Source organism: Cervus elaphus, chromosome 15 (genome assembly GCF_910594005.1).
Source record: "Cervus elaphus chromosome 15, mCerEla1.1, whole genome shotgun sequence".
Classification (NCBI taxonomy): domain Eukaryota; kingdom Metazoa; phylum Chordata; class Mammalia; order Artiodactyla; family Cervidae; genus Cervus; species Cervus elaphus.
In genome coordinates, this window is record NC_057829.1 from 64,208,551 (window position 1) to 64,426,152 (window position 217,602).

General features: G+C 40.4%; 7 protein-coding genes, 3 non-coding genes and 1 pseudogene across 14 annotated transcripts; 1 reads left to right on the top strand and 10 right to left on the bottom strand.

Annotated features, from left to right (window-relative positions):
* Window positions 1–3,585: 3,585 nt before the first annotated feature.
* On the bottom strand, window positions 3,586–24,092 carry LOC122709496 (cytochrome P450 2C23-like). The gene is given in 9 exon segments (XM_043926916.1): window positions 3,586–3,823; window positions 6,268–6,409; window positions 8,633–8,820; window positions 10,655–10,796; window positions 13,579–13,755; window positions 14,260–14,420; window positions 15,039–15,188; window positions 21,619–21,781; window positions 23,779–24,092. Coding segments are annotated over 9 exon segments (1,488 nt in total). The 5' UTR covers window positions 23,962–24,092; the 3' UTR covers window positions 3,586–3,641.
* Window positions 12,068–12,174, bottom strand: LOC122709708. The gene has a single exon (XR_006345682.1). It is a non-coding gene; the product is annotated as a U6 spliceosomal RNA (small nuclear RNA).
* Window positions 24,093–25,211: 1,119 nt separating the features above from the next.
* Window positions 25,212–25,609, bottom strand: LOC122708600 (annotated as a pseudogene).
* Window positions 25,610–34,703: 9,094 nt separating this feature from the next.
* On the bottom strand, window positions 34,704–72,435 carry ERLIN1 (ER lipid raft associated 1). 2 transcript variants are annotated; one of them, XM_043926863.1, is made up of 12 exons: window positions 72,305–72,435; window positions 71,948–72,071; window positions 69,890–69,971; window positions 65,099–65,145; window positions 63,619–63,680; window positions 59,932–60,057; window positions 57,834–57,907; window positions 51,011–51,069; window positions 48,590–48,681; window positions 39,673–39,762; window positions 38,715–38,794; window positions 34,704–36,962 (listed from the first exon to the last, which is right to left on the bottom strand). In XM_043926863.1, exons 2-12 carry the CDS (start codon window positions 72,058–72,060, stop codon window positions 36,741–36,743), a joined length of 1,047 nt encoding a protein of 348 aa, XP_043782798.1. In that variant the 5' UTR covers window positions 72,061–72,071; window positions 72,305–72,435; the 3' UTR covers window positions 34,704–36,740. The 2 variants fall into 2 exon arrangements, with proteins under 2 accessions (XP_043782798.1, XP_043782797.1); XM_043926862.1 differs by having other exon boundaries at window positions 71,948–72,401.
* A 4,845-nt stretch (window positions 72,436–77,280) lies between these two features.
* On the bottom strand, window positions 77,281–115,744 carry CHUK (component of inhibitor of nuclear factor kappa B kinase complex). 2 transcript variants are annotated; one of them, XM_043926860.1, is made up of 21 exons: window positions 115,565–115,743; window positions 110,938–111,032; window positions 109,246–109,360; window positions 108,328–108,397; window positions 107,407–107,495; window positions 105,380–105,469; window positions 105,107–105,231; window positions 104,834–104,941; window positions 104,088–104,223; window positions 101,726–101,920; window positions 100,649–100,751; window positions 97,922–98,045; window positions 97,370–97,521; window positions 95,578–95,639; window positions 94,232–94,341; window positions 93,401–93,450; window positions 82,349–82,445; window positions 81,910–82,057; window positions 81,271–81,386; window positions 79,208–79,307; window positions 77,281–78,473 (listed from the first exon to the last, which is right to left on the bottom strand). In XM_043926860.1, the coding sequence occupies exons 1-21, from the start codon at window positions 115,667–115,669 to the stop codon at window positions 78,444–78,446; spliced, it is 2,220 nt and encodes a 739-aa protein (XP_043782795.1). In that variant the 5' UTR covers window positions 115,670–115,743; the 3' UTR covers window positions 77,281–78,443. The 2 variants fall into 2 exon arrangements, with proteins under 2 accessions (XP_043782795.1, XP_043782796.1); XM_043926861.1 differs by having other exon boundaries at window positions 78,425–78,473; window positions 81,288–81,386; window positions 115,565–115,744.
* LOC122709687 lies at window positions 106,958–107,064 on the bottom strand. Its single transcript, XR_006345661.1, has one exon. It is a non-coding gene; the product is annotated as a U6 spliceosomal RNA (small nuclear RNA).
* Window positions 115,745–115,809: 65 nt separating the features above from the next.
* Window positions 115,810–116,920, top strand: LOC122709467 (GTPase KRas-like). Its single transcript, XM_043926865.1, has one exon. It carries the CDS (start codon window positions 116,094–116,096, stop codon window positions 116,583–116,585), a length of 492 nt encoding a protein of 163 aa, XP_043782800.1. The 5' UTR covers window positions 115,810–116,093; the 3' UTR covers window positions 116,586–116,920.
* A 2,468-nt stretch (window positions 116,921–119,388) lies between these two features.
* On the bottom strand, window positions 119,389–142,598 carry CWF19L1 (CWF19 like cell cycle control factor 1). 2 transcript variants are annotated; one of them, XM_043926866.1, is made up of 14 exons: window positions 142,458–142,598; window positions 140,167–140,251; window positions 138,710–138,788; window positions 137,939–138,040; window positions 136,110–136,324; window positions 134,127–134,245; window positions 132,703–132,787; window positions 130,943–131,083; window positions 128,985–129,099; window positions 128,208–128,287; window positions 124,398–124,607; window positions 122,970–123,089; window positions 122,466–122,563; window positions 119,389–119,825 (listed from the first exon to the last, which is right to left on the bottom strand). In XM_043926866.1, exons 1-14 carry the CDS (start codon window positions 142,478–142,480, stop codon window positions 119,678–119,680), a joined length of 1,620 nt encoding a protein of 539 aa, XP_043782801.1. In that variant the 5' UTR covers window positions 142,481–142,598; the 3' UTR covers window positions 119,389–119,677. The 2 variants fall into 2 exon arrangements, with proteins under 2 accessions (XP_043782801.1, XP_043782802.1); XM_043926867.1 differs by having other exon boundaries at window positions 138,710–138,772; window positions 142,458–142,521.
* LOC122709771 lies at window positions 123,291–123,438 on the bottom strand. The gene has a single exon (XR_006345733.1). It is a non-coding gene; the product is annotated as a small nucleolar RNA SNORA12 (small nucleolar RNA).
* A 4,176-nt stretch (window positions 142,599–146,774) lies between the features above and the next one.
* Window positions 146,775–156,354, bottom strand: BLOC1S2 (biogenesis of lysosomal organelles complex 1 subunit 2). The gene is made up of 5 exons (XM_043926700.1): window positions 156,239–156,354; window positions 155,764–155,880; window positions 150,330–150,449; window positions 149,519–149,623; window positions 146,775–147,261 (listed from the first exon to the last, which is right to left on the bottom strand). Exons 1-5 carry the CDS (start codon window positions 156,336–156,338, stop codon window positions 147,230–147,232), a joined length of 474 nt encoding a protein of 157 aa, XP_043782635.1. The 5' UTR covers window positions 156,339–156,354; the 3' UTR covers window positions 146,775–147,229.
* Window positions 156,355–158,452: 2,098 nt separating this feature from the next.
* PKD2L1 (polycystin 2 like 1, transient receptor potential cation channel) lies at window positions 158,453–213,192 on the bottom strand. 2 transcript variants are annotated; one of them, XM_043926029.1, is made up of 19 exons: window positions 213,117–213,192; window positions 210,506–210,600; window positions 203,342–203,473; window positions 202,759–202,987; window positions 197,814–198,093; window positions 197,303–197,416; window positions 167,453–167,580; window positions 166,735–166,988; window positions 165,563–165,787; window positions 165,157–165,385; window positions 164,324–164,494; window positions 163,969–164,150; window positions 163,559–163,679; window positions 162,502–162,600; window positions 162,169–162,290; window positions 160,731–160,857; window positions 159,487–159,608; window positions 159,120–159,243; window positions 158,453–158,808 (listed from the first exon to the last, which is right to left on the bottom strand). In XM_043926029.1, the coding sequence occupies exons 5-19, from the start codon at window positions 198,046–198,048 to the stop codon at window positions 158,740–158,742; spliced, it is 2,322 nt and encodes a 773-aa protein (XP_043781964.1). In that variant the 5' UTR covers window positions 198,049–198,093; window positions 202,759–202,987; window positions 203,342–203,473; window positions 210,506–210,600; window positions 213,117–213,192; the 3' UTR covers window positions 158,453–158,739. The 2 variants fall into 2 exon arrangements, with proteins under 2 accessions (XP_043781964.1, XP_043781965.1); XM_043926030.1 differs by lacking the exons at window positions 210,506–210,600; window positions 213,117–213,192 and adding an exon at window positions 210,203–210,231.
* Window positions 213,193–217,602: the final 4,410 nt, after the last annotated feature.

The following is a 217,602-nucleotide window of genomic DNA, read 5'->3' on the forward strand; positions in this document are numbered from 1 at the left end:
CATCACTGCAGTCTAACTTCAGAATATTTTCATCAGCTTCCAAGGAAACTCCATGCCCATTTGCAGTCACTTTTCAGCCCTAAGCAACCACTATCTACTTTCTGTCTCTGTGGATTTGCCTGTTCCGGACAATTCATATAAATGGAATCATACAGTATGTGGTCTTTTGTGTCTGGCTGCTTTCAAGGTTCATCCATGCTGTCGTTGTGTACTTCATTCCTTTTTTATGGCCAGAAAATACTCCTTTGTATGGATATAACACCTTTTATTTATCCATTCATCAGTTGATGGGCATTTGGGTTGTTTCCACTTCTTAATTATTATGAATCATTCTATGAACATTCTTGTGCAAGTTTTTGCATTTATATATATTTTGATTTCTCTTGGATAGATACTTAGGTGAAAGTACTGGTTCATATGGTAACATTATGCTTAATATTTTGAGGAACTGCCAAATAATTTTCCAACATGGCTGCACCATTTTACATTCACATTGGAAATATATGAAGATTTCAACTTCTTCGTGTTCTTGAAAATACTTATTATCTTTTTAATTTCACCTTACTAGTAGATGTGAAATGGTATGTCAATGTGGTTTTGATTTGCATTTCTCTGGTGACTAGTGATATTGAGAATCTTTTCATGTGTTTATTGGCCATTAGTATAACTTATTTGGAGAAGTGTTTATGCAAATCCTTTGCTCCTCTTTAAATTGGGTAGTCTTTTCATTGCTGACTTATATGAGATATTTATGACCTAACTTGGTTAACATATGATGGGCCAACCATGCCCACAACCCAAAACTACCTGCTATTCTGTTGGGTGGAACCCGTTTAAGATCTTACTGTCTCCTAGGTTAACATCTCATCTGTGGCAAGCAGCCACACATCCTTTGACCTTGGGAATTCTGAGAAGCATATGCCATTCCAAATTAGCTGCAGCCATTGTCTCTCAGATTTCCCCAGTATATCTCAGACCTCAGTACTTTTAGTTCAGTTCAGTCGCTTAGTTGTGTCTGACTCTTTACAACCCCATGGACTGCAGCATGCCAGGTTTCCCTGTCCATCATTAACTCCTGGAGCTCACTCAAACTCATGTCCATCAAGTGACTGATGCCATCCAATCATCTCATCCTCTGTCATGCCCTTCTCCTCCTGCCCTCAATCTTTCCCAGCATCAGGGTCTTTTCCAGTGAGTCAGTTCTTCACATCAGGTGGCCAAAGTATTGGAGTTTCAACTTCAGCATCAGTCCTTCTGATGAATATTCAGGACTGATTTTCTTTAGGATTGACTGATTTGATCTCCTTGCAGTCCAAGGGACTCTCAAGAGTCTTCTCCAACACCACAGCTCAAAAGCATCCGTTTTTCGGTGCTCAGCTTTCTTTATGGCCCAACTTTATATCCATACATGACTACTGGAAAAACCATAGCTTAGACTAGACGGGCCTTTGTCAGCAAAGTTATGCCTCTGTTCTTTAATATGCTGTCTAGGTTGGTCACAGCTTTTCTTCTGAGGAGCAAGTGTCTTTTAGTTTCATGGCTGCAGCCACCATCTCCAATGATTCTGGAGCCCAAGAAAATAAAGTCTGTCTTGTTTCCATTGTTTCCCCATCTATTTGCCATGAAGTGATGGGACCAGATGCCATAATCTTCAGTTTTTTAATGTTCGGCTTTAAGCCAGCTTTTTCACTCTCCTCTTTTACTTTCATCAAGAGGCTCTTTAGTTCCTCTTCGCTTTCTGCCATAAGGGTGGTGTCATTTGCATTTCTGAGGTTATAGATGTTTCTCCCAGCAGTCTTGATTCCAACTTATGCTTCATCCAAGCCCAGAATTTCACATGATGTACTCTGCATACAAGTTAAATGAGCAGGGTGACAGTATACAGCCTTGTTGTACTCCTTTCCCAATTTTGAACCAGTTCATTGTATTATGTTAACAGTTTTATGTTAAAATTAGCTGTTGCTTCCTGACCTGCATAGAGATTTCTCAGGAGGCAGGTAGGTGATCTGGTATTCCCATCTCTTGAAGAATTTTCCACAGTTTGTTGTGATCCACACAGTCAAAGGCTTTAGTGTAGTCAATGAAGCAGAAGTAGATGCTTTTCTGGAATTCTCTTGCTTTTTCCATGATCCAGTGGATGTTGGCAATTTGATCTCTGGTTCCTCTGCCTTTTCTAAATCCAGCTTGAACATGGAAGCTCTTGGTTCATGTACTGTTGAAGCCTAGCTTGGAGAATTTTGAGCATTACTTTGCTAGTGTGTGAGATGAGTGTGATTGTGTGGTAGTTTGAACATTCTTTGGCATTGCCTTTCTTTGGGATTGGAATGAAAACTGACCTTTTCCAGTCCTGTGGCCACTGCTGAGTTTTCCAGATTTGCTGGCATTCAAATTCAAGTGCAGCACTTTAACAGCATAATATTTTAGGATTTGAAATAGCGCAGCTAGAATTCAGTTAGACTATAAGTCCTGTTTAAAGGCTGAATAATACTCTATTGTATGTATATAACCACACTTTGTTTATCTACTCTTCTGCCAATGGACATTTGGGTTGTTTCCACCTCTTTTGGCCATTATGAATAATGCTACTAGGGACATGGGTGTGCAAATATCTGTTGGAGAACTCAAAGGAATCAATTCTTCTGAGTATATGCCCAGAAACTCAGTTCTACTTCTAAAGCTTCTTTCCCTCCCAATGTCCTGGAGTCTGGGCCGCCTCTTGACGTTTGAACCATCCTTCTGTGGCAGCTGCTGCTCACAGCACTCCACTAGGCCCCCACTGGGCAGTTATTCTAGCCATTCTCTTCTGTGTCACTATTCTTTTGTCAATAACAGTCTTTTCTTTCAATTTACCCTCTTGCTTTCCAAACCCCAGTCCTGCCCCTCATCACTTTCTGAAGAAGATGCAGCTATACATGTCTGAATCCTACCTATGTACATGGTTGACTTTTATCCAAGGTGGCTTCTTGGGCCTCCATGTAAAGCAATGGCTGCAAATAGATGAGGTGGGGCAGGGAGAGATTTGTGATGGGGGTTATAATTTCATTTGTTTATCTTATTCTAATTGTAGAGTGCCCATACCTCAAGGAAAGGGATATTTGACACTTGAAATAAAGTCAAACATTCACAGAAAACCTGCTGTGGAAAGAAAGGATTTATTTTGTGAATGTGGCAGAAATCATGTAAGTGCTTTCAATGGGAAATGGAAAAAATACACATTGGCCATTATATTCTCTATTTTGAAAATTATAGAATATCAGCCTATCTCCAAAGGCACAGAAAAAGTGAAGGCTCCAATATTTGCTGATAAAGGCCTTCTGTGGGCCGGGGCTTGGTTTGGCTGGATCATGGTTTATAAAGTATTCTATAGGGTATAAGATATTATTTTACCCATGGAGTTTTCAGGATCCAGCTTCTTTTTTCAAGGAATTTATAGATTTAAACAAATATCCATCAAGCTTTTAGTGAGCAGTGTTTCTGTACTGCAGTACAGGCAGATTCTTTATCAACTGAGCTACGAGGGAAGCCCATGTTTCTGTCCTAGGCAGAATTTAAAATGAAAAGAGACTATTGGGGTGGGAGAAGTAGTGAGAAGAAAAAGCTATTACTTTTATTTAAATTGTTAAAAGAGAAAAGCTCTTCTTTCATCTGGGGATAAGGCATAGCTTGAAGGGTGGTGGCATGTTGATCAGTCCCGTAACAATGGGTTTGGTCTCTATGTCCTTTGTCTCCCCCAGGGGTTTCAGGACAAAATTTTGCAGAATGGTGGTTAAGAACAGGAACAGCTCCATTTGGGCCAGGCCCTCTCCAATACAGGCTCGTTTCCCTGAAAGGAGGAGACAGTTCCATTAGCTTGTTCCACAATTAAATATTACAATAGCCCATATTCAAACACATACTCCTAACAGCCACTGAAAACACTGGTCAGAAAAGTGACAGCTCAGAAGCAGCTAGAGGACGATCAACTGATTCAGTTCAGTTCAGTTCAATTGCTCAGTCGTGTCCGACTCTTTGCGACCCCTTGAACCACAGCACGCCAGGCCTTCCTGTCCATCACCAACTCCCGGAGTCTACCCAAACCCACGTCCATTGAGTCAGTGATGCCATCCAACCATCTCATCCTCTGTTGTCCCCTTCTCCTCCTGCCCTCAATCTTTCCCTGCATCAGGGTCTTTTCAAATGAGTCAACTCTTCACATCAAGTGGCCAAAGTTTAGGAGTTTCAGCTTCAATATCAGTCCTTCCAAAGAATGCCCAGGACTGATGTCCTTTAGGATGGACTGGTTGGATCTCCTTGCAGTCCAAGGGACTCTTAAGAGTCTTCTCCAATGCCACAGTTCGAAAGCATCAGTTCTTCGGTGCTCAGCTTTCCTTATAGTCCAACTCTCACATCCATACATGACTACTGGAAAAACCATAGCCTTGACTAGACAGATCTTTGTTGACAAAGTAATGTCTCTGCTTTTTAATATGTTGTCTAGGTTGGTCATAACTTTCCTTCCAAGGAGTAAGCGTCTTTTAATTTCATGGCTGCAATCACCATCTGCAGTGATTTTGGAGCCCAAAAAAATAAAGTCAGTCACTGTTTCCACTGTTTCCCCATCTATTTGCCATGAAGTGATGGGACCAGATGCCATGATCTTAGTTTTCTGACTGTTGAGCTTTAAACCAGCTTTTTCACTCTCCTCTTTTACTTTCATCAAGAGTCTCTTTACTTCTTCACTTTCTGCCATAAGGGTGGTATCATCTGCATATCTGAGGTTATTGATATTTCTCCCTGCAATCTTGATTCCAGCTTGTGCTTCCTCCAGCCCAGCGTTTCTCATGATGTACTCTGCATATAAGTTAAATAAGCAGGGTGACAATAGTCAGCCTTGATGTACTCCTTTTCCTATTTGGAACCAGTCTGTTGTTCCATGTCCAGTTCTAACTGTTGCTTCCTGACCTGCATATAGGTTTCTCAAGAGGTAGGTCAGGTGGTCTGGTATTCCCATCTCATTCAGAATTTTCCGCAGTTTATTGTGATCCACACAGTCAAAGGCTTTGGCATAGTCAGGAAAGCAGAAATATATGTTTTTCTGGAATTCTCTTGCTTTCTTGATGATCCAGCAGATGTTGGCAATTTGATCTCTGGTTCCTCTGCCTTTTCTAAAACCAGCTTGAACATCTGGAAGTTCACGGTTCACGTATTGCTGAAGCCTGGCTTGGAGAATTTTGAGCATTACTTTAGTAGTGTGTGAGATGAGTGCAATTGTGAGGTAGTCTGAGCATTCTTTGGTATTGCCTTTCCTTGGGATTGGAATGAAAACTGACCTTTCCCAGTCCTGTGGCCACTGCTGAGTTTTCCAAATTTGCTGATCAACTGGTACAGTTCCTCTAACAAACCATAATTTCTCTAAAGAGATTTATACTCTTAATTCAGTAGTTCTCCTGGGGATTTATCTGTAGGAACTACAGATTCACCAATGAGGATGTTACTTTCATTATTATTTATGACGCTGATGAGTTAGATGAACACTAGACATACACCTATGTTAGATTAATTAAATAAGTCATTGTGCAACTATCATGCAATGCCACCTAAACATGTTTGTGTGGAAGATTATTTAATATCACAGGCTGTCTTTTAAAAACATATTAACTGTTATTTTTGAAAATACTAATCAAATAATTGACTAGGATAACAAAGAAAAAAAAATATGTGCTGAGTGATCTTAAGTTGTCTTTATGACCTTATGAGAAATAGCAACTGGGAGCCAATCAGCTCTTGCAAAGAGGCAAGGTTATGTGGGGCTCTGGATTTCAGAGGGGAAGGAAGAGAATGAAATGACCAAAGTCCCTCTGATGGCCTCTGGCTGTAAGAATCAGAAAATTAATACAATAATGTTTAATCATTTTAAAAGAAGAAAGAAACCTGAACATTCTGTTTTAGAAAAGTTGTATATTACAGAAGGGAGATCACCAGGTAAGAGTCTACAAAAGGAGGTCTCTTTGTTATCTGATAATAACATCTGAATTGAATTGGTTTGCCTTGATTTTTTAAAAAATTGGTATTGTACTTAGTCACCAGATAACAAAATAGTCCTTGAAAGACTTATTTGATCCTATTGGTACACAGACTTAAATGGCTTCATCTTGATTTAGAGGGTTATAGCAGATTGATTTGATTAACTTTGCGATCATTAGTGGACTACTTACATACATTCAGTAAAGCTAAAAGTTGTTCAAAAGGTTCATGTGTATGGTTTGGATGGTGTGTATTTATATTTACCCATGGAAAAAGCCACGAAGTATTTTGTTTTCCTGAAGCTGCCATTTTTATCCAAAAAATGGCCTGGGTCAAACTTCTCTGGGTTAGGAAACTCCTTGCAGTCGTACAAGATGGGAGACAGTAACGGCAATACAACAGTACCCTGGAACCAAGAAAGAGAGAGTGGAATGGCATGTTATCATACTTATCTTTGGTTCATAAAAAGCCTAACACTTTTAAATATAGTGGATTAAACAGGACCGAGAACTCTTAAAGCTTGTGTGAGAGCTTTCTGTCTTGTGTGAGAGTTTTTTCACACCCACTATCATACAATACCTTTTATCGAATAATAAGATGGTTCTCTGGGGGAAGAGCACTGTTACAGTCAATGTGCAATAAACAATTGTTCACAAACTAAGATTTGCAGCTCATATTGTTTAGACATGTGCTTTATTAGAACTGCCACCTCAAATTGGAAGAGTTCACTTTTCACAATTTTTTTCTTTCTGAATTCAGGTGTGAATGTAAGAAAATAAGATATAGTGCCTTGTAATCTACAAAATCTATTGGCTCAAACCCCACCTCCTCACTTCTAAAATGGAGTGCATGTGTGTATGTTTGTTGCTCAGTCATGTCCAGCTCTTTGCGACCCCATGAACTGAACTGTAGCCAGCCTGGTTCCTCTGTCCATGGAATTTTTCAGGCAAGAATACTGGAGAGGGTTGCCATTCCTTTCTCCAGGGGATCTTCCCAACCAAGGGATCAAACCTGGGTCTCCTGCATTGCAGGCAGATTCTTTACTGTCTGAGCCACCATACACTTTCCTCTTTGCCCCATTAGAACCTATGAGGTTTACATGACAAAATGATAATGACCATTGATACAGGATGCTTCACATTTACCTGACATTGCGTTTAATTGTTTATAAATCTCATTGAATTCTTACTTCAACCATATTCACTAGGATCTTGTTTTTTTGGCTCATTGTATATATGCAGAAATTGAGATTCAGAGAGAAGAAACAATTTACTTGAGGTTATTAGCAAGTGGCATGATTAGAATTTGACCCAACTTCTACCTGATCATAAAGCACCCCTATTTAAGTGAAAGCCTCCTCTTTCCATTTTTACTTCATTTTTTATTTCCTGAAACATTATTTCACAATTTTTGGAGTAGGTAATACATATACATGGTATATAAAAAAAGTCAAAGTGAAAATAAGTTTCTTTTTCCTATATTCAAGTTCCTTGGTTTCCTTCTTTTTTTTTTTTTTCCCTTGGTTTCCTTCTTAATGTAATCACTGCTATCAGAAATTTATTCCTATTTTATTATAGGTGGGGCTTCCCTGGTGGTTCAGATGGTAAAGAATCTGCCTGCAGTGCAGGAAACCCAGGTTCAGTCCCTGGGTCTGGAAGATCCCCTGGTGAAGGAAATGGCAACCCACTCCAGTATTCTTGCCTAGAAAATTCTGCGGACAGGGGAGCCTGGTGGAGTCACAAAGAGTCAGACATGACAGAGCAACAGAACAGAAACTCTTTAATATTATCAAAAGCACTTTCTGTATAAATGAGATTACCATGTGGTTTTTCTTTAAATTCTATTTCTATGGTGAATTTTATTAAACCAAATTTTCTGGTGTTAGACCTTCCTGTGTTCCTGATTACCTTCACTTGCTGATGGTATAGCATTTTTAATGTGATACTAGACTTATGTGTTAATAGACTTTTACACTGGGATTTGGCAGTAAGGTTGGGGGCTGTTTCAGCTTTGCAGTAGTCTGGTCAGGTTTGACACCTTTTCTTCCTCTTCTACACTCTCAAATGTAAAACCCAATCCTTTAATCACTACAGAAGACTGACTACATCCCCAGTGTGCATGTGAATGTTTTGATCACTGTTAATTATTATGGGCAGCAATGTCCCAAATGTCCTGGTACAAGAGATCTTGGGAGCAGAGAATTTGGGTTAAAGAAAGTGACACTTGATTACCTTAGAGCTGCAGATACACTGTCCATCTCTTCCCCCTTTTTAACATCCATCATGGAAAATCAGATTTCTGTTTCCACAAGATTCATACTAATGCCAATCACTTCTCCCTTAATATATACTATTATACATGAGAGTGTGAGGAGCCTTGGAAGCCCTGGGTTAGCTTCCCCATTCCAGGAAGGCAGGGGCAGAACCACAGAGGTGACACAATGGCCTGAGAGTACACTGCATAGGAGTGATGGATTTTAAACCCAGGCCATGTAACTCAGGCCTTGTGTTCTTTCCATGTCTTTCAACTGCCTCTCTTCCTGAAACAGCTACGATGCCTCTAACAGGACCCATGGAGTGGTACCATGTTGCATCTTCTATCTCAGCCAGCTTTCCCAGCCACCTCTAACCTTGGGGATGACATATTGTCTGAATTTTGTGTCCCGGACCACAGCATGGGCTAAGTTAGAAGGAACGAGGGTGATGTATCTTTGTATCTCATGCAACACAGCCTCTGTATAGGGCAGCTTCATCTTGTCCTTCATACAGGGACTTCGGGTGCGTCCAATCACACGGTCAATTTCTTCATGAACTTTGGCTGCAGAGACATGAATCATGAATCCTACTTAAGAGATGTGTTCCCTGGATACTTGGAAATGCTTACAATGTGGAAAGAAAGTGGCCTGGAAAAGGCTCCCAAGGTCAAAGACATGTTGCTAAACAACCCATAACTTTGTTCCTCATAGAATTTCTTTTTTTTTTAAATTTCAGTATAAAATCTTTATTCTTAGAATGCTCTTTTTAAAATTAATTAATTCATTTTAATTGGAGGCTAATTACTTTACAATATTGTAGTGGTTTTTGCCATACATTGACATGAATCAGCCATGGGTGTACATGTGTTCCCCATCCTGAACCTCCCTCCCACCTCCCTCCCCATCCCATCCCTCAGGGTCATCCCAGTGCTCTGGCCCTGATCACCCTGTCTCATGCATCAAACCTGGACTGGTGATCTATTTCACATATGGTAATATACATATTTCAATGATATTCTCTCAAATCATCCCACCCTTGCCTTCTCCCACAGAGTCCAAAAGTCTGTTCTTTACATTTGTGTCTCTTTTGCTGTCTCGCATACAGGGTCATCGTACCATCTTTCTAAATACCATATATATGCATTAATATACTGTATTGGTATTTTTCTTTCTGACTTACTTCACTCTGTATAATAGACTCCAGTTTCATCCACCTCATTAGAACTGATTCAAATTCATTCTTTTTAATAGCTGAGTAATATTCCATTGTGTATATGTACCACAGCTTTCTTATCCATTCGTCTGCTGATGGGCATCTAGGTTGTTTCCATGTCCTGGCTATTGTAAACAGTGTTGTGATGATCATTGGGGTACACGTGTCTCTTTCAATTCTGGCTTCCTCAGTGTGTATGCCCAGCATTGGGTTGCTGGGTTGTATGGAAGTTCTATTTCCAGGTTTTTAAGGAATCTCCACACTGTTCTCCATAGTGGCTGTACTAGTTTGCATTCCCACCAACAGTGTAAGAGGTTTCCCTTTTCTCTGCATCCTCTCCAGCATTTATTGTTTGTAGACTTTTTCATAGCAGCCATAGAATTTCTGTTTTCTATATTGCTGCAAAGACCAGAGATTTCGCTTCAGGAAACATAAAAGCTGCATTAGGTATGTCCTTGGCCTCCTGCCTGAACTGGTTTGTCCTCCTGTACAGGTGAGGAGATGACCTCTGTGCAGGGATTAAGATTTACCCCAGATTCCTGGCAAAGCAGCTGCAGAGGGGAAATGTTTAATCCTCACTCTAGTGGGAGCATCTCCTCTGTCAGTCTACTAACATTTTGTGGGAACAGAAAACACCATTTTGTTAAACAAAATACTGGCTTTCTAAGACCTGTGCCCTGAGAATATGATTGAGAAAATCAAGCTAGTACAATTTCATTTTTGAATTTTAAAATATATTGGAGCTAAAAATCCCCTTTGGGGAGACTGATCCATTTTCAAGATGAAAAAAACAAAGGCCTATGAAGTGAAATAACTTGTTGGAGGTCACACAGTCAGGTATTGGTGGCTGAGAATGAGAATCCAACATGGGAACCCATGCATCCCTCATCTAAATTGGGCTGACTCTGCAACATTATATCATATATAGAAGAGCTGGGATTCAGAAGCTCCTCTGCTTTTAAACTTAAAAAGTCTTTGATTTGTAAAGGTCTCTCTTGCTTATCAACATCACTTGATAGAATTTTGATCTGTAAAACCAAACCACATGGGTGGCCCTATGCATGATGCTCGCCAAGGCTGTCCAGAGAAAGAGAAGTTGTCACAGACAGTAGTACCTTACTACCTTCACCAGTTCCAGGAGCTCCTATTTTATCCTAAATAAATACTTAGGATATTTGCTGTACCTTGAACCTCAGGGTATTTCATTAGGAGCAGGAACCCATAACTCAGGGTGGCAGTGGTTGTCTCTACTCCTGCTGAAAACAGATTTGATCCACAGGTTGCTAAGTTTTCCAAGTGAAATTCAGACTCTGGGTTCTCTTTCTCCTGTAGATGGTAGAGTAAAAAAGAAGGCAATGGCTTATCAGAGCTCCATGATCACACCCCATCACTGGTAATAGGCTTCATTTTGTGTGTGGTAGGGTAGTAGATTTTTAAAAATCAGTCATGGAATTGAAACTTCTGGTTCAAATTCCAGGTTAGTCAATGATCAGATATATGCCCTTGACAAGTTACCTTACCTCTTTACTCAACTTCATAATAACCTGTTAACACTCAGTTAACGGAATCTTCTTTGATTATATTTAATGAAAAAGACTAGATGTGAGCACAATGTAGATAAATCAACTGGTTTGGAACTGGTCTGTTTCCTTCAGACCAGTGATACAAATCATGGGAAATTGATACTACCCCAGCCCTTTAGAGTATTGTAGTGAAGAATATAGAGGTCAATTAAATATTTTGTTAAAGTATGATAAGTGCTATCAAAGAAAATTTCAGGGTAGTATTTGATTCATCATTTTACTCCTTTTACCAACCATCACGGACTGATAGAGAGTTGGTATGAAGGAAAATTTTTAAATGACTGAATTAAAAACCTAACTATTTTTTTTTCTCTTTCCCAGACAAACATCTAGTCCTCTGAGGGCCAACAAAAAACTTTTCCATCAGAATGAAGAGGATATTTCAATGCACATTGTTGATAAGTGGAGTGAGCTTAAATGTCTCTGCTAACTCCAGGGAAATTTCTGAGAAGGAAAGAGAGCATCATCATGCCTTCCTTCAGCATGTTTTCTAAGGAAGTCAAGCTTTCTAAATCAGCCCTCCCAGAGATTAAGAAGACTAAACAGGTTATTATTTACTGTTTGCTATAACTTGCACATTTATGATATAATTGCACAGTATTTTTCTTTTGCTTATTAATGTATATTTGGGGAATTTTGGCATGAAAGTCAAAGTGTTAGTTGCTCAGTTGTGTCCAACTCTTTGCAATCCTGTGGACTGTAGCCTGCCACACTCCTCTGTCCATGGAATTCTCCAGGCAAGAATACTGGAGTGAGCAGCCATTCCCTCCTCCAGGGGATCTTCCCAACCCAGAGATCAAACCTGGGTTTGCCTGCTTTGCAGGCAGATTCTTTACTGTCTGAAATAACGCTTTACTGGGGAAGCCCAACTTTGGCATAAACGAGGTTAATTTTACAGGGCTCAAGGAATTATTTTCAGATTTTAAGTTGTTACATAGGTATATATATTGAAATATCATTTTTTCAGAAATACAAAAATTGAAATTATATTGGTAAAAGTCTCGTGCACACAACAAAAACATGGAACACTTCACAAATTTGTGTGTCATCCTTGCACAGGGACCATGCCAACCTTCTCTGTATCATTCCAATTTCAGTGTACGTGCTGCCAAGATGAGCACTGAATATCCTTTTGCAGTCTATAACAATAGCTTGTCACAGTTTTGACTGTTTTCCTACTGATGTTCTCATGGACATTGATGCTGGTATCTTATGCCAGTGATGTTCTAAGAGCTGGTGGCTGTGTGATACTTGCTATTCAATATGTTTAAGACCACCGATGGTTAATTATAATGTATTTTTTTAGAATCTCTTATCCCTCGTTAGCTTCAAATAACAAAATTGTTCCATGGGAAAACACAATCCAGTTTTTATAATGTATTGGTCTGTGACATACCACCTGGGAAACATCGTGGCAAACAATGGCAGACTATGGTATGTAAAGAAGATGTAAAAAAAAAAAAAAAAAAAAAAAAAAAAAAGAAGATGTGTGTGTCTTTTAGCCACATTAAGATAAATATATGCTCAGAAACATGCATATATATACATATATGTAGCTCATCATAAATATATACTGAGAAGATTTCATTAAATGCTAGTGTCCAAGTACAGGAAGTAAATAGAAATAAAGGGAAATAATATGTATAATATATATTTTTTAGAAAACTTATTAGTTTTTGTCCAACTAAAAAATTTATGACATTTTGATTCCACTTGTTTGACTTAGTATGAATAGAATACTAGCTTTCTAATTTAGAAAAATAGATATGCAACAAGCAACAAAGGTTTATGTATAGTACAGGGAACTATAGTCAATATCTTGAAATAACCTATAATGGGAAATATCTTCAAAAATAATATGTGTGTATATGTATAACTGAATCACACACACAAAAAAGAATTCTACTTTTTGAAATTTAGTAATGTTTATCTTATTGCCAATTTTTCTAAATGTCCTACGGACATCTAATAACAACATATGAAATACAAAATTTTAAATATATTCGTGTAGTATATGATTAAATTAATTAAACACAAATTTATTACATTTAAATTATTAATGACATCATTCAAGATGCTTCTATTCTGATTTTTTCTGCACTTGATAAAATATTCTCAGAGAAATGTTAATATTTCTCACTATGATTGTATATTTTTTTCTTTTCCCTTATGTTTCTTCTGATTTTTGCTTTATGTAATTTTGTTTCTTTGTTGTTAAGTTGTCTAAAGGTTTATGATGTCTATCTTCTTTTTGAATTGTACCTTCATTGTTAAAAATATATATCTTTGTTTCATTTAAAATAAATAAATTTTAAAAAGAAAAAAAAAGAAATACGAAGGAAGAAGAGGGCTTTTGCTCTTTTAAAATTTCTGCACTATGAAAAATTTCTACTATTTTTAATAGCATACCCCATTGCCACAAGATATCAAAATATCAAGAATTACCTACATGGTGTGATTATGCTTTCCTGCATTCCCATGGACTGACAAAATATAGTATCAGGGAAATATGTCATGTACAATACCTGCTCCATCCTGCTGAGGAAACAGTCAATGTAGTCTCGAGGGTTATTATGATCCAGGGACTTTTAATGCTCCTTCACTTTTTCCAGAACAAAGTAGTGAACATCCTTAAGCCTTTTTGAAAATGCTCTGTGCTCTCCAGGGAGAGGCTTTATGAGTTTTGGCCATAGATTGTAAATCTAAAATGAGAACAAAAAATACACAAGCAATTCAGGTTGTGAAGAGACACCAGGGTTTCTAAGTGGAGCACCGAACTCTCTGCAGGGTCTGGCCAGGGAGAATCCTTTCCTCCAACTTTCAAGCTAAAGAGAAGGGAGGATGACCATCACATACACGAGAGTCGCCCCTTCTCATCTCCTGCTCAACCACTCTCAGCCAACCTCAGAGTAAGAGAGGGGGAGAATGTGCACAGGAGCCTTAAAAGAAAGGCAGGGAACTGGGAACATGACATCTTCTTTTGGGGGAATCACCTCACAGAAGCGAGCAGAAGGCAGCCTTCATAGGTGCTGGTGTAAGTGACACGGTACTAATCCACTTCACATAAGACACACATGGAGGGAAGGGGACAGCGCTTGCCTCGGCACATGCTCATGGGGCAAGGTGGGCAGCTTGCAGCTCTTAACCCTGCTTGTGTAGTGTGTCCAAGAGGTCAAGTGCAAGGGTGAATGAAGACTTGGCCTTACCTGGTTCCAGAGAGAGCTTACTCGATTGAAATTTTTATTTAACGAATCCAGCAGGGAGTGAAAGGTCTTATCTTTGTAGTGGAAACGTTCATTGAAGAGGATGGAGCAGATCACGTTGCAGGTAGCACAGGACAGGGTGACAGCAGGGTTAAAGGGCTGAGCTGGTGTGAAGAAAAAACAACTCTAACATTTAAAGTCTTCATCAGCCTGCATTAGGGTTTCAAGAAGATGGCCTCCCTCCTCCTCAGATGGATACTTATATTTTATTTTCTCTAAACTTCTTCAAATTAGGATGTAAGCATCTTCTATTAATACTATATGCTCTATAGTATTATACTATGATACTACTAGTAGTTGTTATATTATTCAGTGAATATGGTAATAGTCACAAGAGGAGCAAGTAATATTATAGAATATTTACCACATACTGGATACGGTGTAAATATTTTGCAAACTGTATTATCCAACCCTCAATCTGAGGTTTGATTTTTAGCCACATTTTTCAGATGAGGAAACTGCACCTTAGAGAAATTAAATAACTTGTCCAAATTTAGACATCCAGTAAGTGCTGAAGTTGGGAGATGAACCCAAACAAAGGGATTCAAGGATCCTAAGTAACAGCTTTGAGTCATTTTCCTCCTGCCCCGCTTTTCCTTGCCAATGCCCTGGTTAACAGAGCAGACTGTGGACTGCTGAGCATCTCCTGAAGGAGGAGCTTTGGTGGGAAGGGCTGTGTGCGCAGTAGCCCCTTGGCCCAAAAGATGGTCCACGGAACACACCCTCTGATTTCCTGAGCTCCTCCATCAGAAATTGGGCCTCCTCCTGGATCCTCTCCTCGAGGCTCCTCTTCCCCATCCCAAAGTCCCTTAGGGTCATGAGGGAGAAGCGCCGCATTTGCTTCCACGTGTCTCCATTGCTGAAAAGGATTCCTAGGAAAAGAAGCAAAGAGCAGAAAAGTGGTTTTGCATCATAGAACTGGATGTCCCCAGAAGTTGATCTCGTGTCCACCCTGTGCTGTGGCCACTGCCCCTTATCAGGAATTTTAGCAACTGGCCTTTGAAGAGCACAACGTAGTCTTTGGTTTGGGTCAAATATTTGTCACAAAGAAAATAAAACCCAAGTTCTGGTCAACAGAGGACAGGGGTGAAAGAGACAGGGGCAGGATCATTGGCACATAGGAAACATTCCCAAGTGTGTGAAGGGCCATCCATCTGGTTTTGTTGAAGATGGTAGACTGGCATGTGTTCACAAACCCCTCTCCTGAGTGTCTGTTTTTGCACTTAACACCCCTTTCATTTGTGCTTCAGTTCTACCCATGACTTCCTCTACTAGAGGAACTGCAGCCCCACGGACTGCAGCCTGCCAGGCTTCTCTGTCCATGAAATTCTCCAGGCAAGAATACTGGAGTGGGTAGCTGTTCCCTTCTCCAGGGGATCTTCCCAACCTAGGGATCGAACCCAGGTCTCCTGCATTACAGGCGGATTCTTTACCAGCTGAACTACTAGAGTGGGTAGCCATTCCCTTCTCAAGCGGATCTTCCCAACTTGGAGGATTGAACCTAGGTCTCCTGCATTGCAGGCAGATTCTTTAAGATCCGAGCCACCAAGGAAGCCCCTATTAGAGGAGAAGCAACTGCAAAGCAGAGCAATAGGGAATACGCATTTCTATTCACCTCTGAATTTACTACAGCTGTTAGCTAATCTGAACTAGAAAGAACTCAGGAACAAAGGAAATGTTCACACCCAATGCTTTTTCATTTCTTCCTCTGTATATGTCCTGAATTTCCTATTTCTCTCAATGCACCACCAGTTTCCTAGTACCTCAAACCCAAACTTCAGGGCATTTTCACATCGCTCTTGCCCTATACAGCTGCATTTGGTAAATCCTGTTGACTCCACCTTCAAAATGTCTTTCTCATCTGTCCCTTTTTGTCAATTCAAACTACACTACCACACTTCAGCTTCTAAGGTTATGATCATATTCAAACCAGCTTCCTAGATTTAGAGTTTCTAGGTTCCTCAAAATCAAATACGAGGACAATTTTTCTGGTGCTAAAAAGCATTCAGTGGATTTCCCTATACCCACCTCTCACCATAAAGAAGGCTGAGTGCGAGAGAATTGATGCTTTCGAAATGTGGTGTTGGAAAAGACTCATGAGAGTCCCCTGGACAGCAAGGAGATCAAACCAGTCAATCTTAAAGGAAATCAGTCCTGAATATTCATTGGGAAGACTGGTGCTGAGCTGAATCTCCAATACTTTGGCCATCTGATGCAAAGAGGGAAAGACCCTGATGCTGGGAAAGACCGAGGGTAAAAGGAGAAGGGGATGACAGAAGATGAGATGGTTGGATGGCATCACTGACTCAATGGGCATGAGTCTGAGCAAACTCAGGGAGATAATGAAGGTCAGGGAAGCCTGGCGTGCTGCAGTCCATGGGGTCACAGAGTCGAACACGACTACAACAAATACAACCCCCTAGCTCCCCACCCAGTCTCATTATGATACTGTTGTAGCCACGCATTCCAGGGAAACAAACTCACTCAGAAGGACAATGCAGATAGTGGAGTGCAGTTTATTACACTGGTAGGCCCAAGGCAGAGTCTCCTCTTAGCCAAGGACCCTGACCAGTTTTTGTGAAAACCTTATATACCCTAAGTGTACTTGCTCAAACCCACCTCCCCAAATTCCTTGAAACTAGTCTGGACAAGGTAAAAAAGAGATACGATCAAAGTTAACCCATGATTCATGTGTCACAAGACTAGATAAACAGTGGACATTTATCAATAGGACTGTGGTCATATCCCAATAAACATAATAGAATTTACTACTTTGTTCTGTTACAGAGATAATTAGCATATTCTTTTAGGCAACGGAGAGTCCAAGTACAAGTCCTGAAGCTCTTTTATCCAGGGGGTCTGGTTTCCCATTGGTATGCCACTTCTATAGACACTGGGCACAAAGTTCAGAGTACAATGGGAGGGTGACCATGCGTGTAGCCTAATGTTCGCAGCCTGGCCTAAGATGGAGTCCAGCTCTGTCTGTTTCCTCCTTCAATATCTTTAAACTCCTCAAAACTTTCCATCAGTCTCCCCATTGGCTCTAACTCTGAACCAAAAAAAAAAAAACCAAAAAATTAAAACATAGATTAGTGTATTAAGACTACAGACTATGGTTATCGGTTCTGGGCTCCAGAGTTAGGCAAACTGAATTCAAGTCTGCTCGAAAAGCTTCTAATTTGGATGAGCAAGTAACTTCTGTTGCCTCAGCTTTTCATTTGTTGAATGGAAATAAAAAATATCCTCCTCATAGGGCCATCGTGGTAACTGAATATGGTAATACATATGAAACCCCTAGCATGGTATCTGGCACACAAGAAGTATTTAATAAATGTTAGCTATTATACAATTATAGTTATTAGAATCATAATTCAAGTCAATAATAATCTAATTATTATAATGTCTAACTTTTATAATAATTATTGATAGTAACATTATTATTATCATTGAAATTTAGGAATATTTTCATCTCTTCAAATTTTTAACTGTTTTTACATCATCTTTAAATCAAAAGGCAATCATAAATGTGGCAAAATTATTTATTTAATCCTTAATTAGACTTTCAAATATTGCCATATCTTTTGTGCTTCATTTATTCTTCTATTTATTTAATAAATTTTCATTGCTTTCCTGTGCCAACAAAGGCATTTTGCTCACCATCCCGCTCTACAAGGGTTAGATCATTAGCCACTGTAGTCGTTGAAAGGCATTCAGGGTGGAGATCAGGGATGATCTAGGATGATAAACTATTGTTTATGTCAACTAAACTGTTGTTTATGTTGTTTATGTCAACTGATGAGTTATTTGATATATATCAAATAACTTCCAAATGTTCAAGCTGGTTTTAGAAAAGGCACAGGAACCAGAGATCAAATTGCCAACATCTACTGAATCATCAAAAAAGCAAGAGAGTTCCAGAAAAAAAGGGAGTTCCAGAAAAACATATATTTCTGCTTTATTGACTATGCCAAAGCCTTTGACTGTGTGTATTGCAACAAATTGTGGAAAATTATTCAAGAGATGGGAATACCAGATCACCTGACCTGCCTCTTGAGAAACCTGTATGCAGGTCAGGAAGCAACAGTTAGAACTGGACATGGAACAACAGACTGGTTCCAAATAGGACAAGGAGTACGTCAAGGCTGTACGTTGTCACCCTGCTTATTTAACTTATATGCAGAGTACATCATGAGAAACGCTGGGCTGGAGGAAGCACAAGCTGGAATCAAGATTGCAGGGAGAAATATCGATAACCTCAGATATACAGATGACACCACCCTTATGGCAGAAAGTGAAGAAGAACTAAAAAGCCTCTTGAAAGTAAAAGAGGAGAGTGAAAAAGCTGGTTTAAAGCTCAACAGTCAGAAAACTAAGATCATGGCATCCGGTCCCATCACTTCATGGCAAATAGATGGGGAAACAGTGGAACCAGTGACTGACTTTATTTTTTTGGGCTCCAAAATCACTGCAGATGGTGATTGCAGCCATGAAATTAAAAGACTCTTACTCCTTGGAAGGAAAGTTATGACCAACCTAGACAGCATATTAAAAAGCAGAGACATTACTTTGTCAACAAAGGTCCATCTAGTCAAGGCTATGGTTTTTCCAGTAGTCATGTGTAGATGTGAGAGTTGGACCATAAAGAAAGCTGAGTGCCAAAGAATTGATGCTTTTGAACTGCGGTGTTGGAGAAGACTCTTGAGAATCCCTTGGACTGCAAGGAGATCCAACCAGTCCTTTCTAAAGGAAATCAGTCCTGAAAATTCAGTGGAAGGACTGATGTTGAAGCTGAAACTCCAATACTTTGGCCACCTGATGCTTAGAGCTGACTCATTTGAAAAGACCCTGATGCTGGGAAAGATTGAGGGCAGGAGGAGAAGGGGATGACAGAGGATGAGATGGTTGGATGGCATCACCGACTCAATGGACTCAATGGGTAAACTCCGGGAGTTGTGATGGACAGGGAGGCCTGGCATGCTGTGGTTCATGGAGTCGGAAAGAGTCGGACACAACTGAGTGACTGAACTGAACTGAACTGAGCTCAATCCAGCCTAATACCTTCTGCTCCAGTTAAAAATTAATTTCAGGGTTTCCCTGGTGGCAGTGGTAAAGAGTCTGCCTGCCAATGCTGGAGACATGGGTTCAATCCCTAGCCGGGATATATCCCACATGCCACAGAGCAAAAAATCCCATGCACAACAAGTATTGAGCCTGTGCCCTAGAGACCAGGACCTAGAACTACTGAGGCCACAAGCTGCAACTACAGAAGCCCGCGTGCCCTAGGGCCCGTGCTCCACAACAAGAGAAGCCACTGCTATGAGAGGCCCATACACCACAACTAGAGAGTAGCCCCCTCTCACTGCAGCTAGGGAAAAGCCTGTAGAGCAATGAAGTTTTAGCAGATACAAATATAAATAAATAATTAATTCCAAAGCTCACACACAGCCAATGTAATCAACTTGTTTTAAAAAAAAGGGAAGAAATGAGAGAAGATTTGGTTGCTTCTTTAGGTAAGCATGTACATCTTATGTAAGAGAGATTAAAAACTGTTTCTCTTTCATCACTTAGTACACTGCATAATATTTAATTAATTATTCATAAATATGCTTTGAAAGGAAGTTTCTATTTCTTTGGGGCTTGTTGCAATTTTACAATTTTAAATGGATTAGAGGAGATTTTCAGGCTGTCCTAGGTTTTTTTAATTGTGTAATACTTCATATATATAAAGGAATATATATATAACATATGTCCACATTTTGAAACATAGTAAGAAAATAATTATCTGTGAGCCTGTTGTCCCACTGAAGAACTTGAGCTTGACTAAGTACCACTGTAGCTCCCTGTGTGTTACCTGTCTGACCTTACCACCCTCTCTCCGCCCCCTCACTCCCACCTCTCCACCCCCGACCAGCCCCAAACCAAGAGCTGACATTGAAAACACAGTAATTTCTGTACCTAGTTGTCTGTTGTTGCTGCCACTATGCCACTGCAATCTTTGTACCCTGTGAAATGACACCCCAAGCATGGCTCTCTAAATCCTAAGACCTTTGGGTAACAACTTTTATTTTCAAAATATTTCCCAGATTGCTTTTTATTAAATCACAATCATATTTGCAGATTTACCTTAAAGGGAACTTGGAGTCTGTTTTTGGTGTTTATCTCAATAGAATTATCAGAGTATCTGTTGTACCAAAAAAAAAAAAATGTCTGTTTTTTGTCCCCATTCATGGGAGACAGCTTCTAAATCCTCAGCTTTTCCCACTTCTAACACAGAAGTTTGTTATTCATGCTGAGCCTCTGGGATCACACTTAAGTTTATGATAATAAAGTGACTCATGGTAGATTCCTAAACAGTGTCAAGATGGAGTTGGCCATGCCAGAAAGATGAACTTTGTATTCAGAGAACTGAAGCTTCCACCCAAGTGATATCAGCCAGACCTTAGGACTTTCAAGGAATGGAAGGAGCTAGAGACTGAGTTCTATCAGATGGCCAATCAATCAATCAACTGTGCTCAAGTAATGAAGTTCCAGTGAAAACCTCCAGACACCAAAGCTCCGATGAGATTCTGGGTCGGTGAACATACCAACACATTGAATGGGTAACACATTCTGATTCCTTGCAAGAGAATATAGAAGCTCTGCATTTGAGGCATTCCTAAACCTTGTCCAACATGTCTCTCCATTTGTAGCTTTCATATGTAACAGAATTGTGATTGTTAAGTATTGCATCTTCCTGAGTTCTGTGAGTCATTCCAGTAAATTATTGAACCTGAGGTGGTCATGGAAACCCTGAATTTTTAGCCAGCTGGTTGTAAGTGTGGGTAATTGGAGACCCCTGAACTTGCAGCTGACATCAGAAGTGAGGGTAGTCTTTTGAAGAATGATGCCCTTAACGTAGGGCTTACCAGGTGGTCACTAGTGGTAAAGAAACTGCCTGCCATTGTAGGAGACATAAGAGACCTGGGTTTGATCCCTGTGTCGGGAAGATCCCCTGGAGAAGGGCATGGCAACCCACTCCAGTAATCTTGGCTGGAGAATCTTCCATGAACAGAGAAGTCTGGCGGGCCACAATCTATAGGGTCACAAAGAATGGGACATGACTGAAGCGACTTAGCACGCACGTGTGCACACACACACACACATACACACGTACTTAACATATGGAGTATGAACTAATTCAGTAGTATCTGAATTGCACTGCAGTATTGCAGCATCTAATTTATTGCTTGTTGCAAAGCAGATACTCATTAGGTTAATCACACTTTTTTGCTAAAAAGAATTAACTTGTATTTTGAAACATACCATATCCTCTCTGGGTATCGTCAATAATAGGAATAGGTCCTCTGCCAAGGAATTCATCACCTTGGTCAATTAGAGCTTCCTTCACCGCCTCATATCCATGTAAGACCACAGTGGTCTGGGATCCAAGGTACAGAGTGTAAACAGGGCCATATTGTTTGGCAAACTATAAAGAGATACAAACAACTATAAGGGCTATTGTGAAATCTCTCCATTGGAGGCTTCGGTGGGAATTAAGTAATGATTCACACGTAGCTTAGACCTTGCTCCATTAAGTTCCTTTCAGTAATTTAACTTGGGCTACAGTCATGGATTCATTCTTTCCTTCATCTATACATGCAACCATTGAGCAATATAAATATTCACTAAGCACTTATATTGTCAGACATTGTGCCAGGAACTCCACGGAACTTAGAGTCTAGTGGAAGTAACAGGCAGTAAAACAAACTACATTTGCAATACAAGCTGCACATGATTCTATGAAAGTGGTAAAGAATGTACTTATGCTAGATGATAATGGGAAAACTTAATAAAATAGATGAGAATTCTATGAGGAGGTAACATTTAAGATAAAACTAAAGATGAGAAGGAAGCAGCAATGATAAGAGAAAGAGAGATTACTTAATAGGTATTAAAAAGAATGAAATCTATATATTTATGATAGCATTGTGTCAAGGGGAAAAATAGAATACTAAAACAGCTGCTAGCTAGGGATTGGTTTTCAAATGTATTTTACATCCATGCATGTGAATTTAAAGTAGCCATTTGAAAGTACTTTTGTGAAGATGTATGATGATGGTTCAGAAACATGTTCATGTTCTAAATTAAATAGTTGAAAAAAAATTACATTTAAAGATCCATATGCATATTATAATCCTCCATTTTTTAAAATAAAATTCTTAAATGGCAAAACTTATTGAACTTGCCACCTCTTTTTTCTTTCTGCTTTTCCTACACTTTTTAAAACTTACACGTACACTTTTTTTAAAACTTACACGTAAATGGTAGAGAATTTTGCCACTTTCTGTTTTCTCTGTCCAAGGAAAATGAAACTACTTCCTTGGTTCCTCTGAAGGAGTGTCTCTCTGTATTTTAGGGCACAAAATATCAGGCCCTCCTCTCCCAACCTCACCCTCAGCTGATGATGTTGCTTCCTATTTCACAGAGATAACAGAAGAGAATGTCCATGTGCTTCTACCATAGCTTCTTGTTCACTTGAATCTGTACCCACATACATAGTTTTCTGTTAATATAAATGACTTTCCATGCCCCCCAAAAGGCCCAATTCTCCAGCTTATGCACTGGATTCCATTCCCTTTTAGCTATGGCAACTTGACTTTCCTTTTTTACAGCAATATTGAACATCACCCTATTTTTCCTCCTCCCCCAGGCCCTGGCAACCACCATTCTACTCCCTACTTCTATGGGTATGATTTTAGAGTCCCCATGTAAGTGAGTTCATACAGTATTTGTCCTTCTGTCTGGCTTCTATAATTTAGGATAATATCCTCCAGGTTCATCCATGTTGTTGTCAGTGACAGGATTTCTTCCTTCTTTAAAGAGAAATAATATTCCTCTATGTGTGTGTGTGTGTACACATCGTACTTTATCACTGGTCAGACGACAGTAATTAGGGATTTTGGGAGAATGTATACTTGCACAGTGAACTCAAAGGAGTGAATGTCAGTCAGGGAGAGCAGAGTTGAGTTGTGTTAGAGCAAGGTGTGAGGATCACTCTTCAAAAGGAGGATCACAAATTATACCATAGATTAGTCTGAAATAGTAATAATAATATAAAAGGACATTGTTTACATTTTTTTTTTTAACATTTGCTTGTCTTTTGGTTAGTGTTATATGCAGAAAGGATTGGAAGACTTTCAGTTAAAATATGTTCTGACTTCAGAATTTTCCCATTCACTAGAATTCAATCTGTATCTCAGGTCAGGTTAACACACTTCATTATCACCTCTAAAGTGATCCAATTCAGAAAAAAATAAAGGGGGGCAGGAAGAATTTCTGTCTTGTAATACAGAAATAGATACACCAAAGTGCCTTAGCAGTGAGTAAAACTATTAAGAAGAAAACTTAAAGATGACACAAAGATAATCTGAAGGTGACTCCCCTTTACCTGGAGATGACTAGCCCCTAATGAAACCCCCTTACCTTGGAGAGAGATGCAGGGATGTCCTTGAAGTTTAGTTGCATCAGATTCCCAATGATGGGAAGGGGAGTTGGACCAGGAGGGAGCTTTCCCAAACCTTTGTGACTTTTCTTCCACATGAAAAGAAAAACCAGGCAAGTGATACAAATCACAAGAGCAAGAGTAGTGATTTCCAGTTGCTCCATCTTGGTTACTCAGTGTTAGTAACTGTTTGGGTTGTTTGTTGGCAAAGTCCTATACACCCAGGGTATGCTGCGTAAGTCAAAGGCTGGTCTGAGTTCTTGGACTTAGGAAACAACCTGGCACTGGTTTTGGCTGTATTTACCTTCCCGAAGCTTGAGATTGGGATGGATTCATATCTTTCCTACCTCTCATTCACAAAATCTGCAATTTTTGATTTTTTAAGCCTCTCCATTACATGTACTATTTCCTTTCAGCACTAATGATACATTAACTATAAAGCTGGGGGATGTAGAGGTACAAACTATTAGATATAAAATAAACTACAAGGACATATGGAGAATATAGCCAATAGAACTACAAAAAGTAGAACCCTTGAAATTTGCAAATCACTATATTGTATGCCTATAATGTATAGTATTGTACAGCAACTATACATCAATAATTTTTAAAAAGCTAACCAAATTTTTTATTTCAATCTATAATGATTGTTTCTAAAAGTGTTAAACTAACCTTATATTCCTAGGATGGACATCTCTTCTTTCTCATGATGTAGTAAAACATTTTTATTTTCTGAATTTGATTTGCCATTACTTTGTTATGGATTTTTGTACTTATGTACATGTAGAATATTGGTTTGCAATTTTATTCTCTGTAATGTGTTTGTCTGGTTTTAACATCAGATTTATGATAGGCAGATAAAGTAAGTTGGCAAATGTTCCATTTTTTCTTTTTAATAAGTGGGTTTTTAAAGTTTTAATTAAAAGACTTGTGTTGTTTTTCCTAAAAGGTTTGATAAAATACTACAGTGAATCAATCTGGTGCTTTCCTTGTGGGAAATTTTTTTTTTTAAGAGAAAAATCCTTTTTTCCTCTTATCACAGCTGGCCTTTGACACATGCCAGGTAAGAAAAAAAGGAATACTGCAGGGTGATGGGAAGACTGGACCTTTCCCATTTTTGACGTTGTAGCTGAACTTTTATTGGCGGTCCTAGTAAAATATATAACTCTCTTTTCTAGGCAAGTCCTTCTTTCAGGTTTCCTTCAAACAATGCCTTTACTCTCCCATAAGAATATGAGGATTCAGAGATTTTGAATAGCAAGATTCTCGTTGGGTAGCAGTCTCTTTAAATCATGAGCTGGCCATGTAGAGAGAAAGTTATGGGAGACTGGCAGGAGAGGAGGGTAAGAGAAAGAGAGAAATGCATCTTCTTCTTTGGGAACACTGGAAGAAAGCAAGTTTTTCAAAGTTATTGCTAGTATCTCATGAAGGCCCAGATTGCTACCATGGTGAGGGTAAACAAAGGCAGCAACACCACAGTTCTGGCAATACCGCTTGGCTCCCCTTCACTTTGAGGCCCTAGGGGCCCGTTCTGCACCTGTAACCTGTGCTGCACTCTCAGGGACGCAGCATAGCCTGCATTACGGAAAAGGTCTGCGGCATCCTGGGGCAGCAGATTCTTTAGGTCTCGGCCGTTGACTGAGCAGATCTTATCACCCTCCTGCGGCCACCCATCCAGGGCCACAGCCCTGTTCTCTTTGATGTGGCTGACTGCTGATCTGTCCCACCGACGATGTTGAAGCCCAGGCCTGATGGTCCTCTAGTGAGATTGATCTCTTCCTCAGTAACCAAGTAATCCACTCTTCTGTTCATGAGGACTGGCACAGGTGAAGGTGAGAATTGCTCCTGGCAGTGGCCACAACGCTGCACTTTCGGTTTCACCAGCCCACGAACCAGTAAAGGGCCTTGTGGGAAAATTTTTGTTAGTATAGCGAATTTTTAAAAAAGTTCTAGAAATGGGTAATGGTGATGATTGTACAAAGTTGTGATTGTGCTTAATGCCACTGACCCGTACATTTTTTTTTTCATTTATTTTTATTAGTTGGAGGCTAATTACTTTATAATATTGTAGTGGTTTTTGCCATACATTGACACGAATCAGCCATGGGTTTACATGTGTTCTCCATCCTGAACCCCCCTCCCACCTCCCTCTCCATCCCATCCCTCTGGGTCATCCCAGTGCACCAGCCCTGAGCACTTGTCTCATGCATCCAACCTGGACTGGCAATCTGTTTCACACTTGATAATATACATGTTTCAATGCTATTCATTGATCATCCCACCCTCGCCTTCCCCCACAGAGTTCAAAAGTCTGTTCTATACATCTGTCATCTGTGACTCTTTTTCTGTCTTGCATATAGGGTTATTGTTACCATCTTTTTAAATTCCATATATATGCGTTAGTATACTGTATTGGTGTTTATCTTTCTGGCTTACTTCACTCTGTATAATGGGCTCCAGTTTCATTCACCTCATTAGACTGATTCAAATGTATTCTTTATAATGGCTGAGTAATATTCCATTGTGTATATGTACCACACAGCTTTCTTATCCATTCGTCTGCTGATGGGCATCTAGGTTGCTTCCATGTCCTGGTTATTATAAACAGTGAACATCAGATTTATGATAGGCAGATAAAGTAAGTTGGCAAATGTTCCATTTTTTCTTTTTAATAAATGAGTTTTTAAAGTTTTAATTAAAAGATTTGTATTGTTTTTCCTAAAAGGTTTGATAAAATACTACAATGAATCAATCTGGTGCTTTCCTTGTGGGAAAACAAGGTTATTATAAACAGTGCTGCAATGAACATTGGGGGTACACATGTCTCTTTCAGATCTGGTTTCCTCGGTGTGTATGCCCAGGAGTGGGATTGCCGGGTCATATGGCAGTTCTATTTCCAGTTTTTTAAGGAATCTCCACACTGTTCTCCATAGCGGCTGTACTAGTTTGCATTCCCACCAACAGTGTAAGAGGGTTCCCTTTTCTCCACACCCTCTCCAGCATTTATTGCTTGTAGACTTTTGGATAGCAGCCATTCTGACTGGCATGTAGTGGTACCTCATTGTGGTTTTGATTTGCATTTCTCTGATAATGAGTGATGTTGAGCATCTTTTCATGTGTTTGTTAGCCATCTGTATTTCTTCTTTGGAGAAATGTCTGTTTAGTTCTTTGGCCCATTTTTTGATTGGGTCATTTATTTTTCTGGAATTGAGCTGCAGGAGTTGCTTGTATATTTTTGAGATTAATCCTCTGTCTGTTTCTTCATTTGCTATTATTTTCTCCCATTCTGAAGGCTGTCTTTTCACTTTGCTTATAGTTTCCTTTGTTGTGCAAAAGCTTTTAAGTTTAATTAGGTCCCATTTGTTTATTTTTGCTTTTATTTCCAATATTCTGGGAGGTGTGACCCGTACATTTAAAAATGTTAAAATGGTGTACTTTATGTATATTTTACCATAATAAAGAAAATGATTACTTAGCTGGTATTTGATAAATGTTCTCATTTGTATTGCATTTAAGATAATTAACACTTTTGCTGATTTATTCTTTGAGATAAATCTTACTATTAATAGCAATGTCTCAGAATCTAGACATCATTTTATGGCCAATTTGTTATAATAAATCTTTTTCAAAATCTAAAAAAATCTACTGTGGTTTCCTACTATTTATTATAGAAAACATTAGAACCATTTTATTCATTGCAAGTAATTCCCAAAAGCCAACCCCAATCCAAATGGACAGGAATTAGGTTTCCTTTCTTGATGGGAAGTGGTGGTGGTCACACTACAGAAGAGAATGGGAGGTGAAAGATATGGTTGTGGTTAGCTCTGGGAAATGCTCTGGAAAATGCAATCTGCCCTCAACAAGCAGGTGGGAGAGCAAAATATCACCTTTGCACTGATGCAGGAAAACCTGAAGAAAAGAAGTGGGAGCCAAGTTAGCACTAAAATTCATTAAATTGTTTCAACTTTACTATTTTTCACTAATTCCAGAACTCTATTTTTCCATAGCAGACTATTTGCTTCCATTAAACAATGTTATTAGGCTGCACTCATATATGCATTAGATGTGGGGCTACTAAGCTGGGATGGAGCCACAGTCAGTGATAGGTTTAGGCATGATGAACCTAGGTAGAGGTAATTAGCTTGAAGTGTGAAAGTCGCTCAGTCCTGTCTGACTCTTTGTGACCCCATGGACTATAGTCCATGGAATTCTTCAGACCAGAATACTGGAGTGGGTAAGCTATTCCCTTCTCCAGGGGATCTGTCCAACTCAGGGATTGAACCCAGGTCTCCTGCATTGCGGGTGTATTCTTTACCAGCTGAGCCACGAGGGAAGCCCATATACATACATGTATACATATACATGGGCTTCCCGGGTGGCTCAAATAGTAAAAATTTGCCTACAATGCAGGAAACTCAGGTTTGATCCCTGAGTTGGCAAGATCTCCTGGAAAAGCGAACAGCTACTCACTCCAGTATTCTTGCCTGAGAATTCCATGGACAGAGGAGCCTGGCGGGCTACAGTCGATGGGGCTGCAGAGTCAGACACAACTGAGCAACTAACACATTCATATACATTGCCGTAGTCCTTCCAGCACCTTCTGTGAAATCAGCGTCCACTGATGCTTACCCTGAGCTGCTTGCAAACATTTGTTTGCAGACATTTCACAATGAGGTCAATTATGGACTTTGAAATGCTTGAAAACTTTGGACTGGTAAACGTGTTCAGAAAGGGCAGTTTTCAAATTACCTAATCAACTTCCCTGCTTAGAAACCTTAAAAGGTGCTTTTTTTTAAAAATTCATGGATTTTTAATAGACCTTTCATTACTAAGATTTTGTTTCTAGAGCAGTTTTATAGCAAATTGAGCAGAAGATACAGACAGTTCTCATATACTCCCTGCCTCTATTAAAGTCCTAAACCAGAGTGGTATATTTGCATGTGTATGTCATTATTCCAGCACAATTTGTTGTAAAGACTATTTTTTCTCCATTGCATTGCCTTTGTTCTGTGACAAAGACTGGCTGACTATATTTATCTGGGTCTATTTCTGGACTCTCCTTTCTGTCCCACTAATCTACTTGTCTCTCTAATTTTTTTTTGCCAACAACACACTGTTTTGACGACTGTAGTTTTATAAATCTTGAACTTAGGTCATGACTTCCAACTTAGTTCTTCACTATTACACTATCTATTCTACTTCTCCATATATGCTTTAGAATCATTGTCAATATTCATAAAATAACCTGTTGGGATTTTAACTGAGATTGCACTGAATCTATAGATCAAGTTAGGAAGAAGTAACATGCTGACAATATTGCCTTCCTATCCACGAACATGGAATATCCTCATCTATATCAACTCTTCATTGATTTATTGAAGTTCTGGGTTTTCCTTATACAGATCTTGCAGACACATATTTTGTTAGATTTATACCTATTTCATAGTCTGAGGTGCTGATATAAATGTTATTGTGCTTTAAATTTCAAATCCTGAAATGTTTTGCTTGGAAGGTTTATAACCTTTGGAAATATCACTGATATGTAACAAGGCTCAGAAGGCCCACCACATTCCTCTTGACACCTACCTTACCAGTGTCATTTTTTCCTGCTCCTACTCTTGCTAATGTTACACCTGTATCAAACTCTGGTCTATTCTTGAACTGACATCTTCACATTATAAGGCTTCACATGTGAGCATTTTAAAAAATAACAGCTTTACAAAAATAAACAAATGGGACTTAATTAAACTTAAAAGTTTTTACACAACAAAGGAAACTATAAGCAAAGTGAAAAGACAGCCTTCAGAATGGGAGAAAATAATAGCAAATGAAGAAACAAAGGATTAATCTCAAAAATATACAAGCAACTCCTGCAGCTCAATTCCAGAAAAATAAATGACCCAATCAAAAAATGGGCCAAAGAACTAAACAGACATTTCTCCAAAGAAGAAATACAGATGGCTAACAAACACATGAAAAGATGCTCAACATCACTCATTATCAGAGAAATGCAAATCAAAACCACAGTGAGGTACCACTACATGCCAGTCAGAATGGCTGCTATCCATATCTATATGGATAGCTATCCATATCTACAAGCAATAAATGCTGGAGAGGGTGTGGAGAAAAGGGAACCCTCTTACACTGTTGGTGGGAATGCAAACTAGTACAGCCACTATGGAGAACAGTGTGGAGATTTCTTAAAAAACTGGAAATAGAACTGCCATATGACCCGGCAATCCCACTCCTGGGCATACACACCGAGGAAACCAGATCTGAAAGAGACATGTGTACCCCAATGTTCATTGCAGCACTGTTTATAATAGCCAGGACATGGAAGCAACCTAGATGCCCATCAGCAGAAGAATGGATAAGAAAGCTGTGTGGTACATATACACCATGGAATATTACTCAGCCATTAAAAAGAATACATTTGAATCAGTTCTAATGAGATGGATGAAACTGGAGCCCATTATACAGAGTGAAGTAAGCCAGAAAGAAAAACACCAATACAGTATACTAACGCATATATATGGAATTTAGAAAGATGGTAACGATAATCCTATATGCAAGACAGAAAAAGAGACACAGATATATAGAACAGACTTTTGGACTCTATGGGAGAAGGCGAGGGTGGGATGATCTGGGAGAACAGCATCAAAACATATATATTATCAAGTGTGAAACAGATTGCCAGTCCAGGTTGGATGCATGAAACAAGTGCTCAGGGCTGGTGCACTGGGATGACCCAGAGGGATGGGATGGGGAGGGAGGTGGGAGGGAGGTTCAGGATGGGGAACACATGTAAATCCATGGCTGATTCATGTCAGTGTATAGCAAAAACCACTACAATATTGTAAAGTAATTGGCCTCCAACTAATAAAAAAGAAAAAATAACAGCTTTATTGAGATGTAAGTCACATACAATTCACTCTTTTAAAGCACACAGTTCACTTTGTGTGGACATGTTTTGATTCTTCTGAGTAGGTATCTACAAGTGGAATTGCTGGGTCATATGGTTAATTCCATGTTTATCATTTTGAGGAACTGTCAAAACATGTTCCAAAATAACTACCAGTTTACGTTACTACTAGTAATTTATGAGGTCTCCAATTTCTCCACATCTTTGCCAATATTTGTTATTGTCTTTTTTGTTACAGTTACTGTAATGGGTATAAAGTGCTATCTCATTATGGTTTTGATTATTTCCCTAATGACTAACAATGTTAAACATCTTTCATGTTCATTTTAGCCATCTGAATATCTTCTCTGAAGATGTCTAGAGATCCTTCACCCAATAAAAATTTTTGTTAAATTTTTTTTGTTAACAACAAAAATTTTAACTGGCTGGCTACACTTTCTCATTCTTTATCTCCTCCTATTTTATACTCCTAGTACTACATTTCTCCCATTTATATAAACTTATCATAGTTGGAATTCTTTGATTAAAATCTACCTTTCCATGAGTCTGTTGATTCTAAGAGAACAAAGATTATATGTCTTATTCACTACTGTTTTGTTCATTGTTGGTCTAATACTTAACACATTTAGTTTTCCTGGCACATACCAGGCACTCAAACATTTGTTGTATTTTATTTGAAGCTTACATTGTTTCTCCTGTTGTGTCAGGAGGGTTTCTGTCTCCATCGAAAAGGTTTTAGGGGTCACCTCCTCTCTGACCATTTGTGCTCCTCTCTTTCATTGGTTGAGGGTTATCCCTCAGGATATTAATTCTTGTACATATCTGAGTTACATGCAGAATGGCTGCAACTTCCAAAGTGTGGGAGACACCCTGCAGTGAAAAACATGGTAACTGCATGCATGGCACTGTTGAAGCTTGGGGACCCAGGGAATTGAATTTTAAAATAAAGTAGCATCTGGTGCTCCCATTACCTGGAACACATTTCACCATCATCATCCTTCTCTTCAGCTGGCTGGCTGCCTCCTGTGTATCCTTAAATATTTGGCTCAGATCTGACATTTCCTCCTAGAAACCACCAGGCTATACTGACCCTCACCTTGCACCCAGTGACCAGCCTGCTATGGTACTTACCACACTATTGCAACTTCCCTATTAATTTGCTGAATCACCCTAATCGCCACTATAACAAAATACCAAAAACTGGTGGCTTAAACAAACAACATTCATTTCTCAGTTCTGGATACAGGGAAGTCCAAAACCAAGGCAGTAGCAGATTTGCTGTCTGGTGAGAGCTCTCTTCATGCCCAGTAGATGGCCTTCTTGCTGTTTCCTCACATGGCCCAGCAAGACATCTTTCTCGTGTCTCTTTTTTTTTCCATTTATTTTTATTAGTTGGAGGCTAACTACTTTACAATATTGTAGTGGTTTTTGTCATACATTGACATGAATCAGCCATGGATTTACATGTGTTCCCCATCCCGACCCCTCTGCCTCTTCCCAGTGCACCAGCCCCGAGCACGTGTCTCATGCATCCCACCTGGGCTGGTGATCTGCTTCACCCTTGATAATATACGTTTCAATGCTGTTCTCTCGAAACATCCCACCCTCGCCTTCTCCCACAGAGTCCAAAAGTCTGTTCTATACATCTGTGTCTCTTTTTCTGTTTTGCATATAGGGTTATCGTTACCGTCTTTCTAAATTCCATATGTATGTTAGTATACTGTATTGGTCTTTATCTTTCTGGCTTACTTCACTCTGTATAATGGGCTCCAGTTTCATCCATCTCATTAGAACTGATTCAAATGTATTCTTTTTAATGGCTGAGTAATATTCCATGGTGTATATGTACCACAGTTTCCTTATCCATTCATCTGCTGATGGGCATCTAGGTTGCTTCCATGTCCTGGCTATTATGAACAGTGCTGCGATGAACATTGGGGTGCATGTGTCTCTTTCAGATCTGGTTTCCTCGGTGTGTATGCCCAGGAGTGGGATTGCCGGGTCATATGGCAGTTCTATTTCCAGTTTTTTAAGAAATCTCCACTGTTCTCCATAGTGGCTGTACTAGTTTGCATTCCCACCAACAGTGTAAGAGGGTTCCCTTTTCTCCACACCCTCTCCAGCATTTATTGCTTGTAGACTTTTGGATAGCAGCCATTCTGACTGGCATGTAGTGGTACCTCACTGTGGTTTTGATTTGCATTTCTCTGATAATGAGTGATGTTGAGCATCTTTTCATGTGTTTGTTAGCCATCTGTATGTCTTCTTTGGTCGTGTCTCTTCTTATAAGGGTACCAATTCATAAACAAGAGTATCACTCTTCACAACTTAATTACCTTTCAAAGGTCCCACCTCCAAACACCATCACATCGGGCATTAGAACTTCAACATGACTTTTAGGGGGACACATTCAGCCCATGGCAGATGGAAGATAGAAAAAGGGATAGGAGATAATAGGAAAAAAAGATGAAAGGCACTAATTCCAAAGAAATATGGTTAGGAAAACAAGTAAAATGTCATTCTGAGTCATAGAATAATGGGCATTTGTGGGGGGGGGTGAGCAATGAATTAACAATAAACTAACTTTAAATGCTTACACAAAGACAACAGACCAGAGGGAAGCTGAGAAGCTGGCCCAGCTTGCTGAGATGTTCCTGGAGGGCTGTGGTTGAGGTTAAAATCCAGCGATCACTTAGGTCACTGATGCTGAAGACATAATTCAATCTGAATCTGAGTTTTCTGATACACCTGGATCAGCACTGTTCTCTCTGTCCATCACAGGAACTTACGGTCTACTCAGAGAGAGAAACATATATTGACTCCAAAAGACTGCGTGAAGTACTACAGCCCAACCAACAGCACTGTAAATCACTATTCCAAGTGCATAAACAGATATTGCTCAACCTACTGACAAGCTCCGTAAGGACATGTCAACAAGTTGGAATATTATGTAATTTTCCATCATTACACACTAAGTCCTGACATGGACACTCTAGCCTAACTTCTGCATCCTTCTTTTCTCCCCCACTACTCATTTACCTGCCTTTCACACTCATCCTTATGTTCTTTCCAGCAACGTAATAGACCAACTCATATGTGCCAAGCACTGTGCAAGGCATGAGCAACAGATATTATCCCAGGGAAGAGCGTGGCTACAGTCTCTACACCCAGAGAGCCAACACTTGTGAGAACAGGTAATGTGAGGTTACGTGGTTAAAAACAGGGCAACGTGGGGTCTGACCTGAGCAGGCAGTTTCAGGAGCTCTTTCTGAAGAAGCGAAGACTCTACAGCAGTTAGTAAGGTTGGAGCTGTAAGGGAGAAAAAGTAGACCAGGTGGATGGAACAATACATGCAAAGGGACAGAAGGTACATTCAAGCACCTGGGCTGAGAGCTCAGCGGGAGCAAATTCCAAAAAACCTTGCATGAAAACATTTGGGACTTAATCCCAAGGCAAGGAGAAGCCACAACACCTCATTCACAAAATTCCTTCCCCACAGAAAGAGGAAGAAATCACTTATATCTAAACCCTTCATTCTAAGACTTACCAAAAGCCTACAGGATAATCATTTTGAATAAAATCTCCGTGGATTGTAGCCACAGATGAGGGATAGCATGGGGTGGATCCCATAAAGTTATGATGCAGTTTCTTTCCTTCACGTCAGGATTAATGCCCCTCCCCTCCTCAGCTCTTGGGCCGTCCCTGAAGGGCATAATGCTCCGTCCTCCCCCTTCCCTTCTCTGCTGCTGGCTGCATCCCACAAAGAATCGGAACATCCCTTGTTAAATTCCATGAGTCAGCAAAGAATGGAAACCCTGCTTTCAAAATTCTTACATGAGGTTTCTGGGAAGAGTGTAAGAAGAGTGTCTACACTAAGATAAACTAACAAATAAACTGGCTCCTGAGCTGAAACAGGAAGGACAGTTTGAGGAGCAAGATAAGCAACAGAGAAGAACGGAGACACATGGGAAAAACACAAATCACTGATAGTAAAATAATTTTATTTAGTGTCTTTTTTTAAAAAGGTAGCATTTCACATATAAATTTAGACTTCAAGATTACCAAAAGGAACATCCCTGAATGGGGGACAGACTGAGAGCTCCAGTGAGCACAGGGAAGCACACTCCATGGAGAGTTTAAACAAAAGTCCTTTCTCGAAAACTTCACAGTGCTACTTCCCTGTTCCTCAACTCTGCCACCAGGGCTTGTGGCTTGTAAGAAAACCCACATCCACCACTTTGGGGCAACAGCTTTTAGCTCATAGGAATAGGAAACATCTCTAGGAATGAAAGCACAAAGGTCAATGATCCAGACTTCCCACAACAATCATTATTTATATGCAGCAACATATATGACAGTTTATTATATAGTTCCAAAGACCTTTTAAAGAGGGCTAGAGAATGCAAAATTCATTCATAAAGAGAATGTATATAATTAAATGAGCAAAAACAAATATCCTTTTCATATTACGAATGCCTTTATAGGATAAGGCCTAGGGAAAAGACCCTGAATCTGGGATTCCTTTCCCATATTAAGTGTTTGGCACAACCCACAGGCTGTCATGAGACTGATAGTTAGCTTAAACGTTTCTGGAAGTGGTCCCATGAGTTTTCTGTCTGGCTTGAATGTAGCGTACATAAAAGGTGTCTTAAAACTGCATAAATTCTGGCCTAATTACAGGGCTCACTGATTCAGGAAACTTAAGGTAAAAAAGGTCCAGATGAAAATAGATCTCCCATAGCCACAGGCTAACTTTTACCAGCCTCCCATGGAAATTTAAATCCACTGGCTGCCTAGGAAGTCACTGGAATAATCCTGATCTCCTAGGTGAGGTAAAAGCTGGGGAACAAGTTCGATTTTAGCATCTCTGGGCCAGGGGGGACGGAGAAAAAGATGACCAAGGATGCTTTCTAGGTTACTCCTTGTTTCACCCTATGTGGACTCCTGAACAATTTCAGAAGGAGAATCTGTGGGCTAGTAACCATGGCAGCCCCAGGATTTGACCTTTAGGCAGAGGTACTGGGGCAAACGAAAGCACCCCAAATCCAGTTTTAAAAATAAAAACTTCCTGCAGTTATGATACAATACTGTGCAGTGAACAGCTAGAAGCTGGATACTGCTCCTATTTCTGGTTAAAGTCTTTGTTCCACTCTTGGTCAGAGCTGAGAGGTGACATATAAGGAGTTGTCTGTGGCTAAAAAACCAGGCAACTTGTCACACATGGCCTGAGGCAGTGACACAGACATCCATCACCTAATGGAGAATGCATGTCCCCCTGAGCTTTGGTTCAAAGCAAAGGTTTCATCTCACCCCAAACTTCAAACCAAGCTCTATCTCTGAGCTTACTAAAGCAATAAACTAATGATTAGGAATCTCTCTGAAGAATCTCTGATTGGGTGGCATGGTGCACGTCCCAGCAGCCCACCATCTTGACTACAGGAAATCAAACAGGTGAGAATCTTATCAAGTAAATGGTTGCTCAAGTGGAAGATCATTTTCTGAAGAACTTTTGTGGACTAGATGCTAATCACAGGGATGAATGCCAGGACTGGACCCCAAAGAGAGGGCCTGGGTCCCGAAGCAATCAGTCTTCATTACACTTACCACATTCTGGCCATCTTCTCTCTGGCCTCCAATCTCTTGAATGGCTGAACACACATTTCCACAGGGACCAATGTAAACATTATTCAATAGATCTCAGCTTAGAAAAACACAGCTTATTATATATCTAGTGTTTAACATTCCAGTGCAGGCAGTATCTTAGCATCAGACTTTCTCTCATTCATGAGTACCAGTTAAGAAAGGAACACATTCAGGATAGTTGATAAAACTGTGGCTGAAAAGACCATCTGGGTGCAGACAGCAAGTTCTATCCTGCAATCAGCTGATAAACCAGGACGACCACAGGAGAGGCAGAACAGAGCGTGAGTTCTCCGTAAATCTGAAGAGTTGTATAACCATTGTTCCCATTTAACCCCTTGGGCCACATCTTGATACTGGAGAACATTTCCATCTGTTGCATCAACCTGTATTCTCCTTGTTTTGGACAGGACTCTCTCCAGAGGGTTCAAGAGCCTCCTTAGAGGGGAGAGAACCTTTTCTTCCAGTCCTAACATCTGAATATTTCAAAGCACAAGAAGAGTCCACGAACATGCTAGGGATGCTGTTGCCAAAGTAGATCTTACTGTTAGAAGCAATGGCCTGGTACCTTTTGAGCTCCAGATATTCCGGGGTCAATTTGTGCTGTGAGAGGCAAACAAGAGCACAGGCATCAGGACACTTTGGTGCAATATTCATCTCTCTCTTTCCTAACACAGATTTTCCCGATTGCTTTCCTGAATATCACTCCTCAACTCTGAATTATTACCAATGACCCTCTCTCATTTTGAAGTGTGGCTATCACATTAACAGCATTTTTCACAATGACATAAATTACTGCCCCTTTCAGCCTAAGGCTGACCTCAATGACAAAGTCTTGATACTTGTGTCTGGCCAGCTCTTCCCAAGACAGATTTGGATCACTGGTTTGGAAACTGAAATTTCTCATCTTGCCTTCATCTTGACAAAATTCTATTCTGTTTCTATACAGCTGCATCCTCCACTCCAATATATTAAGTTTATTTCTAAATTTATATGGATTTCAAAGTACTAACAACTCTGTTCTGACAACCTATCATATCTCAAAATTTCTTCTGAATAGAGATTATGTTGTTCCTTTCTAAAGAGAAAAAGTTAAAGCCCTATCTATACTTTAAATCTTGATTCTAACCCTTCAAACTGCATCATATACTTTAGCAACCTCCTTCTCAACTTTTTCTCTGTTACACTCTATTATATAATTAATACGTTCTAAACCTTGGTCATATTCTTTCCTTCTCAGAATACTAGAGGTTCTAGTTGACTTTTAATTAAATAAATCCTACTAACAGGTCTGTACTCTCTAGATCTAAACTCACCCCAGTCTCTATACAAAAATTGTTTACCCATACATCACCCAACCTCCTTTCTCAAGGTACACATATGAAATTCCTCATGACTACAGCATTTTTTAAATCCAACAAACAAGCATTACTCAATTAGGGGTATCTGGAAATGTGTGTGTGTGTGTGTGTGTGTGTGTGTGTGTGTGTGTGTGTGTGTGTGTGTGTGTGTGTGTGTGTGTGTGTGTGTGTGTGTGTGTGTGTGTGTGTGTGTGTGTGCGCGCTCTGTGTATTGTTAAAATAATTGGTGAGCAAAACTGATAGTTTAGTAGGAAAGGTGTGTGTGTGTGTGTGTGTGTGTGTGTGTGCGCGCGCGCTCTGTGTATTGTTAAAATAATTGGTGAGCAAAACTGATAGTTTAGTAGGAAAGGGCCAGCAAAGCAAAACATACCATAATGTGTGTGTGTGTGTGTGTGTGTGTGTGTGTGTGTGCGCGCGCGCTCTGTGTATTGTTAAAATAATTGGTGAGCAAAACTGATAGTTTAGTAGGAAAGGGCCAGCAAAGCAAAACATACCATAATGTATAAGATAAGTCTTCAACAATGAAAAAGTATCTCACCCCAAAATGCTAGGAATTTCCGTCTGATGAGAAATGCTGCTTTGAACAAGCTCAGCATCTACCCACCAGGGCTACCTTATCTGGAAGGCAATTTTAAATGAACTTTACTCCTCTCCTGTCACTTTTGTTATTTCAGGAGAAGACCTTTAACTTTCCTGATTACTGAACTCTTATGCAGCAGTACAAATGAATGAATTTATGGCACTTAACCTGGGTTTATATATCTGCTTGCCTTTTTCCTAGTTCCTCACTTTTATAAGGAACCAAACAAAGTTCTCTACTCATAGAATGTGCATTATGTGCCTTTGGAAGTGAATGGCTGATTCTAGAGGGTGTGATAGTAACCATCCTTTCCTGACACTGGATAAAATCACCTCTATCATGTCAGAACTCCCCACAAGGGAAACGAAATACCCAAACTCTATTACTAGGACAGTGGCACAGAGAGCCAGTCACCTTGTTTGAGGTGGCATATTTGTGTGCGGCATAATACTCAGCATCTGCTTTCGCCTTCTCTCGGGCCAGGAATGCAGCATCTAGTAAGCAAAACAGTCAGGGTGTTTAAAACAGAGCAAAGGTGCAACCCGTTTCCTCAGCTCTGGGCAAGAGTTCAGACTCTACCTGAAGAAGCCCATTTATCCACTGCCTGATATTACAAGCATTTACTTTATTTCAAAGGCATGTAATAGTGTTAGCAGTTTTCAAACCCCAGTCCCCAGTCAACTCCTTCTCAAAGGGGGGATACTCTTGACAATGTCAAGTTAAATAACTCAGTTCATCTGAACCCACTTCATTTTCCACCTGAAACTGAACCTTCTTTCCACCACCCCCATCACCAAAAGCCTCATACCCCACCCAGGCTCTAGGCTTTAACTAAGTAAGTTCAGACATGAGTCCTTGGCTCTATTTATTGCACTGTCTCCATCCCCTTCAAACTGGATCCAGAATCAGTTAATGCAGAATGATCAGAAGCAGCATCATATAAGCAAAAGAGGCTGAATATTTCACCTTTAAGATTGTGAACTAAGAACATCGACTTCTCACTATGTGTAATTAAGAGTTTGGAAGATAAAAACTGGGGCTTCTTTTTTCCCCAACTAATTGTCTGGTTATTTTTTTGGTTGACAGGCAGAAAAGAAACTGGTGGTATATTCTTTAACACTGATTACTTTGCCTGAGAACAAATAAATCCTAATTTAAGGATGGAAAATAAAAGGTTGAGTTTACCATAGTTACAAACCAAAGAAATAAATATGCCATGGCAATTTAAAAAATATTTGTCTAGAATATCAAACTAGCTACTTCCTCCAGACCAGATTCTTCTCTCTATGGCCCACCCACCATAACCCAAACCCAGTCCCTGAGACAGCGAAGCAGTTTAGGATGGTCAGAGTTTCTTTTCTCCCTATGGTACCTTCAATTTCAGAAATGCGCTTTTCGGTTTCTTTCTCCATCACCTTCTGCTGAAACCGAATTTTTGCCACTTGTGCAATCTTCTCTGCTTCTATAATTATATACAAAACAAGATGCCTTCAAAAACATTTCTCTAGTTCCGGAGCTACTTAGAAAACAGCAGCACACAGCTTACATTTAATTATATGACACTTTATAGCCTAATTGTTTCACTGTTTTATCTATCCAAACTATAAACAACTCATTGGAAAAAAGGAAATTTATTTCCTACTTCACTGTTTTATTTTGACAGTGTTTGTTTTGTGGGAAGGAGGAATACAAAAGGTAACAGTTTCAGTCCTTCATGGGATTAAATGGCAGTGATCCACAAGTTAATGAGGAAAACAAGATACTTCATGAAAGTACTCAAAACAAAAACAGAGCAACACAAGTGTATGGCAACAAAGGACATTTATATATTGTGGCAGGAGAAAGAAAGAATATGGAAGATAAGCCAAGGGAGGTCTTCTAGAAGAAATCTTAAAGAAAATAATACATAGAACTTAAGAGGACCTGGCAGAAAGTGTAATGAAAACAAGAAGAAACAAATTAGCAAGTCACAGTGAAGAGGTGATAAAAGAGCCAGTTGACAAGAGAAGATAACAAAGAGACTACAGAGAGGGCTAAAAGAACCCTGCTTGGAGCTAAGGAATTTAGCTTTAATATACACTCAAGATCAACTGTTAAGTAACTATCAGGGAAATGATGTGATGAAGGGTTACCAGAGGAGTATTCTGACTGCTATAGACATAAAAGAGAAAAAGCAGGGTAATTCATCTGAGCATGTGAAAATGTGTTGGGAGTGAACAAGGTAGCTGCAGCGGGCAATTACAGGCAGGGAAAACAAAACATCCTAAGGAACTCTCCGGTCTAACCAAAGGATCCAGAACCAGGGAAGAAAGACTCTAATTTTACACTTTCAATGTAACCACTACAATTCTTAAAGAACATTCTCAATTCTCCTTTTCAGACAAAGAACTTGAGTATTTTAACATATTTTCTCTTTGGCCTCTGGAGGAAGTACATAATGGAAAGAACACTTCGAAGTGGTTTCTTCTTTCCAAAAGGAAGGATCCTTTACGAACTACTCCAGGGCATACTTCCCTATATCCCCATCAACAGTAAATCAATCTATCATCATACCATCCTAAAAACAGACTACTATGTTCAGCTGGGCTAAAAACTTAGCAATAAGCAGAGACTCGATAAAATTCAAATAAAAGGTGAGGAGTCTAGAGCCTGCAGCTAGAACCCAGAGAATGGTGTCCTAACATGGGAAAATGATGCAGTAATCCCATTTCACACTATTCTCTGACATATGGGCATAAACCAACAAACAGCATGACCAGACCTCTAGTTAAGAAAACTGGTGGAGCAGGCTAATGAGAAACCCTTCAGCTATCAACATCTTAAAATGCTAGATAAAACAGAATAAAATTGTTTCCTAATGTGTAACTGAGATCTTCAAGAGACACAAGTAGAGAGAGCTGGAGCCTGTATGACAGCAGCCCTGGGAGTGGATATCAGACAAGAGGGAGGGCCTTGGGTTACTGCCCATGCAGGGCCGGGAGAGGACGTCTTGAGATGGTAGAACTGAAATCCCCATGTAAAACCCAAGACCTTCTAAAGGGCTCCAACTCCAGTGAAACTAAAATGCTCTACCTTTTGGCTCAGTGACATATCATAGTGAAATTAGAGACAACCCCAAGACAGAAAATTCTTAAAAGTAAAGCGAGGGGAAGAGGCCAAACAAAACCAAAATATTACTGCCAAAGTGACATAGAAAAGGAAGCTGAGTTGGGCTTAGAACTATAGGTTAAATTACCATTCAAGAATGAAGTAAAACTATTTCAGACCAAGGAAGATTGAGTAAGTTTTTCACTTCTCAGCCTTCACTGAAAAAAAGCTAGCAGGAAAAAAGAAATGAATTGCCAGAAGCAATGGAGAGTAAAAAAATTACACAGTACATTTAAATAAAAATAAAATATTTTACTGTAAGAATTGATGATAATAATGGGGGAATGAAAACAACACAAACTAAAATATCAGGCAACAATAATATGTAAAACTGGAGCACAGTGATAAGAGCTAAAGCATCCTAAGGTATTATTCAAGAAGAATATGAAAAGAATGATTAAATTTAAAGTCTCTCAAGTCAGGTATGCTTGTAGCATTTTACAGGCAATGCTTAATTATACATTCAAGGAATAGAACATAAAACTTCCAATCAAGTCAAAGGAGGAAAAGAATAAAGAAAAGATAATCAATTCAATATCAGTCAAAAAGGGGGGGAAGGAAGCATGGTAAATGGCACAAAATTAAATGATAAAAACAAGTCCAAATATAGCAGTAACCACAATAAATATAAAAAGACTAAACTCACCAGTTAAAAGACAGATTCTCACATTGGATAAGATAACAAAATCCAGCTATATGCTGTTTACAAGAGACACACCTAAAACATAATGACATAGAAAAGTTGAAAGTAAAAGGATGTGAAAATATACATCAAGAAAATAACTAACCAAGAAAAATCTGTCATAGCTATATCATCATCAGACAAAATAGACCTTAAGCCAACAAGTATGTCTGGCTATAAAAGAGGGTTATTACATAACAGCACCAATTCTCCAGAGATGTAATAATGCAATTCTGAAACTGAACACTTTTAAAGATATAGCCCTAGATTACATCAAGAAAAAGTTACAAGTCAACAAATTCATGGTCATAGTGGGAGATTTTAACACACCGTCTCAGTAACTGATAGCTCAAGAAGACAAAAACTAGAAGAGTACACAAGATGCGTACTACAAGAGTACACAAGAACAATACAATTCATAACCCTGACATAATGAATATAAAGAGAACCTGCATCCAACAAATAGTGAATAGACATTCAATCTCTTCAAGCACACATAGAACATTTACCAAAAAAGGACCATGTACTTGAGAGTCCACAAAACAAACTTCAACAAATACTTAAGAATCCATATAACAGGTCATATTTTTCTGATTACAATGCAGAAATCAACAATAAAAAAAATAGCCCCGTGAGAATCCACTCAATTAGAAACTGAAAATATACTATTAATAATTCATGAGTCAAAGCAGAAATGATGGAAATTAAAAACAAAACAAAAACCAAACACAAATAAATTAGATTACATTCAAAACTGGTGAGATGCACGCACCTAAAAGCAGAACTTGGAAGAAAATGTCTAAATTTTACACTTTTCCATTAGAAAACATTAAAAACTAAAGAATTAAGTCAGTCAAGAAATTAGAAAAGAACCAATAAGTAAACTTTAGGTAGAAAATTTAAAAGTGTAAAATAATAATTTAAAAAGAAAGTGACAAAAGAATCAACCAAATCAACATTTCGTTCTCTGAAAAGATGAAAAAAACCAATCTCTGATCCAGCAAAACAGAAGGCACAAATAAACAATATCAGGAATGAAAAGGGGCACACAGATTTAATAGAGGGCTTATTTTTAAAAAATCATGAGAACTTTACAAATGAATTTATGCCCTCAAATTTGAAACAGCAGATGAAAACATAACTACCAAAACTGACTTAAAAAAGAAACAAACACCTTACACAATACAGAAATTAAATCTGTAGATTAAATGTTGCCATAAAAATCAAATGAGCATACAAAAAAGCACAAACGCCACTTTACCAAGATGGTTTTTATAACTGAGTTCCAGCAAATCTACAAAGAGAAGATAATTTATATCTTATACAAAATGCTCAGAACATGGAAAAAAGAAGAAATGCCCTCTAACTCATCTTGAGGTTAGTGTAACCAGGATACACCAGACAAACAAAAACAAACAACATGCCCCAAAAACCTAAGAGTAAGAAAATAAGAAAAAAAAAAGCAGCTGACCATTTATGAAAATAAAAGTAAAAAAATAAGAGAAATTAAAGCAAGTCATATAAAATGTATTAGGGTAAATTAACCTCCTAATTTATGAGCAAATGAATTTATCCCATGAAGACAAAATAACTTTTAAGAGAAAAATCTATTAATATAATCATAATATTAACTGCTTTAAAAAGAGAAACTATATGGTCATCTTAACAGATTTAGAAAAAAAATTGTAGAAGTTTTAGCAGTCATTCACAATAAAAACCCTTGGCAAGCAAGAAACACAAGGAAACTTCATCAACCCGATAAAAGTTAAGTATAGCAAACATCACTGAGACTGTGTTTTTAAAGTTAGAACAAGACAAGAATGCCTGTTTACCATCTTTCTTTTCAGCACTGGAAGTCATAGCCTAAAGCAGTTAAGATAAGAACTAAAAAGTGCACAGTACAGCAAAAAAACAGAACTGTCCTGATCTGAAGACAGTATGATTACTTGAGAATTCCAAGAGAATATTACAAACAACAGCATTTTCAGGAAGACTGCTAAATGAAAAATCAACAGCATACCTACAAAAGTAAAAAGCAGTTCAAAAATGTGTCTTGCAAAAAGAGCCTACCTGTATTAGCAAAATATTTGAGGAATATATAGAAATAAGTCTCTAACAAAGAGGGTTTAGGAACTATGAGGAGAAGATTATGATACCTTTTTCTGAAAGGTCATTCTTTCATTTTTCATTCTCATAAATGGAGAAATGCAATAGATTTATAAAATTCAATATCATAAACATTATAATTCTCTTCAAATTGATATACCATGTGACTACAATAAAAACTCAACAGTATTTTATAGACTTGAACCGTTTCTAAAATTTATATGGAGGAATTAGGGCTTAGAAATACCAATACAATTTTAGAAATAGGAATGGTTAAGAGGAATAGTGAAGAAGAAACAAAACTTGCTCTACCAGATAGCAAGACTTAAAATAAAAGCTATAGTAATTAAAGCAAGGTATTACTGGAAAACTAAAGACAAAGAAATTGAAAGAAAACAGAAACCCAAGCAACAAAACAAATTATATATAGGATCTTATATATGTCAGATGTGGCATTAGAAATAAAGGGAATAAGGAACTACTTAATTGTCTAAGTTTGCCATTTGGAAAAAGTTAAACGGATTAGATTTGACAGTGCCTGAAGAACTATGGACAGAGGTTTGAGGCATTGTACAGAAGGCAGTGATCAAGACCATCCCTAAGAAAAAGAAATGCAAGAAGGACAAATGGTTGTCTGAGGAGGCCTTAGAAATAGCTGAGAAAAGAAGAGAAGTTAAAGGCAAAGGAGAAAATGAAAGATACACCCATTTGAATGCAGAGTTTCAAAGAATAGCAGGGAGAGATAAGAAAGCCTTCCTCAGTGATCAATGCAAAGAAACAGAGGAAAACAATAGGATGAAAAAGACTAGGGATCTCTTCAAGAAAATTAGAGATACCAAGGGAACATTTCATGCAAAGATGGGCACAATAAAGGGCAGAAATGGTATGGACCTAACAGAAGCAGAAGATATTAAGAAGAGGTGGCAAGAATACACAGAACAACTATACAAAAAAGATCTTCATGACCCAGATAATCATGATGGTGTGATCACTCACCTAGGGCCACACTTCCTGGAATCTGAAGTCAAGTGGGCCTTAGGGAAGCATCATTACGAACAAAGCTAGTGGAGGTGATGGAATTTCAGTTGAACTACTTCAAATCCTAAAAGATGATGCTGTTAAAGTGCTGCACTCAATATGCCAACAAATTTGGAAAACTCAGCAGTGGCCATAGGACTGGAAAAGGTCAGTTTTCATTCCAATCCCAAAGAAAGGCAATGCCAAAGAATGTTCAAACTACTGCACAATTGCATTCATCTCACATGCTAGCAAAGTAATGCTCAAAATTCTCCAAGCTAGGCTTCAACAGTACATGAACCAAGAGCTTCCATGTTCAAGCTGGATTTAGAAAAGGCAGAGGAACCAGAGATCAAACTGCCAACATCCGCTGGATCATTGAAAAAGGAAGAGTTCCAGAAAAACATATACTTCTGCTTTATTGACTAAGCTAGAGCCTTTGACTGTGTGGATCACAACAAACTGTGGAAAAAGCAATAGGACTACCAGACCACCTACCTGCCTCCTGAAAAATCTATATGCAGGTCAGGAAGCAACAGTTAGAACCAGACATGGAAGAACAGACTGGTTCCAAATTGGGAAAGGAGAACATCAAGGCTGTATATTGTCACCCTGCTTATTTAACTTACATGCAAAGTACATCATGCAAAATGCTGGGCTTGGATGAAGCACAAGCTGGAATCAATATTGCCAGGAGAAATATCAATAACCTCAGATATGCAGATGATACCACCCTTATGGCAGGAAGTGAAGAAGAAGTAAAGAGCCTCTTGATGAAAGTAAAAGAGGAGGGTGAAAAAGTTGGCTTAAAGCTCAACAGTCAGAAAACTAAGATCATGGCATCCGGTCCCATCACTTCATGGCAAATAGATGGGGAAACAGTGGAAACAGTGACAGACTTTATTTTCTTGGGCTCCAAAATCACTGCAGATGATGACTGCAGCCATGAAATTAAAAGACAGCTTGCTCCTTGGAAGGAAAGTTATGACCAACCTAGACAACATATTAAAAAGCGGAGACATTACTTTGCCAACAAATGTCTGTCTACTCAAAGCTATGGTTTTTCCAGTAGTAATGTATGGATGTAACAGTTGGACCATAAAGAAAGCTGAGTGCCAAAGAATTGACGCTTTTGAACTATGGTGTTGGAGAAGACACTTGAGAGTCCCTTGGACTCCAAGGAGATCAAACCAGTCAATTCTAAAGGAAATCAGTCCTGAATATTTATTGGAAGGGCTGATGCTGAAGCTCCAATACTTCAGCCACCTGATGTGAAGAACTGACTCCTGAGAAAAGATCCTGATGCAGGGAAAGAGTGAAAGCAGGAGGAGAAGGGGACGACAGAGGATGAGATGGTTGGATAGCATCACTGACTCGATGGACATGAGTTTGTCAATCTCTGGGAGCTGGTGATGGACAGGGAAGCCTCTCTTGCTGTAGTTCATTGGGTTGCAAAGGGGCAGACTCACTGAGCGACTGAACTGAACTGAATTTCTATATCACACTAAACATTAAAATAATTTCAGATGAGCTCAAGATCTAAATATGAGAAGAAAACTTTATAACTTTTAGAATAAAATTATTATTTTGGGGTTGGGAAAGAATTCTTAAACAAGATAGGAAAAGCACAAACTGGAAAGGAAAAGATTGATGAATCTGATTACATGAAAATCAAATATATATGTATGTCAAAGACATCATAAAGTTCAAAGACATGCCATAAATTGAGAGAAGATATCTGCAGTGTATAAACCTGGGAAGGGACTAGTATCTAGAAGATATAAAGAATTTTTACAAATCATTTTTAAAAAGTAATCAAATAATGGCCAAAGACATTAACAGGCAATTTACACATCAAAAAAAGGGAAACTTGAATGTCCCATAAACAATACTCAACTTCACCAGTAACTGGGGAAACTCGTCAAAACTGTGTGGTTTCATGTCCATCATCAAAATGGCATAAATTTTTAAAAATCTGATAACTCCATGGGTAGAGGAGGATGTGAGGAAATTAGAACTGAATAAGGCAGCAAAGAAATGGAAACTCAAACACTGCCGAAGAAAGGGTAAAACGGAGGCGTCACTTTGAAGAGCAACTTGGCAGTGTTTTTGTAACTTGAAGATGTGTGTACCCTATGACTCGAATTCTACTTTGAGATACGTATTCTAGAGCAGTGCTTCTCAAACCAGCTGTGGGAAAGAAGTTTTTTGTATTTTAATATTTAATAAAATATAATAGACAGGGCACTGACCCACATCACATGTTAAGTAGCACTTCCCTAGAAAAACTCTTGCATGTGTGCACAGAGAGATATGGATAAGGGTACTACTGCAGAACAGTCTGTAATAAGGAAAAACCAGAAACTAGCTCTTCATTAGTAATCCATCAAAGGATCACTCACAGAATGAAATGTATACACAGCAATTAAAAAAGAAACTAGATCTATATGTATCAATATGAATAAAACTCAGTGTTAGAAAAAAAAAAGAAGTAGTAAATAAAAGGTGGGGTTTGATACCACTTCTGTAGTAAAACAATTCTGTGAATTGTTACATACTTAAAGTAATATGGACAGAAAAGATTTATGTCAACTTCAGAACAGAAGCTACTCTGAGAAGACAGGTCAAGAAATAAGACCAGGGATGGGTACGAAGGGAGGCTTCAAATAGATATATAAACATTTTCCTAAAAGAAAATGCAATCTGAAAGAAATATGGCAAAATGTTAAGCCTTCATTATATTGTTCTCTGTATGTTCCTATATATTTGAAATATTTTAATATAAAATAAACTTTCAGCAAACCAAGGAAGAAACAAGTAAGAACCTAAGGCAGCAGTTGACTAACAGTGTGTTAGGATTTTAGGGAAGCCCCTGTGACTTAAAATTAGCTATAAGCAATCCTGCTGTACTTCCAGAGATGGCAATATCTATCCATGCAGATAAAACTAGGTTGTATGTCAACAGTAAGGATGCATACTATAATCCTGAGCTTTGGCAAAAAACCCTCCCTTATTCTCAATCTGTGTACACAAAACCCCTATTCCACCAGAGGCTAGAACTGTTCCCAAACCCTATCCACTGTCCCTGTCCTCGAAAGACAACAGAGGGGGTCAACAACAGAGTGGAGAGCCAAAGCACTTCATCAAGTACTGGCCTCATCTACGTTTAAAGGCTTTAGGACATCTGAACATACAAAGGAATTTCCAGGATTCTTCATCATGTATGATACAATCTTATTTGAGTCCCATCAATATCCAACATGAGGCTGATAAAGAACATGACAAACTCACAGCACATGTACTTAGAGACTTCCATTTCAGAAAGAAATCCAAGTACCTATAACAGCCTTTTTCCTCTCTGTCTCAGCTTCTTTCTCCACAACCTTTTGTCTCTGTGCAGCTATAAGAAGTTTCGTCTTCTCAGCCTCCCTGAGGGGAGAAAAATTACAAAAAATTAGAAATGACCTATAGTCATAGATAGTAATTCTGACACTACAGTGGTTCAGAGCATCATTTTCAATAAGAATTTTCTGACTCGCTAAGGTAGGCAAGAGAGGTGTTATCCTATTTTACTGATAATAAGTCTGAGGTTGAAAGGTTAAATGATTTGTCCGAAGTCACCCAGAAACAGGAATCAAGTTTAATATATTTCAGTCTGACATGTTCAGTTGCTCAGTCATGTCCAACTCTTTCTGACCTCATGGACTGTAGCCTGCCAGACTCCTCTGTCCATGAAATTATCCTGGCAAGATTACTAGAGTGGGTTGCCATTTCCTACTCCAGGGGATCTTCCCAACTCAGGTATTGAATCCATGCTTCCTGTGTCTCCTGCAATGGCAGGCAGACTCTCTACCACTGAACCACCTGGGAAGCCCTTAAGCTGACCTTTTCCACTAACTGTATCAAGAAAAGGCCTGTGATCTGGAAGTGTCTGAAGTATATAAATGCTTCCTTCGCTATTAGGCCTCCAGCTAAACTGGACCAACTAGCAAAAGGCACTAACCTCTGGGAAGATGCAGCCCCTCAGGTGCACGGTTTGGCAAGCAGAAGGGGGCTGGATTTCAGGCCCTCTTCCAGCAGACACTCTCATGTAGTGTCCCTATTTGTTGTACAGAAGATAAAACTAGATGGCAGTTCTTAATTAGGTGGTGAACTGGGGCTCAATGTACAAAAGAACATTCTAAGAATTTGAGCTTCCTAATAATGGAAATAGGTGGCCCGTCACTAAGCATGGACAAATGGCTACTGGGGGACCACACGGAATGTAGGGTATTAAAAAAAAGATATATATTAGGAGGGAGGTTAGACTGCATTATTCCAAGATAGCCTTTAATTGTGGAATTCCAACAGTCTTTAAACTCAGGAAAGATCCAAAATCCAGACACTCCAATAGTTTCCCCAAACATCACTCTCCCCAACCTCTCTCCTTTCCTCCTATTAGCAGATAAAAGATATAAAATGGCATTCTGGATACTATGAGTTATTTGAGGGCAGAGAACACATAGTATTCATCTTTCCATTACCAGAAACTATTATATTTAAAGTCTAAGACATCCTGAGCCTTCAAGAAATTTTTTTCTTCTATAAATGGATCAGACCCATGATCTACTCAGTCTAGCACTCTGTGCTTTATAGTTTTAAAAGAGTTCTTTTTCTACAATAAAAAAGGGAAAACAAAATTATGCATAATAGAAGGTATAGACTTGGGAACAATAAGGACTCAGAAGTATATCACTCTGTAAAGTATTATTATTACTTTTTGGATGCCCTGTATTTATACATCTTTTGTATTCTTGACTTTTGCAAAGTTAGTTTTCTAGCATTTCATATTTTGCCTCTTAACATATCTCCCAAGTTTCCTAAAGACTTTTAGGAAGACAGAATAATAATACTTTAGTTTCCAAGACTTCAGTTTCTTTTTTTCAGTACCTGTCATGATACCCACTGTCAGAATCTGGCTTTCTGGGCTGTGGACACATAAGCCCTTACATGGTTATATCTACTTGGGAAATTCAGATTCTGAAGGCTGACTTTTCTGTATCAAAGACTGTATCTCTCAGAAGTGTTTGACTTTACTAGTTAAACATCCAGTACACAACCCCACACCTGACTGCACACACACAAAAACATTTTGACTACAATAGGTAGTCCTTTAAAAGGAATCGTCTAAAGCTCTCAGAAACTAACTTCACGTCAAGCAAGTAACTTCTTCATTCCCAGTCAGCCCTGGACACATAAAAGAGAAAACCAGCAGGAGTCAAGGCAAGCAAAGCTTCCCCAAAGGCAAATTATAAAGATCAGATCTAATTTTAGATACACAATCACACACAATGGAAAAGCAAACTTGATACCAATGTGTTTATTCTTACCATTTATAACACAGTAACAAAATATAGGCACTCTCTTCAACCTTAACAGCTAGGACTCTTCCTCTCCTCTATTAATATTTAATTCAAGCTATTATTCACATCCAAATTATAGCTCCTTAGGCTTCCAACAACAGTTCTACAGCAAACTGCATCTTGAGCCACTGAAGCTGCTCCTGAAATATCCATATATAAAGAGAAAACTAATAAAAGTCTAGTGGGAACTAAGACACCAGAATAGATAGTATTATTAGAATTAAGGTATAGAAGATATAGACATATACCCCTCCCCAGTGTAATTATCTCAAACATAATTTTTTCCTCTAGACAGGTAAGATACATATGTAGACAACCCAAAATAAAAATATTGAGATCCCATGCATATTACTCACATTAACTCAAAATTTCTTCTTATGGCTTCTGGGATTTTGGGTTTTGTAACACGCACAGCCTAAAAAATAGAAGTGAAAAGGCCAAAGTATATTTGAAAAATAAATCTTTAAATCTTGTACAAAAGAGTGCCTCAAATGAAACTAATATTAAAGAGCTATGACATAGCTGCCTACAAACACATGTAGGGATCCAGTAGAAAATCTATTTTTCCTGCCACCACACCAAAGTCAAAGATAAACTGCTTCTTGTTTCCTTAAAAAAATGGTTGGCTAATGGATTTCCTCTATCCATTGAGGAAATAAATTTTTAGAGAAAAGATTCTTCCTTAAAAGATCTTTCACAAAGCTCTTAAATTGAATACTTTTGTTTCATTTCAAACCTGAAAGCCAAAGAAACAGAAGAAAGGCAAAATTTCAAGATTTAAACTGTAAAGTAGGAAATGGTCAAAAACAAAAACAAACCCTCATGGGTATCTGCAACTTAATATAGTGGACAGTAAATGAATATATCACTTCCTAAACCTGCAATCATTCAGTATTGATTACAAATAAACAGCCCAACACTGAGGAAAAACAAACACCAATTAATAATTAACAAACACCAATTAGCAGGTTACCTTCTTTCTCCCTAGAATCTTGCTTAGAACAAAGTCTATGTGTCTCTGCAGACATTTTTTATTACACAGATTCCCTAATCATAGTGTACCCTGGCATAATTATCTATGAAACAGGATAATTTTGGGGTGCAAGAGCCCGTATAAAAGCCCCTGTGTGTTCCCTGTTTTTTTTTTTTTGTAGAAAAGGGCTTTAGTTTCCTGGGCCTTTCCTGAGGTCAAAAGAACAAACTCAAGCAGTCAAGAAACAATAATTTATAAAACAGGGTCAAGGGATATATCTAACAACCTGATGCTTGTCTCTGACTCATTGTGCAGGAACTAAGGCCCTCACCCAGGTGGAGGACGGTGACTACACGCTAAGCATGAGCACACAGACCCCCGACTGGTTGGCACAAGAAGACTGATGATTAATATTTCTGGAATATTAACCAGAAGAAAGTCATGCCTCCGACAACCTTCACTTCAAATGTTGCCTTTAAAAACTTCCCTCAAAGCTATTGAGGAGTTTGGGTCCTCTGAGCATCAGTTGCCCACTCTCCTTGCTGGATCCTGCAAATAAACTTTTACTTTGGTGCAAACAACAACTGTCAAGGGTTTGGCTTTCTGTGCTGTGGACACACAAGCGCTTACACGGTTACATCTATGTGGGAAATCCAGGTTCCGAAGGCTGATTTTTCTGTATTAAGGACCTGACCTCTCAGAAGTGTTTGATTTTACTAGCTAAATGTCCTGTACCACCCTCCACATGACTGCACGTGTGCACGCGCACACACATGCACACACACACACACAAACATCTTGCTGATCTGAAGGAACTTTTAATTTCCCTCTGAAAATTGGTTGAACTTTTAAGCAACAAGGCTTTTAGGCACAAAGACTTCATTTAGGGCTTTTGAAAGAAAGCTTTTAAAACTTTTAAGCAACACAGCCTACCCTCCATAAAAAAGCTAGATCTGTGCATAACTGAGGATTATCATAACTAAATATAATAATTACAGTGAAATGGAATAAGAAGCTGGGGACCATGGTAAAAAAACCTCAATTTTCATGCTGAAGGTTGTAGCATGTGAGGTTATGAAGAAGAACTCAAGGACATATCCAGAAGACAAAGAAAAATTCAGAACCAAAACTGGTAACAGATGCCTGATTTCCCTATGTGAGTACCAGAAAGACAGGTACCTCCAATATGATTCAGGGGGAAGCAGTGGCCACGTGTTTTCCTAGTCTTAAAAAGTAGCATGAAATAGAACTGTCTTCTGAAGACTTCTATCTTGCTGTGTGAGGCTGAAGAATATACTACACACTTGTCAATCTTGGGAAATCTCATAATTTTCAAATATGTGAAACATAAGCACCTATTGATATGAATAATTTGCTTCATAAAGAGATTTAAGAAATAAAAGAAAAAAAAAAAGAAAAAAAAAAAAGAAATAAAATACCCCAAAACAATGGTCAAATACACAAACACACACAGTGAGTGAAGAAAGGGAAAAAGGCTGATGAAATGAATGTGTCTGTTGAAACTGAACCCTGGGTCATAAGCACATACTTTAAACCAAAAGCCAGCATATAATATAATCACTGCCTTAAATAGCATAGGAAAAAAAAAATCAAGAATTTTTTCACCACTTCAATTTGCCACAGTAGTTGTTAAAGAAGAAAAAATGCAGGGCTTCCCTAGTGGCTCAGTGGTGAAGAATCTGCCTGACAATGCAGGAGACACAGGTTCGATCCCTTGGGAAGATTTCACATGTCACAGAGCAACTAAGCCCGTGAGCCACAACTCCTGAGCCCACATGCTGCAACGCTGAAGCCTGCGTGCTCTAGAGCTCTTAATCCACAACAAGACAAGCCATGGCAACAAGAAGCCTGTGCACTGCAACTAGAGAGAAGCCCCTGCTTACCACGGCTAGAGAAAGGCCCTCACAGCAACGAAGACCTAGCAAAGTAAAAAAAACAAAATTTTTTAAAAAGAAAAGAAAAAATGGGGTACAAATATAGAGAAGGGAAAAATTAAAACACTGAGAGTTACAGAGAAGGTTCACTCAACAAGTATTAATTGGGTGCCTAGTCGAACCAAGTACTGTTTGTTTCAACCACTGTGGATACAGCAATAAACAAGACAAGACTGCGCTCATGGACTTTAAAATTTTAAAAGGACAAAAAGACAGTAAATAACAACAAAAAGCATATAAATAAACAAAAGAATTTCAGATAGTTATTAGTGTTATGTGGAAAATTAAAATATTAGATTGGGAGGAAAGTCAACATTTTTATTTTGACATAATTACTTAGCTAAAAAAATTCTAGAGAAACTCATAAAGTTTTCATCAAGTAAAATAAATAGTTCCAGAGATCTACTGTACACCATTGTACCTACAGTCAATAAAATGTACACTTAAAATTCTTTTTGTACACTTAAAATTTAAGAGGGTAGATCTCAAGTATTTTTACCATACACATGCACACAGAAATCTAAGGAAATTAACTGAAAAAATTACTAACAATAGTTTATTCAGCAAATCTGTAGAGATACAATAAAGTCATCAAGAATTGTTTGCATTCCTCAATGCTTAAAAATAAACTACATATTTAATTGCATTAGAGTTCATTAAATTTATGAATATTAATTTAACTTGGTATATGGGTTTCTCACCTAAGTCAGAAATTCTAAAAGAAACAAAAATGATAATATAAGTAAAGTCATAGACTATATTCCTAATTTTAAAATGTACAAGCCAATTTAGGTACCTGGTATGCCTTGAAAATATCAGTAGTGAAAACTCATCATGGAGAGTTAATTGGACATAAATATCAAAGGCCATTATTTTTGAAAAGACAAAATATATCTCACCAAAATTTTAAAAGTGACTAAAAAGTTGAATTATCATAACCATGAGGTAACATGTTAAAGACAGGAACACTGAAAAATAGCCTTTAAGTTTTAAAAATGCATTTCAACTATAAGAAGCTATTTTATAACAAGACTAAAGCAACCAAAAAATGGAGATCTTGATCAGTTTAAAAAAATGAATATAATGATATTTTTTCATTCAACAACTTTTAATAAAAACAACAAATAAATATAGTTAAGTTTAAAAGATCCTTTTTCCTGCCATGCAGTAGACAAGTAAAAGTGAGAAAACAAGATAGGAGACTATTGCAGAAATTCAGGCAAAAGACAGTATTTGGTTTAAGGAGGTGGCAGAGATGTTTTAGATGGATTCAGTAGAATCAGCAGGATCCAGGGACCAGATGTTAAGGGCAAGAGGGTTGTCAAAGATGCCTCCCATATATTTAGACTGGCCTGAGGCTAAGAGGGAATCATTTACTAACTAGAAGAAAAAAACAGGAGAGAAGCAGATTGGATGGGAAAAGATGAAAGTCTCAGTAACTAATGGAAGAATAGGAAATAGAAAAAGCAATGGAACAGAACAAAGTCCAAAAAAAACGACTTTACCATATAACAAAATTTAGCATACAATACCATCGGCATTTCAAACAAGGAAGACAGAAGGGCATAAATTATTCAATAATTACTGTTAATAATTGGGGGAGGGACTGGAGTCCAACCTCACAACTAAAAATGAATTCCAGATGAATTAAAAATTTAAACCTAAAAATACAACTATAAAAGTAGAGAAAAAAATATAATTTCTGATTTTATTTAGATTTTTATATTTTAAAGTTGGTGAAATGCTCTTAAAAGCATGCTGGCACAGCAAAATTCATAAAGAAAAAATATTAAAATTACTGCTAAAAATACTAAAATTAAACTTCAGAACTGTCAATGGGAAAAGTTCAATGGCAAAAAAGAAAACTAGGAGAAAATGTTTCCTATGCATTTGAGTTGCCATAATTAACATATCAAAAATAGTTTAAGTCAATGAGAAAAACAGATAAAAACCAAAAAATGAGCAAACATACATCCGAGAATATTCAATAATTAACACAAAATATCAGACACATTTTCTCCAAAAGGATTTAGAGACACGCATCTGTTAATTATTTGGGTACAATCACACAATCAAATGTACAGAAAACAACAGCTCATGAACACTACTGATGAGAGAGCGCAAGATGCTAAAATTTTTCCGAAATGCAGTTTGGCAATATGTAACAAAAAGTCCCCATACAGGGCATACACTTTGACTCATCAATCCTACAATTGAGAATTTATCCTGTACTTCCCTGGTGGCACAGTGGGAAAGAAACTGCCTGTCAATGCAGGGAACACTGGTTGGATCCCTGGTCTGGGAAGATTCCCCATGCTGCAGAGCAATTAGGCCTGTGGGCCACAGCTATTGAGCCTGCAAGCCCTATAGCCTGTGCTCCACAACAAGAGAAGCCACTGCAATGAGAAGCCCACACACCGCAACAAAGAGCAGTCCTGGATCACCGCAACTTGAGAAAGTCCTTGCAAAGAAATGAAGACCCAGCACAGCTTAGTCATCACAACATGTACATAACAGCAAAAACTGGAAGCCACAGGGATTAAATTAAAACGTTAAAAGTGATGATGTAGCGAATCTTATTTTTGACTTGAAAAGACACTTACATATTGTTGGTGAAAAAAATGGTTAGGGTATGACTCCATTTTAGTCCAACATTAGGGCAAAGAATATGAATAGGCAATTGACAGAAGAGTGCAAATGGACAAAAATTAAATAAAAAGATGTCAACCTCATTAACAACTAATGAAATGCAAATCAAAGCGATATTCAATAACTTCACATGTATCCATGTGTCAAAAATCAGTATGTCTGATTGCTTCACATGTTGACAAGGTTGTGGAGAAACAAGTATTCACAAATACTGCCGGTGAGAATGTAGATTTATACAGCCACTTTGAAAGATAAATTGTACATACAAGGAGATGTGTCAGGAATATTCACGACACTATTGTTTATTAAAGGCAAATTGGAAACAATAGGTAAATAGTTATGTAATATAAGGCAAGGAACTATACAGGGTTGTAAAGAAGAATGAGCTCGATCTCCAAGTAACAACTTGAGCAGAATGTAAGAATCTGTGACATTCACTTTATCTTTAAAATTGAAAAGCTACTCCAGAACAACCAAAAGGGTTTTACAAAGTTATCTCTGGACTTTTCAAGAGACCCTGTAACTTGGGCAGCTTCCCCTCAGGAAGCCAGCAGAGATAATGGCACAGCAAGGGGGAGGACAGGGAAATACCCTAGGACTTATGAGATTGTGCCTGATCACTCAGAGTGAATGCACACTTCTCAGAAGCAGTATGATCTAGAAACTGAGGAAGCATATTAGAGAAGTCATATTCACCACTTCTCGGATAATCCAGATCCAGAGTCACTGCTTTCCAATGTTACTGAGCATGACTACAGTAGAAAAGGCATCTTACAGTGACACCCAACAATAACACCTACCCCACACACTTACATTATACAAACACGTTTCACAGAATGGTACTTAAAACTTACTACAAGCCATGTGCCCAGGTTTCTTTTCCTATTCAATTCCATTTTATTTAAAGGCTAGTCATAACCCACTAAAACTGATTTTAGAACCTAATAATGGATTTCAACCCACTCTGAAAAAATACTGACCCCAAAAAGCAGTTTTTCTCACTATTCTATCTCCCAATGCCACTGCTACCATCATACCACCACTAAATTCATCTGTTACCTTGCTTTTACTTCGGTCATTCCATCCACTTGAAATATCTTCCTTATTCCTTTCCCCCATATAAATCCTATTAATTCTTCTAGACCTATCAAAATTCCAAGCCAGTCATTTCCAGGCAGACTTTCTTGAAATGTTCTTTTAACTAAGAGCAAAACTCATCCAGTCAATTCATCTGTCAATGAATACTTTGTGATATCTACTTTGTCTGGAATTATTGTTCGAATTTTATACTTGAAATTCTTTTTCATAATCTTACTGATGTCAAGGATCAGTCTTACACTGACTTAACACCATTACTGTAACTTAATAACGCCTCAAACATAGCAGTATACAGATTTTATTTCCTGCATGAACCTCAGCTTATCTGTTCCAAGAGTTCAGAAAAAAATGCTACCCATAACCTAAAGTTAAACTGAGAAAGACAGACTATAATTTACCAAAGCACTTCAGTTAAATAACTGCTTAATAAACAGTCCTATTAGAGGATAATCAAATTCAAAGCTCTCAAAATTCCCAAAGAATTTCCCTAGGAGAAGGGCTTACCTGTATGGTGAGGCCTGGGGCCATGACGTTTAAATCTTTCTGCAGAGCTTGCTTGAGGTTTTCGTCTATTTGATCTGTTTTTGAAGCCAAGAACAAGAGCTCTCACGACACTCAGAAAAACAGTCTTAACACTGTGCTAGCACTAAAACAAAACTAATTATTATTAGATCTAAAGTTTCCATGGTATTCTTTTATAGAGCTTAAGCCATGTCACACACATATGAAAACAAATAAATATATACACAAATGAGAAAAAGTGTGAGGAATTATTGGACAAAGAAATTGAGGAAAGACAACAAGCAGCCACTGACGTTTATTCAATAAATGGAGGATCTAGGTTTCTAATGTCTTAATCAGTATTGTGACTTATATGTGTCTTGATTCTCTAAAAAAACAAATTTCTATCTTTAGTCAATCTTTATTCAAATTCTCAAATAACTAAATTTCATTTCTATGGAACTCAGCTGATTATTTTAGATTTAGAGAGAGAGAAGGGGAAAGCCTCACGGGAAAGTTCTTAAAGCATACGAGAATAATGATGTCACTTCACTTGACTTTATAATTCACAAATTTTTCTATCCACCTCATCAGTACTTCCCCCATTACTAAATAACCAGTAATGTGACAAATAAGAAAAGGCCAAATTTTCTCAAACATCATTCCAATAGCTCGTAACCAACAACGAGGAATCAACTGATAGATTTCTACACTGATAAAGCATTCCTATATCTGCCTCTAAGAAATTCATTAATAATTCCAGAAGAGAGAAGTAGGCAGCCAATAGCAGCAACCTAACCCCTGGCCAGAACTTTCAGTATCACAAATGAAAAGTAACTTGTACATAAAAGAATTAACATAGCAAGCCTGAAAACTACTATCCTAGAAAGGCCTATTTGCAATTTGGTCTCTGTCTGTCACCTGGGGTTGTGGATTTGGAGAGCATTTCATTTCCACAATCTCCAGAACTGGGAAGAATGACTTCACTGTGCCTAAATTGTTTATTCAAACAATGTATTTTACGCTGAGTATCTACTTTCCTTCTGGAAATCTGGAATATTGGTATTGATACATGCTAGGCAGAGGGTACCTACATGAACAACTTCCAGGAAAAATTCTGGGCAGAAAGTCTCTAATGAGCTTCTCCAGCAGACAACATCTCACATGTGTTGTCACATTTCAAGGCTGGAGTAATCCAGTGTATCCTGCATGACTCCACTGGAGAAGACTCTTGCAAGATTGTGCCTGATTTTCTTCAGACTTCACCATGTGCCTTTTCCTTTTGCGATTTTGCTCTGTATCTTTTTGCTGTAGTACATCTCAGCTGTGAGTATAATTATATGGAGTCCTGCCAGTCCTCATCAAACGTGGAGGTGAGTCTTGGGAAACTGCAAGACACAGGTTCTAAATTCCCCAAATTATCTATTAAAATAGCAACAAAACTGGGCTTCCCTGGTAGCTCAGCTGGTAAAGAACCCGCCTGCAATGCAGGAGACCCTGTTTCGATTTCTGGGCCAGGAAGATCCTCTGGAGAAGGGATAGGCTTCCCACAGCAGTATTCTTAGGCTTCCCTGGTGGTTCAGATGGTAAAGAATCTGCTTGCACTGCAGGAAACACAAGTTTGATCCCTGGGTTGGGAAGATCCCCTGGAGGAGGACATGGCAACCCACTCCAGTATTCTTGTATGGAGAATCCCATGGACAGAGAAGCCTGGCAGGCTTCATGGGGTCCTATACAGTCAGATGCAACTAAAGAGACTGAGAGCGCACAAGCAAAGCTAATTTTTAGTAAATTATCATGGCACAAATAGAATATTGTAAGAAATGAATCTTTTTCCAATCTGTACCAAGTTATACACTATACATTTCAGAAAATGGTTATCATTCTTAAAGTATCTTAAGTAACAATTTGCTTAATTTAAGCAATTTTAAGCAAAGAAATTTTAAACTTAAGATAAAGAATATTTTAAACACAACTGCTCTATTATAAATTCAGAAGAAATGCACAAATAACACATTACTGTTATTATTATAGCCTTCACAAACAAGTTGAACAAGATTTCTAATTGATTATTCATATATTTAAAACAAATAAGACTCACCAAACAATTCAATGTAAACTTCTTGAAGTGTATGGGCACTGCAAAACTGGTTCAGTTCATGGTGGATTTTATTGAAGATTAAGGTCTTGTCATAATCTGCAGTGTAGTTCCTCACGATATCGAACACTGGAAGAAAGGTACAATTCATGTTAACCTGTGTATCCTCTAATTCAGCCAAGGTAAAAGTTAGTTATAAAATATACATAAGAAGTGCCAATGAAACAGTGAAAACATGGAACACAACTCCAAGCCTTGATGTGTTTCTTAACGTGCATAATATTCCACATATTACTGCATTTGCAATTCTAATAAGCAAACTTTGAGTTCTATACTAAGGAGAGTATATATTATCTTGAAGGTAATAAGGAACTGTCAAAGTTTTTGAGCAAGGACATGACACTATCAGACTGTACTTTGGCAGCAGAGTTAAAAATGAACTCTAAGGCATAGAAATCAGAAGCAGGGAAAGTATAAAGAAGCTATGATTGAAAAGCAAAAGTTTAGATGAAGAGAACCTGAACTAATTGAGGAACAGTGGAAATGAAAGAGGGAAGTAGCTCCAAAAGGCCACTTTCAAAAAGGCAGTTTTCAAAGGTTGGGGGGAAAAAAAAGATGCTAGGCTAGAAGGGAAGGAAGCTAACATTTCTGGGCCAGGCTTTATGTCCAGCAATTTATATACTTCCTTAACACACAATCCTCACAAAAAAATCCAATTTTTCATAATATGAAACTGAGAAACAGAATTTCAGAAATGTGCTAAGGGTATATACTATACCGTGCCAGAACCTAAGCCCTACTTATTAAAACATGCTGCTTTCTCCCTTCAAACCCAAGACATGCTCTACTGGCCTTCCTATGGAGGAAACTAGAAGTTACTAGACTGCAGATCACAAACAGGTCATCAAAAAACACTCGGTGGCTAATTCATTCTCTTGGTCATTTACAAATGAGTCAGTGATCCAATAGTTTCCTCTTTATCTCTCCCCAGAAAACAAGCAATATCTCCCCTTCTTCTGTTGTTTTTCAATCACAGTCCATTCCACTGATCTGTGACCAGGGCAAGTGAGAAAGTGAAGTCAAGTGAAAGTGTTAAGTTGCTTAGTCATGTCTGACTCTCTGCGACCCCATGGACTATAGCCCTCCAGACTCCTCTGTTCATGGAATTTTCCAAGCAAGAATACTGGAGTGGGGTGCCATTCCCTTCTACAGGGGATATTCCCGACCCAGGAATTGAACCCAAGTCTCGTGCATTGCAGGCAGATTCTTTACCATCTGAGCCTCCAGGAACACCCCTGTGACCAGGGAAACTAGATGATAAAAGACAGGAAAATACTTAGTTGCTGAAAAATATAATCCAAATCCAGTTGATAGTAACACAGCTTGCTCTCTGCTCTGAAATTCTTTTGCTATTTATGCCTGTACCAGTGACATGAAATTTCAGCTAGACCTTATATTCCAATATATATGTATTCTTAGGTCAGTATCATGCCTTCTCAAGAGGGAAAAAAAAAAAAAACCAAACCCTTAAGGCAAAGGTCTAACTTCATGTTTTTGAATTGTTTTTGCTGAACACAATATCCTGACATTGTATGTGTGCAAATTTTAGTAATAAGGATAATTATTAATAAGTAATACTTAATAAGGAAAAGTATTACTACTTAGTAATAAGTAATAAGGATAATAAAATGACAGATCGTTTAAAAAATTTTATTTTATTACAGTATAGTTGATTTATAATGTATTAATTTCTATTGTACAGCAAAGTGATTCAGTTATACATATATACACATTCTTTTTCATGTTCTCTTTCATTATCATTTATCACATGATAGTGAATATAGTTCCCTACGCTATACAGTGGGGTCATACTACTTATCCATCTTTTATATAACAGTTTGCATCCGCTAATTCCAAACTCCCAACCCACCCTCCCTGAAGGCAACCATAAATCTGTTGTTTCATAATATGTGTCATATTTTAGATTTCACATGCAATTGGTATCATACCATTATTTGTCTTTCTGACTTTACTTAGTACGATAATCTCTAATCCATCCATCCATGCTGCTGCAAATTAGCATTATATCATTCTTTTTTATGCTGCATACATTCCATTATATGTATGTACCACATCCTTTTTAATCCATTCATCTGTCGATGGACAATTTAGGTTGTTTCCATGTAAATAGTGCTACAATGAACTGGGGCATGTATCTTTTCAAATTATAATCTGTCTAGGTACATGCCCAGGAGTAGGATTGCTGATCATATGACAGCTTTATTTCTGGTCTTTTGAGGAATCTCCATATTGTTTTCCATAGTGGCTGCACCAATTTACATTCCTACCGACAGCATAGGAGGGTTTCCTTTTCTCTACACCCTCTTCAGCATTTGTTATTTATAAGACTTTTAAATGATGGCCATTCTGATCAGTGTGAGGTGGTACCTCATTGTAGTTCTGATTTGCAGTTCTCTAATAATTAGTGATGTTGAGCATCTTTTCATGTGCCTATTGAGATCTGCATGTCTTTTTTTGGAGAAATACCTATATAGGTTTTCTGAAAAGAGCAGATCTTTTGATTCAAACTAAGATCTCAAAGAGACCCATGTATACCCATGGTCATAGCAGCATTATTCATAATAGCTAAAACATGGAAGTAACCTAAATGTCCATCAACGGATGAATGGATAAACAAGATGTGGTATATACATACAGTGGATTATTATTCAGCCTTAAAAAGAAAGGAAATTCTGACATGCTGCAACACAGATGAACCCTGAGGACATTACATTAAGTGTTAAATAGGCCAGTACAAAAAGACAGACACTGTATGATTCCATTTATGAGGTACCTAAGAGTAGTCAAACTCACAGAGACAGAGAGTACACAGAAATGTCAGAAAGACAGAAAGGGTGGTTGCCAGGGGCTGGGAGAGGGGGCAGATGGGAAGTTACTGTTTAATGGGTAGAGAGTTTCAGTTTTGCAAGATGAAAATGAGTTATAGAGATGGATGTTGGTGATGACTGTAAAACAATGTGAATGTATTTAATGCCCACTGAATATTTAAAAGTGGTTAAGATGGCAAATTCTGTTATATGTATTTTATCAAAATAAAAAAAACTGGGGAAAAAAATCAAACATTAAAAAGAAGGCCAATCTTACTTCAGAAGTTCTCATTCAGTTTTTTATTTGAACAGTACTCCATTTCTGGGGGTTTTCATCTATTACCAAGAAAATGTTTTCCCCACACTGAGGACTTTCAGATTGCAAGTTATAGCAAATCTCAGCTAAAAAAGCTTTTTCGGTGGTCACAGATCAATGTGGTCAAGGAACTGATCAGTTATAGACTTTCAATATGTAAGGAAATTATTTCTCATCCTGACTGGATGAAATGTCACTTTCTAGGAATTCTAGAAATAATCAATGACTATCTTGCTAAATACACTCAGCTCAGAGAGGAGTATCCCATACAGTTGCAGAAAGTCAACTTTGTCTAGGATTTGTGATCTATCACTATCACCATTCCCTAAGAATGGAAAATATTCCAATGATTATTTTATATAGAGAGAGATCAGAAATGAATCAGGTCATAAAATTTTCCTTAGGGAATCTCTTCCTATTCTTCAAGGACTCTCTCAGTTACAGATACTCTGATTATAACTCTAACAGAATAGATGGATACCATACCTGCACAAGGGGCCAACATATTAACCACTTCTATTCGGTCAATATAGATCATGACCCCACCACTAAAAACAGAGAAATGGAAAAATGTGAGCCAAATACAAACTAACAGAATCCCAGATTAATCCCACATCATCCAACAACCCCACGTGATAGAAATTTAGAAGTAAAATCTAAAGATATACTACTGATTAAAACTACCTCATTAATCACTACTCAAATAACCCTTATACACACTCACCTGGCTCCTCTCATAACCAAAGGCTCTCCTTTGTAAATGCTATTATCACATGAGCTCACAGGAAGACTAGACCTAAAACCTAGAGCTGCTTAGTACTCTGTCCTTATTAACTGAAGCCAACAGCTAAAGCAGTGCATTCCCCAAACTTCTCCAACAAGGAACCAGATAAAATAGTTTCCCAAGAGGTACAGAGGTCAGCCATGAACTGAAATTCTTTTGATTTCCTGCTTTATCTTAATCTACTTTTCATCTGTATTTATTCTAATATGAAAAAAAGAATTTTCCCCCAAAACGTGAAGTAAAATTGACACTCCAGAAAGATAGCTCTTGTTAATTTAATGGTTTCCTATAGTTCCTGGCCTACCAGCACACATCCTGAAGGACATGTAAACCTCAGTTTAAGATATATGAAGTTAAAGAGATTTTGAAAATATACAATTAAGCCCTTCTATCAACTTACAATAACATTTTTTTCTGATAAAAAAAGCATAATACCTGCTCACAGGCAAAAAATCTGACAAACATAGGAAAGCATGAAGATAAAAATAAAATTTACCCAACATCTCATCAGCTGCCAATTTTGAGTAATCTCTGAAGGGAATCCATAAAAGAGAGTTACAGATAGACCTAGAGAGAACTTGGTATCAAATACCTTAACTTAAAACAGAGAGAATCTGCTCCCTTTTTAAGAGCATTCCTGTCCTTCCACAGATGTCAAAGCCTCTTTTACAGGCTTTAAAAGTGATATATTAGTCATTTAAAATACACAATTTAAAACATACTTTGAGCTTTATACTCTTCCTTTGATACAATGCAATGTACTGATTATACTCTTTGAGCCTTGCCTGACTTTCCTGCCCCACAACTCTTTAGGGCACTGATTTTCTAAATATGGTCTTTGGACCAGCAGTATTAGCATCACCTGGGAACTCTTGCTAGCAATGCAAATTCTTGGATCTCATTCCAGACCTACTGAATCAGAAATTCTAAATTAGATGGCATTTAATACTACACTTGATATGGTGAGCTAATTCCATTTTAAACTGTTACTATCAGTTTAAAATGACTTCTAAGATGGAAAGCTCCTGTTTGGAGGAAGGGCTTTTCTCAAATAACACTCAGAAGAGAAATTCCCCTGGGTTACTATCACGCCTATCTGAAAGATGTTTAAGCGACTACAGCTTATGAACAGAAACTACATCTGAATCAAAGGGACGTTTGGTAAGCAAGGGGAACGCTTACCTTGTTCCACAAGGCACATTTTTAACTTCATCAGTTTGTAGTGTTGTCTGGGGAGGAAAAAATATCTCATCAATACTCAGCACACATATCATCAAGGAACCACTAGTGCTAAAGGAAAATCTCTACAGAACTGCTAAGAGATAAGTACAAGAGAACTCCATTACAATTTTAGCCCCCCAAAGATTAGCTATCAGAGTAATTTCTTTATGTATCCTTGTTGTTCAGTTGCTAAGTTGTGTTTGATTCGTTGCAACCCCATGGACCTCAGCATGCAAGGCTTTCCTGTTCTACACTATCTCTCGGAGTTTGCTCAAACTCATGTCCATTGAATTAGTGACGCCATCCAACCGTTTCATCCTGTCATCCCCTTTTCCACCTGCCCTCAATCGTTCCCAGCATCAGGGTCTTTTTCAATGAGTCAGCTCTTCGCATCAGGTGGCCAAAGTATTGGAGCTTCAGCATCAGTCCTTCCAATGAATATTCAGGGTTGATTTCCTACAGGATTGGTTTGATCTCTTTGCTGTCCAAGGACTCTCAAGAGTGTTTTCCAGCACCACAGTTCAAAACCATTAATTCTTCAGCATTCAGCCTTCTTTATGGTCCAACTCTCACATCCGTATGTGACTAGAAAAGCCATAACTTTGACTATATGGATGTCTGCTGGCAAAGTGATGTCTCTGCTTTCTAACATGCTGCCTAGGTTTATCATAGATTTTTGTATCCAAACAGACATAAGAGACCAGAGACAAAATATTTTATAGTTAATGTTTGAGTCAAGAAGCACCAGGAAAAGTTTCAATGTTCAATCTCTCAATCAGAGTCCTTTATTTGCCTGGGGTTGGCCTAGGATTGCAAACTACATGGAATACCCACAAGGATACTATTGCTAGGACTTGTGTTTTGAACTCTGATTCGACTGCTAATATTAATGCTTACAATGAAGGTAAAAGATAACTATTATATGCATACAAGTAGCCCTTTGAACTCAACAGCAACCTCTTCCTCTGAAGCTGTAGGCAATATTTTAGGTCAGGTCCTAGTTATCTCTCAGATGGCCGATTCAATTTCCTTTTTAATAGAACTGCCACCATCAGCAGTGCTTCCTCCTAGTGAACCAACAACATGGTACTTAATTACTCTACCCCTGTCATAACTTGATTTGGATCCGGAATGACTCCCTATTGCACTGGAAGGCATCCAATAGGTGAGCACATAATGAGTGTATCCTGGACACAATGCACTGTATTAAGCCTGTTGTTGTATTAAATACAGCAACAGAGCACTGGACAGAACACAAGGAGAAAGGAAGCATGGCCCCTGTTTCCAAAGAACTCACAATCCAACACAGGAGAGAAAATCCTTATGAAGCAATTCATAACAGATACAAATTAGGTATTAACTGGTAGAGTTAAATAACCAGCCACACAACTGTGTGTATAAGTGTCAGGAAGCAGTTGGCTTAGGAAAGGCAATATAGATGAGGTGAGGCTCTGAGAAGAGAACATGATGATGATGTTAGGGAGAGGGCCTTGAATATTGGCTGGGGGGGCTTGTGCTCTCCCTAATCCATCCTATAAATAGCCACAAAATGAACCTTTCAAAAAGATGACTTTTTCTTCAGTCCTTTGCTTTTGTGTGATGTGGCTCTCATTATCTATCACATCTGCAGGCAAGACCACCACCTGGGAAGCTAAAGTATTGATTTATTTAGATTAACATAGAAAAGGCCATGGAAACGGAAAGTTGTCAACCCAGGAGACATAACAGGAATTTGACAACTATTTGCATATAAAATTCCAGGACAGAAAAGAATAGACTATGAATTCTAGGGTTAAAAGGATGATAATAAACATTAGTGACAGGTCCTGAGTAGGGAGAGAGAAGTTGATATGAAAGGTGAGCTCAGTTTATTCCCTTCAAAACATTAACCAAATTCAACTGCCAGATGAACTTTACATATACATTTCTATCTAAACCTAAAGGATAGTCTTCAATTGTCAAACCAAGAACCAGCAAGAGTTCAAAGGTTAAATCTTCAATTTGACATCCTATTTTCATGTACTTTTTTACTTCTTTTATATTATCTCAAAAATCATTTTCCCAGTATAAATACTTTAAAGTCTTTGGTTTTGTTATATGTATTTTAAAGGCTAAAAGTGTTCATATTTTTCTAAACATTTTTTTTTCTTACATCATATATGGGGATCTCACATTTTCCCAAGATGCTTCTTAAATATTCCTATCAAATGCCAAATCTGTTAAGCCATTTGTTTATATAAGTTATGTTCTCTAATGTGTTCCAAAAATTCCTAAAAATAAGTTTCTGCATCTCATTCTTATGAAAACAACTTAAGAGGATTTTATTAATATAATTCTTTCCTAGAACATTGCTGTTTCACATATAAAGACCATTTCCATTTAGTCAAACTGACTCCAACATTTAATATTTTGTAGATACAAAGTACATTAGTTCACAAAAATCTTTTTACAAATTTCATTTTCATTTCTTATGACAGTTTATCACTCTATATGTGTATGTGTGTATATATAAAATATTTATATGTAAATATAGACACACATCCTGTATTTCTCTCTTTTATATAAGAGTCATCAGTATGACCCAACATACTAACCTCCAAGAAGACAGAGACAGACATGCCTGGCATTGAACAGGATCTTAAAAAAAGCCCCTGATCTCTAAGCATCTGATGACACCATTGACAACATCACTATAGACCATTTAAGCTATTGGTTGTGGCTGTTATTGTTCAATCGCTAAGTCATATGTGACTCTTTGCGACTCCATGGACTGCAGCATGCCAGGCTTCCCTGTCCTTTACTATCTCCCAGAGTTTGCTCAAATTGAGTCAGTAATGCTATTTAACCATCTCATCCTGTCGCCCTCTTCTTGTGTGGCCTTCAGTCTTTCCCAGCATCAGGGTCTTTTCAAATGAGTTGTCTCTTCACATCACGTGGCCCATGTATCAAAGTTTCAGCATCAGCCCTTCCAATGTATATTCAGGGTAGATTTCTTTTAGGATTGACTGGTTTGATCTCCTTGCAGTCCAAAGAACTCTCAAGAATCTTCCCCAGCACCATAATTCGAAAGCATCAATTCTTCAGCACTCAGCCTTCCATATGGTCCAATCTCACATCCATACATGACTAATGGAAAAACCACAGCTTTGACTATATGAACCTTTGTTGGCCAAATGAGGTCTTTGCTTTTTAGCATACTGTCTAGGTTTGTCAGCTTTCCTTTCAAACAGCAAGTGTCTTTTAACTTCATGGCTGCAGTCACTATCCACAGTGATTTTGGAACCCAAGAAAACAAAATCTGTCACACTTCCACTTTTTCCCCTTCTATTTGCCATGAAGTGATGGGACCAGATGCTATGATTTTAGTTTTTCAAATGTTTTTCAACAGCTTTAAGCTGTTGGTAGGTTCATGCAGTTAAAACCTCTTGCTTCAGAGAACTAACTGGAGTCTAGAATGGTTAGGTACTTTCTGCAAAGTCATGTAACCAACTGGTGGAGGAGCCAGGGTCAGAACCTCTTCTCCAGGTTTCTGGCCCCATGTTCACTACACCAGACTGCTTCCTGAGAAATCACTTCAATTTAACAACTTTCACCAAAAGTAGAAAGGCCAGAAATATGAATTGTGTTACAACCCCTGCCTTCAAGAAATTTGGAGACTTTCTGGAGAAAAATTCACACAAAAACTTATGAGACTAATAACAAGACAACATTACTAAAGGAAATAAGACCAAGGGCCAAAATTTACAATATAGACTTTAAGAGCTATGGAACAAGAGTAGAATTTGTGATGAGCTTTAAAAAGGCTGGCAAGATTTAGACAGGAAATAAGGAATAAAGAGAGAGATGGTGAGATGCCATCAGCCAAGGCAAGAGTGAATAAAATATGGGAAAACAGTATGGAAATCAGTCTGACTAGGAGAACACAATATTTCATTTCAATAGACATGATTCTTATTCCAGGCCATCTAAAAGGAAATTGGAACGAAATCTGGAGGATTTAACTATTCATAATGAAAATCTCATTTAGCAGAAAGCCTAGACTTTAAATTACAAGACTAAACACATTAAATTTCCCTGAGTCCTAAAAAATTAGCAGCAGATAGTAGACAAACTTCTGAATCCAAAGATTTATAATCACACAGTGCTTGCAAAAGTAGTAACAATTTAATCCTGCTTTGTCATCTTGTCATGTCAAAAGATATTTACTAAGTGTCTCCTACGGCCAAGACAGTATTCTCAAGAACCAGATGCTTATTTCAGATATTCTGGGATGTTGTCAAACTAGAACATTCAGTAAGGTTCCACATAAAGTTGTGCTTAATGTTCCAGGCAAAAATATGAGGCACAGAAACTGTATAAAAATTGAGGTCCTCCACGTTAACAGGAGCCCAGGAGATTGCCTGTATGGAAACCAAACACCATTCTAAACCAAGAAATCACTGGTTTATGTCTCTAGCTGTTTCAAATTTTTGCTTTTACTCTGATAGCAGCAACAGAAAACCTGCTGTATTCCACTATGTAGATGGGAAAAGTCAGTCCTTAAAAGCTGCCTAGCTCATACTTCAAGAGAGTGACGTCGTTCAAACTCATAACTTATACTGTGACAACTGTACTCTAAACTTTAGCTCCTACATTGGTAGCATACTACCATTTGCTTAAGCAATAAGGAACTCTATCTCCACCCATGAATGTGGTAACTGTTCCTGTCACACTTGTCTTTCCAGTGTCAGGGCTTCCCTAGGAATCACTCACCTGCACAGATCTGAAGGTAGTAATGAAAGGCAACATGATATGATAGCCCGGTCCACTGGGGCTAGTTAGTAAAGCTCCTCCCCTGCAAAAAGATGTTTCAATTTGACAAGATTATAAAAAGAGAAATTCTCTTTTCAAATCTAAAATGCTGTAGTAAATATTCACTCTTACTCATGCTATTGATCTACTAAAGCCTCACTAGTATGAGTTACTCGTGATGAACAACTGCTGGTTCCTACAGTATCTGTCACACCTACAAAAGTGCAAAGATAAAATTAAACTGTTAACATTACACCTTGTTTCATAAGCTCTACCAACCACACCTCCGGGTCTCCAGCATACTCTCAGGTATAAAGATTCTCTTTGGTCTTTAACCTTTTGAGAAATACTTGTGGAAAAAAAATTTAGCTGGTTCTCGGTTGATGTACTTTAATTGTACATAACACAAGCCAGATCAAAACATAATACATTTAATCACCGGGCTGGAAAAAAAAAAAAGATAACACAAACTTCCAAGTAAGGAGAAAATTTCTGACGCTCACGATTCTTTTAATCTACCTAGAAAGCAATTAAAATATTGGGGGCAATTAACATATACACAACACTATATATAAAAAAGGTAAACAACAAGGACCTACTGTATAGTACAAGGAACTAAACTCGGTATCTTGTAATAATCTATAACATAAAAGAATCTGAAAAATATATAAACATATATATGTAGAACAATCACTTTGCTGAACACTTAAAACACAACATTGCAAATTATACTTCAAAATGTCTTTTTTGAAACAAAAAAAAAACTGGGGCCATAAAGCCTCTATAAAATCAACAACAAAAAATTAGCATAGAAAGATGAAGAATAAAGAGATAAAACTATAAATCAATATGTTATAAGCATAGACATGATCACCAAATTCTGAAATGTAAGAAACATGACACCACACCCTGGAAGTTATAAAAAGGAGGCAATTTGGACGCAACTATAAAAAAGAAATCCCATATTATATAGTGAATAGTAAATTCATAGAACTTAGCTTTCTATCTTGAAAATATAAACAGATTTGCAAAGAATTCATAACAAATAACTAAGAAAAGATTAGTTGCTTGAGGTCCATCCCTAACTCTTCGAAACCCACACCTTGAAATGTTCTTTCTTTGCCTTTACTATCACTTTTTTCCATTATTCCAAATTTTTAAATTTCAAATTCATTGAAAGAAATAGTTATATGCTGAACTAGATGGAAATATAGACTAACCTGTCATTTTAAAAATGCTAGACTCCCACCCCCACTTACTATTTCTAAGACTCACGGTGGATCTAAAAGCGGAAAATATCAGTTTTAAGGGAGGATGGGTGGAAGCCAGCAAAAAGTTGAAGCGCTTTCAAACACACCATTTCAAATTTCCCCAAACTGTCATCTGTCTATATAAAAAAAAAAACTGGTGGTAACTACGTTGAAGGAACAGCTATTCATCTCAGCTAGAGAGCAACTAACACTTCACACCATTACTTTCCACGTGAAAAGAAAGGGAAAGGCTGGGAAGATACGTCTGTCACATCCTGTGCTTGTCTCTCAAGGTCCAGGAATTTAGCAACTGTCATGGTCTTCACGGCCTTACAAGCCCAAACCAGACGCCAGAACCTTTTAAAGAAAACAACAAAAAGCTAAGAAACAACCACAAACAGGACCCAAGTTTCTAAATAGCATCTACAGCTGCAAACAGGCAGTAAAGCTGTATGCAATTTAACAATGATTTATCCACCTCCTCAGCTACAGGTGGAGTGACCACTGCCTTCCACCCTTCATTTTTTTCCTACAAATAAGTGGGTTTACTGACTATTAGGAACAACTGTAGGGAGTCTTAATCTCTGCATAGCACCGAAACTGTCCAACTGTCTACAAAAGCCTGCCACAACCCCCAAATTCCCTAGGGATGCGACGAAAATCACTTTCTAGGACTAGAAAAAGTTTCCTGAGAACAATTTCCTAGACTCGAATAAAAGTCTCCCTTCTACCTGTTCTAGAACCTGAGCTGACTGCACGTGCCGCTCACCTGTAGTACACGGCCAGGTGTCCTTCCTCGATCTTGTGGATGGAGGCGTAGAGGAGGACCACCACCAGACCCACCACTCCAGCCACCAGAACTCGGGCTTGAGTCATATTCATCCTAATTCCTCCTGCATGCGGATGGAACGCAGCCCCAGCCACTTGAGTGACAGGCCCACCACCTCTGGTTTCCACCTTCCCCCTCGCGACCTGGCGCCGTGCCGCAGGCCGAGCTGAGGAGTCCTATGCCCCCTTTTCCTCCTCGCCACCCTCCTCCGCCCGAGCTGGCCCGTGAGTCGACACGGCTCGGGCCTGACAACCCCTCCAGACGACCGCTCCTCCCCGCCCAGCGGAAGGCACTAACTGAGAGGGGAGCCAGCCGAAGACTCCGGACGGAGGCCGACCCCTCGGCCGGGCCTCACTAATCAGTGACGCATCGTCCCCGCCCGCACGTGGAGCCGCCACCAAGGCCGGACCAACCGCCGCCAACAGCCGGCCCCGCCCACCCGCGGGGCAATGCGGCTGCGCGGACACGCACGCCGACGCCGCGCCCTGCGACTAGAGACGGGGAGCGAATGGGACAAAATTCTCCAAGCCGCTCGCCGAGAGGTTTCGCGCGAAGGTGCGTAGGGTCTTCTCTGTGTGCTGTTGGTTTCCTGCTCCGGAAGAAAAGGGAAGTGGGCTATTAGGAGTAAGCAAAGTGGCAGAGGAAAGAAGGCATCTGAGACAAGGGAGTGGTCAGTTTGTCCTTGTGCAAAGACATCTATTAAGGTGCCAGAATGCTGATCCAGTGAGGGCTTTATGAAGACCATCCAAGCAGTAAGAACGGAATGAACTAATAAGCACGCAACCGTGGGTGTGTGTTGGGAAGGTCCTTCAGGAAGACTACAAACAGTGAGTATTTGAACTTCCTTGAAGCCTCTGTGATGGAAAGGAGTGAGATATTAGGCTAGGCCCTGATTTTGAAAGGCTCAAATGTGCTTTTCTGCAGGGAGGGGAAATTGGATGGCTAGAGAATAAAGACAAGCTTTCTTTTCACTACTTTTCTGCCCTTTTAAGTTATTCATTGTTATTTAGTCACTAAGTCGCGTCTGACTCTGCGACCCCATGGACTGCAGGATGCCAGACTTCCCTGTCCTTCACTATCTCCCAGAGCTTGCTCAAACTCTTATTCATTGAGTCCGTGATACTATCCAACCATCTCATCCTCCGTCTCCCCCTTCTCCTACCCTCAATCTTTCCCATCATCAAGTCTTTTCCAGTGAGCCAGCTCTTCACATCAGGTGGCCAAAGTATTGGACCTTCGCCTTCAGCATCAGTCCTTCCAATAAGTATTCAGGGTTGATTTCCTTTAGGACTAGGCTGGTTTGCTCTCCTTGTTGTCCAAGAGACTCTCAAGAGTGTCCTCCAGTACTGTAATTGAGAGTATCAGTTCTTTGATGCTTATCTTTATGGTCCAACTCTCACATCCATACAAGACTACTGAAAAAACCATAGCTTTGACTACATGGACCTTTGTCAGCAAAGTGATGTCTCTGCTTTTAGTGAAAGAGTAAAGATAGGAGTGAGATAGATGAGTATAAGGGAAATAAGGGCAGCATATTAGAAGAGGTTGGGCATTAATCATGTAAGCTTTGAAAGACTAGCAGTGGGACCACAAATAGACCAAATAGACTAAAGTTGGAGGGCTCTGTAACCTCTTGGGTAGGGAAGTATGAGAACGCAATGCTTCTGGGTCAGTGAGTCTACAGAATGGCTCAGAGTGGAGACAGGAGACAGGGAAGCCAAGTGGTTAGTAAACTGCAGGCCCAAGGTTTCACTAGTTGTAACTGGTGGAAATGGAAAGAGGTAATAGAGTCAATTCAGATCTTCGTTAAAGCAAGCCCTCCCAGACAACTGTACCTTTTCCCTTCAATAAATGCACTTATTGGATCATCCCTTTGACTTTTACACCTAGGAATGTATGGGACCTTGTCTGTACTAGATAAATGTTAATTGCAGAGCTTAGCTATTTTGACCGACAAAAAGCAAAACAAATGAAAAATTGTTTGCTTCTGTTTTTTGGATGAATTATTGTAGCTTTCCATAGTATTGCTTGAATGAAATAAGATATAATCCACAATTGAAATTCAACTCTGAAAACTTATCAGCAAATAACAAATAAGAGTGGTCAACTCATGTATCAAAAGCATATCTGAGGTGATCTCACTGTAACAGGCTATTCTGACTCATACCACTTGCCTGTATCACACAGATCAAGCTCTCCTGAGGTCACATCAGCCACAAACCATAAAAACAGTCCTGCCCTATACCAGATCTTCTATCACTTATTATAATGATCTGGAATGCAAAAGTAGGAAATCAAGAAACACCTGGAGTAACAGGCACATTTGGCCTTGGAGTAAGGAATGAAGCAGGGCAAAGGCTAATAGAGTTTTGCCAAGAGAACACACTGGTCATAGCAAACACCCTCTTCCAACAACACAAGAGAAGACTACACATGGACATCACCAGATGGTCAACACTGAAATCAGATTGATTATATTCTTTGCAGCCAAAGATGGAGAAGCTCTATACAGTCAGCAAAAACAAGACTGGGACCTGACTGTGGCTCAGATCATGAACTCCTAATTGCCAAATTCAGACTTAAATTGAAGAAATTGGGAAAACCACTAGGCCATTCAGGTATGACCTAAATCAAATCCCTTATGACTATACAGTGGAAGTGAGAAATAGATTTAAGGGACTATATCTGATAGACAGAGAGCCTGATGAACTATGCACAGAGGTTCATGGCATTGTACAGGAGACAGGGATCAAGACCATCCCCATGGAAAAGAAATGCAAAAAGGCAAAATGGTTGTCTGAGGAGGCCTTACAAATAGCTGTGAAAAGAAGAGAAGCAAAAAGCGAAGGAGAAAAGGAAAGATATTCCCATTTGAATGCAGAGTTCCAAAGAATAGACAGGAGAGATAAGAAAGCCTTCCTCAGCAATCAATGCAAAGAAATAGAGGAAAACAACATAATGGGAAAGACTGGAGATCTCGTCAAGAAAATTAGAGCTACCAAGGGAACATTTCATGCAAAGATGGGTTCGATAAAGGACAGAAATGGTATGGACCTAACAGAAACAGAAGATATTAAGAAGAGGTGGCAAGAATACACAGAAGAACTGTACAAAAAAGATCTTCATGACCCAGATAATCACAATGGTGTGATCACTCACCTAGAGCCAGACATCCTGGAATGTGAAGTCAAATGGGCCTAGGAAAGCATCACTTCGAACAAAGCTAGTGGAGGTGATGGAATTCCAGTTGAGCTATTTCAAATCCTGAAAGATGACGCTGTGAAAGTGCTGCACTCAATATGCCAGCAAATTTGGAAAACTCAGCAGTGGCCACAGGACTGGAAAAGGTCAGTTTTCATTCCAATCCCAAAGAATGCTCAAACTACCGCACAATTGCACTCATCTCACATGCTAGTAAAGTAATGCTCAAAATTCTCCAAGCCAGGCTTCAGCAATACGTGAACTGTGAACTTCCAGATGCTCAAGCTGGTTTTAGAAAAGGCACAGAAACCAGAGATCAAATTGCCAACATCCACTAGATCATCAAAAAAGCAAGAGAGTTCCAGAAAAACATATATTTCTGCTTTTTTGACTACGCCAAAGCCTTCCATAAACTGTGGAAAATTCTTCAAGAGATGGGAATACCAGACCACCTGACCTGCCTCTTGAGAAACCTGTATGCAGGTCAGGAAGCAACAGTTAGAACTGGACATGGAACAACAGACTGATTCCAAATAGGAAAAGTACGTCAAGGCTATATATTGTCACCCTGCTTATTTAACTTATATGCAAAGTACATCATGAGAAACGCTCGGCTGGAAGAAACACAAGCTGGAATCAAGGTTGCTGGGAGAAATATCAATAACCTCAGATATGCAGATGACACCACCCTTATGGCAGAAAGTGAAGAGGAACTAAAAAGCCTCTTGATGAAAGTAAAGGAGGAGAGTGAAAAAGTTGGCTTAAAGCTCAACATTCAGAAAACTAAGATCATGGCATCTGGTCCCATAACTTCATGCGAAATAGATGGGGAGACAGTGGAAACAGTGTCAGACTTTATTTTTGGGGGCTCCAAAATCACTGCAGATGGTGATTGCAGCCATGAAATTAAAAGACGCTTACTCCTTGGAAGGAAAGCTATGACCAACCTAAATATAGCATATTAAAAAGCAGAGACAGTACTTTGCCAACAAAGGTCCGTCTAGTCAAGGCTATGGTTTTTCCAGTGGTCATGTGTGGATGTGAGAGTTGGCCTGTCAAGAAAGCTGAGCACTGAAAAATTGATGCTTTTGAACTATGGTGTTGGAGAAGACTCTTGAGAGTCCCTTGGACTGCAAGGAGATCCAACCAGTTCATCCTAAAGGAGATCAGTCCTAGGTATTCATTGGAAGGACTGATGCTGAAGCTGAAACTCCAGTACTTTGGCCACCTCATGCGAAGAGTTGACTCATTGGAAAAGACCCTGATGCAGGGTGGGATTGGGGACAGGAGGAGAAGGGGACGACAGAGGATGAGATGGTTGGATGGCATCACCAACTCAATGGACATGGGTTTGAGTAGACTCCGGGTGTTGGTGATGGACAGGGAGGTCTGGCGTGCTGCGATTCATGGGGTCTCAAAGAGTCGGACGCGACTGAACTGAACTGAACTGATACCAGATCTTTTATCACTTATTATAATGATATTTAGAAAATTCTCATTTCAAAAAGCCTTTAACAATAATTTCATTCCAAACACTCTTACTGTACTGCCTGTGTTAATTTTTCTGATCTTCCCATTTTGCTCAATATCTTCCAAGCAACAGGTACCCAATAAATGTTTACTGATTAAAACCGTCTAGAACTGGAAGAAGCAAGAGAGAGACAGCCAGTTTTAACGGCTGGTAGTCAGAATGTCCATATTCAGAGAAACAGTAGTAGCAGCTGACTAAAAAGTTAGGCGAAGACAATCCCAAGGTCTCAAACTGAGATGACTGGGAAAATGACAGTTAACAAAAATGGGGATGGTTTAACTAAGACAGCAGTTTTTAGGACATGGTATAAGCATAGTTTTTAGAAACAGATAGTCATGACAGACCATCTCAGGAGCAAAGACTGTATTAAAGAAGCTACCCAATACTGCCTTTACCGTAAGTCTGTTTTATTCCTAAGTACACTAAAAGCCTGTTATGTTACTCTGTGCTCCAACTCTGCTTCATGGAACCTTCACATTTTCTCAAAGCATATTCAATTATTCTGCTACAATCTGATTTTAATGAATAGAGATTCAAAAAGTAATTTAAAAACTGTTTAATACACAAAGTGAAAAACCGTCTAGAATACAAAAACATTTCACATTTTTTAAACAAGTAATACCTTCTAAATTATTTAACAGACGATAGATCCACAATCCTTTATCTGAAACCCTGTCTGCGGCCATACCATCTTGAAGGCACCCAATCTCATCTTGAAACCCTTGGTTTCAATTCTGATGCTTCAGAATTATGAAATTTTCAGATTTTAGAAAGGTAATTCAGTGCATATACCAGACTACATAAACATCAGGCAGGGTCTGTGGCAGCACCCTCCCCCAAACAATCAAATACAGTAATATTTCTGCAGCAAAAGAAAAGAATATTCACACTAAATGGGATAAGTAGACTCAATGTCAGTTCTCGTTGGATGTGCAAGCAGATGAATTTTGTCATCAATCTTATGAAAAATCTTGTTTGCAAAGAGTTTTGGATTTTGGAATTACAGATAAGGAATGCAGATCTTTATAAATTTGTATGACAAGACATGAAAGATTCCTTAAAAGACCCATTTTTACAAATGAAAACACATAAGCTTTCAAATACATTATAAATTAACAGGCATCTTCTTTTTGATATTATTAAATGTACATCTTAAATACATATACACATAGCACACTTAACAAGATTTGGAAGAATCAGTTGGTATTAAAGGCACAAATGCACAGTCCCCTTCATAGGAAAGGGATACAATCAAATGTGCAGTAAAATGGAAAATGGGATCAAACTCTTATGATGCTGGGAAGAGCACTGTTAAGTGCAACACAAGTACAACACAAGCAGTCTCTTCCACAGAAACACAGGCAAACGCTTTTTACTTAGAATACATGTTGAGATTTTCTTCTCTGTGTACATTATTTTGGCCTTATGCTCAAAAGTTAAATGTTGAAAGAATCAGTTAAGTAAGTAATGTTTTACCAGGTTTGAAGACAAATGGATTTAAGTCCACTGACATAAAATTCTATCTGTTCAGAGGTTAAAATTACCCAGAGTCAAATATTATGCTATAAAATCGTGTGGAGTTTCTGATCATAGTCATTTCTTCCATTGACTGGTATTTGAAGAATGGTTTCATAGGAGAAAAACAAATGTCCAACCTGTGCAGCAACAACTTCATAGGTTTCAGGAGAGTCACTAAGTGGCAAGTCATTCTGTTAACCAACTCCAATCAAGACTCTAAAACCAGGCATGAAAAAGTTAACCATTAGATGTTGACTCTAAGCGATAGGTATATGGGTGTTCATTTTCGCAAGTTTTCTGTTTCTTTGGAGATTTTATAATCAAAGTTGAAAAACCAAAAGTACAAATAAGTTACAATTAAAGAGTTTACCTTAATTTCTACTAACAAAAAAAAATTTCAGAGTTTTCAGATAATTGAAGCAAATAATGAAAGAGGAAGTAACAAAGAATTAATATGAAGACTAAATATAGTAAAAGTTAATCCAGTAAATATTTTATTGTAGTTTCTCCAAGTTTTAACAAATCAATAATTCATAGCAATCAAATATTCATAAAAACACTTCTGTTAATAACCATATTAACATTATTCATTTTGCACACAACAGTTAACTATATTTGAATTACAGTACAAATTATGTCCCATCTTACTGGAGAAAACTGACTGCAGAAGCAAAAAAGTACAGACCATTTGATTTCAGTGGTCACACTGCAAAGAAAGCTCACCATTTAACTTGACCAGAAATGCTATTAAAGATTACTGATGGCATAATCCTAGTATATCCATGGGTAACAGAAGATGAGGAGTTGAGGTTAAGCATTCCTCAAATGCTCTTTCCTCTGAGTTCTATTCCCCAACTGAATCCCAAACACCAGATAAGTCCAGCATGGAAAGTTAAACCCTTTGCACCCAACACACTTAAAACACACATCCATATTCATATAAAACTTACCATCATACTGTTGCCCTGTTTTTCATTTGCTTCATGAATAATAGTGCTTAAATGGCCAAGACAGTTCAAATTTTCTTCTATCATTTGTGCTAAAGTCTCCCTGTGGAATGAAAGCAAAAGGGCATATGAATTTCCTCTACTTTCTGATCTTCAGGGTCAGGATGATACTGCTCTTCCTATAACACCACAACCCAGCAACCAAATGCAGCTGATTCCTGTTCAGTTTGCTCATCGCTCCCACCCAGAGGCAGAGGCCTGTTTGTTACTCCAGGCTGCTGCCTCTGCCCAGCTCTAATGAGAAGGAGTCCCCTATGATGCCAATCTGATTTTCCTCTGAAATATAAGTGGCACTTACATACAACTTTTTGCCCCTGAAAATGCTCACTCAGGGAAAAAAGAGATCGTGTGGCACAGCCAGATGAAAGATCTCTTTTTGTTTCTGGAACAGTTCCTTTTCCTTACAAGTAGTAAAAACATCAGCATGCTTACTTCTGAGACACAAATGTCGGGGAACAGATAGAAAAGATATACTATCTTTTCTGCAAAGATCAGGGAAGGTGAAAAAAAATTGGAAAATATAGATGACAGCAATGAAAAAGAAAAGCAAGCTGATTCCTGAGGACAGCAGAAGAAAACTGTGACAGGGGACCTGCCAAGAACCAAGAAGTATCCTTGGAAATTTGAAGACAATCCTGAATCTGATTTCTATCTTCTATACTTTCCTCCTCTATATGGCCTCCATCCTTACCTTTTACTAACCCTCAGTCCCTACCTAGTAGAACCAATTCCAGGCCATGGAAGATGGTCACTGTTAGAACTAAATTCTCATTCAGCTTATTCAACAGATAGAAAAATTGAGGTCAACAGTCCCGAATCCTTGTGGTTAAGTACCACAGGTATATTATTACTGAAACCAGTTTTCCTCTTGGAAAATATATTTTAAAATTCCTGGTGAATATATTTTTGCAAACAATCATAACCTCACACTGAAAATCACTTGTATAGAGGTAACATTTGCAACCATTTGCATTCTCTAATAAACCCAAATGCCTCTAATGAAAGCAAAAAGATATTAAACTTTATTTGTATCAACTCTGATTAATATTTCCTAAAGTCCATACAACTAATTATAGTCTATGCTATAGCTGTGGATGTATTACATTTGGCCAAATGTATAATGACCCTAAAATATACCCTAGAACTTGCTTTCTTTAAGAAGATAAAATACCTGGTATCAGCTTGCCTTCCTGCCATGTGCTTTTCTCTCATAAAAGCAGAGTACAGAATGTGCAGCTGCTGACCTCCTGAGCAGTGATGTTACACGGCTGCACCTCTGCAAAACTAATTATGGGCAGAGCTTCCAGGAAATGCTGGTACTGTAGAGGTCTCCATGAGTTGTAAGAAAAGCGACAATATACAAGCTAGCAAAGAGCCGCTGGCTCTAGATACGGCACACCTCATGCTGAGAAAAATAACAGAAATGGACAGTCATTCAGCTTTTAGCAGAAGAGTAGGAATTAAAAGAAAATATAGGACTTCAAACTTGAGTTGTTTCCAAAAATGATTTAAGGCACTGAAAATAGTCTGATTTTAAGAATACTAAGTTAAAAAAAAAAAAAAAAAGAATACCAAGTTATAAAATGAGTAGATTAAACTCAATTCCATTAGAGGGGTGATCAAAGGCCCTAAAATGACAACTGCAAAAAGCATAAATTCTTAGAGATAAATGATAAATTTAGGAATAAAGTATGGCTAAAAGGTTTAATAAGTCAATAAGAACTTAGAACTTGGATTGAGCTAATAAGAAGTAACATTTGCTAAGGATTCACTTCCCAAATATACTGTCTAGCTGAATTTTCATAGCACTTCCCATTTTACAGGTGAGGAAATGTGAACATTAAAACAGTAAAGTTAATTGTGTGGGGTTATTACAAAGGGACAATCAGGATTCAATCCTGGTCTATAAGGCAGTGAAGATTACATCTTAACCACTTCACTCTACTGTCTCACTCCCACCACTGCTCTTGAACACACAACTATCTATTGTAACAAAGTGAACCCACCCATCTTGAGGAGTTACCACGCATGACAGAGGATGTTCACGTTCTGCTGAAGTTGGAGGCAGCTGAGGGGTTACACCTTCTAGACTGGATCCTAGAGACCGAGCAGAACTCTGTGTCTGAAGGAAAAAAATAAAATTACAGGCAAGCATTCATATTCCTAAGACACATTTCTATCACTACTTTTATGCAGAACCAGAGTATTTCTGTACAAAACTACCTCCACTGTTACACACCCTACAAATTATCCTTTCCTGGACCTCTTTCTTCATTGATTAAAATCAGATGTATCCATCCTTCCATTCTACTTTAGTTGGAGGAAAAACTCCAGTTGAACCAAGGGCTGGTTTTTCAAATTAGCCAGGCACATCTATCCCCAAGTTGGGTTGGGTGACCACAGTGGTCTAGGGTTGGGAGGAGTATAAAAACAGGAGACTAGAAAGGAGAGAGAAAACGGAGAAAGATCGTGAAGTCCTACATCTGAATCACTAGTGAGACACCAAGCAAAGAACATGAGCATCAACCCAACATAAAATACATATGTCTTAAAGAGGACAGAAATCATGCTAATAAAAAACCCTTTTGTAGGGAATAACAGCAAATTAGTGTCATATTAAATAATTCATATTAAAAATTACTTACACAGGCAATTTTAAGGAGATGCCATATTTCTTTCTGCCTCTTTCCCTGCATAAACATGACAGTATTGTCAGCTTCTTTGATGTTACTGAGGGCCATTTCCACCTTGGGCAGTAGATCAATAATCTTCTGCTTACAGCCCAACAACTTGCTGGAGAGGTAAAATCTGTGTCAGATACTTACATATCCCCCAAGACTGTACCCCATACTCCCAAACCCACCTGGGGTAATGAGTCACAATCAGCACAGATTTAGTGACTGATCTGCAAAGCAGTGCACACCGAGAGGACACTAAATACATGTAGCCGTGGCTAAGCTCTGCAGCATGCTGCCAGTACTCTTCCTGGGTCTAGTATATGTACCAGAAAGGGGTATTACGTTTTAAAAGGAACCTGGCAAAGGTTCCCTGGCTTTTCAGTAGGAAACAAAACAATATTTCTACCTCAGATGACCAAACAGCTCCTTGAGAACCCGGTCCTGACTCTGCACAGTATGCACAATGATTTTCACCATCTCCGTGCTGTCGCTGTAGGAGTGATCTATAAAAGGACTCAAGTCAGTAGGTATGACCTCTCTTCTGCATTAAACAAACCAGCCCTAAACAAAAAATTCCTAAAAATCCTAAACTAGCCTTAAATAATTAACATATCCATTTAATTTCAAAACTAAATTAGTATAAAAGGTTTTATGATTATATATCTATAAATAATCATATAACTAAAAACAAAGTCTGTCTTTGTGTGTATATATGTATACATGAAAAAGAAAGTGTTAGTTGCTCAGTCGTGTCTGACTCTGCAACCCCATGGACCACAGTCCGCCAGGCTCCTCTGTCCATGGATTCTCCAGGCAAGAACACTGGAGTGGGTAGCCATTCCCTTCTCCAGGGGATCTTCCCAATCCAGGGATCAAACCCGGATGTCCTGCATTACAGGCAGATTCTTTACCATCTGAGTCATCAGGGAAGCCCCAGGTGGCAAGAATACACAGAATGACTATACAAAAAAGGTCTTCATGACCCAGATAAGCATGATATGTGGTCACTCACCTAGAACATCCTGGAGTGTGAAAGTCAAGTGGCCTTAGGAAGCATTACCAGCAAGGCTAGTGGAGGTGATGGAATTCCAGCTGAGCTATTTAAAATCCTAAAAGATGCTGCTGCTAAAGTGCTGCATCAATATGCTAGCAAATTTGGAAAGTTCAGCAGTGGCTGCAGAACTGGAATAGGTCAGTTTTCATTCCAATCCCGAAGAAAGGCAATGCCTCAAACTAATGTATAATTGTGCTCATTTCACATGTTAGCAAGGTAATACTCAAAATCCTTCAAAGCTAGGCTTCAATAATACATGAACCGAGAACTCCCAGATGTAAAAGCTGAATTTAGAAACAGCAGAGAGAATCAGAGATCAAATGGCAACATCCACTGATTCACAGAAAAAGCAAGGGAATTCGGGAAAAAAAAAAAATCTGCTTTGTTGACTATGCTAAAGCCTTTGACAGTGTGGATCACAACTGTGGAAAATTCTTCAAGAAATGGGAATATCAGACCATTACCTGTCTCCAGGCCAAGAAGCAACAGTTAGAACCGGACATGGAACAATGGACTGGTTCCAAATTGGGAAAGGAGTCACGGCTGTATATTGTCACCCTGCTTATTTAAATTATATGGAGAGTACATCATGCAAAATGCCAGGATGGATGACTCACAAGCTGGAATCAAGATTGCCAGGAGAAATATCAACAATCTCAGATATGTAGATGATGCCACTCTAAAAAAGAGTGGCAAAGAGGAATTAAAGAGCCTCTGGATGAGGGTGAAAGAGAAAAGTGAAAAAGCTGACTTAAAACTCAACATTCAAAAATCTAAGATCATGGCATTTGGTACCATCACTTCATGGCAAATAGAAGGGAAAACAATGGAAACAGTGACAGGTTTTATTTTCATGGGCTCCAAAATCACTGTGGATGGTGACTGCACCCACAAAATTAAAAAATGCTTGCTCCTTGGAAGAAAAGCTATGACAAACCTAGACAGAGTATTAAAAATCAGAGACATCACTTTTGCCAACAAAGGTCCATTATAGTCAAAGCTACGGTTTTTCCAGGAGTCATGTATGGATGTGAGAGTTGGACCATAAAGAAGACTGAGCGCTGAAGAATTGATGCTTTCGAACTGTGGTGCTAGAGAAGACTCTTGAGAATCCTTTGGACAGCAAGGAGATGAAACTAGGCAATCCTAAAGGAAATCAACCCTGAATATTCATTGGAAGGACTAATGTTGAAGTTCCAATACTTTGGTCATCTGACACGAAGAACTGACTCATTGGAAAAGACCCTGATGCTGGGAAAGATTGAAGGCAGCAGGAAAAGGGGGTGACAGAGGATGACATGGTTGGATGGCATCACTGACTCAATGGACATGAGTTTAAGCAAATTCCGGGAGATAGTGAAAGACAGGGAAGCCTGGTGTGAGGCACTCCGTGGGGTCACAAAGAGTTGGACAGGACTTAGCGACTAAAGAACAACAATGTACACATAGATTTATCACTGTATATTCAAAGACACTGTATCGTCTCTGTTTTGAGAAGGATTATGTTGGCTAATTCAAACCCCAGATATATATGCAGCTTTCTGAACAAGAGAACAATTTTTCTTAGATGACTAACAAAATGTATTTAGAAGCAGTACAACAATTCATCAAACTTTCACTGACTCAAAGGAGTTCCAGCTAGGATGCTTGAAATTTCATGTTTATCCTTCTGTTTATACCCATGAAAACACTGAAAAAAGCTGATCAACTTAAGCCAAATCTGATGCATAAAAGGACCTGCAGACATTTTGAAAGTTCAGTTTGAGGGCAGTATGACATCTCAAAGTAAACTGGCAGCTGACAAAGATCCTCAAATGGGATGGTGGTGGGATGGTGGTCACAGTGAGTTCTACCATTACAGGATATGCCACTTCATTTAAAAAGCAAACCCAAAAACTAGCATTAACTATTATGTTTCAGAAAATGGCTATTTAAGTTTTAAAAAATTGGAAGTTTGGTCATGGATCATGCTGGCATTTTCCCAGACAATAATTAATCTCAAATGCAAAAATAATATTATTATTATATGCTATTATCTACTTACAGTTTTCTCATTTAATACTCACAGGAGTCCCAAGAAATGGCTATTGATGCTACCCACATTTTACTATGAAAGGAATATCAAAAGAGATTTTTAAAAAGTTGTGTCCTGTGTTAGCACGGTGAAGGCCTTCCCGAGTACTCAGCTTTAGTCCCCACACATCTTTTTCTCTGTCCGTCCCTCAAAAACAACCAAAGACAGAGACTCCCAAAAGGCTTCTCTCCAAACAGCACTTATTAATAAATCCCACAGATCAAGCCCAACAGCTTTGCCATATAACTATATGGCATATAGCTCTTTTAGATGGTCAACGACCTCAGAACTTTAACCTACTCCAACATAAAGCATGGGTAAAGTTGGTTTTCACCATTTGCAGCTGAACAAGAATCTCAAGTCAACTCTGAACTGGAAAAAGACACCAAAGACCATATACCTCAAGTCTGATTATATTAGCCCCAACAATAGACAAAACTTCTTGTCACAACTTGTTTGTCAGTTGAGGTGAGTATCAGTTCTTTGGATAGCAACTTTATTTCTAGGCCCTGTGATATGCTGATACCTGTGACTACTGCAAAGATTTGTAAGAATAACCCAAACAAATTTTATCAATGACTGTGGAAAGTTAATTTGACTGAGTCAATGGATGGAATTTTATATATCTTCATCTACAATATCTGATTCATTGGTCAGGAGATGGAGAGTAATGAATACATATTAAACGAAAAAAGTTAGCCTTGCTCTATTCGAAATCTTAAATCTCAGTATTTTACTCTAACCTCTATCATTTTTTTTGGTCATTATTTTCAACTTTTCTGTCCCTTTATTGTCAGCAACATCCTAAACCTAGATCAGTCTAACCACCTGCTCTAACAGTTTTCTGTATCCAAGCATCAAAACAATTATACATTCATTCTCTCTGCTGTCCTAACTAATTCACAGGTTTTCACTTCTGCTCTGGATTCTTAATAAATGTCCTGGACCAGCAACATCTGCCACTGCACACATCAGTTTTCAAAAGCATACTCGTTTAGCATACTCCTTAAATCTATGATGTCACATCTCTTCTGTTGTAGTTAGCCCAACATCTTACTTTGGAATAGGAGGCTGTAAAGCAGTAAGATTCTCACCTTTCACCCCCTATACCCACAGAAGTGTCTGTATCCACACACATCTCCCTCTCTAAGATCAGGAGCAACAAGCCCAACCCCTCCCACTATTCTCTGGAGTCAGCCCCTCAAAGTTGTTCAGAGACTTCCCTCTCCACAGGCTTTTGGCCCCAAGCGCGTAAACAAGCTTAAGTCTTTCTTCTGAAAATTGACTTCCCTTCATTCTTCAACCTCTCTGAGCTGCTCATCTCTCTTCGTTCCTTAACAGCCAAGCTTCAGGAAAGAATAGCCTAGATAACCAGGTTTCAAACTTACTGGTCTCAGGACACCTACACTCAAAAATCCTTAAGAACCCCAGGGTTTTTTAGGAATTAAACTGAGAAGTATTGAGAAGCTGACAAGTTTTGGATGATGGATAGAAGTTTTCCTACATTCTAATTTTTTGCTTGAAACATGGAATTTTATCATTGACAACTAATATTGTTTTTTTTAATCCTTCAAGTGACAGTCATGCTCCATTAATTTTTAGAAAATATCTGCCACATACCCAAATCTGAAGAACCACAGTTTATCTGATGATCATTGTTCCAAGTAAAAATGGTGTTCTGTTAAAGAGGCTGGACCACAAGCAATGTCAACAACTGCTGATGTGGTTTTCCTTAGGACAACTGTCATACCTCAGCAGGGCTACCATCATACCTCAGCAGGGCTTCCCTCATAGCTCAGTTGGTAAAGAATCCACTTGCAATGCAGGAGACCCTGGTTCGATTCCTGGGACGGGAAGATCCCCTGGAGAAGGGATAGGCTACCCACTCCAGTATTCTTGGGCTTCCCTTGTGGCTCAGCTGGTGAAGAAGCCACCTGCAGTGCGGGAGACCTATGTTTGATCCCTGGGTTGGGAAGATCCCCTGGGGAAGGGAAAGGCTACCCACTCCAGTATTCTGGCCTGGAGAATTCCATGGACTGTATGGTCCATGGGGTCACAGTCGGATATGACTGAGTGACTTTCACTTTCATACCTCAGCATGTAACAGAAGCACTTTATGAGTACTTTCCATTTGTCATAGAGAATATTAAAAAGACATATATACCCAAGGGTTGACATTTCTTTAGAATTTTTACTGCCTTATCAAGGACACTCTTAAATGAAACTGGCATTTTTTTTAAAAACTATGAACCCATACTGGTGAAAGTCAGTGACTATAAGCATACTTTGGTGCTAGTGCCTTCATTCATGCTAAGCAAGGTGCAAGCTGTTTACCCACCAAAGTTTTTGCAGCATCAGTGAAAATGTCAACATAGTAAAAGAGGCAAATAACATTCCAGTATTGTGAAAACAGTTTTGACTTCACTGACTCCTCTTAAAAGGATCCCTTGCAGATCCTCAGGGGTTCATGAGCTACACTTTTAAGAACTGCTGATCTAGACTGACTTTTCCATTTCCTCCTATCCCACTCCCTCCTCAGCCCACTACAATCTAGTTCTGTTCCCAAAAGTCCATTATTTTACCAAGATCACCAATGATGTCCAAACTACCACGTCTGATGGGTATTTTGATTATCATTTTTATTACTCACATCTCTAGCATTTCACCCTGATCACTTTCTTCTTGAAATTCTCTGTCCTATTCCCATCATATCATTCCTGCTATACATTCAAGTCATTCCTCAGTCTTTTTTGTACACTCTTCTGCTTCTAGCCATTTCTTGAATGCTGGTATTCTCTAGGTCCATCCTTGGTCTTCTTATTCAACATATCTATACAAGATGATCACTTTATTCCTATGGCTAATTACTCTCAAACCAGCTAAATATCCAGTCTGGATTTCTCCACTAAATCCACATGTTCAATACATTCATACATATATACATACAATACACATGTATATATGTGTATGTATGTGTATTTATATATACATACACACATATATACTATTGTCCATCTTATTTAAATGTTCCATTGACACCTTGACATCAACATGTACAAAAACAAACCCATGTTCTTTTCCCATTAAGCCTGTCATCTTTCCTATACTTCCTATCATGGTGAGTGGTCCTCGCCCACTAGAATTGGGTGCTAAGAGCACCCAATTGCTCTAGCCAGAAACTTGGCAGGCATCCATGACTCTCTATCCCATCTCCTTCCACCCATATCCAATCCATTACCCTATATTATCAGTTCTACTTCCTAAATATCTCTCTTGCCTTTATCCTCCTTCTCTTCACTGCCACTCCCCACTGCCACAGTTCAGGCTCTCTGCTTTAGTTCATGTCCTACCTTATCCTGTGCCACAGTTACTCAACAACCTCATAACTGATGAATATCTCTAACCCAGCCACACTTTAATCCATTATCCACAATGCTACCAATGCAGTATTTCTAAAATGCTAATCTGATCATGCCATTCTCCTGATTCTATCTTTTTAGGGTTTCTCTTTGCCATCATGATGAAATCCAAAACTGTTACTATGACATGCCAGATCCTTTGTGATCCAGTCACATTTCTCCTTCTGAAACTCTATAATCCAATATAAACCAATATAAATATCCAATATAAAAATATAAATATAAAAAAAAATCCAATCCTTCTATAAACTCTATAATCACAATACATTTCCTCAAACATGCTAACTGCTACATGTATGTGTCTTTATCTATTATACTTGTATATATAAAAGTCTACCTTCTTTCACCAAGCTACAGCTACTTATCCTTTAAGGCTCATCTCAGATGTCGTCTCCTGCAGGAAACCTCCTCTAACCAACCATGACTCCCAATCAGGGTTAGATGCCTATTGTATACATATCTCATACGTGTTTGTAGAAATTAACTGAACAAATTCCACTACAGTTAAAACCAATGTAGAGGAGATTTTGTTATTTGTTACATACTATTTAATATTTGCATGTGTTTGTAAATTTTAAGGTATAAAAGTTACGGTTTTGTTTGTTTACAATTTTAGTATATAACAGATCAGGGCACAGACTTCACCTTTTAGTTCTTCCCTAATCCTTCAAAACAGATCAATTTTAACTGAAGGATATCATCTTGCACATACATAACACTCTATAGTTTTCAGCACTTTCACAAACATCCTGTCAAATATAATGCCATGTATAGTCACTGAGTTAGGAAAGTTAGATTCCTACCCCATTTTGCAGAAGAGGGAAATGAGATACCAGGAAAAAAAGTTACTTGCTCAATAAAGTGCCCAATTTACAATTAAAGCCTTCTAATTCTTAATCCGGGTGCTTTCCTGGTGGCTGAGCTGTAAAGAATTCTCCAGTAATGCAGGAGACTCAGGAGACATGGGTTCAATCCCTGGGTTGGAAGATTCCCTGGAGGAGGAAATGGCAACCCAGTCCAGTATTCATTCTGGAAAAATCCCATGAACAAAGGAGCATGGTGGGCTATAGTCTGTGGGGTCAAAAAGAGTTGGACACAACTGAAGTTAAGTCGCTCACTCGTGTCTGACTCTTTGCGACCCCATGGACTGTAGCCCACCAGGCTCCTCCGTCCATGGGATTCTCCAGGCAAGAATACTGGAGTGGGTTGCCATTTCCTTCTCCAGGGGATCTTCCTGACCCAGGGATCAAACCCGGGTCTCCCGCGTTGCAGGCAGACGCTTTAACCTCTGAGCCACCAGGGAAGCCCTGGACACAACTGAACATGAATGCAATTCTCAATCCAGTGTACTTTCCATCAGAACATGCTCTGTATTCAGCAGATGTTCAACAGAAATGAACAGTTTTGTCAATGAAGTAAGCAACCAGTGACCAGGTGCAGAGGAAGGTATCATTTTCAAAGTACACTGTTTTGGCCTAGCATATGGGCATCCTTCTGACCATTCCACACCTGAATCCACAGCCTCAAATTCTTCCCAATCTCTTTTTTTTTTGGGGGGGGGGGGCTGCACCAGATCTTAGTTGCAGCATGTGGGATCTAGTTCCCTGACCAGGGATTGAACCCGGGGCCCCCTGCTTTGGGAGCACAGAGTCCCAGCCACTGGGCCACCAGGGAAGTCCCCCCAATCTCTTTAATTTTAAGCAGCATTTCTTTCTTCTTTTTTTTTTTTTACATCTTCCACACATTTTCTTGCTTCCTCTTTCCCTTATTCCGAGTTCCTTTTATCTCTTTCATTCCTTCCTTTCACTTCCCTTTAAAATCTTCTCTATTTCAAAATAAACAAGTGGGACCTAATTAAACTTAAAAGTTTTTTGCATAGCAAAAACATAAGCTATAAGCTATAAACATAAACAAGGTGAAACTATAAACAAGGTGAAAAGACAACCCTCAGAATGGGAAAAAGTAATAGCAAATGAAACAACTGACAAAGGACTAATTTCAAAAATATGTAAGCAGCTCATACAAGTCAATACTAGAAAAACAAACAAACCTAATAAAAATAAAACTAAAAAACTAAACTAAAAAAAAAAAAAAAACCTAATAAAAAATGGGCAAAAGACCTACAGAGACATTTCTCCAAAGAAGACATACAGATGGCTAATAAACACATGAAAAGATGCTCAACATCGCTCATTATTAGAGAAATGCAAATCAAAACTTCAATGAGATATCACCTCACACTAGTCAGAATGGCCATCATCAAAAAATCAACAAACAATAAATGCTGGACAGGGTAAGGAGAAAAGGGAACTCCCGTGCACTGCTGGTGGGAATGCAAATTGATACAGCCACTATGGAGAACAGTATGGAGATTCCTTATAAAACTAGGAATAAAACCACCATGCTGCTGCTGCTGCTAAGTCGCTTCAGTCATTTCCGACTCTGTGCAACCCCATAGACAGAAGCCCACCAGGCTCTCCCGTCCCTGGGATTCTCCAGGCAAGAACACTGGAGTGGGTTGCCATTTCCTTCTCCAATGCATGAAAGTGAAAAGTGAAAGGGAAGTCACTCAGTCATGTCCGACTCTTAGCGACCCCATGGATTACAGCCTACCAGGCTCCTCCATCCATGGGATTTTCCAGGCAAGAGTACTGGAGTGGGGTGCCATTGCCTTCTCCGTAAAACCACCATATGACCCAGCAATTTCACTACTAGGCATGTACCCTGAGGAAATCAAAATTGAAAAAGACAAATGTAACCCATGTTCATTGTAGCTCTATTTATAATAGCTAGGACATGGAAGCAACCCAACGTCCATTGACAGATAAATGGATAAAGAAGCTGTGGTATATATATACAATGGAATATTACTCAGCTATAAAAAGGAACACATTTGAGTCAGTCCCAGTGAGGAAGATGAACCTAGAGCCCATTATACAGAGTGAATTAAGTCAGAAAGGAAAAAAAAATTATCATACATGAACACATATATCTACTTCTGCTTTATTGACTATGCAAAAGCCTTTGACTGTGTGGACCACAACAAACTATGGAAAATTCTTCAAGAGATGGGAATACTAGACCACCTGACCTGCCTCTTGAGAAATCTGTATGCAGGTCAAGAAGCAACAGTTAGAACTGTACATAGAACAACAGACTGGTTCCAAATCGGGAAAGGAGTACATCAAGGCTGTATATTTTCACCCTACTTATTTAACTTACGTGCAGAGTACATCATGAGAAATGCTGGGCTGGATGAAGCGCAAGCTAGAATCAAGACTGCCAGGAGAAATACCAATAACCTCAGATGTGCAGATTACACCACCCTTATGGCAGAAAGAGAAGAAGAACTAAAGAGCCTCTTGATGAAAGTGAAAGAGGAGAGGGAAAAAGTTGGCTTAAAACTCAACATTCAGAAAACTAAGATCATGGCATCTGGTCCCATCACTTTGTGGCAAATAGATGGGGAAACAATGGAAATAGTGACAGACTTTATTTTGGGGGGCTCCAAAATCACTACAGATGGTAACTGCAGCCATGATGTTAAAAGATGCTTGCTCCCTGGAAGAAAAGTTATGACCAACCTAGACAGCTTATTAAAAAGCAGAGATATTACGTTGTCAACAAAGGTCCATCTAATCAAAGCTATGGTTTTTCCAGTAGTCATGTACGGATGTGAGAGTTGGACTATAAAGAAGGCTGAGCACTGAAGAATTGCTTTTGAACTGTGGTGTTGGAGAAGACTCTTGAGAGTCCCTTGGACAGCAAGGAGATCCAACCAGTTCATCCTAAAAGAAATCAGTCCTGAATATTCATTGGAAGGACTGATGCTGAAGCTGAAACTCTAATACTTTGGCCATCTGATGTGAAGAACTGACTCATTTGAAAAGACCCTGACGCTGGGAAAGATTGAGGGCAGGAGGAGAAGGGGACGACAGAGGACGAGATGGTTGGATGGCATCACCGACTCAATGGACATGAGTTTGAGTAAACTCCAGGAGTTGGTGATGGACAGGGAGGCCTGGCGTGCTGCAGTCCATGGGGTCAGAAAGAGTCGGACACGACTGAGCGACTGAACTGAACTGAACACATATATACGGAATCTAGAAAGATGGTACTGAAAAACCTATTTGCAAAGCAGCAATGGAGACACAAACATTATGAACAGACTTATGGACATGGCTAGGGTGGGGGGGTGGTGCGGAGGAGTGGGTGGGAGGTATGGAGACAGTGACATGGAAACATACATTACCATATGTAAAATAGATAACCAATGGGAATTTGCTGTATGACTCAGGAACTCAAACCAGAGCTCAGTAACAACCTAGAGGGGTGAGACGGGGAAGGAGGTGGGAGGGGTGTTCAAGTGGGAGGGGACATGGGTAAGCCTATGGCTGCTTCATGTTAACGTTTGGTAGAAACCAATGCAATATTGTAAAGCAATTATCCTTCAATTAAAAATAAATATATTAAAATTTTTTTTGTCTATTTCAAACATTGTTACTTTGCCTTCCTAATTTCTTAATTCTCACAGACTTAAATGCTGTTGTACCATAAACATCTCAATGTGAAGTTGAAGTCTTAGTCGCTCAATCATGTCCGACTCTTTGCCACCCCATGGACTATAGCCTGCCAGGCTCCTCTGTCCATGGAATTCTCCAGGCAAGAATACTACAGCAGTTTGCCATTCCCTTCTCCAGGGGAACTTTGTGACTCAGGGACTGAACCCAGGTATCCTGCATGGCAGGCATATTCTTTACCAACTGAGCCACGAGGTAAGCCCCTAAACATCTCAATGGCAATATCAAAACTGGAATTCATTCTGCAGCTTGCTTAAAATCCTGTTTCACAGATTTGTTAAGCTAGTGATGGTTTCCTAAAATGCCTTTGTGTACTGTGAAAGTGTCTTACCTGAAGGTCTGTGCTTTAACTGCTTATATAGATCAATTGCACGCTGTTCCCTATGAAAGAGAAAACATGTTTCTAAATGTGAAGATAGTTTAATGACTTTAATAATTTCCAACCTGAAATGAACAATATTATTTGAATAGAGTAATGACCCCATTTTCAAGTAATTACATATTGCCAATGAATATTTTACAGGGTGTTTCACTGGGTAATAAGCAAGATCTTAAGATGCAAAGTTTAATATACTAAGTATCTGCTCTGATCCACCATCACTTATATAGTATTTCTGCACCATTATGTCCTGTGATTAAAGAAAAAAAATCTGAAGTTTCTAATCCAAACACTTAGGAAGTTAACCTTATTTAGGGAATTTAATAAATAATACTTCCCTTAAACCAGAAGTGTGGTAAGTAGGGATATAGTTTGCAACTTAAAATACTTGAAAAATTATTAACACTCACATGAAAAGATGCTTCGATTTAAAAAGCAAAGGTCATGGAAAAGAATTTGAAAAAGAACGGGTGTATATATATGTGGCTGAGTCCCTTTGCTATACACTTGAAACTATCACAACATTGTTAATCAACTATAATATAACCCCAATATAAAATTAAAAGTTTTTAAAAAATAAATAGCAAACGTCAACCCAAAGAGTTATTGCCAAAATTTCCTGTGATTAGGAAAGAACTTCCTTTTTAACTATGATGCCAATGTATTTGTGGAAAGAAAAACTATAGAAAAGAACCATATTTAATCTTCCAGAAATACAATGAAAGAATAATCTGCTACCAAAAATTACAGACACCAACACTAACAACATGACTTCACCCTTACAGAGATTCCATCAAGTCTCCCTGACGTCGTCCGTAGGGGCTCTTCTGTAGCTCCATGATTTCAGTGTGCAGGGACATGATCTGATCCTCCAGGTATCCAATAACACCCACCTAAAATATGATGAAACACAAAAGAAATGACAGGCTCACCACCACACAACATGAGGAACTCAGAGAATGACTTCTTACAGTAAGAGAACAAAGTGATTTAATGTAAAACACTGATTTTGTTCAAGCCTTTTTGTCTCTCAGATTATGACATGTAACTTTCACATGAAAACCAACTTATTTCAGGCTTCTCTCCTGACAACAGAAGACTACTAGCATTTTCTTTCTCCTCCTGAGAAGGAAAAAGACAGAAGTGTCACTAATAAGTAAAAGTGACCATCAATACCACTGCATCTCAGTTCTACGATTTTCAGTGTCTCTTGTTCCCAACTTGAATAAGGATGCAGAAAGATAAACACTGGATTTCCCAACCCAGGATACCAACTGCCACACTCATTCCTCAGGAAGTGCTGCCATCAAGGAGAGCAACAATTTAATGAGACCACAGACAGATGTACAAGGTAAAGAAGGAATCTGCCACCTAGAGTGTGACCATAAAAAATATATTGTCCAAACCAGCATAATTTTGAGAGTATTATTGATAATAAGGGTAAAGAATCCACCTGCAATGCAGGAGACCCTGGTTCAATTCCTGGGTGGGGAAAATCCCTTGGAGAAGGGATAGGTTACCCACTCCAGTATTGTTGGACTTCCCTTGTGACTCAGCTGGTAGAGAATCCTCCTGCAATGTGGGAGACCTGGGTTCGATCCCTGGGTTGGGAAGATCCCCTGGAGAAGGGAAAGGCTACCCACTCCAGTATTCTGGCCTGGAGAATTCCATGGACTGTATAGCCCAGGGGTCGCAAAGAGTTGGACACAACAGAGCATTTTTCACTTAACTAACTTAACTAATTGATAATTAAGGCAAGAGAGGTAAACTGAAACTGTCCTGGGTAAAACCAGGATGTCCAGCCATCCTATCAAAACCAGTCTTAAAAATAACAGTGATAACTACCATTTATTAGTCACTCCCACTTAAATCTGTATAACCCCACTAAAAAAGGTACAGTTCCCATAATATAATTATGGAAACTGAATCATAGTGAGGCTTCATTTTAGTCTCATTTACCCAAAGCTCTTGTTTTTATCCACTGTGGTACTTCCCTCTAAATATACATACTAGATATCTGTCTGATATTCAGGAATGATATGAGAAATATTCTACAGACCAAAACCAAAGAATTTCTAAGGGAGCCCTCAGGAGTTAATAAGCACACAGAATGAGCTCAGTGATTTTACCTCAGCATAGTGGATAGCCTTTTCTTCCATTTCTTTCCATGCTTTTAACATTTTTTCTGAGGCTAAAAAAAAAGTCTTAATTGGTTATCTCAGAAATAGCCATAGGTTTAATTACTGACCTATCCATCTCCTTGCCATATCAACATCAAAACAGAGTTATGAGTTGAACTGTTCCCCCAAAAGATGGTGAAGCCCTAACTCTGTACTTCAGAATTTGACCTTATTTGGAAATAGTGTCAGGTGCAATTAGCTAAATTAAGGTTGAGTCTTAATCCAGTATGACTAGTGTCCTTTTAAGAAAAGAAGAAGAAACACAGCAACAGACATATGAACAGTAAAGCTCCATTTCAGAACACAGGCAGAGACTAAAGTGCTACAGCTGCAAGCCAAGGAATGCCAAGGATTGCTGGCAAAGTACCAGAAGAATCTAAGGAAGTATTCTTCTCCATAGGTTTCAGAGAGAGCAAGGCCCTGACAATACGTCAATTTTGGACTTTAAGCCTCTGAAACTGTGAGATAATAAAGTTCTATTGTTTTAAGCCACCCAGTTCATAGCAATTTGTTATGGCAACCCTGGGAAACTAATACAGATGACTTTCTCTTTAAAAAAAAAGAAAAAAATTTTAAAGTAATACACGAACATGATATTTTAAAAAAATCAAACACTATATAGAGATGTAAAAAGTCTCCTCCCCTTCACTCTCCACCTTCTGCGATCCCAGTGTTAATCATTTCTTACAGAGACACATCTCCTTTTCTCTCATAAATAGAATCATCTATATATACTTTTCCTTCCTTGTTTTTTTCTCCAACTTAAAACATTGCTGCCTTAAAGATCAACTGATTTTTTAATATCAGCACACATAGGTCTACCTCACTCTTTTTAAACAGTAGTGTAAGGAAATGGCAACCCACTCCAGTACTCTTGCCTGGAGAATCCCACGGACAGAGGAGCCTGGTGCGCTACAGTCCATGGGGTCGCAAAGAGTCGGGCAAGACTGAGCAACTTCACTTTCTAAGATATACAACTTAACAAGATAAGTCAAAGATAATCTGATGAAATAACTATGTTTTGCCATTCATCAGAATGCCTATAATACACAAACAGGAATAAAACATCAATCATAGAGCCAGCTTTGGTGAGAAAACTTATTTACCCAGCTGGACACCATTGATCATTTAATTCTGAAATACACACACCTTGCTCAAGATAAGTATACAAACAGAAATGCTGAAGGCAACTCTTTTGGTTTATTATTTGAATTTTAACTCTGCTTTTTACATCTCCTTAGTACATCTGAAGGGAGATAAGCTCAGAATTAAATACCAAAAAAATTGGAGGCTATGTACAATAAAAAACAGCGGGACTCCACAATAGGTTGTTTAGAAATTAAAAAAAAAACAACCTGGAATTGCTTGTATTATTATTTATAGAAAGATAAGTAAATTAAGACTTCCCAGGCTAAGAAGTCACCCTAATATAGACTTTGTATCTATTTTTTAAATGAGGTTTGACAATCAAATTCTTAAATCATTTTGCATTTTTCTAAAGGTGAACAATTTAGTCCAATTGTGTGGGTGAGGGGTGGGCAGAGTAAAGCTGCTCAACTAAAGATTAAAAAAATAACAAACTAATATTCAAACCAAATATGGTTTACAATGATATGAGATGTCCTATCTTTTGTTCTAATATGAATGCAAGTGAAACAACTGGCTAACAGGTAAGAAGGTAACACAGCAGATGGCTTCAAGAGACAAGACACTTGTTTCAAATACATTATCCAACACTTACATATCCCGTAAGTCATCTGCTCACTATATCTTTCCAAGTCAAGCTGAATGCTTTTATGAAAAAACTCCAATTTAGCTTTCAGTTGCTGAGATGCTGAGATCAAAGTATTCTTCATTTTGGTCAAGTTAGTATTATATCTAAGAAGACTTAACCTAAACCACAGCAAGAAAAAAACAAGATATAAGCCTTTTAGAAACACTGGACAAAAGTTTAAAAACTCAAACTGCCATAAGCCCAAAGCCTATGTTTCTATTATCAATCTATGAGAAATAGCTGATCTCTAGAATCTGATCTCTAAAGAATTTCTGCTTGTGATACTCTATGATAAAACAATCTTCTTATACTAGGACCATTCAGGAACTACTGTCTATTGCAACTGGATGGTTTCAGACTGTTAATAAGAATTCTACAAGCCTGATCAGAATATTACATTGCAAATTGGCCCAGTAATATATTTTTGCATGGGATATTGACTAGTGAAAAGTAGCAAAATTTAATTCTTGAGCATGAATGCATATGACACTGTGCCTATAAACAAGAGAATTCACTTACATGGCTGCTCTCTGTCCCTGAAAGAGCCTGCTGTAGTCTTCTTTCAGCCCAGACACATAGTGTACTGCTTCAGCCCATACTTTACGCAGCTGGATAACTGGAAGCTGTATTTTGCTGTCCTGCACTATGTGTAAGAAGATGGGGGAAAGGAAAGGGGAATTACTTTTTAAGATTCTAGAGTTCATTTATTATTCTTTGTGATTTTCTGTCCATACAAATAGCATTCCTATAGATGTTAGAAACCAGATGCTAGAAAGAACTACTTGTTATAGGTCCATTCAGTCAGTGTAAATTTATTGAACACCTGCACATGTACTTGAGCCCTGCTCCAGATACAAGGGGAAATAAAAATGAAGACATAATTACTACATAATCACAAAGCTTACAATTATTCCTGTACCTGTCTTTTTCTTCCTTGTTTCTCTCCAATCTCGAATCTTTTTTTTTTCCTCTTCAATAATCCAAATTCTTTATTCCTTTGAAGTTCTAAACTAAGTCCCAAGTACTCCACAATCTGCTACAGTCTTTTTTTTGCTTCTGAATAACAAATTTCATTTCTTGGACTACCAACTCAGCTTCAGAAAAACACACTGGGTAAATAGTAGTTTAATAAGATATGTCTTTCTCAATGTAAGACTTATGAAATTATCTATTTATGATAATCTCTTGTCTTTTCTTTGGTAAAGGGGATGCTTCTTTCTAAAACAATGGCAGGTAGATATTAAGTTCAATGAAATTTCATTTTAACATTATATAATTCTCCAAGATTGAAGAGAGATTCATCTCGTACTTTAAGGTGGTGATTATATTCTGTTATTCTTTTCCAATGAAAATCTTCAGAGAAAGGGTGCTACACTAGGTTTCACATTGAGAAAACACATGATCTGAAACAGATGTCAAACAAATAAAGCTGTATATCTGGAAAAAATCTTTGCCTCCCCTAATAATGATAAATAGCCTCAACTAACTTTTCTTCTATTTTTATACACCCACACTTAATCCTGAGGCTTCCTCTGACAGACCAAACAAACAAAACAAAATAAAAACTCACACACTTAAAAAAAATAGTCTGGGGGAAGAGAGTCCAGAAAAAAATTATATACATTAAAAAAAAAAGTCTGAAAGTGCCCAGAAATGATACCCCAATAGCAAGAAGCATACCAAGTATCCAAATTTTGATTTCTAATGCTGTTCTCAATCAAAGGAACCAGGGATCCTTGGTGAAATGGCCAATTCTAGGACTATGGTAGAAAATTTAAAAGATGGGCCTGGAATACTACATGGTACCAGAAAGTAAGGAAACGTTTAAAAAAACAAAAGCAAAAACAAAAACACCCTCACTGATGGGTCAAGAAGAAGAGGCACAGGAAGTCAACTGAAAGAGCTTCTAAGGTAAGCTGCAACAATATGAATAACAAAATAAACTAGTATTGGATTATAATCTATAATATAAAATAAATATCCATGAATTCAAATTTATATGATAAATGATTAAATAAATTAACAAATGGGAGAGAAGAGATAATTCATGTAAGCAGAAGCATTTTCAATAAATTATATAGATATTCTACCCTAAAGGAGGAGGCATGTAACTCCTACTCCTTAAGTGTGGATTCTTGCATAGTGATTTCCTTCCACACAGTATCAAAAGGAGGAGAGGGTAAGACTAAACTTTACAGTGAAGAAAGCTGACTACTTCAGCCATGTGAGCAAGGTAACACCAACAGTCATTAATGATGTACAGTAATGACTGTATGTATTAATGATGATAGTATGTACCCTTTATATATGTTTTCAAAATGGCATTTGAATTCTTTGATCTTTCTCTCAAAAACCCATTATCCTAGCCTAATCATGAGAAAAAAAAATCAGGCAAATTGCAACAGAGGGGCATCCTACAACATATTTGATCAGCACTTTCAAGGTCATCAAAAACAAGGAAAATCTGAAAAACTAGCACATCCAAGAAGAGCCTAAGCAAACATGACAACTAAACGTAACGTGGTATTCTGCATGGGATTCTGGAACAGAAAAAGGACACCAGATAAAAACTAAAAGAAATCTGAATAAAGTATGAACTTTAGTTAATAACAATATATTGGTTCATTAGCTGTAACAAAGTATCATAATAACATAAGATGTTAACAACAGGGGAAACTATATGTGTAGGGGAATAACATAAGAACTCTGTCCTATCTGCTCAATTTTTCTATAAATCCAGAACTTTTAAAAAAAAACTAATGAAAAGGAAAGATCACATAATTTCAGCCCTTGTGACCAATTTTGTTCTTGATTTTATAATGTGCTTGTTTTTAGTTTTGGGTAGATAGAAATTAACCACTTCACTTCTTTAGTAGAAAACATTAATTCTCTGAGGAAAAATGAAATCATTTGAACATTAAGTAGTATTCATAGGATAAAATGAAGTATCTGAACATGTGTTAAGTAGTGAAGGAGAAACTAAAAAGTGGGCTTAATAGTGAAGATTCAGTTTTTCCTGTGAAAGTCATATTCACAGGAAAGTCTCCTGCCAAATGAGGGGTGTGGTGGTGATTTAAAATTTACCTCTTCACCTTCCAAACCATATAAACCCATCTTTTAGCACACATAGAAACCTGAAGTATGATACAGAACAGAAACACCAAAGAACCATTTCTACTAATCATGTCGTGTCAAAATTATATTACTTCAGGTTTGCAGCTCAGTCAGTAAATGAACTATACTTACCAATATAATTTACACAGTCAGATAAACTTCTGGAAGCAAATGGTCCTTCATATACAGTCTTACTTTTATCAAACAAATAAACCATATAGCTATCACAGCCCCTCTGAAAAAAAAAAAAAATTAAGAAGAAAAGATCCTTGAAAATTCTAGGTTCTCTAAGTACCTAAGCACCAGATTTCCTACTTTGAAATGCCAACAGTGAAGTCAAGTTCATTAGCATGCATCTCACAGACTTAAGGTCTAAATTTTTATTTAAGAAAAATAACTAACTGTAGTATGGACTAAAGTGAAAAACAGTCACCAGACCCAAAAGGACAAATGCAAAAAGTTACAACAACATACAATGGGAATATTTTTTCAGTAATCAAAAGGAATGAAGTAATGAGATAAGCTATGCCATGAATGAATTTCAAAAACATAACGGTAAATGAAAGAAATCAGACACAAGAGATTATATGATTCCATTTGTATGAAATGTTCAGAAAAGGCAAATCTATAGAGGTAGTAAGTAAATTAGTGATTTTCTGGGCTAGGCAGAATGGATACTAGTAGTTAAAGAACATGAAGACATGAAATGTTTTAAAACTGATTTATGATGATGGCTGTGCAATTAGGGTGGTTTGCTAAAAAAAAAAAAAAAAAGAAACAACACTGAATTGTACACTTGAAATGGTTAAGTTATATGATATATAAAATATGCCTCAACAAAGATAAAAATGGAAAATGAAATGAGTCATGACCAGAATCATATATTACCATCCGTCCATCCTCTGACAGGACCTATGAGACTGTTGGTCTAATTTCAAGGTTATAGGCTTCAGGACAAAATGGGGGAAAAAAAAGGATGGAAGTGGCACCAAAGAGAATGTCATATACAGTTTAAAATAACCAATGTTTCATTTCTATCTTTTCACCTTGCAAAGCAATAAGCATAATGAGTAGGATAAAACTAAAAGAAGAATTATAAGATGTGGACCACTCCCCAAATGATGCCAAATAGACATAAAAACTGCAGGGCATGCAATCCCTCTATGCAAAGAGATTTCTTATACTCTAGGTATATTAAAATTGTCTTACAACTCCATCCAGAACACACTGAGAGGCTGGTTTCCGAGGATCCAGAGAAATTCCCATCTCTGAAAGAAGCTCTTGAGAACCAGTGTTTATTCCAGTTTCCCGCTCAATACGAGACTGTAGTGAATGAAGACTTTCATCAGGTGGTAACAGAAAAGAAATTATCTTGGCAGAAGTCATATTTAGTATATGTACTATCTGTTTAAATAAGAAAAAAGAGAAATAACTTTGATCATTTGCTACATAAAAGATTCAGTGCTAGCTACTTAAGGGCATTATCTCTGCATTAAACAAGATTCAATCATTTTCCAAAATTATTATGTGCATATTTAAAGTTTTTCATAATAAATATTTAGAAAAATCTGTAATCAGAATCTACAAACTTTTCTTAAGGAAAGGAAGTAATTCAGTAATTGTTTTACTGATTTCTTCTTTCTTTTCCCCCCAGAAATATGGGATGCACTTACTTTTTAAATTTATTTTTAACTGGAAGATAATTGCTTTCCAACGTTGGGTTGGTTTCTGCTGTGTAACATTGTGAATCAGCTGTAAGTACACGTATATCCCAGCCTCTTCAGTTTCCCTCCCACCCCACCCCTAGGTCGTCACAGAGCACCAAGTTGAGCTCCCTGTGTTATACAGCCGTTTCCCACTGGCTATGCTGATTTCTTCTTTAAATGAAAATAAAACAGATGTCATTCCCTCCTTCAACAATATAATAAACACCTTAGAAAAATGTCCTATATTAATAGCAACCTATTCTGTAGTTCATGCTTCTGTGCTCATGACATTCCTCTGCTTGCAAATCTTTCCCCTCACCCATTCCCCAGATTAACACTTCCTTATCCTTCAAAACTCAGTCCTATTATTATGCCTGGGAAGCAACCCTGAACTATTATGACTAGTACCCTATCCACACCTTATTCTGAAACCTCACAATAATACTGATCCTTTAAAGAAGATGTTACTGTAGCTAAACTACAAATAAATGTAAATAATATATATATATTTTGCCTAGATTCACAGATATACAGTTCAGTGCTGCAAACTGAACTAAAGTCTATAGAACACAAAACACATAAGGAGGACTCCTTACTCATGCTCTGTAAAACAAGCACATGCCCACAGACTCCTTACAAGTAGAAATGATGTTATGATTACCATGATAAGACTGAAAAATATGAGAAAAAAATAAAAAATTTTTGAAACCAACAAAGAACTAAAAGGTGTCACCAAGTCCTGCTTATCTAACATGCTGGGGGATGATTTACTCCTTGGCACAGTAGAAGAAAACCAAATCACGACACCAGCTGTCTTTCCAATGTGAGCCAAGAATGACATCAACATGGCCTCAAGTTCCTATTTAATGAAGTATATCAAGGTAAGAGTAAAACCTTACATTACGACTACTTTCTCATTTACATTTTAGAAACACTATCTACCACAAGCAATCAACAAATATGAAAAGATCACAGATGAGTTGTTTCTACGTATACAGCATAATAGAACCTCTCGTTCGTATCAATGGATATTTACTGAGAATCTGGTATGTGTCCAGCTTTGTACAGAATGCCAGCATAGAAACAGTGTGGTGATAGGATAGACGACTGTTAATAAAAGTAAGAAAAACAATCTCAGCATTAAAGAAGACAATCTATATGGAGAGGCATGAAAGGAAGATGAGAAACAACTAAAGAACATAATAAAAATGGCTAAACAACACACTGCGGTAGACACAGTTTGGAGAAAAGGAGAGTTGAATATGTGCCAGTACAGGTGAGGGGATACATAGAGATAGATATCAGTCTGGGCAGAGGAACAGTATCTGTCAACACAAAAATGGGTAACGGGCTTGATGGCATAAGGTGCAATGACAAGCTGGTCCTAAGTTAAGGGTAAAAGAAATCAAATAAGCACTTGGATGAGGTGGACCTAAATGAAGAAAACCCCCATAAACCCAAGCAGGTCAGTTTAGACTTGATTTGGTAGGCAAGAAAATACTGTTAGTTTCTTGGACTGGAGAATCAAAAAGCATTTTCAAAAAATAAGACAGGCAGTTCATGCTGTACAGACTGTAGGATGGAAAATAAGTATAGAGGCAAAAAGCCAGGTAGGAACCTTCCTCACCAAACCAAATCCAATATGATTAGATCTAAATGAACGAGGTGAAATGGTACCAATATGAGAGAGGGGGAAAATACAAAAGATACTTCAAAGGAGTGATCAATAAGACCACTGAGAAGTAAAACTGAGAAAGCTTACTAAAGAAATAGAAATGCACTATTAAAATATATTTATGTCCATTCTCCAATAAGTTTGTTAACTTCAATGTAAGTCTTATGAAGTAGACCCCATTCAAACTAACCTTCAAATTCAGAATGTGATCCATTAATACAAAACATCTTGGCTGCTTCAAAGTAAGATCAACAGGTCCTCCTCTCTGCTGAGGATCCCAGTTTAGCATCAACTGCAGCCAGTTTTCCATGGGTTCTACTATTAAACTAGAAAACATACAAAAATAGGATAAAAATCATTATATTCCAATTTTCTTTTAGTTTTGTAAAAAAAAAAAAAAAGTGGTTGTATAGGATGGCTATATCCTTTGTCGTTATGTGTATGATATTATATCTTACTTCCAAATAATTCATGAAATGACAGGTGACAAACTTTTTTCCATTAAAAAAAATCCCAAATCCACATGTGCAAGTTAGTTACAGGCAACTCCAACGGGTGAATTCAGTTCCATTTCCTAAGGAACCCATTCATCACAGTATTCTCAGAGTGTTCTTAGCACCTAGGCCAATCAGTTGAATAGCAGTTCTTATTTCCACTAGACTGGTGCTGTCCATACGGATGCCACTAGTCACAAGTGGCTATTTGCATTTATACTTAAGTTAATTAAAATTTAAAAATTTGAAATTCAGTTCTTCAGTCTTATCACCCATCTTTCAAGTGCTCAGACAGACTCATGAGGCCAGCATAGATATAAATCATGTCCAGCATTACAGAAAGTTCCAATGGATAATGCTACTTGAAGCAGACAACAACTTTACTGTTCTTTTACATCCCTGAAGAAAATGAGACAAACCTCCTCAACTAAAATATACATACCTACAAAGGCTATTTGGTTGAGGTAAATGGCTACTAAACCGAACTTCTCCTGTCATTTCTTCACATGCAAATATACACTTTGGATCCTTCTTCTTAATCTTCTCATGCCTATGAAAACAAAAGCTACTTCAGTTGACAACCTGAGACATTTTTGCCTTTTAATTTTATTCAATTGTGTTAAAAAGTAATCATACTATTTAAAGAAAGGCGGCCAGAGGGGTACTGAAAATTTCACTCTCATTAAGCGTACCAAAGTTCTCTCCCATTTCTTACCAGGTAAATGGCTGCAGATGATGCAAAAAAGGCCTATATCCAGCAATACACTCAAACACCATGGTCCCAAAGCTCCAATAATCAACAGTGGCTGTATAAGGCTTATTCTCAAAGAGCTCTGGGGCCTTAAAAAGGAAAAAAAAAAAAAAATGCTTTAAACATCAACACTATATAAGAGAAAAGCTACCTGAGTTTTGAACTATTACATTCACAACCTTAAGAAATAAGAATGATCCTGTATAGTTAAACTCAAAGAAACAATATGTGTCTTACCAGATACTGCAAAGTTCCCACAAAAGATGTACAAAGACTTCCTTGATCAACATCTTTGGCATATCCCAAATCAATTATTTTATGCATAATCTGCAAAATAGTAAGTATTAAATGGCTGAGAAACTTGAAAAGGAAAGGGAACAAGGTCCTTATAATGCTCTGGAGAGGGAGGTGGTGAAGAACATGGCTCTGGAATAGAACAAACATGTTTCAAGCCTAAGCTCCACCACGTAGATAAATAGTTATGTGACCTTGCTCAAGTTATTCCTCTCAGTTTCCTATATAATGATATTCCTAACAATCCCTACTTCACAGAATTGCTATTGGGATTCAATAATAATGAAAATAATTTAACAGTGTCTGACATATAGTAAAAAACTAAATCAGTTCAGTTCAGTCGCTCAGTTGTGTCCAACACTTTGCGACCCTATGGACTACAGCCATTGGCCTTCTCTGTCTATCACCAACTCCCAGAGCTTGCTCAGACTCATGTCTGATGAGTCGGGATGCCATCCAATCATCTCATCCTCTTGTCATTCCCTTCTCCTCCTGCCTTCAATCTTTCCCAGCATCAGAGTCTTTTCCAATGAGTTAGTCCTTCGCATCAGGTGGCCAAAGGACTGGAGGTACAGCATCAGTCCTTCCAATGAATATTCAGGACTGATTTCCTTTAAGATTAACTGGTTTGATCTTCTTGCAGTCCAAGGGACTCTCAAGAGTCTTCTCCAACACCACCATTCAAAAGGCATCAATTCTTCGATGCTCAGTTATCTTTATAGTCCAGCTCTCACATCCATACACGACTAGTGGAAAAACCATAGCTTTGACTAGACAGACCTTTATTGTCAAAGTAATGTCTCTGCTTTTTAATATACTGATATAGACTGGCTATTAATTTTTATTTTGGTATATTCAGAATAAGCTTGATCCGTTAAACTGGAAGGCACAGGCAGGGTAACTTCCAAACTTATAAGAAGCATCATACCATCTTAGAGTGGATCAACGTGAGTAAACACCTATCTAACTTCAAGAACATCCTGAAGTCTCAGGATACGCACACAAACAAAAAGCAAGTAGTCGGTGCAAAGCATACACAAAAAGCTCCTAAGAGAAGAAGCACCGAGGTTTCATCACTTCCAACTGATCATTATCTTCACTACCTAAGGCCAAACAATCCAATTCAAGGTTCACATTCTTGGCTTTATGTCTTTATTGGAATGGAATTTGGGCACTAAAAGCAAGAAAATTGCTCAAATTACTTTGATAAAAATAAATAGTCCAAGAATTAATTCACAATTTCTAGTTCTTCTCAAGATGACTCCTTCAGGAATCTGAGAAATCAAGGTTTTGAATTTTAATTAAAAATAAAGTTAGGACTTTTGGGAAGGAGAATGACTTTGTTTTGTTTTTCTTAAATATGAAAACATACTTTATTATTATTATTTTTTTAACTTTCATTTTGTATTCTTTAATTAGTATGCAACACTATGAGTGAACAGTTGTTCTGGTTTTACTGATCTGAAATGTTACCTTCTTTTTCCAGTAAATTCTTTTTTTTTCCCCCAATTATTTTTATTAAAAAATATGGAATGCTTCACAAATTTGCGTGTCATCCTTGCACAGGGGCCATGCTAATCTTCTCTGTATCATTCCAATTTTAGTATATGTGCTGCCAAAGCGAGCACGAAAACATACTTTAAACATATTTTTTCTTTTTCTTAAAGAAGACCAAGGATATGTTTTTTGGATGTACTTCATAACATCCAAATTAACAAATTACTTACTGCCTACTAGCTCTGCTAGATACTGTGCTGGAAAAATGAAATGAAAAGACAGATGTAGCTCCTTCTCTAATGGAGCTATTATGTTAGCAGAGGAGACAGACAAACAAAAAACCACAGCTCAGTACAGTGAGGGCTGGGATAAAGAAGTACAGAATGCTATGGTGGGCACCAAACCTCAAAGACTAACTACATCATGGAGACTCTATTCAATTAGCACAGAACATTTCTTCGGGTTTTACCTACCTTTCCACCAACATCCTGAAGGACTATGTTTTCAGGTTTTAGATCACGATGTATAATTTTGTTTTCATGCAAATATCGGATTCCAGATCCTAAATAAAGTTTAAAATGCATTTTGAGGTAATAAAAAAAACACTGAAATAAAAAAAATTCAACTCACATTCTGTACAGATTTGGTCTGATGCTCAATTTTATATGGACCATCATAACTACATGATTAACGATTTTATAGACACTCAAATTTTCTCCACAAAAATATGGTAACATTAATCAAAGACTGCAGAATTACAATATGTTCCCATTTAACTTATGAAAATTAATATTAAAAAGAAATGGAACAAGCAATTGAAAAAAATCCCTGTATTATCATTGGAGCCTTTCCTTCTGATCTAACTCACCCTCTTCAACTAGACTTTGGCCTCCATCATCTAAGAAAAGAAACAAGATCAAAATATATAGAGAAACATAATTTGGCCTTCTGAGCTCTCTCCAAGGGCCTATGTCCTGGTTATTTTAGAAACTTTTCAGGAGTAATTCTGATTAAAAAGAGATTTCACCCTAAGAATACGTATGCCTGTGAGAAGCAATGTCCCTGGTAAATAAATTTACTATGTTAATCAGGGAGGAAGGAATGAATAAGATCACTTCACACCATTTTTTTTTTTTTTTTTGGCAACTAGAATATCTATCAGTCAAATGGACACAGACAACACAAAAAATAAAAAGCAAAATATCCCAGCTTTAAATTAGCATCAACAGTAATACTTAATTTTTTCTGATAATTTCTTAAAAATAAAAAATTTCTTATACTTAAAAACCTATGCTTTGTATAGTTTATCAACAATTCTAATTTCCAAGCAGTATACACTCTTACAGACCAAATGGGCATTAAATTATGATGGAACTTTCATACTGATTACATACCTATATCACTCAGTAAAGAAAGTATCTGGCTTTCTTTAAGTCCACAGCAATTTTCTGGTTTGTTGAGTAGCTAAAGGAAAAAAAAAATCTAAAAATGTATATTGCCAATATTGCTGGGCAGTAATACTGATACATTAACCATTCTACTTTGAGTGAATAAGAAAATTAGTCATGATTAAGAAAATATAAGGGGGAAAAATTACCAAATCCACACAGAGGACATGTAAATTTCATGACAAAATTTATACAAGTAAAAATAATGGGAGAAGGTATTTGAAATTTTACAAGGTTGAAAAATCTCACAGATAAATATATACAAATAGTCATATGATATTTAAAATAATAGTCACTTTAAATATATAAAAAGAGCTTCCAAGGTGGCACAGCAAGAGCCATGGGTTTGATTACAATTACTGGATGGGGAAGACCTCCTGGAGAAGGAAATGGCAACCTGTTACGTATTCTTGCCTGGTAAATCCTATGGACAGCCCATAGGGTCACAAAAGAGTTGGACATGACTTAGCAACTAAACAACAACAACAACTGGTAGATTTAAAATGAGATGGGAAAGAAAGATCTGCAACAGAGAAACATTAACACTAAACATTGATATTGTGATCTAAAACCATCCCATTCTGCAAACACCACAACCATCAACAAAAATATTCATGTTCTAAAGCAGCAGTCAGCAAACATTACTTGTAAAGGGCCAGAGAGTAAGCTCTTTAGGCTCTGCAAGTTATGCAATCTCTGTCACCACTACTCGACTCTGCTACTATTGTAAGAAAGCAGCCACAAAAACAGATAAAAAAGGCCATAGTTTACTGACTCTTACTCTAGATTATTGTACTGAGTGGGATTCAAATACTGTTAAAGTTCGTGATTTATTATCTCATCATCTCAAAACATCCACACTACCTTCCGGAGATCTCCTCCAGAACAATATTCCATTGCTAGAAGAGGCACATCGTTAATCAAAAAATTCAGTTCCTCAGGAACGTCACAGGCCTTTACAACATTGGCGTGGTTCAACCTAACAAGGGGAAAGCATTATAATAAAAAATTTGTTTCCAATGAAAAGGGACTGAGTTTTAAATTGTAGTTAATTGGGGGCAGTGGGGGGACGAAAGACTGACTTTATTTATAATATTCTAATTTCTCATTTGTATAATTAAAAATTGATACTTGTTTAAAAGTTTTTAACTTGTGTACAAATACATGTTTTTCAATAAATATTGAATCACATTATATATTGTTTCCTAACATCTTTTTTTAAACTTAGGAATATATCATATCACCATCATCATCACACAGTGGTCTCTAAACTGGAGTAAGAGTCCCAGGGCCCAGGGATCTAAAGAAACAGCATTTCCATGTGTAGAGCCTGAGGAATTGTATTGTTAAAAAGTTTTTCTAGTGATTCTTCCACATAGTCAAGTTTGAGAACCATTAAAATGCATTGAGAACACTAAAGTAAAAAAGTGCTTATTTCAAATCCAGGATCTGTTACCTATCAGTAGTATGACTCTATAAGCTTCAACTTTTTCTTTAGCAAAGAGATAATGCCTAAACACAGGGTTGCTGTGACAACTAGAAGATATGGGTAAACCCTTATTAGCACTCTACCTGTGGAGGTTTTAAAACATAGCCACTTCTCCCTTCAAGAGCTTAATTCTCTTTCCCTGGAGTAGAGGCTGTATTTAGTGACTGATTTCTAACAAATAAGAAATTATTTGGAAAGCATAAAGTGTAGCTTCTGAGGGAAGATCATAAAAATATGTCCGCTTGCTCTCCCTCCCTCAGATCACTGACTCTGGGGAAAGTCAGCTGCTATGTTATGAAGACATTCAAATTTCCCAATGGAGAGAGAGGCACATGTGGTGGGGAACCAATGTCTCTAGCCAACAGACACTAAATGAGCTTTGAAGTGGATATTCCAGCCCCACTCAAGCCTTTGGATAACTGCAGCCCCAGTCAACATTTTGAGATGTTTCAGGAGGGATCTCTTGAGTCAAAACCACCTAAGTCACTCCCAAATTCCTAAACCACAGAAAGTGTGAGACACCAAACTTCTGTTGTTTTAACCCACTAAGCTTAAGGATAATTTTTTACAAAGCAATAGATACACTGTTTAACAAAAGTAGGTGAGAGTTAAAAAAATTTAAAAATGAGAGTAGTGATTGCTATTTAACTATAAAGTATAACAGATAAGCACTGCCCAAGACCCAAAAGAAACAGATTTTGCCCTCGGAAAGCTGAGTCTGATAAAACCTAGCTGACATTTTGTTTTGTTTTTGGAGCAGAGAAAGGTTTACAGCAGGGCCATGCAAGGAAATGGTGGCTCATGCTCTAAAAAACTCCAAGTTCCCTGAAGGACTTTTTGTTTTTCTTCAGTATTATACTATCATTACCTAGATAACTATTTAAACAAAACCTACTTAAGCATGATGTGATGTTATTATTTGAAATAAAACACACATATTTAATGAGAAAGAAAAAAATAAGTTCCCCAAAAGATCCTAAGAAGAATGGATTCCTAGCCTCTTTCCCTATGACGATATCTGGCTGGGCTGCAAAACTGGGGAAACTTAAGTCATCAAGTACACTTACTTCTTCATGATCTGGATTTCATGGCACCACCGTTCTCTGTTTTTGGTACTTAGCTCTAGGCGACAAGACTTAATTGCTATTTTGAGATCAAGTTCCTGCCAAAATAGAAAATCAACAGATTATAAATTAGGTTCTTGTGCAGATATACTTGCTATCAAAGAAATGCCAACTTGGGGAAACAAAACTCTTAGCTTTACTAATTAAACATATGTATCCACAGTTCTCTTCAGCCAATGCTTCTACCAAGTAAGCCATGAGACTATTAAACTAATGCTTTTAAACTGACCTTCAAACACCAAAGCACACAAGCAAAAAGTTACTGAGGCTGATCCTGTAAAAGATCTCTTCAGAACACCATCTCAATACATGCTGCTAGAATATAAAAAGACTCTGTCTCCCCAACAACCCCTTTCTGAATTTAGTCAAGACAGCTAAAAAGGGTCCCAGGTTCCAGCATAACTAGAATGTGGAGAATAATTCAGGGCTCCCTGCCTCAACAGTAAGAAATAGTTTTAATATGACCAAATCTAATACAAAAAAACTCCAAAACTATTTCCTAATTTTTGCATTTCAAATGACATTAAAAGACTCCTAACAATGGCTGTATATTTCCATGTCTAAAAAACGGACCTAACAGCTCTTGCCTCTATGACTAGTAATTTAGCCAATTCTAACTGAAATTAAACCCAACCTGATGCACATTACAGGAAGTAGCCAGACCTCATCACATTCTGGCAACAGTAATAATGCAGCCCAGGAACAGGAAGCAAGACACAACTTGTATAGGATGGTCTGAAATGGGGGACAGCAAGAAATAAGATAACTGATGTATAGAGAGAGAGTTGGAGAAGGAAACGGCAACCCACTCCAGTGTTCTTGCCTGGAGAATCCCAGGGACGGGGGAGCCTGGTGGGCTGCCGTCTATGGGGTCGCACAGTCGGACACAACTGAAGCGACTTAGCAGCAACAGCAGCAGAGAGAGAGTAAGGAACTAGGACAGGCTACAATCCAACCTAACCAGTGTCCTCCCTCCCTTCAACCTCTCATGAGTAGATACTGAGCTGCTGCTAGGTCTCATGTACATTTTTACCACTATAGAGTCAATTTGGTACAACCATGAGCAACATTAAGTCCTAAATTCTCATGAGAGTAAGGCAGAAAGCTATCTATTTCAAAAAGATTTCATCCTACAGGATCCTTCAACCTCTCAGTTTATATTTCAGCTACTCTTTGAAGGCGTTTCTCACTCTACCTTTTCACAGAGAATGCTCTGTTGAAAGTTTATACATGTCCAGCAAAACAAAAAAAGAAGAGTTCAGTGCTAAAAAAAAAAAGGTAATAGTAATATTCAGGAGATGAATGGTGGTGATGGCTGCACAAAATGTGAATGTACTTAATGCCACAGAACTGTACACCTAAAGATGGCTAAATGGCAAATGTTATGTATATTTTGGGGCTTCGCTGGTGGCTCAAAGGGTAAAGCATCTGCCTGCAATGCGGGAAACTTGGGTTCAATTTCTGGGTCGGGAAGATCCCCTGGAGAAGGATTGGAAAATACTAAGCTAAATTAGTTTCTATTAGTTTCTTTACTATAGGACTTCACAGAGTTTTTAATATACTATTGTGGGTTATGACTCTCCAAATGAAGAAATATTATATTCAGCATTTATAGAATGTATTGACCACAGTATCCTTTTTTCAAAGCATTTTACAAGATTGGTTTTTCCAAACACATTGTGAGAAGTGCCACCCTATATCCTAGGAAGAGTTCTTTGGTTATTTCACCATGCTTCGACATCACTTTGCAAATACCTTCATTATATAGGTTACCACACTGTACTTAAAGTGTTTCTGTGTCTACTTCTCTCACTAGACTTGAAATTTTTTGAGAGCAGAAAATACTGTTTTTGTTGATTCTGGTACCATCAGCAGTCAGCTACCCAATAATCAGTTAAATAAACCATCTCACATCCTTTTCTCTTTCTCGTTGTGATTTAAGAGGGGTAGATGAAATATTGAGATATGGCTTCCACCAAAACACAAGGATCTTGAAAGCCAAACTCAAAGCTCTAATTGGAAAAGTAATGATACTGTTTCCAAGTCTTACCTAGAGTATTTCTTCTCTTCTCACTACAGACTCAGTTGTCAAATGTCTCAGTTCTGGGGAAGGGCCACTGTGAACATCTGGAAAGTTCCCGAGAGATTTCTAAGATTCTAGAGGAAGCTAAATCTCTTCCATTTAAACAGTGATGAATTCCAAAGACATCCTCTGCCAGAGGATGTGGGGAGGAGAAAATTAGGGAGGAATTATTATTTAAAGACTCATGTCCTGGAGGCTCAGATGGGAAAGAATCTGCCTGTAATGTAGGAGACCCAGGTTCAATCCCTAGGTGGGGAAGATCTCCTAGAGAAGGGAATGGCAACCCACTCCAGTATTCTTGCCTGGAGAATCCCATGGACAGAGGAGGCTGGCGAGCTACAGTCCGTGGGATCTCAAAGAGTCGGACAGAACTGAGCAACTAACACTTGCTCTTTCTTTCATTGTTTAAAGGGTACAGACTTTCAATTTGGGAAGATGAAAAAATTCTGGAAATAGACAGTGATGGCTGTTGCACAACAATGTAAACATACAATGTCACTGAACAGTACACTTTAAAATGATTAAAATGGTAACTTTTATGTTATATATACTCCATCACAATTTTTTTTTTAAATTTGATGTATTCATTCATCCCCAGCCAGGGACCAAGCAAAGCAGTCACATAAGCATGCGAGCACGCAAACTTCTTTTTCTTATGACCAGACTGATGGGCAGGTTCAGATAAGGCCACAGGCAACATTCTGCTGGAAGTACTTGGCCCCTTCTCTTTACTCTTTGAGTGCCTTGTGTCTGATGGTGAAAATTATTAAATTTACTACTTGTCTGGCTGTCAAAGTACTTAATGTGTGGTCCTTCACCTTCCTTTCTCCCTCTTTCCAAGACTCTCTCCTATGCTCTATCTAGAAACATGCTTCACAAAATTTCCTGTTATATCAGTGACATTTGTCACTGTAACTGCCACACAAACAAGCCGAATCCTCCCAGGTAGACTCCCATCTACCCTACCTCTCTCCCTATGCTGTGAGCTCTCTACTCACATCCATATTTCTTAGGACAACAAATCATGATTCCCCCTTTTGAATCCACTTCTTAGGTCATAGGCCAATGCATTTTAGTAACAGCTTAACTGTTCATCTTGTCTTATATGTTTTTCCACAAAGATTTACCTTTTATAAAAAATCTTCGAGGACACCACTTTTATCTTGACATTTCCTTTTTTTAACATCAGTTAATGATGATGAAGATGATGACAACAGCAACAACATAGCAGCAGCAGGAGCTAATATCTGAGAGCTTACCATAGGCGTGGCACTTATAAACATCTTATTTAACTCTCAGACTTATGATGTATATACATTATTATAACCATTTTACATATGATAAAATAAAAGCTATACTGCAGGGAATATTGTTCCAGGGTCTATAAAGCTAATGGGTCTGAGAATGTCTTTCAAGAGAGCATGTGCTGTGCTAAGTCTCTTCAGCTGTGTCCAACTCTTTGCCCCCCTATGGACTGTAGCCCACTAGGCTCCTCTGTCCATAGGATTCTCCAGGCAAGAACACTGGAGTGGGTTGCCATTTCCTCCTCCAAGAGATCTTTCCGACCCAGTGGTCAAACCGTGTCTCTTCTGTCTCCTGCATTGGCAGGCGCATTCTTTACCACTAGCACCACCTGGGAAGCCCTCAAGAGAGCATGGACCCCCACAAATGGTAATGCATAAGGCTGTATGAGTGTGCATCTGTGCATTTATCTGGGGAAAAGGTTCATAACTTTTATTGGTATATGAAAAGACTGGCTCACACATGATTGTTAAATGCTGCTACAATGGTTAAATATTTTCAGTTATTTTCAGTTAAATCGAAGCACAATTTCCGAGTCTAATGTTAACTGTCTTCAACCTGCTAGAGGACCTCACCCTCAATCTATCTCCTCCCCTTGTGAATCCACGATCATTTTCACCAGCTGTTCCCTACTTAGAACGCATCCCCAATTCCAAAGCCTACCCAATGAAACCAAAAGCTTGACTGCGGACCCACTATGACACCGTCCTTGTCTACTCCAGGCCCTACAGACATCACAAGGCCTGCAAGCACACACAAAACACACACACATTCCAACAGGCAGCCCCTCCTCAGCCCCATCTTCTCACCCACTTGTGCTCACAATACACTCTGATATGTGTGTACCTCCCACACCCTGACTCTAAATTCAGAGGGACACGTACGTACCATCACGCTCTGTAAACACATCTTGACAGCCATAACAAAAGTTCTCCCTAATAGCTCTCTCTCACACACTGCCCCAGGACCTCGGATAAACCTCAGACTCAATCGCCAGGCTCACAAATACAATCCGTCCTCTGTTCTCTCTCTCTCTCTCTCACATACACAGACACATACTGAGCCTCACAGGCCCACAACACTGCCCAAGGTCTCACCGACAATCTCTCACGTACTGACAGGCACTGTGTTCCACAGGCGCCCTGACAAACACCCACCGCCGCTCCCTCGCGCGCCCCGCCTCACCCGATGTTGATACAGGCAGACGTTCCCGAAGCCGCCGGTGCCCAGCCGCTCCCGCATCTCCCAGGGCCCGCCCGCGCCCGGCCGCAGCCCCGGGGGCCGCTCCATGGGGCGGGAGAGCTAGCGGCCTGAGGTTCCGCCACTGTTTCGAGGCCGGTTCCGGGCCGCAGAGGCTCGCGCGTCTTTCTTCTCGCGAGAGGTAAGCGTCATTTCCGGTAACTGCGGCAGCAAAAAAGCCCGCCCCGAGCCCCGCCGGCGAAACGGTGGGGAGGAAGGTGGGTACTTTCAATCCCCTCTCTCAAAAAGTTCCCTAGGCATTTTCGTAGCTGAGAAAACCCACATGTGTTTTTCCAGTCTTCAAAAATATAAGCTCTCCAGGGTGGCGGCGGCGGCGGCAGCGGCGGTGGCGGTGGCGGCGGCGGCTCGGCCAGTACTCCCGGCCCCCGCCATTTCGGACTGGGAGCGAGCGCGGCGCAGGGACTGAAGGCAGCGGCGGGGGCCAGAGGCTCGGCGGCTCCCAGGCCTGCTGAAAATGACTGAATATAAACTTGTGGTAGTTGGAGCTGGTGGCGTAGGCAAGAGTGCCTTGACGATACAGCTAATTCAGAATCACTTTGTGGATGAATATGATCCTACGATAGAGGATTCCTACAGGAAACAAGTAGTAATTGATGGAGAAACCTGTCTCTTGGATATTCTCGACACAGCAGGTCAAGAGGAGTACAGTGCAATGAGGGACCAGTACATGAGGACTGGGGAGGGCTTTCTTTGTGTATTTGCCATAAATAATACTAAATCATTTGAAGATATTCACCATTATAGAGAACAAATAAAAAGAGTTAAAGACTCTGAAGATGTACCTATGGTTCTAGTAGGAAATAAATGTGATTTGCCTTCTAGAACAGTAGACACAAAACAGGCTCAGGACTTAGCAAGAAGTTACGGAATTCCTTTTATTGAAACATCAGCAAAGACAAGACAGGGTGTTGACGATGCCTTCTATACATTAGTTCGAGAAATTTGAAAACATAAAGAAAAGATGAGCAAAGATGGTAAAAAGAAGAAAAAGAAGTCAAAGACAAAGTGTATAATTATGTAAATACAATTTGTACTAAAAAAAAAAGAAAAAAAAATATATAAGCTCTCCAAATATATATATATAAGCTCTCCCTTAAAATCACTTTCCAAGCCAGTCTTGGCCGTATTCGTCTTTTCTAAACTTAAGGTTGTCTCCACCCCTGTCAATGGCACCCCACTCCAGTACTCTTGCCTGGAAAATCCCATGGACGGAGGAGCCTGGTGGGCTGCAGTCCACGGGGTCGCTAAGAGTCAGACACGACTGAACGACTTCACTTTTATTTTTCACTTTCATGCATTGGAGAAGGAAATTTTCGCAACCCACTCCAGTGTTCTTGCCGGAGAATCCCAGGGACCGGGGAGCCTGGTGGGTTTCCATCTATAGGGTCGCACAGAGTCGGACACGACTGAAGCGACTTAGCAACAGCAGCAGCCACCCCAGTCTACTCTTCACCTTTTTTCAGACCTTTCCTCCAGCCCCACCACCCGCTGAGCTGCCACTGATAAAGGCCACCGAGGATTTAAATATCGCGAAATCCGAAGAACTAGAAAGAATTCTGCGCTAACAGGCCTGCTGATGCATTAGGCTTCATAGTTCACTTTTCTTCTCTTAAATGACTTCGTATGCATCTGTTCTAGGATCTCCCCTATAACCCCAGACAACTCAAGGATGTGACGCTGTTCCGGGGTAAAGAAGGCTCCGCCTGACTTAGGGAGCTTTTCCCTAAAAGCCTCACAGAGCTTGCTGTCAGGAGTACCTCCAGTTGTGGGTTTGCCAGCACGGTAGTTCCTCATTGTGGGGATTGTTTCCCACACGCAAGGCAGAGCTGCAGAGGCAAGCTTCCGATATCTGTTGGTGCAACAGTAAGTGCTTCCGAGTGGCAGACTGCCTTAGAATAGGGGCGCCAACTCCACATTTTCACTGAGTTGGTTGTATGCTTCATGGAAGTTGAGGATCTCATCAATCACTCCAAGGTATGTCAGCATGGAATCAAATTCTCTAAGTGAGAGTTACCTTAAGCCTGGTCATTTGACCCTCCTTTGAGATTATGTGCACTTGGACCATCATTTGTGCAGCCTGGGTTGTGAACTTAAAATTCAGCTAACATTTTGGACATGACTGTGCCACTAGAGATGTAGCATGTTGAGACTTCTAAAGGTGGATACAGTAGGTGCACCACAGCAGTGCTGCTGTTTTGAAAGCATTGAATGGACATTGTTATAGCAACTGTTGTCCCCAAAATCCCTGAATATTGCAGCCAGGATGTTAAACACTGTAAGATACAAACCATGTTGTATAGTAGCTCACCAGTAACCTGTGTGTAGTATCCAAAATTCTGATTTCCCATATATGCTTGCTAGTCATGGAGCTGGAGCGTCAGACTTGAAGGTGGTACACAGTACCGCCAAAAGCATGTCCCTTACAGCCGGGCAGACTACACAGATTGTGACAGACTGTTCAAACAGAATGAAGTACTCATTTGCTCAGTGGGCAGCATCTGGCTCTGGAGTATATCTGATAGCCATGCTGCTGCTAAGTCACTTCAATTGTGTCTGACTCTGTGCGACCCCATAGACGGCAGTCCACCAGGCTCCCCCATCCCTGGGATTCTCCAGGCAAGAATACTGGAGTGGGTTGCCATTTCCTTCACCAATGCATGAAAGTGAAAAGTGAAAGTGAAGTCACTCAGTCCGGTCGACTGTTAGTGACCCCATGGACCACAGCCTACCAGGCTTCTCTGTCCATGGGAGTTTCCAGGCAAGAGTACTGGAGTGGGGTGCCATTGCCTTCTCTGCTGATAGCCATAGGTAGGGCCAAAATCCCATAATTCTTACTTGGAAGAGCTATGAAGGGATGCTGAAGACCCTTAAGTGGCCATCTTTGCAGGAACTGGGTTGTTTCCCATAGTTCACTTTTTGAGGTTTTTCTGAATTAAAGAAAAAAATCCTGGCTGGTTACCTTCAGGCTCCATCCTCTTCAAGCCTGCCAGCTTGTTTTTTCATGTGTAAAACAGAGGTAATAATACCTACCTCATAGCTATCTTATGAGGGTTAAGTAAGAGTGTCTGGGCCGTAAGTGTCCAGTATATAGGAGCAGTTATTTTTCTTTGGCTTCTAAGATAAGGCATTCTCTTATGATCAGTCCCTCTCTGCTCTTTTTCCATGTACTTCTTGGATCACTCGATTTCCAGGCACTCCTTAAATACTGATATTTCTCAGGTAGTCTTCTTATAACTGCATTCATCCTATCTCTTTTCATCCATTCTCTTAACTTCACGTGTGGGCTATATCCTGATGAGCCCCCAAACCCTATCAGCAATCCAGAGGGCCTTGAATTTGTAACTATCAAACAGCAACTAAAGCTCACTTCTTGGTAAAGGAGAACTCATCTTTTTAAAAATCTTGCCCTTTCTCTTCCCAATTAGACTGTAAACTCGGGGACAACAGGAATCATGTTGGGACATGGCTATACTCCTGGAGTCTAGAAAAATGTCTAGTACAGAGGAGTTAAGTATTTGCTGAAGGACTGAATGAGTTCTTTTCTATCACTAAGATGAATTCTATAAGGGGAAAATGGCAAAGGCCTTGGGTCACTTCTCCATCCTGGGTTGCTCAGTAAGAAGGCACCTGTGAGATCCTGGGATAACAGCTGGACCTAAAGCCCTGGCCCCTCCTACTATACACACACACGCTACTTCATTTCAATGAGTGGCAGACTCATTGGTAACATGAACACAAGACACTTCCCAACCATGAAAAAGCATTTGGATTTTATAATAGTTTAAATATTTTTGAAAATGTTGACAAGCATAAGCTCTACTTGGAACTGGATGACAGATATGCTTTTAACATAGATCTTCATCCTAAAATATGACTTTTCCCAAAAAATATTCAATCTTAGGCCTCTTGCTACAGGCAGGTTCCATGGGAATACACAAAAAAGAGGCAGGGAAACAGTCCCCATGGGAGACTGTTGTTTCTTAAAAAATAGGCTGCTATTATATCCTGTGAAGTTCATAAGGTGCTTTTTCCCTTTGCTCAGTCATCATCCACAGTGAAGTCAAAGGGCTCAAAGTCTTTCCGGAAGCGGCGAGCGAGAGTCTCCTCCTCTTCCTTACTGATCTGACACTTCCTCCAGTCAGACTTGTCAGGAATATTAAGGATAGCTTCACTAGCCAGGACCTCCCTGCAAAAAGAGCACAAAGAAGTCAAAATGGACAGTATCAGTCCAAAACCTTCGATTCCTCTCCAGCCAGAGAGCTCTGCTCAGCATCACCCAAAAAAGGTATGCAAATTCCTCTAACTTTGCTCACACCATGTTCTCTTCCCTGAGGGCTATCTCTGCCATTCTATCAAAATCACATCTGTTTTAAACTGACCAGCCCAGGTCTTAGCTCTTCTCTAACCCCTCAAATTCCATTTACTCCTCTGAACAACCTGGAACTACATTACTGGTACCTAGAGAATCAACATGACACAGTAGAAAGGGGGCAGGCCCTGCAATCAGAAAAATCAGAGACTGGATTCCATTCCCAGCTCTGCCGTTTGCTGTCTAAGAACAGATTACTTCATCTCTGTGTCTTAATTTCCTCACCTATGACATGCAAAATAAGGGTTTTCCAATGTATGAAGATAACACAATCAAAGCACCAAACTAGTTGTAATTACATCCTGCCTTAAACTCTAGTTTTGTTATCTCAGGCCATTAATGTGCTGAGGGCATGGTGAAAAGTCAGGCACCTAGTATCATACCCCAGTCTGACTTTCTGCCTCTTTCTAGTGCCCTCAAGTCTATACAGGCACAATACTACATGCTCAATGTCAACAAAATCACGTCTCACACAAGCTATCTTCTAAATGCCACTGCTTTCTATTTTTATTTATTTTGATATATTAGAAATAATCCTGTTTGTACATTTGTTTGGTTCATTTTCCACTTTGAAGCTACAGTAAATAGAAAGGCTAAAAACAAATCACAGAGTCTTCCAAAAGTCAAAGGACCTAAGCTCAAGTTCTTATTCTCTGGGCAGACTATGAGCCTATCTCTTCATCTGTAGAATGAAGATAGACCCACCCTTCTTATACAGCAGGAAAAAAAAAGATGTCTTCTCAAGTATTTTGTTAACTATAAAATGCTATGTTCCCTGGTGGTTCAGATGGTAAAAAATCTGCCTGCTAATGCAGGAGACACAGGAGACGCAGGTTTGATCTACTCTTGCCTGGAAAATCCCACAGACAGAGGAACCTGGCAGACTACAGTCCATGGAGTGGCAAAGAGTCGAACATGACTGAGTGACTAACACTTTCACTATCACCTGTAAGTTACTACTTTGAAAATACTCAGTGTTGAAAATACAACTATCAGGAACATAAAATCATTCAAAGAATCTCTCCTTTGTAAGCTTACATGCGTGTGCCATCAGTATCTAAACCTGTGTCTGCTGCTGAATCAACAACACAAAAGATAATGTCAGATGTCTGAAGCTCCTAATACATTTTTTCTCATTTATTATCTTCTTTGAAAATGTAGACTACTACATTTACTAGACTTATCTACGGGTGGCAGTCTCTTAGAGGCTTTCCAAATTGGCCCAAGAATGGTTCAAGGTTGATTCAAACCTCAGTTCTACTAGGGGGAAAAAAACCACTGCAAAACACAGACACCAGCACCAGATAATCTGTCCTGCACATTCTTCCAATTACCCTCCATAATCTCTTCTTGCCAGCAAATTCCTGCCTTCAGTCTCTGCCTAATTTATACCACTCCCTGTACAGTTCTGCAGTCATGTTCTCCATGATGTGAGGAACAGAAATGAAGCCTCATCCAAATCTTTAGGACACCGCAGAGCAATGAGTTAAGACCTCAATTTTGGGGTCCAGCAGGCCAGGTCACTGTGACCATGGACAAGCTACCTCACCATTCTAGAGCCACACTGTCCATTACTAAAACCACCATGCAGTGTGCCTGCATGCTCGGTCATGTCCAACTCTTTGCAACCTCATGGACTGTAGTACACCAGACTCTTCCGTCCATGGGATTTCCCAGGCAAGAATACTGGAGTGGGTTGCCTTTTCCGCCTCCAGGGGATCAAACCCCACATCTCCTGCAACTCCTGCGTAGGCAGATTCTTTACCACTGAGCCACCTGGGAAGCCCAATGAAGCCAGCAGCCTAATACATTTAAATTTAATCATAATTAATTAAATGAAATGGAGTTTCTCAGTCACATTAGCCACATTTCAAGTGCTCGGTAATCACTAGTAATGGGGCTGGGGATTACTGTGTAGGACAGTGTAGATTTATAGACTATGTCTGTCATCATGGAAAGTTCTATTGGGCACTCCTCCCGAGTCTCATTCTCCAGACTGGTAAACTGGGATGACAGTACCTACCATACAGAGTTTAGAAGATTAAATGAGGTAATGCATGGAAAGTTCTTGGCACAGTGCCTGGCACAGAGCACATGTTCATGGTAGCATTTTCCTCCCTTGGGCTAGAATGCCCATGCACCAGAGTTTACCCTCTAAATCTCTCTCCCAGGCTCAACTTCAGCCCTTTCATGATGCCTTCCATCAAGCAGAAATGGGCTCTCCCTTCTCTGGATTTCTAAAGTACATTGTTCCTCAAAACTTTTTTATGGTACTTTCCACATTCTACATTACATTACTGTCATATACGTAAGTACCTGACTTGCCCTAAGACTATTTGTTCCTTAGGGCAAGGACTATTTCTGGTTTGGCTTTTTATTTAACTCGTAATGCAGTCCACTACTGTATTCAGAGTAGGTCTAGTGAAAACACATTTAAAATAAGAAAAATATACAAACCTTCCAAACTGCAAAGGAAAATTCTTTTTAATTCTGTGGAAAAGTTTCTCTCCTGTGTCAAGTTCAACATAAAAATATGCTGCTCCTGGCTGTGCAATCTACAGTAAACAGAGTCATATGAGGACATGTAATAGTACTTTAAACATTGAAAATCCCAGCCCATCTCTTAAGAGCTTTAATTTGGCAAAGAATTTAGAAGTACAAGAACTTTAATACAACTAAAGTTTAAAAAGCCACTGGCAGATATTACAAAGATCCTCCCAGTGGCACCTACCTCCCTAAGTTCCTGCCGTAGGAAATTTCCAACTTCTTGCCCTTCCCGGGAAAGCACCAAGGAACTGCTATAATATAATCTTCATCTCTAGTCTAATCAATACCCCATGCTCGAGTACCAAATTGTCACCTGCCTATTTAACATTTGTTGAATGCCTCTGAGTACCTCAGGCTCTATAGGCCAGAAACCCAGTATCTCTCCTGGAATATCACCTTCCTCTCCTGTTTTACCTGCTTGATGTCTGAGTGCTCTGGGATTTCCAGGAGCTCTATCTGCTGTTCCTGTGCCTGAGTGATGAAGGCGTCTTTAATGTCATCAGTAGCACAGCTGCTGAGTGGCACAGGAATGACCTGGGGAAGGCGGGGGAGCGGGGTGGAGGAGACAGGAGAAATTCTTTGTGCAGGTCTCAGAGAGGTGCCGCCCGTACAGTCTCTGAGATGTAGCAAATCCATCACAGGGGTGGAGGAACACCCCTCAGCAGACATTTTCCTCAGGCCAGACAGGCTATGTCATCCTGTCTGTAAGGACTTAAACTTATGAGACAGCCTTTCACATGTGGGAGGCCATCTCTGATGCAGAAAAGGCTAGAAAGAGATCTCTTTGTCATCAAGCCTTTGCCAGCTCCTATATAATATATGTGGCAGAGTCAGGCCCATTTGAAAACTTAACAAATGTGCCAGAAAGAAAACCACCACAATGACAATCAAATTACCCATAACAGTCTCTGAATTTCTGAGCTGGTAGCCCCAGGCAAGACCTGAGACTCCTTCCTACCTGTGAGCTGTCACTCATGCTAAGCGTCACACAAAATACCCACTCTCTTCCCAAACTCTTATCTGTCAAGGCCCAAATCTTTCTTGGAACCTTCCTGAACTATCCATTTCTTTTCTCAACAAGGCACTTAACTACCTGTGCTATTCAGTTGTGCTGACTATGTACTTCCCTGTGAAGTCCCTGGAGTTATCGCCAGAAACTATAACCTTTTAAATGAATATTATTTAAATATTAATATGAAAGTTCATACTAAATTTTTTGAAGTATTACATCAACTATTTAAATACTTAATCTTATATTAGAATCAAATACTTAAATATTTATTAAAATTAAGTATTAACATTTGTTGATGGGCACTTGGATTGTTTCTATGTCTTAGCTGTTGTAATAGTGCTGCTATGAAAATTGGGGTGCATGCATTTTTTTGAATTAAGAGTTTTCATCTTTTCTGGATATATACCCAGGAGTAAGACTGCTGGATCAAAGGATCTATCTTTAGTTTTTTGAGAAACCTCTATACTGTTTTCCGTAACAGCTGCACCAATTTACAGTACAACCCAAGCGTCCATCAACAGACGACTGCCTCAAGAAAATGTTGTATATATACACAATGGAATATTATTCAGCCATGAAAAACAATGAACTATTGCCATTTGCAGCAACATAAATAGATGAACCTAGTACAGGGAATTATATTCAATATCTTGTAATAACCTATAAATGGAAAATAGTATTTTATATATATATACATGAACTGAATCACTTTGCTGTACATGTGAAACTAATACAATATTGTAAGTCAACTATACTTCAAAAAAATTAACATTATATAAATATTTATCAATATCCAGGCCCTTCCAAGCTCTTGGACAGAGATCACATACCTGTAGCTGCAGGTGATGGCTCTTATAATTTCTCTCAAATAGAACACATCGTTTGCCTCGACTCCTAAAGAACCTCCTCAATGTAGCCTTGTACTTCTCCACCTCTTCCACCACCTCTGCTGAAAGCTCCACCACTGACTGGTAGTGTCCAATGGGCAGAATGAGGACATGGTCATCAGATAAGCCTCCTTTGGCCAGGGCAAGGTAGCACTGAAGAGGAAGCACACAGAAGTGAGACTTCAATACTGCATGTGTGATTCTTCAGAGAAAAGCCTCTACAAAGTGTGAGCTGCGAGGGTGTGGGGAAAGTGCACCAGACCCTACCAGCAGAACTTCTCCTTTTAAAAAAAATCTGATTTTAGAGGTTATGACAACATTGTTGTCAAGTACCTGCTAAAGAATGAGGTTAGATGCAACAAATTTCTATGCAACTATCAAATGAACTGGGGAAAAATGAGCAGCACACAAGACTGACTTTTGGCTACAAACACACCAGAGCTGAAGGAGACCAGAACAACAAACTTCCTTTTTCCTCCCAGGCTCCAAACTTGAAACAATTTAACAATTTTCCAGTGACTATCACTCTCAGCCACAGGAAGATACCACTTCTGATTTCAAAGGAACCACTTCTGATTTCAAAGGAACCACTTCTGATTTCAAATGAACCACTTCCCCTACAGTGACACCTAATCCCACCCCTAAATACACCTCCTGGGTTCACGAAAAAGGCTAAGATGACATGATTAGCCTCCCATGTCCCTACAGCCTTAAGCTGCTGACTGACCTTTACAAAATGAAAGCAAACATAATCTAACGGGGAAGGAAGAAGAAATTTCAAACTCAGGTACATCCAAAGAAAACTATGGTTCCCAGCAATGGCTGTCGACAGCTAAACAGCAACTAAAAATATTTCTGTCAAAACCCAAACACACAAGACTGTTCTGCCACTCAGACATACTTTGAAGGGAAGAGAGCAGAGAAAGGGCCAGGCAAATGAAGGTACCAGAGCTGTAGAAAAACAATCCAAAGTATACTTTTAGTGTGGTGCGTTCAAAGTTAAGACTGAAGGAAAGAGTCATTTATTTTTCATCTACACTGAGAAAGTCCAACAGAAAGACAAGATAGGTAACAGCAACAAACTAAAGCATTATCATCCTTGATCTCCTTGGCACAGAGGATTGAACACATCTACAGAGTTAATATACCAGATGACTAAAGTTCATCAAAACCTCATAAGCACTAAAACAGTAAAAAAAAAAAAAAAAAAGTACAGTAACCAATGTGATTGTGTTTGTTTTAAAAGGTTACTCTAGAAAATTACATTTTCTAGCCTTTATGTCAGAGGGTTACTGCCATAAATGGCAGTTTTTATACTGTGATGTGCCTTGAAGCTACTGAAGGCTTCTAGTCTAAACAGCACCCCTAAGGCAGTACCTTCTAGTTTTTGTGACGTTTCAAACTTGCCCAGTCTCCTTCCTGCTTTTCAAACTCTCAACTTCTAATCTGTGCTGTACTTGAATTCATCTCTAATTTTATCTATCTAAGTAGAACCTGAATGAGTATTTCTCCCATAAATGCATGGATTCTGCAGTACCTATTCTGGACTCTTAGCAGTCTGCATCTGCTTTTACCAATTTAAACCCATGGGTCATTAGCATACTTCTATGTATACCCCTTGAAGAAGGCATGGCTGCTGCTGCTGCTGCTAAGTCACTTCAGTTGTGTCCAACTCCGTGCGACCCCATAGATGGCAGCCCACCAGGCTCCTCTGTCCCTGGGATTCTCCAGGCAAGAATACTGGAGTGGGTTGCCATTTCCTTCTCTGGGAAGGCATGGCAACGACAGAGAAAAGCCAGGGGAAAAAAGTAATGAAAGGGGATCGAAAGGAGTGGTTGCAGACAGGGGACTCCCAAGTCCTCAGCCAGATACCCACAGGTCACCAGACATTCACAAGAGATTTCTACCAACAAAGGACAGTACAGGTAAGGGTAAACTTGATTGGTAGGTAAGCTCTAAGCTAAAATCATCATGTGACCTCCTATTTGGTCCACAATCAAAATCCGATATGCTTTTTGCCCCTCTAACTTCAGGTCAAGATAAGAAGCAAAGAGTTTTCCTTGAAATTCCCCTAGGCTCATAGTAAAAGGCCCTCATTATCAGGATAAGCTGAGGAAAAAAAGGTCATCCCCAGGAAACAAAATCAGAATAAATCAATGAAAAATGGATGAAAGTATCTGCCTGCAAAAGCATCACACACTACGAAATGATCTGTATGTATTATCCTCAGGAGCCTTGGAAACTAGCCGTTTCTAGTCATGGGTGACTAGGGTGCAACTGTAACTCTAAAAATTAAGCTTCTTTTCATTCTAAGTGAATGAAAAAGAAGGATAATGGTCTATATGGATCCCAGAAGAATGAGGGTCAAAAACAAGTATTGTTTAATATCTAAGCAAGTCATGCCCAAGGAAAAGCATTTGGGGAAGTCTGAAATAGGAGGACTTCACAGTGAGACACACGTAGTCCATCAGAACTTTCCACAGCCTGAATAAAATCCTTCTCAAGATCATCCAGTTGTCATAGTCTGATTCAGTGCTTACCCAGCAATCTTATAATTATCATCTTGGGTTCCCAGATACCCAGACCAGAAATGTGGATGTCAGTCTTCCTGTCATCAGAAAGCTATATCCTCTACTACTAGGCAAAACTGAGAATTTATCACTTCAGTCTTTTATAATTAGTGTAAATCAGTTCCCAATATTACATAGTTACTATTGATAAAAATTAATAAACTCAAGTTTTAAAATCTGAAGATACAAAAAAAGAGTATCAACATTTTTTGCCAAATATGAGTGTATAAGCAACAGAGGACTCCTTTTCAGGGACAAAGAAAATCTTTGTTTCAAACGGTAATTCAAAAAAGCAACTCATCATCCCCAAATAGTATGGAATAAAAACATATAAAGTTAAAAAAATATATATATAAAGTTCAAGAATTTCATAAAAGCATCACCCTAGGAAAGCCATACCTATTTGTCAGAGAGGAGGGAAAGGAGGAGGAATCTTGTGAAACTGATTCGACTAAACCACAAAAGAATTGCTATAGTTGCTATGGTCAAAAAGATAGAAAATATCAAATGTTGGGGAGGATGTAGAAAAACGAGAACTCTCATACATTGCTGATGGGAAAACAAGATGGTGCAGCTATTTTGAAAAATAGTTTGGCAGTTTCTTAAAAAATTAAACATAAAATTACAAACAACTCCACTTCTTAGGTTAGGGCTATCCAAGAGGAAAAATATATGTTCACACAAAGACATGTATGCAAATATTCACTAGCAGCCATAAAGGGGAAACAACTCAAATGTCCATTTAATGAATAAATAGAAAAAATGTAGTCTATCCATACAATGGAATACTATTTGACAAGGAGGAATAAAAAACTGATACATGCTACAACATGAGTAAGAAGAATATTATGCTAAGTAAAAGAAGCCAGATGCAAAGATGCTGTACAATTCCATTTATAGGAAATATCCAGACAGAAATGAAAACAAAGTAGCTGAGTGGTTTCCAGGAACTGAAGGTGGGCGTGGGGATTAACAGGAAATGGGCCTGAGGAACCTTACTGAAGTGATGAACATGTTTTAAACCTGTATTATGTGATGACTGTACAATCAGGAAGCTTACTAAAAGTCACTGAATCGCACACTTAAAGTAGGTAAATTTTATATGGAAACCATGACTCCATAAAGTCAACAGAAAAGAAACAGGTGTCTTCCTCTCTGCAAGAGGTTCAGGGAAGTAACTCACATGTGTGCCAATGTTGACCACCAAATGCTTTTCCACTTCAGGGCTGGCAAGGCAAAACCAGCAGGGTCCTGGAGGCTGAGCTTCATGTGGAAGAAAGACAAATGTTACCATGGTCCAAGCATTACAGCACATAACCACCGACAGAACTCAGCCTTGTCTGATCTTTATGTCCTGCAAACACTGTATGTACACACTACTGCCACAGTGGGTCTGCTGTGCTCCCACCATGACCCCCGCCCCCATCGCCATTGTCAATGAAGCTAAATGTCTACAGACGTTCTGAATTTGTAACCAGTCCACAGGTAGGTGATCTACAAGTGATAACCACAGCATGTAACTGGCAACTGACTGCAATAAGAGAACATTCAACTGGGTGTCTGGAGCCCCATTTCTAGTTCCAGTCATGCCACCAGCTAGTCACATGACCCCAGGAGTTACAATGTCAACTTCTTCATCTTTGAAACAAGTGGGTGGAAAAGAAGATCTCAGTGTATTAACAGCTGTCTTTGCTAACATTTTGATTATTATTTTATAAACCTGCACTGGTTTTGTAGGCTCTTAACCTTCTGTTTTACAGACATGAAGGAAAGGAACTTTCTCCATAGTTCTTACAGAAATAGCCTCAGACAGCGTCAAAGTCAGGCCATCTTTGCATCCTTTTGTTTTTATTATTAATCTTCTGCCAGAAGAGGCCCTTTGAGCAATGCTGCTTCCCAAACAAGACCCAAAATAACCAGTATTGCCCAAAGAAGAGACCTCTGGAACCAAGGTACTTACGAGGTTTCCGAGGCTGCTTTGGGTGAGGAGAAGACTTGCTGTCTCTGCCTGTAGATGAACGCTTCCTTCCCTGCTTTTCATTTAAATCAAAGAAAAACTGGCAGGCTGATTCTTCCTGGAACAGCCAAGAGAAGAGTAAATGTTATTAAACTAACCTTTAAGCAAGTAGCCAACCATCACACACAAGGGAACATTGCTACCTTCCTCCCAGCCCCTTCTGCCTAATCTAGAGAAGCAAAAGAGTTTCCCAGTCCTGATGCCTCGACTCAGTCACACCTCTCAAAACTTATCTCAGCTACCACCAAATTCATCCCTTTGGAAAAGCGAATCAAAATGTAAGTTATACAGCAATTCTTGCCTAAAACACAATAGCATGACCCCACCCAAATCCCTTTCCCTCTCTCAGTAGGGCTGTAGTAGGCTTACAATTTCACAGATCAAACGACTTTAACTGAGTTTTAATTTAAAAAAATAAAAGGCTGCTCATAAAGAAAGTCTAAGAAAGCAGACCATTCATACTAGTAAGGGAACTTGACATTCCTTGCTTGAGTGAGGGAAAATGAATTTCAGAAAAGTCTGCTATTAAGAAATCTCTTCAGAGTAAATCTTATTGACCTACTACCACTCATTCAGTTCAGTTCAGTTCCAGTTGCTCAGTTGTGTCTGACTCTTTGCGACCCCATGGACTGCAGCACACCAGGCCTCCCTGTCCATCACCAACTCCCAGAGTTTACTCTGCCATCCAACCATCTCATCCTCTGTTGTCCCCTTCTCCTCCTGCCTTCAATCTTTCCCAGCATCAGGGTCTTTTCAAATGAGTCAGTTCTTCGCATCAGGCAGCCAAAGTATTGGAGTTTCAGCTTCAGCATCAGTCCTTCCAATGAAAATTCAGGACTGATTTTCTTTAGGATGGACTAGTTGATCTCCTTGCTGTCCAAGGGACTCTCAAGAGTCTTCTCCAACACCACAGTTCAAAAGCATCAATTCTTCTGCACTCAGCCTTCTCTATAGTCCAACTCTCACATCCATACATGACTACTGGAAAAACCATAGTTTTAACTAGACGGACCTCTGTTGGCAAAGTAATGTCTCTGCTTTTTAATATGCTGTCTAGGTTGGTCATAACTTTTCTTCCAAGAAGCAAGCATCTTTTAATTTCATGTCTGCAGTCACCATCTGCAGTGATTTTGAAGCCCAAAAAAATAAAGTCTGTCACTGTTTCCATTGTTTCCCCATCTACTTGCCACAAAGTGATGGGACCAGACACCATGATCTTAGTTTCCTGAATGTTGAGTTTTAAGCCAACTTTTTCACTCTCCTCTTTCACTTTCATCAGGAGGCTCTTTAGTTCCTTTTCACCTTCTGCCATAAGGGTGGTGGCATCTGCATATCTGAGGTTATTGATATTTCTCCCGGCAATCTTGATTCTGGCTTATGCTTCATTCAGCCCAGTGTTTCTCATGATGTACTCTGCATATAAGTTAAATAAGCAGGGTGACAACGTACAGCCTTGACATACTCCTTTCCTGATTTAGAACCAGTCTATTGTTCCATGTCCAGTTCTAACTGTTTCTTCCTGACCTACCACTCATTATAAAATAACAAATTACATTGCTAACAAGCAGTTGGATCCTTGCCTGAAAAGTTAGGAACAGGGAAGTAACTTTAAACAGGAAAGATGTTATATGTGTAACCCTAATATTTGAACCAACTTTAGACATTGAAAGACTTAAAATATAAAACTGTTAACCCCAAACTACAATTAAATGTACACACACACATTGATCCTACTGGAAATCTACTAAGGCTTTCTAATCACCACAATTTCCCAAAGGAGAAAAAAAGAGATTAAGGTTCTAGGGATTAAAGTTGCCTTATGAACTAAATTATAACCAGGGAAAAGACACCTATAATGGGTAACCATGCCCAGAAAATGTCACCTCTCAATGAGAACCCACCTCAGGGGCAGGGGTTTGCTTTTCTGTGGATGCTTCCTTCCCAGATTTTCTGTAAGGGTTTTCAGTGACATCTGGCGGCTGTTTTACCAGTTCTGCTGCATCCATTAGTTTCATAGGAACAATGCTGAATGCATAAAGATACTTTGGAAAAAGAATAACAATATTATTATTTGTATACTACTTATGCAGATATAACCAACCTCTTGGATTGTAAAATTGCACAAAAATCTTCAGAAACTGAGTAAAACTAGAGAAGCAACCAGCCTATCTGTGGTTCAGAGAATCCATAACAATGCCATTTCGGTGATCTCCGCGGGGGCTAACCAAGGGCTGATGAAGTAACAAGCAACTAATCAAAGTCCAGCCCTTACACAAAATAGTTAACACTACAATCCCTAGAGGGATTTGCTCCATAATCCTTGAAGACAAATTGCTTTTGTCTCTCAGTCCTTTATCTTTTTGTACTTTGTCAATAGTCACTGTACTGCCCTTGTTTTTTTCCAATGAAAAACAATTTAGTGTTTTCCTTTGATTCAGATAAATTTTCTTAGGGATTAGTAGCAATGAACTAAATATGTAAATATCTAGAATCTAGGACGGACGGCACAAATATTGAAAACTTTATGTGAGATATGAATAGATGCTTAACCTCACTACTGATCAGGGAAATACAATCAATGAACACTGGCACACAACCTTCTTCTTATCAGGATGGCAAAAATGTCAATAAAACCTTGACCCTACCCATTGAGAATGCAGACAGAAAACAGTCTCATACGTTGCCGGTGGGGGTGTAGACTGGAACAAAATTTTGAGATGACTTTAATAATACTTGCTGATTTCAAAATTGCATACTCTGAGTGAAGTATGCATTACTTAGGGCTAAGGCTAACAGGTCCCTAAAAGTAAAACAACAGACTAAAAATACTGTAAGTGATACTCAGTCTTAAAAGGGCAATTTAAAAAAAGGAAGGAAGGAAGAAGGGAGGAAAGGCAGATAAGTTATTAATAAAAAAAGAAATTACAAATCAAAACTTGCTAAGAATGCCCTGGGCCCCAAAGTTTGAGCTATTATGGAAAAAACAAAATAGGTATTTGCTTATCTTTTGCATGTACACTTTTCATGGCCTATTAAAGTGAGAAAAATCTTCAGATAATTTATCTGTTTTCCCACTTGACTAACTGTTCTAATCTTTAGCTGTCTCAATCCACAATATCCTGGCTTTTGGCCTTAAAGAATCAGAAATGCTCTCAAGGAAGTGAGAAAACCAATATATATACTTTTCTGGTATATTTTCTTTCATTCACTTGCACAGTTTTCCAGTATAAAGCCAGATTCCAGGTGTCACTAAGACTGCCCAAAGCCAAGGAGAGCTTAGGTAAATCCTTGGGAAGATTTTATTATTTTGACTAAATGAAGTTGCTAAAAGAAGCAAAGCAATAGTACCATCGGATGTCAAACTCTTGAAAAATACCCATGGAGACAACCACATGGATGTGGGAAGAAAGGAACATAACTCATTTGAAAATCTGCCTTTGTTCCACTGGGCCTATTTTCCCAAACCCTTCCCTAAAATCTCCTACAAAGGACCCAAGGAAACTGACCTTTCATTACCATATTATTACAAAGAGTAAAGTCGCTGAAGTACTGGGACATTACAGTTGGGAAGAAGAGAAGATCTGAATCCTAAACTGGGCAAGAGGAACATTTATCAGGCAAACAATGAATACTAACCAACCACCAAACACTCAACATTTACCTTTTTCTTTTCTGGATTTCCAACATTTGCCAGAGCTATAAACCTGGTGGCATGCTGTGCATTTTCCTGTAGAACAATGTGATTTCTGTAATATATTTGAAAGATAATAGGTTATCAACAAACTTTACCTTTTTTTGGCCGTGGCTCGAGGCTTGCGCATTCTTACTTCCCTGACTAGGGAGCGAACCCAGCAATGGAAGCACTGAGGCCTAACCACTACACTGCCAATGAATCCCAACAACAAACTTTCCTTTTGATCTGCAATTACAAAATATGTAGATTCCATGGGTCCATGAAAAGAGCATAGGCTTAAGTCCATGACTACATCATCAACAGTATTATCTCAGATGTTACCCATCCATTCAGTAGAATAATCATGCCTACTTCCCAGGGCTGCTGTTAGGAGAAAATGAGATCACAAATCTGAAAAGCACAAAAAAAGTCTTGATTTTAAAAGAGTTGGGCAACTGGCAAAATGTTGATAATTGTTGATGTAGGTTATGGGTTCAGGAGGGTTCATTATACTATTCTCTCTTCTTTTGTGTAGTAATATATTAGAATACCCTAAGGGCTAATGATGTGAGAGCATCTTTTCACGCGCCTATTGGCCACTGGTCTATGTTCTTCAGAGAAATATATATTTGCATCCTTAAAGGTTGAATTGCCTTTGAGTGGCTTGTTCCAATAACCTTTCTGTTTTTACTGTATGGTTTCAGAGAAGAAGAGGTTTTTCTAGAAGGCATATATGGAGATATAAAACAAAAATCTGTAATATCTATGTTTATACCTTAGGCTGTGGGATTTATAGGCAAAGAGCAGGTTATATTCTTCTTTTGCTCACCTATATTTTTTGAACTTTTAACAACACATATAATGCTTTTGAATAAAAAAAATAAATATAAATTATTTAGGGATTATCCATGCCCTTTACAGTGATGGTCATTCACAATAAACTTTACTTAACTCTATAACTTGTAAAACACTGGTTTTATTTTTTCTGCAATATATCCTTTAAAAACTCCACTTCCAAACTATACTGAAAAAAAGAAGAAAAAAAAATTGATACAAGTTTTTGATTCCTAAATTGAAATGCTTCTTAGGTAATTACCCTGAGTTTAAGACTATACAAGGAGCACTGTTTAACCTGATCAAAATAGGACATACTATACATCAAGCTATGATGATTAAACAGCACTGTAATGTCAGACCCTTACACCTACAAGGGGCTCTGTATTGGCCAATCCTTTGTATTTCAAATTAGGAAACTAAACTCAGAGAAGTGGAATGGTTTGAGGGTCACTTATTTCATGCCTGAGAAACTAAAAGAAACCAAGATGTAATATAGCTGAAATGAAAGGGAGAAGTTTACACAGAAAATCCAAGCAAATTCTTCAAAAAACCAAAAAGAATGGAATGCTACTCACCGATATGGAAGCCTCTCATAATAGGTCTTTTCCAAAGCAGCAAAATGATATCTTGGTTTCAAGCCTGTGGCAAGACTGGAGATCAAAGCAGAGCCACATTTTTTGGTATCCACTTCTCCCTAGTAAACAGAAATTTAGTCATCATTAACAGATCTAGGAGTTATCATGAAATGCAGAGATATAACAAGACACTTTGAAACGTCTTTGGAATTTTTATGTGGCTACAATGTGGCAGTAGAATTTGCATCATGAATTCCACTCTATGGCAATCAGAGAAATTAAACACATAAGGGGAAATGGGCCAATTACAAATGCAGAAATAGGAACAACAATTAGAAGCCAGAAGTTAAGGAGGAAGGTTACTCCTCCATATAAACACCCAAAACAAGATTTATGAAAATCTCATTTGGGAAGGTAAGTATTCTCTCTCTGGAGCCCACAGACTGTGTGTCTACAATTTGCTTTGCTGTGCTCCTGTAGTTCTGATAATGCAGGCAGTAACAGTCACTACAGAAGATTAAAATCAAAAGCCCCGAGGATCAGGGCCCCTAGGATCCACAGAATATTTGCCATAGAACATTCAGGGACTTCATCACATAAGCACACAGCCCTCTATTTTGCTTCAGTCAAGGAAGGCATGGCTTGCAGAAGGGCATAACCATGTCCCTGGTTCAGTCTGTCAAAAGTTAGGCTTATTCCCAGAGCTTCCATCAACAACAAATTATGTGACCTCTCACCCATAACCAGTTCATACTTTCTCTTAGAACTTCATTCTAAGAGAAAGTATGAACTGGAAAAAGAGAAATTATCAGAGTTAATTTTCACTAAATAAAGCAACACTTTCCTTTTGTCTTATGCCTGCCTCCTTCAGGTGTCTGCTGAAGGGAAGGGAATTGGCCTTGAGGCTAGTATCTTAGGGACTGGTGTTTTTTCCCCTATAAATATCTTGTGTGATTATTCATTTTCACTAAAGTTAAGTTTAATCAAAAATTATAAACTTTTTTTTAGCACCCCTTTTCATTCTTCCTTATAAAGTATCACTTGTCTTCCTCCCATCATCACTTTAGTAGTCTTTCTCTGAATCTACTGCCCCTTATGTTCTAGTGGCAGAATAACCATGGGTTTTTGGAAGGGGAAGAGCATGTCCCTTCTACCTTCAATATCCTGACAATGCCTGGTGTTTTGTTGGCCTTTTTGGTCACAGACATATTGTACTAAAGCTGACAGACAGTAGTCTACAAGGCCCTTTTCTGGATCATCACTGATAACTCTGCATCTAGGAACTGATATTTTTCCCCTAAATATACTCTTTACATTTTCCTTCACTGAAGCTCAGTGGATGCTTTCTGCCCTCACAGACAATCTTTCAAGGTCTTCCTTAGGCTTATTTTCCACCAGTGTAGCTGTCACTCACCAACCTGGTGTACATCCTCTTCTTATAAAAAGTATTTAGATCAAATCCAACGACACAGTCCAATACATTCCAACATTAAAGCATTCCCATTAAAGAAGTACTAAGTTTTGAACATACTGTGTCCCAACTTTAGATCGCTATCTTCACTCCCATAATGATTCCATCTTTTAAAATATTTTAATAGCCAAAAAGATATAATCTGGAATGGAAAGGGAAAAATAAAACTGCAGAGCTGCCACTAGCTATGAATATTTCACTGAATATTAGTGACTCCTCAAAACATCTTAAGAAGGCTAAGAAAGGATACTTGAGGCAGAGACTACAATTCTTAAAAAACTTTCATTTATAACTAAGACTTCAGCAATTTCATTCGTGAGCTGTGTTTTCACAAGATCAACTTGCTTTCATCAGCCAATAGGCTTTAAGTATCCCGAAAAAATTCACACAAGATTTCTACTGAAAGGAACTAAGAACTGAAACACTCAAAGAGGAAAAAAAAAAAAAAAAAAGCTCAAATTAAGCCACTGCAATTTGTTTTTAGAAATTCCAACTGAACAAACACTACTCACAGAAGAATTCCCAAAGTTCCCCACATACTTGGGCCACGGGGATGTGAGCAAGATATCAACACCCTTAAACTGGGGTGTTGAACACAGCATTGTCCTCAGGGAAGACACATCCTTGGGACTGAAACTGTAACCTGGGACAGGCTCATTTAAGGACTCTGTCCCACTGAGGTACACAATCTGTAGTCCTGAACTTCCAGTGAAGACACCTTTACGACCTGGGTTCAGAGAAAAATGGAGAAGTTTTAGTCACACTGCAGAAGGAAATGTCATGCTGGTGATGAATCTCTTTCATGCCCCAACTCTCTTAAAGCCCACTTCTGGCTCCCAGATCTCAACGCTGGATGGCTACAACAGTATTCCTGTTCAGTACATAAGAGCTGTCCTTATGTGGAAGCTGCTGGAGCCCACAGGCTGACTGCTCTAAGTGCCTCACAACTGAAAAGACTTTGGAAGCACTGATTAAGAAAAAGGCTTTCTGCCTTCTAGAGACTCCATAGGGACTAAAAGAAATCTAGACACCTGGAGTGGCACTGAGAAGAAAAAAAAAAAATTGCAGGTTTGAGTAAACTATAGTCTAGAATAGATGTCCACTTTATGAAGGCAGACACTTCCAAATGAAGGAAAACATTAGGAAAGAGCAATTATTTAGGAAAAGTTAAGAGACTCTGCCATCTTCTCAATTTATTCCTGGCTTGTGCCCTTGATTCTCTTCCTTTGTGTTGCCTCCAAAACCTTGTTCCATCAGCTTTCACCTCCCTTTCATCTACTGAGTCTCACATGGCTCTTTCCATATACTGACTAACAAGAATAACAAGGTAATAAAGAACACACATACTAATAAAAAAAAAAAACTATAAAGGAGCATTTATAGCAAAGGAAATGTGGAAGCTTTCTAAAGAAAACAGAGACCAAGAGAGAGGAAATGTGAAGAGTAGTCGAGCCATTTTAGAAAACACAGCTGTTTTTTTTTAGTTCTCCCACTTTACTGCTACCAACCCATCTCCCTCCACCCTCGTGCACACATGCTCAGTCATGTAACCCCATGGACTGCAGCCCGCCAGGCTCCTCTGTCCATGGACTTTTCCAGGCAAGAATACTGGAGTGGGTTACTATTTCCTTCTCCAGGAAAAAACTGAGTTGAATGATGCAAGAAGCAGTAATGGTAGAAGGAGCGGAGCACGGGAAGAAGAAAAGCAAAATCTGAGCTTTTTTTTTTTTAAAAAACAAAACAAAAAAACAGCCAGACACTGAAAGGACCCACTATAAGAGTTTCAGGGGGTTGCAGAGGAACAACTTTAACCTGGAATTGAAAAGTGGACCTTGAATTGGAAAAAGGACAGAAAAGTAGTGAAAAACCCAAGAACCAGCATTAAAAACTTGAGTTTTTTAAAACCTCAGTGAAACCTAGAGCTATAGAAAATTAGGAGTCTAATTAACAAATAAGCTGTATATATCTAGCAATGTTACACGGTGAGACCACATACATGGAATTAAAAAAACAAAACAAAACACAATTTATACCTTAGGTACTCCAAACATTGTGGTCAAACAGTTTACTCCTCTAGTTGGCTGAAACAGTATATATTGGGTTGTGGGAGTATAAGGAGATTGGGGAGAGGTGTGAGACACCAGAGACAACAGAGGAAAAACGACATAGTCTGAAGCATATGGACACTGACTTTAGAAAAGAACCCCCTGATCCCCATTCTCTCCGGCAGTAATGGCAGATGAATCCAGCCACAAATTTCCTGGGAGACTAATTCCTGAGACACATTATGTTCATTACAAACACATAAAAAATATCCGCTTAAAAAAACATATCCACTTACCCAGATAAGTAATGTTCTCAGCTAACTCACACCCATCAACATCTTGGAAATATTTTACTGTTTCTTGGTTATTGGCACCCAGCACATATGTCTGAATAGGAGCTAGTGAGAGAAACAGACATGACACTCGCTAGTTAGCAGATCTGCTTGGGGACCTGAGAACTGCTTCCCCACAGGAAAAACATTCGTAGTGAAGGTAAAGCCTGCAATCCTCCACGTGGAACACGCTCACCACAGAGGACATCCTACAGCCAACCTTGTGGCTTGATTATTAAATGGCATCACTAGGCTTATCACATCTTAGAACGAATGGTCGATGTACAGTTAGGAAGGCAGACCCAAAAGAGCTTCATAAAAAAAACATTGAAACTGAAAAAAAGGAAAGAACACATACAGTTGCATTATTCAATTCTTTCCCACTGAGAAGAGAATTCTTTTCCCTGGAACTAAATCCAGCCAAATTAAAAATTTGAACATCTGGACGCATAGAAATTCTTCCCAGATCAACGCAAAACTCAAAGGCAAACTTTTAAATCACTAACATGTAAAAAACAACTTGGCAAGAACCAGGGAGCCTTAAAACTTTGTTAAAAACCATGTTAAAAATAAGTTCTGGGGACTTCCCTGGTGGTCCAGTGGCCAAGACTCCACACTCCCAATGCGGAGGGCCTGGGTTGATTGCCTGGTTGGGGAACTAGATCCCACAAGCTGCAACTAAAACCTGGCACAGCCAAATAAATGAAATATTAAAAAGAAAAATAAGTTCTATACCTTTCTTGATGCCAGTTTTATATTCCTCCCATTCAGCATCTGGAGTGGAGCCAAAGAAATTTCCTACACACAACAGCAGCTAAAATGAGTTTTTTAAACAGATATGAGATTTTTAAAAAACTATCAAATAGTACATAATTAATTGACAGTAACATTATTTGGCTAATTACCCTATTTAATTATCTCTAACCATTTTTTTCCTTAATTTATAGAATTTCTAAACAATTCTTTAACAATTGTAGTAGTTACTCTGATTCTACCAATTACTAAATTTTGGCTCTCTAGCTGTCAAATACAAGCTTGGGAAGGGGATGAGAGGGTCAGGGAAAAAATGGAGAAATCAACCTTGAAGAATATCTCTATGAAATACAAAACTCAGGTATCCCTCGGGTATTAGGTACCCTGAGAGATATAGGAAATAAAGGACACATTTAAAAAAAAAAAAACTAAAAAAAAAAGGACACATTTCCTGCTTGTTGTCTTACTCAACCGTTAGCCCAATGAACAAATAATTCCCATACCTACAATACTCTTCTGTACTCTAAGAATTTAGAGTCCAGTAGTCAACAATACATAACAATCAGGGCTCTTTAGTTTGTGAAGCATTTGCACATATTTTGTCTGACTTCATCCACACCATACACCCATGAAATAGATCTGTGCTTCCCAAACCCAGTAATCAGAATCACTAAGGGAGATTTTTCCAGTGGTCATGTATGGATGTGAGAGTTGGGACTATAAAGAAAGCTGAGTGCCAAAGAACTGATGCTTTTGAACTGTGGTGTTGGAGAAGATTCTTGAGAGTTCCTTGGACTCCAAGGAGATCTAACCAGTCCATCCTAAAGGAGATCAGTCCTGGGTGTTCATTGGAAGGACTGATAACCAGTCCATCCTAAAGGAGATCAGTCCTGGGTGTTCACTGGAAGGACTGATGTTGAAGCTGAAACTCCCAATACTTTGGCCACCTGATGCGAAGAGCTGACTCATTTGAAAAGACCCTGATGCTGGGAAAGATTGAAGGCAGAAGGAGAAGGGGATGACAGAGGATGAAGTGGTTGGATAGCATCACCGACTTGATGGCCATTGAGTTTCGGTAGGCTCCGGGGGTTGGTGATGGACAGGGAGGCCTGGAGTGCTACAGTTCATCAGGTCGCAAAGAGTCAAACACTACTGAGGGACTGAACTAAACTGAACTGAAGGAAGGTTTTGCAAGTCTGTTTTCAGTTTTGTGTAAAGTAATAAAGTAACAAAACTCAAATTCAAGAGTATAAAAAAAGTCTACAGTAAACACATCCCCTTTCCCATACCACTCTTCGGTTACTAAATTTCCATGCTCACAAAAGAAACTCAGTCTAACAAGAGAGTAGGTGTTCCAGAAATGTATAAAGAAGCCCAAACTTTAATATGTTTGATTACAACAATCAAATTTTTAAATGCAGTAGAAAGAAACATCTTACGTCAAAGTTTCCACTTTTCTTCTGAATTGCTCGAACTCTATTGAATAAAGCATCAAACTTTCCTTCGACATCTCCACATGCCAAGCTGCAAATAATATATAAATGTTAAAGCAGTTCAGGACACACAAATGGGCCTGCCATGTTTGGTATATATACTAGTCTTCCTGGATCAGTGAGATTTGGATTCCAGTCTCTCTGAGGTTACCTGAGGGGTTCAAGGCATGTGAACTATTAGTGACTGCTGGGTGGCTCCAACTGAAGGTCTCACCAGTTATCTTCACCATATCTAAAATTTAGCTTATCATTTCCTCCAAAATTGAACCAGTTTCTTCTCACTTGCCAAGTTTTGTGCATAAGTCTACTGCCAACTTGATTACCAAGAGGCAAAAATCCCCCATCCAGTCTCTTCAATTCCTTTTACAAGTATCTTTTGTGATCCTCTTGTACTTTTCATTTCCACTGCCACTATCTTAGCACAGGATTTCAGTCATCCATTCAACAAACACACGCTGAGCACCTACAATATGCTTTGCTAAGTGCAGTATGCCAAGTACTATGCTGAGGACATGTTAAGGAATATAAAGAAGAGGAATTTTCTTTATATTTTCTGCCTTAGGACAATTACGAGGCAGAGCAACTGAGAGTCCTGTAGTTACTGAAGAGGCAGAATCAGAGAGAAATATAATGAATCTGGTAATGGCTACAACATAGGGAATATACTTATATTTCCTCTAATACCTTCCCTTCTTCCTGTCCATCCTACATAAAGCCAACAGCTTAATGTTCTTTCCTCAAAAACATTAAGACAACTCCACAGCCAGAGAGATGACAGCTTTTCACAAGTCCCTGATCTCTTTCCCTAATGCTTTCTCCAAGTTCCAAAACAGAAACCTTCTCTACAGTCAATCTGATCACTCTCTCTGTCTCTACCATTCTGTTGGGGTGGTGACGTCTCCTAACAGTCCCACTCTACCCATCTTGAATCTAAAAGACTTCCCATCTTTCAAGGCTGAGCTCATCTCTAAAGCCTTCCTGATCAGCTCAGAAAGTCCTCTTCTCAAAACTTTAGAAACCCAAACATCAGGGCAAACCCTGTAATAAATTATTTGGCATGTTCATTTATCTTCAGAGCCCTCCAGTCCCTATCAGTCACCAATTCCTAGTGTTCCCACAGGACCCTGCACTTCCTTTTACAGCAGTTGTCACATGGGATTGCCATTGTTTGGGGGACAGCCACCGTCCAGTCTGTACATCATAAGACACCTCAAAACTCATCATCTCCTCATCTGGGCCCTTTGCCACAGTTTCCAATCCTATTGAAGAAAAACAGAAATCTAGGATCCGGACAATGCTGACTTCTTCACACTCATAACCAAACATCTCCAAGCCGTGTTGATGTCCTCTCTTTAACAGACCTTGAATTCCTGCATGTTCTTCATTTACCTAGTCCTAGCTGTCTTCTACTTTGGCTCTAACTTTTTCTTCACACTGCAGCCAGAATCGCTTTTCAAAATGAAAATTTGATCATGTCAAGGTGTTTGTAAACATTCCAGTGACTTTTTTTGGAATAAAGACCAAAAAAAAGACTATTAATCAAAGCTCAATCCTCACTTCCTTGATTCCTCACATTAACCGAAATTATCCTATATAAATCCTCCCAGAACCGTGAACCTTTTCCTTCTGCCATTTACCAGGACCATAATTTAACATTTATCTGGTTTCTCTGATTAGTATTTGTTCCCCTAAACTATAAAATTCATTAGGGCAGGAATTCCATCTGTGCAACGCCTAGCACCAGTGCCTGGCGCACTGCATCTGTTCAAATCAATGCTGTTGAATGAATGGATGAATGGAAGGCTTCTCCTCACCACCCCTCTGAAAAAACACGCCAGGGCAAAGGCCCTATCTTTCTCCTTAGTCGAACCCTGCCCAGGGCCCATCAATGGGCCCATGCCTACAATTTTTGGCTAATAAATATACTGCAAAGAGAAACGAAGGGGAAATGATGTCAGAGGCCAGGAAGGCCTAACATGTAGGCCTGACTCTGGCAGCTTCCTCTTCTCTCTGCGACTGTAGACACTAGTCTCCCTCTTCAGAAGCGAAAACAATCGGGAGAAGAGGCCTGCCTGCCGTGGCCAGGCGAAGACGCGTAAGGCGCTCACCAGCAGCCGCCGGGCTTCCACCCCGGGCTTTTCCTCCTTTCTTCACGTCTTTAGAAAAACCCTCTCCAGCAGACACAAACACACAGACACACACAGAGACACACAGGCTTCGGACTCAAGGTCACTTACAGACGCAGCGGTTTCTGAGCCATCTGCGTTAACACCCTGAGTTGGGCCGACCACGCAAAACTGGAACTGCGAACCCACACGCCTCCGGAAAACTCGGCCGCACTGCGATAAGACGACAGCGCGCCCAACCAATGAAAGCTCAGTTACCTACGGAGAGTGCCGAGGGACAAAGGTCTGTCTCAGATGGTTTCGCCTCACCGAGGAATCGAAAAAGGAGCGTAGAAGAGGTAACGAAGAAAAACATTCCCACTGTAATTTTTTAATTTGGCGGCAGTTGAAATTAGTGAGCTGCTAGAAAGCTGTCTGCACAATGTTGGCCCCAACCTAACCATGTCACTCTTGTGGGGAAGACGGATTCCATGCACACATGCTTTTTGTAACTTTTAAACCTATCAAAAAGTTGAAAGAACAATGGCCATCCCCCAGATTCATGTGTCAACAAGTTGCCAAATTTACTCCTCCCTCCCTCTTCTTTCCTTCAAGGTGCATAGTATTAATACTTTTATTCCCAGAGTCATTTGAAAGTAAATTGAAGACAGCAGAATACCTCAGCATGTATCTCTTAAGAAGGACAGTTCGGTTCAGTCGCTCAGTCTTGTCCGACTCTGCGACACCATGGACTGCAGTATGCCAGGCCTCCCTGTCCATCACCAACTCCCAAAGTTTACTCAAATTCATGTCCATTGAATCGGTGGTGCCATCCAGCCATCTCATCCTCTGTTGTCCCCTTCTCCTCCCGCCTTCAATCTTTCCCAGCATCAGGGTCTTTTCCAACGAGTCAGTTCTTCGCATCAGGTGGTCAAAGTACTGGAGTTTCAGCTTCATCATCAGTCCTTCCAATGAGTATTCAGGACTGATTTCCTTTAGGATGGGCTGGTTGGATCTCCTTGCTGTCCAAGGGACTCTCAAGAGTCTTCTCCAACACCACAGTACAAACATCTAGTTCAAACACCACAGTTCAAAACGCCAGCCTGAACGTCTGGAAGATGGACACCCTCCTACAAAACCACACCACCATTAACACACCTAAAAAAATTAACCTTAATTCAAAATTATCCACCTAACACACATTTATATTTAAAGTTCTTGTGTCCTCCCAAGTTTATTTTATACCTTTGTTTTCATTCATGATCCAATCACATTTCACACCTGGATTCAGCTCTCTCTCTCATCTCCTTTAATCCACAATAGCCTACCTACCTTTTTAGTTGTTTTTCATGACAGTGACTTTTTTTTTTTTTTTTGAGAATTCAGTCTTACTGGTTGGAGACAACAGTGTTTAGTGAAATGGAAACAAAGAAGAATTCCTGATAACTGAGATGCATGGAAGACTCATCACAGGCAACCTAAGCAATTCAAAATTAACTAAAATTTAAGTTTAAGAAAGAACAACAAAAAGTCTGATTTTCCTCACAACTTCTACAATTTTTTTTGGAAAGATCAAATTACCTGCCTCATAAACATCGATGTCTCTGTATTGCTGGCACACTAACATGTTTTTTTTTTTCTACTTTTAGCACACTACAGCATAGCCCAGGAGTGAAGATCAAGACTGAATCTTAAATAAGAGAAGTTTGTCAAGCATGGGCAGGTAATCATTTCAGGAAGAGGAAACATGGTTGAGAAGTGAAAACTCAACCATGAAATTCTGTTATCCTTTTTAAACTTAGGTATATGGAATTCTGTGTTACCTTTACAACTTTCCAGCAAATCTAAATCTGTTGTAAAGTAGAAAGTTTATGAAAGAAAAAAAAAAGACACCTCATCCATGGTAATTTAAGGTAGCTCATGACAGCTGAGTACAGGGTTAAGTCTCAGAGTAATAAGAAGTAAAATTTAAAAAAGGAATGAAATAGGGGCCTTGTATGCATGCTAAGAAATATGGATTTAGGAAACACATTCTTTCCAACTGCACATGAACTTTCTCCAAGCTAGATCATGTATTTGGCTACAAGTCTCAACAAATTCAAAAAGATAGAAACTATATCAAGTATCTTTTCTAAATACAATGTCACAAAACTAGAATCCAGTAACAGGAGAAAAATTGGAAATTCACAAATGCATGAAAAACATACTCTTGAACAACAAAAGAACAAAAACAGAAATCAAAGGAAAATCAGATGAAACATGAACCTGGAAACACAACATACCAAAATTTATGGATGTTGCAAAATAAGTTCTAAGAGGGAAGTTTACAGCTACAAATGCCTATATCAAAAAAAAAGAGAGATCTCAAAAAGCCTAACACTACACCTCAAGGAACTAGAAAAACAAAAACAAACTAAGCCCAAGGTTAGCAGAAAGCAGGAAAAAATAGAGTAGAAATACATGAAATAGAGAGCTGAAGAACAATAGAAAAGATCAATGAAATTAAGTTGGTTTTGGAAAAGATAAACAAAATTGGCAAACCTTTAGCTGGGCTAACCAAGACAAAAAGAGATAGGTCTCAAATAAAAAAGTTAATGAAAGAGGAAGTCTACTGAAATACAGAGACTATATAAGCAATTATCTGCCAACAAATTGGACAACCTGAAGAAATGGATAAATTCTTAGAAACATATGATTTACCAAGATTGAGTCAGGAAGAAATGGAAAAATCTGAACAAATCAATAAAGAGTAAAGATTTTAAATCAGTAATCAAAATCTCCCAACAAAGAAAAGCCCAGAATCAGATGGTTTCACTGGTGAATTCTACTAAAAAAAGAAGTAATGCCAATCTTTCTCAAACTCTTCCCAAAAATCTGAAGAGGGAACACTCCTAAACTCATGAGGTGAGCATTACCCTGATACCAAAGCCAGATTAGGATACTACAAAAAAACTGCAGGCCAATATCCTTGATGAATATAGATATAAAGCTTCTTAACAAAATACTAGCAAACCAAATTCAATAGCACATTAAGACTCATATACATGATCAAGTGGGATTTATCCCTGGGATACAAAGATGGTTGTTGTGCTGTTGTTGTGAAAGTCACTCAGTTGTATTTGACTCTTTGTGACCCAGTCCATGGAATTCTCCAGGCCAGAATACTGGAGTGGGTAGCCTTTCCCTTCTCCAGGGGATCTTCCCAACCCAGGGATCAAACCCAGGTCTTCTGCATTGCATGCCGATTCTTTACCAGCTGAGCCACAAGGGAAGCCCAAGAATACTGGAGTGGGTAGCCTATTCCTTCTCCAGTGGATCTTCCTGATCCAAGAATTGAACCAGGGTCTCCTGCATTGCAGGCAGATTCTTTACCAACTGAGCTATCAGGAAAGCCCACAAAGATGGCTCAACACACACAAATCAATAAATCTAATACATTAATAGAATGAAAGATTAAAACTACGGTATTTTCAGCTTTACCTTAGGAGAACCCTGAATAGAATTGGGGATGTTGTTGCCTCTCTATACTGACACCAATTTCAAAATGCTAGTTTGTGTCAGGGTGTGTATCTGGCCAAATGCTTCGAATCTTATATGAAAAACAGTTACAGAAAGTTTAATAAAGAACCAAAGGGAATTACATTTGACTACTTCCTCAGAAACACAAAAGTAATATGAAATACTTATTAAAATGTTGGTTTCTAAGTTTAAAAAAAAAAGTCTCACTTTTTCAAAGACACCATGAGAAGTCATGAAAGAATTCCAAGCAGGAGTAATGTGGCCAGTTTACATTTTAGAAAGATTGAACTGCCAGCAGCGTAGACTGCAGGTTAGAGGCATAGTTAAGGAGACCACAGCAATAGTTCAGAGAAGCAGAGGATCATGGTGGACTTCTAGAACTTAAATGGTGGGAAATTATAGAGTTGAGTTAAGAACTCTTTTGGAAATGGAATTGGGGACCTCAGGCACCTTCATAATTGCTGATACCCAACTCTGGATATGATTGACTGTCTTCCAAACTAGACTGGTTAGTTAGTATCCTCTGCTGTCTTTAGTCTGAAAGGAATACAGTCAGGTTCCTGGAAGCTCCCCTGACCCTGTAGACACAAGTAGGAAGATATTTTATAAAATGCTTTACTTATTGAGGAGCAGCCTGGGTGGCAGCCCCACCTCCCCACCTAACATACACACCCATACACATCCTGTTATATTTCCAAAAGAGAGCACATATGCCAAGATGTCATCCATCTCTAGCCATCTGACTCATAAAGAGGAGACAGGAGGGGCCCATCACATACACCAAGCTATCGGAATGACACTCCTTTCACTGTTTCTGTTCAGTCTAGAAGACTTGGCCTGAGACGATTTTAAAATTTTCTGTTATTTGCAATGTATGGAAAAGTAAATTACTGACATTCACAAGGTAATAAACTGACAAGAACAAGACTGTTTTGTTTTCCCTTTTTAATTTAGAGTCTTGTTAGCAATACATTACATCCTTGATAGAAAAAAACAACCTTTTACACAGTAACTCAAAAACCAACCATTTAAGAAAGTAATATAGTAATCAACTGCTACCAGGGTAAAGAGCTCCTCTCATTTGATTCTACTGGCAGGCCCAGGTTTATCTGAACTTTGAGAAACTCTCTGTCCTGAATGGATGATGAAGCATTCAAGTAAAAGGTAAGGAGTTGTTGAGTTTCTGAGGATTCTGCCTCAAAAGAAGTTCTTCCAGGGACAGCCATAGTTCTCCAGTTTACTCCAATGTTGCTATGTTTCTGGGACGACCAGCATAGTTGCCTTTTGAGGAGTTTTGACAATTCATCAACCTCAAGATTCAGGTCTCATAAAACATTCTTCCCACATTAAAAAAGACTTTGTCCCCACAGTAAAACAGTAGTTTTTCATCGCTTCTCCAGCTTCTTGTACTTGGCTTCTGCAGTGGGGAGAGGGAGAGAAAGAGTTATATCTTTTAAAATTGGCTCTTACAAAAAAAAGAGAGAGGGAGAAAGAAATAAAAAAGAATTCCCCTGTGGTTCAGTGATTAAGATTTCATCTCCCAATGCAGAGGGTGCAGGTTTGATCCCTGGTCGGGGAACTAAGATCCCACATGCCTGTGCAATGTGGCCAAAAATTAAAATATAAAAAAACAAAATCAGCTCTTACAAAGATACTCTTTAGTTAGCATTTCCAGGCAAATCCAAAAATGTCTATTACATTAAAAAAATTTAAAAATATCTATTAACTTCAGTCCTTGTAGACGTCCAAATTGTATCCAAATTACAGGTACACCATAAATGCTAACTATCATATTAGCTATGGACAGATATTTGGATATCTGTCCAAATATAATCAGTGTGCACAACTTAAGGTAAGGAGTCAAATATCCACACACATAACCAAGAATCTAACATGAGTTCCCTACATTCTAACCCTGTCAACAGCACCTGCTCAGACACTCTACCAGGGTTAAGCAAACCTATTAGCACTTGAGCCACCAGGAGCCTTAGAAAAGCATAGGAAGCACTTGCCCCTCCAGGCTCTGTCCCAGGCACCCTCTGAGAGCCAGACTGAAATCCTGAGAGGGGAGCAGGCAGGAAGGCCAGGGGTCTCCAAATGGAGGAAACAGGCTGCAAGTGTCAGACATTTTTATCTCTCTTAATATCTAGCGATGTTTTTTTCCTTCTCTATACAAATTTAAAAGGAGGTTTCTCTTAAAATACTGTGTTGCCATAATGACACCTGGTTTCACCTGAAGTTAACTATTCTCAAACCTTGAGTTAACCAATGCATTTTTCTTATGGAAATGTTTGTCTTAAGCTATGTTAATGTACTATGCATTTACCCCATACTCTGTCTTCATATTTGTATGGTAATCTGCCCTTCTACAAGATTCAAGTCAATCGTTTTACGGCCCAGGATGAATCGTCCGGTGCCGAGATTATCCCAAAAATACATCTTGTGGATGAGGGGCCTGGTGCCATTCTGAGTTTTAAGACATTCCTTTTTTTCATTAAAAGACTGCTAGTGACTATATAACATGCAGCTGAAGACTAGCAGGGGGGTACTCTTTCTGCCCCCTTCTGATGCCTGTGTCAGAAGCTTTCTCTATCTCCTTTATACTTTCATAAAACTTTATTATACAAAAGCTCTAAGCGATCAAGCCTCGTCTCTGGCCCCAGATTGAATTCTTCTCCTCCGGAGGCTAAGAATCCCGGCATCTTTTCGTGGGTCAGCAACAACCTTTCAATCTCAAGTATGTTTCTCCTTTTATGTTCTTATCCCTATCCCTCATACACACTAGGAAAACAATTTTGAAAGATACAGGAATTTAAAAGACCATCAAGTAAACCCCTTAATGTTATAGATTCCCTGTTTCTTTAAAACCCTGAAAGCATCTGGCACAATGCTTTCTAAAGTTCACAGTCACCAGTTAGTAAATTTAATTGTGAACAGCGTTAACCACCACCCATGTCAAATCTCAGTCTGCTACAAACCAATCGCTTGAAGTAGTCAACAACTGTCAAATGATTAAAAAATAACATGTAAATTATATCTATGGTAAAAACAGCAGTGGTTTGTTTTTTTTTAACAACTGTGTTATTTTTAATCATGGATATAAGAGCCAGATTCAGGTAGCAAGGCATCAACACTAGTACCAGTTTCTTCCTTAAAGGAAAAGTAAGCCCTTAAGAAAGCCTTGATTGGACCGCCTACTCTATTTCTGAAATGTGTATCTACATTATTAAAGATGCTTCAGCCTGCTGAACCACAATTAAAAGCTTGAGCTTTGAAATCAATCAGACATAGTTTGGAATACAGCTCTTATAGATAACTAACTTTGTGTCCTGAAGCACTTTCACTGTGCAACTCTGCTGTCCTTAAGCCAGTTATAACTCCTTCAACCACAGCTTCATCTTCAATAGAATGGGGCTAAAAATCATGTACTTGCCTCAGAGATTAAAGGATAAAAAAATAATAGGCACAAAATATTAAGAACAGTGCCTGATATATTATTAAGCACTCAGGAAATGTTATTTTATTACCACTAGTCATAAAAAGTTACTCTCCACAGGTTTTGTGAAGATTAAAATAGATCACTATAGGCATACCACAAATGTTAACTATCATTATATAAGGTCATACTGGCAGGAGGGTGCTCTTATCAAATCAAGACAAATAAAAATGGTTACCCAGTTTTTTTGAATATGCATCCAACTTGTAGGCTGCCTGCTCAAGAGCTGCTACTTGCTCCTCAATTATGTTGATCTGATCCAGATAAGGCTGCAGTCCAGCATCTTTAAAAACAAACACAGACCACTGGTTTATACAGCATCAACAAGGAATGCAGAAAAAGGTGGAAAGTAAGCATGCTAGTGTCTCTTCAGCTCTGCCTAAGACAGAGTAGATGGAGTGACATGATTCTGATCACTGGCAGGGCACATGCCTTAGAAGACAGTAGCTAGCTGATCAGGCATGACTGGTGACCTAAACAAAGTTAAGTCTCTCTCATCTACTAGTTTTCCTCTCTTTTAAATTCCTTGCTCCTCAAGCAATCTTTCCATTACTGACTCAGTTTCTTGGGTACTCCCAGACCAAGAAGGAGGGCCCTATAGACAGGGAACACAAATATAAGTCAACAGGAAAATATATTCTACCAACTAAAGTAGCATTTTATGATTATATATGTTATAGTTTTCTGTTTATAAAGTAGTCCTTTACGGATTTCATTGTTAAGTTAATTCACTAGAATCTGGCCACCTTTCCTCTGCCCCATTTTTCTGGAAATAAATGGATCAAATCAAGATTCAGAAGCAGAAATAACCATACCACCAAAGCACACTAATCCTCAGAATGGAAAAAATTCACTTTAACTTTGTAATTCACTTGTAGAAAATGAGCTACCTGAGGACAGAGACCATGCTCCCTTCCCTTCTCCACTGCCCCAAGCACAAAAGAACATTAAATACAAACAAATACGTTTAATTGTAAAATTATACTTACACTTCTGGTTTAAGTCCTTTAAGTTTCTACTAATGTTTATAGCAATATCTTTCATTTCAAGATACTTCAGGCTGGTTAGTTTATTCATATTTTCCAGCAGCTTATAGTCTTCACTGGTGGCTTTAAAACAAACACAGAAGATGTGATACCTTTAAGATTTGTGTAGATCACTAGAATGTGGAATTAACTACCAAATGGCAGTTCAAGGCAGGATCTAGGGAATGTCAAAGAAGCAGGCCACTTCTAACCTATGACATTTATACTCAGCCTATGTGGTCTAGGGCTTCCCTGGTGGCTCAGCAGTAAAGAATCTGCCTGCAGTGCAGGAGCTGCAGGAGCCCTGGGTCTGGGAAGATCGCCTGAAGGAGGGCATGGCAATTTACTCCAGTATTCTTGCCTGGAGAATCCCATAGACAGAGAAGCCTGGAGGGCTACCGTCCATAGGATCGCAAAGAGTAGGATACGAGTGAAGCAACTTATGCACACCCATATGTATTCTAAATGTCTAAGCAGGAATTCAGGCAACAATTGGCAAACTAAACCAAGTAAAATCCAGAAGCTTCAGGATCATAGTTAGAAAGGGAAAAGATAAACTCATGTACCAGAAAAAGGGAGGTGAAGCAGTCTTGGTCTCCCTACAATATGACATCATGTAATTGGGCAGACTGCACCATAAATACAGATACATATAGATGGCTAATAAACATGTGAAAAAGTGCTCAACATCGCTCATTATTAGAGAAATGCAAATCAAAACTACAATGAGGTTATCACTTCAACACTGGTCAAAATGGCCATCATCAAAAAAAATCTACAAATGGGGCTCCCTTGGTGGCTCAGTGGTAAAGAAATCCACCTACCAATGCAAGAGATAGGGGTTCAACTCCTGATCCAGGAAGATCCTACATGCTGCAGAGCAACTAAGCCCGTGAGCCCCAACTCTGAGCCTGTATACTGCAACTACTGAAGCCTAAGTGCCCTAGAGCCCATGCTCCAGAACAAAGAGAAGCCACTACAATAAGAAGCCTGTGCACTGCAACAAGAGAGCAGTACCCACTCGCCACAACCAGAGAAAAGTCCAAGCAGCAATGAAGACTCAGCACAGCCAAAGCTAAATAAATAAATAATTTTTTTTAAACTACAAACAATAAATGCTGCAGAGGATGTGGAGAAAAGGGAACCCTCTTGCACTGTTGGTGGGAATGTAACTTGATACTGCCACTATGGAGAACAGTATTGAGATTCCTTAAAAAACAAAGAATAAAACTACCATATGACTCAGCAATCCCACTACTGGCATATACCCTGAGAAAACCATAATTCAAAAAGACACTTTGGCCACCTGATGCAAAGAGCTGACTTATTTGAAAAGACCCTGATGCTGGGAAAGACTGAGGGCAGGAGGAGAAGGGGACAACAGAGGATGAGATGGTTGGATGGCATCACTGACTCAATGGACATAGGTTTGGGTGGACTCTGGGAGTTGGTGATGGACAGGGAGGCCTGGCATGTTGCGGTTCATGGGGTCACAAAGAGTCAGACATGACTGAGCGACTGAACTGAACTGACCCTAATGTACATTACAACACTATTTACAACAGCCAAGAAATGGAAGTAACTTATATGTCCATCGACAGATGAAGGGATAAAGAAGTTGTGGTACATGTATATAATGGAATATTACTCAGCCATAAAAAAGAATGAACTTGAGTCAATTCTATTGAGTCAGATGAACCTAGAGCCTGTTATAGGCTTCCCTGGTGGCTCAGACGGTAAAACATCTGCCTACAATGTGGGAGACCCAGGTTCAATCCCTGGGTCGGGAAGATCCCCTGGAGAAGGAAATGGCAACCCACTCCAGTATTCTTGCCTGGAAAATCCCATGGACTGAGGAGCCTGGTAGGCTACAGTCCATGGGGTTGCAAAGTCAGACACGACTGAGTGACTTCACTTTCAGAGCCTGTTATACAGAGTGAAGTTAAGTCAGAAAGAGAAAAACAAATATTGTTTATTAACATACATATGAAATCTAGAAAAATCATACTGATGAACCTATTTGTAGGCCAGGAATAGAGACACAGAGAACAGACTTGTGGACACAGAGGGGAAGGAGAGGGTGGGACAAATTGAGAGAGTAGCATTGAAACATATACATTACCATATGTACAACAGATAGCTAGTGGGAAGTTGCTGTAACACAGGGAACTTCAACCCAGTGCTCTGTGACAACCTGGGGGTGAGGGAAGAGGGGAAGGTTCAAGAGGGAGGGAACATACGTATACTTAGAGCTGATTCACACTTTTATATGGCAGAAGCTAACACAACATAGTAAAGCAATTACCGTCAATTGAAAATAAAATAAGGGAAAAAAAACAGCTTTGCAAATAAATGTAGATGAGATGGGGGAGAGATACATATATATATATATATGTATCTCAAAATATATATAAAGTCAACTAGGACCTCAACGCTTCTTAGTAATTCATTTACTACTTGTAATTCTGTATTCCATTTTATGCACTGACTTTTCCAAAATATTTGCCTGCTTCTCACATTCTTGGTTCCCTTCCCCATCCCTACTCAAAGCAAATGGCCTTTACTACAACTTTCCCAAAAGTCAAGCCCACTTAGATAAACTGCCTCAATCTTTCTGCCTCACTTCTAAACCTCTCTGTACCTTAATATATTCTCAAGAGGCAGAAGTGTTCCTAGTCTTGCCAAGACAGCTCCTTCTCCTCCTGTGTGCCTGATCCCAATCCTTCTACCTCTTCAGAGCCTCTCTTCAACCATCTCCTTTCCCTTGCCTTTCCAAATTCTCTCTCTATCCTGGCACCTTCCTCTCTATCTATATTCCAGTTTCCTCCAGCCCAGAAGCACTCCCTCTATTCCACACCTACATCGTTCACTCAGTAAAGAAAAGGAGCTTCACTGTGAACCCTTTTGAAAGAGTAACTTACACTCATTGCTTCCTCCTCCTCACCACTCTCTGGTGTAAACCATTCCTGTCTGGTCTCTGTCCCCAACACCCAGAGAAATCACATGCTCCAAGGTTGTCAGTGCTCTCCTAATTACCAAATCCTTGGCCTTTTCTCAGTTATTATCCTCCTTTGGCTCTCCATAGTATCTGACATTGCTGATCTCCCTCTCTCCATGAACTGCTCCTTTCCTTGGCTGCTATAGCATTTTCTAATCTAACTGCTCTTTTTGAGTGTCTATGCCAGATCTCTTCTCATCCAACCCCCTTAACTATCAGGTCTCAGCTCTTCCTCAGCTGTGACTCATGGCTGATGTTTACATAGGTGGCACATTCCTATGGCACTCCCAGAGTTTTTGAGTTTCAAACTCAAAAAGGTATTTGTATAGATAAGGATGACAATCATAGGGAAATTACAATCCACTTTAAATTAATTTTATAATAAATCATTTATAAATCTAGGTACTTTAAGTACTGTTAATAAAAACTAATTGCCCAATACAGGCATTCCCTGAGATTTTAGTTCAGGTCTTCTTATCTACCTCTAAGGTCTTCCTTGGCAATCTCTTCCTACACATCCTAAACTTACACTACTAGGCAAGTGACTCCCAAATCTGTTTCTCCTGCTCTGATCACTCTTTGAGCTCTGGACTCACATATTCAAGTCACCTGAATGTCTTGTTAACAGTCACCCGAGTATCCCAGTAATACCTAAAATCAGCAAAGCCCAAGCTGAAAATATTATTTTCACACTAAACATGGTTCCTCTTTCCAACTTGCCTATTTTGGCTGATGGCACCACTGGCTTAAAACCTCAGACATGTCTTTAGCTGCTCCCATCCCTCAATATCCACTTTAACAAGTCTTATAAATTCCACTTCTGTAATGATCTTGGGTCCATGCTCCTCTCTCCACTCCTTTTACCATCACTCTGTCACAGACCATATCTTTTCATCTGAAATATTGTTATTCCATCTCTCCTCCATATCCACACTCTCACTGCTATCAAATTTGTCTCTTTCAAATGACGGTGACATACTCAAATACCCAGGAGCCAGCAATATTATGTAAATGAGTGAAGCAAGCCAGGTGTTTGCATATTAAACACAAAATTATTCACTTCTACAAAGAAATACACTCTCATTTCTTGGAACAGTATGATCTTCTTAGTCTATCATTTACTTTACCAATTTTGATAGACATTGGTACAGAAAACCATTTCTATACCACTACTAAAAAACAATATAAGCAGAGTAATAAATGGCAACTGACACCAGGTCTCCATAAAAGGGAGAAAACAGGGAGTAGGGGGGACAAACTGCACCATGCTGGTCCATTTAAAGGAGACAATGCCCAACTCTAGTCAATTAGAGCCTTGCAAGAATGGGAGCATTGCCAAGTCTTTGGAATTTTTTTAAAAAGCCAAAAAAAAAATCATCTAGATTTTGTTGCTTGGTTTCTCTTGCTCAGAAATAAACAAATAGGCTGTTGGAGACTCACAACCCCTCCTATTCTACATCAAGCATTTTCTCATAGATTCTGGTTCACAAATTTAGCTCACAGCAACTTCCTGGGGAAGTGAAACAATATAACAGACCCTTATGAAAAGCTACACTTGACCCAGACTTCATTTTTTGGACCTTCCTTCACACATGGGTCATGCGTTCACTTGGAAATACACACTGGACCAAAAAATTAATGTCTCAAAGAGTGGGTCGTCAAATCCTCTGGCCAACCTAATAGACCCCAAATTTTGCTGGTCACTCCCCATTTCCCTTGAGCCTAATTTAAGTACATCTCTTTAGCCAAACAAACAGCTTGCTTATACCACCTCACTCACTAGTCATTTCCCACTTTTCGGCTTATCAATTCTTAGATTCTCTACAACCCCTTTCAAAATACACTTCCCCCAAAGAAGCACTTCTTGATGAATTCTTTTTCGTTTTCTCAGGCTCAGTCTACATTATGGAGACCTGAAGGGTTATATTAAGTATTCTTACGTGTTTCTGCACCGAACTTTTTTTTTTTTTTTGAAGTACAGTTGATTTACAATGCTGTGTTAATTACTGCTGTAAGCAAAGGGACTCAGATATATATATATATATATATATATATATACACCACACACACACATATTCTTTTTTCCTTACATTCTTTTCCATTATGGTTTATCATTGGATATTAAATATAGTTCTCTGTGCTACATAGTAGGACCTTGCTGTTTATCCCGTGTTTCTGAAAGTAGTTCCTGAATTTCTCCAGGGAAGGGAGGGACTTCTTTCCTACACTTTCTTGACCTCCGCAAACTTTCAACAGGCATGTTTTGAAGTTTATGGGGTTACGGAGGGAGCCACAGACTGACGCTACTAAAGCACCTCACCGGTTTGCCGGTGCCAAACCCCAAACCACTCCAGCGGGTGGTGCCCGGCACTACCCGCATCCATCCGGACAGTGCCTCACCCGTCAGTTCCCCAGTCAGGTAAGTTGCCATTTTGGAGAACATGTCCCGACAGAGCTCATTTATGTCAGCCTCAGCAGGCTCCTTTGCTTCCTCAGCAGTCTCCACGGCGACATCATCTGAATCAAAGGAGAATGAGTAAGTGCCCCGCTCTGCCCCGGTCCTAATCCAGACACAGCAGCTTCTCCCCACACCCCTCCACCTGACCTCATTCCATCAAATCGGCTCCGTAATTCCGTTCGGAGTTCCCGCCTCACCTGCCCCTGCCTCATGCCTCCGCTCCCTTGCACCGGCCTCAGCCCACACTTGACCTCGCGGCCACTGCTTCTCAGTTGCCCTGACAGAACAAACACGCTCACACACAGGCGCGCCCCTTCGATCTGCCCGCTCCCGCCAGGTGAGCCCCGGCATCTCGGGCCTTGTACCCGGAGACTCAGGCCTCCCACCGGACATTTCATCCCCGTCCACTCCGCATACCTCGAACTGGCTCCTCGCGGTGGGTCGCGAGGACACCCTCGGCCGCCGCCGCCGCCATGCCCTGCCCCCGCGCTGCTTCCGGTTGTGAGGTGCTGCGCATGCGCGCTGGGCGTGCCCCGCCCAGGGTTCAATGCCCTGTCATTCTGCGCTTGTGAGCTAAGTTATGTCTCAAGCAATGAATAATAACCAAGAGTAAGCACTAAGCCCAAATTTAAAGCTAAAATAGTCTTCGTGAGTCAATGCGCTGCCAAGGGTCCGACATCTGGAACCAAGGATGCACTCAATCCCGCGGCCACTCCCTGGAAGTATCGCTAGCCTAGTAAGACCCACGACCTCTGGGATGGATCGAGCCCAGTGTAGCCTGCTGATTATAAAGTGGTAAAGAGACAAGTTAGCCCCTCCCCAGAGAATCCTCACTCTGGCCGGTATTAGTCTCTGAAAGACTGCTCAGGAAATCCATGCTTTTGAAGATAGTCTCATCCAGGCTCTGGGAAACCTTCAGGCAGTTATACCTGAGCCAAAATACTCTCTCTTCCGCTTCCCTGATAGCTCAGTTGGTAAAGAATCCGCCTGCAATGCAGGAGACCCAGGTTCGATTCCTAGATCGGGAAGTTACCCTGGAGAAGGGATAGGCTACCCACTCCAGTATTCTTGGGCTTCCCTTGTGGCTCAGCTGGTTAAGAATCCACCCGCAATGCGGGAGACCTGATTTTGATCCCTGGGTTGGGAAGATCCCCTGGAGAAGGGAAAGGCTACCCACTCCAGTGTTCAGGCCTGGAGAATTCCATGGACTGTATAGTCCCTGGGGTCACAGAGAGTCGGACTGGACTGAGCGACTTTCACTTCACTTCACTTCCGATGTCCTAGATTAAGGTCAGCTCATTGGGCCTTTTTTTTTTTTTTCAAACTGCAGACTGGCACCTGTTTCTCTTCCGTTGCTATAACCTTTCTTGAAGAAAGCTTAGATCATATATTTTTTTTTTCTGGTCACACCACCTGGCATGTGGAATCTTAGTTCCCCCAACCCGGTAGGGGATGAAACCTGTGTGTCCACATTGGGAGTACAGAGTCTTAACCACCAGGGAAGTCCAGTTATAATTTTTCAGAACTAAGGATACAGTCTGGTGTTCTTAATTGCATTCAGCTGTTTCAAGTACAAGTAGAATGTATTTGATGGGATGGAAGAACAGCGATGGGTGAAGGGAATGGATGAAAAAGAAACTGGGGAGCAGCGGAATGTGCAAAATGAGAGAGGAATAAAGATCACAAGGGAAGAGAGAGGGGATATATAGCAGGTGTCAAGAGGCAGGCCTATACACCCAAAATCTTAATGTAGGAGTTTTTTGTCTTATCTCTGGTTATTCTCCATCTGCACTCTCACTGCCCACACCCAACAGTGCACGTGCGTGCACACTCAAACACACACACACACACCCCTTACTCTCTTCACTCTAAGGACAAGAACACCCTAGATTACCACCTCCACTTCCTCCAATAGGTCAATCATAGTGTCCACCATTTCAAACCATTCCTATGAGTCAGAAATTTTTCCTTCAGGACTCCTGGGGCAGCCCAGCTTCTTCACACTGTCACTGTCCCAGCTCTACACTTCCCAGGAGGGATGAGCTTTCTCCAGTCCTAGTATTAATACAAGGATGGGTCACAGTTCCAGCCCCTCTTCTTTCTCCTGCCATCCCCAAAGCAAGTGCAAAATCCTGGTTTTCCTAAGGATTTTTTTTATTGATAATCACCAGGCAACCCCACAATGTTCTGTGGAAGGACAGAATCAGAGTCCCCCACATTTTATCCAAAGATCCTAGAATCCTAAGGTAGTTTCTTGGCCAGCTTCTCCTCAGGCTTCAGCTCTGTTCTGGTTCACACCCCTCTACCTGTTCAGTGGCATGTCTGGAGGCAGGCTTGCCACTGAGCCTTCCTGGACTTTGCTGGGGAATGTTGAGGGAGATCACCAATCCAACTCCTCTACAACACTGTACTCTCCCCACACAAGAAAGTGTCCCCTCCTCTCTGGCTTCCTCTTCTCTTTCACAGAGAAACCCAATGGGGAAGAAGTGAACCCCATGGTTGCCGGCAGTTGTCCTCAAGACACATAGAGGAAAAGGTTCACTGGCAAGTAAGAAGACATCTAGATGTTGCTATTCTTTCAGCTTCTACTTTTTTCACAAATCATGGCTATCCAGATGCTCAGAAAAGTTATTACCCTTTTTTCCTTTATTGTTATTGACTTTAAAATTATCACAGCAGAGTTCAGAGCACACGGGGGTGAGAGATCCAGCAGGAAATATTTCATAGAGCTACACAGCTACACACAGAAACCTTGGTTCAAAAGGCCAGGCACAGGGTGGGGCTTGGCAGCAGCAGTGGTAGCACCCACTGCCCTAGAAGTGGAGGGCGTGTGCTGGGGGAGCTTCTGGGGAGGCGGTGACAGAGGAACCTGCTGTCTGACGCTTTAGGACCCCTCCCCCACTGCTCTCCTGCCCGCCCTAGAGTCCCCAGGGGGCTGGAGTCACAGCTGAGGCTGTCTGCAGGTGCTCCCAAATGCCTTGTTCCCCCTGTTGGAAGAAAAAAAGGACAGGTCACTTGGAGGAGGAGTTTGTGTCCCACTTTCCTTTTACCTGGATCTGTTTCTCCAACCCCAGACCCTCTCCTGGAGGCTAAGGCCACCCTCAGGCCAAAGCAACCAACTTCAGTTCTTCTTTCCACCCACCCGACCTCCACTGACAGACTGACTACTGGGAACATGTTGCCCCAGGAGCCTGAAATGCTGGTCTTTCAAAAATGTTTTGCCTCCATCCACTGAGTGGAAAAGATGGTAGAGATCAGCTGTGGGCAGCCAAGAAGAGCCAGGTGAAGGACCACTCACTGCTCCTGGAGGAGGAGCCAGCCACCCCTTCCTCTCCACCATCATCATCTTCGAGCTCATGGCATCAACCTGGGTCATGACTCCTTCCAGGACAGTCTCCAGCTGCAAAACTCTCCTTGTGAGCCTGTGTAGGATTTGAGAGAGACCAAAGGAGCAGAAATGTGTGTCTGGAGAGCTGGGTGATTCTAGGGGAAGGGGGTACAGAACAGGGGGTGCCTGGATGGGAGCAAGCAACACAAGGCCCAGTGGTGCTGGGAGAATTAAAGGGGGACAGGGGTTTTCCCTGGGGTAGGATAGGGAGTTGGAAGGAAGCTCAAGGTAGGACGACATAAACACAGTCAGCCCTGGGCCCCCTGGCTGCACGTACGTGTAGAATTCTTCTCCCGAAACCCAGCCACCTGCTTTGGCAGCCTGCTTTGGACTCGACTCGCCTGGTAGGCTCCTCACAATGGACCAGCCCAGGTTCTCCAGCTCAGCATGGATGGCCACCTGAACAGGAAGTCAGAGGTCAGGGAGAAGATGACTTGGGAAGTCATCAGCTCCTGCTCCATCACTTGCTCTAATGGGCTTTCAGGACCAGGCCTTGGGCTATAGTTATTGCTATTTCCTTTTCCCCTCAAACTCTAGAGACAACATAATCAGAGTGGTGGTGCTGGACACAAAGCTGGCCTGACCTCTGGGAGAGAATCACCTCCCCAAGAAACAAAACGCAAGCTCCTTGAACCACTGATGAATGAGGCACTCACTAGAAGCCAACTCTGTTGAGGAAGAGGAGAGACAGTGTCCTGGCACTGCTCCTTTAGCCCTTGGCTTTTTGATTTATGCAGGCTAGGGATGAAGAGGCATAGAAGGGGCAGCTAAGAGTTTGAGAACTCCAAGGAGAAGGCAAGTGCTCTGAAGGAATTGTCAGAGATTCCTCGGCACTTGGTCCTTTTCTCCCGGAGGCTGTGTTTTAGAGCAATGATGATCAACCTTGGCTATGCACTGGAGTCACCTGGGGAGCTTTAAAACTGATGAGGCTTCCCTGGTGGTTCAGTGGTAAAGAATCCACCTGCCAATGCAGGAGACATGGATCCAGTCCCTGATAGGGGAAGATCCCACTATGCCATGGACCAACTAAACCCATGCACCACAACTCCTGAGCTTGTGCTCTAGAGCCCGGGAGCTGCAACTACTGAGCCCACATGCCACCAGCTACTGAAGCGCACGTGTCCTGGAGCCCATGCTCTACAATAAGAGAGGCCACCGCAGTGAGAAGCCTGCACACTGCAACTAGAGAAAGCCCTCAACAAAGATCCAGTACAGCCATGAATAAATAAATTAATTAAATTTAAAAAATCAGCCAGTGTCCAATTCTGGCAGAACCACACTGAAAACAAATGATGGCTGACCCCCACTGACTCCCCCAGAGATTCTGGTCTGGAGTGTGTGGCCTGAGCATGAGGATGTTTTTAAAGCTCTCCAAGGGGTTCTACCACACAGCAGTTTGAGAACCACTATTCTAGAGAGCTCTTTCCCACCCATCCAAGTTGGTTTGTGTTCTGGGTGTGCTGCAGGAAGAGGAGAATGAGCAGTTTCCTTGTAGCCTCTCCACCAGCCATCTGGGCTCACCCTCTCCCCCTTCAGGTTCTGCCGCATCTCTTTCTGCTCCTTCTCATCTAGGATGCCATTCCCATCTTGGTCAAACCTGGTGAAGGCAGCCGTGAGCTTGGTCTTCTCATGCTCTGTGTGCTCCAGCCTGAAGATAACAGGGGATGGGATGAAATGACCTCTGACCTGCCATGGCTGTGAGCTCTCCATTATGGACTCCTCACTCTTTTTTAGCTAGACTCTGGCAAGAGTCTTGCTCTCTAGGGACAAAGGGGGCCACATGAGAAAGCCAGGATGTCAAGGTCTAGTGATTTGATACCCCTCACCCAATCCCTTGAATCTATTTCTTCCTTCCCTGACTCCTGCTGACTAGGTTCAGGCCCTCAGGATCTCCTAAAAGAATTACTGCAAAATCTCTTTGCCTCCAAATAACCCACCCTCTACCTGCTCCCTACTCCCTGCCCTGTGGCCTTCCCTTCATTCCCTGCCCCTGAAATCCATCCTTCATACTGCAACTAGAGTAATTAAGATTTCTAAAGTACAAGACTAGGGAATTCCCTGGCGGTCCAGTGGTAAGGACTCTGCATTTTCACTGCCAAGGGCCCAGGTTTGATCCCTGGTTAGGGAACTAAAATCCCAAAAGCTGTATTGCATGCTCCTCCCCTACCCCCACCCAAAAAAAAGAGTACAAGACTAACTATAACCCTTCCCTGCTTAAAACCCCTCCTGGGCACCCTATTCTTTGGATAGAGAAGTGGTGTTCAAGGTTTTTCCCAGTGTGGCCTTAGCCCATTTCTCTGCCTCATCTGCTTTGCCCAACCTTTCATTTAATGCCTTACAATGCTCAGTTACTTATTACTCCTGTGTATGTGGCTCAATTTCAGACCTCTTTGCCTTTGTATGTGCTTTTATATCTCCATGCTCCCTCTCTTTTAGTTGTTTCTGTTGTGGAACAGAATCACTGTTCTGTGATTGCTGTTTATGTGCTTACATGTCTGTGAATTCTTGGAAGACAAATATTATCTCATTTGATTGTATGCCTGGCCCACAGCTGGTACTCACAATATATCTGTTCAATGTTTATTCATATGTTTAACTGAGAAGCAGGGAGAGGATGGCTAAGGAAATGATCCCGTGTTTGTGAGGAAGCATAGAATTAAGCTCAGAGTTTTGTGGGAGTGAGGGATGTATACAGTGGTTAGGGAATCATGGTATTACACTAGTGCTAAGGGTTGTTCAACAAGGTCCAGAATATCACAGAACACGATCAGACTCCTTTAAACCAAGGGCACAGTTCTGTAGGTCAGGATAAGAGATCTATAAGCCAGGGTCAAAGGCCTTTAAAACAAGGTCAGAAGCCCACAGGCCAAGATCGGAGGGTTATAGACAAAGGGCATATGCTTGAGGGTCAAGGACTTATAGACCAATGTCAGAGAAGGTTGGATTTCCGCTTGCTCACTCCTTCAAGCTGTTGGTGAAGTCCTCGAACTGGATCTCCTGCTTCCCAGCCTGCAGGACCTTCTGCACATCTGAAACCTGCTCCTTCCTCAGACGCAGCCTCTGTAGGGTCTTGTTGTAGCCCTGGACAGGGACAGGAAACAGGCCTGGTTCCCTCCTGCAACCTCCTCCTCATCTCTTGTCCCCACCTGCACTCACAGGATGACAGGATCCCAGGGATAAGCTGAAGGCACACGAGAGCACAGGCCCCTAACCCATCAGGTGCAGACCAGGACACAGAGCCTTGACCTGGGCCCTGATGCACATGTACGGCTCAGGGAGACTGAGTAGTCACCTGTCTCAGGAGGTCTGAAAGCTGTAGCTCATCCTTTTGTCCAGCCAGCTCCTCCTTGACCTCTGAGTATGTGTCATTGATGATGGCCAGGAACATGTTCTGGAGGAGAAAGCAGGGACCAGCGTCCTCACTTCCAGATCTACTGACAGCATCAAGTCCATTGACCCTATGAATGGCCCAACATGTGTTCTAAAAAGGCCGATACTTCCAGCCCCATCTCTGCAGCCCAGTAATCCCCACATCTCAGGGTCCCCAGAGCCCAGCCTTTCAGCACAATTCTATTATGGGGGTGGGGGTAGGGGTCATGCCCCCTCATCAACCTGATGTCCTCCTTCACTGCTGCAGTAATCTGGCCACTAAGATACCCCAGCATATGCCACAGGCCCCCTTCATGGAAGGGTCTGCCTGTCACTGAAGCCAGAAACTTTCCAAGGTGAGAGTAAAATTGTGCTCTTTACCGTCTATCCCCAAATCCATATCTGTATCCCTGTCCACCGATCAAATAATATACAGTGGTTAGGGAATCATGGTATTACACTAGTGCTAAGGGTTGTTCAACAAGGTCCAGAATATCACAGAACACGATCAGACTCCTGCTGGCTTTTCTAACAAAAATCAAACACAGATCTTTCGTGGCTGGCAGGGAGAGAGAGCAAATACAAAACAATGGTAGTAGAAAGAGCCAGAGAGCCCCAGGGGAAAGGGGGGCATTCTTAGAAAATAGGCAGAAAGGCTTTCAAGGGCAGGCCCTTCTCCTCATGAGGTAGACTTTCTTCTCTTTCCATCCTTGGAGGACAGGGGTTTGATTTTAGGGAGGAAGCCTGCAGATTCCTTTATACTCTGCAAACTGCCTAACTGTGCTGACCACACACTGGCCAACTTTCAGAAAATGCAGAGGTTCTCCTCACCCCCCACCTCTCCATCCTTGGTTTGAGAAACCCACCATAATTATTAGTGTAGAACATGGGTGGAGGGGGGCGCAAAGCCCCACCCTGCAGGCCATTCACATGTCCACTCCTCAGGTTCCCAAATCCCCATCCCTCAGTGGGACCCTCACCAGGAGCACGAAGAAGACGAAGAAGACGTAGGTGACAAAGTAAACAGGTCCCAGGATGCGGTTGGCGTTGTCAATAGCATTGTAGTCAAAGTCCCCAAGGATGATCCGGAACTGAGTGAAGCTGAGATACCATGGCCTGGGCTTCACCCTGAGCCCAACCGTGACCTTGACACCATCTCACTTCCCTCCCTACTGCTCTTCAGTGAACTCAGAGCCCTGACCCAATCTGATGCGGACAGAACAGGGTCAGAGATGCTGAGCACACACACTAGGGCTTCTGGGGCCTCATCCAGATGCCTTAAGCACAGAGCCACCCACATCCACATCCCCCCAAATTCCCCAAGGATACACACACCCCTAGAGCCAGAGGGTGAGGGGCCAGGGAGGAGTGAAGGAGGAGGGACACGCACATGCACTTGACGAAAGTGCTAAAGTTTTCCACTTGGGTCCCGAAAAGCAGGTAGCCCAGCTGGGCGTAGGCGAAAAACACAATGAAGAACATGACCGCAAAGCCCAGGATGTCCTTGGCACAGCGGGCCAGCGTGGAGGAGAGCTGGGTCATGGTCTTGTTGAAGCTGATGTACTTGAATATCTGAAAGGGCCATGTTGAACCAAGTACTTAGGGAAGAAAGATAAAAGCCTGAAACAGTCCACTCTGGGAGCCTAGGGAGGCCACAGGAGTTGCCAAAACCAGACAAGGAAAATGAGACAAGTCCTAGGGAAGGGAGAATGAGGTGCTGCTGAGGGTGCGGGGCCCCAGGGTACCTTGATCCAGGCAAAGAAGAGGTTGACGGCGTTCATGTTGTTGTACTGTGTCTGCCAGAAGGCGAGGAACTCGAAGTCAGCATACATGTTTGGCTGCTGTAGAAGCTTCTCCATCAGCCGATTCACCTCGAGGGTTCGGAATATGTGGAAGCCCACAGCCATAATGGAGAGCTGTCACAACGGGGGTTGAGGGGTGTCAGAGAGTCAAGAGAATCTCAAGGGAAGTTCAACCATGAAGTCCCAGGGGAGACCTGGAGTGGATAAGACAGGTGGGGGGAAGAAACACCTCTTTCCCTGCTGAGTGGTTGACTATCTTAGGTTCAGATGGAACTGGATAGGATGATTGGGAGACATCTTAAAGTCCCAGAGAAGGCTGTGAGACCAGTGGTAAATATGTAGGTTGTAAAGGACCATGGAGAGATGGAGCCAAGCAATTTTATTTCCCCTACCTCTTTCCAGCCTTGGTCAGAAATGCATGTGTTCTGTTAATGGGAAGGAGAGGAAGATGAAGAGGCAGAAAATTTTAATAGAAGAGAAAAGGCAGGAGTTTCAAGGGGACAGGTCATGAGGGGGAGAGACAGAAGAGGAACATAATGTCAGGTACAAAAAAGAAGCAGGGCCTGGATCACAGGCCAGAGGGAAACATGGAGATAGGATTCTTCTAGGGCCGAGCCTGGGGCACATCAGCCTCTGGCTTAGGGAACTGTTACACAGCGATTTGACCAGAAGTCTCAAGGACTTGGGACGCCAGAAGGAAGAACTGGGAGCCCCTCTCAGGGTCGACCTCCCTGCACCACCCCAGGTGTCCCAAGTCTAAGACATCTGTCCCTCACCAAGATGACCACCAGGTCCAGAATGTTCCAGATGCTGCTGAGATAACAAAGCCCGTGGATGCGGAGCTCTAGGATCTCCTCCACTATGTAGTAGAAGATGAAGATGCAGAAGGTGATCTCACAGCCAACGATAAAGAAGTCCCAGCTGCTGACATAGCGGATCAGCTTAACCGTGCGGATTTGCCAGGATGGGATGGCACCTCCTGTAGCTGGAAACTCCACCACCAGCCTGTGGGAGAAGTGGGGTGTCTGGTGGGGCCTTGCGCTGGGACAGTTCCTCCCGTCCTCTCCCCTCCCCCACCATAGGGAACACATTTAAGGAAGGATCTCCAGCAGAGGCGAAGTGAACCAGGAACCATGGATGACAGAGGGAAGGCAGGGGGATGACAGAGGGAAGGGGACCCACCTCAGAACACAGAAAAGATTGATGTTAGCATTGTAGACTGAGAAGTCGATGAAGACCACCCGAGTGCCCCTGTCCAGCCACAGGCCCTCCTGAAGGTCCCTGAGTGCCTCTGCACAGGCCTGTCGAGATCCTGGAAAGTCCAGGTAGTAGCCACCTCCACTGTAGCTTGTGAGCTGGCCCCAGTGAGAGGAGCCCCCCAGCTCATCCTGCGAGTGGTAGGTCCATCTGTCACAGAAGAAGCCATCTGAGTGGAGAAGTCTGAGCCAGTACCAGAAGCTGGTCTCCCAAGGCAATGGCAGCATTTTATAACTGTCTGGGCTTTACAGTTTCATATATATTACCTATACATATCACAGATACACTTTACATGTATTATCTTGTTTAACATAACTATTTGAGAAGGAAGGAAAAATATTATCCACATTTTACAGAGGATGAAACTAAGACTCAGATGTCTGAGATAATCCAGCTAGTTAGTGGCTGAAGTGAAATTCAAATGTAAATCTCCTGATATTTTACAATATCACCCAAGTCTACAGATAACAAACCCAAGTCCACTTTTGACTCCAGTCTGAGTAGTCCCCATGAGGAAAGCCCAGAAAAGGCCCTTTCTTCTCTTGTGGTTGTGCACCTGGCTACTTAGTCCCATGATTCTCTGTTCTGTCCACAAACTTTCCTCCCTGGACCCTTATTTCCTTCCCCTTCTTTCCTGTCCTATCAACCCTTTTCCCCTTTCTTCCCTAATTCCTCATCCATCCTTGGCCCCTTGCTGCCTTCCCCTAATAGCTCCAAGGGTCAGACTCTTCCAGCCATGACTTGTTTGGAGCATCAGTGTTTCATCCATTCTCCATACCCAGGAAGGATTTCTGGGCAAGAAAGGATGCTTCCTCTGGCAGGACTGCCTCCAGAGTAGGGCAGCTGTGACAGGGACCTGTGTGTGAAGACAACTCTGGAGGCTATGGCTCTGTCTGCTAACATACCTTCTCTGTTCCTCAATGACCCAGACCAGGGTCTCCAAACAGTCACAGATGGGACTCAGAGCGATGCCTCTCACCTCCCCACCAAGTACCCCCAAGGCTCTTTAAGTCTGAACGGAAATGGTTCCCAAACCTGGGATGGGCATCAGGTTCAGAGGGGCAAGCCGTGTGACACTGGTTGGGGGACTCACTCACGCTGTGCCATTGAGGGGCCCAAAGGGGAGTTGCTCTTCCTTGTCTGGGGAGTAGACATCGTAGCAGCTCAGAATGTCCTCGCGGAAGTCCTCATGCACCACGCAGGAGTCATTGCGGACCCGCAGCTGCCGCAGCCTCGGAACCCCCAGCAGCAGGTTCTCATAGTAGATGAAGGAGTGGGGGCCACGGCCAAGGCTCTGGTTGTTGTACCATTTGGTCCAATACAAGCTGTCCAGCAGTGGGCCCTGGGCAAACTAGATCACAAACTGGGTTGAACCTGACCCAGACTCTCCTGACTCTTACCCTTAGAATTCCCTTTTCCCATACTCACTGACCCCCTCCAGCTTGTCTCCAGTCTGCTTCTGTTGGGCTCTTCAGCTTCCCCGTGAACTCTTCCCCGTGAAATCTTAGCCTGATGGCCTTACTCTTGACTTAAAATACATTTTGAAGTTCTGCTTTACCTCTGACTCTCAATACTAGTTTAAGCACTGACTTGACTCTCTGATGATCATCCCGATCTCTAACCTCTCATTACCTGAACTCTGTCTAGTCTGACCCATTCATTCATGCCTGACCCCGTGACAGCCTGATACTGGAATGCCCTGGTCTCTGGATATGGCCTTATCTACCATTTCACAGCCCTGAAACCTGACCCATGGCCTCAGGCTTTAGGCCACTGTGAAGAAGAGGGCAGGGGTAGAGGAGATCTCATACTCACCTCCCAGAAGTCCTCCATGCTGCTGATGGCCTGGAAGGAGATTCCCGTGTCCGATGGGGAATGTAAGAAGAGCTCAGACATCACTTTGGTGTAGTAATAGGCGCTGGAGCTGGTCATTCCGTAGGTCACTAGAAACCAACCCAAGAGGCTGTGTCCTGAACACTGTTTCCTTCTCCATTATCCGGAAGAGAGAGGATAGCCACTGCCTGAGGTCAAAGATGCTACCTGGATGGGATCTACCCCCTAGAGTTGGCTAAAGGGCTGACAGTGGCATTGGGGAAACCAGGGAATTAGGGGAAAGTTGTAGTTATAGCTCTCCTCCTCTCTTCCCAACTCACCTCAGAAAGACTTAACTCCACTGTAACTGTCTCTTGACATTGTCATTCTAAATAGTCACTTTTCTCTTCCTGAGCCGGCTTAACTTCCTAGCTTTTACTCCCCAGAGCCAAAAAATTTCTACCTTCTACATCAGGTAGTGCTTCCCTTTATTTGTCGTATATTAATGCCCTTGGAAAAATGCCTCCAAACTCAAGTATGCCAAGTTCAGTTCGGTTCAGTTCATTTCAGTCACTCAGTCGTGTCCGACTCTTTGCAACCCCATGAATCACAGCACGCCAGGCCTCCCTGTCTATCAGAAACTCCCGGAGTTCAGTCAAACGCATGCCCATCGAGTCGGTGATGCCATCCAGCCATCTCATCCTCTGTTGTCCCCTTCTGCTCCTGCCCCCAATCCCTCCCAGCATCAGGGTCTTTTCCAACAAGTCAACTCTTCGAGTCTGCCAAAGCCATGCCCAAATGCCTTGCCATGGAGATGGGCGTCCTGGACCTTGGAGTCAGTGACTGCAGCTATGGGAGTAGGAGGTAGGCATGGCACCTTTGGCCCCAGTGCAGCCTGCTGGGCATAGCTGTTCTGAGAGAGGGACTCAGAGCATTCCAAGATCAAAATAAAACCTGGCCTTTGTTCTGAAGAACCAGATCCCCCTTGACCATTGACACACACATCTAGACCAAAGTAGGGCTGTCAAGGGAAGTTACAAGTTTTCTGGTTAAAGGGCAGAATTGAAGAGTATAAGCTAGTTACTTTATAGATTGCCCCTCAAATGAGATTTGTCTGGTGTTTCCTTGTGTTTAAATTCAGGTTTTGCATTTTTGGTGAGGAATAACAGAGTGAGACTGTCCTTTTCAGTGCTTGATATCAGGAGGCACAAATTGTCTAACTGCATATTACTGGTGATACTAGCTTTGATCCCTTGTTAAGATGGTATCTTCCAGCTTTCTTCAATATACAAATATTATTTTTCTCTTTGCAATGAACACATTTTGTGGGAAAATACTTTGAAACTATGCAAATATCCTTTATTCATCAATTTTTCACCATTGATGACTTTTGCCTAATTATTATTATTCTGGTTGTCAAGCTGTGATTTGCTCATTCTATCATTCCTTCTGTGTTTATTGGCATTCTCTTCAGGAAGAGCTTTCCTTACTTCCTCGCTAATTTATTTTTTATGTTTATCAGTATGAAACTCTTTAATATTTCTATAATTCTGTAAAATTTCTATAATATGTCAATATTTTTAGACAGGTCATGAAAAGCAAAGAAATTGTCCTAAAATACTAAAGGACTCTTTTAAAGATTAAGAGAGACTAAAGAATCATGAAAATGAAATGCAATATGAACATCTAGTTAGGATTATATTCTGGGCCATAATTTTTCCTTTTTCTATAAAGGCTATTAGTAGAATAACTGGTGAGACTGTAATAAGGGGTGTTCGTTAGATAATAGTACTGGATCATTGATAGTTTCCTGGCTTTGATCATTTCCTTATTTTTAGGAATAACAGGGCATTATGTCTACAATTTACTCTCAAATAGTTGTGTGTGTGTGTGTGTGTGTGTGTGTGTGTGTGTGTGTGTGTGTAGAAGGGGGACGAAGAGAGAGGGATAAAGAAAAAGCAACCACAGTAAAATATTCACATTTGAGACATTTGGGTGAAATACATATAAGAACTCTTCTATTATTCTTGTAACTTTTCTGTACATCTGTAAATTAAAGTTTTTAAAAATTGAAGTAGGATTTGTCAGCCTCTTGTGAGCAACTTCCTTTAAGAATTTTCATTTTCAAATCTTGGAACCTATTTTCTTCCAGTGCCCCATCTGGAAAGGGAATGCCCTGGGATGGAACTGAAGTTCACTCACAATTTGGGAGGAAAGAGAGGCCAATGAGTGGTCTCAGATTAGGCACAAGCAACACCATTCATTTCCAGGGAGAAATCAGCAAAAAGAAAGCATTATTATTTCACATTTCCCCATTCCACTCTACTAGTTCCAAGAGGTGACTAGATTTCTCTCTAAATAAAATCTGTGGTTACCCTTCCTTAGTATCTGGAGGACTCAGACTCAACTCATCTGAATCTGGAAAATGGGTTGGAAATCAAACTCTTCTGTCTGCTGAGAGCCTACCACAGTTAGAACTGATGGTCAGTGAGCTGAACTTTTCCTAAATACCGCTGCTGTGCTGTGCTCAGTCATATCCAACTCTGCGACCCCCCTGGACTGTAGCCCGCCAGGCTCCTTTGTCCATGGAATTTTCCTGGCAAGAATACTGGAGTGGGTTGCCATTTCCTTCTCCTAAAGGCTCTTCTGATCCAGGGATTGAACTCGCATCTCTGGCATCTCCTGCATTGGCAGTCGGATTCCTTTACCACTGCGCCACCGGACATTGCTGATTAAAATGTTATACCTCTAGAAGGCCACTAGGTGGTATTCACAACTATATCTTTTTCTCTTCAGTTCTAAATTACCCCTCAGAATTAGTATTGCTCTGAACTGGTTCTCAACCCTTTATGGAGGAGGCATAACATCTCTGATTATTATCCAAGACAGTAAAGACTATGTATTCTGAGAAAAATGGTTTCACCTAGTCAAATGCCCACTGATACTCAGAACACCTATTATATGCTCTATGTTAAATGCTTGACATGACTATTTCATTTAATCCTACAACAACCCAATGTATTAGGTGCTATTATTTCCCCTATTTTCTACTCTCAGAGGGCTGGAGTCACTTGCCCAGGGTAAATAACATAAGGGAGCCAGGAATCAAGGATGGCCCTATATCCAAGAAGTAGAAGTTATAGAAGGGAAAACTTAAGTTCCATTAATGGCAGAACTTCCAAACCATGTGTGCTTCCTGTTAAGAAATAGGCCACTTCACAAACATGCATTTCACCCCTGGCAGTGTCAGCAAAGGACCACGTGCTGAGGATCACATTGAGGGGGTTTCTGCAATGGGCAGCCGTTGGCCTTTCCAGTTCCTTCCTTTAAGATCCAGTGAAGGAGTGGAATGGCTTCATATGTTTCAAAAGATAACACTAGGGGCGGGGCTGGGGGCGCGGGGCCCCGCTGCAGACCCCGCGGCGGGCGGGGGGCCGCCTCGCTGCCAGGACCGGCCCTGTGGGGAGAGGGGCGGCGGCGACCGCGCGAGGAGAGCCCCCGTCTGTCCTGGTAACTTACAAGATTAAAGTTAAATTTGGTTGACGATTCTGAACAAATACACTGTTTTATTTGAGGTATGCCATTTTGAAGATTGAGACCATGGAATTTTATCCTTGAGGATAAATCTTTGATACTCTGTATTTTGTATAGCAAGAATAGGAATCCTGAAGCTGAATTACCTAAGGGGCCTCTACAGCGAAGTGAAATAGATGTTGGTGGAAGCATTTACATCCAATCAGCTTGAAGAGTCTCAAATAGACCCTATCACTGAGAAATCAAGATGGCAGTCCACTATGGGGAATTGAGAAAAATGAATTAATACAAGAGTGCTGTGATAATATGCAACCAAGACAGGGTTCTTTTCACATGAATTTCATGAAATGAATGAAGATATAGGTTTCTTAATAGCATAAATGGACAGTGAATTTGACTTTCTAGAAACTTTTTGTATCATTAAGAATATTTTTGACATTTGTAGAAAAAGATGGCACATTAACAGATGATAGTTTGCATGCCTGGAATTTTTTGCGGTTTGATTTGTATGAGTATGACCTTGTGGAATGTTAACTTTAACAAAATTTCTAACACTTAAAAAAAAAAGATAACACTAGGGCAGAGAAAGACAAGCAACGGGGAGGAATTTGAATTTATGTCAGTATGTCAAATGTCAGTGCTAAACCACCTTTCTGGTGTAGTGAGGGCCTCATTCCAGGAAATTTTCAGATACTGGACAATGACTGCATGAGAATGCTATGAAAGGGATTCAGAGACCAGGTGGCCATCCAGTACAGAGAACCTGATTTTTTTTTTCTCTTAGATACTAAGTTCTCCTACACACTATATCATATCTGGTAACTTTGGCTTCAGATCAAATTCCCAGTTGCTGAATAATAACAATAATTGCCATTACTGACTCATTATTCACCAGGCTTTGCATACATTTTCTCCCATAATCCTGAAAAAAAAAAAAAAACCCTCATAAAGTAGGAACTATCTATATTTTATGCAGACAACAGAAATCCAAATGTTATTAAATAACTTGTCCAAAGATCAGACAGCAAGCAAGTAGAATTTGGATTCAAACTCAAGTCTGACTTACTCCAAGGACCGTGAATTTAGCCATTGCTCTACATTATACTAATATATCACTCTACTACTCAACATCTTTCTGATAACGGGTCCTGGCTCTCCTTCCAAAAGTCAACACATATGATTAGGATGGTGCAGGTTTATAAGGTGTCCTTAGAAGAAAACTATTTGAAGAGTTTGACATTTGACTCAGGAGGCAAATTATAAAAGCAATTGGTGAACTCAAGATAGGAACACCTTAAAAGAAACCTCAAATTTCTTCATTCTGGTATAAATGGAAAATGTATATAAATCTGTATCAAGAATCACATTCTGACATAGATGAATCTCAAAGAAGGGGAAAAAAATCACGTAAAATTGTTAACCTGGGTTATTCACAATATCAAAAAATTACAAACAACCTACATGTCCTACAGAGAGGCAGTAGTTAAGTAAATTATATCACTGAGACACTTAATGGAGTATGATACAGCCATTGAAATGCTAATAAAAGCAGAATGAAAAATTGTTTCCCTGCTATCACTATATTTAAATATTTTTAAAATGTTAAGCATGTAAAAATTTAAAGGAAAAGTGAACTTTTAATGAAAAGTATAATAGATTAAATTAATGCTATAATAATAATAGTAATAGAATAGAAACAATTCATTTAAAAAAATCTTCTCACCTTTTTGTTTTAAAGTCATGAGTTGAAATTTCCAGGTGCTGGATGCTCTACTGGGCTTTGTGACTGCTCCCCTAAGATCCTCTCTTGGTTCATACCATGATTTTATTTGAGGTATCACACCTCTCCTGATCATCTCACCTATGTCTCCAGATGCTGAATCCACCCCTGGATCTAGGACTTGGACAGGAGGCTCAGGGCTAAGCTGATCCACAAATACCTCTCCCTTGGTACCATTGTTAGTTCAGAGATGAGCATCTAATACATTTCAGATCAAAGACTCATGAAGAGAGATTTCTGGAACCTTTGGGAATTTCCTCTCTCTTGCTAGATATGAATAAGAAGGCCCCAGATGATCCAGACTTAGGATTAAACTGATCATGCAGCTGACAAACTGAATAACAGAAATAAGTGATGATGTCATTAAGTCACGAAGCAACTGGATTGATCAACCCTGAACCTTGCCCTCCTTTGGATCTTTACCTGGACAAAAAGTCCCATTCAGGTGTAAGCCTGTTTTCACTGGATTTTATTTTATTGTAACAGTCCTTACTTATATGGAAATCAAGACATTTTCAAAAAGATTGCATTATTTCTGAGGAAAATGGAGCTAAAAAAGCTTCTGCTACTGTCTGAACATCTCTAGAAGATAGTGGATGGTAGCATATCTGTGCCAAAGTCTACATTAATTAAAATACATTACAGCCCTATAAGAAAGAGGGCTTAGAAAAAAAAAGAAAAAAAAAAAAAGAAAGAGGGCTTGGTGACCAAGCCAACTGATGACGAGGATATTCTAGGAACACACCCATCATTCATTTCACAAAACTTTCTGAACTTTATTTACTAAAGTCAGGTTTCTAGAATATCATGAAGTTTACTTATATACCTACTCCTAAAAATTGCCTTTATAGAATAAGGATATTATACAGATTTTAAGAAAGGCAGATATAAAAAACAATCAAAAGTAGCACAAATTTTTAATATTGCCTTTATCCATTATGATATTCCATGTCCCTTATATACAAAATCCAACGAAGCTAATTCTTCCAGAGTTACATCTTCTTATTAACTGGTGTGCTCTTTCTTACAATGAGAACTACTCAATCCATTTGTGTTTTCTTTGCTTTAGTTGCCAGGAACCTCAGGGTTTTTTCTCATTTGTAGTGCCTTTGTTCATTTTAAGTTATTTTCCTCCCCTTCCTCCTCTTATTTTGCCATGTCTTTTTATTACAGTTTTAAAAGGTTATATTTTATTGTATCTGTGCTTCTTAATGTAAACTGGCTCAGGTTCCTTATGGACATAGGTAGGCCACAACATCCACTGGATCATCAAAAAAGCAAGAGAGTTCCAGAAAAACATCTATTTCTGCCTTATTGACTATGCCAAAGCCTTTGACTGTGTGGATCACAATAAACTGTGGAAAATTCTGAAAGAGATGGGAATAACCTGACCCACCTCTTGAGAAACCTATGTGCAGGTCAGGAAACAACAGTTAGAACTGGACATGGAACAACAGACTGGTTCCAAATAGGAAAAGGAGTACGTCAAGGCTGTAAATTGTCACCCTGCTTATTTAACTTATATGCAGAGTACATCATGAGAAACGCTGGGCTGGAAGAAGCACAAGCTGGAATCAAGATTGCTGGGAGAAATATCAATAACCTCAGTTATGCAGGTGACACCATCCTTATGGCAGAAAGTGAAGAGGAACGAAAAAGCCTCTTGATGAAAGTGAAGGAGGAGAGTGAAAAAGTTGGCTTAAAGCTCAACATTCAGAAAACTAAGATCATGGCATCTGGTCCCATCACTTCATGGGAAACAGATGGGAAACAGTGGAAGCAGTGTCAGACTTTATTTTGGGGGGCTCCAAAATCACTGCAGATGGGGATTGCAGTCATGAAATTAAAAGACGCTTACTCCTTGGAAGGAAAGTTATGACCAACCTAGTTAGCATATTTCAAAGCAGAGACATTACTTTGCCAATAAAGGTCCATCTAGTCAAGGCTATAGTTTTTCCAGTAGTCATGTATGGATGTGAGAGTTGGATGGTGAAGAAAGCTGAGCACTGAAGAGTTGATGCTTTTGAACTGTGGTGTTGGAGAAGACTCTTGAGAGTCCCTTGGACTGCAAGGAGATCCAACCAGTCCATCCTAAAAGAGATCAGTCCTGGGTGTTCACTGGAAGGACTGATGCTAAAGCTGAAACTCCAATACTTTGGCCACCTCAGGCAAAGAATTGACTCATTGGGAAAGACCCTGATGCTGGGGGGGGATTAGGGGCAGGAGGAGAAGGGGACGACAGATGATGAGATGGCTGGATGGCATCACCAACTCGATGGACATGAGTTTGAGTAAACTCCAGGAGTTGGTGATGGACAGGGAGGCCTGGCGTGCTGCGATTCGTGGGGTCACAAAGAGTCGGACACGACTGAGCGGCTGAACTGAACTGAGGGCACAAATATATATTATTAAATAAGTATGACTGTAATAATTATTATTAATCATCATCATCATGAACTTGTGTAATAACTTGATTTTTCCATTCCAGTGTTCATAGTAGAGACTGAAAGTTCTTGTCCTCTTTTTTGAATTGCTAGAAGACCTTTCCAACTCAGAGCAATAAATCAGAAGTTGCTCTGTTCTTTTTGTTTCCCAGGTGATCATCACCCAACTCTGAGCTCCTTCCCTGTCCTTAATTACTATTTAAAGAAACAGAGCCATACTTTTCTAACAGCATTCTCCTTGGGCAGGAATGAGATCCTTTCTTTCAACTAACTGACAAAGTACCTTGAAGAACTAAGGTGCTTCCACCAGTAAGTGTATAATTCCTTTATGTGTCTACACTACTCCTCTGCTGGAAAAATCTGTGTCTTCAAGTTTTTGACACTTAAAAGCCAGCTACTTCTTTCTTAAGCTGGCTGGCTCTGAGGAAAAGCACTGCAGATGCTTCTCTAGAAAACTGCAGGTCCAGTTCCAGCCCTGGCAGTGATCATGTGGATAGAACTTCCACTGTTCTATCCATCCTTCAATTGCAGAAGAGCTGGAAGTTCCTTGGGCTTTACCAGTCCTATATATTTAACCTGTAGCTCCTCTGGTGGCCTTTTCCTGAGCCTCTCTTATCACCTTGCTTGCTGAGAAGCTCTCTGAAATATCTCTACCTATTTATTAGAACACTGGATCCCTTTTGGCTTTGGTCACATACATAATGTGGAGGGAAATAAGGTTTATGGTTGGCTTCCCAGGTGGCTCAGTGGTAAAGAATCTGCCTGCCAATGCAGGAGATGTGGGTTTGATTTCTGGATTGGGGAGATTTCCTGGAGTAGGAAATGGCAACCCACTCCAGCATTCTTGCCTGGAAAATTCTATGGACAGAGGAGCCTGGTGGGCTGAAGTACATGGGGTGGCAGAGAGTCAGACAAGACTGAAAAACTGAGCACGTGAACAAGGTCTATGGTTGTCCCTAGAGGACAATTCTACTTTCTTGTGAAATAAAATACAGTGCCCTGAAACTCACCCTTCTTTAATGTCTCCCCAACAATCTTTAAAAATAGTTTCACAAGACCTGAAATAAACATTGGAATACTCCTGCTGGAAAAAAAATCAGATCTCATTAGCCTCCATTATGATTTATGTCAGGGATTTCTCTAGGTTCCATTAGCTGTTGCTGTTCTCCTGCCAAACTATGGAGAAGATTTATTCTCCCCCTACCTGCCATAGACTGTTAGCTATTCCCCAATACATCTCCTCTCTTTTCTGTATAGTAACATTATTTTATCTAGGTGCACATGACTGCCAAACTAAATACCACATTGCCCAGCGTCCCTTGCAGCTAGGTATAGTGGCCATTTGAGTAAATTTTGGCCAATGGAATAAAAGTGAATGATATGTTTCCATGTGCCGCTCTGACTTATGTCCTTAAAAAGAATGAAAATGTTTTCCTTTTCTACTTTCCTACTTCCTTCTACCTAGAGCATGGACATAAGAGCAGGAGCTAGAGCATGAGACAGATGCCATATGTTGAGGATAGCAAAGCAATATGGTAGAATGAGCCTGGGCCCCATATGATTATGGAGCTCGACATTAGTTCAGGGCTTCTTACACCTCAGATTATTACATGAGAGAGAAACAAGCTTCTGTCTTATTTAAGCCACTGTTATTGCAGCTAAACTAATATCCCAACAGAAGCAATTCATATGAACATATCCATATCAGAAGGGTACTTTCCAAAAGGAGTTTTTCTAAGAAAATTAGGATAGGCACAGAGGGAAAAAGATAGAGTTGAAATCAGCAAGCTGTTAGCCACAAAATTCCTGTTCTAAGAAAAGTCAAGTCTAATCACAGATCTCTTGTTAAAATCACTTCTTGGATACACAGAACATTTTTCCTTCTCTTAGTAAGACATTCCCTATTAAGAAAATTTTTTGTTCTTCTTGGGCAGTTCCTCCCTTTGTTCTTTTCTTTACCTGCCATCCTACTCACACATCCTGATTCATGCTACTGGATTATCCAAAGTTGGATTCCAAATACTTTATGTTTCTTAAGATGGACCGTAGGCAGAAGAAAGTTGGGACCTGGAAATGAAGGAAGTGTTAAGTCCTCAGAGTGTTGAATGAAGGATTTCACATAGGTGTATCTAAGAGGACACAGCTGAGAGAACTAGATCACTCACAGCTGCTTTGGTAACTAAGTCCATGAGTATTATCAAGCCTTTCAGGAGTTAAAAAGATTAAAGTTCTAGAGCAATCTATGACTACATATGGTTAGTTTCTTCTTAGGAAATCAGATTCAAGGCCAAAGAGTTATGAGTTGCTTTAGAAGGAATTCAGTCAGGCTAAAGGTGATCATTCTGAGAAGTGGAAAATGAATCCAAGAACAAACCAGTGGTCTCCCTAAAGTTTCTGGTAGCTCTGAGATCTTAGGGCAGGGGTAAGAAAAACTTATAAATATCTTTCCATCCTGAATCAATGTAACAGATTGTCTCAGGAGATGAAATATTGAAATAAGATACCTAGATGATTATCATGCTGAGTGAAGTAAATCAGACAAAGACAAATATCATATGATTTATCGCTATATGTGAAATCTTAAAAAAATTATACAAGTGACCTTATTTACAAAACAGAAACAGACTCACAGATTTAGAGAATGAATTTATGGTTACCAGGTTAGAAGGGTTTATGGGAGGGATAGATTAAGCATTTGGGACTGACATGTACACACTACTATGTTATATTTAAAATAGATAACCAATAAGGACCTATTGTATAGCACAGGAAACTCTGCTCAATATTCGGTAATAATCTAAATGGGAAAAGAATTTTAAATAGAATGAAGTGAAGTGAAGTGAAAGTCATTCAGTTGTGTCTGACTCTGCAACACCATGGACTATATAATACATGGAATTCTCCAGGCCAGAATACTGGAGTGTGTAGCCTTTCCCTTCTCAAGGGGATCTTCCCAACCCAGGGATTGAACCCAGGTCTCCTGCACTGCAGGCAGATTCTTTACCAGCTGAGCCATAGGGAAGCCCTTAATAGAATAGATACATGTTTATGTAGAACTGAGTCATTTTGCTGTTCATGTGAAACTAACAACACTGTTAATCAACTATGTCCCAATATAAAATAATCAAAGTTTAAAAAAAATAAAAATTATATCAATTGTAAAAAATGATACCTAGATGATTGGAGATGGAACTAGGGAACAGGCCACAAGAATACACTTATGATTAGCTGCTGGAACTTCTCTGTTCTATTCAATTTCTCAGTGCAGATGCAAAGGAGAGCAAAAGCAATTGATTCTTACAGATTTAATATAAACTTAGCTGATAGGTTGTAAACTGTTACATAATTTCAGAACCCAAACAGCATAGTTCTTATGTAATCCAGAACCCTCAAGATATAAAATGAATTTCAGCAATGTCATGAAAGATATATAAGACATATAGAGCTTTGGTCTCTAAGAATAAGGGCACACTGTTTTAAGAGAAGATGCCAACTGGAGTATAACATAAGAGACCTGCCTTAGTATGGGGTTTTTTCCTAGTTGATTGTCTGAAGTGATTCTTACACATATTTTCCTAGAAGGTTACAGAAGAAGACTGTGCTTGCTCTTATCTATGTTTCCTTCAATGATTTCACCTGAGATCTCCTAAAGACTAATCATGAAAAAAAAAAACAAAAAAAAAAACCAAGGCCATAGAGAGGAGTATACACCTGAACTTTAAAGACTTTACAGCCTATAGCTATACCAAAGAGCTATTTCATGTTAAATCTGAGGAAGCATTAAAAGAAGAGCCCTTTAAGTTAAAGGGTACCATGGTTAGAATTCTTGAAAATTTGGACCCAAACAAGTTGAAAATGAGGCAATACAGATAAATGACATATTTAGGGGCTACCCCAATTATGATGCCACCATTTCATGCTCTATCCTTACAAAATATCACAGAAACGTGACTAAGGTAGTAGCATTGGTGAGGAGTGATTTCACGACATAGAAGTCATGGACTTCACCTGTAATTTTGCTGTTCAACCTGCATGCATCAATGATTCTGTGAAGATTATAGGATAATCAATACCATGACTAAACTACAAAGAGATCAGTCCTGGGTGTTCATTGGAAGGCCTGATGTTGAAGCTCAAGCTCTGATATTTTGGCCATGATGTGAAGAGCTGACTCATTTGAAAAGACCCTGATGCTGGGAAAGGTTGAGGGCAGGAAGAGAAGGGGACTACAGAGGATGAGATGGCTGGATGGCATCACCGACTCGATGGACATGGGTTTGGGTGGACTCCAGGAGTTGGTGATGGACGGGGAGACCTGGCGTGCTGCGGTTCATGGGGTTCAGCGGCACGACTGAGCAACTGAACTGAACTGAAACTACATGATCATCCAATGCCAAGAACTGATTCTGTCTGGAGTTATAGGGTCTGTTAAAGGTAGCCTCAACATTGATTGGCTCATAAAATATTGCAAAATTAAAGCAGTTCAGGAAAAATGTACAAAGGCAGCTTCAGACACATCACAAAAATATATCACCTCCTTTACTATAGGGCATGCTCACTCAGTACAGAACAAGAGGCTCTCAAATGATTCTACAGAAAGGGAAGACATATTTAAGTAATTAACATATGAACTGACTTTAAAATAATTTAAATAGAGACATGTCATTATCACTTTGAAGGGCGTGAATGCCTTGAAACACATTATCAAACTTTCCCTATGTAAGCTGGTACAGCCACTATGGAAAATAGTATGGAGGTTCCTCAAAAAAAGAAACTAAAAATAGAATTATCATATGATCCAGCAATCCCACTCCTGTGCATATATCCAGACAAAACTAATAAAAAAAAAATACATGCACCACTATGTTCACAGAAGCACTAATCACAATAGCCAAGAAGCTATTGGAAGCCATGGAAGCAGCCCAAACATTCACCAACAGATGAATGGATAAAGAAGATACGGTATGTATGTTACTAAGTGAAGCAACTCAGAAAGAAAAGGACAAATACCATATGATACCACTTATATGTGGAATCTAAAAATGACACAAATGGACCTATCTACGAAACAGACTCATGGACATAGACAACAGACTGGTGGTTGCCAAGGGGGAAGGTGATAGGGAAGGATGGAGTCGGAGATTCGAATTAGCAGACATCCACTATTACTTATGGAATGGATAAACAACAAGGTCCTACTGTATAGCACAGAGAACTATATTCAGTATCCTATGATAAATCATAAGGAAAATAATTTTTAATGCATATATAACTGAATTACTTTGCTGTACAGCAGAAATGAACACAACACTGTAAATCAACTATATTTCAAATAAAAATGTTCAAAAATTAAAAAACAAAGTGAACTTTCCCTGGGGTTGTCAAATTAAAACAATATTCACAATCTAAAAGTTGAGAGTTAACAGTTTACTTGGTGGAGATTTTTAGGATTTCAAGTCTGGCAGGCAACATCTCAAGTAACCCTAAGAGAACTGCTCTGAGGAGGTGAGGGGGGAGCCAGATTATACAGAAGTTTTGCAACAAAGGGCAAGTAGTCAGAACATCAAAAGATTATTGTAAATGACAGAAAACCAAATATCCCAAGTTAAGGAATTTAGCGTTTTTATGTGTATGGAAAGATGCAAGAGCCTGGGCTCACTGAAATCATTCCTGTGACATACACTTCAGCTGTGTGGGGCTGGTATTCTGTATTTTGACAGCCTGAGTTTCCTCAGGGCTTACCATGGGGAGTGGCTGCAGTCTGATGGCTGCTAGATAGCAGGTATTCTTTCATTCCTGAGTTTTCTCAGGAATCACCAGCTCCTGTTGGAGGGCTGCAATTGCTGATAGCTATAACATCCTTTGTTTACTGATATGGCAGGCAATATTCCATTTCTCAGGTAGGGAACAATATTTTCCTGGAGTTCCCATCAGAGATAGCCTTTCAAAGAAATCTCAAGAAGCTGTATCAGGGACAGAGGTCAGGGAAAAGGCTATGGACAGTGGAACAGAGAAAGAAGTAAAAAAGAATGAAGGTTCCAGCTCAAGATGGCAGAGTATAAGGACATGTGCTTATCTCCTCCTCCTCCTCCACCAAAATAGCAACTAGTTGTTGAACAACCATCAACAGGAGGACATTGGAATCCACAAAAAAAAAAGACATTCCACATCCAAAGACAAAGAAGAAGTCACAATGAGACGGTCGGAGGGGAGCAATTATGATAAAATCAAATCCTATACTGGACACCACCCTTATGGTAGAAAGTAAAGAGGAACTAAAGAGCCTCTTGATGAAAGTAAAAGAGGAGAGTGAAAAAACTGGCTTAAAACTCAACATTCACAAAATGAAGATCATGGCATCTGGTCCCATCACTTCATGGCAAATAGATGGAAAACAATGGAAACAGTGACAGATTTTATTTTCTTGGGCTCCAAAATCACTGCAGACAGCGACTGTAGCCATGAAATTAAAAGACACTTGCTCCTTGGAAGAAAAGCTATGACCAACCTAGACAGCATATTAAAAATCAGAGATATTACTTTATTGACAAATGTCCATATAGACAAAGGTATGGTTCTTTCAGGAGTTATGTATGGATGTTAGAGTTGGACCATAAAGAAAGTTGAGCGCCAAAGACTTGATGCTTTTGAACTGTGGTGTTAGAAAAGACTCTTGAGGGTCCACTGGACAGCAAGGAGATCAAACCAGTCAATTGTAAAGGAAATCTACCCTGAATATTCATTGGAAGGACTGATGCTGAAGCTGAAGCTCCAGTACTTTGGTCACCTGATGCAAAGAACTGACTCCTTAGAAAAGATCCTGACGCTGGGAAAGATTGAAGGCAGAAGGAGATGACAAAGGATGAGATGGTTGGATGTCATCACCAACTTGATGCACATGAGTTTGAGCAAGCTCTGGGAGTTGGTGATGGACAGGGAAACCTGGCGTGCTGCAGTCCGTAGGGTTGCAAAGAATCGGTCATGACCGAGCAACTTAACTGATACCTGCTGGGTGGGCAACCCACAAACTGGAGAATGATAATACCCAAGAAATTCTCCCACTGTTCTGAATATTCTGAGCCCCATGTCAGGCTTTCTATCCTGGGGATCCAGCAAAAGGACTGGGAATCCCCAGAGAATCTGACTTTGAAGGCCATCGGGATTTGATTACAGGATTTCCACAGGAGTAGGGGAAACAGAGACTCCATTCTTGGAAGGCACAAACAAAATCTTGTGTGCATTAAGACCCAGGGGAAAGCAGCAAAGGATACTGAACCAGACTTACCTGCTAGTGTTGGAGGGTCTCCTGTGGTGGCATGGGTCGGCAGTGGCTCATTGCAGGGACAAGGGAACTGGCAGCAGCGGTCCTGGGAGCTGCCTCTTGGCTTAAGTACTCTTGGAGGTCGCCATTTAACCCTACCGTGCTGTGCTGTGCTGTGCTTAGTCACTCAGTTGTGTCTGATTCTTTGTGACCCCATGGACTGTGGCCTGCCAGGCTCCTCTGTCCATGGGGATTCTCTAGGCGAGAATACTGCAGTGGGTTGCCATGCTCTCCTCCAGGGGATCTTCCCAACACAGGAATTGAACCCAGGTCTCCTGCATTGCAGGTGAATTCTTTACCATATGAGCCACCAGGGAAGCCCAAGAATACTGGTGTAGGTAGCTTAATCCTTCTCTAGGGGATCTTCCCAACCTAGGAATTGAACCTGGTTTTCCTGCATTGCAGACAGATTCTTTACAAGCTGAGCTACTAGGGAAGCCCTAACCCTACTACAGAGCCCTGCAGATCCCAGGGCTGGGTCACTTCAGGCCAAACAATTAACAAGGAGGGAACAAATCCCACACATCCGCAGAAAATTGGATTAAAGCTTTTCTGAGCATGGCCCTGCCTACCAGATCAAGACCCAGTTTTTCTCACTGCTAGTCCCTCCAGTCAGGAAGTTTATACAAGCCTCTTAGCTTCATCCACCAAATGGCAAACAGAACAAGCAAGAAGAACCACAATCCCACAGTAGCTAGAACAATAACCATATTACAGAAAGCTAATCAGGATGAAAAATCAGAGGATTATGTCCCAGATGAAGGGACAAGATAAAATTCTATAAAAACAATTAAATGAAGTGAAGATAGGCAACCTTCCAGAAAAAGAATTCAGAATAATGATAGTGAAGATGATCTAGGATCTCAGAAACAGAATAATGATAGTGAAGATGATCTAGGATCTCAGAAACAGATGCAAGAAATGTTTGCCAAGAGATGAATAATACACTGGAAGGAATCAATAGCAGAATAACTGAGGCAGAAGAATGGGTAAGTGACCTAGAGGACAGAATGGTGGAAATCACTGCCACAGAACAAAATATAGAAAAGAGAAAGAAAAAAAAAAAAAGAAGATGGCCTAAGAGACTCCTGGGACAACATTAAATGCACCAACATTTGCATCGTAGGGGTCCCAGAAAGAGAAGAGAGAGAGAGAAGGGACCTGAGAAAATATTTGAAAAGATAATAGCTGAAAACTTCCCTAACATGGGAAAAGAAATAGTCAACCAAGTCCAGGAAGTGCAGAGAGTCCCAGGCAGGATAAACCCAAAGAGGAATACACTGAGACACATAGTAATCAAACTGACAAAAATTAAAGACAAAGATAAAACATTAAAAGCAACAAAGGAAAAATAACAAATAACATACAGGGGAACTCCCATAAGGTTTTCAGTTGATTTCTCAACAAAAACTCTACAAGCCAGAAGGGAATGGCACAATATACTTAAATTGATGAAAAGAAAGTATCTACAACCAAGAACACTCTACCCAGCAAGACTCTGACTCAGATTTGACAGAGAAAGCAAAAGCTTTCCAGACAAGCAAAAGTTAAGAGAATTCAGCACCACCAAACCAGGTTTATAACAAATTCTAAAGGAACATCTCTAGGCAGGAAACATGAGAGAGGGAAAAGATCTACACAACATAAACCCAAAACAACTAAGAAAATGATAATAGGATCATACATGTCAGTAATTACCTTAAATGTAAATGGATTAAATGCACCAATCAAAAGATAGACTGGCTGCGTGGATGAAAACATGTGCAAGTGAGACAGGGTGCTCAGGGCTGGTGCACTGGGATGACCCTGGGGGATAGGATGGGGAGGGAGGTGGAAGGGGAGTTCTGGATGGGGAACATATGTGCACCCATGGCTGATTCATGTTGATGTTTGGCAAAAACCACTACACTATTGTGAAATAATTAGCCTCCAACTAAAATAAATAAATTAATCTTTTTAAAAGTGCAAATATGCTCTTCCACTTACTACACTCTAATTAGCCTCCCAAATTTTATGTAATTATTTTATATTGTTAGGTTAATCATGTTTCCATTATGGGTTGCAATTGTAATGATCTTTTTTGTCTGGCTATTGATGGTGAAAACTGATAAACCTCTTCTATTATTGTGATTTCTGCTTAAAACACTAATTGTATCATGACTGGTCAGCAGAAAATAATAGAGTTCTGTATCACTGAAATTACCATTTAATAGAAAAACCTGTAATCACTTAAAAATCCAGAGGCATATCAGAATTATCTTGGAATTTTTTGAAAAATACAAATGCTCAGGTATTGCTTTTTTCCTCCAAAACTCCAGATATGTTGCTAATCAGCAGCCACTTTTTTTTTTTTTTTTTTTTAGCAGCCACTTTTAAAAACAACTAAAGTATATGATGATCTTTTATTTTTATCTAGTTTGTTTCTCTTTTTCTATTTCATATTCAGTACTCCCATTTCATTTAGTTTATGTTTTCCAATTCTCTGTTTTTTTTATGTTCTTTCTCAAGCCTTTATCAAGAGTAGCAGAATATATATACATATATAAAAATAGTATGTGTAATATAATAAATACATTTTAGAAAACTTATGGATTTTTGCCTAGATAAAAATTTTATGACATTTTTATTCCACTTGTTTGACTTGGTATGAATAGAATGAGAGATTTTGAATTTACATTCACTCAAAACTTTGATATAGTTCCACATATTTTGGCATCTAATATTACTGCTAAAAGTCTAGAAAGTTTATTATCTTACTGATTTTTAAAAAAATAAAAAAATTTGAGTGAGGCTTGAAACTTCTAATCCAATTCTGAGAATATAAAGAAATATTATGTTTAAAAAAATAGGAAATTAACATGTGATAGATTATTATTAACTAAAGTACAGATTTTGTTCAAATTTCACAAAATTTTATGCTAGTGTCCATTATTTGGTTTCATATCTTATTCAAGACTTCACATTGTATTTAACTGCATTGAGCAGCTTCAGCTGTATGCAACAAATTCTGTTGAATTCTCATTTTTATTCTATTACAAAATATTTTCTAATTTTCCTTGCTATGGCCTCTTAGATACATCCATCATTTAAAAGTGGACATTTAATTTCTAAATACATGAGATTTTTTAAGTATCTTTGGTATTAATTTCTGATTTTGATATTAATTTCTCACTTAAATGCTTTCTTCTCTGCAGTCACCCTCTGTGCTTCTTCAGTCTTCTAATTTTATTGAGGCTTTCAATGGCTAAGTCAAAGATCTCTCTTGGAAATGTTATATTGCACTTAAAAATACGTGGATTATTTTCAAATATCTTTTGATATTGATCTCTAGTATAATTCCACAATGATAAGAGAACAGACTCTGTACGATTTCAATACCTTTACAACGTGAAATATTTGCACCTGGTCTTAAGTCCCTGGATATGTTCTAGTGTTTCCTAGTTATTGTCTATGGGAAATTCAATACAATTTGTATCCTACTGTTGTGTGAAATTTGTATAAATCTTAATTATGTTGAATGCTTTTCAGATCTACTATATCCTTCTACTTCTCTGTATATTCATTCTATTAAGTTTTGAGAGTTTGATATTGAAACTCCAATTAAAAATCTTAATTTATCTACTTAAAAAATAATTGTAATATATAGCAGAATTATATGTAATTTTGTTCTGTATTTTCCAAGTCTCCTGTAAATGTGTTATCATATTTTCATAATTTAAAAAAATTAAAAAGAAACAGAAAAAAATAAACACAGGAAAAAAAGTTAAACAAACAAAAAAAAACCCAAGCCATCAGAAGTAGTTTACCAACTACAGGAAGTCTCACTATAATGTATTCATTGACCTAGGTGCCAATGTAAAATTTCATTCTGCTAATAAATGTTCATTTTTATCCTTATGTATAATGCAAATTGTCTAACAATTTCTTCTCTTGTTTACCTATACTAATAAAATTCAAAATCGAAGCCCAACTTTAATCTCTCTGAAGGAAGGTATTTTTGCATAATCATATTTTAACTCTGTCCTGGTCTTAATCTTCCAACTCTGTTTCCTCTGAAAACAGATTTTATCTGTATAGGATTTTCTAGTTTACATTGCTCTGTAAAATAAGGCAGGGAATAAATATGCTATTTAAAGTTTTTTTAAAAAAGGAAAGAAGATTCAAATACTGTGGGCAGAGGTAAGTGAGAAGAAAGCAAAGCCGACTAGCGTCTGGGGAGAGAGATGAGAGACAAGAAAGAAGACATTGGGAGAGGTGGGCCAAGTTACAGAAGTACCCAGGGACATTCTTGGTGTTTAGGTGGCAAAGACTCTGTGCTCCTAATCCTGAGGGCCCAGGTTCCATCCCTGGTCAGGGAACTAGATCCCACATGCCGCAACTAAGACCTGTCATACCCAAATAAATAAGTAAATACATAAATAAATATTTTTTAAAAAACAAAGAAGTACCCAGCAAGATTCCTGCCTTCACTGCAAGCTGTCAGTTTCTGGCAGATATTCTGAAGTGTGAGTTAGTTTCTACAAAGTGCATCAAGAGTTCCTACACTGACTTTATTGCCATCAGCCATCAACATCTTAGGAAAGCCTCCTATGCTTATCATCTTCAGAGCACATTTCATTTCTGTTTGCCTAGAACAAACCATCTGTTTGCCCATAAATCAACCAAAGTCTCTTTTCTAAAATTTCTACCTATATGTGCCTGGGCTTCCCTTGTGGCTCAAGGGTGAGAGAGTCAATTCTTAGGCAGGTTGATAAGAAGTCCGGGGTCCGAGGAGGAGACAGGGGTCTGGAATTTTCAAGGAGGAGGAAAGGACAAACTTTTTTTCCCTCTACATTCCTTAGTCACATAAAACGTTTTTTCTTTAAGCCTGAGGATTACACAACAAACAGCTCTGTTGAAACTCTCTACTAAGGATTATAGAACAACAATGTATTCTGGTTGAGAATAGTTTCTCCTTCTTAAAAACCATCAGACTAATCCTGTTATCTTAAAATGCAAATTGTGGTAGTGGGTCTGTGTGTGTGTATTTAGTCATTCAGTTGTGTCAGACTCTTTTTGACCCCATGGAACCTTGAGACATTCTTTTGATTTATTGTGATAACCAATTAAAAAAGTATAACTCCTTTGCTAACACTAGCTGGGGGGCACTCTCCATCCCCCTTCTGATGTCTATATATAGAAGCTTTCTCTGTCTCTTTTCATACTTTAATAAAACTGCTACACAAAAGCTCTTGAGTGATCAAGCCTGGTCCCTGGTCCTGAAGCTAAATCTTCTTCAGAGATCAGGAACCCGACATCGTTCACCGTAAGCTCTCAGTTGTAAAGAATCTGCCTGTAATGCAGGAGATATGGGTTCAATCTCTGGGTCTGGAAGATCCCCCTGGAGAAGGAAATGGCAACCCACTCCAGTATTCTTGCCTAGGAAACCCCATGGACAGAGGAGCCTCACCAGCTACAATCCATGGGGTTGCAAGAGTTGGACATGACTTAGAGACTAAACCACCACCACCAACTTATGTGCCTAGAAAATGGCTCAAATGATACACACCAAACTGTTAATAGTGGTTAATAACAGTGGCCTTATTGGGCTTTTTAAAACAAGGATTATGTATTAACATTTCAATAAAGATGTTCCCAGAAACTTTTGGGGGGGGGTTGGAATTTTTTGTAAGTAACGAGGAAAAACACTATTTTACATTTTCCTGTTATACTTGTCCTTTCAGACTCGGAGTACGGCAAAGCTCTTGTGTAACTATAGTCTGAGGCCTTAGCTGGCTCTGGCTACCTCCTCCAACCCCTGCCTCCTCCAGGCTAACAGCCAATGATGTTAAAACAAGCAAGCAAGCAAACAGCAATGACTTTAGGCCTCTTTGGCATTGACTCTGGGTCTCCTCAGATGCAAATGCTTGCCTGCCTCTGGGAGCTGCGAGTGCTGCCAGATTGCTCTGACCATTTTGTTCCCCACATCTTGCCACGGTCCAGAGCACCCCTTCACCATTGTATTCATCACACCTTGTCACTGTTGCTTTACATTTCTACCATTTTTCCTCCTTGAGGGCAGAGGACAAATCTCTGTATTTCAAACCCTTTAACAGTTGGCCTAGGGCCTGACATAGTGAAAAGTGAAAGTTAGTCACTCAGTCATCTCTGGCTCTTTGAGATCCCATGGACTGTAGCCTGCCCAGCTCCTCTGTCCATGGAATTCTCCAGGCAAGAATACTGGAGTGGGTTGCTATTTCCTTCTCCAGGGGATCTTCCCCACCCAGGTATTGAACCCTGGTCTCAATTCTTTACCAACTGAGCCACTAGGGAAGCCAGGACTTCATATATGTTTGAATGAAACAATGTGAATACCCAGGCTCTTGTTCTTCATTGGAACTCTTTCCTAATAAGCTCTCTTTGTCTCATTTGTCCTTTTCCTCAATGTTGTGAAATAATTTGGTTTGACTAGATCAGACTCATTCTCTAAGTCAGTGGTTCACAAACATTTTGTTCTCAGGAGCCCCTGAAAGGATCTCAGTATATCCAGGTGTCCTTAGAGCACAACTTTGAGAACCACTGCCCTTTGCCTATTTCTGTGACTAGCACCTCCACCCAGACCTGAGAATCTGCCTGAACGTAAAACCCTAGACTTTCTCCTGCTACGATCCCACAGTGTAAAGAGATCATTATCAATGTAATCCCTTACCTGTGTACCACATTACATAGTTCACAAAGAGCTTTCCCCTGCAATATCTCCATATAGCTTGTCAGACATGGTGTGATTTTTCCACATTATCCACAAGCAGTTTCCTATGAATTATGAGGTTCAGAGTTATTTGACTAGCTAAGGTCATTTAGCTGGCAAGAGGCAGAGTCAGCACTCAGACTCATGCCTTATGAATATGAACTACGTGTTTTTTCTCTGGCCACTTACACTGGCAGAGCCCCAGATTTCATCAGCTAGTGGTGCCTGCACTCTGTGCTTGACTGAAGCATGGTCACGTTGCTGTTGTTGTTTACTTGTTAAGTCATGTATGACTCTTTTGTGACCCCATGGACTATAGCCTGCCAGGATCCTCTTTCCATGGGATTTTCCAAGCACGAATATTAGAATAGGTTGCCATTTTCTTCTCCAGGGGATCTTCCTGATCCAAGGATCGAACCCGTGTCTCCTGCACTGGCAGGTGGATTCTTTACCACTGACCCACCTGGGAAGCCTGAAGCATAGTCATAGTTCTGAAAAACCCTTTCCCTGATCCTAAGATCTAGCACTTAAATGTACTAGTGTGTTTCTAGAGACCAGTGACAGCCCCAAATGGGAGAAAACTAAATGACAAGTTATCATTCAGCATTGGACAGTAGGATATGTCCAAACCCACTGGTCTTATAATAGTGATCCAGGCCCTGAAAATTCCGGGGCACCAGGGAATTCCGCAAATACGGATCAAAGCCTGCTATGCTGTGCTGTGCTTAGTCACTCAGTCGTGTCTGATTCTTTGTGACCCCATGGACTGCAGCCCGCCAGGCTCCTCGGTCCATGGGGGCTCTCCAGGCAAGAATACTGGAGTGGGTTGCCATGCCCTCCTCCAGGGGATTTTTCTAATCCAGGGATTGAACCCAGGTCTCCGGCATTGTAGGTGGATTCTTTACTCCCTGGGCCACTAGGGAAGCCCCAAAGCCTGCTGATAGGGCCTAAATCTCTATCATTTAGGTTTAATTGACTCAGATCATCTCACCCTAGTACTGGAAGGACATCTTAATTCTCTGGGTCTGGATGGGCCATGGTTAACTAAGTATGCTAGGAGAGGCATGAAATTATTATCCCATGGTCATCCTTTCTTTTTTTTTTTTTGACTGTGTCAAGTCTTAGTTGTGACCTGCAAACTCTTAGTTGTGGCATGTGAGATCTAGTTCCCTAGACAGAGATCAAATCCCAGGCCCCTTCATTGGGAGCATGGAGTCTTAGCCACTGGATCACTAGGGAAGCCCCCTCATGGCCATTCTTAGTCTTTGGCAACCTCATCTGGAGAGTTAGTCTTGCTGATCCTTGCTAAACATTATATTGGTACTTTCAAACAGATCTCAGGTTCTGGTGGGTTAAACTTTTCATTTACGTATTTTCCAAATTTATGGAAATGATGTGGAATGACAACTGATATTTATTGAAAGTCCACTATACGCCAAACACCATATTAAGTACCTTTTTTGTTTTCCACTAGTCTCACAAAGCAGACATTATCCTCATTTGAAATACAAGGAAATCAAAACCTCCAGGGATTTAAATATCTTGACCTACATCTTATCAAAGGCACATGTCTAATAACTGGTTGCACCATCATTTGAAGGAAGTCATCTTATTCTAGGTCCCATACTATCTCCATCACCACTGTGCCTTCACTAATGTTATGATTCTATATGACCAATTATCTTCTGCCATCATGACAGCCACATGGGGCATGGGGCTCACCGAAAGATATTTCCTTAACCTCTAATATCTTTCTGTTCCTTTCTTTGTTAACTCTAGGGATGCTCAGTCAAGAAAGCCATCTTCTATGAAGGTTTCTCAAAAAATTAAAAATAAAATTATCATATGATCCAGTAATTTTATTTCCAGGTATTTATTCAAAGGAAATGAAATCTGTACACCCCTATGTTTACCGCAATATATTTGCAATAACCAAGACATGGAAACACTGATGGATGAATGGATAAAGAGAAGGTGATGTGTGTATGTGTGTATGTAAAGAGAGAAATACTGTGTGACTTTACTTACTGGTAGAATCTTAAAAAACAAACAAAGAAACCAAACCAAACAAAACAAAACCCCCAAAAAGAAAACCATCTCAACCTCCTGAACTCATAGATACAGAGAACAGATTGGTGGGTACCAGATGCAGGAGGTGGGCAAAATGGGTGAAAGTGGTCAAAATGAAAAAATTTCCAGTGATAAGAAATAAGTCTTGGGCTACAGGGCTGGTGACTATATTTGAAAAGCTGCTAAGAAAGTAGATCTTAAAAGTTCTCATTACAAGAAAAAAACCTGTAATTATGTGTGCTGATAAACTAAACTTAACTAAACTTACTGCGGTAATCCTTTAACAATATATAAATATATCAGAACATCATGTTGTACATCTAAAACTAATACAATGGTACATTATCAATTGTATCTCAGTCTAAAAAAAGACATATTCTTCCTAATCTCCAAGCTTATTCCAGCCTCTCCTGTTAGCGTAAGATTCCATCAGTCTACAGACAGAACCTTAAAACCCACTAAAAGAAGCCGAGTGAACAGAGGCAGGCATTTCCTGACAACCAGTAGTGGATAAAGAACATCCAATTGACATTAATTGGAGTGTAGATATAAGTCGCCGAAGGCCAAGGGTCTTTGCCCTCCTCCACAGCTCCATGGTGACCAGACTCAGCCTTGTCTTGGCTCAGAGCTGCTTCTATTCCAGGGGAGTGAGGGACAGTCCCAGGTGCACCTTTGAGATAACAATACTGTCTCCTAAAACAAACAGCCATTGTTTCTACACAAAGACCTTCAATGTTTCCTCCATCAACAAAAGGCTACAGCCATCCTACCAAGAAGACAAAAGGCTGGAAGCCCTTTCAGAAATAGCATGATGGTGGGAGGGAAGGGGTGGGGGCAGGAAGATCATTCTTAAGCACTTTCCCCGCCCAGGAATAGGAGTGACTCTACTCATCAGGAACCAGACTGAATTACTGATCATTCCTGGACTATTCATAATGACAATCGTAACAGCTTTCTAAGCTGTGGAACGGAAATAATAGTATCTACTCCTTACAGGATTGCTGTCAGGATCAAATGAGATAACACGTGTGAAAGCTCTTTGTGAGATTTAAAGGACTGCACAACTGATATTGTTATTATGAAAAGATTGATAGTTCACCCATAATGCCTCTATCAAAAAGACAGATTTATTTTAACCAGATGAGACTCCAAATACCCTGGTGTCTAGATCCACCCAGTTCCTGAACCAAAGCATAACAGAGAAGAAATGTAGTTAGTATGGCTAAGCACCATGGTTTACTAGTGCCCATTTCAGCTTAAATTGCTGTGCAGGTGATGCCTGACCTAGCTGACTATTCTATCCAGCCCCAGGAACCCACATCCTGGAAGTGAGCCCCTTGGAGGTTGGTCCCTACCTAGGGTCTAATGTGCCAAACGTCACCCCCAATCTTCTTCCTTGCTCTTCTTAAAATGTATTTCTTATGCAATTATACAAAAATAAACACACATAATATATTAAAACATGAGAAAACTGTCTATCCTCACTAGTGACCAAAGACAAATAAATTAAGGCAAACTGTACTATGTTATGCCTATTTAATAATAAAAATTATAAATAAGAATATCCAATGTTAACAAACTTGTGACAAAATTGGTGTGATCTTACAATGCTAGCAATATAATAAATTTATATGGTTGCTTACAGAGGGAAAATAACAACACATAGCAAGTACTAAGAAGACATTCCTGCCTTTGGCATAGTAACCTCTCTCCCTGGAAATTCCAAGGAGGTCATTCAACAAAAGTGGTGAAAAAAAGCAGCAAGTATAGATATATTTACCTGTTCTAGGCAAATACTGAAATAACAAGAGAAATGTTTTAGTTAACTGTGGTGTGACTGTAGTCATTAAAATAAAAATATAAAAAACACTTAGAAACATGAGGAACTATGATATAATTCCAAGTGAAAGTACACAATATGATGATGAGGCAACATAACTTCATCAATCATATGCTATGGTCTATGGCTTCCCTGGTGACTCAGCTGGTAAAGAATCTGTCTGCAATGCAGGTAGATTGACCTTGGTTTGATCCCTGGGTTGGGAAGATCCCCTGGAGAAGGGAAAGGCTACCCATTCCAGTATTCTAGTCTGGAGAATTCCATTCTAAACCCATAGAATATACAGCACCAAGAGTGGACCATAATGTGAAGTATGGACTTTGGATGATGACGACGTGGCAACATAACTTCATCAATCATAACAGGTACCACCCTGGATCTGTGTGTGTGGAGGTGAGGGGCCCTTCCACTATCTCCATAGTTTTGCCTTTTCCAGATTCAGATGCCAGCTCTTCTCCTTACTAGTTCAAGTATTTGGAAATCCCCTTAACACAAAGATAAATACTATCAATGATTGTGTGAGCTTCTTTATACATTATCTCCATAAGTATTATTATCTTTGTTCTAGTCTAGTGTTTCTTAACATTTTTTGCATTGTACCCTAACCCAGGAGCCTCTTTAGACATTTTTTTCCTAATCACCCTACACCCTAATTAAATTTTAGTATCACATACACTTTCTACATTAGCTCAAGTACCAGGGTCCTTTGGAGATCCAAAAGCTATAGAAATAGCTAAGCAGGGTTGTTTTGTCCTGAAGGCAACTATTTTCACCCCTTTGAGGGCTACATCATCCCCACTGAGAATATTTAGTTTAGTTGCAGATGGCCAGCGCTCAGGGAGACTGTGTGAAGAAGCGAAGATGCTAGAAAGGTAAGGTCAGGACCCTGGAGAGCACCAAAGAAGCCCTACTGAGACCTTGTCCAAGACTCAGTGTTACCTGAAGATTAACCTGAAGCAAGGAAGGGGCTATGAGAGGAGGGGGCCTAGGAAACTAGTCTTAGTGGTATTTTATTGCATGTTGTAGGAATCATCAGAATATGAAGGCCTCCAAATTCTCTCTCAAAAGAAAGCTCTTGAAGGGGCTGGCAGTCTGTACTTATAACTCTTCACAGGGTCCTCAGGATAACATCCCAATTACATATTATACCTTATAAAGCCCTTCACAACACCCTCTGCTTAAATGGCTGGCCTTGTCTTCCTTTACCACTTTGTTCTTCAAATTCCCTGCTCCAGCCACACTGATGCACTCTCACTAAACTGTGCCCTCTTTCATTTCTGGGGCTTGGCACATATTATTCCCTTTTCCCAGAAACGTCCTCATCTTCACCTTTCAGGAAGCGGAATTCTCCTCCTCATTCAGGTTTTAGTTCAGACATTACTTCCTCTACCTGTCCTCATACATCCCTCAGATCTGGAGTAACAGCATCACAGAACTCTGAACTGGCTGGATTGACTATGGAGTATTTTGTCCATTAGGGGTATCATATAGATCAGACCTGGAGACAGGCAATCAGGATGGTGAGCATTATGGAATATATATGATAGGCATGGAGGTAATGACTCCATGGATCTTACTTTATGTTTCTCACGTAATAATCCCATTGGATTGGGTAGGTATAGAAGAGAAAACTAAAACTCAAAGTTAAGCTACTTACTCAAGGTCCCTCACCTGGTAAATGGTAGAACATGGTGTTTGAACCCAAACCTGTGTAAATTCAGAGCCCATGCCTTCAATCTCTGCATAATACCACTTCTGGAAACCATTTTATAATGACTGGATTAGTGGGAAATTAGCAGGTATCTAATCCAGAGAACAGATCACCACATCCATTCACACAGCTGAAGAATTGTCACTTTGGAGAGTAACAGGGAAGTAGATGGCTCAATAGAAGGAAGTTCTTAAAAGGAGAAGGTTGAGCCCCTGAAAGGCCCAAGGATCAGTCATCTCTGCGTATCTCAGTCCAAGGTCTGGTACAGAAGGGGGAGCTCTGTGAATGGAAGGAAATAGTGCTGCCCCATGAAACAGTGAAACTCTCATGGATGCTCCACAGGTTGTAGTCACCTGACAAGGCACCACAGGGAGGATCAAGGAGAAAGGATTTCTATCTCTTTGAACTAGATGACCTGTAAAGCTCCTGGACACTCAAAGATTCTGTGATTATTGGATTGAGTCTATGACTCAGACTTTGGCAAGTTACAGACCACCTAATATTCGGCAGTGCATTGGGATCTCAAAAAGTGGAGAATGTGAGCAGATGGACTAGTGGGCTCTGAGAACTGCAGCTTCCCACCCTGAAGCCAGAATGGTTCACTCTGACTCTGGGGATCCAGAAACCTCCTGATCTTGCTCTGGAAATAGAGACATTCCTGTCATTTATAAAGAAAGGCTCTGCCTACCTGTTACAGCTGCTGTCATAGGATCTGAAAATGGAGAGAAACACTCCTTCCTGGCAGATGGTTGAGACAAAAGACAGTATGTCAACAAATGAATTTCTGACAGTCATTTGCTGAGAGGAATAAAATGGGTCTCACAAAACATACCCTGGGTTGACTGTTGTTCCCCACATGCTCTGTCTCCTTTCACTCCATGCTGATGGCCTATGGTAAACATAGAACTGCCCCCCTCTCCCCACAGAATGAGTTCCAACCAAGTACAGCCAAAACAAGTGCTCAGCGTTCCTAGAGGGCTAATATAAATGTGGATGGCTCACAAACATGATGAAATTTTTAACCTAAATTATATTATCAGAACTTCAGATTCTACTTGCAGAATATTTGTGCAACCTAGAAAGAACAGAGACTTCTGTGAGGTATGTGCTGTGCTGTGCTTAGTCGCTCAGTCATGTCCGACTCTTTGCCACCCTGTGGACTGTAGCCCGCCAGGCTTCTCTGCCCATGGGGATTCTCCAGGCAAGAATACTAGACTGAGTTGCCATACCCTCCTCCAGGGGATCTTCCCAACCCAGGCATCAAATCCAGGTCTCCTGCATTGCAGGGAGATTTTTTTTACCGTCTGAGCCACCAGGGAAGCCCAAGAATACCGAAGTGGGTAACCTAACCCTTCTCCAGGGGATCTTCCCGACCCTCAGGAGTCGAACTGGGGTCTCCTGCATTGCAGGCTGATTCTTTAAGCTGAGCTACCAGGGAAGGCCTCTGTGAGGTATAATATCACCTAGTAATGGAGGCACCTTAGCTGTATGATCTAAGCTGCAGCTTCAGTCAACACACGTACCCACACAACTCCATCAAACTAACCAAAATTCACTTGTGCAAGAACTTAAAGCAGCAGTTAACTAAATACAAAGCACACTTACCTATAGGTCTTATAGCATCTGCTCGATCCATCTTTATCACTACCTCCAGTTATTTGTTCTTCTATGACTCACTGATCTACTTGCAAAATATTTATGTTAAATATGTAAATATAAATATTACAGTTATCAGAGAAGCTTTTCACTTGCTTCTCTCAAGGGACAAACCAAACCTTCCCAGCTTATATCTATAGATAGAGCTTCAGATAAGCTTCCCTCCATACCCTTGGCATGGGAGAATCTTAGCTACACTGATTACCACACCATTTGCATCTTTAACCTTTTATTAGGGATATGAGTTCTAAGGCCTGCTTGAATCTTTTTCTTTCTGCCTCCAAAGAAAAGTGGATCAAACATAGTCTATGTTAACTATGTGAAACCCACCAAACTATTTTTTTCTGAACAGAAAAGAGTGTCATCCACTCTTTACAGAAGGTTAAAAACTTCCACCTGCTAACAGAGAACAGTGGTTGCTAAGTCAGTATCAAGAACTTGAACTTAAAATGTGGATTCCCCTAAAAACGAAACAAACAAAAAAAAGTGGATTCCCCCTTGTAACTCTTGACAAAGCAACCTGTATGAAGTTTTCCCAGTCTGCCTTTTTCTCCTGAACTCAGTGACATGTACTTTTTAATTAAAAGGCCTGAAGCTGGAAAGGTATAAAATAGAATGTTATTATTGATATAAAGATCCTAGGACACGGTCTGATCACACAGGTGGAGGAGGCCATCCCCACAGACGCTGCCCACAGAGGTGTGTACACAGTTGCTGTACACACAGATGCTGATCACACACAGATGTACACAGAGACAAACGTTACTCACAGAGACAGATGTCCACCAGGAACACGATGTATACCAAAAGTTCCCGCAGGGTGGTCTTGACATACAGCTCCCGGTTCTCAGCTGTGTTTTCAGTCAAGGTCGTTCCCCAAAGTCCTAAAGGGGGGGACATTGGAAAGATGTCCAGAATTCCCACAGCAGGGTTCCTTCCAGTTACCCCACCAACCAGTCCCTGGAATTTATGCTCATTTCCACCCCAGCCCCTTTTCCCATCACCTTATCCCAGATGGGGCAGGCTAGGGTATCATCATATCCATGTCTTCCCTCAAACTAGCTCCCATATATGCTTCTGGGTCCCCAAGAGATGACTGTGCCAGGCTTTCCCTCTGAGAGACTACCACACTAGCCTCTGTACCCTGGGGCATTCAGATCTGACACAGACAGTTCACAAACCCCAAAGATACATCTTCATACTGTATCCCCTTCCCAAAGCCTCAACTGGCCCCTTCTCCTGACCCCAGTATCTCAGGAGGTGCCTCCCCCCACCAGGCACCTCTGATGCCACGACAGATGCGAAGGCAGCAGCTGGACACCAGGGTCCTGTGTGCTTTCTCCTGGGGTCCATCTTCAGGCTGCTTCGGTTGGGATTGAGGCGGCACTGCACTGGAGATGGTGCAGATCCTGAGGGTCCCTTGAGGGGAGGGGGTGCCGCTGTAGGTGGGGTTGTCCCAGGCTCCACTCCCCAGCGTTTGTAGCTCCTGCTCCTCGGGGCTTCCCACAGCATTCATGGGGAATGAGGCAGGGGACCTGGCACCTCAGGTACCCACTGTCACCTGGAAAACAGAGAACAAAGACACAGGTTAGCCTAGCCAGCAGAGGGCAAAGGGAAGGGAATGTGAGAGCAGCTGGTCTCCTGCAGCCTCTGCCTCCAGCCTTTTGTACGGGGAGTCTGTGCCGGCTGCGGGGAGGGAGCAGAGGAGACGGAGGGTGGGGAGTGACCGTCAGTGCTGCCAGGGGCTCTCTCTCCCCTCAGCAAGTGCAGGGGACAAGAAGAAAGAGGGTGGGAGGGAAGAGGGAGGCAGGGGGTTGATGGGGGAATAGGAAGGTGTGGAGACTGGGTTTGGAAGGAAGGTGGGGCAAGAGAGGCGAACACTGTGGGGAGAGCAGGGCTGCTTGCAGATGGGGCCTGGGAGGAATGCACCCCCACCAGATAGGAGAGGTGATGAAAGAGCAATGGGTGGGGCTGGGAGGAAAGGGAGGCCTTGGAACTTCACTGCAGGTCTGAACTCATTGTCACTAAAAGCTCCAGAAAGGGCCGCCATGGATCGGGGTGGGGACCCAGGCCAGGCACAGGGACTGAAAAGTGCTGCCTCCCTCCAGGCTCAGTCAATGGTGTCTGAGGCTCTGTTATGGTCTCACCTTGAGCTGACCCCTGGTGGGGTGAAGAAGGGGGGCTCTTCTCCCTCATTCCAGCCTCACAGCTGGGGGGAAGGATCAAGACAGGAAGTCCCCCTCTTTCAGACACTTATGTGACAGGGTCTCTGACCGCAGATGAAGAGGGGGAACGCCTGCAGAGGTCCAGATCACCTGTATTCTTTTTTCTGAGGTCTGTCCTCTTAGAGGGTCCACACTCTAGCTTACAGCTGAGCTATACTGCCAGAAAGGTCTTCCTGCAGGGTGCAGAGCTGTTTAGGGAAGAGGCTAAGCACTGATTGGGAAGGCTGACCAGAGAGCAAAGGGCAAGGGCTGTGTGACCTGGGACTCCTTAAGGGGAGTGTACATGTGGACCCAGCTCAGCTGACAAGCTTATCTTAGCCTCTGCTTAATGCTGGACCTAGAACAGTGAGCAGGAGCACAAAATGCAGCAGGAGAAATAGCAAGGCTGATTGGCTTTTCCCCCCTAATCTTAGGTTTCTGAATCAAATCCCTGGCAAGGACCCTCAGCAATCTTTGCCTGTGCCTAGCTCCAGGCCCTGAGCAAGTGCCCTGGCTTGCCTACAGGCATGAGCTGTGGCTCAGAACAGAGCTGGCCCCATGGATGCAGATGCTTACCTCCTCCTTGATGGCTGGAGTGGGGGCTGCCCTCTCTCCTCCTCTTGACTCCCTCTCTGGGCTCCTCTATTGCTGCTCTGGCCTGAAGCCCACCCACCTTTGTGCTCAGTGAAACATCAGCCTGGTGGAAGTCAGCAGTCTTAGGTGTCCCCATAAAGAGATCCTGATCCCAGACAACTCAGGGCTGGGCTCAGCTCCTCATGAGTGTATTTTAGCATCTGAGACAGCATCTGTCCTAGCCCCGGGCCTGCTGCATGGCTCTCCCACCCCAGCCCGGGGCCACTATGAAGGGAATGAACTCTCCATCTGGGCTGTAGCTGACCCAACTCTGTGAGCCCTCCCAGATGGAAGAGTTCCCCTCTTTGCATTTTACTGGTTAATGAGACACATTTCAAGGTGATAGTTTTCTTTGGGAAGACAAAAGATCAAGACTGGGCCTGTACTCCCCATCTGATCTGAAACCATCTGACAGGGAAGGAACAGGAGTTTCTACCTCTCACCCACAGGCTTTTCAAACAATTGCAAAAGGACCGTTGGCCTGCAAAACTGAGCTCTGGGACAGAGGCGATGAACAGGAAGCTAGAGTCCAAAGAAGTGGGAAGAGGAAATGGAGATGGTTTCTGATTCCTTTGGGATGATTTTATATCCTAAGGGGGGCTTATGATCAGCAGGGGTTTGGATGGACTCAAGGAGGCCCATCACGTGACAGGTCCTAGGCCCTAGGGAGCTTAAGGCCAGGGATATGGGACCTGTCTCGGTCACCTACCTGGCCAACATTGTTCTTCCCTGCTCAGTCCTGAGCACTCCCCATGGAGTATGATCTATAAGGCCCACTGTGGGCACAGGTCATGTAACAGCTTGAGAAATTCTCTCAAAAGGCATTGTGCATTCTTAGGATGTTAAATCTTACTCAAGAAGTTGCAAATGTGGTAATAAAGTGGGATCTCCTGATGATTTAATGACCAGCAGTTCTCCAGGCCCTCCAGCTCCTACTGGCACTAGACTCTACTCTGTTAAAAAAAAGGCAACTGATTTCAGAGGAGTCCTGTGGCTCAGACTGCCTCTTATCGGCTCAGCAAAACCCAAGAGGCTTGAACTTGAAACCAAAACTCCCGGGTTTAACTCTTGGCTGAAAAACACATTAATCAGATGGTTCTGGGCAACAATAAGAGTCCCTTTGAGGCTCTGTTTACCTATCTGCAAAGTGTTGATAATAAGGCCTGTCCTGCTAAATTTAAGGATTATTTTAGAACTGAAATGGAAGTCTTTATAATCTGTGCACTATAAAGCACACAACAAATTTAATAATCCTAAAAAAAAAAAATAATAATAATAATCCTAGCATGACAGGCACCCTAGTGCATTCCACTCAGACACAGCAGTTCATGGTTAAAAGAGACACCTTCAGCCTGGACCCTGTTGTCATCGCCCCTGAAGGACAAGTGGGGTCCAAGAACTCTCTGTGTCCACACCCATTCCACTTCAGCTGACACCAACAGAAGGGAATGATAGCATTTCACCTGGAAAGTATTATACAAGTAGTCTTTAAATGAAAGCACCTCTTAGAAGAGTTTTACAACCACAGGACCAGCCTTGTGACTCATTCAAATCAAAAGTACCTCTTCGTCATGAAGCCTCTTAGCCACTTGGTGACTTGGTCCGTTGCTTCAGTAAGACAAATTTTTTGGTCACATGTTCTCCTCATGCAGTCACCAGGAAGAGGGTTACCCCATGCCTGCCACTGGTACACTCCTTTTCACAGCCTCCCCATCCCAGCCAGCTTCTCCAGGGTTTCTGGGATCCAATAGGCCTTGACAAAGGGTTCAGCGACATCGAAGTCTACAAGATGGAATCTTGTGGTCCATCTCCTTATAAGCTTTCCTTGGAAGTTCCTCTGAGATAGGACACTTTCCATACTTTAGAGAAAGGAATTCTAGGGTGATTCACAGTCCAGGTTCTACAGGGAGAAGCAAGCTGCAAACCACCTTCTGTACTCTACATAGTGACTCAACCTTTTTCACCCCAATAGACATAAACAGTAAGAAACACTTTATAAGTAACAGTGGCTATGGCAATGATTCTCAATGGAAGACACTGGAAATCACTTATCTATAAGAAAGAAGCCTGGTACAAGAGCTTAACCTTCACTGATACACCATCACAGTCATCTGCCTGGTAAAAATACTGAAATTTGAGTAGCCCAAGTTTTCAACAACAAACATGGTGGATCAAGCAAACCAACCTGAGTAAGCTAAGCCAAAGGGACTCCTCCCCTGCCTTTTTCCATGTAACAAACACCACAGCACTACACCAGGGGGCCTGCACAAGCCCCAGCTTCTCCATAATATATTAAAGTGAACAAGTCAGTTCTGTTGGAAAGTCCAGGTAAATGAAGTCCTGTAGCAGCTGTCCCAGCCCAGACAGCAAGAAAATAGCCTCTGTCTTGTTTCACCAGACACCTCACAGAGAGGCTGGATGTGACCCACCTCTTCATTATAAGGACCCACGTTAGCCTTTTCATCCTTTGCTTTTACCTCCCTGATTTCAAAGTCCTTCTGGAATACATTTTGCATCTTCCATCTCTCTAAAAGGAATCCTTGTGAATGAGACCCTCAGCTTTCCTCCCATTTCTAGAGGATCCGCATGGACATTGATGTCCATCTGTCCATACTGTCTACAGAGATTTAGACAGATGGAGGAAAGCAATCAAACCTAGGTGGTAAGATACAGATGACACTATTTACAAAAACAAAGTTAGGACTTCCTTGGTGGACCAGTGGTTAAGACCCTGCATGCCACGCAGTTCGGCCAAAAAATAAACAAACCAAAAATAAAGAGGTTGTCACTTGACTAAGCCCTAGAAAATGGATCTGAGCTCACGTGTCCTGACATAATCCATCAGCAGTTTCCTTTCTAGGCAGAGCTCCTGCTGTGGCAGGCGGGGTTCTTTAGCTGGTGTGTTGCTGCTGCTGCTGCTAAATCACTTCAGTCATGCCCGACCCTGTGTGACCCCATAGACGGCAGCCCACCAGGCTCCCCCATCCCTGGGATTCTCAAGGCAAGAACACTGGAGTGGGTTGCCATTTCCTTATCCAATGTGTGAAAGTGAAAAGTGAAAGTGAAGTCGCTCAGTCGTGTCTGACTTGTAGTGACCCAATGGACTGCAGCCTACCAGGCTCCTCCATCCATGGGATTTTCCAGGCAAGAGTACTGGAGTGGGATGCCATTGCCTCCTCCAAGCTGGTGTGTTAGTGGAGTGTTAATCAGGCCACCTGCTGGAGGGGGTGGATTGGGGAAGGAAAGAACTCCATGTGAGTAGGAGACATCAGGCTAGAAAGAAAGAGGAGGAGAGGAGAAAGAAAGGCATGAGAGGGAAAGGAGATGGAGGATAGAGAGGCTCGGGGAAGAGGACGTGAGAGAATGCGGTTCTCCTCAGAGCCACTCACCACATTTCACATGAGGCACTTTGACTGACTGTCCCAAGCCTGTGTAGAGGGGAGACTGGAGCCCCAGGGCAGGTCCCTCGGGGTTCACTCTTCCAGCATCACCTCAGGCTCTCAGGGCAAACATCCATCATACCTCCTTGTACCTCCCTCTGAGAGCCCCATTAGAGAAGCCACATCTTCTTCCATCCTGAGTCCTCATTCCAATCATAATTCACTCCACAGATGTTTACTGAAATAGCAAAGGAGATCATTAGGGCCCCCTGCCTCATGAAATTTACATTCTGGTGAGGAAGATAAACATTAAACAAATATACAAATAATTGATGGTTTATCATCATAAAAAGTACTGTAAGGGAGAAGCAACAGGTGCAACAGGTGCTCTGCGGCAGGAGATCCAACTTTCTGAGGTCAGTGAGGAATGGAATGATGATTTCTATCTCTCTTCCCGCTTCTTGTCCCTGCAGCACACCACATTTTCTGAGAGGCAGACATGTTTTACAGATAGCACGCACAAGGAAACAGATCAAGTTAAAAGATCAAATGAAAAGAAAGTTACAACACTGCAAGAAATATTAAAACTTACAGTGATCTTTATTCCTCATGGTCACTGGAATGGGAGCTGAGCTAAGCTTGAATTACTCATGCCTTAGCTTCTTTCCAAAAACAGGGAATCCAACAACTTTTTCACTCCTGAAATTGGTTATCTCTTCAAAAGCTGAAAAGGAGACAAATGAATAAAAGAGCTAGAGTAGCTGGTGAAACTACAAATTGATTAAAATTTCCTGAGGTGATGGTTTTAAAGCTGTACACTTATTGCCAAACTCACTAAGTGGTACACATTAAATAAATACAGATTTTTGTATGGCAATCACACCTCAATAAAGGTCAATCATTTTTCAAATTTTTTTAAAAAACTTCCTGAACAGGAATTCAGAACCAAGAGCTTTCTTTTCTTTTGTTCCACTGGCCCTGTTATCTCAAATCAAGAAATCTACCTTGGTATCTCTATCAGTATGATTGATAAGTTATTAATTTTTTAAAACGCTGGAAAAGAGGAAGCCCAAATATCCAGCAATAGAAAAAAAGATCAAATAAATTAAGACACATTCACATAATGGATTGTTGTGCAGAAAAAAGCAACATTTTTGAGTAACATTTAATGTCATAAGAAAAAGCTCAGTGTATGTTATGTTAAAACTTCTGGCATATACATGTACAGAACTCAAATTTTCTCTGTATATACTTAGATAGATGCATCAAAAAAGGACTATATTGAAGAATAAAAATATTTAGTAATGGTAGCTCTGGATGGTGTGATTATAGATGCTTATTGTTTTGCTAATTTTTTCTACAATGATTATGAGTACTTTCATATTTGGAAAAAATAATTATTTTTAAAAAGCCAGTTGTCAGTAGTTATGTACATAAAAATCTGAGGTTCATTTTTATTTCAGACTCAGAGAACCTCTTGGCTGGTTGCCTTCACAGCACTAGCTCTCCATACCAGTGAGACATCAGTGTGTTCATTTCTTGACATGGGAGTCACCATGTAGTAGACTTGCTTACCGCCTGCCTGCTCTAAGCCTAATTGCTACTTCCTTGGAGATTACAGCTGGGGAAGAATATGGGTGAAATGTATGGCAGGTATGAAAATAGCTACAATGATAAGTAATATAATGGGAAGTACAGTATCTCACAGAGGAAGGAAGGTGATTGAGTTTGGAACTGGGAAGGTCAAGAAGGGAATTTTGAATGGGAATGGCACCAAAATGGATTTTGAAGGATGGATAATATTTTAAGAGGCAGAAATAAGGTATAGTTGGGGCTTCCCTGGTAGCTCAGCAATAAAGAATCTGCCTGCAATGCAGGAGACATGGGTTCCATCTCTGGGTCTGGAAGATGCCCTGGAGAAGGAAATGGCAACCCACTCTAGTATTCTTGCCAGGAAAATCTCATGGACAGAGAAGCCTGGCAGGCTACAGCCCACAGGGTCGCAAAGAATCGGACTGAGCACAGCACAATAAGGTATCAGTTCAGTTCAGCCATTCAGTCGTGTCCGACTCTTTGCGACCCCACAAATTGCAGTACGCCAGGCCTCCCTGTCCATCACCAACTCCTGGAGTTTACTCAAACTCATGTCCATCGAGTCGGTGATGCCATTCAGCCATCTCATCCTCTGTCGTCCCCTTCTCCTCCTGCCCCCAATCCCTCCCAGCTAGTTACCACTTAACCAAAATGCCAGATTCTTTACTGTGTATTAATATGACCTCAGTTATCTCTCATACAATTAGCTTTTCATTATCTCTATTTTACAGGTGGAAGAAACTGAGGATCAGAGAGAGAACTTATGGTGGTGTCAGGCTTCCAAATGGGGTCTGATGACAGTGGTAATGACTTCCCGCGTATCAGCCTGCAGGGGCAGCAGCGTGTATGAAGCCAGGCAGGTGGGAAGCTGAAAGTAAGTCTCTTTTGGAAGAACAATCCCACTTTGGCTGGAGTATAGAAAGGGAGCCAGGAAAGAGGGTTGGGAGAAAATATGGAAGGCCTCATATACCAGCCATTTTATTTATTAGGCAACAGAAAGACAGACAAAGCATCTGAACAGAGTAACTATATTAAAGCTATATTTTATGGAAAACAGTCTGACAACAGGATAGGTTGGTTTGGGAGAAACTGGAAGCAAGCAAATCAGTTGGAAAATTGCTGTGTTAGTTCAGGGACAGATAATGAAAGTACGAATTTCATTCGGTGAAATAAGACTAGAAAGGAAAGGAAAGATATATGAGAAATCTCTTAGGTGGCATCTGCTGGGATTATGATGTACCTGAAGGATGTGGGGTACAAGGGAGAGAAATCAGAGGCAGATCTAAGGTCTCAAACCTGGACAATTGGAAGAGTGGTGATGCTATTACAAGGTGGGTGGGGAGATGGAGCGAAAGAGGAATGGGTTTCAGTAGGAAGGTGATGAATTTGGCTTTAAGCATATTTGAGTCTAAAGTGTTAAGATGATGAAATCTGACAGTCTGTTGAACAATTTGGGCTAAAGTTTAAGTGGGCAATAAAGACTATGGACAGTAATATGGGGATTGTGTGGCTAGAAGTTTATTGGAGCCACAGGAACAGTTAAGATTGCCAAAGGATTAGATTGAATAAAGAAAGAAAAGAACTTGAGTTGGAGGACAGAAGAGGAGCCAAAAGGGAGAAAGAGTCATGAGAGACAGGAGGAGGACCAGAGATTTTCAAGACATGAAAGTCAGAGGAGGAGTGTTTGAAGAAGTAGGCGCTGATGGACGGTATCAAATGGTGCTAAAAAGTCAAGAATTCCAATAAAAGTTTCTGGATGTTTAGACTAGAATCTCTCAGGAGACCGTGAAAAGTGAGGAGGCTAGAGATGCCTGATGTGGAGGAGCAGGGGTGTAGAGGTTAAAGGGTGGGTCACAAGGCAATGAAAGAAGTGGCTCCATTTAACTGCACATGTAAATTTACTAAGTATTTGAGTACCTGCTGGGCAAGCTTCTTGCACATCTGCTTGGGGATGTCCCAAGAAACCGAAACCAACCATCCTCATCTTCATGTTCTAAAAGCTTCAGTTCATAATATCTGAAACTAACCCAACATTGTAAATCAACTATCCTCCCAATTAAAATTAAAATTCTTCTATTTTTTTTTCCTTTTAAAAATAAAAATTATTTTAAGTAAAATAGAAGTTTCCGTTCATTCCAACTCCTCTTCTGGTGCTGAATTTTAAAAACAGATTTATTGAGATATAATTCACAGATCATACAGTTTACCCATTTAAGTATACAAGCTAGTGATTTTTAGTATCTACACAGATGTCCAACCATGGTGTTGACTTTAAAGGATAAACATTTGAATCTGGAATTCAATTCTTATAATTTATGCTGTAAATGAGGGAGCTGCTGCTGCTGCTAAGCCGCTTCAGTCGTTTCTGACTCTGTGCGACCCCATAGACGGCAGTCCACCAGACTCCCCTGTCCCTGGAATTCTCCAGGCAAGAACACTGGAGTGGGTTGCCATTTCCTTCTCCAATGCATGAAAGTGAAAAGTGAAAGTGAAGTCATTCAGTCGTGTCTCACTCTTAACGACCCCATGGACTGCAGCCTACCAGGCTCCTCCATCCATAGGATTTTCCAGGCAAGAGTACTGGAGTGGGGTGCCATTGCCTTCTCCGAAACGAGGGAGAGGGGATCCCGAGGCCCAGAATAGATTCTTCACTCCCACCTTCTTGAGCAGGATCACAGAACAGTAGGAAGGCACAACGGTGCTTTGCCTAAAACACCCACCAGGTGGTAGCACTACCCTTGCCCAGTTTGAAAGGCTGTGTCCTCAGGGTCTCCCACCTAGGGACTGGTCTCTCCTCTGCTCCTTCCTGTTACTTACTCTTCTCTTCTTGGTAACTCTACTAACAGGTCCTAACCAACAGGGATTTATCATTCTGGAGGCATGGTAACTTTTTGTGTGAACCTGTGTCCTCTGAGAAGCAGAGGCCAAGAATAAAGCTTGTGAGGGTATTTAGTGTGGGAAACACTTGTAAGTGAAAATAGGGACTGAGCCTAGGAAGGCTAGGAGAGTTGTCAGACTAGAATGTGAATCTGACCCCAAATGAAGAAGAGACAGTAGGAAAGTTGGTGTGGAGCCTCCTGCAGTATAGTTAGTCTCAGAAATGTTGGCCAAGACCTTCAGGAAGCCCAAACAAATGACCAGAATTCTGTCTCCCAGGAAGGAGCCTGCCTTAGTATCCCTGCTAAGCTCAATTATTGGCTGGGCTGCGCACCTGTAAGTGGCCCAGGTGGAGGCTCTTGGTCAATTATCCCACCAGCAGTTGGTAATGTGTAAGGCCTGTTCTCATGGCCTCCACATCTTCCTTCGGAAAAGGAACAGCCTCAGCCCTCAGGTACAAAATGACACAGGGCAAAGGCTAACAGAGTTCTACCAAGAGAACACACCGGTTATAGCAAACACTCTTCCAACAACACAAGAGATGACTTTACACATGGATATTGTCAGATGGTCAATAATGAAATCCGACTGAATATATTCTTTGCAGCCAAAGATGAAGAAACTCTATACTTAATCAGCAAAAACAAGACCTGGAGCTGACTGTGGCTCAGATAATGAGCTCCTTATTGCAAAATTCAGGCTTAAATTGAAGAAAGTAGAGGAAAACACTAGATCATTCAGGTATGACCTAAATCAAGTCCTTTATGATTATACAGTGGAGGTGATGAATAGATTCAAGGAGATTAGATCTGGTAGACAGAGTGCCTGAAGAACTATGGGCAGAGGTTCATAACATTATACAGGAGTGGGTGACCAAAACCACCCCCAAGGGGAAAAAAACGCAAGAAGGAAAAATGGTTGTTTGAGGAGCCCTTACAAATAGCTGAGAAAAGAAGAGAAGCAAAAGGCAAAGGAGAAAGGGATATACCCAACTGAATGCAGAGTTCCAGAGAATACCAGGGAGAAATAAGAAAGCCTTCTTAAGTGAACGATGCAAAGAAATATAGTAAAACAATAGAATGGGGAAGACTGGAGATCTCTTCAAGAAAATTAGAGATACCAAGGGAACATTTCATGCAAAGATGGGCACAATAAAGGACAGAAATGGTATGGACTTAACAGAAGCGGAAGATATTAAGAAGAGGTGGCAAGAATACACAGAAGAACTATACAAAAAAGATCTTAATGACCCAGATAACCATGATGGTGTCGTCATTCACCTAGAGCCAGACATCCTGGAATGTGAAGTCAAGTGGGCTTTAGGAAGCATTACTACAAACAAAGCTAGTGGAGGTGATGCAATTCCAGCTGAGCTATGTCAAATCCTAAAATATGATGCTATGAAAGTGCTGCACTCAAGATGCCAGCAAACTTGGAAAACTCAGCAGTGGCCATAGAACTGGAAAAGGTCAGTTTTCATTCCAATTCCAAATAAAGGCAATGCCAAACAATGTTCAAACTACAGGACACTTGTGCTCTTTTCACATGCTACCAAGGTAATGTTCAAAATCCTTCAAACGAGGTTTCAACAGTATGTGAACGGAGAACTTCCAGATGTACAAGCTGGATTTATAAAAGGCAGAGGAACAAGAGATCAAATTGCCAACATCCATTGGATCATAAAAAAAGCAAGAGAATTCCAGAAAAACATCTTCTTCATTGACTATGTGAAAATCTTTGACTGTGGATCACAACAAACTGTAGAAAATTCTTAAAGAAATGGGAATACCAGACCACCTTACTTGTCTCCTAAGAAACCTCCTAAGGTCAAGAAGCAACAATTAGAACCTGACATCAAACAACAGACTGGTTCCACATGGGCAAAGGAGAACACCAAGGCTGTATATTGTCACCCTGCTTATTTAAATTTTATGCAGAGTTTAACATGCAAAATTCTGGGCTGGATGAATCCCAAACGGGAATTAAAATTTCCAGAAGAAATATTAACAATCTCAGATATGCAGATGATACTACTCTAATGGCAGAAAGCCAAGAGGAATTAAAGAGCCTCTTGATGAAGGTAGAAGAACTGAGTGAAAAAAACTGACTTAAAACTCAACATTAAAAAAACTAAGATCATGGCATCCAGTCCCATCACTTCGTGGCAAATAGAAGGGGAAAAAGTGGAAACGGTGGCAGATTTTATTTTCTTGGGCTCCAAAATCACTGCAGATGGTGACTGCAGTCACAAAATTAAAAGACGCTTGCTCCTTGGAAGAGAAACTCTAACCAACCTAGACAGCATATTAAAAAGTGGAGACATCACTTTGCCACCAAAGTCAATCTAGTCAAAGCTATGGTTCTTCCATTAGTCATGTATGGATATGAGAGTTGAACCATAAAGAAGGTTGAGCACCGAAGAACTGATGCTTCCCAATTGTGGTGCTGGAGAAGACTCTCGAGAGTCTCTTGGACAGCTAGGAGATCATACCAGTCAATCCTAAAGGAAATCAACCCTGAATATTCATTGGAAAGACTGATGTTGAAGGTGAAGCTCCAATATTTTGGCCACCTGCTGCAAAGAGCTGACTTATTGGAAAAGACCCTGATGCTGGGAAAGATTAAAGGCAGGAGGAGAAGGCAGTGACAGAGGATGAGCTGGTTGGATGGCATCACCAACTCAATGGACATGAGTTTAAGCAAACTCCAGGAGATAGTGAAAGACAGAGAAACCTGGTGTGCTGCAGTCCATGGGGTCACAAATCGTTGCAACTTAGAGACTGAACAACAGCCCCCAGTAGTCTCCACCAAGGGCCATCTGTGTTCCCCATCTCTGAGGGGGGCAGTTCAATCCCCACTTCACACCTCTTGTGCTGACTTCATGCCCCACTCTCCAACCCCTCTCCCATCTGCTTCATGCTGCATCCAACTCTCCACCTTCCTGGATGAATCCAAGCCGTATACCCTCCCAAGAAAGCCCTACCTTTTCGAGGCCCCTGTCTTTGGCACCTTCCTTCTTATAAGCTCTCGAAAACTGAATGAGGTGATGGGATTAACTGGGTATTGGCTTCAGCCCTGACCCACAGGCCCAGGCACCAGTCTGCCCTGGCAAGAGATGGGTTGACCAGCACCAGGGCCCATAACATAGCTTTGCCAAGTGGTCCAGAGGGCCAGGGAGCTCTTGGGGGCCAGGAAGAAGTTGGCATTTGCCCACGGAAAGCAGAAGTTTGGGGAGAAGGGTGTTAGGGAAGAAGACTTGTGGGTACCCGACATGACAGGAACTTACCACGTCAGTCGCCTCCGAGGGCTGCCCTGAGTGCTGAGGGCTCATTGTGCTTGGACCTCTAGGTTTTGCCCCTCTCTCCCCTGGCTGGTCCTCAGCTGAAAGACAGGGTTGGCAGAGATGGGCTGATTACAGCTGGCTCTCCAGGCTGCTGCTTGAAAGAAGCACATGGGGAAAGCAAGGATTCTGCAAGAGCATGTCTGGGCCAGGTGACATTGCAAACACAGAGTCCCTTAGGGAAATAGGAGGAAATAACTTGGGAGTTTCAAAGGGAAACCAGGCAATCCCTGGCATGGGAGCAGCAGAGAATGGCCTGGCAATCTACCCCAATTGCATTATTTACACTTAGATGACAGAGGAAGCTGAGGGCAAGTGTGGGGTTTCCCCTTTTCCCTCTTGAGCAGAGAGAGGTGGAAAAGAAAGGTGGAGTTGGGGAGTGGAATAAAAGGAAGACACCTCAGGTGATACGGAAGGTGGTGGTGGTGGGGGGGGTTTCCAGACTGTAACCTGCCCAGGGACCCGGACCAGGGTTGATGGAACCAGGATGGGGGCAATGAGACTAGCAAGACTCCTTTCCACTCCCCACTCAGCACATTTGTTCCATGCTTGGAATGAACTCCTTGCTAGACAAACCTATGAAGTATATATCCACCCCTAGCAAAGGGAGCTGATATGTACCCCCCAACATCACTCCCACCCTAATAGCCCCAGACTGGTACAGCCTTCTGAGCCTTGTAAAATAGGCTAAATATATCAATAAATATTAGTAGCTTGTCAGAACACCCAGGCCACTGCATAGGAATAGACGCTCAAAAAATTGCTAAATGAGTCTGTCTCAAGCCCATTCTCTCCTATAACCAATTCTAGGGGCACTTCGGTTAGGAACCTCTCCTGAACCCACTCCCCATTTAATAGGGTCTGTTTGTACCCTGCGGTCATCAGATGCTATCCTGCCCAGTTGGCTATTGTACTTTGTCCTGTTTCCTTTGGAAAGCTGTGAGCTCCCCGGGGACAGCTTCAGAGCCTTGGCTGCATTCTCCACCACCTCCCCACCCACCACTACCACCCCGGCAGAGCAGAGAACTAACACTCCACTGGGCACTGTGAAGGCTCAGTCAACACTCAATCCTCAGGTGGATTCACTGGCTCAGAGGGAGAGCAGCAGGCTCTTGGCTGGGAGAGGCTGCGCAGAGAAGGCGCCGAGGGAAGCCTGACTCGGGACACAGACAGCTGCCCTCTGGTCCGGGCACCCCTGCTGTACCCGGCTCAGCTGCTGTGTCAATGGAAAGCAGCGTGACATCAGCTGTGGAAGAGGTTACTATCAGGCAAAGGGAAGGGCAGGGAGAGCAGGCCAACCGCCTGTGGAGGCTAGAGGCTGGATCAGCTGGGGAGAGGGTGCCTCGTGAGGGCTGGGTTCAGGTAGGGGCCTGCAGGGAGCAACAAGCAGGGAGGCAGAGATGCGGAAGAGAGGGGCTGAGGGCATGGATGGTTAAGGCCTCTAGCCTTCCACCTGTAGGACAGAGGGAACCTTGGTTTGGAATTCTGGAAGACAGTGAGACTCCCCTTAGCCACTATACGAAGCAAGCGGGGTACACCTCTCTCTGACCACAAAAGCAAGGATGGGGCAGGCCCTCTCTTCTCCATTCAGCTCAGAACAGAGTCAGGGCAAGAAAGGCTTTCCTTCCAGCTCATGTATTTGTTATTGGAGGCCCTGGGTCAGTCCTTCTTGCTGCCCACCACAGATGAAATGCTCAGGTATGGGACATCTTCCCTGGCTGGGGTAAGAGCCCTGGGGAAAAGTCAGGCCACCACAGAAACTGCCAGCCTGGCCCCGGTCCCAAGATCTGTCCCTGGGTGTCACCGCCCCCACCCCAGGGCGTCAGTGAGATCGCCAGCCTGGACCTTTGAACAAAGGTTCTAATAAGACCTTTGTCTCCAAGTCTCGCATGCCCAAACTCTTAGCCCCTGGTCCCACATTCTGCCCATTTACTGCCCCCAGTAGCACTCACTCTGATCTGCAGACATAGGCCCAGTTCCCAGAGACAGGCAGTAATTACTTGGTAGAGGCACCAAACCTGCTCCCCACCCCCCCGCACTGGGGACACAGTGGCACATGGCTGTATGTGTGTACACACAGGCATGCACACACACACACACACTGCTGTTCTAGGCCTGACAGGAGGGCTGTGGTGAGGGGGATGGTGTAGATACACAGACATGCAGTCAAACAGGGAGCTGGCTGGAAAAGTGCCCCAACCTCTCCTCAACCAGGGTCACACAGCACAAGACCTCGCACCATCTCTCTGGCCTGGGTCCTTGGAGGAGCGTGTTTCAGGTCCTATTCAGCAGTGTCAGTTTTGAGTCTCTCTTCCTCTTCTGAGCCTCTAAACTTGTCAACTGCCCTTCTCCACATCCATCCCAATGGTACCTTGAGACTCACCACTGCCACCTCCTCCAGGAAGTCTCCCCTGATTCTCCCAAGCTGGTCTGGTATGTGCCTCTCCCTGGAGTCCATAGCACCCTGAGCTAAACACCATTATCCAGGGTTATAAGGATCTCCACTACTATGGTGAGTTGCCCAAGGTCAGGACCTCCTTATGACTTAAGCACTTACCACTATGCCTGGGACCATGTGGCACTCCATATTCACTGCATGAGAGAGCTGATATATTTCTGGAAGTGCAGGGTCTCCACCCCTTGTTTTACTCAATCTCCCACAGAAGCCAGTGGGAGCCCAGAAGGCAGACTAGCCTGGTCCCCACTCCTCTGGGCAGGAGGAAGGGAGTCCACCGATGCTAGCTCTTCTGGCTGTCTGCTGTCTGTGACTCAGCTTGGACCACGAGACAGGAAGGAGCCCAAAGCCCAGGAGGGTCCTGCCCCTTGTCTCTGCACAGAGAACAGGCTGCGGACAAGCCCAGGCCAGATGTGGGTGCTGACTTCCCTCCGTTCTCCACATTGCCAGGTCTCGCGGGAAACCTTGAGGTCAGGGAGGTGATGACAGTCTGGACAGCTCTGGTCTCTTGCCCTGATGTCACAAGGCCATGGGCAGTATGGAAGGACAGTGACGTGGGGCTGGCTGGATCACACCTTGTCTCAATGTGCTTGTTTGAGTAAGCAGACACTTTAATCTCAGGATCTGAGGGGCTGAAGAGAAGCCTTGGGGACCTGTCAGTCATGGGGGAGGAAATGAGCCTAGTTACCGTCATCATCGGGTAGGGCGTTAGGTCAAGGTAATGAATTATCTCTACTTGTGTGTGTGTGTGCTCAGTCATGTTGTGACCCTTGGTGACCCCATGGACTGTAGCCCACCAGGCTCCTCTGTGCATGGGATTCTCCAGGCAAGAATACTGGAGTGGGTTGCCATTGGGTGCCATTTCCTCCTCCAGGGGATCTTCCTGATGCAGGGATTGAACTTGCATCTGCTGCATTGGCAGCTGGATTCTTTACCATTAGTGCCACCTGGGAAGCCCTTATCTTTACTTATGTACATCTAAAGTTTGGCTTAGATCTGTGGGAAAGAGCGAGGAAGAAGGAAGTAAGGAAAGACAGATGGGGGGGGGGGGGGGGTGGGTTGGGGCAGGGGACAAGTGTGAGGTCCCTGAGCACCTATGAGGGTCGTAGCCAGTCCTTCTGTAAACCTGACCTCCCCAGGTTCAGATCTTATAGATGTTACTGGTTTCTCCATACAGGGAGCCCTGAGAGCAAAAGGAAGAGACTGCCGAGTGGGCTGTCCAGGTCGCAAGAAGATCTGTGAACGTACTCCCCCACCCCCATTTGACATTTGACTGGGACAGTCACAGATCCTCAAGGGAAGTGTTACCCAAGGCCCAGCCCCCACCACTAAGCTGCCACTCCATCCCCCTCTTTCCTTCTGCAGCCTAATGTGCCATGATCCCAGACATGTGTCCTCAAGCCCTGTCTTCCTAAACAAGTCAAGGGAAGGAAAAAGGGAGGCCCAAACTGTGTCCAGCACAGGGGCCTTTCTGTGTCACAAGCAAGTGTTCATGAGAATCATGTGATTTCCTGGGATACAGGTCACCCGTGTACAGAAAGCCAATCACATGGGCCCTCATCCTTTCCCCAAACCCCTGGGAGACCAGAGCTAGGTATTCATTGACTTCCCTCCTATGAGAAAAGTATATGATAACTGAAGACGGCTTGCCTCCATTTCGCAGAGGAGAGACTGAGGGACAAAGCATTAAAAGAGCAAGTTGGAGATGAAGTTGGGACAAGAGTTGGAAGTGAAAGGAATCAGCTCTGGAATCTTGCTATTTTCCATATTCTCAAGTGTCGGCTTATTTCCCAAGCGGGGTTGTCTACTGTGTCACCCCACTGCCTACTACGCAAAGGGAAAGAATGCTGAAACCTACTAACCTAAGCTGTGATGTGGTCAGCTACAAAGCAACAGGGAGCCAGTTTCCTAACACCCAGGATGCCAGGGTCTTCAGAACAAGGATTCTGGAGGCTTCACCCTGGATCCAGAAAGCAGAGAGACACTCATAAACTGACAATCACCAGCATGCAAAGTACAGCCCCTACATTTCAAAACCTTTGCCCTGGCCACATGGAGTCCACAGAGGGACTGTCCTGACAATGTAGCAGCTGGTTTTGTAGCCAAGAATGACTCACAGTCACAGGAGGTGAAAAGGGGAGAAGGAACCTTGCCTCACAAGTCTGCTTCTTCCTGAAAGCTTTGGGCTTGGGCCACCCTCCCGACCCCAACACCTGAAAGACTCCCCCTCCAGGAGGATCATGGCCTCCCATGGAAGCCTACTGCCTTCCCACTGGGCTGCTTAGCGTGAGACACCCAAAGCCAGGCTTGGAGGGGCCAGGTCACTAAAGAGAGGCCTTCACACAAGGGGAAGAGCTGATGCCAGGCTGAGAAGCACCTCTATGCCCTGGAAGTATCTCTCTCTCTCTCCTGATAGTGACCTGCTTGCCTGCGTGGGGTCATGTTCTTTCTTGTCATGTGGGTGGGGGAAATCTTTGCCTTCCCAGCAGTGGGAAGAGGTAGGAAAGTCCTCTGAACTGTCCTCCCTTTTCTTAAGAATCCCTGTAAGCCAGAGGTCAGGTAAACGCAAGCACACAGTATGGGGGATAGTTCAGCTGCCAGCTCCTGAAAGGAAGTAAAATGAAAGAAGAGCAAGGGCACACTGGCAGAAGTCAAGAAGGGATAGAGGCCAGGTGAAGAGACTCAGCAGTTCTGGCGAGTTTTGCCCGTAGGCTGTCCCTTGCAACTACCTGCAACTTAGAAATGAACCTCACCCAGTAGTGATTTATCTACTTTGGGTCCAGTCCAGAAACATATAGGGCAGCAAGTGCTGAGTACACATTTGTATCCCAAAGGGGAACCAGAAAAGTCATAGCTAAGTGGGAACTCAGTCCAGAAATACGCACAAATATTGAAGCAGCAGACTATTAGGGCCGGCAAACTGTAATTAAAAAAAAAAGAAGACATGGGCTTTGGGCTCCTCTTGAGCATAGATCATGCCCAGCATCTCCAAAGTTTCTGCATTTCATAGAACAATTTGCTCTAAATTCCCTTACTATCCCCACCCCCCCACGCCCCGCACTTGCTATTAAATATGTCTGTTAATTGTCTCTCCCATCAGAATGTAAACTCCATGAAGGCAAGATTGGGGAGCTTTATCACCAGTGTTCCCAACTCCTAGAACAGTGCCTGTTGTAGAGTAGGGGTTCAATTGATATTTTACTGCCTTCTCACACTACTTCTCACACTACACATTAGTTATTCCTCTCACTAGATTTCATAAAAAGGAAATCAGTCAGTATGTTACTTTTGGTGTCTAGCTTTCAGTGAGCATGTTTTTTTTAAAAGAATCATCCATGTTGTTGCACGTGTTTGTAGTTCATTCTTTCCATACATTGTTTATCCATTCTCCTCTTGGAGCAACTTTGGGGATGTTTCCCATTTGAGGCTATAATGTATGAAGCTATAATGAATTTACTTGTACAAGTTTTTTTGTGGACATATGTTTTCATTTCACTTGAGGACAGTTCTAGGAGTGGAATTACTGGATCTTCAGATGGGAGTATTCAGCATTTTAAGAAACTGTCAAACTATTTTCAAAGTAGTTGTACTGTTTCATGCTTCCATCAACAACGTTTGAGGGTTTCAGAGATTTCACATGGTCACCAACATTTAGAGTGTTCTCAGCCCTTATAGGGATTCCCTGGTTGCTCAGTGGTAAAGAATCCACCTGCCAAAGCAGGAGACAAGGGTTTGATCCCTGGGTCTGGAAGATCCTGAGGAGAAGGAAATGACAACCCACTCCAGTATTCTTGCTTGGGAAATCCCATGGACAGAGGAGCCTGGTGGGCCGTCCTCCATGGGATCCCAAGGAGTGACAACAACAACAAATTTACTTTATTGTTTATTTACAATAAATTTCTTTATTATGTTTATTTACAACAACATAAATTACTTTATGTTTCTATAGATCTCGCTATTCTGGACAGTTCATATAAGTGGTATCATACATATGTGGTTCTTTGTGGAGTGGTTTCTTTCCCTTAGCATATTTTCAAGGTTCATTTATGTCATGGTATGTACCAGTACTTCATTCTTTTTTTTTAAACGCTGAATAATAGTCCTCTGTAAAAAATTCTACCTCTTACTTATCCATTAGTCAGTTGATGGACATTTAGGTTGTTCCCATTTTTTTTTTTTTGGCTGTTATGAATATCTGTATAGACATTTATCTGTGCACATATATTTTTTTATTTCTCTTGGGGATATACCTGGGAGTGAAATTCTGGACTATATGGTAACTCCATGTTTAATCTTTTGACGAGCTGTCAAACTGTTTTTCAAAGGTGGCTGCACCATTTTCCATTACCAATAGCAAGGCTTCAATGTGTCCATATCCTCACCATTTTTTATGTTTTATTGAATATAGCCATCCTAACGGGCATCAAGTATCTGACCTCAGTTTTGACATGCATTTTGCTAGTGGCTAACAATGCTGAGCATCTTTTCCTATGCTTATAGGTCATTTGTGAGTCTTCTTTGGAGCAGTACCTATTTTTAATTGGGTTAGTTATCTTTTTATTACCGAGTTGTTAAGAGTTACTAGTAC

Bases quoted from the DNA above. Each gene is read 5' to 3' on its own strand.
- ERLIN1 (XM_043926863.1), bottom strand. From the start codon at position 72,060: ATGAATATGACTCAAGCCCGAGTTCTGGTGGCTGGAGTGGTGGGTCTG. The intron at 63,681-65,098 runs GTAAGCGTTCCC...CTCTGTTTTTAG, and splicing joins AATGTGCCTTGTGGAACAAG to TGGTGGGGTCATGATCTATA. The intron at 57,908-59,931 runs GTGAGTCTTATT...CTTCAAAAACAG, and splicing joins AGTTTACATTGAATTGTTTG to ATCAAATAGACGAAAACCTC.
- CHUK (XM_043926860.1), bottom strand. From the start codon at position 115,669: ATGGAGCGGCCCCCGGGGCTGCGGCCGGGCGCGGGCGGGCCCTGGGAG. The intron at 108,398-109,245 runs GTAGTGTGGATG...TTTTTCCTTTAG, and splicing joins CTGGAGGAGATCTCCGGAAG to CTACTCAACAAACCAGAAAA. The intron at 105,232-105,379 runs GTAAGACACATA...TTCCTTTTTAAG, and splicing joins TGGGAACTTTGCAGTATCTG to GCCCCAGAGCTCTTTGAGAA.
- LOC122709467 (XM_043926865.1), top strand. From the start codon at position 116,094: ATGACTGAATATAAACTTGTGGTAGTTGGAGCTGGTGGCGTAGGCAAG.
- CWF19L1 (XM_043926866.1), bottom strand. From the start codon at position 142,480: ATGGCTCAGAAACCGCTGCGTCT. The intron at 140,252-142,457 runs GTAAGTGACCTT...TATTATTTGCAG, and splicing joins GCTCAGAAACCGCTGCGTCT to CTTGGCATGTGGAGATGTCG. The intron at 119,826-122,465 runs GTTTGTATATTT...CTCTTTTTGCAG, and splicing joins TTTCCTTTGCAGTTTGGAAG to GGAGGTCCTGGCTAGTGAAG.
- BLOC1S2 (XM_043926700.1), bottom strand. From the start codon at position 156,338: ATGCGCAGCACCTCACAACCGGAAGCAGCGCGGGGGCAGGGCATGGCG. The intron at 155,881-156,238 runs GTATGCGGAGTG...CCTTTGATTCAG, and splicing joins CCGCGAGGAGCCAGTTCGAG to ATGATGTCGCCGTGGAGACT. The intron at 150,450-155,763 runs GTGAGGCACTGT...TTTGTTTTAAAG, and splicing joins CCTGACTGGGGAACTGACGG to CCACCAGTGAAGACTATAAG.
- PKD2L1 (XM_043926029.1), bottom strand. From the start codon at position 198,048: ATGAATGCTGTGGGAAGCCCCGAGGAGCAGGAGCTACAAACGCTGGGG. The intron at 167,581-197,302 runs GTGAGTAACGTT...GTTGGTTTCTAG, and splicing joins CCTGGTGGACATCTGTCTCT to TGACCTACGGAATGACCAGC. The intron at 159,244-159,486 runs GTACGTGCAGCC...AATCCTACACAG, and splicing joins TCGGGAGAAGAATTCTACAC to GCTCACAAGGAGAGTTTTGC.